This window comes from Cololabis saira, chromosome 19 (assembly GCF_033807715.1).
Source record: "Cololabis saira isolate AMF1-May2022 chromosome 19, fColSai1.1, whole genome shotgun sequence".
Taxonomy (NCBI): Eukaryota; Metazoa; Chordata; class Actinopteri; order Beloniformes; family Belonidae; genus Cololabis; species Cololabis saira.
In genome coordinates, this window is record NC_084605.1 from 15,687,743 (window position 1) to 15,902,588 (window position 214,846).

A 214,846-nucleotide genomic window follows, 5' to 3' on the forward strand; every position below is an offset into this window, starting at 1 on the left:
GAACATTTAGGATACACCAACCTCAAATCATAAATATTAAAAATGCTCAGTAGTTATGTTCAGAAATCCTGCTGAGTGTCTTGAACACCAATGTGTCCTGCGGATCGTTACACGGAACGTCACAGCGCCTAACAAATGTGATGAACTATGTTTGTGACAAATTTCACCCCCAACTCACGCTGTGACTTGTCATTCAAGAAACAACCCATTTCTCTTTTATGTGGGGGTGGTGTGGTCCTATGGAGGACAATATTATAACAGTGCAATATATCCTTCCAGGTGTGCGCTTTTACAAAAACGTACAGGTCCTCAATCTCAAGATGGTCTTCTTTCTCATCATCGCGGTCCGAGAACAAGCAACTAGTCTCCATCTCCAGTCGGTGATTATGCCTTAGAGGTTGACATAAATGATAGTTTTTACTTGGCTCATCCAGCAGGACACATGCAGCAGTGCTGGCCTCAGTCTCACAGTTTTGATTGATTGATTGATTTGATTTATTTTGTACATGTAAAAGACAACAATTAAAAGAGAAGATAAGAAAACAAAACAGAACAAACAAAAAAAAACAAAGAATTTCATCCTTTAACACTTAATATCTCAATTTTCAGGTGCAAAGAGGAGTAGGAAGAAGTGTAAACTTATTTAATCCTACCCCCATTCACTAATCATTTATTAACAAGTATTTATAATAACTAACTATACTATAATTATACTCACACACTGTACTCACACACATACCTATACATACATACACATAGTTGAATATTTCTATATATTTGTACACACATGCCCATATAAATATTTATATAAAAATACTTATTTACACCATACTATCTCTATATTAACATCTACATACACACATATACACATGCATAATCACACACATACACGCATACAGTTGCTGCTCATATGGAGGAGAGAGAAGCTTAGTCAGCGTCAGCCTCTCGGACGGAGGCTCCTCCAAGCTGCTAGCCATCACTACCCCCCTGTTATACTCCTCCAGATGATTACTTTATACGACGGAGTATTAGGGCCAAACAAAAAAACAAAAAAAGGAAATTACGAGAATAAAGTCATAATGTAATGAGAATAAAGTCGTAAAATTATGAGAATAAAGTCATAATATTACGAGAATAAAGTCGTAATATTACGAGAATAAAGTTGTAATATATTATAAATATATAAATATAACTTCACAAGATGCTCAATATTCTTCATTTTAACACAGGGAGAAGACTGCTCTTCCTGTTAGAGTTCTCATAAATTACCACTTTATTTTCATAATATTATGACTTTATTCTCATAAATTACCACTTTATTCATTACGACTTTATTCTCGTAATGTCACAACTTTATTATTGGAATTTTACGACTTTATTCTCGCAACATTACGACTTTATTCTCGTAATGTTACGACTTTATTCTCGTAATTTTACGACTTTATACTCATAATATTACGACTTTATTCTATTACGACTTTATTCTCACAACATTATGACTTTATTCTCGTAATTTTACGAATTTATTCTCATTATATTATGACTTTATTCTCGTAATTTCCAAATTTTTTTTGTCTTAGTTTGGCCCTAAAACTCCGTCGTAACTTTACACAGAACTTGAATGGGACTAATCTCTTTTTATTAAAGATTGCGCATGTTTATTTATTTAATTTTTTTTTTTACATTTTAATAATTGTTAGGACTTCAGTAACTCAGAGGTTTTTTCATGTTACAGGACTTGAACGTCTTGTGCGACCTGCATATGAATGCCAAGTTTCAGAATTCAGAACTAACCTCAGAGTGGAAAAAAGAACCAAACATACAATAATCCAAATAAAAATGACTGTTTCTGTCACATATACTGTCTGCATGTTTATATCAGACAGAAATATCTCATAAGCAGATCGGCATGACCTCGGCCCTAGTGGTTCAACTTTTACAGGTCGTTATTCGTATCGATGGTATTGACACGTGCAATTAGCATATGGGGTCAATGTTAGGTCACTATTGAGGCCACAGCCCCTCCCCTCCCCCAGCGCTGTGGTTGCTCGCCTGACATGTTTATTTGAAGACTCTCGTTTAATGCCACGTCGACATAATGGCTTGAGCATCAACAGCTGTGTTTGTCACCACGGCATCATCATTTCTTTTTGCGTGGTGAAGTTCTAGGTCAGTTTGCGTGTTTTATACGTCTGCTCAGCATATATCCGTCTCTGCTGCATGTCCCTTTGATTATCCGGATGCTGGCATATTCTGGTAACCGGGCGGACGTCAGAAATCTATTCTGGATGCCCGCTGCAACAGCCGGCCAGCAACAGCAGAGGCGACAGGGGGAAGGAATGCCGTCTGTCCGGAGGCCCGCTCAGAGTGATTGCTGATTTTCTCTGAAGAAGCAGAGATGGTGGCTCTCCTGTTTCATCAGTTGTGGAAGAGGGAGAGAGAGAGAGAGAGAGAGAGAGAGAGAGAGAGAGAGAGAGAGAGAGAGAGAGAGAGAGAGAGAGAGAGAGAGAGAGAGAGAGAGAGAGAGAGGGAGAGGGAGGAAAGACGGGATTGGGGTGTGGGGTAGGAGAGGGAGGAATGGTGCTGAAGTTGGGAGGAGGGGAATTGAAGGCATTTTGGTTTGGTGCCAGTCGAGCTTGCTCTCTGGCATGCTGCATTCCCGGAGATCAACACCACGGTGTTTCCTTTCACCCCCCAACCCACAGCTACCCTTCTGCAGCCAAGCGCAATCTTTGCACAATGTTTGTGGTACAGTGTGATTGAACAACAAACTCAGACGTGTAATATTTTATAATTTGCCAACAAGCCCATACAGTACTATAAGGAGGAAAATAATGCTCCAAATATTGTACTTTCAGTCGTCTCATCCAGGATTCAAATTTCTGTTTGTTAGTGGAAAACAACAACTGGCATGCAAGTGAGACAATATAATCATTGAGAAGGAAAATCATTATTATCAGCAATAAATCTTTCGTAACTAAATACAGGTAGTTGTTCAACTCACAGCTGGTCTTGTAAGTCAGTAATGGATCAATTTATTTCCATTTTGTTGTGTAACAGACATCACTTCATTACTAATGCATTCTTTTACCAGTCCCAATGATATAGTGCGATTACCTTTTAAGTGTCAGTTATGGAAACATACATTTCAAATCTCCATCAGTGGCTGTTCAGTTTTACTGATTTCCAAGGTACTTCTTCTAAATCAAACGTATTGCAGCCTGAGTCTTTTAAACACATCTTTAAGTTCACTAGGAACTATACAACACCTTACAAATGTAGGCCAGGCAAAATGCTGCTAGAGATATCTCCTGAATGACAGCGCAGCTTTTAAGTTATGTGTGTTAGAGAAGCTGGCTTGGACCAGCAGTGCTGGCTTCCAGCAGGGTGATGATAGAGAGATGTTTCTTGACTGAGGATGATTTGGTATCAATACATCAACAGATGATATTTTCGCTCATTCGAACCCATGTCATGGAAAGATCATTACGCTGACATAATTCATGTCACTGACATGAGATTTGGAGGGCCTTGGATAGGACCTGGAGAAGCTTCAAGAGATGAATCAACACTTCCTTTGCAGTTTTGCACCTTGGTTGGGCTCATTGCTGACATAAAATAGTTGTTTTGAGCTCAAATAGCAGCAGAGGTTTCTTGTCAAGTCCCCAAATACCTCAAGAGGAATTATTTCTATGTGTACATCTCTGATTTTATATAAAAGACCAACTTTGTAATACATTATGTGTGATCTAATTGGTCAATAGCTCATAACAGTAGAATATTATCATTAAAGTCCAATCAGAATTCTTTTTTGTCCAGTGACCTTAAACATGAAGAAAATTGAAACATTCAGCTATGTAATCATTATTTGATTTGAAGATTTTATTTCGAACATGCATGACAAAAAAGTAAAAAAACAGAATACAAGTGTATATATATATATATATATATATATATATATATATATATATATATATATATATATATATATATATATATATATATATATATATATATATATATATATATATATATATATATATGTATGTACAGGTATGTACAGCACTTGGGCCGACCTTACGGATCCACCAACATGCTCGAAATGGCGTAGGATTGAAGCAAACACTTATCGAATTTAATAACTGTTCTATACAGTGATATAATACTCAATTATATGTATATATAAATATAATCAAAATCAGACAAATCAAGGCAAACAAAAGAAAGCAAAATAACGTCCATCATTTAGTTGTGCTGTATGTATGTACTAATAGAAGTAATTACAACGCATAGTATTACATTATCATTACTTTACTATAATACTACAATATAATAGAGAACAATAGACAGAAATGGTATAACAATATACTTGAATAACTATATACTGTAAGACTAAATATGCTAATAATACACTGGTTCATATATTTACCTCCAATTATATACATAAAAATTACTATATCTACATATCTACATATAACTATAAATTAATAGAGATTAATAGAGATATAGATACACAAATACTGTACGTATAATACAACTCAATATATCCATATACATACCTACATATAACATATCTATATCCATAATATACATCTCTGTATCTACATATTTTAATAAATGTACATATCTACATGTTTATTCGCATCTGTATTTTGAATAGAATGTTTCTTTGTATCTCTTTTTAAATTGTGATATGTTTTGACTTTGTTTTAGCTCCATACTCAGGCTGTCCCACAGCTTCACTCCGTGCTTATTGTGGGGTTAGTGTGGAGGAGATTAAGGATCAAGCAGTTCCTCTAGGAGAGCTGGACGGGGCTGTAGAAGCTCCTTAACCCGTCAGCAGGGCCAGTATCTGCTCCTTGTGAAAGGAGGTACAGGGTGAGCACTGCCAGAGCCCTACAACGTGACTTCCAGCATGCCATTGGTGCGAATGTCTCTTGACCAAAGAATCAGAAACAGTCTTCATGAGGGAGGCCTGAGGGCCCGACATCGTCTAGTGGGCCCCGTGCTCACTACCGTGCTCTGTGGAGCTGGACTGGCATTTGCCATAGAACACCAGACCTGGCAGGTCCACTTCTGGTGCTTTTCACTGATGACAGCAGGTTCATCCAGAGCTTACTGTATGTGACAGACGTGAGAAGGTCCAGAAGATCGGTAGAGAACATTATGCTCCCTGTGACATCATTCAACATTGCGCTGGTTTTGGTGGTGGGTCACGGATGGTTTGGGGAGGTATAGGGATGGAGGGACCTCTACAGGCTAGATAACAGCACCCTGAATGCCAGTAGGCACCCTGGTGTCCTAGGTTCCTCCTGGTCCACGACAAAGTCCCTCATGTGGTGAGAGCATGCAGGCTGTTGAATTAATTGATGCCACTTAGGCCACGTTTACACATAGCCGGGTATTTACAAAAACAGATATTTCCCCCTCTACGTTTTGAAAAATTCCATCGTTTACACAAGATCGTTTTCAAAACCTCTTCGTTTACACGGATCCGCAAAAAAAAAATACGCTGTTAACGTCATGCCAGCCAATCAGAATCCTGGAAAAACATCAACAAATAACACGTGTAACTTCCAGTTAAGGCTGAGACCCCGTCCACACGTAGCCGGGTATTTTTAAAACCGAACTGCATTTTCGACCACATTCATAACCATTCCAAACCTGTAGATCATCAGGTCCAAACGTAGGAAAATATCTTCGGTTTAGCAGATACCCGGCTACGTGTGGACGGGGTCTGATTTATGGTTCCGCGTTACACCAACGCAGAGCCTACGGCGTAGGGTACATGGCGACGCACACCGTATGGCGCGCATCGCCGCGTACCCTACGCCGTAGGCTCTGCGTCGATTTAACGCGGGACCATAATTCAGGCTTTACTTCCAAGACGGAACGAGAGTCTTTCATTGGAGTGACAGAGAAGTGGAGTTACTTTTAAGTGTGACTTTAGAATTTAAAACAGGTAAAATACAAGAAAATATTGACGGTAGCCAAACTAATTGTAAACACAGGTCGCACTCATGACGCTGGTGACGTTTCTGTTGCATAATGTGACGTTCTGAGCCTGAAATCTCCGAGCCTTTTCCTCCGTTTTCCTCCGTTTTCCTCCGTTTACAAGCAAACGTGAAAACAGAGTTTTTGAAAATCTCCACTTTGGCCAGAGTTTTCAGAAATGATCGTTTTTGGGGGCTTTGAGCTCCGTTTTCGTGTAAACGAACGGCCAGAACGCATGAAAACACCTCCGTTTTTGCTCCGTGTAAACGGGGCCTTAGTTGTATGTATTTAGGGATGAACATATGCAAAGTAAATTAAGAATACATTGTAAAATTAGTAAGTTTCTTTTATGACAGTGCTTGAACAAAGTGTGACTGATGAAATATATACATCTCACAAAAAAAAGAAAGATTACAGAGATTGTATGCCAGCATATTGAACAAATACTGTGAAATCGGGCCCCTTTAGGGCAGATTACTTATAACATTCCAGATCCATCACTGGAAACACCCAGTTTTTGCAAATGGCATGTTTGAAAAACAGGAAGCGGGTGTACGCAGGCCCGTCACCGTAGCTATCTGTATGATTGATCAAAACCTAAGAAGGTGCGATTTTTGCAAGCCTCATTAAAAAAAACGCTTAAAACAGCTGAAACGTGAAAACTGTTTGCAGTGGTGGACAGTAACAGAGTAAATTTACTTGAGTACTGTACTTAAGTACATATCCAGAGGATTTGTACTTTACTTGAGTATTAGATTTCTTTGGTACTTATTACTCTTACTTGAATACATTTCCAAGACAAATATTTTTACTTTTACTCGAGTAAATTTCTAGGAAGGCTGAAAAGTACTCGTTACTTTCAGGTCTGCTCTTTTTTCTTCTTCCCTAAAATCCTATTTTTAGACGGATATTGGGAGACAGGCAAGACAGACATGGGGAGACAGTTTGTTATGCTCTATATTGCTATATTGTACTGGTACATGTCCTTCCTGTAAAGTTAAGTGACTTCAACATTGAGTTATTGAAAGCAGAGATGTAGTTTTTTGTGAAGCAGTGGTCTTTGAGGGGGATCCAGACTTAGTTGGATGGTGCAGGTTAATTTGGTTTCAGTTCATGATTGTTAATAAACTCTGCATCATCTGCTGTCCTCTTATGATCCCATTCATTTGATTTGTTTTTGGTGTTTCTGCAGGTTTTATTTAACATTGTGGTTCTAAAAGCAGCACATCAGTGCAGCTGGTTTCAAAGAGTTAATTCTCAGAAAAACGAGTTAAATTAATTTAGAAAAAATATAGTAATTTACTGATGTGGAAAATAAGAAATTTACTCTTACTCTTACTCTTACTTTTACTTAAAGTAAATTTAAAAGCATTTACTTTTGGATACTTAAGTACCTTTAAAAGCAAGTACTTTTCTACTCTTACTCGAGTAATATTTTGACTTAACTACTTTTACTTGTAACGGAGTAAATTTTGACCAGTAGTATTTGTACTCTTACTCAAGTACTGGGGTCGAGTACTCTGTCCACCTCTGACTGTTTGTGAATTGAATGGTGCAAGTCATTTGTTGGAGCAGTGCCATTTTCACAGCAACGTCACCAACTGTGTAAATGAGTGAGTCAAGCGGAAATGGTTCATTAAAATTGCTGCTGCAGTGATTGATATGTCAAGCATCACCAGGCCAGTAGATTTCACGTAGTTAAACTCGAGTGAACTAATTATGAGACATCCATAGTCATCAGTTTATTGAAGGCTTCAAAACAAAAGGACTCATATGCATACACGCTTGTTGTTTTTTTTTTCACAATTTAATTTCACTATTTTAGATCATTTCATGTACTCCTAACATATCCATTTAAAGTGCAATTTTGTAAATCAAGCGAAGCCTTTGGGAGATGAACATGTTCATAAGACACTGTAGACACCTCACAAATCCCTCACATTAACTTTGTGATCTCAAATTCCTGGAGTGCGAGGAAGAGGAAGGGGAGTGCAGTGCCCTCTAGGGCTAATAACTCATTCCAGTCAGCTTGCTGGCCTCATTATCATCCAGAGGGTTGTGGTCTGAAGCACGTTTTGACAAGGCCAGGATTTTCTTTGTGTTAACTAGGTCTGCAAAACCTAATGGGCATCATAATGATCAGTTTCATATTTACTCACCGTGGCTTTGTGTAAAATTTTCCACATCGTTTAATTCCTCTTTCATTCAAAACACAACTAGCCGGGTGGGTGCAGGTGCAGGTGGTGAGTCATAAAGAATAAAATAAATAATTCTGACTAAGCACTACGTTAATGCACATTTTAATTGTTAAACTAGCTGCATTTCCTCATTTCTGAATGTCTTCATCTGACCATCGTTTTAGATGAAGGGGTTATTTTATTTGTACTGTATTCTCCGGTTGAAAATCAAACATCTGTTTGATCATTTGGAAAACATTTTCCATTCAGTTAGATTGACAGACAGCAACTGTCTGATGACATTTAAATCTCCTTTAAAACTTTAAATCATATTTCTGCTATGTGATGTTTTACTGTTTCAGTAAAGCACATTGTTGTTGAATTGTGATATACTAATAAACTTGCCTTGTCCTCATGTACATTTTGCTGCCTGGACTATCATCAGTGAATGATTTAATGAGATGATGATGCTCCAAAACATCTGATGGTACACACTTTAGCTTTTTAATAGTTGGCTGCCAGGTGGCTCAGCTGTCATTGGCTCACTGAATACTTGTCCTTCATCTTGACAAGAGTTCTACATTTGAGACCCTGTTTACAACTGGTTTTAACATCTGTCCTGAGTGATCCAGTCATTCGCGGACCGCAATAAGACACTCTAGAAACTAATGATGGAAGAGAAAGTGAGAGTACCCAAGCAAAAGATGCTCCTTAAAGCAACTATACCTCCACATATAGGGGGACCTTCTGAGCTAAAAATTAAATTAAATTCAAAAAGTTCCATTGTTTCAGTTTAATAAAGTTTTTTAAATAACATTTTCCTCAACTTTTCCTCATACTGGGCCTTTTTGAGATTGTTGAGTGCTGCTGAAGAAGTTTGCCTGGAAATTCACGTCTCTTTCATATTGACAAGCAGTCTTTTTCAATCTGTAAGCGAAGCAGGACAATTTGTGTAAAGTAATGAGTGTGGAATTGAAATATTAATCATGTAAAAATATATTTCATTAATGTTATTGGTGCTGGATTGTGCCTTTTAATGATTTCCCTGAGTGCCTGTGTGTATGTGTGAATATGCTGTATTAAAGAAGACAGGTCTGTGTGGCTGTGGGTATTTTTACAAATTTGTGCACGAGTATTCACATGCGCATTTGTTTGTGTGCATGCTCATCAGCTGGTGCATGTGTCAGGGCATGCACTCCTGTGTGAGCGCAGCTTGTTGGACAGTCTGTCAGCTCAGGTTAACCTGACGCTGAGTGGCCACACCTCGGGGTTGTGCAGGCCTGCGAGGCGGGCTTTCTCTCATCAGCAGCATTAGACCACTGTGCGTGATGGCTGCTGACCCAAGGCAGAGCCTCGGCTGTGTCGGCCGGCCGGTGTCGGCCACCAATGATACCAGGTTCTGGGCTCACTTCCTGCCAGCAGCAGCCCTCACTTTCCTGCTGTCAAAAAGTAAGTGGCGATGGCAAAGATGGCATTTTGGCTCATTTGTGCTGGGCGTCATCAAGGACACCATGTTACAATGCCCCGTGTCTCTGGATTACAGCCAAAATGTATCAACTCACTGAATAAAAACAAAACAATGATTGGACATTGGATTTACTTTTTTTTCATCTATTTTGTCATTCATCATTTTTTTCTCATCATGGAGCGAATTTATTTCATTTCATTTCATTTCATTTCATTTTTATTTATTCTGGTCATGGAAATATGCAAAGAAAAAAAGCAAGCAAGTAAAATGACAACACAATCAAAAACATATTCCAGAACCAGAAAGGAGCAGGAAGAAGAAAATCTTATTATACCTGCCCCTCCCTTAAAAGAAAACTGAACAATAATAACAGATGGTCTGCACAATTACTTAATTAATATCACAAGAAAAGAAAAACAAGAAAATAAATTGTCTGTCTCCATACGCATATATTATATATTTAGACTATTTCATACATACATTGCCATTTTTTTCTCTTTAAATTTATATTTAAACTGAAATATGTTTATACAGCACTTTAAATCATAATTTAATGAATTCCATAACTTAATTCCAACAATTGAAGTGCTCATCTGCTTTAAGGTTGTTCGGGCAAATAAATGTTTAAAATTAAATTTTCTGCGACTATCTTCGTTATTTAAACTGAAAGTAAACATGTATTGTAAGTTTTCTGGTAATAATTTACATTTAGCTGTGTACATGATTGTGAGTGTCTGTAACTTAACCAAATCCTCAAGTTTCAGTAATCTTGATTCAAAAAATAATCTGTTGGTGTGTTCTCTGTAATGTGTATTGAAAATAACTCTAAGTGCTCTTTTCTGTAATAAAAATAAAGGATTCATATTGGTTGGATATGTGAATTTAGAAAAAAATCTGGACAAAAATGTACATATTTAGCTATAATATGGTGGATTTTCTTGGATCAAGTTCAGCTGTATTATTTGTGAAAGGAGATATTTGGCTCACTGCTGTGTGATGGTCAACAATGGCAGCAGGTGCACCACAGGGTGGAACAACAGGGAGGCAGGGCCACCACCAGGAAATGACCCCTGCTGCCCAACCACAATGAAAAATCCAGTGTTCTGGAGCTTTGAAAATATGAAGTGACAAAGGGTGCCCTTTGTGTGGGAATTGACGTGGTACAAGGCTGACACTGTGCACCCTCTAGGGGTTGATCTTCCAGTCAAGATCAAATGCCAAAACTAGGTCAGGGGGAAAAGGGAAAGGGAGACACGAGGTGGTGGGGATTTCTTAATAAGAAGAAATACTGTTTAACACCTTAACCACAACATAGCGTACAGCGCAGCATTATCATCCACTCATCTGACGCTTTAAAGCACTTATGCTTAAGATTTTGACAGTAATCAGGAGCCGGTGGGATTTGACTCGTCAGCATTGGTTTGGTCCGTTCAGCTTCTCACTCTGCTCCCCAAAAAGCAGGAACAGATGCTTCAAATTTCACGCAGTCCATTCCTCCACAAGTACGGCTTTTTTCTTTCTTTATTTCATATGTAAAAGTGGTAAAGTTCGGTGAACAGTAGGGACCAAACCAATGCTGGCGATGAAACTACAAGTCAGCATCCACTGGCTGCTGATTTCTGTCCGATCAAATTCTTTCTCGTAAAAAATTGTTTTTCTTACAAAGGGTATTGATAATGTCTGGGAGAATAAAACGTGTTGGCTCGTCATGATGTGGCCCTGTTTCCTTCATTGCCAACGTCTCTCTCTGACTTCTGTGTGTGGTCCAGCCACTCTCAGCTGCTCTCTTGCTCTTTCCTGCTTCTTGGTTTCATTTTCGAGTCGAGTCCCTTTTTGAGTCACTGCCAGTTTTATTTCGTATCAGTAATTTTGGTTCTTTGGTTCTTTTGCCTCTCTGTCACCATATTTTCTTCCCTCCCTGAGTTTTCTTTTCACCTCCTGCAACTTCAAGGACTGTCCTGGATTTAAATCAACCTACATCCTGCTAATAATACATTACATTAATCTAGTCTAGAAGATACAAAGAAGATATTTTTAAATCTTTGGGGAGGAGACCACCATTTGCTGGAATTTTAGGAGAGGAATGTTGTCCCGTTCTTGTCTGATGCACGATTTTAGCTGCTCAACAGTCTTCGGCCGTCATTGTAGAATTGGTCATTTCAAGGAGAAGCATTCCTGCTAAATATTTTCTATTGGTGAAGGTCGCAGGTAGACCAGTTCAGCACACTGACCCTGTGAAGCCATGCTGATGGATGCAGTATATGGTTGAGAATTGTCTTGCTGAAATATGCAAGGCCTTCCCTGAAAGAGACATTGCCTAGAGGGAGGCATACACTGCTCTAAACCCCTTATGTGCTTGGCAGCGTGTTTGTCTGCTTCTTTGTTAGTTTCCAAAAGGCAATGACGTTTTTCAGTTATTTTTGAGGACTTTAGGAGACTCAAACGTGAAAGCATGTGTCATTCTTCACGACGAGCAGCAGCGGTCCTGGTGAGGCGTCCTCCCTGTCCAAAGGCACTCTCAGGTGATCAGTCTGATCCTGCACTGGCCCAGCACTCCTGAAGAATACTTTTAGATCATTAATTAATTCATTATAGAATATAATATAAAATATAAAATTGGCGCTGCATTGGCCTGCAGTCAGGATAAACAGAGTTGGTAACAGTTGTTGTGGAAAGGGATTCTGGGGCTCGGTGAGGCTTGTCTAGGTGGATGACGTGCTGCCATTCCATCAAGGTGGTTGGTAGCCTCTCTCATTACGTCTGAGCTGCTTTTAGTCTCAGATGTTTTAAATTATTCAAATCTGAAACATCTAGTGGAAGTCCAAGTCCGCCCTGAATTAAAAAAAAAAAGTTTGTTCTTCCTCTTCGTTGATGTTTTTATCAATTTTCTGTTTTCCTGTCCTTCATGTGGATCTGCTGAAGTTCACTACAGGCCACACCCACATATAAAACCACACCCCTCCATTTAAATATAAGAAAATGAGATAAAAAGAGCCCTGAAATAAAAGTGGTAATGTAAAAAAATGTGGCATTACAAAATAAAAGTGCCATGAAATAAATAAATATGCCAATATGAAATAATTTGTCATGGAATAAAAAAGTTAATAATAGTATTAAATAATCTTATATTTATTTCATTCTCCTGTAAATGTATTTCATTGAATATCTATTGTATTTTGTATTATTTAATTGTTTATTTATTTGAATATTTAATAATTTAAGCATTTATTTATCTATAGGTAGTGAGGATCATGGCTATAAGCGGTGGAAATGAGCGTCCTCTGCAGGGTGTCTGGGCTCTCCCTCAGAGACGGGCTGAGGAGCTCAGAGTCGAGCCGCTGCTCCTCGGCATCGAGAGCAGCCTGATGAGGTGGGTTGAACATCTGGTTAGGATGCCTCCTGGACGCCTCCCTGGTGAGCTCCCTCTGGGAGGAGACCCACGCTGGAGGGACTATGTCTCTCTGTGGATCTGGGAACGTCTTGGGATCCTCCCAGATGAGCTGGATGAAGTGGCTGGGGAGAGGGAAGTCTGGGCTTCCCTGCTTGATACTGCCTCTGCAACCCAGCCTCAGATAAGTGGAGGAAAATGGATGGATGGATGAATGGATGGATGGATGGATGGATGGATGGATGGATGGATGGATGGATGGAACTTTTTTTTGTATTGTATTTGGTTACAGTTTCAAAATTCCAACTCAGCAATACCACACACTTTTACCATGAAGTTAAATCAGAACTCCGACGTAAGGCTAAAATTGTGTGAGGGAGGCCGAGTGACTGGGAAAAACCTACCGGGGAATGCCCACGCATGGCGCAATAACGCACCAAAAATGCACAACATGAATGGATGTGTCATAAACCCAGAACACTTTTTGGCTGAAAAGAAACAGACTAATTTAACTAGGGTGTCAAATTTGGGGATATTTGCTGATATATATTCAGACACTTGTGAAGTCATGTGAGGATTTTAAATAATTAACATCAGATATTTGGGGGTTTGGACCTGAGCAAACAGGTGAAATATCAGATTTAGCTGACCAGTTAAATCAACCCATATTTGTCAGAACAAAGCAATATTTGTCATCGTGTGCAAATATTTTTCACAGTTTTTGTTCAGAGCAGCTTGGACAAGATAAGCTGGTTTTTACAATGACAGTGTGCAGAGAAATGCCTTCAATGTGTGTGTGTGTGTGTGTGTGTGTGTGTGTGTGTGTGTGTGTGTGTGTGTGTGTGTGTGTGTGTGTGTGTGTGTGTGTGTGTGTGTGTGTGTGTGTGTGTGTGTGTGTGTGTGTATGTACACAGTATTTATATACAGATAAATAGCAACTGTATACGTGTATGTGTTTATATTCAGTGCAGGAGTATTGACTCAGTTTTTATGCCTTAAAAAACTAAACATTTTTGCCCACCTGCACATAGAAAGGTTAGGCCACATATTCCCAAAACATTCAACTTACAAAATGGCATTTCCATGCTCTTACTGGTAAACAAACAAGAGAATATCTGCCTCAGTCAGCCACTGTCGACCAGCCACAACTTGCCTCCCAAGTTCTCATCTGGGAACGGCGGGCGAAAGCATCGTGATATGAACAACAGCAGCAATAATAAGCAGCGGGCTGATCTCCGCCTCCAGAGGAACAGGGATCTGGCTGGTTCAAGCACACCAACCCTCCCTCTGGCCCGTGTTTGTCATGAGCTGACCCTTCCATTTAATTAATTTAAATTAGCATCTGTCCCCTTGGCATTGACTTGTTACGTCAGATAGAATCAGCTTTTTGTATCTTGGGGCCCTCGGGGCTGCTGGCCCTAACAAGGCCCAAGATCCTAATTAGAGGACGTAAGAAGGGGGGTGACGGGGGTGTTGGGTTAAGAAGGAGCTGGACAAGAAGGATACGAGAGAATGAGGTGGGGCAGAGAGGGTCCTGCTGGGCTGATTTTACCCTGGAGGGAAAGGGGGTATTTATACACCTACACATCATGGAGGGAGGGAAGGAAGATGAGACAAGCAGCCCTGAAACTCTCTCCCTCTCTCCCTCTCTCTTTCTCTTTCTGTGTCTGTTGTATATCCTCTCTGTTTCTCTATTTACCTTCCTCTGTCTTTGTCTGATGTTTCTCGCTACTTGTCTCTTTCCGCCTTGTTCTCACCCTCGTTGCCACAGTCAAACAAGAATTACAGGATCAGACAAGGATGTGCAGGCACAAATTTGAGGGCGTGCCAGTAAAATCAAACCAGGTCTTGGACGGGTGAAGTAGAGCTTTTAAGAAAGAAACATATTTTTGAACACATTCTGTATTGTTAAGGTTTGGGTTTCTGGTTGAATGCAAATAGAATATTTGATTTTAAACAGCTGTGTTTCTGCATAATTCAAAACCCTCTGAGGATTTGCTGCAGCTGTATCACTTAAGCTACGACTTCACCTCGCAGTCGGGAGCTGATGATCATTTGTCAGCCAGTATTTTTAGTTTCACCTTTAACGCACCACTATTTTAGGTGCCTAAGTAGAAGGCACTACGATGAGGACCAGATTTATATATATATATATATATATATATATATATACGTCCTGCTTCTGTAATGAATGCAGTATTGTCTCATTTAACGAGGCCTCTTTAAAGTGTTCTTTTTATACCCAATCATGTCACTGATCTGTTGAAATTACCCAAATTAGTTGCAAAATGTTCCTTCAGGTGTTTCTTTTGAGCAAAACGCACTTTTCATGACTTTTGTTGCGTGCATGCCCATTCTTTTGAGATGTGTAATCACACTTTTCATAAAATGATCAAAAATGTCTCTCTTACAACATCTGATGCTTCCTTTGGGCTATTGTAATGAATTATGGGCTCATGAGACTTGCAGATCTTTTCATTTGGCTTGTATTTATGTTTTAAGCAGGATCCCCACTGTTCTGGAAAATAGGTTGTATTATTAATATGACTCCATGTCTCTACCTTCATGAGACCTGGAGCAATTTCTTTTATTGCTACTTTGGGCCCCCAACAAGAAATTAAACATTTTGACATAGACAACAAAACATGTGATGTCCACATATGTGTATGACTGTTCTTAGGAGGTTCATATTCTTCAGAATATGAGATGCTCAGCATCTCAGCATGGTTGTTTTAGATCCTTGTTAGAACTATAAATGAACTGGATTTTGTTTTAGATCGAACATAATTCTAACATCAGTTTAACGTCATCAAGGTTAAGAATCTTTACTGGGTTCCTTCAAACCTTCTGAGAGTTTGACAGTTTTTGATTTAATTTTGGTTTGTTGCTTTGACTGTTTTTCTCAGAAACCACAGCTGTATGTCTCCTTGGGTTTCAGGCTGGTGTCGTATCTTGATCCTCTCGCTGTCCGGGGTCGGGGGAGACAGATGCTGGTGCTCGGGTGGCCCTGCTGACAAGGGATCAGCCAACGAGAGCAGACAGGATGTGGGCAGCAACTAGTCCCAGAGAGACGTCTGTCAGTAAAACAGCGGGTGACGCTGTAGGATGCCCATGGTGGCTGACGCTAAAGCTTTCTGAAAGTACTAGAAAGAGACTGTGCGTGTGTGTGTGTGTGTGTGCGTGCATGTGCGTGCAAGAAAGAGATTGAATCTGTTTTATTTGAGAACAGGTCTACAAGCGGTGCAACACGTGAACAAACACATGTATGTCACTTATTTCATATTTAAACTAAGGACTCTTATCATAGGTGACCATATGAATTGATTTAATTTAGTATTTTACCGGTCATGGGCTTATTCCAAGCATGGTTTAATTACTTTCAAAGGTCAACCAACAACTACACTTGATATAGATTCAGGATTTTATTTTAGTTTTATGTATGTCACCTCCAGCGGCGGTATTTAGGCGGCTGGGCCTGCTTTGGACACGCTAATGTTTTCTAAATGCTTCAGGACCCCAGGGGACGCTCATCTCGGAGCGTGGAGGGGGCGCCGAGAGGCAGGGGCTGGGACAGATGGTGGCTCACTTCCTGGCGGGCCGTGATCCCAAGATCCCACTACGAGCTATTTAACAGCAGCAACTTTGAGATACGCTGTTGCAGCTGGAATTACCGCTGACTGATATAAGCTCTGACATGTCAGCAGCAACTATGTCCAATTTTCTCTTTAATAATGATAATACATCATGTATCATAAGACAAGCAACTAGAAAGACATAAGAGGCTGTTGGCTGTGTCCTCTTACTATTTTTAGCCATTTGTCCCAGCGAGACCATTATTTCTTAGAAGTTAACACGCTCAGGAATGGTTGTACTCTTTCGTTGTGTTGAATGATGTTTGTTGTCTCCAAAGTTTTACAGAAACAGAACATCTAAATAACATGACTGTGGGGTTTGATCCATAAAGTCTTGATCCATGTCTTTATTCCTTTTTCTTTTGTATCACTGTTGTTGTATGTGCTTTTATTGTCTATATCTTAATGTTACTCCCCCTCTCCCTTCCCCTTAGGAGGTCTTTTACCTCCTACCAGGCCATTGCCTTAAATAAGAATGTATTCTTAGCAATTCTTGCCTGGTAAAAAAAAGGTTTACTACTACTACTACTACTACATAAAGGTGGAGCAACAGTTCAGATAAAATGTTTCCTCACTTACCGTCTAATGTTTTTAATGACTGAGCTCCCTTTTAAACTAAAGACCTCACAGTTCTACATTAACCAATGAGAGTGGTTCACGGTTCCTGGTAGAGGCGTCTTCCTGTTAAACGTGAGCTATTTATACCTTGACATATTTGCTACGATAATTCAAGTTCAACAACTGTAAAGTAGGTGTTATAGCATTATTTTCTCTGTAATTCTATCGTTAAATACATGTTACAGTTTACCTTTTGTTATTGCTTCGGTGTGAGGTTCATTAACTCAGGTTTAATGTGCCTCATGAGAAACTTAACCTTAAAGTCAAAAAATGCAACACACTGAAAATGGCTGAAGAACAGAGCTGCGACTACCATGAAACAAGACGCGTTATAAAGCGTTAATTGGAAAACAGGGCACACATTTTCTGCAAAAATCAACTGGTTGGGTAGGCAAGGCTTCGGTAATATTGACATTAGGCTTGTTACTCATAAAAGGTCATATCAGGTCATTTGTTACTCTTTACAAGAGCAATATTATTACTTTACGCATCAATGCAATTGACTTCAAATTCCAAAATACGGATTTAATCCACAAAGGGAAATTCATTATTGCAGTCGTCATGATTTAGGTCTCTTGAGAGATTCATTGTCTAGGTTTATCGTTGTGGACATGAAGGATCTCCTGAAGCATCTGTGCTGCAGCAGATGTGAAGAAACTAAAGATACAGGATGCTCAGGGTTTTCCACCCGGGGTTATCCTTCACACAATCAGACCCAGAGGCTCCAGAACAGACAGCCTTCTTTATCACTTTATGATTTAACTCTCCATAACAGTCTTATGAGAAGATGTACAGCATCTTGCTGTGAACGCTGAAGGACCAAAGCTTCCTCGAGAAGTAAAGTCTGCTCTTCCTCTTCTTATGAATCCACACCAAACCTAATTTTTTATGTTATTCTTAAAACGCAGTTTAGGATTTTATTCACACTAGATTTTTAACAGTGAAAATAGACTTGTGAAATTCAGTAACTTGATATAATTATAAGACCAGCTTTTTAAAGTTATAGTCAACTTTATGAGAGCAGCTCGTTGTGCCAGTCATATCTGTGGGAAATAGGGCAAAGAAAGTACAATTCATACACAAGGCAATTCAAAATGTTTTACATCGACATCAAATCACAAGATCAATTTAATTAAAAACGAAGAGTAGAGATAAAACCCTTTCAGTTGTCTTATGCACAGCTAAATAGGAGTGTTTTCAGCCCAGAGTTGAACATTGTCAGAGTTGAGGCCTGTCTCACTTCTTCTGATGACGAAACTGAAACGCAGCTTCACCTAGTTTAGTCCCGACTCTGGGCCCCAGCAGGAGACCACTCCAAGGTGCAAGGTTCAAGGTGCAAGGTTCAAGGTTCAAGGTTCACTTTATTGTCATTCCAAAAGTCCAAGTACAAGTGGAACGAAATTTCGTGGCCACTGGCTCAAAGCAAGCAATAAAAACAATTAAAACACTAAAAACTCTAAATACTAAAGGACATAAGGACACTAGGCTAAAAACTAAAACGCTGCTTGCAGTACTGTAGACCAGGGGTGTCAAACTCATTTTGCTTGGCGGGCCGGATTTGACCAATTCTTTTCTCGCGGGCCGCACGCTCAAAATAACAAAAATGGTGCGGCAAATCTTTTCTCTAATTCTTTTTTTTTTAACTATTGTTATCTAATCCAATATCAGTTTAGTTAATTTTAAAGGAAATATGCACTTTGTTTACACTCTAATTATGTAAAATATATTTCTTCAGGATCTTTTCTTGAAATTTCTCATTTTTTTCTCAAATTATGTAAGATACTTTTAATAACATTTTACAAAGATAAACAGAAACAAGTATGTTTTTTTTATATTTCGCTTTTTTATAGGAAATTTAATTAAAAGCAAAATCTTTCTTATTACATCCGAGAGTGTTTCTTTGTGATTTAGAGATTTTTCCAGTACAATTAAGTGTATTTATTTTTAAAAATTGGCGCGGATATTTACGCCAGTGTGCCGAAAAAGTCAGCACTTCTTTTTTAACTGTTTTACTTTGTCACTATCCTCGTATTCAAAACTGAAATTCTCAGAATAAATATCTTCTATCATTTTTTTTAGCAGTGATATTTTTCCTGCGAAAATATATAATAGTAGTGAGTTAATAAAAATAAACGACCGTCTACAAAGAAATAAAATCGGCAAATGCATTCTAGAAAACAAAAAAAATGCCGAAAACTGCTCTAGTTGTGGAATAACGATGGATTTGTAGAAGAAATATATTATCGGATATGCTGCGATTCATGGCAATTATTTATGCCTTCCTTTTTAGTAAATTAACATTTTGTTTTTTTGCGTTGCAAACTTCTCGCGGGCCGCATGGAAACCTCTCTCGGGCCGCATGTGGTCCGCGGGCCGCACATTTGACACCCCTGCTGTAGACAGTCATTGTCGAGGGTAGACAGGAAAGGGGTACTGTTTATTTAAAAGTCTTATGGAGTGGGGGAAAAAACTGTCATGGAGCCTGGCTGTTCTGCACCTGTCGCTCAGAAACCTTCTGCCTGAGGGCAGGAGGGTGATCTTTCCATGGTCAGGATGGGTGGGATCTGCCAGGATTTTGTTTGCCCGTGATAGGCAACGACTGTGTGCGATGTCCTCGATGGATGTGAGGGAAGTGCCGGTGACCTGGGCTGCGGCATCCACCACCTTCCGCAGGGCTTTTCAATCGGCTGCCGTACAGCTTTCATGCCAGATGGAGATGCAGTTGGTCAGTATGCTCTTGATCGTGCCCCTATAGAAGGTGGTGAGGATGGGCGGTGGTAGGTGTGCTCTCCTCAGCCGACGTAGGAAGTGCAGCCTCTGGTTGGCTTTCTTTTTCTTTCTCCCTGAGGTTCTCAGCGTCCGGGTTGGTTCATACGGCTCTAACATGTCAGAGATGGACTTTGGCGCTAAGCCATCAAGAGACTTGTACAGAGCTGTTTTAAAGTTTCTCCTCTGAGTGACAGGAAGCCAGTGCAGAGACCGGAGGACTGGACTGATGTGGTCGTGTTTCCTGGTTCTGGTCAGGACTGGAGCAGCAGCATCTTGGATGTACTGCAGCATCTTCCAGCTGGTTTAGAGCCCAATGAGCAGAGGTAACAGCAGTCTAACCTGCTGGACACAAACGCATGGATTAGTCTTTCTAAACCTGGTTCAGACACTCGTCCTTTGATTCTTGCGATCAGACCCGGACTGGCCAACGGGAGCAGTGGGACAATATCCGGTGGCCTGGGCTCTTGCGTGGCCTAAATGGCCCACAAAAAACACAGCACTGCAATGATGAATCTACTAATCGATGAATAATTCACTATTGAATTAATCGCCAACTATTTCTATAATTGACAAATTGTTTTGAGTCTCGTATTCTATGAATAAAAAGTCAAAATTCTCAGATTGCAGCTTCTTAAATATAAACATTTTCTGGTTTCTCTAGTCTATAACAGTAAATTGAATATTGCGGACTGTTGGTTTGTACAAAATAAGACATTTGAGGATGTCTTTTTGGGATTTGGGGATAAGAGGTCAACTTTTTTCCAAGTTTTTCACCATTTTATAGACCAAAAGCCAAACAGATTGTTTAATTTTCTTTACTTTTTGTATTAGTAGCAGCTTAATATCAATTTACTATAGTAATCATGGCATTATAATAATTTACAAACAAAATAATACAGTTATGTTGTGACTGTAGCATTGAACCTTTTGATGAGTGGGGGAGAGAAAAGCACTGAACTGGTGGCTTATAGTTTTGTTCTAATGGCGTTTAAATTTAAATTGGCAGAATAATGAGCTTTTGGTGATTACTTGTGCATGCATGGATTTGTGGTTGTGTGTCCCAGTCCGGCCCTGCTGGGGATGTTTCTAAGATGGTAAAAAGCTGCTGATATTATTGATTTAATTTGGCTGTTAAAGTTCAGATCTGAGTCCAATATTACCCCTAGATTTATAATCTGATTATTAGGTTCTAGAGAAGAGAGTCACAATGTAACTGATAACACTTTTCCTCTTCTCTGGACCGTAGACAATGATTTTAGTTATGACTGAGTTTAACTGGAGAAAATTGGGCCATGTTCTCCTGCTGTCAGTGGCACGTAGATCTGAGTATCATCTGCATCGTTGTGGTAGGACACATTAAAGCTGACCTAATGGAAGCATGTACAGACTGAACAATAGTGATCCCAGGATTGACCTCTGGGGAACCCCACAGGTCATAGCCATTTGGTCTGAGACACAGTTACAAATTTCAACAAAGTACTTTCTTTCCTCGAGATGGGACCTCAACCAGCCAACACTTCACTTAATTACTGAGATATGCATTCAAACGGGATTAAAATGATCTCAAATCACAGACATGGCACATTTGGAAGGGATAAAGATGACAGAGGTCTTTCTGAGATTATTACAAATTACCGCAGGTCCGCAGATAATATTATTCCTGTGCAAATGGGGAATTAGAAATTAGTTTATGCTGCACATGTAGCCTACAGGCATTTTCAGGTAATCTAACAAACATTACTCCAGAAAAGATCTCCTTCCTAACCGTTAACAGATAAGCAACTCAGCTTTTGTGACGTCAAATCGTTTTTCACCCATGTAAAAGAGCTACACTAGTTCTTAAAAGGTTGACGTATCACATTTGAATAGCAGAAAGTGAGACCAAAACAACTAGATTCAAACTGCAAGTGAAACCAAATTTATAGCACGAGCTCACAAACATCTACAGTATAAATCACATATAATAGCACTGTTACAGTAAAAGCTCCGTTGAATGGCAGCCTGTCCTAGGAAAGGACACTGAATCCCGCATCGCCCTCATTGACCCAACCGTAGGTCACACTCATTGTGCTGGTTCAAAACTCCGACAAATGGAGAGGGTTGTGTCCGGAACGACATCTGACGTAAAACCTATGCCTAATCAATGTGTGGAACATGATGACCTGCGGTGACTTCTACAATGGATTAAGCAAAAAGAAGATGCTTTTATTCACACAATTTAATTTAAGTACATTGTGTTTTATTGGGCGGTTTTGATTGTATAGATATATGAAACTAATCCATGTGGGGTTGTTAATCAGTTTCTCATCACTTCAGTGACATGATGTCAACGATGAACTATAAGAAAAAAACAGGAGTGCAAGAAAGTGTTGATTTCTGGCTGTTGTTCAATGTTACTACTGTGTGTGTGTGTGTGTGTGTGTGTGTGTGTGTGTGTGTGTGCGTGTGTGTGTGTGTGTGTGTGTGTGTGTGTGTGTGTGTGTGTGTGTGTGTGTGTGTGTGTGTGTGTGTGTGTGTGTGTGTGTGTGTGCGCGCGCGCTCTTCCATAGCTCTGAGGAACTCCTTCAGCCAATCTCTGTCTTTGTCATCTGGCAGGCATTCTCAATATAAGCACTCTAATTGCTCAGAAAATTACAGCTAACAGTGATTGCACTTGACAGAAGATGACATTATGGTGACACCACAATGCCTCATGCGCTTCAGCACCCGTCCTCCACCTCCCCATTCATCGTCACCATCCTCCCCTCTCACTCCCTGCCCAACACCCTCCTCATGCCCCCCTTGACCCGAGCCCTGCCCTCGGTGACCGCCGCATGCCCTCTGCTCATTGAAGCCATGCAAAACAGAAATGTCCCAAAGTTCAATCTGCTCCTGAATCGTTGTCTGCCACTCCTCATCTGTCAGCTAAACCCTTTGTGAACCATCATGTATTCCGCTGTGCTTTAGGAGCCTGTTATGCTATCTGGCTGTTAATGACTACACATTTTTATTTCACATTTTAAATATATATATGTCAAATTCATAACAGATGTCTTTCCAAAGGACCTTTTATTTCAAAAAGTAAAAAGGTTTGTAATTAATAAATTCAATGATTCCCCGGCAACCCGCGGCTCTAGAGCCGCATGCGGCTCTTTAGCGCCGCCCTAGTGGCTCCTGGAGCTTTTTCAAAAATGTTTCACCTTTTTTTCCTTTTTTTCTCCTTTTTCTTCTTTTTTGCTTCTTTTTTTCTTCCTTTTTTTCTCTTTCTTTCTCTTTTTTTTTCTCTTTTTTTCCTTTTTTTCTTTCTTTTCTTGTTTTTTTTGCTTTTTTCTTCTTTTTTTCCTTTTTTTCCCTTTTTTCTTCTTTTTTTCTTCCTTTTTTTCTCTTTCTTTGTCTTTATTTTCTCTTTTTTTCTCTTTTTTCTCTTTTTTTCCTTTTTTTTCTTTCTTTTCTTGTTTTTTTTTCTTTTTTCTTCTTTCCTTTTTTCCACTTTTTTTTTCTTCCTTTTTCCTTTCCTTTTTAATCTCGACATTTCGACTTTTTTCTCAACATTTCGACTTTTTTCTCGACATTTCCACTTTTTTCTCAACATTTGAACTTTTTTCTCGAGATTGTACTTCAACATTAATCTCAACATTTGGACTTTTTTCTCTAAATTTCGACTTTTTTCTCCACATTTTGACTTTTTTTCGACATTTCTCCTTTCACCATTTGTCTTCATTCTAAGGCTAATACAAGACCTTTCATTTTTTACGGCTCCAGACATATTCGTTTTTTGTGTTTTTGGTCCAATATGGCTCTTTCATCATTTTGGGTTGCCGACCCCTGCCTTAAACCAACATGCCAGGGATGGAGAGGAGGAGCACAGGTCCTTGAGCAGAACCAGATGTAGCTCCGTAAGCTGTCGGTCTCCGTCCAAGAAGGACTTTCTGAATCAAGTTGATGACAGAGGAACATCGCGATGAAGAATGTTTGGTTGTTTAATGCTGTGTAACATTTCACACGACAGATAAATGTAGTCTATAATAAAAGTAGGATTTTCTGTTGAAGTTTCCAGATTCTGCTGCAGCACACCGACATGTACAGTAATCGCATGTGAACCTGAGTAAATGCCTGTGTGTGAATGTGCATGAACGTGTCCGTATAGCCTGGACCCTGCAGGCCGAGATGTGTCACCTCTTTGTCTTGTCAGTGTTAATGTGAGCATGGGCAGCCAGGCGTGGAGCTGTGACAGATCAGCTGACGAACCCCGGCTACACCCTTCCCCATCCGCATGCCTGCCCTCAGCACCACCATTAAATATCCTTTACCATCCAGGCGTCACTGCTGGCGCGGGGGATTTTTATTTAATTTCAGGTCAGAACCTGTCCGTCTCTGGCTCTCTGGGGCTAAAATGCACACGGAGCCAGAAGATGGCCAGTGGCACCTGCTGGGGTGGCACATAGGATCAGCAGTGACAGCGGGCACCTCAAAGGCGTCGCCCTCCTGGCTGAGAGCCATGGTGTCACGGCAGTGTCAGCCGCATTAACCTGTAGCGTTAACTCTTACAGGAACAAATATATGGCAGGGATAGATGCCGAGCGGGCACCGATGGTTGCGACAAGCGGGCGGGATGCACTAATTCTGTCACACTGTGTAGCAAACCCCTGCATTAAGATGACCTTTTCATTATACCGCTGCATGCAAAGCGTCATGCTTACGGTAGAAATCATGCCTCAGTGGCTGAAACCGTGACGTGTGAAGTGTTTCATCGCCAACGACGATGTGATGCAGACCCCTGATTTTACCTTGGTAACAGGTTTCATAGATAGTCCGCGTAGACAGAAGCATCAGTCTCATATCCTGAATGGGCCTCAGACCATAGCAAATCTGTAACATCTGTTATCTAAAATAAAAAAAGAAAGCAAGTTGTGTTTTATGAATTTGTGTTTCTTCACTAAGGTGCTTTAATCTGCATACACACACACATATCTTTGATGGAGAAATGATATAATGTATAACAAATCTTGTTATAACTACATCAATATACAAAATTAAAAAAAAACGGATGTCTGTTGTCTGTGTTTAGAATCATAAGCAGCTTTCCTCTTGTTGTAAACTATCTACTCAACCACAAAAACACTGTGGGTGTATCCCACACACACATGCGTAGCTGATATGCTTGTTTGTGGTCGGAGATACTCCAACTTCGTCAGTGGAAGCCTTGTGACTCAGTGACCAACTCAGACTGAAAGACTCAGACCCCACGACTCATTATTATCACAGTCACCGTGTCTGTGCTCCTTGAATGTCACGAATACAAGTAGGAAGCGATTGCACGCATCGTTAACACTTTCAGCCTGTCTAGTGGTCTGATGTTTCCAGTTTGTCATTTCTATATGTTTTTGTTCAGACAACCCCACTATCCAATAATCTAACATCCCAGTTTGTTTGGGCGTCCACCTCATTTACTTAATTTGCTTTTATTTTGTGAAAAAACATGAGAAACATATTTGTTTCTCTTCCAATTGAAAAGAAATGTGATCTCATGGCACTTTACAGCGAAAGTGAACAGGTTCTTTGTGATTCAATTTAACATTTTTCATTTCAGTCCAAACGTCGATGCATCTGAGTCTGATTCATAAATGCAACAGTAAGGAGGATTGCATCTGATCTTCAACTTTGATTCAGGCCTCCGAACTGAGCACAAAAGAGACCACGGTGGGAAGAAAAATAACATAAAAGAAAAGTACAATTTTTTTTTTTTTTTTTTTAAATAAAATTAATCATATTTCTGTCTATCTTAGCGGCTAGGTTATAAACTTACCCAAAGGATTCAAACGCACTCCCAGCCCACCTCGAAGCTAACACTCTCCAGCGTATCCTTGGTCCGTCCTCGGTTCCTGAAATCTGTGGAACTGGAAAACATCTCTGGAAAATCCTTCACAACTATTAACTACTTACTGATTTAAACTTTTGGTTCAGATGATCTCCTCAGTAAACTTCAGAGGCTGAGCCCAGTAACTCTGCGTACAAACGTTATTCTCCCTTACCTTTCACCTGTAATTTCCAAGGTTTACCTTTATGTTAGGCTTTTGGGTTTTTGTCTCTTTGTCTCTTTTCTTGTCACTTTTATTTTGAAATGTTCTGTCCAGATCCATTGGGTTAGTGTCTGACAGGATGGCATTACAACATGGAAGTTATGTCTATGTTTTCATGTCTTCCTTCTGTGCCTGTTTACTTTTTACGCAGCTTTTGTGAAATGCAAACAAGGAAAATGTTTGGATCTGTACAGTATTCTTAGTTTTCTGCAGCTGTCGTGTAAAGTTTTTGAAATCATACTATTCTTTGTAGCAACACGTCTCTTGCGTACTCTTTTAATGTCCATTCTGAAAAAAGATTTGTGCCTTTTTGTTAATGAACTCACATTAAGACAACACTTGCAGATTGTGAAGCCTGAACTATTAACTACAGTACTGAGAAAATGAACATAACCTGCTGAATATGTAAGGACAGGGTCTCTGGTCTCAGTCGTCCCTAATCTCTTGTCTAAATATTTTGGAATAATAAAGAAGAAAAAAAAATCTCCAGATTTAAGTTAGTGAGAACCGAATGTTGGAGTTGTAGACAAGGTTAAATTTGAAAGCAGCACTCAAGAGGATGAGCATATGTGATGTCACCTCCAGGCCTTACTCAAAGTTTTATTGAAGCCAAAGTCTTTCCTCTTAATAAAGCTCAACTGTTAATCATAATTAAGATAATAGTCCACTTGAGCTGCCCTCTCTCTTGAAAAGTTTTTTGTTTATAATCAACCCAGAGGACTCCCGGCTCTTCTATGAGGCGTTCCTGTCACTCATCCAACCACAGTGATGGAGGTGTGGTGGAAGAGGAGGTGCTGGCGGTGGTTGCCGGGTACGCGTGATGTGTTGTGACAGCGGGAGCCAGGGCTGGCGGGCGGTCACCATGCGGCACCATATTGCCGGGCTCCCCGGGGATGAGGGATCAGCATGCCAGCCTTGCCAAGAAGTGCTAATAGGCGCAACACGTCTTGCTTTCACACATTAAGGCAAGCGAAGGGTGACAGATCAGAGCTGTGATACTGCCGCCTCTAAGGGAAAAAAAGGGCCACACCACTCGTTTGCCATGCCTAATGATGAAAGCTCCCCAAGTCGAGCAATAGGCCCTCCAATCACTGAGTTGACGTCTCTGCAGTCAGACATATCTCCACCCCACTTGTGTCACAGAGTACAGCAACCAGTGCAGCCTCACTCCTCACACGTGTTGCTAAACTCCATATTGTAACTGACAATAAAGCTACGAGTGTTAAAACGGGATCAACACTTTTCGAAGAAGACATCCACGTTCTCACCCAAAGCGGCCAGGGTCAAGCGGGTTGCTACTGGCTACAACACCTTTGTCACACGTGTTACCCAAAACCCAGAGCTTGAACACAGTCTGCTCAGCTGAAAGTTCCAGTCTGGAGAGGAAATCACAGCGTCTGTGCTCCCGCTCTTGGTGCTTCCACCTGAGGGGCCATATGGCGGATTTGGCAGACTCTTAAGCACCTGCCTCTGTTTGTTTGCCTCAGAGATAGTTTGCTACAGGTTTGTTGGAAAAGAGGAATGAGTAGGGTTGCCACCTTTCAGAAATAGAAATAAGGGACGCCCTGATTTCAGCAGCGCAGGAGCCAAAAAAAAAAGCCCCAAAACTTCTAAACTGCATAAAAATGTGTTTATTTTATATGAAAAAACAAAATGCTTTGATTTAAAGTTTAAAGTGCTTTAATAGCATTGAACTGTCATGACTGTATAGACAGACAACCATACTAGCAACTGAAATAGCCTCCTATGCTACGTATGTCCACATCAGCCCAGATGTATAATATAGCTACAGGTGAAGAATAGGGTGTAAAAGTTAATTTATTTCAATAATTCAACTAGAATATGGTGTAAAAGTTAACTTATTTCAATAATTCAACTAGAATATGGTGTAAAGGTTAACTTATTTCAATAATTCAACTAGAATATGGTGTAAAAGTTAACTTATTTCAATAATTCAACTAGAATATGGTGTAAAAGTTAACTTATTTCAATAATTCAACTAGAATATGGTGTAAAAGTTAACTTATTTCAATAATTCAACTAGAATATGGTGTAAAGGTTAATTTATTTCAATAATTCAACTAGAATATGGTGTAAAAGTTCATTTATTTCAATAATTCAACTAGAATATGGTGTAAAAGTTCATTTATTTCAATAATTCAACTAGAATATGGTGTAAAAGTTGATGAAAATACGGTACAAATCGCGTCCCGTATTAGTTCAATACGGGACGCAACATTTTTTTCTCAAATAAAGGACAATTCCGTATTTTACGGGACGGGTGGCAACCCTAGGAATGAGCTATGTGAGTTCAGGTTCCCGTGCAAGTCAGAGTAACTTTTAAACTGCGTTGAGTTTCTGTGATTTATACTACTTGATGGTTTTGTGACAGTATAATAACAGTGGCAGTTTGGACAGATTAAACAATGAACTCATTCAAAACTGAAGAGCATACTCTCTGAATTAAAGCCCCACAAAGGATTTTTTTTTCATGTTAAGATATCAGTTTTAATATAATATAAGAATATTTGAGTACTTTTAGGAGGTGTGATCTAGGTTTCGCAGCCTTCCATACCTACCATTGGCAAAGACCAGTCAAAATGCACGAAATGCGTCCCCGTTGTCTCTTGCGACGGCTGTGTACTGCTGTATGGTGCTTAGTCACATGTCAATAATGATGTAAATACTGTAGCTCACAGACCTGCCGAGGACGTCATGGCAGAGGCCACTATGAGACTCAAGGACAGAACACTGAAGTCCACATATAGAGGGTATGCATTGACGTCACATTCCCACTGGACCAGCCCCCTTACTCGCACTGAGTGACAAAAATGGCTGCAACTAGTGGAGAAGACGGGATAACAGCCGATTATGGGCTTAAATTAAAGGCAGTTGGACTTGACAGTGACCCATACAGTTACCCGAAGAACCAATGGTCCATGGACATTAATATTTGGCCACGAATCCAGTTTCCTGGTATTTATATGTACTTAATTTCTACGCCGGGGAAATACACGAAGCAAAGCTTGAAGGCATACAAAAGTCTTGACGCTTGGTCCTACTTCAAGGTAGGATTTGTTGTAGAAATTAAAGTAATGAGGACACCGAACTTTATGATTTGACCGTTTAACGTTAGCTACCCAAAAATCCAACATTACCTGATACAAAATGGGAACCGCAAATCCACGTTTTGGTGCCTGGAATCCAGTTGTTTCTGCGAATTGCAGCGATCCATTTTTCTCTCTTAAGCTTATTTTTGGGCAGTCTGTAAAACGATAACTCAGATTTCTTGCTAAATCTATGAGTACAGTCGATCGCATAACAGCTCTTTCCCATTTTAGATGTTTTCGAGTTGCTTAAACTGAAAGTCTACGCTGACACTCAGTCTTTCTGCCACTCAGTGGCCGTAACCCACTGTGAAGTCACATCTGTGATGTCACGCGCATTCCCTCTATACTGGCACAGGTTGGGATGCTCTTACTGTTGCAAGTCCGCAGGAGCATGTAGAACGTGCAAACCCATCATAGACAGACTCCTGATGGTCATTGAACTGTGTCGAATGAGGAACCCTCGCACTGTAATGCAATACTCAACCACTCAGCCACCACAACTCCTAAGTGTTCTTCCCTGTCATTACAAATACACTTGTGAAACTAGATGTAAGAACTTTTTGTTGTAGTTAGATTTTAATCCACAGTGATTAAGACCATGGAAGCAGAACAACAGATTAACAAACTTGCAGGAACTACTGGCCACACAGAGAAGCAATAGATAAAAGGTCAAAGAGCTGCACAGTTGCAGTATTGTTTCCATCATCCTATTGTCAGCCTGGCAGGTTTTTACCCATCTACGGTTTTTAATCTGAAATGGGAGCAAATTCAGCTACAAGAGCAGCCTGGGGTTGATTTACACTTAATATTTAAAGTGATATAGTACTAAGTGTGATGCTGAGTGTCATCTACAGTGTAGGCCTACTAAAAGAAACTAAATAATCAAATAGATAATTTATAAACCATTTACTGTAAACACGTTATCTACTTTATTTTTGGTTTTAAATAAACTGCAACAGCAGTGTGCAACAACAATTTGAAGTGGAACAACAACAATTAAGTGCAACACCAAAGTACTACAAAAACTAGAACTATAATTAAAATCACTCAACTTAGTACCTCGTCAATATGTGTATTTATGCAAGAATAATTGTATTTATTTATTTTTTACTCTTGGGGATCCCCTAGTGGTCGGGCCGACTCTGGATCAGCACTACATAGTACTTATGTGTTGGACTGAGATGAGCACAGGTGTTCTGCCAATCCTTGCTACCTGCCGAGAAATGCTAGTTTGTGGTTCTGCACACGCGCACAGTCGATTTCAAAGTTTGATTACCACGCTCATCATTTCTTGCACGATGTAAAATTGATAATATGGGATGTTGAGTATTTGATCCTTCAAAATACTACCCATGATACGAATTGCATTACACTTTGTGAACATTATACGATAAAGAGAAAAAAACAACCAATTCTATCGCTTCATTTGATATTCATTCAGTCATTCGCCTTTATTTAACCAGGCAGGTTATTAAGAACACGTTCTTATGTACAATGACGGCCTGGCAAGCGACAAGGACCACTTGGGGGAAAAGGAAGTTGTTTAGGGAGTAAAACACAGTAAAATTGAAGCTCTACTAAGGTAGAAAACCATTAGGTAGCATTTTTTGTCAAAGCAGCAGAAATTGGCAGAACACAGGCTTTATCACCCAACATCAGTGCACTAACAAAGCTTTGCCAAGTTCATTAAGGGCTTTATCCTTTGATGATCCCAGCTAAATCCTCGTCTTTCCATTCCCGAACGTCATGTCTTTGCTGTCATTGAATTGTCTGAAACCCGTGACTCCTTATGGTCCAAACTGTCCTCACCCTAAACATCGTTAAAAATGTGGTTAGACCAAGATGGTCCAGGAATCTCACAGTACCATAAGCTTTTTTATTATTATTTATTGCTATTTTTTGAGGAACAACCCAAAGTCCCTCACGAAAGAGCTAACAGACTCAACTGTGTTTAAGTGTGAATGCACTCAGGGCTGTATACGTCTCCGTTCTGATCTGATTGATCAGGGTAACGTATTTTTACTGCCAGTTAGAAGACAAATGTAGTTTGGACGCCAACAGCTGGTTACTTTTTAAGAACAGAGACTGGTTCAGAGTGAAAATGCTCTGGTTTGTGTGTATTTAGTCAGCAGACTTGCTCTGTGCACTGAGCTCTGCAACATTCGTAAAAAATACATGATTTATGTTTGTCCTATCAGTCATATGATTAATAAATCTAAGCCTACTGACTTTTTTGTAAATAATACACAATAAGTTTGACCCAGGAACGTATATGTGACTCATAAATGTGTTGATTTCGAGTAACGTGTCTGCTGTGTGAGTAAATCTTCCAAATCTTTTTACTCGCTATCTTCATCCTAAGAAGTTATGAGGGGGTTTGGACTCTTTACCTGCTTTCTTTCTTTCTTTTCTCTTTTTCTATCAGAATAACGCATGTATAAATTAGCGTGAGAATTTTTTAAGTGTGGTAACTGGTTTCAGATCTAGACCGACTTAGTGTTGGACCATGGCAGAGGTCTGCCTTCTCTGAACTGACATGTTTTAAAACTTAACAAGATGACTATAAATCAAAACAGAAGACAAAACTGTTGCTTTGTTTGCTTCTCTGTCTGTTTCTCTGTCTGTTTCTGCTGTGTTTTCTTCTGATCAAAAATCCTCCTTCGGCTGAATGAGAAATTTCTTTTTTTTTGTGATCAACTTTTTATTTATTTTTCATATATATATATAGAGAAGCGTCCCCACAGTCCAGGGAGAGAAAAAAAAAAACACAACAAAAAACCACCTGCTCAGATGCTTCTTCCCCCTTCCTTCCCACACCCTCCCACTCCCACCAACCCACTCCACCCCCACCCCATACCCCCCCAAATAATGGATCCAAATGCAGAGAGCCAAAAAAAAAAAAAAACAGAACACACAAAACAAAAACAACAGCAGCAACAAAACACAAAGCACGTACACCACTCCCAACCCCCTCCCCTTGCCATCCAGGAATCCCATGACATTCCCATTCACTAAATAAGCCATTCTAAACATAAAACCAAACAGACAAAGATCATGTAAACCATGGACGAGTTGGGCCACAAACATTCATAACCTCTCAGAAATTTTCTCTAATAGATTTGACCAGCAATTGATATTTGGTGATTTGGCATGATGTAGGTGAGCTGTAGAAAGCTCAAGCTGTGCAATATCCCAGAAAGCAAAAAGCCATTCCCTCACCGACAGTGCATGTGGTGGTTTCCAGCGACAGGCTATCATTCTTTTAGCGGCTGTAACACCAGCCAACAATAGACGCTTGTTGTTTATGGTTAGTTTTAGAGATGAGGTGTCGTTAAGTAAAAGCAAAGCTTGTGAGTGAGGAATGGCCTTTCCAGTTAAGTTAGACATAATACACAAGACATTATTCCAAAAACTATTCACCTCCGGTGTCAGGGTTTGACACTTCCCCCCCAGTTTTTGACTTTCAGTTTCTGTCTTGCCCCGCCTTTGTCCCATCTGCCCTGATTGTGTCTGCACCTGTGTCTCGTCATGTCTCGTTATCCCTTCAGTATATCTTGTCTTGTCATTCCTTGGTTCCCTGTCGGTCCGTACTGTTTCCACCTCCATGTCTCCTCGTAGTTTTTTGATCCCTGTTAGTTTTGTGTTTTTTCATCCTGCTCTGCAGCGCCTTGTTTTCCCCTTTTTGTGGAATAAATCCTCTTGTTTTGAGAACTCCTGCCTCCAGCCTCCCTCTGTCTCCTGCACTTGGGTCCTAGAAAAACCGTACCATGACATCCGGACACTGCCAAACCATATGATAGAAAGTAGCAATGGTATTGTCTGGACAAAAATCACAGTATGGAGAAATTTCAAGTTACAAGATCTTAGGTAACATTTTCTCAGACGAGCGGAAGATAAATATGTTTAAAAACAAACAAACAAACAAACAAAGAATCCAAATGTGCACACTAGGGGTGTCTGACTTGAAACCTTTTGCTAACCTTTACAACCTCTTTATGATGCTTGTCAGAATGATCTCAGCAGGTATCAGACTTGCCCTGGCAGCTTCCAGGAAGGTCGTTTCTTCCATGTCACTGGGCCAAAGATGAACTCAGCGGTACTGTGTTTCTGGCATCTGGGATACTCTAGTGAACACCCATGTTATATGTCAGTGGCTGTCTGCTCTTGATCAAATATTAAAGTAGAAAGTGGTACTGACAGTAAGAGCTGGTGCTGTAGAATAACTCCTATCTAATACAGACTCTAGTTACATCCTAACATCTAATATTGATAATGTGTTTTGAATGAGAGCATGCCAATACCAATGTGTGCACTGTATTTAAACACTGCAAGGAGTTAATGTCTGATCAGGGATTCTGTGGGACATCTGAGGATTAACCGTAAAATGTTAATGTAAAATTATGAAAATGACATGAATGATTTATGGAAATGGTGGCTCACCTCTATATCACCCCTTAATACTTGTACGGGGCCAATCTGTGGTTACAGAGGGGGGGGGCGGCAACGTTTCCTCCTGTGAAGCGAGGCATGAACACGTACCTACAGCTACTCAGCAGAAGAGCTCTGCGTACAGTTAACTTGCGAAAGTTAAACTAAAAGAAATGCTTGTATGACAAGCCGATGCTGGCCCAGAATCACGAGGACAGCCTGAACAATGTCTGAACAAGTGTCTAGCATTTAAACGTATTTAGTTAGCAGCCACCTTCATCCAATTCTAGAATAAAGTGTGGGGTTATCAGTAGGTGTTACATCTGCTGAACAAGACCAGCACAGTCAATTAAGTCCAATAGGTTCAGGTTTGCAATATTAGCCTGTTAGTGTTCGATAAGAGGTGATGTCAGAAGAAATGAGCCTTCAAGATATTCCAAGTGTAGATGAGGACTACCCTGATCTGGCAGCATTTGGTGGCTCGTTCTAATTGACTGTGCTCCATAGTAAAGGGTACATTATACATATATTATTATATTATTCATTGTATTAGTACATGGGTCTATAGACGCATTCACAAAATGTTCTCTCTCCTTCTACATGACGTTGTTGCCGTGTGCAAAGCTACTCCCCTAAAGCTGTCTGAACAGACGATTCAGTTTCAATTACTTTCTGTTATATTTCCTGTCAGCAGTTATGTAATATTTCACAGACTATCTGATCATTACATCTCTTATATACGTGATGATGTGGTAGCATGATTTTAGTAGTAAATTCAACTAAAACACGTGAGGTTTTAAACCACAGGGTGGGAGAGGCTTTGCTAAACATAAGGCTCTACAGGGCTACAGGCCCCCTACTACTTAGATCATAATGAATCTAATACCATTTGAAAGCTCCTTTATTTCCCTTTTCAATGGTAACATTTGTCAGGAACGTGTATTTGTGGGATGACCAGCAGAGCTGAATGTGAAGCTGTAGGTTGTGCCCATAAAAGAAAAACAACCAAATCTTCATCTGTCAATGCCAAATAATGTGTTTTGCGGTTGCTGTTGACTCTTGTTTAGATCTCCCGGTTCTCCTAGTTGCTGCCAATCAGCCACTTGGGTACAGTAGGCTGTCTACGGATTTTCAGGACGATATGGCCGGCGTCTGCAAAGACCAGACTGGATGCAGCCAATCTACGGTCTCCTAGTGCTGCCAGGAGGCCTGCCCTGGCCGCCCTTCACCATCAGGCCTTTTTGTGCTGGTGTTGGCGACACGTGCACTGGAACCTGAACATCTGGAGGAGCGTTATGTTCAGCGATGAGTCCAGATTCTGCCTATGGCAGTTGGATTGTAGGGTCAAAGTGTGGAGAAGATGTGATGAACTGATGTGATGGTTGGGGGCAATGTCTCCCTCACTGGAGAAAGGATGCTCGTCATCATTAGAGGCAATCTCAAAGCACAGAGATATCCAGATGGGATTCTGCAACCAAGCCCATATCTCCACAGTCTGGGACCAAACTCTGTCATCCAAGATGGCTGTTGAGCTGAATCTCAGGAATGGATCTCAACTAGTGTCACAGGCGTCCTGTAGCCATTCATTTTCTATGTGCGAGAGGCGTCGGAGGCATCAGGAGCAGCGCGTTGTAGGCTTCCAGAGCGTCAATTGGAAATTGAAAAATCTCAACTTTATGCAAATGAGAAGCGGCGACACCGAGACAGCATCCAATCACAGACGGATTCCCGAAGCAAGAAGCCTCAATGCCGATTGTACTTTCGTGTACATACAAACGTACACTCATTCACATGCACACATGAACATAGCTGTGCACTAAGAAACTTATTTTATCAGGAATTAATATATTTCATCCAGCAAACTGACATTTTTGCTGATTTGACTGCCGTTTTTACCTGAACTGCTCATGTGAAACACGTAACTGATGGTTGAGGAGCTGGATGGTCCGAACGATTTTATTTGCTAAAAACCGTGCTTATTAATCAAACAAACCAAATCCACTCCGACCCGTTGTGTCAGTCTGTCTGCTCACCGCAGACAGACTGCAGCTTCACCAGAAGCGATGGCTCGCTGACGGTTGCTGTTGATCCGCGGACCAACCTTGTTAAAGAGAGCATCAAACTCACTATCTATGCAGAAATAACGCTAAAATATAAAGGCTTCCCAAAGTGTGATCCATGGTGAAATAGGAAACTGAAGATGTGCACGCTATATATAGATATATGTAGGCTATATTCACTTGTTTCCCTCCAGTTCTGCAGCGCAGCTTGAATCCCCGCCCACTGCAGGCATCGACAGTACATGCAGCTTTCAGTGTGAATCCACCAAGCAGCGCGATGCTGGCGTCAGGAGATTTTTGACGCTTTCAGTGTGAATCCAGGGTTAGACCTCTGAGCTCAAAAACAAAAAAAAAAGCCTGTGGCGTGAACCATGAAGAACGGGGCTAACTCGGGCCTTACACATCATATGTGATGTGATATGACACAACAGGCTGCCCGTTTCTTTCTAGAAGTGATATCTCATAGTTTTATGAAAATCTACTTTTTCCTTGTCTGGAATACCCCTTCTTGAAAACTGTTTAAGTTTTGTTGCAGATTTTGAGAATGAATGCTAAAAAGTAAAAAAATAAAATAGTTTGTCAGCATTTTTGTTGACAGATCAGAAAGATCAGAACACGTTTTTAACTTTATTACAATATTTGCCTTTCTCCAATTCCGACAGCACTCATCTTGCCCCTGTTACGCTGCTGTTACTACCTCCCAAGGTGGACCGGGTCCAAAACAGCAGCAGAACAAATATTATGCCGTTCTGGCTTTCTGTAATTCACACAGCACAGCAGAAGGGAGTAAAGGCAAGCCAGAGATGGAAAAACTGTCCGTGTCAATGTGCTAAAGTGCCTCATATGACTTTCAATTCTTTCAAAAACTGACTTCACATCAAGCAGATACACCTTCTAACCGGCACCTTGTCATTTTGTTGTAATAGTTCCACAATCGGCTAAAATGTCCCTCCTAAAATCGCTGAGTAGTTTCCAGCCGCCGTCTCAAAATATACTTCCTCATGCTGAACATTACAAAAGATACTCTGTATAAAATACAGACTTACAGACCAAATGCATGTTTGTAAAAATAAGGCTTTAAGCTACTTCTGAAGCTTCCCATCATTCAAATCAAAAGCTGTTGTCTAAATCTGATTATGAAACAAACATTTTTCAGCATATTTGACACAGATTCTAGAGTACAATAAAAGGAAGGCTGATTTTTGCACACCTGCTGGACTGATAGGTGACTAGAAAATAAACACTCCTGTTCATGGAAACAAGCTAGGTCCAGTGTTTGCACTTTACAACAAAGTATGTTTGTATTCATATTAGGATGTTCATATATGTTATAAGACATAGAATGAACTGGATGCTCCTGCAGTCTATGTGGTTGGGCTGTTGAATCCAAACTCATTTCCAAAGTGATAATGTAATGGAAAAATAACAATGTATTCTACATTTCGGACACATGGTAATACTTATACAATGCACTTTGATTCCAGACTTGTACTTTGAATGAACTCACTGTCTGAGTCTTGGAAATGCAATCATCTTATCTTATGCTCTTTGTTTGTTGTTTAACTTTATCTGAATCCCGGAAGGAACCACTGATCGCCTGACCATTGTAATTTTTTCTTGACCGTTTCCAGACTTGATGACATTTGGCATCACAACACATCCTATAGATTATTATACATTTACTTACAGAATCTTTGTCTATAAAACACACCTACACCTTGGAGCAAACCATCAGTGTGCAATTATACTTTGTTGTGGTTGTATGCTGATCCCTTGCAAGGTTTTCATTAAATGACATAAAGACCATTTGGTTATTTTGGTCTTTACTTTCAGATTTCCACCACCATAAAGAGCAGAACAATTAGATGAAAAATATCGTGTTATCACCTTCACACTGTTCTGTAAACGTATCTGCCAGGCTTCACATGTCCTCTCTTCAGTCTTTCTCTGTGATTTCCACCGTAACACCCAAATAAACTCGACTGACAGTAATTTACACTCGTCCATCCATCCATCCATCCATCCATCCATCCATCCATCCATCCATCCATCCATCCATCCATCCATCCATCCATCCATCCATCCATCCCCTCCCCCCTCCCCCCACTGATGCCTGCAGTCCCTGGGGCCATGCTATGCTTGCTGAAGCGCTGTGTTGTGAACGAGCACGCTGCCTGCCATCAATATGGGTGAGTTACAGAGGTCACTGGTTCAAACGCAGTTCACCGCTCCATGCGACGCTATGATGTGCCTCTGCCCGTGCGGATTGGTGAAGTGTTGGAGCGTGTAAGTGCGTGCTGCATTTGTGTGCAGATGCGCGGGTGTTTGGCTATGTTGATGTGACTTTGTCTCCATGCATGAATACTGCTCTGTGTTTGTTTGTTATCAGATTTCATGCATTTCTTGGCTTGGATGCTCACTGACTAAGGCATGGCAGTGTGGGTTTCGATCTCTGCCCTGGTTTCTGCCAGCCAACATCATGAACGTGTTGTCAGTGGAGCATGTGGGACACCAGCACTGATTCCTGCTTGAACAGCAGGTGGTGAATCTGTTTCTGATCAGCTGTGTAACTGTTTACAGCTTAGTGACTGAGAGGAAAATGTCACAACAATCAATGCAGCTGCACCCACTGGACTGTGTAGCTTTTCTCTCGTTTTGAAACACGTCTGTGCTTTATTCCGTTACAGTTGAAAACAGACCTTTACATTCTAACAAATCACTGTCTCAGTTTTGGTTTTTGAAAAGAGAAAAACCTTTTATTAACTTCTTGTCACCCCACAAATGTGTTGCACAGCTAAGTGAAGATGGTGACATAACTGCAGCTGAGAAGCATTTGTTTGTAAACTGGCTCACAAAAAAATTATATCAACACAGGTTTAAGCTAAAAACTAAAATATGGATTATAGAAAAGTGGGGTTCAAGTATATATATGTGTGTGTGTATAGATGTGTATGAGTGCATGTATGTTTGTACATGTATGGACTGCACCCATCACTGTCTTGTCTTTCTAGCAGTCATGTCTTTCCGTTGCTGAGGGTAACCTGCGGGGTGCCACAGGGATCTATCCTGGGCCCCAAACTCTTCATACTATATTTAAATTATATATGTAATGTGTCAAAGCTTATAAATTGTGTACTGTTTGCAGGTGATACCGCATTGCTGTGCTCTGGAAATGATATGGAGGAGCTTCTGAATACAGTTCAACAGGAACTGAAAACCCTAAAGCGATGGTTTGATACCAATAGATTACCATTAAATTTAAATAAAACAAAATTTATATTATTTGGATATTAGAAAACTAATAATCACATAAAAATGATGATACATGATTTTGAAATAGAAAGAGTTTATGATCATACTTTTTTGGGTGTTGTTATTGACCATAAACTGTGCTGGAAGCCACATGTTTATCATTTAAAGGCAAAGGTGTCTAAATCAATCCGAATATTGCACAGAACCAAGGACATCCTCACTCATGACTCCCTGAACATGTTATACAGTTGCTTCATTGTCCCATTCATCACTTATTGTGTGGAAATCTGGGGAAATACATACAAAACAATCACAGACCCGATTTTTATCTTACAAAAAAGAGCCATTAGAGTTATAAACAAAGCAGATTATTGAGAACCAACAAAGATTATTCATAAATTCAAATGTGCTTAAATTCAGAGATTTAGTGGACCTTAAAACAGCGCAATTTATGTTTAAAATCAACAATAAAACCCTTCCTGACAGTATTCAGAAGCTCTTCCAAAGCAGAGTTAGCCAATATGAACTCAGGGGAACATATATGTTCAGGAAAACAAAGGCAAGAACCAACGTTAAACAACGATGCATCTCAGTGACAGGAGTTAATCTGTGGAACAGCTTAAATACAGAGATGAAAATGTGTAGCACGTTATCACAATTCAAAAGCACCTATAAATACAAAATTATTAATACATATAAAGCAAAGGTATAATACACATAGGCATGTACCCATGGACATGTGTATGTATGTATGTATGTATGTATGTATGTATGTATGTATGTATGTATGTATGTATGTATGTATGTATGTATGTATGTATGTATGTATGTATGTATGTATATGTGTAGGTATGTTTATGTGTATGTATGTGCTTATATATATATATATATATATATATATATATATATATATATATATATATATATACTGTATGGAATGATATTTAGTAATGACATTTGAAATATGCTGTATGTTTGTGTACAGTTTATTTTCATATGGATTTATTTATGTATTTTGTTTCATTCACTAAATCCTAAATGCACTAGTTTATAAAAGCTCAAAATTTCTTGTGAAAAGGGTAGGGTAGGCATCATAAGCTTAGGCTTCAGTCTACACCTTTTGGTCCTTGGTTGTATGTATATATATATATATATATTTTTTTTTTGTATTACACTACAGGACTTTGGGTTATTTGTGTTGTGGAAACACACACACACACACACACACACACACACACACACACACACACACACACACACACATGTAAATATACCCAATTGTAGCCAAAAGGCTAATTGCATTGACAGTCCCCCTGCAAGACTCAGTAAAAAGATACAATCAACATTACACGACACACAATATCAACAACCATTAAAAATCGCACAATTGTTAATACAATAAACAATCAATGATCACAGATTTGAGACGTTTGAAGCCATTCCTTGGGATTTCTCTTAAAGGAAGAGTGAGGGACAATCCCTTATTGTAGATGGAAGGCTGTTCCAGATTTTCCCGCCTGCAACAGATAACACATTCACCCCAAAGGTGGTTCGTCTGTATCTCACAGTCACCTCTATCACACGCCCCAGTGTTCATACCACCCACAGATTTCCTTCTGAAGAACTGTTTCAGCGGCGCTGGTGCAAGACCATGAAGGCTTTTGAACACAGTGTCTGAAGGTTTTAAAATTTTGGAGGCTTAAAAATTTACGTTTTTTTTAATGTTACAAGTATGAAATGAATGTGTTTTTTTTTGTCCAAGATTTTTAGTCCTTTTTTATAAAGGGATTTAATCGGCTTGAATGCTGTGGAACATGCTAATGACCAGCTAGGTAGGCAATAGTCAATGTGTGATAGGATCATTGAATGGAAAAACATTATTGCTGCACTGTCAGTCAATGAGTTCCTCATTTGTCTGAAGTTTGCCAAGCCATATTTAATAGAGTTACACACTTTCTTGATGTGCTTCCTGAAGTGTCGGGTCCAGGATGACTCTCAGATATTTAAATTCAATGACCAACTCGAGCTCCTCTCCTCCCAGAAACACACCAGAGTTTTTGCTGTTTAGCAAACATCATGCAGACAGTATTTTTAACATTCAGGGAAAGTCGTGATGTAATGAGCCCCTCGTGTACCTGAACCATCGTTGCTGATAGTGTTTGTGCGGCTTCTTCTGTACTTTTAGCGGGCACAAAGATAACCGCTCCATCCGCGTACAACTGGGCTTGAAAACCATCACAGATGTCAAAGAGGTCATTAATGTACAAAGAAAACAAAAGAGGTCCAAGTATGGATCCCTGAGGGACCACTACAGTACAGTCCAGGTAAGGGGATAATCTATGCTACCTTTGGAAAATCAGAACTCTTTTATTTGTGGAAACTTTTGTAGCAATATAATGGGTTTTATATATATATTTAAGTATGTAAGGATCTTTTTCTTATCAATTAACACTTGTTTGAACACTCAGGATTTGTTAGAAAGCAACTTTTTCCTTTAAACCCTGTTATTATTATTGCTCAGAAATTAGTTTTTTGAAGTCTTTTCAAAGAAGAAATAACATCTCAAGTATGTTTTTGACTTTTAAAATTATGATAACAATACATTTTTCTTTAAATGTAAAATGACACTCTTAACCCTGAGGAAACCAGCTTAATAGAGATCACTTGCTGTTTTTGATCAATGTGCAAAACGTTCCTAATAAAAAGAATGTGAGCAGAGCTGACGTCTGCCTTGGTCTTAGAAACCATATGAATATGAGACAAACAAGGTTTTCACAATCTGCTATGGTGCAGAAAGAAGTGAGGCAATGGTCTTGTGGTTTGTGTGGTTTATGTGGCCACCTAGTGGGCTGCTGAAACAGTTCCTACATGGAGACAAAACACAAGATGGAAAATGCTTTATTTCACCAGCAAATGGGTAAAACACTCAACTTCAGATGAGACTAGATGAATCATCCCACATGAGATGTTTGAACAGGAAACTAAATGATTTAATTGTTTTTTATCAGACGGAAATTTAAACATTCAGAATCTGAAGTGTTTGAAAGAAGAATTTAAATGTGCAACTGTGTCTTCATCGTTCAACACATATTATGGAGCTGGTTCTCGTTGGGCGTTCTGGGTGTGTATTTACTGTAAAAGCAGTGTTTCCTACTACGACTTTTCATGTGGTTTGAGTTCAATGCTTAGATACTCAGAAAACAAGCTGATGAAGACGGTCAGCATATTTGGCACCTACATGTGTTCTATGACACAACTGCTATAGTAACTGCAGATGAACGCAGCCCTATAACCCTGCAATTGTTGACCTTTCAAGGAATCTTTGATGATGTTAATTAACTGTGTTGCGTTTGCATCGATATCCACGGTATGATCGCCGTGAGTCTACCGCCAGAATGTTTCCTGTTTTCCTGCCAAGCGTCAGAAACAGAAGTTTACTGGTGCACAGAGGTGTCAAGTAACAAAGTACAAATACTTTGTTACCTTACTTAAGTAGAAATTTTGGTTATTCACTGGAGTAATTATTTTTCAGATGACTTTTTACTTTTACTCCTTACATTTTCACGCAATTATCTGTACTTTTTACTCCTTACATTTTAAAAACAGCCTCGTTACTCTATTTCATTTCGGCCTTTAAAAAAAAACTATCCAGTTAAATTGCTCTATCCGGATAGAGTGAATTTGGTTGTGGTTGTTTCAGATGTTCTTGTCCAGTTTTGTTCTTACATCCGTTCCCTCAGATTCCTGCAACTAAACTTGGATGTACATTCCAATAAAGGTTAGGATAAATGATAACATGCCTCTGAAGTTTTACTTTTTGCACCATTACAATACTTATAGGCAACTAGTCATCATATTTTCTGCTCTCTGAAACACATGTCAATGCTCAATAGTACACATATTTATGGTTCTTTAATATATTTGCATTATACTAAGATGCATTCATTTTCAATGGCTTTTGTCCTTAATGGCTTTTTTCCCCCTTACATTACTTTTACTCTTATACTTGAAGTAGTTTTGAAACCATTACTTTTATACTTTTACTTGAGTAAAAAACTTGAGTTGATACTTCAACTTCTACAGGAGTATTTTTAAACTCTAGTATCTATACTTCTACCTGAGTAATGAATGTGAATACTTTTGACACCTCTGCTGGTGCAGAGCTGTTTCCTTCCTCCGGTGTTCAGCACCTCCTGGAGCGATGCGGCCGAAGGTCTGAACCGCTGCATTTAAACCAGGAAAATATCAAAGACATCATTCATCTCAAGTGTACGGTAATTGTAGTAGCTCATTACATCAGTTGTAAAACATCACAAGTGTCGTCAAGTCCTGCATACATTTCAAAAGGTGTTGAATGGAGCAGGAGGTTGCACGTACAAGTGTGTAACCACAAGTGTCAGTCTCACTCCAGCATCATCTAAGTTTTAGTATGAATGAAGAGCAAAGTTTATAGAAAATACTTAGCCATTATTTATTTACTGAGACGTGATGTTCTCCACTGAGGACTCTTCCACATATACAGTATGGACGTTGTAGACATAAGCCATTAAATCAAAATCATATTCATGATGTACAATTTAATACAGGCGTACCCACCGTCTAATAAAGAGCAACTTGTTTGCTAAAAGCAACACGTGAGCAGGATTACTGGAAGTTCAGAAAACAGCAACAAAAAAACAAAAGCCAGCAACTTCTAAGAATTGAGACGTGTGTGCTGGTACGTATTTAGACTATCCCGAGTTTGTGCAGGTTGACAGATGTTGCCTTTGATCAGTGAGGGGAAAGTGTTTCTTTTCTTAACTTATTGACTGAGTCCGTGTGGTTTCTGTTACACTCTTCTGCAGGCTCGTGCTGCCTCTCCTTCTTCTATAAATCGAGCAGCCTTCGTGGTTTTGTGGCCCGGATGGGTGGGTGCACCTTTCTTTTTCCTGAGGTAGTCTAAGTTTTGAGGTTAGCAACACAGAGCTAAAGATGGAGGACGCACACTCCAAAACTAAATAGGATGGAGCCCAACAATCTGAGGTCAACAAAAGAGGCCTTGCATCAAGAAATGCAGCAAGCGGCTGTCCTACAAGTGCTTCTTCCTCAAAAGCACTTCCAGTAAATTCATTCTAAAGATGTCACCTGCTTGTGTGCAGATCACACATAAGAAAGGGCCTTCGAGCGCGACAGGCGTGATCTGCTGAGCATTGACTGTGAAATCATCTGCCACTTTAACAAATGTAAACCTGAAGAGTCATTGCTTTCTGCTTTCTAAAATAACCATTCCTCTTTTACAGACCAACATTCCGTCTTGTCATGTTCAGCAACTTGAAATGCCTTTAAATGGTTAATTGAATTGTTAATTGAAACCAGAGAACCTTTGCTATGAAAAAGTGAAACTGTTTAAGCTCTATAAGGATTTTTTTTCTTTCTTCTTTTTAATTCCTACCTGAATCGCCTCCTCACATTGACCCAGTAGAACATCTCTTACGCCAAGCCGAGCAATCTTCAGCTTTAAATCAGAAGAGAAAATGACTCACTACGAGTCGAGTGCATTGAAAAACTATTTCAAACTGCATCCGTGTCACAATATCACCGTGAATGGAAGGAAGAGGTCAAACAACCCAGACTTTATCTTTCATTTTAAAGCTATGGTCTGTTTTACCACGGCAGAAATCTCTTCATTTGTCACCAGGTGTGATTGTGTGGGTAAACAGATAACCTTTTGGAAGTTAAGCTCTTAAAAAAAATCCATATGACGATGAAGCAACTCCAAAATTAACTTATCAACCTGAATAGCGTGATTTTAATAAAAATCCCTTCATGGCTGCATCTCAGAGACTCGAGTGAGAAATGAAGACTTTTCTCTGCAGCAGAGTAATCAAAGACTGCTGGAGTCTCTGCCACTCTGCTCGTTTGCTGTCTCTGTTGACACTCATCCAATTTCTGCAGAGCACGGCCGCACCTGAGAAGCGTCAAAGAGTGTTGTTTTCACAGCGAGGCTTTCTCTGCAGCAGCTTCAGCCCTGACTGAAACCAGCAAACACGATTACGACTCTCCGGGACTCTGCAGGGTCCCGCTTCCACGGCAGCACACCAACACATGCACATCACTGCCTGTAGACATGTGTGTGCGTGTGTGTGTGTGTGTGTGTGTGTGTGTGTGTGTGTGCACCTTGAGAGCGAGTCCTTCCTTCATGTGTGCAGAGGACACACTGAAGTTGTTATCAAAAACAATTTCAATGTTTGTGTACAAATATGAACTGCAGGCCTTCCTGAATGATGAAGCAGTCGTGTTTGTTAATTGCAGTATCATTAAAAAGTGCATGAGGACTTTTCGGGGTATAAAGGATATGGCATGCATGTTCCTTTTTTTTGTAAATAGAAAAAAGTAGTTTTTTGCAGGAAGTTGCATCAATTCTATTTTTTATTGCTTCTTTTAAAGGATTACATTCACCAAATGCACATCAAAAGATCAAACTTTTTTAAATATATCCTAGTGCAAAAGCAGGTATTTTACTATATTTAAAATAATATAAAAAATACTTTTAGATTTTACAAAAAATCTCAATCCTCCATCTGATTTTCACTCTTTTAATATTTGCACAAAAGAACTGAAATCGTTTCAACCTTTAAATACAGCTTCACCCTCCAAAATGACACTGATGAAAGAAAACAGGATGTGAAATGCAGCCGAGAGGAGATGACATCATAATGAGAGCACAAACAAGCCAGATCAAACATTATTTTGGTGCAAGTTTATTTAATAGAATATTTACAGACAGAGAAAGAAAAAAAGAAAGACTTTTTATGCAAGCCTATGGTCAATCTCTTTTTGTTTATCAGGCTTGCAACGTTTTTGAGAGCCAGCTGTGTTGTTCAACCACACATTAGTTATACACTCAGACACAAGTTCTTCTTGGTGTTGTGGAGAGTCCAGTCGTGCTGAGGTGTCAGTGTGCGGTTGAGGTCACCCAGGAAACAACAACCCGACTCTCAGACTGGTGAACCTACAGGAGAGGGGAGCTGTACAAGAGTGAAAGACTGGCTCTTCTGGTATAATACACTGTTGGACCTAGATGTGGGTCTCCTGAGAATATCAGAGGGAAATTTTGAGTGAAATATCATGAAAAAGAAAGCAAATCTTTAAATCTAACGCTGTTGCAGAAATGATCCGTCTACTGTTTATTTCAGTGAATCTCCTGAGTACGCTGCAGAGTTGCTTTGACGTTAGGCCACAGAAAATTAAAGGAGAAAACTAAACAAGATACATGATGCAAAGTCAGGTTTTCAGGTTCTGTTCCAACACAAAAGCTAAGCTAAATGTTGTGCTCCATCGCCCTCAGCTCATGCCTATGCGGACGTGTTGCAGTATGAGCTCGCGAGCTCTTGCCAGGTGTGATTTTTCTGCGTTCTGCTGGCCAGCAAAGGTGCGGCTGTGAACATGCCGGCGTCATTAACCACAATGCAGCATCTTTGCGCACCAACCAAACCATATCCTCTGTTTTCAAAATACAGGAAACTATTTGATATCTTTGGTTAAGAGACCATGTAGGTCCTGGTACGTGTTGTTCACTTAATCTTAAACTGTAGCGCATCATTTCCCGCCTGGGAAAACGTAACTCAGGCTTTTATATGAATTCAGCTGTTTCACACAATCAAAATGCAGCAATGGTGGTTTAAATTGTCTGATAATAACATAACAGAGTGATGCAACATACAATGTTATCAGTGAGGTGGACACATTTAGACAATTCAGTTGCTGTGTTGGATTTTCAATGAAGTAATTCTCTCTCTCTCTTTCTATATATATATATATATATATATATATATATATATATATATATATATATATATATATATATATATATATATATATAATATCTAAGAAAATAAATAAAGAAATCAGTGTACATGACCCAAACCCTCAGAAAAAATGTCTCAACTTCAGGCTCTGACTGTTGTTGGATATAAATTGACTACATATATCACTACATAGTGAGTAAAAGAGAAACGGTGAAGTGTAGTACTTGTAGTTCGTGTATAACTCGCATATAATTCATATTTAGTACTGTGGTATTACATATAGTGATTTACAGATACTCCAATTTGAAGTTGAGGAATAGAAGAGTACATGTTGCATTAGCCCGACACACTTGCAAAATATCTGTCTGTACACAACTTTAAATATCTGTACACGTAGGGATATAAGAACATATGGTAAAAGTATAGAATAGCTGGGAGTCACAAAAGCCCTCTTCAATTTAATGATCGGGTAGTCAATCAGAATTATAAAACTCAGGATGAGGTTCTTAAAGTACAATTCTGGTTTATTACAGTTTTTGTTTGTAGCATGACAAGTTACCTTCAAGCAACCAGAGTGTAGCTGAGGCTGTAATGACAGTAGTGTGTATATTTGTTAAACTTCTCTGAAGATCACCTTTTTCTTGTGAAATTCTGAATCGCTGTCAGGGTTTCCCCCAGGAAACTCGGGGAAACGGGCTAACGCGTGGTAGGTTCTGTTTTCCTCACCTCCTACTCTCGTTGAAAAAGGTGCAAGAAAAAATAATAATCAAAAGCTGTCAAAGACATGCCGCAAGAACGAACTTGATGTCTTTGTCTAATCGCTGCAGTGCACACAGGTACACACAGTTACACACGGCAGCCCAGCAGGTCTCATGGGTGAGGTATGCATCGACAGGTTTGCAGCCCGAGCCTTCACACACCTCAGAAGGACACATGCGTCGTTTGGTTTTCTGCTTCAGCTGCTGCGTTTCACTTTTAGCTAAAGGTTCTGTTAACTAATTTTATAAATACATATACAGTACTGGACACATCTCTTTATATAGGACATTTTTAGTAGGAAAATGCCTGCTAAAAACCTTTTAATTTACCATAAAGGTTCTTTATTACAAAGTACTTTAAGGTCAGTAACTCACTATTTGGACCACGAATATGTTTTGCTAAAAGAGCAAAATTGCAAAAAAAAAAAATTATTTAAGTGTGTTTGGATTCTCTGTCTCGCTGTAAATTGTATATTTTAAAACTGAAAAAAAAAACCTCTTTTTACAGCACGTATTTTCTGTATTGAAAAAACAAAGCTTTTGAGTCATAGATGTGACCTGGATATTGACACAATGGTCGTATATGAGTAACAGGATGGTAATTACAGTAGTTTTGAAACAACGTGAATACGGTGCCACAGTGGATGCCAGCTAGTCTCAGTCCTGCACCGACTACTTCCCTCAGACCTTAAACTTCTTTTCGGCAGGCTAGTGGCTCACAGGCGAATGTGAAGCCAGTTGTTGCTGTGAATGTGTGTTTACGTCCGAGGGCGGGACCAGGTTTCACGGGTCTCATGTCAGGCAGAAAAAGCAGGATCTTCTCTTCTCGGTGCACATGAACATGAAGGCTTTTCAGTGCTCCTGACCCAGTGAGGCTCCTTGACCGTTATTCCCTGGAAACTTGAATTAGTAATCAAAATGTTGATTAAATGACTTTAGATTGGACATGCTGCGAAAGTAATCACTCTTTTTAATAAACATATTTACCCAAATGAGGTTTCTTCCACTCAACATAACCTGACATAACACAACCCTGCTGCTTCTTTTATGGCCGACCGATTCTGAAAATTTGTCTTTCAGAAAGCGGTTTATGCTTCCAGGGTGCTGTGACATCACAGACCCATCACAGACCCTGGAAGATGATGGCACCACTCCCTGAACCTGGCTCCTGTGAACAGGTCACTTCTGGATTTATCTCTTTGGTATTTTCACCAGATCATTTTGAAGATAATAGAAATCTTTTCTTTAGAAAAAAGCAAACAAACAAAAAAAACTACTTCAAAATAAATGTACGTTTGACCCATAATTTGTTCTGAATGCTTTAAATTTGCAAAAAAAAAAGAAAAAGGTGCAGATTTCATGCAAACTCGTGTTTGCAGGTTTTCAACTGAATCATTAAACTGAGTTATTTTACTGCTCTCACAGGTTATTATTTAAACATTGGAAGCACCTGGTTTTGTTTTTTCATTTCTTACTGGGGATTTGAAATTTTGCCTTGAAAACATTCTGATAAAATGAAATTTGACTGTAATCACTGGCCTCATCATCGTGTCTTCCGTTACAAGGACGAGTCAGCTCTGTGCATCTGGCGGCGTTAGCCTGTAGTGCATCATCTTTTTATTTTTATTTTCAACATGCTCTTCATCTCCATATCAAACAAGGAAATACAACAGCTTGTAAAGCTGAAAAAACTGAAAAAATTCTACTAGTTCATTATTGTACCGTGAATGCAGAGAGTAAAAGTAACGTTACTGTTCAGTTTCTACACTGTTTCTGTGCTGTATCTCAGCTGGCTTCATTTACAGAGCAGTGACCATGGAAACCTCCGCAATGTGTGTGCAGTGTTACAGAAACACCTTCCACGCATAGTAATTTCAATGTGGTAATAAACCAGAATTGTCTGATGTTATATGATATGGACTTCACTGGAAACTCGTGTTTCTAAATAAGGACAGTCAAACATTTACGAGGCCTAAGGTCTCAGAGTTTGTAGTGATTCAGCGACTTGAGTACTTCATCTAAACCTTTATGTCGATCGTCAGACTGCGTGCTCAAATCTACTTTTCCACTTTAGAAGCTTCAAACCATTTTAAATGTAAGGGTGTATTAAAAAACAAGCGCGACTGAACAGCTCAGCGCAGTTGACATCATAGTAACATTTTTTTTCTTCAAAAAGTTCAATTCCTGCAAGCAGAGCTTTGATTTCATTTGGGATTAAAAAAAAGAAAGAAAGAAAGAAAGAAATTGACGTATTAAAAAAAAAAGAGTACTGTTTTTGCTTGAACCCCCTGGAAAGAACTGCTGACTGGGGAAGTTTACTGGTATCAGATATCCAGGATACAAATAAAATACACTCAAAAGTCTGCACTATTTTTTCAAAGCAGTTTTGACTCCTTGATCTCATGCAACCACCTGTTTATGTTTTGTTTTTTTTCTTCCTTTTTTGGGGATTATGGCGTGGGCATGTGTGACATCAAGATTTGAAGAAGGTCAGATCTGGAGGAAGACGGAGGTAATCCCAGCTGATCATTTAAAGTCTTTGTACAGAAAAGTGTCTCCTTCAGTGGGACTCGGGGCCTCAACTCCTCTGTGTTTACAAGTATGCACGCTTGGGAGAAACTTGCCACCAGCATGACAACAGGAGACATGTGGCGCATTAACATTTGCAAAAATATATTTTCATATATCCTTTTTTTGCCTTACAGATAGATGAAAGAAAGAGTAAATTATACACATGGAAAATATACACCAATCAGCCACATTATCAAAGCACATATCTAGTTTTGTGTAGGTGCCCTTGCTGTTGTTGGCCTTTGAAAGGGTTTAGGTGGTCGGAAGCAATATTAAGTAGGTGGTGAATACCAGAAAGACGTCCACGTGAATGGCGGGACCCAAAGTTTCCTCGCTGAGCGCTGCTCAGAGCATCATCATTTTTTCTTCACCTTTCTCCTGTAGAGGATGCGGCCGCCGTCTCCCCCACACCTGGATGATGCACTTGCATCCAGCTGTCCAGATGATGCAAAGGATGAACGTCTCTGTTCATCATCATGGCACCTCTGATCCGTGACCATGCAGCCAAAGCGCCACGTCTTCTAACATTCCTCTGTCATAAACAGCGCTAAACGTTTTCAGCACCTTGAGCTGAGGTCCTTTCATGCTATTGGTCCGCACGGGCCAGCGATAGCTTCGTGTGCTATCACGAGTGAGCAATGGCTGCTCACGCACCCATTTCTGCTTCACCAGATGTCCCCCTTTCGGTAGGTACTAATAACAGTTTACTGTCCACAAGAACTGCTGTTTTGGAGATGCTCTGAGCCGGTCTCTTACCCGTTATTGTGTGTTTCATTTCTATGGACACTGAAAGAGATGATGTCATGATTACTGAAGTCAGCAGAGGCGTCACACTTGCTGTTGGAGGTTATAGCCCTGTCAAAGATAGCTATGATGTTAGCCGTGCTGGCAGCTGAGTGGCTGGTGGTGAGACATGAGAAGACCAGCGTTCACATGACCTGGACGACTGGTGTGTCTAATGTAGCCATCCATCCATTAGATAATAATAATGCTGAAATGAGGCAATAGCGGATCTAATGCATCTAATTATTCAATAATCTGTTGCCTCATTTCAATATTAGCATAATCTAAACATTAAATTTAGGACTAGTGGCTGAGCATTGGCAGGCTTAGGCTGGCAGCTAGCATGCTCACCACACATGTGAGACCCAATACCGCAACCCGTGACATGTTGACATGACGTCGGTGCCACAGCCAGCCTGTACAACCACACAAGGCCCAGCTCATCATCTCTGGGCCACATCTGGCTCAGAGGTTGCTTGCCAGTGCCATGACAGAGCTGCAAGCGTCAAAAGTTGTCCAGATTAAACATTTTACAAAGCCGTATGTTTCAAAGTCAAATCCTGAAACTGCTCATTCAGTCTGCTTCCTACACGTCGACTTCAGGAACACACTTCTGTCTCGCTGCCTGATACATCCCACCCAATCCTGCCACTATGAGTAAAAGGATGTTCTGCATTTTCACCTGTCAGTAGTTCTCATGTTGTGGCTGAATGGTGCAAGTGCAGACTGATAACAGATTTACTGTATAGGCTAAGCTAACTTAAAGTGCAAGGATACTTTTAACAGGCCGCAAGCATAAAGGTACAGTATATTCTGACTACACTGTCCCTTCACCGAAAGAGAGGAAATATCCATCAAAGCTCTGCCCTGCAGGGCATTCTCAAACAATATGTGGGTAAAGTCCCCTGCAGACTCAACCAAATATACTCAGGTACAAATTCACTGGATTGTTAGTCCGAAGGTTAAATGTGACGGTGGAATGTTTTAAACTTTCTTAACCGCTGAGGCATCAAACCATCACTGACAGCCAGGCTATCTTCCTCTTGTTACGTCAGTTAATTAAAAAGTTCCCTACTGACAAACCATCTCACGTGTCCTTGTCTGACCGCTAGATGATAAGACAGCATCGCCCTTCGGCCCGACTGTTCAGGACCCTCCGTAAAAATAAACTGCAGTTCCTGTCCGAGATAGAAAAGTTCAAAGCAGAAGTATTTAAAGCTAAGTGGTTCAAAAACAATGGCTTCAGGTCTCCTTGATCAGTTACTGAGAAAAAGTGAAACTCCCCTTGAGGCATGAAGGCCCCTGAACCTGCCAGTGTACCCCTCATGCCTCACGGTTGGCTTGCTATGCAAAATCAAAGTGTACCTCACTGTGAAGCAAACGAAAGAGAGAAGAACTACATGTCTGAAACTTTCTTGAAACCACACACCAAGACCTTTAGTTTGTGTTAAGGGAAACCAGCACAGGACTCTGCATGTGGACCCACACATCCAAGACGGACCCGTGTTTAAGAATCCTCCCAAATAAAGCAGACCCCTGTGCCATGTCCACCTCCTACCTATAAATTACAACTCGCACCTAGCTGCTCGAGGCTCTAAATCAGACTCCTGCTCGTGTGTGCTCCACTTCCCATTTGGACAGATTACCAATCTCTTACATAATTCATATTAGGGGAGCAGATGTGTGCAGGCTGGTTGCCATGGCAATCAGATCTTGCTGTTCTCCAGGTGGGAGTCAATGTGCTTGATGAGGGCATCGTCGGGGTAACCGACTGGGAAAATCAGCTGGCAGAGAGGGCAGCTCCTCATGTCGCTCTCCTCGGTCTCCATCCAGAGCTGCGGAGCAACAAGACAGATGAACACGGGCCGTTAGACATCGCAGGGACTCTCATCTGGACCTCAGCGCGCTCACTTCAGCGGGCGGGAGTTGCTGTTCCGGGGGAGGAAACACAACGACATCTACACAGGCCTGTGACCAGTTCAGACGTACACAACTTTGTCTTGAAATAGACACACATGCAGAGAAAGGGTTGATACTCGCTGAAATATTGAGAAATTGAGTTCAGCAACATTTTTTTTATCACATCCGTGCATTAACACACACATTTGGCACTTTTCCACTAGTACCTACTCGGCTCTACTCAACTCAGCTCAGCTCGACTCAACTCGGCCCAGTTTCTTTTCCATAACAATCCAGCACCTGGAGCAGAAGTAGGAGAGTTGGAGCGAAGCTGCTGTGACGTATTTGATCGTTTGAACGAAGAAGACAACAACACTAAAGATGTAGAACCTGGAGGAGATGATATATGTGCTGCTGGGTCTGTGGCTTGTGTTCAATATTAAGTTAAAAAATGAGAGTGAGAGAAGCTTCAAGCAGCAACGCTTTTTTTTTTAAGTTTGTCTCGGCGCTGCTGAAAAGTCAGCTGGAGCCGTGAGCAGCTATGAAGAGACAGAGCTCCTGGTAGATCTGCTCGTTCCTTATCACCCGTCTAGATCCCTTTTTAATTCTCTCCTCAGCCACCAGGTTTATGAACATCTGCACCTCAGAGTTGGATCACCAAAATGACTTTTGTGCTGCCATTGCCTGTCGAATAAAATGAACAAGAAGCCGCGAGTCGCTCTTTCGCTGATTTCCCCCTCCTGACTCAGACATCTGACGGCCCCGCCCCCCGACCAATCGGTGGTGGAGGGTGATGACGTCAGATACAGCCCGACTCAGCCGCTTAGAACCTCGGCAGAATAGTTACAGAAAAAGTATCTACTCGGCACGTTAGACCCCTAGTGGGAAAGCGCAAAACCGAGGCGAGTCGAGTCGGGCTGAGTAGGTGCTAGTGGAAAAGCACCAATTGACGTGAACACAGATGTGTGAAGCTCCTTTCAGTTCAGAGTGTCCGGCACGCAGCTCTATTTGTCTATGAAGCCGGATGAAACAGAACCGTTAAACTTCAGGCATGTCTTAGGGACATCAAGGACTGGATGTCCGGAAATTTCTTGCTTCTAAATTCCGATAAAACAGAAGTTATAATTCTTGGTCCAGAGCATCTTAGGAAGGGATTAGATGGTGTTGCGATGGCTTCCAGTGCAACTGTGAGAAACCTTGGTGTTGTTTTCGATCAGGATTTGTCGTTTAAACCATATGTTAGTCAGGTTTGTAAAATAGCATTTTTCCATCTCCGTAATATTGCAAAGATTAGGAAAATCCTCTCGCAGAGTGATGCAGAAAAACTAGTTAATGCGTTTGTATCTTCTAGACTAGATTACTGTAATGTGTTATTAGCAGGATGTACAAGTAATTTGCTGAATAGGCTCCAGCTGATCCAAAATGCAGCAGCACGGGTGCTGACAGGAATCAGCAAGAGAGACCACGTCTCTCCAGTGTTAGCGTCGCTCCATTGGCCACCCGTAAAATTCAGAATCCAATTAAAAATTGTATTACTTGCGTATAAAGCCCAAAACGGCTTAGCTCCGCATTATTTGCAAGACCTGATAGTGCCTTATGTTCCTGGCAGAGCTCTCCGTTCTCGGAGTGCAGGTTTACTCGTAGTTCCTAGAGTATCCAAATGTAGATTTGGAGGACGGGTCTTCTGCTATCAGGCACCATTACTATGGAACCAACTTCCAATCTTGGTTAAGGAGGCTGACACCACCTCCACCTTTAAAACTAAACTTAAAACCTTTCTGTTTAGTAAAGCCTATAGGTAGTGTTTAGTAAACCTCTAGGTGGTGTTGGTAAATCTCTAGGTAGTGTAAACTCTAGTGTGTTAGAGTCAGTAGTCATAGTTGCAGCTATAGAACAAGACTATAATAGTTAGTCTCAAATATAGCTTTGCGGTAGATATGCTGCTATAGGCAGCATACCCCCCCCCCCCACTGGTCATCCTGCTGCTGCTTCCACCTACCTGCGGTCCCCGACCCCCCCAGTCTGGCCTTCGGCAGGAGGGTCCCCCCTTATGAGCCTGGTCCTGGTCCAGGTTTCTTCCCTCCTAAAGAGGAGTTTTTCTTGCCACTGTTTGGCTTAAGGCTTTTCTCCCACTAGGGGAGTTTTTACCTGCCATTGTTTATGTAATAATTGCTCGGGGGTCATGTTCTGGGTCTCTGGAAAGCGTCTAGAGACAACATATGTTGTTTTAGACGCTCTACAAATAAAATTGTCTAAATTGTCTGGTGGTTAGATAATGCACTAATATATATGTTTTGTTGGTCTTTAATCTAGAGGCAGTTCTCTGAAAAGAATTGAACGCGGGCAGAGAGCAGGGTGAGATACATGTGTGTTTGTACTGAAGACATGGTGCATGTTAAAACCTACCTGTGTCAGCTCTAAGCAAATGTTCAGGGTAGTGACTGATGGGAAATGGCAACTAAGATCACGCGTACCTTTAACTGCACGTTAAACCACAAGGTCTAAGAGGTCACATGACATTCTTTCAGCACACATGGGTTTAACACCAGGTTCCAGTGGAAACCCCAGCTGAGCCTGTGACGCTGCAGTTGGCCCTGCCAACGGCTACCACAGTGACGCATCGTCCTCCTGTATGAGAGTTTCCGGTCTTCCTAAACATCAGCAACCAAACCTGAAGGCATTACCTGCAGTTTACTTTGGTTTGAGAGTATTTAGAGTAGTCAAAGTACTGGTGAGTAGTAGACAGTTATCTGGGAGGGAATGTTACAAGGAGCTAGTCGCTAGCTAATGAGGGTAATGGAGTAACAAATATTCAACCACCTTAAAGAAGACATGAATAAATACAAAAATAAACTGAAATCTAATTTTTTGTTGCTTTTTAAAATCCACCTCTGATTTTAACACGTTTTTGTTTTCAATTATTTGGGGATGTGTTTTTGATTTACTTTACTAAATGTGATATGAGCAAAATGTCTTCTTAAGCCTGTTCCGCTTCCCTTTAGCATCAGAATCTTTGAGGGATCTACAGCAAAATCCTTGTGAACCAGTTTTAAAACCTAGAACTGGGCCATTAACTTGTTTATGGTTTATTCAGCCAACAGGTTCATTCTTGCAGCTCTGGTTTCAAGCCCAGATAGCTGTCACAGAGTTTTATCTCTGGACATAACCAAGGTTTTTCCCTCTTTGTTTTCTGTTCTTTCATGATTCAGGCAATGCATCTTGACCCCATCTGTGTGCTTCATGCAGAGTCACCAGATAGATATCTAACTTCTCTTCTCAATGTCCTCAAAAATACTTTAAAGGAAGTAATTAAAGGCATTAATGTGATTGTGAAATTTAGTGTCTTAAAGCGACAATACATAGAGTTCTGGTGTTTTAACTTATTATTGCTATGGCAACTGCAAAATGGGAGAGCTGCAACGTAATGCTTTCAGTAGAAGTCAAACGTGTATGTACTACATCAGTAACTCACATTTCAATGGAAATGCACAAGTTCCTATATATGGCGTGAGTTTGGGTGGAAATGTCTGATAAGATTCTTTATCACACCAAAACAAAAGCATATATAGATGAGAGTAATACTAGATGTTGGAGACAGTGCGGGCTTCAGGGAGCTAACCACTGGCATGTTTTCTGGGAATGCCCAGTGATACAACGCTTTTGGAAAGAGCTTCACAGGACACTGAAACGTATATTTAATGCTGATCTGACTTACGAGTTCTCTATACTTTATTTGGGAAGGACTGATGCTGCTGAAGGCCCCCACAATACAGGAGTGGATAAACTTGGTTCATTATATATATATATATATATATATATATATATATATATATATATATATATATATATGATGGAAAAGATTACATTTTGCCTCCGTCTCCAGAAAGATTTGTTTGTAAAATTGTGGACGCAAATGGGTTGTATATGTGAAGCCTTTGCGCCCAGAATTTGTGGAGGTATTGAATAGATAAAACTTGTTTTGTTTTCTCCTCCGTCCCCCCCACATTCTTGAATGATCTGAAGACAGACACTAATACTATCATATCATTATCCTTATTATTATCTCATTCTCCACCCAACTGAGAATCATGTTATCTTTCTTCTGTCTCTCCCTGATTGTATAGAGTTCTTTGTAGTTTTTGTTTATTCTTTCTTTTTTCCTTTTTTTATCTCTTAATATGTTTACTTAAAATGAAAAAACTGGATGGCGGAGAAGAATATTACTGCTTTTACTTGATGATATGTACTGCCATACCTAAATTATGGAAGAGTATTAGGGCCATGCAGGAGAAAAAATATTTGAGAGGAAGATTTTATTTTATTCTGCACTTTGAGAAAAAAGTCGAAATGTCGAGATTAATGTTGAAATACAATTTCGAGAAAAAAGTCAAAATGTCGAGAATAATGTTGAAATACAATTTCGAGAATGAAGTCGAAATTTCGCCTTTTTTCTCAAGATTTCAACTTTATTCACGAAATTTTGACTTTTTTCTCGACATTTCGACTTTTTTCTCGAAGTGCATAATGAAAAAAAAATCTTCCTCTAAAATATTTTTTTTTTCTCCTGCCTGGCCCTAATACTCTTCCGTACTAAATAAAGAATAATAATTTTAAAAAAAGTAACTCACATTGATGGAAGGCCAGGACTGAGCATGCTCAGACGACGTGTACTGAGGGTGGCAGCTGAGGTTGTTGGGCCTGGGGATGGGGAAGGCCGAGCAGGACGCAGGGCCCCGCATGACGTTGCTGGGCCCTGACGGAGAGAGCACACCCAGCGTTCGTGGGGGGCTGATGGGGTGGGGACACGTCCACTCCTCTTCATCTTCAGATGACTGTGGGGGCTGGGGGGCAGGTGTGGATGGAGGAGGTGGCTCAAAATGAAGGTGCGCCACCTCCGACAGTGGAAATGGCATCTCTCTGGAGTGGCGCATGGAGCCGTCCCCGAGGCTCCCGTCTTTACCCCCCCCACCTTGATGGGGAGACGGGGATGCTCGATGCTGCAGTCCACTGTGGAGGGGGCCCACGTGCTGGGACTGCTGCTTGGCGTAGCTCTCGATGTAGGGCCGCGGCTTGGGCAGGGTGGAGACGGGGTCCAGCGAGAAGCGGGGCGGGCACTGGTATGCCGAGGGGTCAGCGACCTCGGAGTAGCTGCGGCGGCCCTGGAAGCTGGCTCTGAGGTGCTGGCTGGGAGGCCTGTAGGAGTACGAGGCCGGTCCGTCGGTGACGTCCAGCAGGGGGGAGCGGCGGTGCATGTCCGGGGAGAGGCGCTGCAGCACCGGGGAGCGCCGCTGCTGCAGCGGGGAGTGGTGTGGCTGGGGTGGGACTGGGGAATGCCGCTGCGAGATGGGCGAGTGGCGCTGGGACACGGGGGAGTGCCGCTGGTGGTGGATGGGAGAGTGAAGCTGTACTGAAGGGACAGAGAGGAAAAACACATTTAAAACTTAAATCTCATCCTACAGCACTGAGTCCATTTGACCGGAACCGGGCCGCTGCAGCGAGGTCCGTAGGCTTGTGTACTTGGGAACTCATTATTATTATTATGTATTTACGGTCTTTGCATTAATTGGCGTCATTTGGAATGAGTTGAACTGTTATTGAAGCGCCTTGAAATGACATCTGTCGTGATCTGACACTTTATTAATGAAGCTGAATTGAACTGAATCTGATGGCAGGACAGCTGAATATTTGGGGGACAGAGAAGAGCCGGAAAGATGACCAGAAAAACCCTTTAAAACCTCTCGCAAAATAGACCCACCTGCACATAATCCAACACCTATAGTGGTTGAAACTCAATTCCTCTGTGTTCCAGTGCTTATTAAATGTACTTTTTACTCCACTACATTTACTTGATAAATTATAATTTATCCAATTTTGTCATGTGCAAAAGAAAGTCATTCCTAGGTCTTAAAATGATGTAGATACCAACTACGCCAAATTGCAGAGGAAGTAACTACACCATTACTGTGGCCTTAGGTCATCATGTGGATCATCGTGTAGCACGAACCCCTGACCCCAAACCCCTCCAACATCGTTGAAAAGATTCTGATCCTGAGCTGGGCCGTCTCGACCAACATCTGCCGCTTCACTAATGCTTCTGCTGCCTGCTGCTGAAAAAAACTGCAGCAAGTGGGTCAATTATTCTCCTACATGTGCAGACAGAAGAATATCCATGCTTTTGAAAGCAGTGTGACCCGTTCCGCTTGGAAAATACTTTGAGCAATTACACGTACAACCCCCAATCAGAAAGAGTTGAGCAAATATGGAAAATGCCATAAATCAATAAATAAACATGACATGGGAAAGGTTGCGCTGGTTTGTACATTGACCTTTACTTCTTTACAGACAAGTGACGCCGTCAGGTGATCGTAATGATTATTTGGCACCAAAGCAGTTTCCATGAACGACTTTGAGGAACAAAAATAGGCAGACGATCTCTACTTGAACTGTGAGGAAAATCCCAGGAAGTTTCAAAACCAGATGTTTATTAAAGACGGGTTGGTAGAGATATCCATGTGTCCACTTCTCCCGTGTATACAGTACAATTCATTCAAAGTATCTGGAATAACAAGAGCAACATACGATGTGCTACCATCTCCCATAAACCTTCAACAATGGTTTGGAAAGGATCCAGCGTGCCCCCTGTGTACGACCCCAGCAACACTTAAGCACATTATGGTGGGCTGTAAAACCAGCCTCACTCAAGGCAGATATACATGGAGACACAACCAGGTCCTCAGATGTCTGGCTGATAAGCTCGAGTGCAACAGGGTTTCCATCAACGCCCAGCCCATCAACAACCAGGATGTGCGGCAACACCCACCATGGTTTGTTCGGGAGGGGGAAAAGCAGAGGGCAAGGGCTTCACACCCTGACCTGGGCCCACTGAATGCAGCCAGAGACTGGCAAAAGCAGGCTGACCTGGATCGGAGGCTGATTTTCCCCCTGGAGATCGCAACGACCACCCTACGTCCAGACCTTGTCCTATGGTCCAACACCTGCAAGCTCATCTACATCATTGAGCTGACAGTTCCTTGGGAGGATGCCGTTGAAGAAGCGTATGAACGCAAGAAACTTCGCTACTCCAACCTAGCGGTTGAGGCAGAGGGCAGGGGCTGGAAGGCGAGGGTGCGCCCGGTGGAGGTCGGTTGTAGGGGTTTTGTGGCCAGCTCGACAGCGAAACTCCTTAGGGAGGTCGGAATCAGGGGACACACTCACAGACAGGCCATCAAAGAGCTGGCCAACGCTGCCGAGAAAACGAGCCATTGGCTGTGGATGAAGAGGAGCGACACCATCTGGGCTGCTAAGCCAAATACTTAACCCTGGGACACACCCCCGGGTCTGATCAACCTGTGGTGGGCCTGCCTCGGCTGAGGGCGTCTTGTGATAATTGGCCGAAACGCCCCATGATCTGAGGACACAACTGACGATGTGTCCCAGGGGCTAAGTATGGCTGTAAAGCAGCAACTCCTCTTCCACTCAGGTATGCAGTCAGGCGCAAGCTTGGCTCAGGGAAGAGGACGCCCCTGCCATGCATAGTCCCCGGGGATTGTACCATCTAGTCCTTTCATCGAATCAAACTGAGCACCAGGAGAAGCAAGAGTAACGTTATAAAGCGGTTAATTATCCTGTAGCAACATTCCTTTTCTTTAACTGATGAAATGCAGCGGATGAGAGAAAAAAACCCAGACATTTGCACTTTAGATATCCTCCCAACCTTGTAGGTTTTGAGGTTGTATTAGGAGACATGCACGATGAGAATACAAGTTCACAGCGGTTGTTGCGCCGAGTTGTAGCACTCTCACGAATGTTCAGTGCTGCTCCCAATGGTGCATCAGATGCTCTGCTGCTCTGGCGTTGTCTCTGTTACCCAGCGGTTTCACCAGCGGTTTCATCAGCAGTTTCACTGGCGCACACAGGCCAGGTTCTGCAAAATTACCCTCCCGTTGCAACAGGACATGCTGTTAATAGAAATGCATTTCACATTCCTTCATGTCTTCATAAACAGTTTTATCTGCACAAATACAGTTGTAGGGTTTCCTGTAATTACCCGATATGTTGATGAGTGAGTCAGCCCTGTAGTCACCACTTCATCTACGCTTCCCATTACAAAGAGGAAACATCATTGATGGCTGTTTGCTCGAGGTGTTAAAAAGGAGGGGGTGTCTGGGCTCCTGAGCGCTCTCTGGATGAGACGTAAACAGTCAAACAGGACTGTTGGCTTTACGCTCACTCTTCCAGCACAAGACCCAAGGGAGGGCTCATGGCTCCACACCAATTCCCACTTTACTGAGTATTTAAGAAGATCACATGAAATATCTGTGTATTATTGAAAAATAGCCAAAGAAATCAATCATGTCACAGACACAGTCTTAATGCAGTCGATGTGCCATTTAAGTAACATTTTCTGCTGCAACACAAGAAGACGCTGTTTTGGGGTTCCTGTGTTTTCCCGCCTCTTCGCTGCACGTTGCCAGTGGGATGGATATATAAGATATATATAAGATAGGCTGCGTTGCTCTTTGAAGATCAGACTTAAAAAGAAAGATTTTAGATACTGACATTTTCTAAACTTTAACTTAAATGAGGATGATTGATGATGGCAATGTTCGCAGGGAACATGTTTACTGAATTCAACTCAGTTCAATTCAGTTTTATTCATATAGCGTCTATTATAACACAAGTTCTCTCTGGGATATTTTCAGAGACCGCCGAGCAATTATTACGTAAACAACGGCAGGTAAAAACTCCCCTAGTGGGAGAAAAACCTTTATCCAATCAGTGGCAAGGAATTGATTACTTTTAAGTTTATTATTTACATTAGGGCTGTTCGATTTTGCCCAAAAATAAAATCTCGATTTTTTTCTCTCAAAATCCGATTTTCGATTACGATTACGATTATTTTGTGAATTGAGAAAAGGCAAAGAAATGATTTCAAATATGCTGTTTTTTTATTGAACATTTGCCCCATTGGGCTTTAAGTGCAAACTTTGCTCTTATTAAACCAAAAATGAATGAATAAAGTGCAAAACTAAAATAAGTTGAAATTTTTTTTTTAAATATAATAAAATATAAAGTTTTATCTCTGAAAAAAAAAATTAGCAAATCAGCACTTGCAAACATACAGTAAGTTATATTTCCAATTAAATAAAACAAGACATTTTCTAATTAAACTAAACTGGGTCTTTGCATGCTAAATAATAATGCAACCCATGAAGGAGGTAGAGGTGTGTAATGTCAGTCATTACATTTGCTATTCACATTTGCAAGTTTTTTGCAAGGAACACGAGCCGGTCTACGGCATCTGGCTTGAGGGATGCCCGGTGGCATGTTACAACGCCCCCTCCTACACTAAAGAGCCTCTCCGATGGGGCAGTCATCGCAGGTATTGAGAGGTATTTCCATCAATCATTAATATGGTATCAATCATTAATATGTGTGCAGACAAGGTAAAAAAAAAAAAAATAATAAAAAAAAAAAAAGTGAAAAATCGATTTTACGATTTTCACGTTTTAACATCGTTCTAATTACATAATCGCGATTACGATTTAAAATCGATTAATCGAACAGCCCTAATTTACATCTTAATGAATTACTTTTTTTTTTTTAATGAATGCAGAACTTTGTCTCTTTGTTGCTTATTGTGGCCAGATGATGCTGGACGGGTGGTCGCCGACGCTACATGCTAACCTGGACTAGCCTGCTCATGTGTTGCTTTCCTCAGGATCTCCGTCTGCTTGGAGCACATTTCTTGGAGGCGTCCCAGTTCCTCTGTTAACTCTGTGTAGGCCAGGGCCAAATTCACCCTGGAGGAGGAGAGAAGAGGGGAATTATGCCATTAACATAATCATTGCTATTGTAGAATATAACAGTGCTGGGAGGGTGCTAAGGTGTTACATCTGTGTGATTACATGAACTGTAATCTCTGGCAAATCCTTCATTTAAGGCCATCTGTAGCTCTCTGAACTGTGGCTACAACACGTGGCCTCTTCGTCTCCTTTAAGATGGATGAGTTCTGCGGCACTGACACGCTCACGGAGGAGGGTGGCTAATTGAGGGGCTCATGCACATATTTTTAGATTGCGTGTCAGAGTAAAAAAACTGAGGAGCATAAAATCACACCATTTCACGCAAGACGTGTCATGACTCTCTCCGGGGCCGTACTCATGGAGAAACTCTATTTCCAGAGCCGTAAACTAGGATGCTGGGATTATAGGCTTCTGTCTTTAAACCACGGCGACGAGGAGGTTTTGTCTCGGCTCATTAGCCCGATCTGAATGCCACATACTAAATTCATGTGAGGCAGGCGTCAGGCAAGTGAATCTAGGGGCTTATCTGTAAATCTGCAGCATCTGGAGGTTTGCACGCGAGAACAAGTGACTGATTTGGTTCTGACAGAAAGAGCCATCTGGAGAAGTTAGTTACTGTCAAAGCTAATACATGTGATAATAGGTTGTTTATCTTCAAGGCCTCACCAATTTCTATAAAATGCTTGGTCTTGATGTGAAATTGACTCATTCCAGCGCTGACGGTGGGAGATAAGAATGTTTATCACAAGACGGGTAAGACACGAAACCCCGAAATTTGATAAAATCGGTTAAGATAACCAGTTCACCATGACAATTTGAATTATTTGTCATGTATAGAGAAAAACGCAATTTTACAGAAAGTAGTTTCAGCTTTTGAGACACCACAGCAAGAGTTTCGAGCGTGCAACTTCTCCAATAAAACTAAAAACAATGAATAGATAAAGAGGATGTGTATATTGACCCAGCCAACCAGAACAGATGCCTAATGACAAATGGAAAGCCATTGATGAAAAGAGGATGTTGCGAGTACCAGACTGAACGCAGGCTCTGATCTGAAAAAGCACCTTTCTACTCAGTTTAATGTGATGACTCTGCTGAGAATTTCCCTGAGTTCATTCCTCCATAGAGATTATGAGCGATTAAAGAAAAGAATCAAAAGTACAACACTCACACATATGCTGGATAGAGCGAATCGATATGAACTTCCACTGCAACGCTAGCACTAAAAAGAAACAACCAGGACAAGAAAAACATTTCTGTATCCGACCTACACAGCTCATAAAATGGGCTGTCATGTTTCTAATAAACATTATCTCCAGTACAACCACACACGGACCTAACGGAGTCCTCCCTGCTGTGTAACGGCTTGCTCTCATTGTTCTGATTCTGAACATTTCTCTTTGATCTACAACCTATATCCTGTCCCACTTCACATTTTACAGAAATATGTAAAACCCTCAAAACCATGCTTGCCAACCCAAGCGCCATCCTGCTTCCTCACCGTTTCCCACCGAAAATAAATGAATAGATGAATAAAAATAACTTAAGACTAAGTCAAGGTTCACGTTTCAGGGAAGGCCACAATTTAGAAAACAGAAAAGAAAGTAACCACCCCTGAACGTAAGTCAGAACTTCCACTGGCTCTCGTTGGCTCTCGGTGGCCCACCTAGTTTTTCCAGCTCTGACTCACTCAGACTGGTGGTATCGAACCCCCGACCTGTGACGGGCAACATCCCCCCCGCACGTGGAGCGATGCGCTGCCACGACACTGAAATGATTCAGGGTTTTTCTGTACGGCTGATGCAGGCTCTCCCTGTTTGTGGCTTCCACTTAAAAACCTGCTGCAAGTGCAGAAGGAAAGTAATAATCACACGGGTTAATTACGGGCACGGCGGTGGAACATCAAGTATATTCCTGATATCGTGAAGAGAGTCAGTTTAATGTGCGAACGTGCTCATATCGTAAAAGCATTACTATTCCTAGTAATGGGGAAACTGAATGAGCTCGGTTATAATTGTCCCTTTTACCTCACTGCTCAGGTCACTCTCTTCTATTTGCCGATGCAGACGTACAGAGAATTTCTAGATAGTCTGACATGATGCTGCTCTTCCTTTTTATGCTGCTTTTACTATCTTGCTCGTGTCCTAAGACCATCTTCCACTGAGACTCGCTCAGGAAGCTGCACCTCTCAGCCACCTGCATGACAGGGTGAAGTCACACTTCTTTTAGTCTGTCGATGTATAAAATTACTCTGCAACCACATGCATCTGTTCTCTTGCACATATTTTCATTTGTTTCCTCTTTCTTTGCTTGAATATGAGTAGCTGCGTGCACATACTGTACAGTGTACACAACAGTGCGTAGGAGGGGTGCGATCATGCCGATGCAGCATTGATGAAAGGCTTGAGTACAAGTAGATTGATCAGGTGTGTGTGTGTGTGTGTGTGTGTGTGTGTGTGTGTGTGTGTGTGTGTGTGTGTGTGTGTGTGTGTGTGTGGGAGGTGAGAGTGTGTGGGAGGTGAGAGTGGGCTGAAATATGACCTCTGATCTGATGTTTTAAAGAAAGCGCTATCGCTGCATCTGCCTTTGGGATCTGACACTCCCTTTGTTGGCTCACGCTCGACGCCGTGCTTTTCACATGGACTGTACTGGAGCTCAGTCGCTCAGAACACGGCCGTGACTTCAGGGGGGCAGGGGGGTCCGCATGGTGTGCTAGTAAGATCTGTGTGTGCTTCACTGAGATTTACGTGGGAAATAAAGGGTCTTAAAAGAATTAGAGAAGCTGAACTTCAGACCTGGTGCAGCGAGCACGTGTGTACAGGCCATCTGATCGTAGCGCGGCCTTTTCACACTCTGCAAAGCAAACGTGCTTCTCCGTCGTGCATCGGCTTAACACCAGAAAGGTGTCAAACGGTTCTCACGCCACGCCGCAGTGACGTGGTGCAGCTTTATATCTTTATAACCTAAAGGGATTTCACTTTAGGGTCTTAAGGCCTTTTTTCCCTTCAAATACATGTAGGGAAAATTAAACATATTGTCACTTAATTATTGCTCATTCGTTCAAATTTTCATTGAGAAATGGGAATTCCGCGTTGTGATTTATAGGAAATGGCTCTTGCTTTCAGAAAGCCTGCAGATTAGTCAGTCGCTGCGCTGAAGCCTAGGTAAGCATGGCTTTCTTTTTGAGGGGGGGTGAAGTGCCAGGTGGCTGCTCGTGGTTGATGACGGTGGCTCGCTCACATATCAGTGATTATGAGTGTGGCGAAGGAAAGTCCATAAATGCACTCACAAAAAACACATTCAGACTAGCTGCAGATCACGTTAACTTAACTGCGCTGCCGGAAGGCAAATTTTGATCTTTTCTTTATTACTTTGCTGCTTAGAAGAAAATCACATCTGCACGCTTAAGAAGTTAAGTTAAAAATAAGATGCAAATACCTGAAAGCAGCTTTTTTTCCCCTTCATCATAAGCTGATAATGATAAGTGCAAAGGTGTCGTGTTAATGTTCTCCACATGGCATACAAAAAGATCAATTTCAATCAGTGCAATTTACATTAAATGAGCCCAATTACAAGAAAATGCTCCAGGAAGCAAAGTGGAGGCATTTCAGTGGGAGTGAGTGATATTGTTGAGTAAAACCAAAAGGTGACCAAAGACTGGAAAAAAAAGCTGTAGGCTTTCACCACACACTCAGTCAAAACTAGACACTCAGCCTTCCGTCGCTGGTATCTACTTTCTGTTTGCTCCACATCGAAACACCTCTGGGGTTTTCATGTGTGGGAGTACGTTCTGCCCAACCTGCTGTGGTTTTTGTGCTTTTTTCTTTTTCTTTTATAGCCGACATCTTGTAAACATAAGATGGCTGGGCTGGGGCACTCTGATAAGCTGCTGTAACCGACATAAATGCACACAAGTAATACAGTGAATGTTCTATTTCTGTTGGTTTAGCTGAGGTAGAGTAAAAGAGGAGATGCTTCATCAACACCTCTCTGAGATGAGACACAGACACGCAGGAATCTGTGCTCGTACTGCCCCCTGCTGCTCAGTCTCATAAAAGCGTTTTGTTATTTGCACTGAATGAGAGTGAAACAACCCAAAAGGTAAAATAAGAGCTGGTTGGCAGGATTCTCCAAATACTGAGGAGAAAGGCACCACTGAAAGGAAACCAGAGCGTCCCACAATTCCTTGCAGCCGCAACATTCAAAGTGAAACTCTTTTATTTTCATATAGTTATACTAACTGTTTCATGTGAAGAGATATGAGCAAAGGAAAGCAGCGTGATCGTCTCTTTCAACTCCGTGGTTTTTAATTGACTTTCCTTTACCAGCCTGCATGATAGAGTCATATTTGTACGGTATTGTCTTCTCTAATATGTTACAGCCAGACGTTTACAGACAAGTTAGTAAAGGAAGTTTCTTCCTTCATGTCTGACGGAGAAAATTAAAAATAAATGTAAAATATACTTTAAAAAAATGCAAAAATATAGAATAATCTAGTTATCAATGTGCTGAATTCTACATGCGTGTGCTTTAACATGTTTTGTTTCAGTTCTGTTTCAGCAATGTAGGCATTTCATTGCGAGATGGGAATGGTGCAATGATGGTCACCTGGGGAAAGCAGCCAGAAGCAACCACTTCCCACCACACCTGTGGCTGATTTCCCCACCGAGCCGTTGCATGAGCCTGTGTGAGCGAGGCGGCCATCGCAGACCTGCTTCCTGTTGACTTTGTCAGGAATGGTTGCTGGCTGACCTCAGAAATGCCTCGTTACCATGCACATAAAGACGTGCATGTACAAACAAATATAGATAGATTATAAATGTGAAAAAACACTGTTAAATTAAATTAAATACAATAATAAATGCAATAAATGTTCATGTCTGTATTCAACCATGGACACATCGATTGTTTTATTTTATATTTTGTCCTCCATGCTAGATGTCTGTTAGACGAGCGACTCGTGCTCTTTGTGGATCCTCTGATGTGGATCAGCTGCAGACCCACATCAGAGGTTTGTGGAAATTCTCAATGCTGTACAATTCCTGACAAGTCTTTCCATCTTTTCTTGAGGTTGAGAGAAAATACATTAAAAAAAGATTATAGGAAGTAATTTGTTCCCCTGTTTGAACGTCTGCTTTTACATTCTGAGATGATTAAGGCACGTATTTGTGCACAGATTATACATCAGGCCCAGTTGTGGAGTACAAACATCTGAATCTGGTTCACCAATGATGGAGAGTTCATCGGCTTCTAATGAGGCTCCTGGAGTCTGGCATGAGAATATCACAGCAGGAGAGCAAGAATACAGATGAGAAGCAACTTTTAATGACATGTTATTGCTCCCCAACCAGAACTATTCCTTCCTAACACGGCTACTTTCACCGTACTTGTGCTTTACATCCACCTTTAACGGCCCTCTCTTTCCATCCCTCTCCCCATGCCCAGACATCCACTGCAGACACTTACTGCTCGTCTCCCACCTTCTTTATCCACTCCACATCACACTGCTTGCACGGAGAAGTCATTTCCTGCCAAAGTAGAGCATGCAATTAGATTAGCGTGCAGGTGCTGGTAGCATATTGGACAAAATCTGACAGCAAGAGATTATCAAGACAGCATGATCGAGGGAAGGATTTTCAGCAAAAAGGTGTACAAAGGTAAAAACAAGACAATGTTTGTGTTGAATTTGTAACTTTTTGGGCTACTGCATGTACATTTCTAGTCTAAGGCTGCGTCCGAAATTGCATACTTCCACCCTAATGAGTATGCAAAATGAGTATGGGAGATTTTTTAGTGCATCCGAAACATTAGAACGTACTCAATAGTATGCTCTATCCATACTCATTCTGGAGAAATGTATTAGTGTGGATTGATGGACACTAGCTGAGCAGAAACTTCCCACAATGCAATGCAGCGGTGTTTGGTTGCTAAGTGATACGTATATGTCATAAGTATAATATTAAGTATAATAATATTATTATATAATATTAATATTATAATGTTCATATATAATAATATTATATAATGTCATCTTGTTTCGGCCAGGATAAACGGGAAATGGCGGAGCGGTGCTACTGCTGCTACTGCTGCTACTGCTGCTACTGCTGCTACTGCTGCTACTGCTGCTACTGCTGCTACTGCTGCTACTGCTGCTACTGCTGCTACTGCTGCTACTGCTGCTACTGCTGCTACTGCTGCTACTGCTGCTACTGCTGCTACTGCTGCTACTGCTGCTGTGACAAGTCGCTTCCTCCCAACGACAGGAGGTGACGTGTGCGCTCTTAATAGTGCGTCCGAATTAATGCACACTACTGATATTTACTCAAAAGTGTGCCGAACTTAAGTATACTTTTTAGTATATACTGTTTAGTATGGCATTTCGGACGCACCGTAAGACTTATGATGCTTTCGGTTGAGATTAGAGGGGAATCTTGACTGCTGTCCCGCGTCACCATGTTGGCGATTTTTAGCTTGTTTAACTCACTGGACAGCTTCGGACTAAACTGGCATCATCAGATGGGTTTTGTTGCCCACTTGAGACAAATGATGGCTGAATAAGTCTTTTCATCATCTAAAATGTATTTGTCTAACCGTCCACCACAGTGCAAGTGAATGCCTCTTACGTGCTCCAACATTCAGAGGCCCTGAGCTTTATGACGCTTGAAGTCAGTTTTTTAGACTTTGATACATGCAAAATAACACAGTTTGATATGTAATACGTTAATGGAATACATACACAGATATACAGAATGTATGCATGTATTATTTTAACAGTTTTATTATTTGACTGAGTGAATACACGTCACCGAAATGAAGCTGGGAAATCCTCCGTATCCCTGCGATTCATCCCACTTGATCATATAGGAGAAAACATTTGCTTCTATTTACAATACTACATCTCAAAGTGTATCATCATGTATGTGACCAATCATTAAGATCTTTAATCACATAATAGTGATTAGTTGATTGATTTCTCTGGACGTGCATCTTTATTTGCCTCTCATGTTTTCTAAAAAACCTACCACCATTTATCAAAAGGTTGCAGCACCAAGCAATGAGACTCTTAAATGAAGGCTAAGGGCTAATGTTTTGTTGTTGTTTTTTTAATAAGCATTTTTGTGAAGGGAGAATTCAGAAAATTGGGGAACGGGCTTTGAAAAATGAAGAGAGCTTCCTGCAACACACTGTGAAACAGATCATGTACATAGAGATACACAAATGGCATAAGCATTTGTTCAAAAGGGCATTAAAGCGTATCAATCCTTGTTTGTGTAACTGACATGTAGGGCTGGGCGATATATCGAGATTTTAATATATATCGATATATTTTCAAACGCGATATGGTACCAGAAAATATTGTTTATATCGATTTTAAAAAATATATAGATTTTTTTTTTTTTTTTTTTAATGATTTTGATATAGCTTATTTTGTGACAAATTGACTGGAATGTTTTATTTGAGATTTGCACAAATGTTTTGTTATTTGCACAACTGTCAACCTCAGTGGAAAAGTCTGCCTGTTACTGTCTACATTGTGTTAATTACAGTGTATTTTAATTTAATTGTTATGCAGGAAAGGGATATTTGTTTTATTTTATTCAAGAAGCATTTTTATTCTATATATGCAGGCAGTTTATTTTTATTTAATTTGTTTTATACATTTTGATATTGTGCAGACTTCTGTTAATAAAGGTACCTGTGTGACATTTGGCACGAGGCATTGTATTAAAACTGACTGTTTTTTTAAGGGTTTGCCTCAGAAAAAAATGAAGCTAACAGAGATGCTATGCTATAATGCTTTGGGGGAAACCCCAATTATGGCACAGAAAAAATATCGATATATATCGAGTATCGCCATTCAGCTAGAAAATATCGAGATATGACTTTTGGTCCATATCGCCCAGCCCTACTGACATGACATCATGTGACTGCTTGACCAATGAAATAAAGTTGCAGCTGGACAATCAGATAAAACTTCAGATGAAACTCTGTACTTGCATCTGTGATGTCAGTGTGAGGTTCTGCAGAGCAGATATTTCCTTTTCTCATTTTAATTCTCATAGAAATCTTCAAGGCCATTTCAGGGACTGTATCTAGTGTGTCTGTTGTGGTCCTGATGCAGCAGCCTCCCCCCAGCAGACTAAATCAAGCCAGCACTGACCCTTTCCCTTTGGCTGTTCTGCAGCTGTCTGATCTCGTCTTTCAGCCTCTCGCACTCGGCCTTCAGCTCCTCCACCCGCTGACACGCCCCCTGAGCCTCGTGCCGCGCCCCCTCTAGTTCTGCCTCCAGTCGCTGCAGCTTCAGGTCGGACAGGGTGTCCAGGCTGCGTGAGCTCTGGAGCGTCAGAGCCGGACAGTCCAACACTGGAGGGAAGAAAGAATAGAGTTGAAGGCAAATTCTGGACATGCAACACAAAAGACAAAACCCAGTTTTTCTCCTGACTACTGCAGAGTTCCTCTGTCCATGGCTGCTGTTCAATCGATGAGCATGAAAGAGCAAACAAAAGAAAGAATCTTCCAAGGACAGCATCTTTCAGTTTGCACCTGAGTGACTTGATTTGTGTGGGCATGTGAGTGATTCAGCTCCAGAGTGATAGAAGACACTGCAACAGAAACAGCGTGGCAGTATCATCTTTTATCTCTGCTCCTTCTGCCTCCTCATCACGACACTTGTACGTGCAGTTACAGGTGAAAACGTACCATACAGTCAGCACTACAGCACTTTTATACACTTTCCCTTATTCATAGGCAACCATTAACCAAGAACGCCGCCTCTGCGAAAATTATGCCTATGCAGAACAATACCTCCCGCTCAGCAGGTTATAATATCAGCAATGGCATCTGTTGAGGAGATGGTGACACATTTCTTCATTGTTTCAGCTGCCCACATCACCGACACGGACAGAGATCATTGTCACTCTAAATCAGTTAAAGTTATCTGACACAATTAGTGCTGTAATCTAATGCTGTATTCTCAAAAATAGGGATGCCGAAATGTGTAACGTAAACTACAGTGGTCGGATCACTCAGTGGCGCAGGTGGAAGCAACGGGCTGAGTGGTCCGAATGCACATCAGCAATCACCCTACTTCAACGGTTTTTGGATCCAGCATCGCTAATTTCCCACCAGAACCACCTCAGAAATCTCCTTGCGACTGTGACTGGGGAGGAGGAAGCAAATGTCCACACAGATTCAACAGACTGAGAGTTAACCTCAGTAAAATGCTTTTCCGACAGACTGCTGGACGTGGTCCATGATTGCAAAATAAAAGGAGATAAGCAGCCTTATCGTAGTTTATCAATCTTATCACTTTAAAGCTTCAGCTCATTTAATCAGCCTGTGTGACGCTTATTCAGAGATAGCTTTATTTGTCTCACTCTTCAGTCATACTTGTCTACATTTGAGGGTTAGACTTGTGGGGGGGGTTACAGTACACCATACAGTGTACATTTTCATGCAGAGCACATTCATTGTGTCACACTTGAAAATTGACAGAAACATTTGTGTCAACACAAAACTGTGTCTGTCTGCTCAGCCAACTTAAGACGTTAAATGGAGCTGGATATCAGATTTCTGGGTCTGGAAAGCTGCAGAAACAGTCCAGGGACAGACCACTGCCATTCATCATTTACTTAAAGGCGCAGAGTCGACACTTTTTGAAACACAAGCCTTGCTTGGTTATTTCCTTGGGTTGTTAAGCAATAAAAAAATAACTAATTACTGACTTTTCACCCTCTTTCAATAGTAATAATAATAATGCTGTGTTTGGGACCATTGTCCTCTAGCATTTCATGCGTCCTTGGGCCGTTGAACAGGTGGCAGCAGACTATGCACTAATATGCTGAGAGAATAGTTCATGGTTGACTCAACCCATGAATCTCAATGACTGCAAGGTTCCAAGGTGCTGTAGCTGCAACACAAGCTCAAACCCTCCTCCTCCACCGCTGTGTTCGGCAGCTGGTGCGACGTGCTTTTGCAGACATGCTGCTTTTGCTGCTTTTATGTTTCATCCGTCCGACCGTGTTCAAGAAGCAGTGTGGTCTGCTCAGATGCAACATTTGCAACTTTCTATGATACCATTAACCAACGAGCCATTCTCGCTCGTTTAGCACACTAATTGATGTCTGTAGAGTCTGGGATGCTTTTTTTTTTTTTTTTTAATCTGATACTTGCTGGGATGTCCACTCCTGAGAAAACTGGCAGCTGAACGTTTCCTTCTTGTGACTAACGTTTCTCACTGAAGAATGATGGACCCTAATAGTCATAACCCATCCCAGAGGGATGGGCTGCAAAAATTGCTTTTCGATAATCATTGCTGATGTTTTCCCTCCTTGCGGCGAACTGCCAAAACTGATGCTTTTATGCATTTTTGCCTTTTTGGTTTTCAGAAACAAGCTTCTTTTTTATTTCTCTTTTCATTTAAAATCACTTCATGAGAAGAGGTTAAAAAAAAAACAAAAAAAAAACTATTATTCCAACGTTGTGGGCGACACACTCGTTGATGTGCATTTGATTAACAGCACTGGGTTGCTACTTCCTCTTCCCATTCCTGCAGCAGGAATACGAGTCCCACTTACAAGTTACATTACTACTGCATTTTTCCTTATTGTTGTCAAATAAACAATGTGAAACAGTGTTAACATAGCACGTTGCATTGTTCAGCTGAGACTGGATTTACCTGCTTTTAAGACCTGCTGGGGAAAAGATGACATTTTTTACTTATAGGTGATAAAAAAGAAGAACTTAGCAATCAGAGTTGGCGTACCTGTCATCGCTATGATCATAGATATACAGTTTTAATCCTAAAAAAAGAAAGCATTGTTGCTCACTGTGTGTCTCTGGCGCGGCGTGGAGCTGCAGATATTGCATTTCTTTGTTGTGCAGCTGCATGTTGAGTTTCTGCAGGGAGTTGTCCCTCTGCCTCAGAGCTGACTCCAGGCTCAGGATACGCTCCACATGCTTCTCCACCAGGCTGCTCTGTAATCACACACATCCCCAATCCTTAGTTACTGTATAGGAATTCTTTGTCATATGTAAGTGCAAAAAATAGCATCAACCACATTTTCAGGTTACCAACTGGCTGACAGGAAGTAAACAGTGATTATATTTTGCTTGTCCACTTCCAAATATTTCATTCACATGCATTTGTGATGCTTGCAAACAGGGACTGATTGTCATGCCAGAAGAAAAACAGGATCCATATTCACGTAAAAGACAGCTCATCTGGGCATTTAGTAGCCAAAAAACAGTGTTTGTGGTTCATATGAACAGATTATGTCAAAAGAACAAATAATGACATTCAGTGAACAATTCAGGCTCCAGATTTGAACATTTAGACATAATTACATCTCTTGGTGACAAGCCTTTCACCAAAGACTCAAAGTGACTCATTCAAGGAGTGATTTATTTGACTGTTCATTCAAACAGGTTTCTGTTAGAGACAGTCGATGGTGAACGGGGTTAACCATCGACTTCTGAGCTCATTGACTACGATATTGAAACTCAGATGTTTTAGGAAAACACCCCAGATTGACGTTGATGTTTAGTTTCTATTCATTTCAACAAACTGCCCGAAAAATAAGGAAAGAGGGCAGAGTGACAGAGATTTGAGCTGTTTGAGGGGGAGATTTAGACTTCTGTGAATATAGAAGAAAACCCTTTCTCTGTTTTTGCATTTGGCTTTTATTGCTGCATGTCCTTGTGAAATGTTATTTGGTAAAGAGTGGTACAGATCCGCACATGCAGACCTTATCATTAGTACTGTGCAAAAGTTGAAGATATCCTTGCAGCAACCTTAAATGCGCTGCCAGAGTAGGAAAAGACGCACGAACAGTGCTGCAGCAGATGGCAGGAGCACACTGGCCTAATACTGACATCATGGAGTAAATCTGGGATCACATGAACAGACAGAAACAACTGAAGCAGCTTGTATTTCTCTGCTTGGAACAACATACCGTATCTGCAGGGGACTGTAAAATATGTGCACGTTTGAAGAGGAGGATTAGTGCTGTTTTAAAAAGATTTTTATCAAATATTGAACATTTTTAAGCTTCTTCTGTTTACGACATGTTAGCAGCAAAGGCTAAGGATGAGGTGACTTTCTGTTTCTTTTCATCCTGTAAACATTTTCACTGTTCTGTATATCGTGTTGATGAGCAAGAGAGCAAAAGCCTGAAAGGCTGAAAGGTCGGTGTGGCTCAGCAGGCAGTTGGAGTCCTATTACTGGGCACAGCCACGGCTTTAGGTGGCACTGACACCGTGATGGGACTTGGCCGGTGGCAGTTCCAACACTTTTGGGGCACTTCATCTCTTAATTGCTCTGACCGCTTAAAATTGCAGAGGCTGCTCTGTGTGATGGACATCACTCTCTAAGGAGATGTTCTGAGGGCTCAAATGGCTATACTTAGCATATTCTTTAAAAAAAAACCTGCTTAACACAACAAAGCACGGTTCAGGGCAGACTGACAGTAAGCAGTCTTGCAGGTTAACTAAAAAGCAAAAAAGATCTATGACGCCATGGTGTTATCATTTGTGCACTATGTTTGTTTCTCTGGGAACGCATTTTGCTCCATAACCTGTTTGACCTGCTTAAGCATTAAAGAGCTGTTACAGAAAGCAGTGCTCTGATACAGCTGATGCCATTGCTGAAACAGGAAGAACTGCATGAGAGCAAAAAGCTGCATATAGTCCGTGGTGCTGAACTGCGTTCCCTGAGAAGCGTTTTCCACGGTCTGTGTGGGTTCATGGCGTGACTTTATGACACAATCCTCTCTGAAATAAATGCAGAGCTGCCAGAAGGTCCTGGAACATCCAATACTGATTTTCAAGTCCCTTTTGTACAGATATGTACAGTAGATGCATTCTCTGTGACGTTTAAGCTCTCAAATGTATTCATGTGACAGTTTTACATGAAGAAAAATCAGCACAAAGGAAATTCTGCATCTTTAAGTTCAGGGGCTCCCCTTGTAGGTGTGAAGCTTTGGCTTACTCTCACTCTGTCTTCTGAAAGACTGAAATGCTTTTAAAACCCATCGTGTCACTGACATGATGTGTTGCTTTCTTTCTTTTTTTTGTTAGATATTTCACTTTTCAGGTCTTGTCATTCCTCTGTGTTATCGTTTTTGAGATTAAATTCAAGGTTAGTATGCATTGTGTTTAAAGGAAAACCATAAAGCCGTAAATAGATATTTGATTCTTATCGTTTGACTATTTTTAAATATTACAGTATCACAAATCAGTTAATGCATGGGATTTTCAAGGCATCATTCTGAAATGAGTAGTGAAATGAATAGTGCAGAGAAATGCAAACCAAAGAGATGATGATAATCATTTTGATTTCTCTCATTTTACCAATTTAAGGGCAACTGAATAATTCTGCTGCCACATTCATTTCCGTCCTCTTTATCTGCGATCACCAAATAAATAGTTTCTGAATTCATGTACAAGCAAAACGAAAGAAAAAAGAGAGAAACTTTGAAAGGATCCACTACTTTGAAGTATGCAGCAGCAGGAGTCTGTGTTTTACATGGTTTTTAGGCTTGAACGGAGAAACAGAACAACATTCAAAACCAATAAAATACAAACTGAAATATTTTGACATTTAGACTGTCACCTAAGCTTTTGACATTTTGAAATGAGAAAGGTGACAGTTAAGATTTTCCTGTAGTGGAAGTCAACATTAAAGACTATGTCCCGGTCCACGTGCTTCTCTGCATTTCATCAGTCGTTGCTGATATCACGACAGCAGCTTTACAGAGTCATACGTTCCGTACCTGATCATCATTGGCAGAGCCTGACATTTCATGACTTCATTAACGAGTCACATGACTCACATGTAAAGCTGCTGTGAAAAAACAAATGCACTGTGCTGTGAACTGAGTGATGCCTCTGACCATCTTGTCCAGATCCCTCTGGAGGTTGCTCTTCTCCATGTGAATCTTCTCGTAGGCCTTAATCACATCCTCCAGCTGCTCCTCTCTGTCTTTTCTCTTTTGGAGCTGAAAGAAGACACAAAGAAAACTGAAACAAAATAAAGCACTTGACACATTTTCTTCTTCTTTTTTTTTTAATCCGCCTTCCTTGTCAGTTTTGAAACTTCCTCACAAACAAAGAGAAAGGGAAAACTTCTATTGTGAGACTTATCAAATGTGTCCCTTAAGAGGCCGTTGCATAACGAAGCAAAATTAGGGCACTGAAATTCTGAGACCTCAGCATGTGCACCACAGGACGTCCCCCATCTCGATAAGTGTACAGAAAATAAGAATGTCTTGATGTGCTGCTGAGCTCGTCTTCTTACAGCGTGGCGTGATGAGAGGGTGGCTGTCGCTATGGAAGCCAATATCACACATGATATGACCTAAAAGCACCAAACTGAGTGAAGTGAGGAGATTTTCAGAACAAGGAAGGGCACAAAGGCAAGATTGTAGAGAAATATATGAAAAAAGGAAAGAACCTGGCCACTTCAGACCCCAATGATAATGAGAGTGGAAGCAGCAGTCAGGGAGGGACATAAACCAAGCAGTACACCAGTGTTGTGTGCCGGAGCACTGAGGCCTTTTCAGTGTGTCTATGGCAGGGGTCGGCAACCCGCGGCTCTAGAGCCGCATGCGGCTCTTTAGCGCCGCCCTAGTGGCTCCTGGAGCTTTTTCAAAAATGTTTTTTTCCTTTTTTTCTCTTGTTATTTTCTCTTTTTCTCTTTTTTTCTTCTTTTTATTTCTTTCTTCTGTTTTTCTTCTTTTTTTCCTTTTTCTTCTCTTTTTTTATTCCTTTTTCCTTTCCTTTTTAATTTCGACATTTCAACTTTTTTCTCGAAATTTTGACTTTTTTCTCGACATTTCCACTTTTTTCTCGACATTTTAAGTATTTCCTCGACATTTTGACTTTTTTCTCAACATTTCGACTTTTTTCTCGAAATCTTGACTTTTTTCTCGACATTTCGACTTTTTTCTCGACATTTCGACTTTTTTCTCAACATTTCGACTTTTTTCTCGAAATCTTGACTTTTTTCTCGACATTTCGACTTTTTTCTCAACATTTCGACTTTTTTCTCAACATTTCGCCTTTCGCCATTTGTCTTCATTCTAAGGCTTATACAAGACTTTTCATTTTTTGCGGCTCCAGACATATTTGTTTTTTGTGTTTTTGGTCCAATATGGCTCTTTCAACATTTTGGGTTGCCGACCCCTGGTCTATGGTAACATGTCTGTTGAAAAACTGTGGCCAAGGTGTGGATGGCAGTCGTGTGAAGGAGGAAAGCAGGACTGCTCCTGTCTTTCATCTCTATTAAGAGATAAACAAAGAAGTACGATTTTTAAAAAAGCTATATTTTTATTTATTCTAATAATGAACTAATGGAGCTCACTTCACCCAAAAACTTGTGACTGGCTGTGCAATTTTGACAAATTATATGTAATTTTATATACGATGAAAAGAAGGTGTTAATGCTAATATTGCTTATATTCCTTATATTTATACCTTTAAATAGCAGAATATGTTCAAGGAATATTTCAGTTTTTAAACATGGGCCATATTTTTCCACGTCTATGGGGTGAAATGAATCAGATTCAAAAGTCTTCAGACCTTGTAACCTAAACGTTCACACACATCTGCATGTTACATGTACATCTGTACCTCCCCTTTTAGTGCACTCATAATCCACAAACTATCTTGCACGGGAGACAGGGAAGCCCCAAATATGACCTTCTGTACATCAAGTTGACCCCCCTGAGCTTGGCCGACCGTCTCCCTCTGTCTAGTATTTTGTCTGTTTTGTATCTCGTGTCTGTCCTTTGGAGGACATCACCGCTACAGGTGTATGATGCCTGACGCATCTCAACATAAGGGAATCACTAAGAAAACTCTGAATCTGTGGCTCTGGCAAACATTCAAAGAACCGCCACCATTCCTGGCGTCCTTTCCGCCGTATCTATGGGGGATGCCCTGCTGGCTCCCCCGCAGCAGTCGCCGCAAACGACATGGAAAACGAGGTGGCACTGAAACCGTACCCAGCTTCTCTCCTTATGGCGCTTTTCCACTAGTACCTACTCAGCCCGACTCGACTCGCCTCGGTTTTGCGCTTCTCCACTAGGGGTCTAGGCGGGTGGAGGCGTGCTGAGTAGATACTTTTTTTGTATCTATTCTGCCGAGGTTCTAAGCGGCTGAGTCGGCTGTATCTGACGTCATCACACTAGACGCCACCGATCGGTCGGGGGGCGGGGCCGTCAGACATCTGGGTCAGGAGGCGGAAATCAGCAACTCGCAGCTTCTTGTTCATTTTATTCGACAGGCAATGGCAGCAAAAGTCTGTTTGGTGATCCAACTCTGAGGTGCAGATGTTCATAAACCTGGTGGCTGAGGAGAGAATTAAAAAGGGATCTAGACGGGCGATAAGGAATGACCAGATCTACCAGGAGCTCTGTCACTTCATAGCTGCTCGCAGCTCCCAGCTGACTTTTCAGCAACGCCGAGACAAACGAAAAAAAAATGAAAAAGCGTTGCCGTCGTCTCGCACTCTCATCTTCTAACTTGGTATCGCACACAAGCCACAGACCAGCAGCACATACATCATCTCCTCCAGGTTCTACATCTTTAGTGTTGTTGTCTTCTTCGTTTAGATCACACAATCAAATACGTCACAGCAGCTTCGCTCCAACCTCCTACTTCTGATCTGGGTATTGAAAAGAAACGAGGGCGAGTCGAGTCGAGATGAGGCGTGGCGAGTCGAGTCGGGCTGAGTAGGTACTACTGTAAAAGCGCCATTAGTGATCCGATTGACTTGCGGATCCTCCTCGCACTACAGAGGCCACGAGTTCCACGGAGCACCGATACCACTGGCTCCAGCCCGTCCTCCGTGACGGCGGGGCGTTGCTCCCGTGTCGGCTCGGGCGGACCTCCCGGGCCCCTGTGTGCTGGGGAATCTCCGCTCGCTCAGCCGCCTCACTCACAAGATCCACCACTCGGAACTTTCTTCAAGAATTCACTGAACTTCTATCGGACCTTATTCTAAGGTTGATAAACTATTGATTTGTGGTGATTTTAACATTCATGTCTGTTGGGAAACAAATGAACCGGCTAAAAAAAGCCTTTTGGACTCCTTTGGCCTCACTCAATCTGTCACCCCAACAACACATGAGCACACACTTGATCTTGTCATTTCACATGGGCTTTAAAGATCCCTGAGAGAAATTGTTGACACAGGCATCTCGGATCACGTCCCCATTCTCTTCCATTTTTGTAGCTTTTCTAGCTTTTCTAGCTTCCTCCAACTCCATCTCTTGGCCAAAGAAAGCCTTATTTTAATCAGCAAGACCTTGAAAAGGAAATTCAGGCTTGTATTAGTTCTAGACTGGACTATTGTAATGCCCTGTATGTTGGCTTCTGCCAGTCATCTATTGGACGTGTTCAGCTGGTACTAAATGGTGCTGCCCGATTTTTAACCAGCATGTCCAGACATGAGCATATCTCCCACGTCCTTTTTTAATCTGATAATCAAGTCGCTCCACTGGCTTCCAGTCAATTTTAAACGTTTGATGTTTGTTTTTAAGGCCATTGACGGCATGGCGCCCACCTTTCTGTCTGAGATTTTAACCACCTGGGACCAAGGCAGGGCGCTACACTCCTTTTACTGGATGTCCCCAGATCCAAATGTAAACAGTAGGGTGACCGCATCTTATTATGAAATAAACTGCCCCCTGACATTCACACTGCCTCGGACTTCAACCTTCAAGTCAAAACTAAACTGAAATTTGTTTTAGTCCAGCTTTTAACTGCAACTAGAGAAGTTATTTCCTCAGGTCATTTAATATACTTGCTTATATTGGTTTTATGTTTTGTGTTTTATGTTCCATTTTATGTTTTATGTTTATGTAATATGTTATTGACTATTTTTATCCGTTACTGTTAATTATCCCTTTTAAGTAGGATATTGTTTTAGGACCGACATTTAAAGCAATGTGGGTACCTTTTGGCTATTGTAAAGGGCTATTCAAATACATTTGATATGATTTCACTTGCAAGGCTTTCATGGATAATACCATCGCCAATCACATAGCATTTTAAACTTTTTTCAAGAACTCATTAGGATTTTTGTTCTTCACACCTTGTAGAAAATGTATGCCTTTTACTTTCTAATCTATTGACTTTTCGATTTAGGCGGTCACTCAGTCTCCTCGCTGCTTCAAGGAGAGAGACCAAATTCATATCCCCATAAAACCTTAAAGGAGCTTGAGGCTCCTTTTAAGAAATGAGACTAGCGCCACCCTTCGCCACGACGGCCGTCGGGGGTACTGCAGCCAACAGTGAAGCCGGCACGGGAGAACGGGGAGAACGTGCATGCAGCGTCATGTGACGCCACATCCCCAGCCCAGCGCGGGAAATTCGAGCCCCAGCACTGCAGCACATTTTGCAGCACACAGCCTGTTCAAGGCAACGGACAGATACACTAGAGGGCTCATTCTTTTTGGTTTGGAACGCTTCATCTGACATTATTACTAGAAAACTTAAAACATATACGAATTTTTTTCATAAATTCTGCCTCAATCCGGCCTCAAGCTCCTTTAATGGACAAGTAAATGTGGCAGGTAAAGCCAACTGGAGTCTGTTCAGTGTCACGACAGTTAACAAGGACATGAATATGACTGACAGAAGAAAATGACATTCATGTCAATGACTTCACAATATTCCTGTACTTCACTTACCTCATGTTAAATGAATTAAAGTGTTTTCTGTTGAAAAATAGTTGAATCTCTGATACTCAATGATCATTTACTGTAATCAAAGATAGGCTGAATCTAAAATATTCAATAATAAGAGGATAAACATCTGATGTTGTTACCAGAATGTTAATCTTGTGTCATGTGCCAGAGTAACTGCTGACAGACGGTCCCAATGCAACATTCACTTTTTTAACACACATTTGGACATCTGAGGTCTGCTTGATCATGTTAAACTTGACTGCCGTTTCTGGAGCACCCCATTTTCAAAGGCCTGGAAGTTCAAGGTTTGTGGAGAAAATATGTCAGAAAGAGAAAGAAGCGCATCTTTAATATTTACTGACGTAAACTGATGTTTCTGAAACACCATCGACCGGCTGTCAGGGAGTTACCCTTAAACACACTTCTGACAGTTTCAATCACAGCTGCTGATCACGTCTTCCATCTTTTTTTTTTATACAGACTGAGTTTCTTACAGTTGCTGATTTTGCACTTTATTCTGAACTTGTTATTTGCATACAATCAGCTGCTTGATTGAGTAATGTATTTATTTTAATCATTTGTGTATTTGACTTTTTTCATTTTTAGCCACTTGTATCCCTAAATTGTTATTTGGTGACCAGAAATAAGCTGGCCAGCTAATAATTTCTGGTCACCAAGAAGACAGAAATGACTTAATATTTTCCCAAGTAACATAATATTTCTAATTGTTTGGTTAAATATACACTTTGTTCATTTTCTAACAGCTAATTCTCTGTGAAACAGCTAATTGCGACTTAATTAATCTTGGGTATATCAAACATGTTGAATTATTTTGGAAGATTTCAGAGAGATCACACTAAGTGGATAAACTAATGAGCTAAAAAACTAGGAAAACTAAGTGCGTGAGTATAGATTATCAAGCTGATGAATTTATTATTAATTTACCTATAAAGAGTTAAGCGGTATGTTTCACTAAGATGCCACTGAAATGATTGGTGGCTCTTTAAACGTAACCCAAGCCTGACTGTTCCTCATGAGTCTTTTACAACAAATCTTACAAAACCTGGCAGGCTAGCCTCTTAAATTGTTTTTTTCTCCATGCATTATTGCTCCTGAATTTTCCAAAATAAAACTCTGAGAACATGTTCCATAAAACTGCATGAAAAAGAGATTAAACCTTTCTCCCATCACTCCAGTGAAGTTTCTCTTCAACCACAGGGAAATGTGATTATTTCCAATAAACATTAAGATGCAGAATCTGTGTATTACCAAAACAAGACAAATGCTCTTCTCCGTGAACAAGTGGAGATAGTTCAACTTTAACAGGTCCAACTGTTTTCAACAGTTTTTCTCCTCAGTCTGCAGCAGTGGAGCATCATTACCATCGGTGAATGTGTTGTGGTTCGGCACCCTCTTTTGTTTTTCAGCCTCTATCTGTTTTTGATCTGATTTGATTTAGCTTTTTGTCTGGGAACTCCAGCTCAGTAAAGAATTGATCAACCTTTAAATGGTATTAAAATATCATCATTATTGTAGTGAACTACGGCACAATACACAATTAGATTCAGATTCTCCAGGGAGACGTTCTCTGCCTGTAAACAAACTATAATGAGAACATTTTTTCTCAGATGAAGATAATATAGTTTGAAAATTATTCCTAGATACTCCCTGTACTTATTCTGTGTCACAAAACAATCAGTTCCTGTCGGTGCCATGAACAAACATTTTTTGATGTAGTCTTGCATGTCCACATGTCTGTGTCAAGACTAAAGAATAGCTGGGCGGTACCACGCTTTAATTGTAGTAAAAGTGGCAAAAAATGTAGCCTTTTCCTTTAAAAAAAGAAAAAAAATCATTTCATTACAATGCATTGTGTGGAGCCACACTAAGACAACTCTGCAGTGACGATGATCCTGCAAAATTGTGCTGGAAAACTTGCTTTGGTGCAGCAAATGTAGTGAAAACAGGGATGTTGCCAGATATTGTTAACACTTGGGGCCTACATTGTAACACAGCACTGCAAGGGGGGTCTGGGAGCATGCTTTTGGATAATTACCGATCTCTTACTAATGGGAAAAAAGATAAAAACATAACAATTGTGAGCCTAACTCTGTACTAATTTGAGTGTACACTGTAGGAAGAATTTGGGTTGTGGTAACAGGGTTTGCTGGAGCAAATCCATGTGTTTGTGTGTATACTGTATATATTATATTTATATGTGCAGTGATCTATCGATCCCTCAGTGGGGAAATTCACTTTGAGCAGCAGCAGTACACACAACCCACACGCATACACATATGGAAAAAAAAGGATCAAAAAGTAAAAAATATATCATTAAAAAATATGAACAGTATATACAGAAGAAGAAAATAGTGCAGTGTGAGATAAAAATATGGTGCAAAAAACAGGTAGGATATGTATGAAAAAAAATAGAAAGATATTGCACATATTTTTTATTATTGTCCATTTACTGCTGCGATCAGGCCTGGTTGTAGTATATGTATATGTATATGTATATATATATATATATATATATATATATACAGTGCCTTGCGAAAGTATTTGCCCCCCTTGAACTTTGTTGTCAAGGTTGACATTCCCCCCTGCCTTCAGTTTCTGTCTTGCCCCGCCTGTGTCCCATCTGCCCTGATTGTGTCTGCACCTGTGTCTCGTTATCCCCTCAGTATATCTTGTCTTGTCATTCCTTTGTGCCCTGTCGGTCCGTACTGTTCTCTCCTCCATGTCTCCTCGTAGTTTTTGTCCTGATCCTGGTTTTTGTCAATCCTGCTCTGCAGTGCTTTGTTTTTGCCTTTTTTGTATTAAACCCCTTGTTTTTTGAGAACTCCAGCCTCCCTCTGTCTCCTGCACTTGGGTCCTTCACAAACCAAACCATGGCATTTGTGACCTGAGAATAATTTTGCACGGCCACTTTTTCAGTTTTTTATTTGTTAAAAAAGTTTGAAATATCCAATACATTTCATTCCACTTCATGATTGTGTCCCACTTGTTGATTCTTCACAACAAATTGCAGTTTTATATCTTTATGTTTGAAGCCTAAAATGTGGCAAAAGGTCACAAAGTTCAAGGGGGCCAAATACTTTTGCAAGGCACTGTATGTATATATATATATATATATATATATATATATCTATATATATATATATCTATATATATATATATATATATATATATATATATATATATATATATATCTAAGCACATGTATACATGTGATAAACACATACATACTGTAACAAGATCACAAAACGGTATATAACTGAAAACAGTAGTAAGATTTTTAACCAGATCTTTTCTCTAACACCTGTCCTGTCCTGGGGTTCAGTCATTGAGGTTGTCAGTAGCTTCAATGCTAAAATGTTAAACGTTATGGATACTACTACTCCCATGGTGAACGAAGGAAGAACCCCCATGGCAAAACTCCACACTGGTGAAAAACGGGAAAAACAGTCATTCAGAACTCTGCTGCTCCAGTCCTCACTGAGACCAACAAAGTGGACCACATCAGTCCAGCTCTGAGGTCTCTAGACTGGCTGTCTGTCCTTCAGAGGACAGACTTTAAAGTTCTGATGCTGGTCTATAAAGCTCTGAATGGTCCAGGACCAGAATACATCAGGGACCTCCTGACCCAGTATGAACCTTCCAGACGCCTCAGGTCATCTGGATCCGGGTTTTTATCAGTTCTCAGAGTCAGAACCAGACATGGAGAAGCTGCATTCAGCTTCTATGCTCCACAGTTCTGTAACAAACTCCCAGAAAGCCTCAGATCAGCTGAAACACTCAGTTTATTTAAATCCAGGTTGAAGATTCACCTGTTCTCAGCTGCATTTGAGTAAAGATCCAGATTGCACTGTTTTACTTTTAAGAGTTTCAAAACTTGATCATATTTTAACTACTGATTTTATCCGATTTTATCTACTGTTGAAACTTTAAATCATGCTTTTTATTTCTACTATGTGATGTTTTAAAGTTTCTGTAAAGCGCTTTGAATCACCTTTGTTGAGTTGTGATATAGACATAAACTTGCCCTGCATGAGCATACTGTATATATATATATATATATATATATATATATATATATATTATATATATACGGTATATATATAGTGTGCTAATCATAAACTGTGATATAGTATCTAATCAAATGATTGGCACTTCAAACATGCCTCACACAGACATGTTCTGTGATCTGAAAGAGCTTCTTCTAAATTTAGGAGAGTCAGATTTATTAGTTATTGTTGTTGCTGTTTTTTCTCAAAATTCAACCCCATCATACCTTTTTTCCTCCCAAACTGCTCCTAATAGACCATTAAAGTGGTTTAGCTAGACCACGTAAACACACACACACACACACACCAGCAGAAAGGACCTGGTGACACCTCTGAGTGAGCGATTCACAGTCATTGACCTCAAGAGCCGACACAATCAGTTACGCTCAAACCAAATCTTTATCTAGTCGTTTCAGCATGTAGGTTTCTAGCTCAGAGGCTGTTGTTTCCTCCAGCAAACCTTCATGTGAATCATTACAAAGGTTTTTATGTCTATCAATCATTCAGACCCGAAAAGATGGTAAAGTCGGACCCATATGAAGAGAAAATCGACTCAAAACATTTGAGTGTGCATACTACTGGATTTGTGCGTACATAGCTATTGATTTGTGTGTGCGTATTATTAGATTTGTGCGCTCCTAACTTGCTCGAGGTATCGAGGGAAATAACGTTTGACTTAGATGAAAATTCAGATGACCCAGCTTTCCAACAGTACTTAAATGTACGGACGAATCTGTGAGGCTTCTTCTTGGAGGCGTGAAATGAGTCTCAAAACCATTTGTGCGTATCTACAGCTTTGTGCACGTGTATCAGGCATTTCGTGCATGTGTATTTAATGATTTGTGTGTGTAGGAGGCTTTTTGAATTCGTAATTATTGTTTTGTCCGTAACTTAGTTAGTACACACAAATCTAATACGCAGAAATCAAGTACTACACACAAATAAGATAATACATACACACAAATCAAGAGCTACGCACACACCAATGTTTTGAGTCGATTTTCTCTCCATAGGCCCATGTTTAGAAAAATAAATAAAAAATTAAAGCTGCAAGCAGCGACGAACCGGGGCCTCGCATTTGCAATTTTCACCAATAAAGGTCAAGGACTCAAACCCGAGTCCGATGACACCACCCACGAGTCTTTATGTCAAACCATTCAAAAGTTATGGCGGAAAATAGGAATTATCACATATTGACCAATCAGAAGAAGGGGCGGGGCTAATTTGTACCAATTATGGTCAAGTACCCAAAACTGAGTCAGATGACACCACCCACGACTCTCTATGTCAAACCCTTCAAAAGTTATAGCAGAAAATAGGAACTATCACATATCGACCAAATTTGTACCAATCATGGTCAAGGACTCAAAACCGAGTCCGATGACACCACCCACGAGTCTTTATGTCAAACCATTCAAAAGTTATGGCAGAAAGTAGGAACTATCAAATATGGACCAATCAGATGAAGGGGGGGGGGGGGGGGGGGGCGCTTTTTGGCGTCTATCGTCGCCACGGTAACGCTTTTGACTGAGAAAAGTAAGGCCATCGTCGCAGGATCGAGACGCACATTTTGATGTATAACACACCTGGGTGCACGTTACGGTTCGGGCGAAGAAATGGCATAAATTGTGCCAAAATTACACGATTAATTCAAAATGGCTGACTTCCTGTTCGGTTTCGGCCATGGCGCCAAGAGACTTTTCTTTAAGTTGCGACATGATACAGGTGTGTACCGATTTCTGTGCATGTACGTCAAACCGCATTGTGGGGCTTGAGGCACAAAGTTTTCTAGGGGGCGCTGTTGAGCCATTAGGTCACGCCCATTAATGCAAACCATTAAATATCAAGTTTTTCGCCAGGCCTGGCTTGTGTACAAACTTTGGTGACTTTTGGGGCACGTTTAGGGGGGCAAAAAGGCCCTAATTTCGTCGGAAAAAGAAAAACGAGAACGAGAACAATTCCTACAGATACAATAGAGCCTTCGCACTGTAGTGCTCGGGCCCTAATAAAAACTGGAATCTTCAGTGACCAGATTCCTACTTTGTCTTAACAACACCAGTAGCTCATTCATGTCTTCCTTTTGGCTGAGATAAACAAATTGATATATACATGCACATTAAATCAAGTGAGATGTAAAAGGAGCAGCTTCCAGTGATAGAGGTTCAAGTGGAGCCAGGAGACAACGAGTAGTTGCACTCTAAGCTTTATTTGGTTGAAAAGGCACTGGACCTTTTCTTTATTCTCAGATGCCATCATTTCAGCACAAAGAGAGGGGTAATGCTTGTTTGTTTGTGCTATCAAGCTTCTCTAAGCTGTATGGTTTACAGGAGCAGCAGAGATGATTAGCTAATCATCTCTGCTGCTCCTGTAAACCATTTCCTTGCTCTCTTACCGCTGCTGCTGTGAGCTTCACCGCGGCCTTCCTGTGTCAGTCGCCTCTCATTTCCTATGCTCTCGTTCACATAGTTACAGCAGAGCAGAACAAAGGTTCTCAACCCTTATTTGAAATCCTGCTTGTGTACCACACTTGCATGACCTTGTGCTCATCTTTATTAGTGTTTACCACATGTACACCACTCCCAGCTACTGTTGGCCACACTCAGGTCCAGTAGTTCTGCATCTCAGATATATAACTTCATTATGAAACTGTCTTGTTACTCAAATTCTTGGACGGTTTCTTGAAAACCGCCAGTCGCAGTAACGACGAGAGAGCAGCTGAAGTGTTTAATTAGTTCTGGACATTGTTGCGTGTGGCCTCAATTGATGTTTAATCCAGTTAAATCACACAAGGGAAGTGATTTCCACAGAATTAAAGCTTTAAAAGAAACCCTTCGGAGAGATAGAGCTTTTATTTTCTCGTCATGAAAAAAAAAAAGAAAATTAAGATATACAAATTGGATTTTCTTGTTATCTTTTGCTTCCCCGTCTTTCCTTCTCTCATATCTGGCGTCTGCTCTTACCTCATGGGTCAGGACGCTCACTTGCTGCTGCAGGTTGCCATTTTCTGACTGCAGCAGCGCCGTCTCCTTACTCTCGAAGGAGCAGTAGGAGTTGGTGTCCTCACCGAACTCACTGATCATAGGGAACTGCAGAAAACACAGGCAGACAGGACAAGTTAGGATCAAGTAGTGTGGCTGCCACTGGGCAAACATTGGTTTATCTGCTTATCTGCATTTTACAGCCCGTTTAAATCTATTCTCCACAATCACAAATTGATCTCATTGATCACACAAACCGCTCCTTTTCCTGGTTTCCACAAATGCTGCCTCCATCTTTAACATGGTCTCATACCACCATTCCTAATGCAAGACTGTCAAATCATACTCACAATTATAATATTTCTACATCTGAAAGCACTAAAACCGTGATATGCCACCATTTCCCCGTGTTTTACATGATGTGGAGCTGTAACAAGTGTGACACTGCAGACCTCTGACTGGATTTAGAAAATGCTTATTAGAGGTTGGTGGTGTGGACAGTAGAAAAACAGTTTCAGACCAAGGACGTGCGGTCAGGGGAGGCAGGTGAGGCAGAGCCTCACCCGTCATCATGACAAGTAAAAAGAATAATAATGATAACATCAAATAAATATTAATATTTGTCCACTGATCTTTATGTATGATTAATTTCGAACATTTCTATAGTCAAAATCGTTGAATTTGCATATTTCCTGTTCAAATACGGGGCTGAAACGTGAGGTGCGGCAGCAACGAGCCGAGCCTCACCTCTGATTGCGCAATATATCACAAACTGTGTTGATACGTGCAATTGGCGTGTGCTGGTTGCCGTATCTCTGCAAGTCGCCAATATAATGTTTGCAGATAGATTTATATACCCGGATTTTCCACAGTCTTGCTAATCTCTTTAACCATTAAAGTTTAATGCTAGCGTCAGCAAAACTAAATATGTAAGTGACATATTTAGTTTCGCTGACGGGACATAAAACCGCATTGAAAAAGGCACAGGGTGAGGCAGACAGTACTCTGCTGCCCTGAAGGGGGCGCACGTAAGTCAACGGCTGCTCGTGGCTGCTGTTCTTCACGCAGAGTCAAGTGTATAGCTGCGAGACGTTTATTTTGACGCTTTGCTTCGTCGGACTGCCAAAATGGAAGAAGATTATATATTTAAACTTAAAAAATTCTCACAACTGGACTTTCAGTCAGAGTGATTAACAACGGGGGCACGGTGGCGCAGCTGGTAGTGCAGCCGTCTCACTGGTTTATATAGTTGTAAATCTGACCCGTTGGGAGAATAAACCACAGTAGTTCCTGTACCTTTCATGTAATACCACAATGCTTTGGCTGTGGACCACGAACCTATCACATGTTTTCTTGTGAGACTGGAATGTGATTGATCTCCAACTGCAGCTTCTGTTTCATCCCATTATCATTAAAAGATCGTGAACTAGTGTCATACATGAACCAGATTACCTTTTCACAGCCTCTTAATCTTCTCAGGCAAGTTGTTGCAGTCATTTTCTAATTACATCACACTTTGTGAAAATCCTGTTACCTTTGTTTTCCTTCACAGGTGTGCAGAGTTACTTCACAACTGTGCTCTGTTCATTAGTCGCCATGCTCGTACCGCTTCAAGGATTGGGGTCTACTTTGTTCTTAGCCAGATCAACATTGAATTCCTGTGATCTTTGGACCCTCAGTCAACACCGTGTAAAAAAAACAGGTATGACTCTGTTATGAAACTCAAGGAACATTAATGGACGTTTAAGGACATGGTCCCATCGGAACATGCAGCTTAAAGGTATTGTGATCATTTTTAACATGCTTTTAACACTATTAAAAGTCTTGGCCAACATCCCTCAAATGTGTCTAAAAGGGTGTAACAAGAAAAACTTCACTCTAGTACTCCATTCTGTCCTTTTTATGACAGTGTTTTTTTGCGCCGTGAAAAACGGGTCCTTTTCCCCCTTTCCTGTCAATCATTGCGCCGCTCCTCCTCCAAACCTCCTCCAACCAACCGCTACACACTTCTGCCAGCGTCTCCACACACACCAAACCACAAACACCGACACACAGCCCAGACAGGGCGACTACAGCCCGGGGATGAAGTCCAACCGGGACCAGAGGACCGGGACCGCAGCTCCCCGCGAGCAATACACTCACAGCGGCGTCGGAGAGTTAAGCCGGGAGCGACAGGCGAAGCATGCACGGAAAAGCAGCAGGGCGAAGCAGACAGTCCACAGCAAACAATCACAAAAATAAAAGGCATGTAAATAAAGTGTCCCCTTATCTTAAGTCCAGTCTGTGGCCGCGGGTCTTCTTAGCAGTTTTCCTCCGGTGATTAGAACAAAAGAGGCTTTAAACAGCTCCGTGTTAACCCTGATTTATGGTTCCGCGTTAAATCGACGCAGAGCCTACGCCGTAGGGTTCAGCGTACGGTGCGCGTCGCCACGTAACCCTACGCCGTAGGCACTGCGTCGTGTAACGCGGAACCATAAATCGGCCTTTATGGTGCGCTGGAGAAGAGAGGAGGCAGGGAGCTGGGTGGAGGGGGCGGTGATTTAGCGGATCGTTACGTAACGATCCGCCACCAAACCAGGTGCGCCGTTTTTGCACAGTTATGCGGAAAATCCCAGAAAGCACACAATACACTGAATGTTAAAAGTTCGTTGTTTTTTGGGTGTAATTGATGTCAAGACACCCAACAAAACACAAAAAATCAAGAAAAATGTGTTTTTCATGTCACAATACCTTTAAAGCTCCACCGTGCAAAGAAGAAGCTATGTGGTACCATGAGGCAGAAGCGCTGTTATCCGGGCCAAAGTTAATTTGAAATGGACTACGTCAAAGTATAAATGTGTCCCGTGATCAGAAAAACTGAAATGTGAAAATCTTTGTGGAAAGCAGGGACACCCCGTACTTCAGACTGAAGAGGAGCAGGGATTAGCTGGCTCCATTTCAGGGTTTAAGGACATGCATATGAGCTCTAGTGCAAACACGCTCCCTTCCACACGATGCCATTCATCAGGGAAAGCTTTGTGTTTTTCTGCAAGACAATCCTGATCTGCATACCGCATGCAAGGCCATAGCAGTGCATTAGTCCAGTTGCTGAATTCACCTGCCTGCCATCGAGTCGACTTTCCCCCATTGAAAACATCTGGTGCACCATGAGACTAAAAAGATAAGGGCCAATATTTTTCTTTTTTATCCGTCCTTTGGTGTCTCAGTATTGGAGATTTAACCCCTCTCATCTGTTGCAAGCTCAAAATGGATATAAGTGACTTCAATGTTTTGCTTAATTGAGTATTATTTATAACTTTTAAATGCAGACAGTTTAAAAAAAAAAAGAAAAAAGGCAAACACATAGTCAAATTTCAGAGGGCCGTCCTCGAGGCCGGGCAGACCGGCGAGACAGTTCGGGGGGGCCGTCCCCGGGGCCGTCCACGGCCGGCCACGGGACGGGACTGAGCACAGGGGCGTCGGGACTGGGGCCTTGGCTTTGGGGGACAAGGAATCCTAGGGGCCGGCTTCGGGGGACAACGGATCCTCGGCACTGGCTGAGGGGGACACTGGGTCCTCGGCAGGGGCCTGGGTGTCAGCTAAAGTGCGTCCGGGACCACCACTGGAACAGCGACGGGTGCGTCCGGGACCACCTCGGGAACAAGCTGGGGCTGCCGCCGCCGCCGCAGTGTCGTTCCCCTTGGGGTTGAGCGCACCTGGGCCCCCCTCGAGCCAGGCGTGTTCCCCAGAAGGGGGGGAAGAGTCTGGGGTGCGTCCGGGAACACCTCGGGAAGAGGAAGAGGTGCGCGTCCAGGACCCTCACCGGAACAGGCTGGGGCTGGCGACAGGTCCCTGTCCTCTTCATCATACGGTGGAAGAACTCCACTTTGCCAGCGTAGAAGAACTCCCACAGATCCAAACTTTCTCCTGCTGGGTCCATGCTGGCTGGTCCGTTCTGTTGGGAAACGGTTGTTGTCGGACCCAGATGTAGGAGAGCAGGAGTTCTCAAAAAACAATGATTTATTTAACAAAAAGCTGCTGAGCAGGAATACAAAAAGCCAAAACTCAAACAACAACCAAAAACTACAAAACCTTGGAAGATTCGAAAAAACACGGAGATAGGAAACAATACGGACCAGCAGGGAGCAAGGGAAAGACAAGACCAGATATACACAAGGGTTAACGAGACACAGGTGCAGACGATCAGGGCCGATGGGAAACAGGAAGGTCAAACCAGAACTTAAACACAAAGACACGGGCTTCAAAATAAAACAGGAAGGGTCAAACCCTGACAGTACAAGTATTAAAACAGAACAGTTCAGAGAGTTCTCCTTTAAGAAAATCTCTTCTTCTCTGCTCATGGCACCACTGACCCCGTTCAAGTGTTGCAGGCTTTTGTTTCGTTTTGTTTTGTTTCAATAATGATTATACGTATGTGCCCCTCTCTACTTGAGTAATAGTGTCTATAAGACAGTGATAGTCAAATTGGGTTAACTAAATCACTGGAGTCTTCTGATGGCTTGTAAGCGTCTGTCGCTCAGAAAAGAAGATTTAGGAAAAAAAAAAAGTTATCCTTATTTTTGTCTGAAGACTTAATAGTGGACAATGTAATTCTTCAAGTGTACGATAAACTGAGAGGTTCCTCCCACATGCACAAACGGGGATTTATAGCCGTTACTTCTGCATCCCAGATGGAGGTAGAGCAACGTCAGGGTCTGGTCAGATTATTCTCTATTGTATCTCCTCATTACAAAGACTTCAGCTACACCTCTGTCTAAAATATTGTGCTCTGAGTCTCACTGAGGCCCAGAAATGAGCTACGAGAACAGGACAATGCATTTTTTATCGAATTATTCCAATATAAACATTTACAAATTGCATAAATAACTGCATTAAACAGATTATGTAATCTCAGCTGTAGACCATGAGTTAATGGCTGAATCACATTTACAGTTGTTTTGTACAAGTTTGTTAGGTTATGATGCCAAACTCCAGCTGTTAGCAAAGTGCTGCTATAGAAACATGTTGGTTATGTAACTGCGCCATTTCAACCTAAATGAGCACATTTACATTTAAAGTGGCTACCACGAGAAGTGAGTTCTTTTCATTTGCCGTGTGAAGGCATTGCACTTCTGATGCAACGTCTATTTGAAGAGCAAACAAGCCTTTTCCATTTAACAGCACGCCTCTCTCTGCTCAGTTTAACAGTAAATGTGGTAAACATGTGCAGTGCCCCCGGGGGCCCGAGTACTCTCACACTGCCGAGCTTCGAGAACGCAGGGCTGGAGAAAAACCTCACTTCAACCCATGTCCAAAGTAGCAGGAAGCACTTCCATCTCCATCACTGCCGCAGCTGCAGTCGGGAATCTTGTGCACGCCGTAGAGAAAGCTGGCTGCGCCGTTTACTTGTCCTAAAAAAGTCCCAGCAGGTTGGGGACATTAGCTTCTTTGTTTCACGTAAACCAATGGTCCTCATTCTTGGTCCTGGAGAGCCGCTGTCCTGCATGTTTTTGATGTTTCCCTGCATCAACACACCTGATTCTAATTAGTGGTCATCACCAATCTTTCCTCCAGGCAGTGGCGGCTGGTGCTAAAAAATTTTGGGGGGGGGGGCGCACTGGCGAGTGGGGATTACAACACAACTATAAACTCTACTTGAACATACATTTTTTTGTTATTTTTTATTACATATCACTACATATACATATACATATACATATACTACATATACATGTAGCATATTTGACATAAACATATTTTTAATTTATCAAGTAGCAAAATAACATATTTGAACCATTTTTCAGATTTTTTCAGTTATTATATAAAGATATTGACAGATATTGTCTGAAAAATGGTTCAAATATGTTATTTTGTTATTTGAAAATTTGAAAATTTGTTTTGTTGATGAGAAAACATGTTTCTCTATTTTTCTTATTTTTGTGAGGGGGGTATATATTGTTTTTCGGCACTACCTTGTTCTCTAAAGCTGATATAACATGAATTACTCCTATGTGGGATCAATAAAGTTCTTATTTTTGCCTTCTCAGAAAATTAAATATATTATATTTGGTGCCTAACCATTTCCTAACCAGTATATTAGTGCATGTGTGAATGAATAAATGAGACGTAAAACGTACATTTCTTTGTAGAAAGGCGCTTTATGAAAATAAGTCAATTTACTTGTATTAGTTTGTAGCCCAGTCTTGCCACATCCAATATGGCGGCGTCTTGACGTATCGCAGCAGCTCCATGGGGCGGATACGGATGGATGTCTATGGCTGTGACTCCGTTTGTAGCGAGTAACAGATGCAGTCGCGCGTCTACACTGTCAGGGGTGTGACTTTGATTGACAGCTCATGAATCAATCAGATTGGATGAAGAATGACAGAAAACACGCTGATTGGCCACGGGCGCAGAGAGCTGAGCCCGGAGGAGAGTCTTTGAGTAACCAATTAGAGACCAGCATGAAGTCACATGGAAGAAAAGTTTAAGAACATACAATACACACTCATTTGGCCGGCGCCCCTCGCCATTGAAACCTATGTATTTCGGTCTGCACAAAAAACAACTCTGAATAAACCCAGTAGGGGATGGGAAGGCTTGAAAAATTAAGTCAGACACATTTTATGAGTGCACAGATGTGATAATTACTTTTTATTACGTACTTTATGTGTACTGTGTCTATATATTATTTTTTTTCCCTTTAATTTTAATGGGGGCAGCGCCCTAGCGCCCCCTATTGACAAGCCGCCACTGCCTCCAGGTCTGCACAGTTCTGTTGGTGACACAGTCATCTGTATCAGGGTTTACTGTAGCAGGGAAACATCTAAGACATGCAGCACAGCGGCTCTCGAGGACCTGGAATGAAGACCACTGACGTAAACAGCAACGTGAGCTTTTTGTGAGCCGATGGACCCATGGAACGCAGACTTGCACATTATAAGTTCAGTAATAACTGAATATTACTGTTTAACTGTCAGTTCAAGCATCTGAAGCCACATTGTCACGGCTTTCTTTTAAAACGCTGTGACCCATCACATTTTCTTGCACAGCTGGTATATTAATCTGTGAAACTGAGACGCTGCTGATGATTGAATTCTGGGAAAAATCTGCTTTTTTAGTATTTTTTTAAAGAATCACAGGTACACTACAGTTAAGCTATGAATGTTAAGGCACTGCAAGGATTAGATGGTTTGTGGGCCACTCAGTTTAGGAGCGCTGTGGGTCGGGCACACAGCAGGCCTCACTGTGGGTCCTGACTAATGTTCCCTTGCTCCCTCTCTTCATCCACAGTACTTTCTTGTGATCAGAAATAAAGTTGATGAGAACCTACAGATTGTGGGTGTGATATCCAGTATCCAAAGTTCATTTAGGCAGAACTAGTAAAACCACAGAGCATGACAAGCAGGACAAGACTTTTATTAAAGTCAACCACTTTTACCTTTTTCAGAGCGAGATACACTGCCTTTAAAACTAGAGCTGGGTATCATCACTGACCTCCCGATACGATACGATTCCGATACACTAGGTCCCAAGTCGATACGATTTCTGATACGATTCGATACGATTCAATATCGAGTTACAATAGTTACAATACCAATTTTGCTTTGGCAAAAAAAAAAAAGTCGAGGGGCACGGTGGCGCAGCTGGTAGTGCAGTCGTCTCACAGCAAGAAGGTCCTGGGTTCAATTCCTGCCGGGGACGCTGTGGGTGCTGAGTGCATAAAGTTAAAGTTAAAGTTCCCCCATGACTTCAGCACCCACAGCCTGGGTGGGGCTGGAAAGGGCCTTTCTGTGTGGAGTTTGCATGTTCTCCCCGTGTTCCCTTCCCTTCTCACAAAAACATGCAACAGTTCTGGGCTACACATGCCCCCTCTGGCCCAGATGGGGCGGGGAGGATCTGGCCGGAATAACGTGCTCCTTCCACGCACTAAGTCCGGCCAGAGAAGCCCCACCCTGTCTGGTGAAAAGAATCGGCCTGCTCACTCCTCAAGTAAGGAGGAGACTTGAGCTCAGTGTAGGGCCCTCCCAGGTTTGGTAGAGGGAGCAATGCCCAGGACTGACTTAGGCAGGAGTGATGAAATGGGGAAAAAAATCGGGATTAAAAAAAATTTTGAAAAAATTGATACTTGGATTTATGTATCGATAATCGTTCCTACACATCGATATATCGATAAAATATCGATATATCGATATTTTTAACCCACCCCTATTTAAGACCACATTGTTTCCAATGACATCTACATTCCTCTCAACACCAATGCACAATCACATTCTGCACATGTTAGAAAGGGATAGCGGAAGAAGAAGAGGGAACATTCAAATGAAAAATTGCAACAGCGACAACCTCATACAGTTGCAGCCTTTAAAATTTGTGTGTAGGAAGAAAAGGGAACCAAATAACAATAGATTATTTTCCTCACCTGGGGCCTGTACTACGAAGCGGGATTTGGGGTTAGCGAGGTAACTTCAGGTTTAACCCTGGGTTTTCAGGACTACGACGGTGGTTCACTTCTTACCGGGGTACATCGCCATGGTAACTTATGCTGAACAGCTAACCTGCTCCGGAGCAGGTTATGTTCGAGATACAGATCGCCGGGTATAAAAGCACCGCCCACTGACCAATCAGCTCTCTTGGAAAATGGCATGCTCTTTCGAAGAGAATCCAGTGGAGCTCGGTGCGCGGATCGTGAGAGGAAAAAAAAAAGAGTGGGCTGACTTTCAACAAAAATTGAATTAGTCAAGAAACTAAGCAATTCCTTTCATACCCAAGTATCAACACTTTATCATTTCTTTTCTCCTGACAGAGAGGTATGCGAGTACGTTTGTCTTTGCTGTAGATACCCTCACTCCGTCTTTCTAAGAAAACTACTTTTGCAAATAAACCTTTATGTACAATCTGTAAATATACTGTAGAAACAAGGTATGAGTCATTTGAGAGAGGATGAAATGTCAGACCTCGTTTAATTTGAACACGACATGAACTTTTAATTTCAAGTCTAAATATTAAGTTAAATCACAGTGTAATTTATCCTTTGCTCTTGGCTACTGAAATAAGCTGCTCTGACAGCGGACTTCTACATGCTTGCGATTGGTCATGCGCTGAAAACACCGCCCCTTTTATGTGCACGCGCTCATATCCAGATTGGAGAAAGCTGGGTTGATATACCGAGTTGATAACCACCGTCGTGTGACCGCTTAGCGTGATTGCAATTGTCCGGGTTAGTGAATCTGGATAAGGAAAAGATATCCTGGGTATGTTGAACTTGCTTCGTAGTACAGGCCCCTGGTCTCAGTTTTGGAGGTGCATAACCAAAACAAGTTAAGCTGATGAGACAAAAAACATGAACTATCCACAAAGAAATACAATTAAACTACCTTTTTAATTCATATATCTGATTAGAGGTTAGTAGCATTCAGAAGAGCCAAGACCATATTATAAAGTTCTCATCCAGAAAGGATAAAATCTGTTTTTGTTGGGAATAATTAAAACAAGCTCCTAAAGCTTCGTGCAGCTCCGATACTCGAAATCCTCACAACAACATAGTAACTGGTAAAGAGGACTGATGTCAGGTCAAAATCTAAAAACAGCAGCACGCTGAATGCACATACACATGTGCACAGATGTGTCAACCTCTCCTCCAAATGGTCAACATCTGCACCTGCTCTTCCAAAACCCACACCTGTCAGTCTGGGAATAGGCCCTGAACAAACTGCCTCTCGCCAGTAAATCAACACCACTTTGGCTGCCTGAAGCCTTCAAGAACAGCTGCTCACTAAAATGATGCAGGAGTTCTGCCGTTCACCTGGTAACATGCCAGACTGCCTTTCCAGTCATTTTGTATTTCTGAGAAAAAAAACAACAATAAACGAGCAAAATCAACATTCACCTCTGGACTGGGCAGAGATCCAGCTTCGCTGCCAGCAGCGCGTCTACGAGAGCACAATGTTGCAGCAGATTGTGGGCTCTTTCTTCCATTTTCTTTATTTGAAGTATTGTTTCTCTCATCTTTACACTCTTGGAAAAAACAAAATGCTGAGTTGTTGAAATCACTCTCATCTGCACGTATAGGTTCTTTGAAAGTCATCATTTAGTGAAAGTGAAAGTAAAGAGAGAGAAGTGTCCACATCATGCCCCCATGACGGTATCATTCCTAAACACCAAAAGATTGAGGACGTAAAGAACATCCAGGGGTATATTTCTTTCCGCTAATCCTCCTTTGCTCTTAATTTCATCAAATCATCTCTCCCTTGCTCTTTACATCATTATCTCCTTTTACTCCCTCATTTCATGTCCTTTTTTCGTGCCTGCCAGCACTATTCTCCGCCCCTGTAGCTCTTTCTTTCAACGTCTGTTCCCATTTCTCCTCATTTCTGTCTTCCCACGCTATTCCTCTCTGCTCATCTGCCATTTCAGGCAGAATTTAGTGACAGAATGAACATTTGGTTTGAGGCTCTAGGTACGTGTTCACGGGCGAGCCTTTTCTCTGAGAGAGAAACGCGTGTTTCCACAATGTCGGAACCTGCGTCTAAACAAACAAACAGAGGGCTTTTTGTTCAAATACTTCGACAGTTTCAGAAGCATTTCTCTGTAAAGCTAGGGTTAGAGACTGGCTCAAACCTTCCTGGCGCTGATTTCCCACCCGGGCTGTGTCACGGCCGTCGGAGGGACTCTCCAATCCTGGGAATACGTTTTCTACCTATGATTCACTCGTCATTCAGCACATGACAGGTGAACAGCTTGTCAGTGTCTCCGACTGCCCACTGGATTATGTTAAGTTGTTTTACTTCTCATCCCGAAAGAGGACTGGTAAACCAGTTTGTAAAAACATAGATTATGTGTATGTGGGGAGAATGATGCTCTTAAACTGTCTAGAACAGGGGTCGGCAACCTGCGGCTCTAGAGCCGCATGCGGCTCTTTAGCGCCGCCCTAGTGGCTCCCTGGAGCTTTAAAAAAAAAAAAAAAACAACATTTTTTTCCTTTTTTCTTTTTTTTCCTTGTTTTCCCTTTTTCCTCTTTTTTCCTTTTTTTCTTTTTTCTTCTTTTTCTTCTTTTTTTCCTTTTTTTCTCTTTTTTTCTTTTCCCTTTCCTCAAAATTTCGATTTATTTCTCAACATTTTGACTTTTTTCTTGAAATTTTGACTTTTTTCTCGACATTTAGACTTTTTTCTCAAAATTTTGACTTTTTTCTAAAGTTTTTTCTCAAAATCTTGACTTTTTTCTCAACATTTCGACTTTTTTCTCGACTTTTCAACCTTTTTTTTTTCTAAATACTGACTTTTTTTCAACATTTAAACTTTTTTCTCAAAGTGCATAATGAAAAAAAAACTCTTCCCCCAGTTATAACTAATATAGAAACATGCAGCATGTGTTGTCTTCATTCCAATTCTGATACAAGACTTTTCATTTTTTGCGGCTCCAGACATATTAGTTTTTTGTGTTTTTTGTCCAAAATGGCTCTTTCAACATTTTGGGTTGCCGACTCCTGGTCTAGAAGGGGCAGGTTGGGCAGGAAGGTTTTTTTTTTCTTTTTAATGCAGCCTGCTTTTTTAAATTACAGTGAGCACATTAGCCAGAGTTTTAGTTTGCTATTGTTCCGTTGTTTCGAGTTGTGGTTTATAACTTTGCTTTTGCTCCGTCACTAAATCGTGCATTTCTTCATTTTATTTTGGTTTCTCCTCGTGTCCCTGATCGGCCAGATTTTACTCTGCTGCAGATTAAAGTTGCTTTCGTCAATTAAAATTATGACTAAATATCGTCGTCAACAAACCTTTATCACCTGAGGAAAACGAGACGAGACGCAATGAAAATGCTCGTCATGTGACGATAATGATAATTAAATATATAATGCAATATCGTAGACGAATAAAAACGAGACTAAAATGTAGATTACAAAATAAAAACTTTGCTAAAATGTGTCTTCATTTTCGTTGACCAAAATGAGACGAGATGAAATGTTCAAACAAAGATGCTTAATGTCCATGTTTTCAGTAGTTTCCTCTGGTTTAGTTCTGCTGCTGGTGACGTCACGTCCTCAATCCCAGTCGGCCCGCGGGGAATCAGATCCAGCAGATGCAGCTGCAGGTTAGAGGCTGATGCCGTTAACACAGAGCTCTAGCTTCACGTCAATTAAAAACAAAGTTACATACAGAAACGCAGGGATCTGCTCTGGGGCTGGGAGAAGAAGAAGAAGAACCATCTTTGGATACACTTTCCTACATAGACGTGGAAAAGAAAACCCAATGTGTCGTTGGAAAAGAAAAAGATGGGGAGAAATCCAGAATAAATATGTTGTAAACTCAAATGAGAGTCTTCTGTATCTGGAATGAATGTATTCTTTAGTCTATAAGGTAATAATAATGTAATAATAAGATAACCTTGTTTGAATTGTAAAATGGGTTTGATAAATATAATTTTTGCCTAAACTAGACTAAAATGGTCCTGGACAATTTTGACTAAAATAAGACTAAAATGCTCAGACTTTTAGTGGACTGAAACTTGACACGACTAAAAGGAGAATGAACGTGACTAAAACTATTAAAAACTAAAATGACAGCTTGACCCAAAGACTAGACTAAAACTAACATTGAAACAGGCTGCAAATACAACACTACTGCAGATGTGACAATTACAGGCAACAGACACACACACTTGAAAAAAGCAGCTCCATCTCAGTGCTAACGTTTTATATATCAGAGTATAAATAAAATCAATGATCAGATCCTCACCAGGGCTTGAAAGTAGGTGAACAACAACACTTTGCATACTTCAATTTCCCATTGTTTATTTCAGAGACTGCAGGATAGAATGCAGAGACAGTGTGTGACTAAAGGCGCAAAGACTGGAGTTGGACACTCTTGTCCTACAGCAAGATAATGACCCAGAACTGAAGGCCAGATCTACCTTAGGAAAAGAAAACAAGATGGTGAACTCCAGACTTAAACCACATCAAACTGGTTTGGGATGAACTGGACCGAAGAGTGAAAGAGAAGCAAACACATGTCACACATTAATGGAAACTTTTCTGAAGGATATTTGATCTCTGGTGTAGAGAATACCAAAGGAAGTGTGTGTTCATCTCATGTCAAAAGTTTGATATCTTGTTACAACCAAAAACGTAATAACGGCCAATAACGTAATAACTGCCAATAATGTAATAATTTTGGCCATTTCAAATGTAATAAAGCCAATAATGTAATAATGTGCCAATAATGTAAGTTTTAGTACATTATTGGCAGTTATTACGTTATTGGCCGTTATTACGTTTTTGGTTGTAACAAGGAGGAACAGTTTTTATTTATTTTTTTCATGTTTTTGCTGTATGTATATTATATATTGCAGTTCAGATTTTTTGATTGGAAATAAACAATAAAAAAACAAGAAGAAGAAGAGAGAAGAGAGTTAACCAGTCAACAAATAGATCACTACTGAAACCCGCTGAGATCTAAAATTAATGCTCTACAGGGTTCATATGTCTAACTTTGTTTTTCATGTTTGAAAATTAAAAACTACATCAACACATTGAGCTTACAGGCCCCATGTTGGCTAAAGTGACGTTTCAAAGTTGTTGTTGTTGTTTTTTAGTTTTTTTACAGTAATGATAAAGCAGCTGTGTAGATGTTTGTATTGCTCAGTATTTTGTGAATATGAGTGAAAGCTACTTTTCATTTGAGAAGGAACAGTTTTAATTTAATTTTGATTGTTCATGTTCTATCATATGTATTGTACACTGCAGTTCAGTTTTTGGGATTGGAAATAAATAATAATGCAAGTCCAGGAAAATATATGGTGAATTCATTTGACACCTCAACACCCTCAACGAGACACTGATTTTATGGTATATGCATGATGGTACACATGAAAAATTGCCTGTTTAGACAAGAACATCTATGAATATCTATTTGGCTAAAGAGGGGAAAGACCACACAATTATGAGAGAGAGACAGAGAGAGACATATCTTGGATGAATAAATATGGCGACTATATGTCATCCACTAACTGCCCAAAAACTGCAAAAAAAAACAACCTTTATTTCCAAGAGCTGCTGTCATATTTATGTGTTATTACATTATCGGCACCAGTTATTACATTTTGAAAGGTTTTTTTTAATGCCAGGCCAATAACGTAATAACCAGCCAATAATGTAATGCCTTATTACATTATCGGCAAAAAGTTATTACGTTATTGGCTCAAAAGTTTTATTACATTATTGGCACATTATTACACTATTGGCTTTATTACATTTGAAATGCCCAAAAGGATTACGTTATTGGCCGTTATTACATTATTGGCCGTTATTACGTTTTTGGTTGTAACATACCTTTTGATTGATAAATTGATTCTATGATTCTTTTTCTTTTGCTAAACTATGCGTTCATTTCACGGTACAATGAGTCAATCCGCAGATTTCAGTAACAAACTGGAAAAATCTGGGGTGAATCGGTGTTGTGAATGGTGTCGCAAAACGTTTTGAAACCTTTGCTTTTGCGTCGGTCCTACTCTGCAGATGAGATGGACGAGCTGTTTGGGAATGGGTTTGCGTTCGGTTTGCGCCACCTTGTGCCTGCAGTTTCCTTCAATGGAAGGGCAGTAGTTCAGGTTTGGGGGATCTTTGGTGCCTGCCACTGTAGTCAGTGGCATATACTGCTCATTCAGACAGAAGACATTGTTACCTACATAAGCTGATTAATTTCCATCTATGAACTGGACTGGCAGAGTTTAAGGTGCTTGACCAACCATCTTCTGCAAGGCTGCAGTCCACCTCCGCTGCAGCTCCTTCTATTCAGCTGGGCCTCACAAATGACCGTCAGGTCCGCCATCAAGCTGCTCTCTTTTGTACTCTGAGGGCCTTTGCTCCTCCTTCTGCCTCGGGCACGTCACACACTTCCATGCTGAGTCAGAAGGTCCCACCAGAGACATGTTATCAGATACAAGTTGCTGTAAATCCTGCTAAAACGGCACGGGATGTAATCATGTTTTTGAATGAAGTGATCCCGAGTGAAGTAATATTTCTTCTGATAAGTGCCCAAAATCCTTGGCTCAGTTTTCCTCAAATGTCAGAATGTGCTTTGTTATTTATTAGTCCGAAGCTGCAGATGGTTTACCAAACAGAACCGAACGAGAAGTCAGTATTGAGAAAAGAAAAAAAACAACAAGAATTTACACGGAGATCCATGAAGAAAAGAACAGTTTAACTGTTGTTAACTTGATCTTTGTTCAATAATTAATTCATTCAAATAATTAACTTCAGATTCAACTGATGCCATGAAAATCTACCCCTTCATGTAGAAGAGCCACTATTATGTCCTTAAACACTGATGAGTGACTGGCAGGTGTTCTGTCAATGCTGCTGTGAGAGACTCACCGCCGTCGCTCATGTGGGACGTGCATTCAAAAACAACAACTTTTTCCTCCACTACCCAGGTCTCCTTTTGATTTGATTTGATTTGATTTGATTTGATATGTTTATTTGGTCACGTTGTAGAAGTCAGTAGTCAATACAAAGTTTTTTGCATGTAGATCAAGCAAGGACCAAAAGGTGTAGACTGAAGCCAAAGCTTATTTTGTCTAGAAAAAGAAAAAGAAATAAATGTTGCTCAAACTGGCCTATCTCGGCTTAACAGCATCAAAATGTTCATATTTACACACTTCCTTACTTTGTCCTCTACAAATGGGACTGAGTTTTACTTTCCCCAACGTGCATGCGCCCTCTCTGCAAAGCAGAATCAGTTTCCTCTTTCTGATTTATTTGTATTCTCCTTCTCATCCAGACTCAGCGCCACCAAAGTGGTATCTTCTTTCATCTTTCTACAAAATCTAACTGGTTGGATAAAAACAGAAAGCACAAAGGCTGCATGGACAGTTACTTATACCTCTGAGAAGCATCTAATAAATCAACAGAACAAACTAATCTCATCGATGTTGGTACCGGAGCCTTTCTGTCTGACACCAACAAGGTTAAAAAACAAGTGTGTTCAGCCTTCAGACATGCCGGGAAATTATTTGACTTCAAAATTGCTTCACCTTGATCTCGTAGATCTTGAGCTTCCTCTTGATACTGGTGTTCTCTCGTTCCAGGCTGGCCAGCCGGGTCTTGATGTCCTGATAGGCAGTGATAAGGGCCAAGTGCGAGGCTGAGTAGACGTCATCAGGCGGGAGAGGCGAGGACCTCCACGCCATGCTGCCGCAGCCATCCTCCTTCAGGCCTCCTGCGTCACCGCCTCCTCCCAGCAGCCCCAGCTCCCCTCCACCGAACAGAGACTGCATCACTCAGAGGCTCAACCTGAAAGCAGACACAGTTATTTGGTTATCAATTATTAAACCTGCAGATTGTCTCCATTAAATTAAGCGTAACCCTCCAAAAATAACCCAATTCCATTTTGGGAGCAGGAGTCAGCTGTTTCTCCCAGTTTTTGGCTATTTCTCCACAGCGGACCTTAAATCATCACACAGCTACTCACAACAAACAAAAAAGAACAAAACCGTTTTCAAGCAAAAGCAGTTGGACTCCTGGCACGCAGAGTGTAAAATATTCAGAGGTAAAACGGGTACAGAGGGATATAGGAGGAAGAGAGAGGTGCTATGCTCATTAATGTGAGGTTTAAGGGTGAAATTATCCAGTTATGGCGCTTTTACACTACAACCCACTCGGCTCTACTCATCTCAGCTCGGCTCGACTCTACTCGGCATGGTTTCTTTTCCATAACAATTCAGCACCTGGAGCAGAAGTAGGAGGGTTGGAGCGAAGCTGCCGTGACGTATTTGATTGTGTGATCTAAACGAAGAAGACAACAACACTAAAGATGTAGAACCTGGAGGAGATTATACTGTATATGTGCTGCTGGTCTGTGGCTTATGTTCGATATCCAGTTAAAAAATGAGAAAGAGAGAAGCTTCAAGCGGCGACGCTTTTTAATTTTTATTTGTTTGTCTCGCGCTGCTGAAAAGTCCGTTGGTAGCCGTGAGCAGCTATGAAGTGACAGAGCTCCTGGTAGATCTGGTCGTTCCTTATCGCCCGTCTAGATCCCTTTTTAATTCTCTCCTCAGCCACCCGGTTTAGCAACATCTGCACCTCAGAGTTGGATCATGAAACAGACTTTTGCCATGCCATTGCCTGTCGAATAAAATGAACAAGAAGCCGTCAGAGTCGCTCTTTTGCTGATGTCACATCCTGACTCAGACATCTGACTCCCAACCCCCGACCCCCCCGACCATGTAGTGTGATGACGTCAGATTCAGCCGACTCAGCTGCTTAGAACCTCGGCAGAGTAGTTACAGAAAAGGTATCTACTCAGCACGTTAGACCCCTAGTGGGAAAGAACCAAACCGAGTGGAGGCTAGCCGAGCTGAGTAGGTACTAGTGGAAAAGCGCCATTAGACACCTAAACACGCTGAGACTGTTTAGAAGTAAACTGGTCTGGATGGGTTTAGGAGATTTACAGTAAAACGAGAACCATCAATTGAGCTCCCAGTTTCATGTTGGGACGATCTCCTCAGACCAAAAGAAAAGCAAACTTTAAAAACCGGGAGAAGGATGCAATTTAGTGGATGCAGATTTGCACGGACAGCAAAGTAAAAAAACAAACAACAACAGACAACAGATAAAGAAAGAATTAGCTTTTCTCCTGAATTTTTATGACAGAAAAAAGCTGGGCGAGGGGTGAGCACTGATGGCTCGGATCAGCTGGGGTCCCTCTGTGTGCACACTCTCTCACACACTGGATCACTCCCACACTCCAAAAACACGCCTGTTGGATTGATCAGTGATTCACTCACTCCAGCCACCACTGTAGGTGTATGCGCCCGTACGTGTCTCATTAGATCCGGAGGCCATGTGACGGGCTGGTGACCTGTTCGGGGTGTACCCCGACCGTCAGCCCATGACAGCTGTGACAGGCTCCAGACCTGCTGTCATCAGGATGAAGCAAGTACAGAGAGGGGAGAGATGGTACACTGCTCAACCTACTCAAGGCCAAATATGTCTCCCTCCCTTTTGAAAAAAGTTGATAAATAAATAAATTAGACCCCATGGTGCCTGAGTTAACGCAACACACTGGGTACACAGCTAACAGAGAAAACATCTTCATGACTTTGCAACGTTGTCCACTTAACAGGAGAAAACTGTGCAACCGAAAGGCCCTGGATGCACACACTTGTTTTTCAATGCTTTGTGACTTTAGTAATTAAAGAAGACATATTAGACCCAAAGAAAAGAGAGAGTACAATTGGATGTCTGAGGTGACTCCCAAATCAAGAACCTCTGAAGAGATTCGCAGGGTACCGTAACATCCCAGACTCGGATCAGTCCACGCTCCTCATCTTCATCTCCTACTTCACATGAGGCCGCATTGGCTGTACCTCGGAAGTGAGTAGCACGAGGCTGCGCGACAAATCTCAAAAGACGCAAATTCCTCAGATAAGGGAGGAGTGGACTGTCTCCCTCTACGTTAACTGCTATGAATGGAGCTGTGAAGATGTGGTTGGAAATGGAGCTGAGGGAGTTCAACCGAAGCATGACACGATTCATTAGGACCTCCGAAAATTGTGTTAATTCAATTTCAATTCAATTTTATTTGTATAGCGTCTAATACCAGGAGCCAGTCACCGCACTCACGACCAAAATATGCCAAGGTGCCAGAAAACCATGTGTAGACTATATTCATCAGGTTACCCTGATGAAGGTCTTCTGACCGAAAGCTTGGTTAATTAAAGATACTTGCATTGATCCAAGTGTGCAGATCCTCTTTTTTACATTTGTATATAGCGTCTAATACAACAGATGTCTCTAGACGCTTTCCAGAGACCCAGAACATGACCCCCGAGCAATTATTACATAAACAGTGGGAGAAAAGCCTTAAGGCAGGTGGAAGCAGCAGCAGGATGACCAGAGCGGGGGCGGGGGGCGGCGGCAGCATAGGCCTATAGCAGCATATCTACCACAATATATTGTATATATATATATATATATATATATATATATATATATATATATATATATATATATATATATATATATATATATATATATATATATATATATATATATATATATACATATATACCTATATTTGAGACTAACTATTATAGTCTAACTACAGGCTTTACTAAACAGAAAGGTTTTAAGTTTAGTTTTAAAGGTGGAGGTGGTGTCAGCCTCCTTAACCAAGATTGGAAGTTGGTTCCATAGTAATGGTGCCTGATAGCAGAACGCCCGCCCTCCAAATCTACATTTGGATACTCTAGGAACTACGAGTAAACCTGCACTCTGAGAACGGAGAGCTCTGCCAGGAACATAAGGCACTATCAAGTCTGGCAAATAATGCGGAGCTAAGCCGTTTTGGGCTTTATACGTGAATCTGGATTATACTTCTCAATGGCTGCATGTATAAACTGAACAAGATTGGCCCTAGCACTGAACCCTGTGGAACACCATAACAGACCCTTGACTGTGCAGCACTGAGGTCCAGTAGAACCAGTATGGAAACTAATCCCTTATCTGAGGCCATAAGAAGGTAATTCGTGACTCAAACCAGTGCTGTCTCTGCGCTATGATGCATTCTGAACCCTGACTGAAAGACTTCAAACAGATCATTTCTATACAAATAGTCACATAACTGGCTTGAAACTGCCTTTTCCAGAATTTTAGATACAAATGGAAGGTTGGAAATTGGTCTATAATTAGCTAAGGTGTCTGGGTCAAGAGAAGGTTTTTTAAGTAAAGGTTTAATTACTGCAACTTTGAAAACCTGTGGTACATATCCTAAGTTTAGGGATAGGTTGATTTGGTCCAGTATTGTCACACCAATAAGAGAAAAAACATTTTTGAATAGTCGAGTCGGGATGGGGTCTAACATACATGTGGTTGACTTAGCTCTATTGACGAGTGAGGTCAGCTCAGGGAGGTCTATAGGATCAAAACAGTCTAGAGTCAAGTCAGAGCCTAAGGAAGTCGCTAAAGCTGAAGAAACGCCCACAACCGGCTGGTTGATTTCTTCTCTAATTCTCCTGATTTTACTGTTAAAGAAGCTCATAAAGTCTTCACTACTGAGAGCTGCAGGAATGCACGGCTCAACAGAGTTGTGACTCTTTGTCAGCCTTGCTACAGTGCTGAACAGAAAACGTGGGTTACTTTTGTTATCCTCTATCAACGTTGAATAATAAGCTGTTCTGGCTTTGCAAATGGCTTTTTTATATTATTAGAATATCTTTCCATTCACGATAGGAGTCTACAGACTTACAAGAGTACCACTTCCTTTCCATTTTACGCACGTTTTGTTTCAACATGCGGATATCTGAATTATACCAGGGAGTTAAGCTCCTGTGGCTAGAAACCCTCCTTTTCAAAGGAGCAACTTCATCTAAAGCTGAATGCAACAAATCAGCAGTGTTACTAGCAAGGAAACCCAGGTCACTGGCCTCTACTGCTTCACTATTTTCCACTGTCGTAAGATGAGCAATGGCATCCCTAAATTTAGCAATAGCTTCATCAGACAAACATCTGCTAAAGTAATACCTCCTGTTTTGCACTTCAACATAGACAATATTAAATTCAAACGTTATTAAATAATGGTCGGATAAAAGGGAGTACAGGTGACACCACCAGATCATCAGTTTCAACACCGTAGGTGAGAACGAGATCCAGGGTATGATTAAAACAGTGTGTCAAATAACACGCCTCCTTGTCAACGACTCATCAACTGGTCCGTGTGTATTAGGCTGCAGTGATTTATATTGCATCATGGAAAATGCCCTGCTACAGCGGGGAGTGCAAATTGATCCTTCACCCCCTTGTGTCCTTTGAAATTATTTTGTTGCACTCTGCTATTTGCAAAGTGGTTCTACTGTATATTTGTATTTGTCACTTATCAGTTTGATTGTATTTATGTCACATATGTTGCCTAATGAATGGAAAGTTGCATTGTACTGAGCTCCCTCTGTCCCTGCAGAGACCATCATGAGAAATAAGAAGTGTTTTAATAGTTCTCCGTCTCGCTCAGGGTCTGGATGTGGACGTTAATCCCTTGGTAATGGTTTGAAGCATCCACCTGAGAAAAACCCTAAAATGCACTTAGTAGCAGAGCGAGGGGCTCTGGGGAGCAGCAGGTTTATTGATTAATTTCTGTTGAAGGTTTCCGATGATGCTACGTCAACTGCAGACCTGCTTCATTTCTGCGGAAAGTTTGGTTGACCATTGTGAGGTTTTTTGTTGTGCTTTTTTGAACAGCAACAACAATATTGCTGATTAAATATTATACAATGTTTATTTACATTGTAAGTCCCCGTTTTGATTGGTTAGACTGTCAGATATCACGCTCATCTGGCGACGAGTACAAGGAGACCTTCACATATAAATTAGTACCCAGCTGGTGCTTTATTAAGAGCACGTTATGACATGGTCAGCCCTACTAACATATACAGTATATAAACACCCCTGATGAACTGCTGCAGTCACATTAATGCACATGTGAGTTATTCTGATATACAGCAGCGAAATACAACATGGTAAAGCAGCACAATGTAACTTTCAGCTTTTGTTGAGTTTGGCGGCTCCTTTGGACAAAAGCGGTAGTGCTTTACCAGAAAGAACACTACGTTTCCCATTAGCACCAGCGCGTACTGCCGGAAAACTCCTGTGCCCGTCGCGTGCATTTGATAATGCGCTCTGGTTTTGTTCTACAGCACCTTTATCCTGTCACGTTTTTTAGAGGGATTTCGTCATAAATTAGTAGTCCAACATACTTACTGACAAAATAAAAAAAATACTTTATAACCTGTGAATAACTGAATGTTTTGCAGATCAGCCCTGCACAATTTTACAGTTCTCAGGAAAAATAGTAGAAATGTTCTATACATTTTCTTTGCATTGCATTCTTTCCTCTAGTGCTGTAATTCTATTCAATTGTATTATTATTTTATAAAGCTTCCTCATTGCCAATTACACAATTATATGATCACTATTATTATTCTGTCTGTTGTTGATATTGTCAGTAATTTTAGAATTACCAAAACCCAAGACGAATGTGAAAACATTTAAATTTGTATTCTTATTGAACATACAACTCTACATTTACATTTGTATCATAACAATTCTGTCTCTTGTTTTATCCCCATAAATCCCCATCGGTCGGACATCCCTCCTCGTCTTACAGCTCATGCCAGCGAGTGAACGCAGTGATTGCCTGCCAGAATCTGATTTCTCCTCTGAAAATGGGTCTTTTTACCTGCCAAAAATTGATTGAAGGCCAAATAGTTAATGAAAGGTTGTTTCTACCTAAATATTATTTGATCTCATTCTTGAGCTTCATAATATAAACACTAGAGCTCACAGGATTGCTTCGATAAAACTTTTATTTTCTTGCTGCTTTGGCCATGATACCAGCTCCGCGTTTAGCTCAACACCAGCTTCTGCTGAGCTCTGCGCTCCACGCCCGGCCCATTTTCATCTCGACTATGAATCGGGAAGGAGGGGGAAGTGACGTATGCCGTAAAGCAGTCAAAGCCGTAAAAATGTGTAGTTTTTTAGTGTGGCAGGGCTCCTACCATGCACCTCAAAGTTACATAGTGCCAGTGAAGGTGATACAGACCCCTCAGACCATGACAGAGGTGTCATTAAACCTGTTGGAAGTTGATGTACCATCACAATGACTCTGGAAATATTATATTAAGGTGGAAAAGTTACATTGTGCTGCTTTAAGTTATTAAATAAATAACAAACCTCCACCTTGGTGAGGATGAGCATCTTCAGCATGTGAATGAATTCAGCGATTTAAATGTACCGGTATCTGAGCTGCAACTGAAACTGATTGTAAATATTTTCAACTACTTTTGTCCAACAGGGGTTTTGTGAGGAACAGTGCAGATTTCTCGCTGAGACAACGTTTCCTTAGACGTGCCTTGAGAATATTATGTTGCTGTGCAGTTTATCATCCGTCTGAGTGCCCTAACGGTGGAGAGGCTGCACTCAGGTGAAGTAAAAGATTACTTTTTTCTTTTTTGCATGAATAACAAACGTGTTGTTACTGTATTATATTTAAATGCACAATAATACAAGAATGACTATAGTAAACAATACCACATACTATAATGTAGAAGTCTATTTCCATAACATTTGTTCTCAAATAAAGTGACCACATCCCCCTCTTTCCCTGATGTGTGTGCACGCTGAGTGGGTGTCTGATGCAGGTGCAGTCAGCGAGATTGCAAAAATCCAAGTACATGCTGCGGTGCTGTGTGGTTTCAGCTCTGCTATGGGGGGGGGTTCAGGGAGCAGTGCCAGAAGGGATTAATTATCGCAACTGCAGGAGATCACTAATTAGTTCTGTCCTTAGTTCTGTTCTTCAGTAAACTGCTGAGACCCGGAGGAGAACAAGACCTGCAACTGTGTGCTCTTGAAAAAGTGCTGGAAAAAGTCTTTGATTAAACTTGCTGTTGCGCTGAGAACGAAGGAGTCCGCAGACAATGGTACAAGCTCCAGACACAATCATGTTATTTGCATATTGTGCCATGGAGGGGCTTCGGGGACCCTTGCAGACCGGCACACACGGCAAGATTTACACATCACACTGATAATGTGACACACTCACAGACTGTAGATGGAGGGATTCAACGTATCCCAAAACACATTTAGGGCTTCTCAATTTCATGTGTGATAGAGTGCCATTTATTAATACTCTCACACCACAAATAAATACAGAGCAAGAAATGCAGTTTTTAATCATTCAGCATCAGTGTTGTGAGATGATGTTTTAACATTGTGTGTGTGTGTGTGTGTGTGTGTGTGTGTGTGTGTGTGTGTGTGTGTGTGTGTGTGTGTGTGTGTGTGTGTGTGTGTGTGTGTGTGTGTGTGTGTGTGTGTGTGTGTGTGTGTGTGTGTGTGAGGGGGTCTTTTAAAATATTATTTTGGTTTAACTGTTTTCTAACGATTGCTTTGGAGGGTTCTATAAAGAACTTTATTCCAGTGAAGAGGAGGCCAATGAAACCTATTTTAGTATGTTTTTTTCTCTAATTTCCCCGTTTGAATGATGATTCAAGAGATGATATTGAAAAACCGATCGCCACAGCGGATCTCCTTGATGCCGCTGCATCTTTGCATCAAGTCAAATCCAATGCCTTTTTGTCATCGGAAAGATGTACAATGACATTTGAATGCATCTCGTACAGTGGAATGCAACAACAGTAAAAGAAGAAGAAAAAAATAAAGACAGCCAACAAAGACAAGAAACAAGAAGCAGACAGCCCAGTATGTTAAAAACGGGTTCAGCTGTGAGTTTTACAAAGCATTTAAAGATGAAATAGCTCCCCTAATGCAGCGAATGGTAGATGATTCATTTAACAGGAGGCTTCCTTGCTCGCTTTATGAGCAAACATTTGCTTGTCCTTGAAGAAAGATAAAGATCGGTTGGATCCTGCTAGTTATAGACCTGTTTTTCTCTTAAACTGTGACCAGAAGGTAACAAAAGTGCTAGCTAAGAAATGAGGTAAAGATGTGTTGAAAATCATACATCTTGACCAGACTGGATTTATCCAGGAAGGTTCTCCCTCTGCAACGTCTGTCTATTGTTAAATAAATGATATGCTGACCATGGCAAGGATACTCAAGCTGCTGTCATCACTCTGGATGCCCAAAAGGCTTTTGATCAAATTGAATGGTCTTTTATGTCCGAACCATGAACGTGTCTAAAAACAAACGAAGGCAAGGCGAGTGGAGGCGAATCGAGTCACGCTGAGTAGGTACTAGTATAAAAGCGCCAGCGACCGCTCTGCCGCCGAGCTCGGCGGCGCGCAAGAGGGCGCCTGCCGCTTCGTTTGCAGCGCGCCTGCCTGTGCCCTAATTGAACATTTTTTAACTTCACCGTGACGACATCTCGGCACATCCAATAGAAGAGAAGGGAGAAGATAGAGAAGGGAGAAGAGAGAAAGTTGTGTCTAATAGGTGAGAAGGTGGTGGAGGCTGCGCCGACTCTTCTCCTTGCGCCACGGTAACATACACAATTGAATGGAGTTGTGTCGGTTGCTGTGTCGATTATGTTCTCACTCCAAACGAACCGCTCCAGGTCTGGAATGGAAGCGAGCCGAGACCACCTCTCCTAGGTGATCTCGGCTCGCTTGTTTTGTCCTGCATCCGAGCACGGTTGATGTGTTCACATATACCAAACGAACCGATCTTTAGGGGGAAACGCTCCCTGTTTCGGAACAACTGCTCTAAATGGGACAGGTGTGAAAGCACCCTAAGTTTCAATTGGCCCCACATCAATCTACACAGAAGCCCATGTTCTTACAGAGAATGATTGGAATCTATTTAAATAGGAAACTCTTTTGCACCTACAACAGATTCACCCACCTACACCAGCCTCAGAGACCTACACCAGTCTCACCCATCTACACCTGTCTCACCCACCTACACCAGCCTCACCCACCTACACCGGCCTCACCCACCTACACCGGCCTCACCCACCTACACCTGCCTCACCCACCTACACCAGCCTCACCCACCTACACCAGCCTCACCCACCTACACCAGCCTCACCCACCTACACCTGCCTCACCCACCTACACCAGCCTCACCCACCTACACCAGCCTCACCCACCTACACCTGTCTCACCCACCTGCACCAGCCTCACCCACCTACACCTGTCTCACCCACCTACACCAGCCTCAGCCATCTACACCAGCCTCACCCACCTACACCAGCCTCACCACCTACACCCGCCTCACCCACATACACCCGCCTCACCCACCTACACCAGCCTCACCCACCTACACCAGCCTCACCCACCTACACCTGTCTCACCCACCTACACCAGCCTCACCCACCTGCACCAGCCTCACCCACCTGCACCAGCCTCACCCACCTGCACCAGCCTCACCCACCTACACCTGTCTCACCCACCTACACCAGCCTCAGCCACCTACACCAGTCTCACCCACCTGCACCAGCCTCACCCACCTGCACCAGCCTCACCCACCTGCACCAGCCTCACCCACCTACACCGGCCTCACCCACCTACACCAGCCTCACCCACCTACACCTGTCTCACCCACCTACACCAGCCTCAGCCACCTACACCAGTCTCACCCACCTACACCAGCCTCTCCCACCTACACCAGCCTCACCCACCTACACCAGCCTCACCCACCTACACCAGCCTCACCCACCTACACCAGATTCACCCACCTACACCAGCCTCACCCACCTACACCTGTCTCACCCACCTACACCAGCCTCACCCACCTACACCTGTCTCACCCACCTACACCTGTCTCACCCACCTACACCAGCCTCACCCACCTACACCGGCCTCAGCTACCTACACCAGCCTCACCCACCTAAACCAACCTCACCCACCTACAGTACACCAGCCTCACCCACCTACACCAGCCTCACCACCTGCACCAGCCTCACCACCTACACCAGCCTCACCCACCTACACCAGCCTCACCCACCTACACCAGCCTCACCACCTACACCAGCCTCACCCACCTACACCAGCCTCACCCACCTACACCAGCCTCACCCACCTACACCAGCCTCTCCCACCTACACCAGCCTCACCCACCTAAACCAACCTCACCCACCTACAGTACACCAGCCTCACAGACCTACACCAGCCAGAATGGAGGTTGAAACTGTGACCTCCTCACAGCAAGCCCAACAAAGCCCTGCAAAAAGCCCCCAAAAACAGCGCTAAGTCATCAAAAGATCAAAAGGATGGAAATACTTTCAATTTAGTCACAAACGCCTTTTGGAATTGGCATAGCACACCTGCACAACAGTGATGATGGAGCATCTAAAGCAGAGGGACACCCTTGTCTCTCAAGGTCGGGACAATCGTAATTGCAAACTATAATAAGCAAAATAATTGCAAAAACAAATGTCACATGATCAAATTATGGTATACATCAGCTCCTACATTTGATGTTTTCTGGTCATAACTCAGTTTACCAGCATGAAAAATGTTTTTTATCGGTTAGAAGGAGCTAAAGTGACGGAAAATGATTCCTACAGAAAACTGTTTCTTTTGTTCAATTCGCCATAGAAAGGTTCCTATGTTGCGTAATTAGCTTTTGATGAGGCACGTGGTTGGACTTTGTTTATTTAATAAAAATATGTAATTTAGTATGAAATGGTTCCTGTTTTATCCAAATATATTATTTTAAACGTGTTAGTTTTAACTAATTTTGATAGCATTCAGTGCAATGCAAAACACTGCACGGCAGTTTTGCATTGCTCTGCATTTTTTTAAATCTTCTGTAATTTTGTACAGGAGAGATTTATGTTGGACTGTAAGAGTAAACAGGTTGGCCTTGTTATTTTGTATAATTTTAATCTATATTTTAATTTTGCTGTGCAAAACTGTGTTTAATAAACTACATTATTAAGAATTTTTGATATTTATTTGCTGCATTATGGTTATTATTAAACAAACGACAGAAAAATAATCGTCCAATTACCCATTAGATTAGTCGACTAATCGATAAAATAATCGCCCGATTAATCGTTTTAAAAATAATCGCTTACCCCTATTGTATAATTTTCTAAAATGTTTTAGTGTTTGCTAAAATCCAAAGTATATAGAAAGAAAGAAAATCGTTGCTCATTAATATGGCCATTATCAATGAAGTTATTTACTTGTTTGTTGATGTCTTTTTTTTTTCCATCACTAATATTACTGAGTATTACTGAACTTGATGACATCACAGGGCATTGAGGTATATTACTTCTCTACACTAACGGAGCAGGCGGTGGGGCAGAGGGGGCGGCTGCCCCGGGCCCACTGCTGTGTGGAGGCCCACACCGAAGTGGGGAAAAAAAGTGTGCTGAATAAAATGAGGAAAGTTGGACTATATAACAATTGCGTTCATAAGGATAAAGTTGTTCAAAAAATAAAAATGAAAGAAATAGTCCCTTCTCCCCGTGTGTGTCTGCCTGTCATGCACAGGTACGTGCGCGCGCATGTTGTCTGTTTACTTTTAGCCAGTTGTTGCATCAGAAGTGTAGCCTTAAAGCAGGAAACTCATGCTGAGTTTCAGCAGGCTGAAGATGATTAAAAACTGTCTCCGGGCAGCATGGATGAGGCCAGACTATCAAACCTCACCTTGCTCTCAATCGAGAGGGACTTCGCCATTGATAAGAGCAAAGTGATTGAAAGGTTTGCGGCGATGAAGAACCGGCTGATGGTTCGGAAATGGTTCAGATTTGAAAAAGGTTTAAAATGAAAGTTTTTGCATTTTGGATCGTTCAATGTGCTACTTTTTCCCCCTGTAAATGACAGTAAATTGTCTTAACTGCCACCTGGTGGTCAGTTTTCACCAGTGTGGTTTAGCGGGGAATGCAAAGAAAGCAAAAATGCTGGCTGAAATGAAACAGAAGGAAGCTGAAATGCACCTAAGGAGAGAAAATGAGAAGTTGAGGTTAAAACAGCTGGAAGCAGAAAATGAGGTGGCGGTAGCAGCAGCCCGGGTGAGAGCTTATAAAGTCTTTGAAAGCAGTGTGAAGAATCCCAACAAAGAGAATGAACCTGCTGAAATGCACTCTGTTTACCAAAGGATGGAATCCAAAGATTCACTAAAACCAAATGCTGTGCCATTCCAGCCTCAGACACCTCGTGAAATAATAAGCCAAGATGTTGTCAGCCTAGCTCAAGCCATTGCAAGCTCTTTAAGTGTAAGTCGGCTGTCCCCCCCTGAACCAACAACATTTTCTGGCGACCCTTTAAAATGTATTGACTGGAAGACGTCCTTCATGGCCCTCATTGACCCGAAGCCCCTCCCAGCTTGTGAAAAGATGCTCTATCTTAAATCTTCTATCTATCTTACAGAAGAAGCATGCAAGGCTGTTGAGGGATTCTTTTACAGGAACTCTGAAGACGCTTATCAGAGTGCTTGGGCATTGCTACAGGAAAGATATGGAAATCCAAATTCGAGAAAAACTTATGAAATGGCCCAAGATCAGTGGAACTGACCCTTTTTCCCTCAGAGAATATGCAGACTTCTTGAAAGGTTGTACTGAGGCTATGCCCCATGTTAAAGGGTTAGCCATCCTAAATGACTGTGAAGAAAATCATAAATTACTTAAGAAATTGCCCGACTGGATAGGGCGTCAATGGAGCAGGATTGTCACAGATGAGCTGGATGCATCTGGTGACTACCCAAGCTTTTCACGTTTTACGGACTTTGTACAAAAGGAAGCCAGGATAGCATGTAATGTAATGCCTCGCCATTTCTGTTAAGCCCAAAGTCATGGATGACAGACTCCCCAAAAGAGCCAATACTCTGAATATAAGTGCCCAGTTTAACAACTCCTCTGCAGGGATGCATAGAGCAACCTTTTTCAAGCCAAAAGTACCTTACCTGGTCTGCAAGGATGAAACTCATGGCATAGCCAGGTTTGCAGAAACCCTCATCGAAGATAAAAGGGCATTTATTCGAGAAAACCAACTTTGCTTTGGCTGTTTGTGGAAAGGGCACGTCTCAAAGGACTGCAAAAGGTGACATACATGCAACACATGTGGCCGGCGCCATCCAACTTGCTTGCATGAAAAGAGGGAGAATGCATCTGTGGCAGCATTGGAGCAAAACCCCACTCTTACAGAAGATGGCGCAAGTCAGGAAGTCCACAATGTACTGTCCCACGCTGTGACTCAAGGTTCTTTCTCTACTTCTAATATTGTACCAGTGTTTTTGTCATCAGCGGAAGAGCCACATAGAGAGGTACTCACTTATGCTTTACTTGACACACAGAGTGACTCAACCTTTATTTTGGAAGATCTACTCAAAGAGCTTAATGTGAAAGCACCATCTGTGCGACTAAAGCTAAGCACAATGACGGCAGTTGACACTATCATAACAAGCAAGATTGTACACGGTTTGCAAATCAGAGGAATTCACTCTGAATCCCATGTCCAGCTACAGAAGGCCTACTCTAGGGACTTCATCCCAGTAGACAGATCTCATATCCCAACTAATCAGACGGCACTGCAGTGGCCCCACTTAAGACACGTGGCTGACAAACTATCTCCGTTGCTCGACTGCGAAGTGGGACTGTTGATCGGATATGATTGTCCGTTTGCATTAGCACCTGTGGACATTGTTAGAGGTGATAAGAATGAATCTTTTGCACAAAGAACCGAGCTTGGGTGGAGCATAACGGGATCATCTAATGCCCATCTTGACAGACTGGGAAGCCGGGGCTTCGTCCACAGAGTTGCAGTAAAGGAAATGTCCGAATTATGGACAACCAGTTATGCAAAGATCTGCGTGCCATCCTTCGATGAGTTAAGAAACTTGACAATGGGGTCAGAAGAAGTGAAGCACTGTGCATTTGAACTCACCTCCAGGCTAAAAGAAAACAACAAGTTGGTAGAAAGTCTTCATTTTAAGGTGGCAGAGCTCCCTGAGCCATCATCTGAGTGAAGCGCTCATGTACAGGAGTTCTCTGCTACAGAAAAAGCACAAGAACTGTTAGGATTTGATGAAATTGTTAAAAGTATGGGGTTTTTTTTCTATAAGATTGTACACTGATGGTTGCTCTCAGCACAGAACCACCTCCTGTTTTGTGACCAGACTGACTAGCTGAGTTCTTCTTTAGGTGAGGACGGTGAAGAGGAACGGATGTTTAAGGGTGCTTTCAGACCTGTGGCCCATTTGTTTTGTTCCGATTCAGGGGCTAAATCGATACAGTTGTTTCGTTTTTCGTTTGTGGCGTTTGTGTTCACAAGGCAACCATCTGTAGCGGTTCAAAGCTGTTAACAAATGCCATGCGCGAACCAACTGTTCTATCATTGGTCAGAAATGAACGCGGAAGGAGTTTCTTCTTCCGTACCCCGGGAAAAACAACAATGGTTATAAAGCCCCTTTCACAGAGAGGTCAGTTGCTGTGTTGATTATGTTCTCACTCCAAACGAACCGCTCCAGGTCTCGAATGGAAGCGAGCCGAGACCACCTCTCCTAGGCGATCTCGGCTCGCTTGTTTTGTGCCGCATCCGAGCACGATTGCTGTGTTCACATATACCAAACGAACCGATCTTTAGGGGGAAACGCTCCCTGTTTCGGAACAACAGCTCTAAATGGGACAGGTGTGAAAGCACCCTAAGTTTCAATTGGCTCCACATCAATCTACACAGAAGCCCATGTTCTTACAGAGAATGATTGAAATCTATTTAAATAGGAAACTCTTTTGCACCTACACCAGCCTCATATACCAAACGAACCGATCTTTAGGGGGAAACGCTCCCTGTTTCGGAACAACTGCTCCAAACGGGAAAGGTGTGAAAGCACCCTAAGATCGATGGGTCCCCTCCTGTTTTTCTCTGGGTTTTGGTTGTCATAGATCTTTGCTGGGTTGGTATGTCGGATTAGAGATAGACAACAGAAAATATATGGCTGAAAGTGTGACATGTTTAAGTTTCTTTCCCTGCAGTTGGCGTCCCAGATAAGGTTCAACATCGGCTTCTATAACGTACAAAACACCTCAATTTTTTAGTATAAATACGACTGGATTGATGACCACAGTGCATTTCTGTCCTACCTATGTGGTTTGAGAAAAGTGGACCACCGGCTGGAAAACATTGTGCATGATATAATAAAAGCTTGTATTAACATTTGATTCTGTTCACTGGTTTTCTTATGGTGCACCAGACAAACAAACACGAGGATTTTTCAGAACTGATGATTGTTTCAACCATCAACCCCTCTTTGACAGTGTATTCGCCACGACTGGCATGGTGCATGAGCCGGGTAGTTAGCCGATCGTGCTACGTCACAGCGCATACCTGCCTTTGCCCCAAAGACTTCAGAAGAGATTATGTCGCCGTCCCCTTTTAATTCAGCCGCAGAGGACACGTGTGCACAGAAGTCATGCTAGATGTGGTGAAGTGGACTGAAGGCAGTTTGATTTACAGGTACTGAGGCAGTTACACAACAGCCAGCTGATTTGATATATGCTGGCAATGCTGACTCCCAGCATCGCCTTGTGAGTCAGCGATTGCCTACTGAGCTATTTCCATCGGCTCCCTTCCTCCACTGTGCTATTTTTCTTGCATTTCAAGAGTGAGGGGAATAAAGCCTCGGCCAATCCACAGCTCTTTTCCACACTGGTCTAAGAAGATGATCCAACATAACTCCCACGAGCACTGGGGCACATAAAAACACACATTTGTCTACATGGAACCAGAAAAAAAAAGGAACAATGCAAAAAAAGAAAATATATATGTGAACACGAATGGTCGTTTTCATTAACCAGACTGCACCCAGGTGTATACGGCAGTGCTTTGTCAACTACCGAAAACCATAATAAAATAAGACAAAAGAAAGACAGTGTTAGGCTGTTGGAAGACTTATAATGAACCCAAGTGAACAAAATGGCAACCCGTGGATCCGTGTGAATATTTAGAAAGCATGGTAAAGTCTAAACAGGAACGTTATTGCGACTTTAAATTTGCATAAATGAACTGTTTTAGTCCTTTCCTTTTTGAAGCACCCTATTCTGGGTAATTGTTGTCTTTCCTGAGCTGGTCTGCTGATGTGTTTTCTTTCTATCAACAGTAATGAAGAAACTGCTCATAGCGAAAGAGAAACTTGACAGTCGAAATTGCAAAATGTGTCTTCATTTGACAGTGACATCAGACTCAGCAGGAAGAAACAATTATTAGTTGCTAGTTTCTGGAGATCTTGTGTTTCCTTTTCCCTCCCATCACAAGTTTAAGTGAGGCCTCTGTTTTGTTCACATATGATATAACAAGAAGCCATCAAGGCTCAGTAGATTTATATGAATGGTGATAATAGGAAGCAAGTGCTGAGGAAAACTCAAAGTTGGCTAATATTTTTGCCTTTTTTCTTTTGTTTTTTCCTTTTTTGTATGGTCTCTAAACTGCTCTTACCCATGAGAGATAATCCCAAAGCTGCCGTACAACCTAGAGACCTGGATATTTTCCTCAAGAGTTGTAATTATTAATACAGGGCTATAATGGCAGTAAAATCATCTTACATCCACAAAGTAGACACAAATTTAACTTTACAAATGTTCATAGATTTAAACATGGAATTAGATATTTTTTACAAATTACGATGCTGCACTCAAAAAAAGCCACCTTAAGGCTAATATACGCTATACCATTTCTAAAGTCTTAAAAGATAATTAGGCAAGGCAAGTTTATTTCTATATAACAATTCAACAACAGGGATATTTAAAGTGCTTTACAGAGACATTAAAACATAACATAACAGAAAATAAAAGTGTGATTTAAAATTTAAACAAATAGCAAAAACAGGAACAGATAAAAACAGCAATCAAAATATGATCAAGTGTTGCAACTAAAGCTTCAAAGTAAAAGAGTGCAGATTTATTCAAATGCAGCTGAGAACAGGTGAGTCTTCAACCTGGACTGGAGTGTTTCAGCTGATCTGAGGCTTTCTGGGAGTTTGTTACAGAACTGTGGAGCATAGAAGCTGAATGCAGCTTCGCCATGTCTGGTTCTGACTCTGGGAACTGATAAAAACCCGGATCCAGATGACCTGAGGGGTCTGGAAGGTTCATACTGGGTCAGGGGGTCCCTGATGTATTCTGGTCCTGGACCATTCAGAGCTTTATAGACAGCATCAGAACTTTAAAGTCTATCCTCTGATGGACAGACAGCCAGTCTAGAGACCTCAGAGCTGGACTGATGTGGTCCACTTTGTTGGTCTCAGTGAGGACTGGTGCAGCAGAGTTCTGAATGAGCTGCAGTTGTCTAACTGACTTTTAAGGCGGACTGTAAAGATACTGTTACAATCAAGCTACTAAAGATGAATGCTGGACTAGTTTTTCCAGGTCCTGCCAAGATATCAGATATTTTAACCTTTGAAGCTCTGTGGTGACCTGTAATCATTTCTCTTTAGCTCCAAAGATAATTACCTCAGTTTTGTTTTTGTTTCGCTGGAGAAAGTTGTGGCAAATCTGGTCAATAATCTCCTCAATGCATTTACCAAGTTACATTGTGATATATATCTGCGTGTCATCTGCACAGCTATGGTAGTTTATGTTGTCCTTTATAATCTGTACCAGTGGAAGCATATAGATGTTAGACAGAAGACGTCCCAGGATGGAACCTTGGGGAACTCCACATGATTCGTGTCTGCTCAGATGTAAAGTTACCTATTGACACAAAGTACTTTCTGTTCTCTAAGTATGTTTTGAACTACTTTAGTACCGGTCCAGAAAGACCAGTTTGATTACAGCTGTTTTTAGTGGCTCTGGAAACACACCTGCCATTAAGGACAATTCACAATTAGTAACAGGTCTCACTCCAAAATCTTTGAGACCTTTTTGAAGGAAGTTGTCTAAACAGCAAGAGGAGGAGTTCAGCTGACGTAAGATGTCCTCCAGGTCTTTGCTGTTATCGGGATGAAACTGTATCATGCTGTTAGAACGACTTTTCGGTGGATACAGTGCATATCCTGAACCCTTAGAGATCAGTATGTCAAGAATTTGCCCCCTATTTTTAGATTTAATTATTTCCAAGGGTCTTAATATCTCAGAGGTTGTGGTGAACGACGTTGCTCTGTCTGATCACTACTGTGTTTTGTTTAAAGTGTTTTGTTGCCAATCCTATGAAAGGTGAAGCAGAGGTAATCAGAAAGCGTTATATAAATGATAACACCTGTGCATTATTCACCCAGGGTTTTACACCATCACCAACCCTTCCCTCAGTTCTAGTTGATGACCTCGTTAACAGTTTCAGTTCCAATGTTATGGCTGTTATTGATTCTATCGCCCCAATTAAGACCAAAGTTCTGTCCGGGAGGAAAAAGTCACCCTGGAGAAACGCCACACTCTACATACCCTTCTCTGTGCTTTAGCACAGAGAAGGGTATGTAGACAAGCAGAACGCAAGTGGCGCAAAAACAAACTTCAGGTATATTACAACATTTATAAAGAGAGTCTTCGCAACTATAACCAGAAACTGAAGAATGCAAGGCAATCGTATTTTTCAGAGATTATCAATAGAAACAGTAATAATACTTGCGCATTGTTTTCTGTGGTAGAAAGACTGACAAACCCTGCAGCCTCAATCCCACTTGAACTGATGTCAAAAAAGACCTGTAATGACTTTGCTGACTTTTTCACAAACAAAATATTACAGATAAGACAAGCAATGTGCTCCACCTCAGGAATGATAACACTCTGGCCTTCCCATCCTCTAGTAAAGCTTGGACAGTTCAGCATATTAGATAATACAACCCTAATGGAAACAGTTTCAAAATTAAAGCCCACAACATGCTGTCTTGATATTCTGCCTTCAAACTTTTTTAAAACAGTTTTTAACTGCATAGCTCCGGATGTATTGCAGATAATAAATACTTCTCTTCAAACAGGCCAGTTTCCCCAGGCCTTGAAAACTGCAGTAATAAAACCTCTTCTAAAAAAATCTAATCTGGATGCTACAACACTTAGTAACTATAGGCCAATATCAAATCTGCCATTTTTAGGGAAAATCATTGAAAAGGTGGTCTTCCAGCAAATCCATGCTTTTATGATGCAAAACAACCTCTTTAATGTATTTCAGACTGGATTTCGGCCACACCACAGCACTGAGACTGTACGCATCAAAGTCTTAAATGATATTCATCTGAATAATGATGCAGGCAAATCCTCTGTTCTGGTATTATTGGATCTGAGTGCTGCATTCAACACAGTTGATCATAACATTCTTCTCAGCAGACTGGAAAAGTGGGTGGGACTTACCGGCACTGTGCTTCAATGGTTTAAATCTTACTTGCATGATAGGGCCTTTTTTGTGTCAATAGGAAACCATGAGTCTAAGAGAACCAAGATCACATGTGGGGTTCCTCAAGGGTCTACTCTCGGACCACTTCTATTCAACATCTATATGCTACCCCTAGCTCAGATTATGGAACACCACAACATTTCCTACCATACTTATGCGGATGACACACAACTCTATATTTCAGTGTCACCACATGACTACAGTCCCCTGATCTCATTGAGTAACTGTATTCACCAAATCAATGAGTGGATGTGCCAGAATTTTCTCCAGCTAAATGCAGAAAAGACAGAGGTGATAATTTTTGGCCCTAAAAATGAAAGGGAAAAGATCAGCACTCACCTTGGCTCCATGTCATTGACAGCTACGAATCAAGCCAGAAATCTGGGTGTAATTATTGACTGAGACCTGAACTTCAACAGCCATCTAAAGTTTATCACTAAATCTGCCTATTACCACCTAAAAAACATTGCTAGAATTAAGGGTATTCTGTCTAAACAAGACATGGAAAAACGTATTCATGCATTCATTTTCAGTAGGTTGGATTATTGCAATGGCATCTTTACAGGCCTGACCAAGAAATCAATCAGGCAGCTGCAGCTGATCCAGAACGCTGCCGCCAGAGTACTTACAAATACCAGGAAACTGGACCACATTACACCGGTCATGAAATCACTACACTGGCTTCCTAGGGGTTTCTCTCTAAACAAGACATGGAAAAACTTATTCATGCATTCATTTTCAGTAAGTTGGATTATTGCAATGGCATCTTTACATGCCTTAACAAGAAATCTAGCAGGCAGCTGCAGCTGATCCAGAACGCTGCCGCCAGAGTCCTTACAAACACCAGGAAACTGGACCATATTACACCGGTCATGAAATCACTACACTGGCTTCCAGTTAGTCAAAGGATAGAGTTTAAAATCTTCCTGCTGGTCTACAAAGCACTGAATGGTCTTGGACCAAAATACATGGTTGATCTGTTAGTTCCTATGAATCTCCCAGACCCCTGAGGTTCATCTGGATTTGGTTTGTTGTGTGTCCCAAGAACCAGAACCAAGCAAGGTGAGGCAGCGTTCAGTTATTCTGCTCCTCACCGGTGGAACAAACTTCCTGTAGACCTGAGGTCTGCTCCCACTGTCAGCTCCTTTAAATCAGGGTTAAAAACATTACTGTTTACTGAAGTGTACTCTTAAATTGAATACTTACTGTACCTGCTGTACTCTACTGCCCTTATTTTTAACAGCTTGTGCTTTTTATTATTTTACTTCTTTTCTTATTCTTACCTATTTGTTATTATGTCTTGCCGCTTTTAATGTCAATGTAAAGCACTTTGAATTACCTTGTGTTGAATTGTGCTATATAAATAAATTTGCCTTGCCTTGCCTTGCCTTGCCTTGCCTTGCCCTATTGTGCGTGGCCTCTGTTGCATGCTGAGGCAGCCCAAAGTTGTCCAGAGTGTTACTCAGGTCTTTAGTCCCTTTGTGCACTTTGATGTTAAAATCATCAACAATAATTACTAGGGGTGTAACAATATATTGTGCCACGAAATTTTGCGATACAAAAACGTCACGATACGTGTCGTGGAGGTGACAAACTGTAGCGCGATATTGGGTTATTAATATTAATATATTGTGTTTACTAGTAACGCGCATCCTATTGGTGCAGCGGGATCACGTGACGACCGCGCCTCGACCCGCGGACGAAAACCTTACTACGCTCAGAAGAAACTAGTACCATTTTGCAGTCCCGATCCCGGTGAGCATGAATCAATGTTTTTTATGATGTAAAGATTGTGTCGTCCCCAAAGGTGGGAGCGGGATGAAACGATAACAGGGTTCACCTTACGGCCTAAGGCTGGGAGCATGTGGCTGAAGCTCTTAGCTCTGTCATAAGCTAAATAACAGTCATGTTGCATTTTGAGTTTGGGACTTTTCATAGTTTATTTATTTACTTTTATTTATTTATTTAATTTTTGTTGTTAAATTTCTGGAAAAGAAAAAAGTCAAGTCATACATGAGAGAAACTATTCAGTTTGTGGCTAAATATTTTTACCTGACTTTACGTATGAAGCTGAAGGCATAAGGCATACCTGACATTTACTTTTAGTTCAGTTTGTGGAAAATGGTTGGCCTGGCTTGTTCTTTAAAACTTTAAAACAGCATTGTTTTGTATTTTGTGTCTTTCAAATAAAAGACAATTTTTTTCCAATCATATGTTCCTCATTCAAGGTTGTTGAAAAAATATTGCTAAAATATCGTATCGTATCGTTATCGTGACCTCAATATCGTGTATCGTACCGTATCGGGAGATTAGTGTACTGTATCATTACACCCCTAATAATTACACAGATCATAGACAGCAGTTCAATGAGATTACCAAAAAAGTCTGAACAGTATTTGGGAGTCTTCAAACATACAGAAACAGCAATCTGGATGAGGTCTTCAGCTGTACAGCCACGTATTCAAAAGACTGAAAACTTCCAAGAGACAACTGCTTACGTTGAAAGGATTCATTAGATAAGACTGCGACTATGGAGCTAGAACAGTCTCATAATTCACAAATGCACAGGACAAGTTTTACAAATGCACAGAACGATTTGCAAATACACACACCGTTTCACACGTGCACAGGACAAGTTTTACAAATGCACAGACCGATTTGCAAATACACACACCGTTTCACACGTGCACAGAACAATTCACACGTGCACAGGACAAGATTCACAAATGTATTTTTGATGCACACACAAATATAACCTGATTTACAAAAGTTTTTTTGTCTGTGAGCTGCGCTGGATTTGTGTGTGAGTTTTGAGACTCCCCTGACGTGACTAGATCAACAAATGGGTTTTTTTTAACACGGAAGGATCTGCAACCAATCAGATGTCTTAATTTGTTCCAGCCAATCATAAGAGCAGACCTACGTGGGGGACGATTTACTCTAAACCAATCAGATTAAAGGGGCGGATACACCTGCTGTTTGAGCTGCGTTAGCGCTGTTCACATAGAAAAGTGATTAATATTTGGAGTTGGTGCAGTAAAAGATAAATAAACATCAACAGGAGATAAAAGATAAATAAACAGGATGGAGAGGAGATCACTGTTCTGGTTTTCTTGTGATCCCGGTAAATAAAACAGCGCGATCTGAGATGGTTTGTCGGGCTGTTCAACCAGAGCCGTCAGGAGAGCTCTTCCTGCCGATGCAGCAACTGATGATGAAAAACAGCGGAGATATTTATGTATTTGAACTACAGGTGTCTTTCAGGAGAACGAGCCTGTTGACGGGGTGAATATTGCTGCAGTCGTGTTCTGGCTCTGGCCACTAGTGGCGCTGGTCCCGGTCAGACACCAGCTGACCAGTGACCAGACACGGAGGTCAGAAACAAGCAGCTTGTATCCTCACATTTATGATGTGACATTGTCACCACACAGAGACAAACATGTGTCAAAACAGCGGCGGCAGATCAACACATTCCCGGTGCACATTCATGCTCATGGGAAGATGCAGCCGTGATGATGCTGGTCGGGGTTTAGTCCACCGATCATCAAACATCTGAGCTGGATACAGAGGTTCTTCGGTTATCAGTCGACTGATACCGACTTTACTCCAGATATTTCAGTAAATTAATCTCCTGACATGCGCTGCTGCTCCACCTGGCGCTGCAGCTCATCCCCGTCAGGCAGCGCAGCCTCTGCTGCGGTCTGTCTGGTTCTGAGCTGAATCAGCGGGACAGTAATACTTCGTGAAACCAAACAGAGCAAATATATAAAAATCTCCGCTGTTTCTCATCATCAGCTGCTGCATCGGCAGGACTAAGAGCTCTCCCGATGGCTCTGGTTGAACAGTCCCACAAACCATCTCCAATCGCGCTGTTTTATTTACCGGGATCACAAGAAAAGCAGCAGTGATCTCCTCTCCATCCTGTTTATTTATATTTTATCTCCTGTAACTGTTTTTTATTTTTACTCCACTAACTTGAAATATTAATCACTTTTCTCAGTGAACAGCGCTAACGCAGTTCAAACAGCAGGTGTATCCGCCCCTTTAATCTGATTGGTTGCAGATCCTTCCGTGTTAAAAAAAAAACATTTGTGGATCTAGTCACGTCAGGGGAGTCTCAAAACTCACACACAAATCCAGCGCAGCTCACAGACAAAAAAACTTTTGTAAATTAGGTTATATTTGTGTGTGCATCAAAAATACATTTGTGAATCTTGTCCTGTGCACGTGTGAATTGTTCTGTGCACGTGTGAAACGGTGTGTGTATTTGCAAATCGGTTTGTGCATTTGTAAAACTTGTCCTGTGCATTTGTGAATTATGAGACTGTTCTAGCTCCATATGCGACCCCTCCTCCTCTCCGGCTCACTCCGGCCTGACTGATAAAACTGTAGTTTGACTCGAGGACTTGATTACACATCAAGAATTAAATGTGTTGGCTCAAATGTATGTGTCAATCCAAGGCTACAACAGATACAAAATGCTCCTCAGCATGAACCGACGGTAAACTATGAGCAAAATGACAAAATTATCCACATGTGCGGAAAATACCTTCAAAAAGAAGCGATAAAGTAGACGAATGAGAGTCCTACAAAGCTTGACTTGTTTTATGCTTTACATCTATGTTTTCATTTCTTTGAACCGGTGCCAGGTTCCATTAATGAGTGCACCATTTCATGTTACAGTTTAATTGTCTGCTCAGGAAATTAAGTCATAGGATTTCTGACATCGTCAGAAAATGATCACAGGCGATCTTTAATCACAAGACTTTTGAGACAGTTGTCCCAGAATAGCTCACACAGTACAACACAGAGATAGCTGATTAAGAGCTACGACCAAAGACATCTCCACGCTTCTTTAACAACGAACATCTTTCGTCTGCAGCATTCAAAACTCCTGCAAAATATACCGGGAATTAAGCAAAATCTAAAAAATCTGTTAATCACTTCTGCACCTGTGGTTTATGTGGTTTTATGTCAAACCACAGTTAAACCATATGAGTTGTGATTTTCCCTCATATAATCCATCACAAAAGAGGGTTCAGACAGGAAAAATCACAAATCAATCAATAAATTAATCAATCAATCAAGTAATCATTTTGAAATATCTGCATAAATAAATGAGTATGGCCAGTGCATTATTTGTCTTCTTTGTTGTGCTTTGTGTCCTTACATCTGTCTCCTTTTACAGATTTATTATTAACGTATGTAAAAAGATAAAGGAAACTACAGCAAGGGCACAAATTACTCTGCGGACTAAACATTTCCAGCAGTTCGAGTGTGTCACCACTGCACTTGGAGACGAGGATACAAAAAACAACTTTAGCTCAGAGGCTATAAACAATGCTGCTCAGTTGGAAATCAACTCCTCCCACCCTTAATTCATAAGTCCTCTCATACTGCAAACAAAGCGTGCAAAACACTTACCACAGGTTTCCCAAACTGCAACGCCTTGCAGCAGGAAATCATTTTGCCAAGTCGATTTTTTTTTGAAAGACTAGATCATTCCCATATCATATCATATCATATCATATGTGTTATGAAAAAGAAAACATGTTTTTTTTTTTTAAATCGTGCATTAAATCAGTTGTATAAACAAGTCCTGTCACATACGTGCTGATGTTTGTAGATGTTAGGACATTGATGAGGTCCAGATTCTCAGGTAGGATGCTGACTTTATCCAGTTTAAGTTTGTACAACTGGTGTGGGAAACCCTATACCAGAGAATTTTTACACTTACAAACATGTAAAATGAACAGTTTTTTTTTTTACTTTTCCAACATTGATCTTCTGGAAACAGACAGACATCATAAAAGCACACCGAATCAACTCCGAATGTGCGGGATGCAACCAATGTTTTACTTTTAAACATGCATGGTTTCTAACCTAGTGGTCCTGGATGTGTTTCTATGGCCATTCAGAAAATTCTGGCAGAGTTTCCGTGAATAAAATATATTCTATAGCGTATTTAAACACCATTTTAACACCTAACCGTGATGCTTTCCAACCAAAGTACTTTAAATACTGAGGATCCAGAAAAGAAAATAAAGCATCCACGTATTTTTATAAAGTGGGTGTGGCTGGTATATTTGTGCCTAAAGGTGATGTGTCAGGTCTATTGGTAACTGTCATGAAGGCATTCCCATGTGATAATTTAGAAATGTATATCAGTATGTTTTCCTCCTTTAGTAGTAGATTTAAATCTGTCCTCAACTACCCAGTATTACACAGTCTTACATTTTCCTTTCCACAATGCAGATGGAGACAATGTATTTCTTCAGCCTGGAAGTCTCTAAGGTCTATTTTTAGTGGCAAAGGGCAAAAATGCATTTTCTTTATTCTCTGGGTGCATAAGTATAACTCTTTAAACATTGTGTACTACACAACAATTATGTGTTTGCATGAGATATTGTACTAAAACTAAACCCTGAACTACCAGATCAAAAATATACATTGTGTCTATAATTTCTCTCTGTCAGAGCTAAAAAAAAAATAAAAACAACAATAATCTGTTGTCCAAAAATGTGATAACCTGGACATTTTGGACTGAAAAATGTATTATAATACACAATGTTGAGAACCAAATGCAAAACTCAACCCGTAATGTTTTTAGCAGTACGTATAAGATATAAATTGCACAGAAAATAAAATATGAACCCATCTGTTGCCGACTGTTCAACCTTTCTGATAAAGACAAAGCGGTGCCGGCTGATCTGTGCGGCTTCGTTTAATTAACAAAGGACAGAGACTCGAATATTCATGTCGTCTGTGCTTTTCTAATTGGCAGCTCAGAAAGTGATTTATCACACACAGTCCTATATATGCAGTCACACAGCTTTGCTCTCTTTCCCACTTTACCCAAAATATCCCTCCTCCAGCTTGATCCAGCCCCCCCCCCCCCCACCAGCCTCCCATATCCACTCTATCACCTGAACCTCAGGGCTGAAGCTCTCGGGGTCCCACAGGACTTAAAGCATGAAGGTGGATACTTTTTCCAAAGCCAGCATCCTGCTTCATTGTAGAGATTATCTCTAGGACTCAGACATTACCTGGACCCCATGGGGTACGCACTGTTCCTCTGAGACTTTCCCTCTGCAAGTTCCATCCTTTCCTCCTTTGATTTTCTTTCTATTCAAAGACTGGAGGGCCTCTCCCTCTGTGCCTCTGTCTATCACACTGGAAGAGCTACAGACTGCTCCTGTGTGACAAAGTCATTGACATTTTCTACCAGCAATGCTCAGGTGTGCATCACATGCCGTCACGGCTGCAACATAAGCACAGTCAGACACAGTTCTGAAGGCCTCTCTGAGGGTTATCGGGACCAGGAAGCTCCCTCTGCGGCAATTTACCTGCATGGGCCTTTCACTCTAGTTGAGTGCTCTGACATGTACGTGGAAGGGAGGTCAAGGCCAGCCTGTGGGCGGCAGACCGGTGAAAACTGCATCATAATTCCTCCGTCCCATATAAAGTGATCACACCGTGGGCCTTGGCAGTCACAATGTCTGTATTTCCCACTTTTTATTGTTGGTGGGTTTTGGAGTTCGACCTTCACATTTAGTTAAAGGGGACCTATTATTAAAAACATGTTTTCTCTTTCTTTTATGGAGGATTTTTTGTGCCAAAATTAAATAAATAAATACATCATTAATTAATTAAAATGGAAATGAAATATATCATTAATTAATTAAATGTGTCATTAATTAATTAAAATTAGAATGAAATATGTCAATAATTAATTAAAATACAATTCATTTTAAGTAAAAATATATATTTATTATTTCAGCATTTAATTAATTAATGACACATTTAATGAATGATTTTGTGTTACGTGTGAATCATGAAATGTAAAACAGCATTTAATTAATTAATGACACATTTAATTAATGATTTCGTGTTGCTGAATCATGAAATGTAAATGTAAAACTGTCAGTTTCACTCGTCAAACTCAGTGGGCGGAGCTAACGCGAATCCAGTGGAATCCACTGCTTTGGACTTTCTAAACATGACAGCTGAGTTTGGAATGATTTTCGTGAACTTTGTAGAGAGTTGGTGAGCGATATTTTCGACCTTGCAGAGTATGTGGAAGCAGGATCTGCTGACCCCGAGCATGTAGCGTGTAAAGCAGAGGAACTGCTCGAAGTCGTTGGAGTTATTTCTGCACTTTCCCATCTTGACTTGATGTGCAGGGGAACCAATGAGGTGTTTGGAATCCGCCCACTGAGTTTGACGAGTGAAACTGACAGTTTTACATTTACATTTCATGATTCAGCAACACAAAATCATTAATTAGATGTGTCATTAATTCATTAAATGCAGTTTTACATTTCATGATTCACACGCAACACGAAATAATTGATTAAATGTGTCATTAATTAATTAAATGCTGAAATAATAAATATATATTTTTACTTAAAATGAATTGTATTTTAATTAATTAATGACATATTTCATTCTAATTTTAATTAATTAATGACACATTTAATTAATTAATGATATATTTCATTCCCATTTTAATTAATTAATGATGTATTTATTTATTTAATTTTGGCACAAAAAATCCTCCATATTCTTTAACATATATAAAGTGGTCTCCCCTCAGCCTGCCAACTCAGAGAAGGAGGAAAGCAACCAAATTCTGCAGTGTCTGTATAGCCGCCGTATGTATAGATACAGTTCAGGTGGAGCATTGATAGGACTAGTACACACACACACACACACACACACACACACACACACACACACACACACACACACACACACACACACACACACACACACAAACATAGCCACACAGACATACACACACACACACACACACACACACACACACACACACACATAGCCACACAGACATACACACACACACACACACACACACACACACACACACATAGCCACACAGACATACACACACACACACACACACACACACACACATAGCCACACAGACATACACACACACACACACACACACACATAGCCACACAGACATACACATACACACACACACACACACACACAAACACATAGCCACACAGACATACACACACACACACACACACACACACGCACATAGCCACACAAACATATACAGACACACACACACACACACACACACACACACACACACACACACAAACATAGCCACACAGACATACACACACACACACACACACACACACACACACACACACACACACACACATAGCCACACACACACACACACACACACACACACAAACATAGCCACACAGACACACACACACACACACACACACACACACACACACACACACACACACATAGCCACACAGACATACACACACACACACACACACACACACACACACACACACATAGCCACACAGACATACATACACACACACACACACACACACACACACACACATAGCCACACAGACATACACACACACACACACACACACACACATAGCCACACAGACATACACATACACACACACACACACACACACATAGCCACACAGACATACACACACACACACACACATAGCCACACAAACATATACAGACACACACACACATACACAGACATATACACACACACACACACATAGCCACACACACACACACACACACACACACACATAGCCACACAGACATACACACACACACACACACACACACACACACACACATAGCCACACAGACATACACATACATACACACACACACACACACACACACACACACACACACACACACACACACACACACACACACACACACACACACACACACACACACACACATAGCCACACAAACATATACATTGGCCCATTCACCTGCATGCTCGCTCTGTAGTTTGTGGGGTTAGTTAGTCGCGGTAGCTTAGCTTAGTTGTGATTGAGTTTCGGCACCTGGGACGGTTGCTGCTCGTGTTTCTGCCGGTTCCGTGTCTGTTTCATGTCTGTTTTGTTTTTTGGTTTGTTTTTTGGTTTGTTTTTTTGTTTGCTTTTTTTCTTTCTTCCCAGTGCTCGATGTGCGCCTCCATGTGTGTTCTTGCGTCCTGGACCAGCAGCGGATGACATCCAATCATCATGCAGAAGCGCAGCGTCCAGGCCAGCCGAGGCACGCCCACTGCCCCATAGACCCCCAGAGAAGCTGAGCTTCCAATGGGCGGGACAAAACCGAGCATTTATCCAATGACGGTCTGTTTGGCTGCAGTGGAACAACCCACTCCATGCTTCCCAGAGATGCTGAGCTTCTGCACTGTTACTGTGAAGCTGCAGGAATGAATGAGAAGAAAGTGTGACCTGTGATAAGAGGCTGATTCTGAACTAAAGGTGATCGCATTGTAGCACATATATAGTCAATGAAATGTAAACACAACAGTACATATTTGACCACTTATTTTTAGAGGAAGCTGAGCTTCCCTTGCAGTCTTAGAGGAATCGCCACTGCTCGGTTACCCCTTGGGATCTAATCACAGATGAAATGAGTGCTGTGGGAAATGGTGACCTGGAATGTTGTAAAAAAAAAAAAAAAGGACATGATGACATATGATGGCTGTGAACTGTACACGAGAGCATGGATCACTCAGCAGACCAAGGGGATGGCGTGAGACGACCCGTTGTCAGAGCACCAAACAGCTTCAAGAATGGCTACAAAAGGGACCAAGCCTGAGAGACAGAAAAGCTAAGACGGATGCAGAAAGTTCCTCAAGGTACTGATGCACCGGTTTCAGACTTTGCCTCGACTTAGGGAAATAGCCTCCCTGCAAAGATACTTCAGCACTGAATAAAACAGGTCAGTCCGAGTCAGTAAGACAAGGCTGGAGTGCAAAGACCAGGACGTTGACTGCATGAGGGAGTATTGTGTTTATGACCGCACATACAGGGGAGGAGATACTCGGCCTTCTTGCAATCGTTGTGGTTGCACAGCTGGAGAGAGGAGAGGATCCCCACTACGGTCTCTGCATGAACACAGTCATAGTTTATGGGTTTTGTGATGTATTTTGTTTCCTTGTTATGAGGCTGACCTATGAATGTTTTTGTTTGTTTTTAATGTTGTTCTCTAATCTTTCCATATTCAGCACACTCCTGTTTTACCTTGGACTCGGTTTTCCTAGCGAACCCAGTTAATCAATATTAGCTTTGCTTTCTGCATTTTTCATTTCTCATTACATGCTTCTGGTCTGTTTAAATCTGCCTCACCGTCCCCGCTCTGGTCCTCCGCCACGACAAATCCCAGCACAGCACGTGTATTTCTGTGTAACCAGCCTGAAACAAACAGGCGATATATGATGTGCTGAGACTGTCAGTACCACCAGCTTTAAGTTGAGCCCTACAACATGCTAAAACAGAAATCAATAAAAGGTGATAACTACATGGACTTGGCATCATTTTGCGAGCACAGTAACACAGTGACAACGTTAGTGTGATGACACACAAGTGCAGGGCCACGCTAATGTCCGTACACGTTTGGTCTCATTAGCTACTCTCATCTCGCATTAAGCAGGTGGCACCGGCCGGCTCTCTGTATTAAAAGTGAGGATATTAATGAGAAAACCTATAAGGCAAATGTACAAAGCAAGGAGGAGCATCCTTCATGCTCTCATGCTGGTCACTAATGAAGCCGTAGAGATAAGCAGTTCAGTAACAAGCTGATGGAGCTGGGAAACATCTGAAAACATTTACCTTTCTCCATAAAGGTGGTGCCTTTGACTACGTTCACACTGCAGGTCTTAATGCTCAATTCCGATTTTTTTCCCATATCCCATTTTTTTGTGTGGCTTTTCACATTATCTTTTAAAATGTGTCCTATATCAGACTCGAGTGTGAAAGCCTCGTGGCCCTGAACTGACCCGCATGCGCAGAGGAACAATAACAAAGACGTCACACGCAGCACGCCGTCATACGGCCGTAAACATGGAGGTAACAGAAGTGAGCGTACATGGGTATATTTTGAAGTTGTTGTGTGGTGGAAGCCGACGAAACTGTGAGCAAGTGTTAATGAAGAGGAGGAGGAGAAAGAAAGCCGCATTTTTAATAATGGCTTTTTGTGGAGCGATGGCTGCCTCGTCTGTAGAGAGGTGTGTGTGGATGCGGACTCGGAGTCAGGAGTGGTGGGATCATGATGTGATGAACATCTTTTCCGATCGCTTCCGAGTGACTCCCGCCCCCGCCAGCGCAGTATTATGACAATGGTCGCTCTCAAGTGACATCAAAGTCGCATTAATTCCAACCTGGCTGTTCACACTGAGGTCGCATTGCAAAACATCAGACCTGTATCCGATTTAGAACCACATATGGAAGCGACCTGAATCTGATTTGAAAAGATCAGATTCCATGTGACTTGTGCTGTTCACACTGTCACAACAAATCAGATCTGAGTCACATATGAGCAAAAAATCGGATTCGGGTCACTTGGGAACTGCAGTGTGAACGTAGTCTATGTCATCTTAATACCAAGCGGTGACCTTTAATCTGAAATTGTAATATTAGTAATGAAAAATCGTGCAGCTCTCTGGAAGAACTGAAAATTAAATTACTGGATGTATAAATTCAAAAAGAAAATTGCAATATCGCAAACACATGATGGATCCTCTGTTTAATGTGCTGAACAGTAACAGGGTAATTGCACAGCTTCAGCAGGGAATCGTACCCCAAGTTACAAATATTCATAACGCCATGACAAGCCACCGCTCGTGTTTTGATGCATAAATACTGCAAATCCTATTTCTAGCCTCTTCAGAGAGGGGATTGAGTAGCTGATTGTTCTCTTGAAATTGCTGTGTGTCAACCAACGCGCCAGTCGTGGATCTCAGTGAGTATGAGGGAGATCTCTCCATCTAATGTCATTATTGATAAAGTCTCTAAATGTGTGATAGTAATGTTAGCCCAAAGTGCCACGTGAATTGGTTGCTTAATACAATTATGAGACGTCACTGTTCCTGGGTTTTGAGGAAAGAGGTGTGTCACCCTCACGAAATCTTCATCACTTGTCTAGCTCAACCCAGGATCTAACGTTTCGAGTAAGGACAAAAACTCATTTTAAAAAGACATGAACGAATCTGTACAAAACCTTTATTTTTCCCTTTTAATATAATGATTCATTTCTTTTTCATAATTACGCAGTGGGTCTAAGTATTAGGCAAACATAATCTCAGATCAATGAGAAAATATTACTTTTTCCTCTGAGCCACAATTTATTTAAGAAAAATAAAGCCAAAAAGGACAAATTTTGTGGGCAATAATAAAAACTCCCATGATTCAATGCTTTGCAAACCCTTCTTTACTACAATAATTCGTCATATTCTCTAGGACTTTATCAGTTTCTCATATTGCTCTGGAGGAATTTCAGCCTCTTTTTCTTTGCAGCATTGTTTCAGTTCATGAAGAAATTTAAGTTCAGGTGGGCTCAGGGTGGACTTTACCCTAAAACTCTTCCTTTAATCATCAGCCATGCTAATGTTGATTTGCTGGTGAGCTTGTTGTTCTGTTGCCTGAAATGATTTCCACCGAGCTGCAGCCGTCACACGGATTAGCACTCGTGCCTGCAGAAAACTCGGTTTTACAGACTTCCTGCTTGACCTACTGACTGGAAAGTGCCCAGGTCAAAACATCAAAACATCCCCAAATCATCAGACAATGTTTCAGAAGTTTGTATCATTTTTTATTTTTGTTCAATAAATGACGGCACGTCGTTGCATGTCTGAGTTTATCGTGGCCTTTACTAGGCTGGGTGTGTATCTTTAACGAGGCAGAGCAGACATTCCCTGGTGGGGACACTTGTTTTTATCCCTTTATTTTGCTTTATTAGATACATTTGCTTATTTTATTGTTGATTTGGGGATTTTTAATTTTCTGGACAGCACTTTGGTCTCCTTTGGTCATGTTGGCCAGCTGAAGTTGTTTTAAACGAGCGGTAGAAATAAACCTGACTTGCCTTGACTTCTAAAACTCTGAAACTCTTATTTTGGTGATGTCACCACTCTGCCTCCAGGTCCTCTTGTGGTGTTCCTGACTTGTTAATTTACTGATACGGAAGCACACCAGCTGAAAAGAAGACAGTCCAAAAAGCTTGAATCTCACAGCTTTTGACCAACGATGCAGCGTTGCCCCTTTATTATAGGGGGCTGTCTGTGTATTTCTGATTCTGGTTGTTTAGCTTAAAAGGGTTTTAAAAAATAAATAAATCCCCACTATATATTCAGAGGCTAATTTTTTTCTCCAGCCTCTTCATGAATACATACAAGGCTGTCTGTGTTTTGTTGTCTTTGCCGTATCCGAGGGCATAAATATATGAGCACCGAGAAAATGACGGCAGCTCGGTCAAGGCCGGGTTTCGCAGCGATAGCAGCACCAGCATCAAAGAGGAAAGTGGGGGTGTGAGTGCCCACAGAGAGTGATTTTTAATGCTTTAGGTTTTTTTTTGTTTTTTTTTTTAGGGAAAAGCAACCATCTTTTTTCATTTCCATTTCCTCCTCTTCTTCTCCCTGAGCTGGTAGCGTATTTCACTCACTCTCAGTCTACTTCACTCGGCATCTCTGAAGCTCAATTATGCCTTTTTCTGTCCTTTCATCTCATCCCCGCTCTTCCCCTTCCTCTCTGTCTGGCAATGTCCAGCCCCAGAAGCAACCCGTGATCCCCATAGGCTGGATGTTTGGCACCTCTGATTCAAGCGGCATGTCTGCAAACGCTCCAATCATGTCTCGCTTCGGTCCAGCACGGCTGAACTGAGAAATAAACGGCTGAGCTAGCAAAGCTGGACGGCACAGCGCACACCGAGAAACAACAGGCAGGATTTGATTGTGTGGTTTTTTTTGTGTGTTTATGCATCTACTGTACATAAAATTAGTGTTTTAATTGACGTGGGGCAAATGTTTCCTGTGTGTTTGTACAAGGATGAAACTTCAGTGTGCAGTGCTGCGTGTGTGTTGCAGTGTGGTGGAAGAGGTCAACGGGTAGCAATGTGTCAATACTGGATCTGTACATTACGCTATGACCTCATTAAATCGTCCTCTAAGCTCACAAGCCTGAATGTGGGCCAAGTGATACAGTTCTACTGGAAATGGCATGAGTTCTTTCAGGATTTGACCCTTCCTGTTTTATTTTGAAGCCCGTGTGTTTGTGTTTGAGTTCTTGTTTGACTTTCTTGTTTCCCATCTGCCCTGATCGTCTGCACCTGTGTCTCGTTATCCCTTGTGTATATCTGGTCTTGTCTTTCCCTTGCTCCCTGCTGGTCTGTACTGTTTTGTCCCTCCGTGTTTTCCCTCGTGTTTAGTAGTTTTGGATTCTTGTTTCAGGTTTTTGCCATCCTGCAAAGCAGCGCTTTTTGTTTGCTTAAATAAATCTTTGCTTTTTTGGAATTCCTGCCTCCTGCTCTCTCCTACATCTGGGTCCAAACAACAACAAAAGTTCGTAGTGAAACAAGGCTGTGAAATTATATTTGTCAAAAAACAAAGCTAAAGGTTGTTATACAGTATTGATTTAAATCAAAGACACGTGTCAATCAGAATCAGGCTGACTAAAAAGGCAGCTATATCGACCAGACTGATGGATCTGACGGCACAAAAACAACTCAGTTTCTCTGTTTCACCAGGATATATACAGTACATACACACACACATATATATATATATATATATATATATATATATATATATATGAATTTAATATAGTAGTATATGAACAGATGATAAACAGACATAAAGCAGTACATGGTAAAATCCTCTGCAATTTGCAAAAATTTGCATCAACTCCACTCAACAATTTGTGATATTGCAACCCAGTTTAATACCCTCCATGTATGCATCACAACCATGTGGGACGTCAGAAAAAGCCACACGGATGTTATCTGACACATTTGTGATGTGTCGTATAAATGGTCGTGCTGAAAGCTTGGATTCTGATTGTCCAAAAATAACGGGACTGTAATCTGAACTCAGCCAAAGAGATAGCAGCTAAAACCAAATGCTTTATAAATTATGAGAACATTTCTTTTAACATTTAAGCATGTAAACATATTTTAAGAAAACGATATAGTAATACTACTTTTCTGTCATCTGTAGAAGCACATGCATGCTTATTACATTTCTTTGCATGTCTATACACTGTATAAATCCTGCAAATAAGACACTATTACATCAAGAAATATGTCAGCCTTTTTCAGAATATATATTTGTTACAAAACCTAAAATTAAACAAGGTATGAGCCAGCAGAAGCCACGCCCCCTGTTTTAATAATGCTGATCTTTTTATTAGTTTCCCTGAACAATCCTCTCACTGTTGTCCACATTAGTCCACGTGAGAGAAGATCTAAGTTGATGCAAATGTTTACATTCTCCTCTCAGTTGCTGTCATTTGTTCACCTGAAGAAATAAGCTGAACAGGCTGCAGCAAGTGCTGTATCGAGTCCCTTCTGGATAAGTAAGAGCCAACGCTGGTGATAGCTGTCAAGCCTCAGACAAATGGTAAACACAGGAACTGTCTCGGCCTTTTTCAGGCACCAGAGGGAGGTATACGAGATGAGGGTCATAAAACATAGAAAGCGCAGGGAAAAAAGAAACAAAGACATCACTCTACTTTTGACAGTGTGTCAGGGGGCTCGTGTCTTTCATCTCAATTTATAATAAGTTTCCACACAGTTAAATATGAGTAAAAATATAAATGACCTTAGATCATATTTTAAAAAAATGCATTTACTGCAACCTGATGTGATAAAGTCCAACCATCTGGTCCTCCAAATCAGTTTCATCTAGTGTCATGAAAATGAGGAAATCCCATCTGAGTCGGATACCTGAGTAATTGTCATTCTGGGCCGCCTGCATGTGTGGAACCACTTTCAGAGGCCCGTCAAATCAGATATAACTCAGGTTTGATCATTTGCATCCAGGCGAAAATCAATAAGTAGTTTGGGGAAAATGCTGAGATCCACTCACTTTAATCCAAAACAAGTAATTCACGCAAAGTCCAGGTCAGAATCATCATCAACACTGAATTATTAGTTCAGAAAAACATGAATATGACATCAGATGAGAGCCCTTAGAGAATTCCTTAGTTTATTACTTCTACTTTATTACCTTTAGTAGGGATCAAAATGGCCTGAATCAGAGTAGATATGAGTCAGAATGTGCAGCATCATAGCAAATAATGTCAGACCACAGGACGACGGACTCTGTTTAGACTCCACATAACTACTATGGATGGGGTAGGGCCCCTACATGTGCTCACTGAGGTTGTTTTAACTTTGTGAATGTAAAGATAGATAAGATAAGATACTTTATTAATCCTTTGCAGGAAATTAAGGTGTTACATCAGCAGCAGCAGCATCAGTGCGTTTTTCATGCATAAGAAAGAAAGTGTGTGTAAATGATGGCTTTATATTATAAAAGTGGGTTCATCATAAAGTTTTCATGAGAGGGAAACTTGGAGCAGCAAATGTACTAATTTATGAAAAATAAATAAAAGTAACAATTCCTGACAACAAGATGTCCTCACAAAAGCTTTCACATTTAAGTGTAAATCTGGCAAGGATGTCGATCAGTTAGGATCTTGTGCTGGGGAGGAACTCCATCTGTGAACCTGTAAAAACCCACAGCCCACAGACACCTGCATGCTTCAGGCTGTCCAGAAGCAACCTGGAGGATTTATCTAAGCAAATATTTAGAGCTGAGCACCCAAAACAAGAATCTGAGTGAAAAGACCCAAAAGGACACTGAAATAAAAAGGCTGCACAAGACAGGTGTTTATCAAACTGTCACAAGTAAGCTGCAGTCGTGGTGGGATGATGCTCCACAGTGGGAGGAAATGAAACCACAGCTCAGAGTGTCAGAGTTTTTACAGGCAGCGGTATAAATGTATCAGAGAAATGATGAAATCAGGAGATTATCTTGACATTTTAGCGTAATTCAAACCCTTGTCTTTTTCACAAACACACACCCACACACGGCAGAGAAGGGAAGTCACTGCCACTTACAGTACATGACCAGCAACAAATTTGGGGCCCAAAAGTCCAGCGGGACGAAGGGATTCAGAAATCTTTAAGAGTTTGGAGACATGTTGAGAGAAAAATGTCAGAAACCCCCACAAGTCGGGCGTAACAAGAACACCTCGGTTGTTAGTGCTGCCTAGAACTCAACAACGAATAACAATACTAATACACCAATACACTAACAAAAGATGTCTTTAGTTGTTGCTGTACGTGCAAATGCATTTTTGTATGTAGCTATGCACTTTTGGAGTCCTGAAAAAGTGTCTCTTAAACACTGATAACTATGAAGTTGGGATAAATCTTTTTTTTTTTACTTCTTCTCATTAAATTATTTTTGTCTTTTTTTTTTGTGCAACTTTATGGGCAGCAGCTTATTCATGTACCGAATGACCCTGAACACGAGTGACTTACTCATTTTATTTTCAAAGATTAAGAAATAAATGCGGTTTTAAAGCTTATATTTTCAGAAAATGAATTACTGATAAAAAGTAATTTGTTTAACTTTTATTTATTTTTTAAAATAAACTGAATTTAATGAGTTCTTCTTTGATCATCATCCTCTACTCAAACATCTATGAAATCTTGTTGAATTACAGTTAAATAAACAGTGTCAGGCGCAAACAGCAGCTTCGGTTTGAAAATCTGGATAAAGAGAAAGTAAAGGCTGCAACACATAATGTTCAGTTTCAAAATAATGATAAACAAAACAGGAGCGTTTTGAAGCATTTTGCTCAGCGGGACTGAAGACGACTGTTTCATCAGCTGAAGACTCTCATCGCGGCCTGTAATGACGCCGCTTCTGTTTGCGCGTCTCCATGGGTCTGTGTACTCCTGAACCACATCTGTAGGGTGCACATCAGCACGCACAACTCAGCCTGCACCCCTGCCCATATGATTGCGCCCCCGTCCACCCCCCTGCCCCCCACTCACGCACACAAACATAATGCAAAGAGCTTGTAGCGCCTGTCGACGCAGGAGAACAACACCTCGAACAAATGCCACGCCGTGCCGTGATTCATCACCGGGGAATCAGCGTGTACACAGGCTATACCGAGCTCCGTGTGTGTGTGTGTGTGTGTGTGTGTGTGTGTGTGTGTGTGTGTGTGTGTGTGTGTGTGTGTGTGTGTGTGTGTGTGTGTGTGTGTGTGTGTGTGTGTTAGGCAGCTGCCATTTGGGAGATTAATGGCAGGGGCAAGATGGAGACAATGAGTTGTGGTGCTGGATTTTATTTTTCCTTCCCTCTGTTCACTGTTTCCCGTGGGCTCTATTTCTCGTTCCTCTCCTTCGGTGTAGCTCCCCTCATCTTTCTTTCCACCACGGCTGAAGCTAATCGCCTTCATCCCCTTCAACTAACATCACCCAGTCTTCCACTCCCATCTCTTCTTCTGACATTCATCCATCACCGTCTCCAGCAGCAAAGTTCATCACAGCCCCCCTGTAACAGGGGAGGAGGAAAAAAAAACTCCATCTTGATTCCAAATGTGAACTGTCCCACAAAGGACATTAATCTCCTCATTATTGTTCTAACCAATCCAATACTTGGATCCCCCTCGCTATGAAAAATGAGTCAAACTAAGATAAGCTGCAGCCCAGAAGCAATGAAAAGAGGAACGGAGCAAAAAAGAGTGAGAAAATAACTTTTTTTTTCTTTTTTTCTTATGCCTGTCTAAAATTAAAAGTCCACCCACCTTTATATGAACTTAACTTTGCCTCTCAAATTAACTGTGACCACACACAGTCACGAAAACATGCGGTATGTTGCACACGCACACTTGCTGACAGGGTGAGTGAGTTGGGTGACTCACGGGTACATGTGTGTTTCCCAGTGAAACAAAGTCTGTAATTTGGTCTCAGCTGGTAAAAAAAAGCTTTAATAGAGTGCAATGCTTTCTCTCCAGCGCACATTTGGCGAGCCAGCAGGCGGGGAGTGAAAGATGGCTGCTGTGTGGAGCTGAGATGCACAATATGATGAAGAGAAACTGCGACAGCGTGCCGTAGAGCCAGTGAGCCTAGAAGTCAGATGGAGATAATTAAGCTACACTGTTAGATGTTCTTTACTGTTTTATCAATTTTATCACATGATTAAGTGAGATATAAAATGTACACTTCGCAGTAATGACCCACTGAGGATTTTCAAATAACTCTGTAGCTCTTTTAACTTCTTAATCAGACTTTTGTTGTGTTTGCTTTTATTTTGTCGCCCTAAGCTCTCCTGTCAACCACGTAGCCTCCACCTGGAAACAGCCCCAAATAGCGCAAAAACAAAATTAGAAGCAAGCAAAACAAAACATGCATTTAACAGCCATGTTGTCTTTAAACAGGAAAAAACCTTTACAAATGTTTATCCTGTCAAGGAGTTCAGAGAGTTTATGCAGCCCTGAACCGACTATAGAAATATTTAAATCAATTATATAAATATATGTAGCGTAGAAATACTGGTGGCATCTGACAGAGGAGCAGATAAATAACCACTTTGCTTTTTGGTACAACGATGACCAACTCACAATTTATGATAAAAAGGCCATAATAATGAAAAAGAGACTGCATATTTAATTACGTATAAGGATGCATTGTGCATTTAATTGAAGTTTCATAAAATAGAGGAGGCAGGATGCATATACTAAATGTCCCCATTGGGAAAACAATGAAATAACTATCTTTTTAGGGGCTATTTCCTTTAAAGGATTTTAGATGCTGTGTGCTGTAAAGAAAAAACACAATGCAATGTAAAATGACTTCCTTTTCTGTAGTGTAGGTGTAGTGTATATAGATACGAATTATAGCGTAATCAGCATAGAGGCATTTTTTTTTCTTTTTGCTTTAGTGTCCTTAAGCAAATCATTAATTAATATAGAAAAATTAAGGGGTCTGAAATGCAAAGGTGAGGAACACATTGAGTTTTATGCAAAAAGTCCAACTTGTAGCCCTTCACATTTATACTGTGCAGATATCTTCTGAACCATTGGAGTCAGCCCACACTGCAGAGAGTTCAACTGAAGAGCAGACTGTAAAAACATTCAAAAGTTGCCTATAATCAACTGATGTTGTCAGTTTTACCATCACTACAGTGGACAGCTGCAATGAATTTACATTACATCAATACTGAGGGTGGGGTTTTGTCTTGGAGCTTGATGATACGTTGATACTGACCAGACTCAAAATAAAACCCACAAAAAACAAATCTGTTTAAATCTTTCAGTTCATTTCGCCAGAAAGCAAGGGGTCTATTCTGTAAAAAATTGTCTTGGCAGTTTTTGGATTGACATTGTGTATTTTTTTGAACTGCTTTGAATTTTCTTCTCTATTTAAGTCTCTTTAGTTCAAACTCTATTTCCTGTTGCCCACGTTTAGGTTGTTGAACCACAGCCTGGTGGACCGCCAACCTGCTGGACTCTTCAGCCTTCCACCCTGAACAGGATGAAGCTGACAGAAAAATGGATGAATGTATGCCTTCATTTAGAAAACTGACCTTGCTGCTTCTCTCATTGGGTATGAAAGTTTCTTGATACCACATTTAGCCGGCTATGCCATGTCCCCTCTTCTGTGGAATGGGATAAATCTTACGACTTGTTTAATAACAGGTTGAAATCATTATATATAGCCTGATGTGCTTGTAGTTTTGTGTTGCATTTGTCAGCCTGTTTCATAACCTGCTGCAAGGCAGGATGAGGTGGCAAGGAAATTTGTACAGCAGTTCACTATAACTCGACAACTTTGAAGTGGAGAGCCGAACAGTCAGACTCCATCACATTCACAAGTATACAGCATACATTAATGACAGCCTGAGACCTTGACAGCTGGATGATTGCACATCATTCCAGTGCCAGTGGCCCTCACTCAGACTTGCTTCACACTTCTATCTTGTTTCCCAGCATCTAAAAGCTAACGCATCTTAGAAAACATTACAGCCGCCTCCAGAGTCTCAGCTCTGCTGTTATGACCTGACTAAAAGACACACTGGTGGGACTGGCACAGATATATTGGATGAAAATTCATAAAATCAAAAATAATGGAAGCAGAGCACAGTGATACACAACCGTTAATAACACGCATGAAAATCCACGAAGAGTTAAACATATTTATTGATGTACTGTAGTCCACCTTTCAAACAAAGAAGAGGACGTTATGCTGGCTGAGAACATGTACTCACATCTCAGCTGACAATTTAATGCCCTATTTGCCAGTTACCAAGGGTGCAGACTGGTTTGTATCCAGTCACTTGATCAGTACTTGATCATTATGTTTGAAAACTCAAAGATCCATCAAAGACACTTGCAAATGCGTCAATAAAACCTCTCCGACTGCTAACAGATATCTAGCATGACAAACATCTGAGCTACAACAATAAGTGATAAAGAAAGGGTGGAACTGTGAACGCTGAATGAAGAACAATACACGTTGCCACAATTAGTAGGTAGCTATCGTTTATTACGAATCATTTTGTAATCACCCCCTACTCACTGTAGCATAGACAAACCTTGCAGCCTGTGGGTGCTAATCTGTTCCTTTACCAATTTTCAGTATTTTTGAACTGCAGTTTCTTCCCTTTGTCGATTTTCAGGTAATCTTTTGTGTAGTGTGTGACCCCTAGTTGTTGATCAGTCATGTAGTGTGAGCACTGCAACCACTTCAAAACAGCGAGTTGCATACTAGGGCTGCACTCGTAGGATTTCAACCCGCACCTCATTCTCACTCTTCGCACTCTCATTTCCAATTGACAATGATTCTTCTGCATTTTATTTCAGGACCTTTAGGATCACAAAGAAACACAAAAGAATCCGAAGTTTCTCAAACGCTCCTCAATTAACCCAATGGGCTGCATTATCGTTGCCTTCCCCTTAAACCTATGACAAGGTGCGTTTATGTCATGGGACTCATTGACAACACAAGCCCGCCAGTACTGCAGCAGGGTTGCCAACTATATTTAGGCCTCTCCAGCAGTAAATGTAGCTCCTTTTCAGGTCGTATTGAAGGCTAATGTGACATAGTGTATCGTTGTCACTCATTTCTCAGCGACGAGCCTGTGCTGCCAAGGGCCGCTCCTATGTACCTAAAGGCTCTCAAGGCGACCTTTTGCCCACACAGCCTTTTGCCCACACAGCTCCAGTCGGAGCCAGAGAGCCCCCCCCGTTCTGCTAATGAACTGGTCATGCATGAAGCCACCGCTGGCTGAACCTGTACTGGCCTTGTTTTCACACTACGGTACTGGTTGAGCGCTATTGAATAATAATGAATAATTTATTTATTTATACTAAAAAGTTAGTGTCATTGATACACAGGCTTTCATTTTCAAGCGACACCTGTTTTACACAATAAAAACATCACAATCAACAAATAATAAAAAAAGAATACAATAAAAACGCAATTAAGTTCCTTAATGTCAAGAGTTACAAGACATCATCACTATGATAGTACATACAATCAGATGTTCATTTAGAATAGGAAATTATTAAATACCATTCTAATTAATGTAATAATATAATAATTATTCAATGGCACTGCCTTGGCCTATAGTCAGTATAAAGGATTATCCAAAGGTTATACAAAAAAAGCATGTCTGTAGTCAAATAAAAGGAAAGATTGAGGGTCAACATTGGTGTTGGGTTCTGCTAATGGAGATAACTTTTTGCGAATAAAGGCATGAAATATGATGAAAAAATTGCAACATTACTAAACTGTTGTTGCTAATATTTAATGTAGCTTTTGATGCCCGTTGCTGTGCAACAGCATCACTGCACTATGCTGTTGGGAAGCCAAGTGGAGCAGCGTAACATAATATTCATCAAAGTTCAAATCTGATGAAACACAAGTTCCATGGAAAATACATAAAAGCATATAAAACAGAGATATCTGCACATAATGCAACATGTTTTTTTTATAGACGTAGACTTACTGAAGGAGAGTCACAGCACCTTCATTATGTGTCATTTTAATCATATACCACCCCAAAATATCCAAACTACAGCACCAGCTTGCAAAAATCGAACCTGATTCCAACTTTTATCTCTGTCATTTTACAACTAAGACCTCTGCAAACCTGTTAAAGCAAGTGTTTAGTTGGCTCTGAGTGGGGAAATGACAGCCTGTGGCAAGTGATTAATTAATGGAGCATGGCGCTTCTGGCTCATGTTGGACGAGTCCAGAGACAAGATGATGTGTGAGGAAAAAGAGAGCACAGTTTTGGATCAGAAGGACCACATGATAAATGTGAGCAGCGTGACGGGGGAGCAGACTGTACGGACATACTGTGTGACATCATTCGGCAGCAGTGAACAGACCTCTGCTCATTCAGGTGACATAAACGACAGCACCGAGAGTGCGTGCGCATGAGCATTGTCTCAACGTGCGCGTAAGCTCATGCAGCACATGTGCCCTTTGTCAAGGCATTAGTGCATTATTTTAATGGGAGTCACAGTCCTTGGCAAAGGACACAGCCGCTCAGCTGTTGAAGTCACAGTCACACAAAAACATGCACATATGGCCGTCTCCGCGAAGACATTTACTGACATAATGGATTCCTCCAGCCATGTCGCACCAACCTGAAAGATCACAATTAAATGCTGAATGCCAATCTTCCTCTAAGGTCAAACCTGAATGTCTTTACGTCTTTAACCCCTAAACTAAACTTTAAAAGACTACGAAAAATCACGTACTCAAAAGGTCTACACCCCCAAACCAGTCATACAAGAACAAACAAACACACCTACACTAAAGTCTCCCATTATACGCTGCATTCTGATGCTCATCCTCTCAGAAGAGCTGGTGTGTTATAAGTTGGAGACGGTTTTTATTTTGGGCGAGGGGTTCATGTTTATAATAAGCAAGTTCGTATGCGCCTCGGGGTAATCAAGAGGCAGTGAGGGAGATGTGGGAAGGAGTATGGCAAATATACTCCAACCACTCAGTCTTAGTGGAGATTTAGTCAGTGTGGCTTGAGTCAGCTTACCAGTGGAAACAGTCTTGAAAGGCTAGATTTACTTCATACTACTTGACTCAAAACAATATAATTAATCTCAATTTCATCAGATATTTTCACACCTTTTATCTAATTAATTCACAATAAATAAAATGATCAAAAGTTTAAGAGATTTTTTGAAAAATCTCTGTGAACAAGGAGCAAAAATGACAACAGAATACACTGCTTCCTGCAGTGCTTTTGTCTGGAAGCAATGATGCCTGACAAACCCAGGAGGTGTGTGGTGCACTGGATCAACGCTCAAGTAGGGAGTATGGACAGTTTTTACTTTGCACAATAATGAAGAGGTTATTATCTGTCCATATACATAAATATATATACCGTATTTTCTGGACTATAAGCCGCTACTTTTTTCATAGGTTTTCAACCATGCGGCTTATACAAAGGTGCGGCTATTCTGTGGATTTTTCTTCCACCGCTAGGGGGAGTGCTAACTGGAATTAGAATAAAAACTAAGACAAAATAAATGCAAAGAAGAATACGCTACTTCTTCTTTAGCAGATAGAAGTAGGTAGAAGCAGATTTCAAACAGATAAATAGATAAATAAATACCAGTTATTTTCTCTTGGTTCTGTCCAGTTTTAATCAGCAAAGTTGCTGCCGTGTTAAAAGACACTGTTAGGAAAGGATCTATTTAGGTACAAACATGTACATTATTTACAGTTCAAAATCCTTCTGCACATGTAGTAAATATCTAATCTAACAACATAAATATCTGCGGCTTGCATATCTTTTTTTTTTAAATAGAGCAGATGCGGCTTATATACAGGTGCGGCTTATAGTCCAGAAAATACGGTATATCAGTGCATGCTTTCAACAGATACCAACAGCTGTGATCAAGCCCACCCTGTACTTCACCTCCTGAGAATGTGTCCGTGAGGAGTTCTGAAATTACATGAACGCAGTCTGAAGCTATTGCTTTTGCAAAAGAGAGAACTTACCCAAGCTCTTTACATTTAGGCACCACATTGATCTAAAAAAATAATTACTGAACCATTTCACAGCCTTAAGAGCGAAGCAAGCACGCCTGAGTTTGCTCAGCGGCAGTTCACAGTCCACTTAAAGGGGAAGGTTTGATTGCCTATGTTTGGGCACTTAAAGTGATGAATGCCAACTGCAAAACTCTTGTTCAGTTTATACATGCAGTGTCACAGTTTGGTTATTCAGTTCATGTTTTATTTTGAAACCCGTGTCTTTGTGTTTCAGTTCAGTGTTTCAGTTGCCTTTCCTGTTTCCCCTCTGCCTCGATCGTCTGCACCTGTATCTCCTTAAAACTTCTGTATATCTGGTTATGTCTTTCCCTTGCTCCCTGTTGGTCCGTACTGTTTCTTCCCTGGATGTTCCCTGTAAGGCTTTTTGGTTTTTGGCTCGTGTGTTTCTTTTTGTCAACCCTGCTAAGCAGCGCTTTTCTTTGATTTAAGTTAATAATCACCTCCCTTGGAACTCCTGCCTTCCGGCTCTCCTGCATTTGGGTCTTATCTACAACTAAGCGTTACATGCAGCCCTTGGGAAGTATAATCCAGAATCACGACATACATTTTCATTGCTATATTGATGATACGCAGCTCTATTTGTCTATGAAGCCAGATGAAACAGAACCATTAGCTAAACTTCAGGCATGTCAGGCAGGGACATCAAGGACTGGATGTCTGGAAATGTCTTGCTTCTAAATTCAGATAAAACAGAGGGTATTGTTTTTGGTCCCAAGCCTTTTAGGAAGGGATTAGATGGTGTTGATGGCTTCCAGTGCAACTGTACGAAACCTTGAAGTTATTCTCAATCAGGATTTGTTGTTTAAACAGCATATTAATCAGGTTTGTAAAACAATGTTTTTCTATCTCCGTAATATCGCAAAGATTAGGAACATCCTCTCCCAGAGCCAGAGGGATGATAAAAAACAAATTCCCGCGTTTGTATCTCCCAGACTAGATTACTGTAAGGTATTATTAGCAGGATGTCCGAGTAATTCTCTGAATATCCTCCAGCAGATCCAAAATGCAGCAGCGCGAGTGCTGACAGGAATCAGCAAGAGAGGCGGGCACAAAGAGGGTCCTTTCTGTGTGGAGTTTGCATGTTCTCCCCATGTTCCCTTGGGTAGCTAATGTGAGCTACCCTCACAAAAACATGCAGCAATCCTGGGCTATACATGCCCCCTCTGGCCAGCCGGGGCACCTGAGGGGGGAATAACGCGATCCTTCCACACTAATTCCGGCCAGGGAAGCCCAGCCCTGTTTTTGTCGGGCCTCACAGTGCCTCACTCCTCCAGCAAGAAAGAAGCTTGAGCTCGGTGCAGGGCCCTCCTGGGGTTGGCAGAGGGAGAGAAATACCCAGGATTGATACTTAGGTAGGAGCACTGGGTGATAAAATGGGAAAAAATCAGGGGATAAAAATATTGAAGAAAAAAGAGACCACGTCTCTCCTGAGTTAGCCTCCTTCTCTGTAAAATTTACAATCCAATTCAAAATTCTGATGCTTGAGTATAAAGCCCTAAACAGCCTAGTTTTGCAATATTTGCGAGATAGTGCCTCATGTTGCTGATGGAGCCCTCCATTCTCAGAGTGCAGCCCCAGTTAATCATTTCAGCTGTTGAGCACTGGTTTGTTTCTTCATGCCCAAGAAACCAATGAAGCTGGCATGTCCAGTGGAGGTTAGAAGAGCCAACACCAGTTCAGTCCTGAGGACGTAAATCCAGCCGTGTGTGATACGCTAGAGTTTCTGCGAATGTGACGCTGACACATTACTCATACTCTGAGAGCTACTGAGACACGCATAAACATACTGTACATCACGCCTGACTGACAGAGCAAACATCCAACAAAAGCAACATCAAACAATGTGGCTATTGTTTCATATGTTTAACACTGCATGTAGCATGATTTCACCGCAGATTGCAGAATTGTTCTGAAATTCAAAGTGCACAAAAATGTCTATTTCAATTAAAGGACGCATTTAAATACTGGCAGGAACTATTTCATCATATAATTTGTGAATAAGATAATGACTTTTTTTAATGGAAAAATAAAAACTTGAATCTGTGTTTCAGATCATGTATTTTGTTTCAAATTCTTCCCAAATCAAAAAGTTTGACATACATTTGTTGTCATTCAGTGTGGCGGGACAGTGCCACACATCAGAGTAGCAAGCTTTATCTCCACCCGATCATGCTGTGTTTGCTTTACTTTAGAAAAGGATAGATTAAAGCTGTAACACTGATTTCTATAAGATGCTAGGCCCACTGAGGAGATAGATTGAGTCAAGTCAATATCCTGGCTCCATTCCCAAAAAGCTTCTGTTAAGAACAGAGTCTTAAAAACATGGCTGAAAAGGGAGCTTCAGTATTTTATCTCTGAAAAAAAGCTAAAATATGTCTACTTTAAATTCCAACTTATAATACCTCATAGATTGGGATTCTTTGAGCTATGAAGGATCACAATATTTTTGATACTTTGCATTGTGTTAGACACACTGTATCTGATGATGCCACAGTATTAATAAGGTGCAAAACACAACCTATAAACATACAATGACATGCACCCTCATAAATTGAGATGTCCCTCTTACCCTTTATGTATATGAAGCAAATGCAACTCTGCAACCATGAAAAACAGACGCAGTCAACTGACCAGAGACTCATGACACCAGAAAGGTTAAAAGGTCATGTATAGCTTGATCTTTATTGAAACGGAAATTGAAATTAGGCGGTAAGAAATCTGTAAAAAAGAAACTTTTAGTTTGTCTTTTATTGTGTGGTTTTGGTATAAAACATTTGCTTTTTAGGAAGATAAGGGTGATTTAGAAAAGGCTTTTTTGCTTTATGTACATTAAAGAAAAAAGTATTTTAAATTTGGACCACTGGTGATATCAGAGCCTGTATTTTAATAGACAATACATCTTCGAATTATATAATTCAGTCTCAGTCTCAACCAAAGCGGATTTGAGGAAATCCAACTCTTAATCCACATTTTCTTCCCAAATCCAGATCATATACCAGTAAGCAGAGGTAACCACAGTTTCTTCCATGAAGGCAAAAAAAACCCTTTCATTTCACAAGTACTTCATCCATGTAAGCTCTCTACGTGGAGTCACCAGCCAGTTAAAGCGTCTGGCTGGTTGGCTTCTCTACACAGTAAATCTCCTGGGAATGTCACTTGTATCACACGTCAATATGTACAGTATGTTATTTTTATATTATTAAATAGTGTAACAAAATAATCATTCAAAAAACTTAAAAATGGCCATATTAAAATGCAGGCAGTGTGTACCTGAATAAATAATATCAAAATTAGCAGGAAATGTGTTACACATTGTTCAGAAGAAACACAGTGCAGTTCTTTGCTTGCTTGTTTGTCTTTGGCCATGAACTGGACCAAAATCACAACAATGACTCCCTGGCCTTTACAGTGTTGCATGAAGGTGGAGTGTGATCATATGGGCCTTGATAAGTAAAAAAAATTAAAAATATGTGGAAGATATCGTACGTGACATAACTGAATACAAGACAAGACAGCTCCCAGTCAGTGTTTCAGCCAAAAAAAATAAAAAAAAAATGGATTGGGGCAGAAGACTTTGGAGCTATTTCTCAGAAAAACACAAGCCTTCATCAATCAACCATTGAAAAAATGTCTCTGACGAATGTTCCTAGAAAGATGTGTGAAATTCAGAAACATAATCTTCTCTAAGTTGTATTCTGTCCTACTGTGGGAAAATGATGAGAAAGCTAAGAAGAGTCTTCCGTATGACCAACAGCTCAGCATTTATTTACACTGGGAACTCAAATGTCCTTTGTGCGCTGTTCTTGTGCTTGGCTGTTTCAGTAGCATAGACAGCAGCCCACACATGCAGCAACACTGTCAAGGCCTTACCATGCTCTTCCTCCTTCGATGGACACAAAGCTTCCAATGAGGATATAAGAACTGAAGTTACTTTATCTTGCACTGGTAAGCTGTAAAATGTTGTCCCTATTTTTAGGGCCCGAGCACTTACAGTGCGAAGGCCCTATTGTATCTGTAGGAATTCTTATTTTTACTTGTGTTGGCTTTTCAAAAACTAAAACATAAAACTCGCCACGGTTGCAAAAGGAGACTGATTGTCTGCAGGAATTAACCTCTGAAATTGCAAGAGGCAGTAGAGAAAATGTACAAATCCCAAGCACTATTCCTCAGTTTTGCTTAGAGGTGTGTGTGCCACTCTGTCTGAAGGCTGCTGTTTTTCAACTGCATATTTATTGGAAATCTATGCCCTGGGCCCTGCTGCAAACACATAGATTATCTCAGATGCGGTTATTCTTTGCATCGTCTGAGTCAGATTGGTGACAGGTAGTTAGTAAGCTCTGACTCCAGACAGGAGAAGGCATCTTGGCTCTGACAGATGTCATTATTCCAAACTCTGCCCTTGACTGCATATTTACAGTCTTTGGACTGTGTTCATTTATTGGCCCCAGAGGGAAAAAAATTAAATCATTGCTAGTCTGTACTGGTAATACGGCTGGATTAACAAGAAAGTTCTCTTCAGTGTATATTTAATTAAATAAGAACAGGGGATACAGCATATTACGAAACATAGGTGGGGCCCTCTCGGAGTGTGAGTAGATATTTACAGTACTGTCTCAGAAAATTAGAATATTGTGATAAAGTTCTTTATTTTCTGTAATGCAATTAAAAAAACAATTAAAGCTGCAAGCAGCAATGGACTCATGGCCACCGCCCCCCATCAGCATATCAGAAATGACACCACCCACGACTTTCTATGTCAAACCATTCAAAGGTTATGGCAGTAAATAGGAACTATGAAATATCGACCAATCAGAAGAAGGGGCGGGGCTAATTTGCACCGATTATGGTCAAGGACTCAAAACCATGTCCGATGACACCACCCACAAGTCTTTATGTCAAACCATTCAAAATTTAATGCAGAAAATTGGAAGTATCACATATCGACCAATCAGAAGAAGGGGCCGGGCTAATTCAGGCCAATGAAGGTCAAGTACTCAATACCGAGTCCGATGACACCACCCACATGGGTTTATCACAAGCCGTTCAAAAGTTATGGCAGAGAAAAGTTTTCCAGGGGGTGCTGTTGAGCCATCTTGCCACGCCCATTAATGCAAACCATGAAAGATCAAATTTATCGCCAGGCCTGGCTTGCCTGCAAAATTTGGTGACTTTTGGGGAACTATCAAATATGGACCAATCAGATGAAGGGGGGGGCGCGCTTTTTGGCATCTAGCGTCGCCACGGTAACGCTTTTGAAAGAGAAAAGTAATGCGCATCGTCGCAGGATGGAGACGCACATTTTGATGTATAACACACCTGGGTGCACGTTACGGTTCGGGCTCTGAAGCAGCTGAAGAAATGGCATAAATTTCGCCAAAATGACGACGATTAATTCAAAATGTTTAAAATGGCCGACTTCCTGTTCGGTTTCGGCCATGGCGCCAAGAGACTTTTCTTTAAGTAGCTGTACATGATACAGTTGTGTACCGATTTTCGTGCATGTACGGCTTGAGGCACAAAGTTTTCTAGGGGGCGCTGTTAAGCCATTTTGCCACGCCCATTAATAGAAACCATGAAATATCAAATTTTTCGCCAGGCCTGGCTTGCGTGCAAAATTTGGTGACGAAAGAAAGAAAGAAAGAAAGAAAGAAAGAAAGAAAGAAAGAAAGAAAGAAAGAAAGAAAGAAAGAAAGAAAGAAAGAAAGAAAGAAAGAAAGAAAGAAAGAAAGAGAAAATTCCTACAGATACAATAGGGCCTTCGCACTGTAAGTGCTCGGGCCCTAAAAATGTCATACATTCTGGATTCATTACAAATCAACTGAAATATTGCAAGCCTTTTATTATTTCAATATTGCTGATTATGGCTTACAGCTTAAGAAAACTCAAATATCCTATCTCAAAATATTAGAATATCATGAAAAAATATGCTAGTAGGGTATTCAACTAATCACTTGAATCGTCTAATTAACTCGAAACACCTGCAAGGGTTTCCTGAGCCTTGAAAAACACTCAGCTTGGTTGAGTAAACTAAATCACAAGTATGGGGAAGACTGCTGATCTGACTGCTGTCCAGAGGACCATCATTGAAACCCTCCATCAGGAGGGGAAGACACAAAAATAAATTTCTCAAAGAGCAAGCTGTTCACAGAGTGCAGTTTCAAAGCACATCCACAAAAAGTCTGTTGGAAGGGGGAAATGTGGCAGGAAACGCTGCACAACCAAAAGAGATGACTGCAGCCTTAACAGCATTGTGAAGAAGAATTACAGAATTTGGGGGAGCTTCAAAGACAGTGGACTGAAGCTGGAGTCCAGGTATCAAAAGCCACTGTTCACAGACGTGTCCGGGAAATGGGCTACAATAGCCGTATTCCCATGGTCAAGCCACTTCTGAACTCAAGACAACGGAAGAAGCGTCTGACTTGGGCTATGGAAAAGAAGCACTGGACAGTTGCAGAGTGATCCAAGGTCCTCTTTTCAGACGAAAGCAAGTTTTGTATTTCATTTGGAAGTCAAGGCGCCAGAGTCTGGAGAAAGACTGGAGAGGAGCAAAATCATAGTTGCTTGAAATCCAGTGTGAAGTTCCCACAGTCAGCGATGGTTTGGTGCCAAAACCACCAGTAAATGGTGTACTGACCATGGCATTACTGTCCTCGATTGGCCTGCCAATTCCCCTGACCTGAACCCCATAGAGAATGTGTGGGGTATTGTGAAGAAGAAGCTGAAAGACACCAGACCCAACAATGCAAATGAGCTAAAGGCTAAACTATTGAAGCATCCTGCACATCCATAACACCTCAGCAATGCCACAGGCCGATTGCCTCCATGCCACGCCGCATTGATGCAGTAAACCATACAAAAGGATTCCCAACCAAGTACTGAGTGCATTAATGGACATTTTCAAATGTTTGATTTTGTTTTGCTGTTATAAATCTTTTTTTTTTTACTTGGTCTGAGGAAATATTCTAATATTTCGAGATAGGATATTTGAGTTTTCTTAAGCTATAAGCCATAATCAGCAATATTAAAATAATAAAAGGCTTGCAATATTTCAGTTGATTTATAATGAATCCAGAATGTATGACATTTTGTTTTTTTAATTGCATTATAGAAAATAAAGAACTTTATCACAATATTGTAATTTTCTGAGACAGTCCTGTATACATATACCTGGGGGACTTTAAGCAGTCCAGTCACAAGCAATAAGCAAATGGGTAACCTGGTTTTCCTAAGACACAAAAAGAATCATGGGAATCCCCAGCGAGCATGAAGATTCCAGACTTACTACCTCTTTCTGCAACCACGATTTTCTGCCCACCTCGCACAAAAGATCCGTATAGTGTCTGTTTTTCTCTGCTCCCACTGTGAATCTCTAGTTACACCTTACACCCTCATCATCACTTGTACATATTGGACATAATATGCATTTTCCACAGCGTTCTGCCTCTAGGGTCTGTGCAGCGCCTTGAGTGGGCAGAGAAAGTGAGTGGTCAAATTACGCTGCCGTTACATCACATTCTTTCAGTTTCCTAAGCAACCAGGTGTCCTCTAACAACAGGAGAAACACAACCACAGCCCAGTTACGTCATTTCTGTTGTCACAGAATGTTCAAGGTTTCATAACAGGAAAAAAAAGTGGTTGCAGCCTTAACAGTCACTACACCAAAGTTAGGTTAAAAAAAGAAGAAGAAAAAAAGAAAAGAGAGGGATGACCATAGTTTTGTCAAAAAGAAGGAGCACTGGGCAAATTTTGAGAAAGATTGAGCAAGAAACACTGATTCATTGACTGACGAATTGACTTAAGAAATTATATAAACACACCTTCAGAATATAAGCAAAAAGATTACATCCTAATTGTTTCAGCTGCTTTTCTCTCTTTCTTCCATGATATCAAAATAAGTACAGACAAGTCAGATTACTTTCTACGGTCAATAAATGGACAGCCCTGAGAAACAGGTGCAGATGAAATGAAATGCTTCACTGATCTGGAAGTTTTTCACTGTGAGTGCTGAATACTCAAAGATGTGTAGGGAATGGAATAACCCCATATTCAGGTTCTTCTGCTGCTTCCTTCACACGCCTGTCCGGGTCGGGTTGTATAACATTATTAAAGGAACAGTTATCAAAACTCTTGAAACAACCAACTTAATCCAACACTTACGTTACCATCACACCTGAACTTGCCAAATGCTATGAAATTCACCAAGGCTCTGAAGCTCTAAAAAACCCAGCAGTGGATTATAGTTCTTAGACAGGATACTGGAATTAGTCAAAATCAATAACAACAGGTCACACTTTTTTAGAAAACTGGAAATTCGTTCTTATCAAAGAGTGTCAATACTGCTGTTTTTCTCAGGACGGTCTTAGAGACGTGCGAGGTTTACGTGCGAGCAGACACCGGACTTCATGGCCTATATCCAACAGCTTGAAGAAGAAGTAGTCCAGGGCTCGGGCCACATCAGATTTAGTACATTTTGAGTTTTTTTTACCTTCTGACACCTATGTCCAGGACCAAACACAGCCTTCCCTGCCGCTGCCCTCTGGAATTCCCGGCCACTACGGGTCAGAGACTGACGGTGGGTCCGAAATGCCATACTAAAAAGTATATACTAAAAAGTATAATTAAGTTCGGCACACTTTTGAGTAAATATCAGTAGTATGCATTAATTCGGACGTACTATTAAGAGCGCACACGTCACTTCCTGCCTTTGGGAGGAAGTGACGTGTCACAGCAGCTGTAGCAGCGCTACGCTCTTTCCCGTTTATTCTGGCCAAAACAAGATGACATTATATAATATTATTATATACGAATATTATAATATTAATATTATATAATAATATTATTATACTTAATATTATACTTATGACATATACGTATCACTTAGCAACCAAACGCCGCTGCATTGCATTGTGGGAAGTTTCTGCTCAGTGTCCATCAATCCGCACTAATACATTTCTCCGGAATTTTGCATACTCATTAGGGTGGAAGTATGCAATTTCGGACGCAGCCTGAGACTCGCTACGGGCCATCACAACACCAATTTGAGGGGAACACGATCATCTAAGACATGCAATACACCCTGTAGCCTGTAGGAGGATTCATTCACACGGTATGAACACGTGATAAATGTGAGGTCATGTTGAAGCGTGTCATCTCCTCAAGACAAAAAGGTGGATCCTTCATCAGCTTTGTTTACTTCAATTCTTATATATACTGTGAATCCTCTTCAAGTGTAACTGCTCAGACGATGCCTTGCACGCCACCATTAACCTGATTAGTAAATGAGCTTCATGCTCAGGGAGCTCAGGGACCGGATGTTGCTGCTCTTTGGTTTAATTTAGATTAAAAAGAATAAATCACTTTTCATCAGGCATTTTTGAAAGTGGGCAGGTGAGTCTGAGGAAGATGATCATTCACACTCTGGCATTCGCTGCATTGGAAATTATGACCATATATGCCTCAGGGTTTTACCAACATGGTATTAACCATTAATATATATCCAGACCAAAAATAAATATGACCATTGTTGCCAGTTTTGGAAATCGTCATTATGTCATCATTATCTCATCATTATGTCATCATTATCATATTGCAGCTTGTTTGCGTCACATATCAATCTGCAACTTATCAAACAAAATACTTTAGTCTGGTATTGCAGTGCTTTGACTTATTGGAGACTATGGACCCAAATGGGAACGTGGCATGTATACCTCACTCAAGCACAAGACCATCAAAAATGAGTGATTCTCTCTCTCTTTTTCCCACTTAGTCTCCGTCTCCTCTTTGTTTTACCCTTTGTGACCCTCAGAAGCCATGCATGAATATTCCATAAGGGAGGAGCTTCTGCCCTCTATCTTCATTTAGTCATTCAATCTGGGAAAAACTTACATAAACGTGCACATTTACGCGCACGAACACACTGGCAGTGCATATATTCACGGCACCAGGTGTCTGAAACAGAGGAAATGAACAAGGAACGCTGGCGAAGACACCGGGGGAGAATGAATTAGGTTTTGCATAAATTATCTATCTGTGAATTATGTCAGCACCGTCTTCAGGCAGGAAACTTGCTCACCGTGTGTGTGTGTGTGTGTGTGTGTGTGTGTGTGTGTGTGTGTGTGTGTGTGTGTGTGTGTGTGTGTGTGTGTGTGTGTGTGTGTGTGTGTGTGTGTGTAACATGTGCTGCCCACTGATAATGATACTGTGCAGTAAGATGAACGACGTCTTATTTTAATGGTCGAGCCGACTCTGAGGTGCTTAGTGGAAACTACAGCATCATCAAACAGATTGTGGTTTTAGAGCAACTTCAAGTTGCATCATTTATGGTAAACTTCACTCTAAAGCCCACCACACTGGTGCTAAAATCATAGTTCTGTCATTGGGGGACAATATAAATTCATAGCAATATCATTTCCTTAAGCACAAGCCTGAGCAGCATGTTACTCAACAGAAATGATCTGGATGATAGACATCTCATGTTCATATCCTTCAGTCGTAAAACTTAATTTAATCACATCTATTTCTTTTTAAATCAAATATTTTCATGAGCCCTATTGATCACTGATGTTAGCTTTGATTTAAACTGCAAGAACTCATCATAAGAGTGTTTTTTCTTATTACAATATCACTGCTGTGGATAGTACTGTTACAATCATGAAATCACTCGGAATAACTGATATTTTATTTCAAATTGTTAATATCAATAATTTGGTACCATTGGCTATTCTCTATTCACTCTTTGAACCTCTGTTGGAGGGGAAACAGAAGCGTTAGAGAGATGAATTTTATGCACTGCATCAAGTAAAATTAAACAAAATCATAAGTGCATGCCTTACTGGCAGTATTTTTGTTTTTAGTGGTTGTTGATGTTGTTTGTTTGTTTTTTGAAAGACAGCTTGGATGTCAAATCCCCATTCTGAATATGATAAAAACTCTTCTTCTTTATTGGGCTTTTCCCACCACAGTGGATCATCTGTTTCCATCCTACCTTTGTCCGGCACCTCCTTCCTCTGTCCCGCCAACCAACTCCATGACCTCCACCATATCGTCTTTAACCACAAATGAAATGAAGAACGTCTCCACAAAATCTACCAGATAGATGTAATGTGGAGTTTCATCAGGGGGATCAAGTCCCGGCACAAATTCAGGCAACCAATGCGTAACTGGCTATCTATAAATGCTGACATCCATTCAGCAAGACCACTTTCACAAAACTAAAAACTAAAAATCATTCAATTCCACATAGAAAAACCCGACAGCTCGGAAGCTGCTTGTATAACTGCTGCCGTAATTTTCTCCTCCATAGATTAATAATATTTTCCATTTCACATTTACAGTTTAACACTTCACTCAGTCCTTATTCATCGCAGGTTCGTTCATGTAATGACTCGGATGATAAATGTCCTTCACACCATGGATGAAGCTGTGGGAACACCTGATCTCCATCCCCATCGAGGAAACAAAGCGTTTGTGCTGCTCTGACGCGACACACGCACAACACAGATTCTGCTGGGAGAGCAGATCCGGACACAGTCTGATGATAAGCACAGGACACAAACAGCTCATTACTCACACAGCTGAACGTCTGGAAGGGCCACGGTTTCACGTCACACAGCTGATTTCTGTTGGCACAATCCTTTTCACCTTTTTTAAAAGAACATCCCACTCGGAGATATTGCTATTATGTCCCCCCCCCCCCTGCTTCATGAGTCAGTCGGAGGATTTTTAGCTCTCACTTAAGCGTCAGAGCTGCATCTAAAAGGCGAAAGAAGAAGCTATAGATGGTTATTTTTTTGAGTAAATCAAACACAGTGCTCGTTTCGCAGCTGCTAAATGTCATCTTTCTGATGAGGCTGACGGATTTCCAGCTCCAGCCAAAGCCGTGTTCAGGAAACGAAAACAACACTAAAAGAAGGGATGAAACTTTAAAAAGGAAGAACAATATCAAAGCTGAGTTAATGATTTGTTAAAATGCCCAAACACTTGTGTTTGAATGTAAAAACAGAGCTCCAGAGCAAAGGATTGAATTCAGCACAAAGAACAATCTCACTTCAATTCACTTCACTTCAATAATACTTCATTCATCCCTGAGGGGGGGCGGGTATATGACATTGTATAAGAGTTGCTCTGATTTGTTTAAAAAAAAAACATAACATTTCTGCAATTTGTACTTTCAAGTTGCTTCTCTCCTCCATCCACCCACCAGGCAAATCCATCCTCTCCCAGCCCCCTGCAGCTGGAGGAGAGGAGCTCTCCGAGGGGTTGGATCCTTCATAACACCTCAGCAGAGGTGATGTGTATAGTAGCTGGGACTATTACTCATTACAAACCAAACAGGTCTTAATAATTAACAAATACAACCTCGAGTTAACAACAAGATGTCGCGTATTTCTCCATTATGTAATTAATGAGAAGTATCGCAAAAACAGAAGCAGTGTGTGACCAAATAACTGCACCCTGATTACGTCCATAACAATAGAGGGAATACGCATGACGTCACAGATGCGACTTCACAGCAGGTTACGCCCACTGAGTGTCAGAAAGACTGAGTGCTAGCGTAAACTTTCAGTTTGAGGACACTCGACAACATCTAAAATGGGAAAGAGCTGTTGTGGGATCGACTGTACTCATAGGTTTTGCCAGAATTCTGAGTTATCGTTTTACAGACTGCCGAAAAATAGCGCCCTAGAGACAAATGGATCACTGCAATTCGCAGAAACAACTGGATTCCAGGCACCGAAACGTGGATTTGTGGTTCCCATTTTGTATCAGGTAATGTTGGATTTTTGGGTAGCTAACGTTAAACGGTCAAATCATAAAGTTCGGTGTCCTCATCACTTTAATTTCTACAACAAATCCTGCCTTGAAGTAGGACCAAGCGTCAAGACTTTTGTTTTCAAGCTTTCCTTCGTGTATTTCCCCGGCGTAGAAATTAAGTACATATAAATATCAGGAAACTCGATTCGTGGCCAAATATTAATGTCCATGGACCACTGGTTCTTCGGGTAACTGTACGGGTCACTGTCAAGTCCAACTGCCTTTAATTTAAGCCGATAATCGGCTGTTATCCCGTCTTCTCCACAGTTTCCCCTACTAGTTGCAGCCGTTTTTGCCACTCAGTAAGGGTAAGGGGGCGTGGTCCAGTGGGAAAGTGACGTCAATGCATACCCTCTATAAGGAGGTAAGTAGCAGCCAGGGGGGGTAATTAAAGCATCACTGATCCAGGCTGCTGAGAACCTCGATAAAAGCAGATGTTTTATCAGTTTCCTTGATTATTCATAAGTGGAAAACATTTCAAAATACTACCCAGTCTCCCCCCCACCAAGGTCAGAAATAAACCCGGAGACTGGATAAGTCCAGCCTGTCTGGACTGGCTGTCAGGAGAAAACCTCTCCTCACTCACAAGAAAGAGGCAGCATGGCTCAGGCTGGCAGAGTCACATGTGAGCAAACACAATCTTCCTTTGGTCAAAAGTGACGAGGCAAAGGAGAGATGTTTGTCCTTCACACCCACCACCACAGTTAGCACCAACCAAACAGCTCAATCATGCTAACTGTCAAGGACAGTGGGGGAGGAATTATAATTTGGGCCTGTTTTGAAGCCACGGGAGCTGGACATCTTGTACTGACTGAGCTAACCATGAACTCCAGAGTCCCGCGTATACTTCAGTATTATAGAGTCAAAGGTGAGGCTAGCTAAAACTGAATCATGCGATCCCAAACACACCAACTCATCTGCAACTGATGAAAGCATCAAGGTGTTGTAATCCTGCAGTCAGTGTAATGGAGCGACCATTACAGATGTGTGCAGCAACAAAGTTAATAAAATAAAGCTCTAAAAAAGAGTTGACAACCTCCGCAATGATCTGAGAGACTGGTGATGTCAGACAGGAAACAATAACTTTAAATTACTTTTTCTGGATAACATACAGTAGCTGAATTTAGATTACGATTACAACAGGAAATTGTTGACCTTGTCAGAAACACATTTAATGCTCATCTGACAGATTTGATCAAATACAGTGGTACACTGCAACAAAACGATGAAAAGATGATTCACTTTTGCCACATTTTGCTGTGTAAGTCATGTCTGTCTAAAGTGACAGCTACAGTACAAAGGACGGATGCTTTACTTTGTTAAAAGCCCGTGTGAGACAAACATCTTGTCTCGTCTTGCCCTCCTGCACTTGCATAGATTGGGAACACAAAAGGAAGGAAAGTAGTCAAGGATGAGTCCAAAGAGAGGCAGGACTTCACCACGTTTTGATTTTTTTGCCCTCATCCTTTATGGAACCGTGATTCCCCAAAGTCTCCTCTCATGTCCTGGAGTTATGTCTCACATGTGAAAAAAAGATATTGCAAAAAGGCTTTTATAGCTCCATGATTAGGCCTAAATAAAGGAAGGCTTACCAGACCTACGCAACCTGATCTCACCTGAAGGCCACCAGCGTGAGGTGACATGCTGCCGATAAACATAACACGTCACGGATAACAAGTCAACACCAACACTAGGGGCTGAGCTGCACTCTGTATCATACATCTGTTTTCATTAGCTTATTGGTGAAAAGGGACCATTTCAGATTGCATAACTTCATAAACATCATCTTATTTGAAGCACTAAGTCTGATATTAATAACAGAAAGATACATTTATATTTGGACACTTGTCAGATTTCATATGCAGTTTGCAAAAGATCTATTTTAGCGAGTTACAGAGTACAACATCTGCCACTAAAAGGCATGGAAAAGCACTGAATAATACAGTATGTTGCTCTTTGTGACTTCTCAGTGCTGGAGACAGCAGTGTTTTGATTTTGATTTTTTTGAATTTGATTTCAAGTGGCCCCCTATAATGTTTGACTTTTACAAATCTATAGTGCAGTTTGTTCTCAGGGAAAGATCTGAACACAAGGAAGTGATTCTTCAGATAGTAATCGTCAAAAAAAGAGTACAGTTGTCATAACAGCATCTGCTTCTCATTTGCTTCTTCAAGTTAATCCGTTCAGCGTTGAAAAACACTTCCTCTGTTCATCTGAAGGTGCCAATGTTCTGTTTGATTGCATCAGTGACCACTGCTCCAGAGCACAAGTGCACACACACACACACACACACACACACACACACACACACACACTGCTCAGACAGAGCACAGGACTACAGCAGCTCGCGTCTGGGTCGCCTGGTACACATTCCAGCCCCCAAACACTCTCAAATCATCCTCGCAAGTGAACACTTGCAGGGCTGTGTTTGTGTCTGTGAATCACCAGTAATGACAGAGCTAGCCCCTGACCAGCGTCTCAGCACCATCAAATACAAACAACAAGCATGCCTTTGTTGGAAATGAAATGATTTTCAAAACCAAAGCCGAGTCTGAGAGGCCATTTCCTCCTGAGAGTGAAGCCCCTGGCATTTCCACTTCATGTTCCCAAAACCCAGCATCAACAGCACTAATCAGCACATCACCAAGTACATTACACAACAGCTCAGAGCGCGGCGGCGCTTGCTGAGAGCCAATATAAAAAATGTAACGGGTTAAAAAACAACAACAACAACAAAAAAAACATGATTAAGGAGGCAGCAAGCAGCAGAACAAGCCCCCGGACCCACCAGAGACGGTGCAGCAGTGGAGTGTTTGGTGATTAGCAGGTGAGGTTATGATTAACATCCCCAGATCAGCTCCTGCTGATGGGAACCCCTGGGAACTGGCATGAAAGCAGGCCTAAACAGTTTAAATGAAGTGGTGGAAGCAAGGCCGCGCAGATGGATGGGAGGCCTACAATTAGAGGTTCTAAATTTGAACTATTGACTTCCTCTGCAGGCCGCTGCCGAAACACTGACAATGACTGACAGACTTTGGAATGGAGCTAATTATCTGACCAGTCTGAACACGTGAACCACACTCGGATCATGGACCTTAGCGCCGATAGCTTCGGAAAGTACTCTCTCTTAATCTTCTGCCACGGTTTCATTTTTCTTGTGTGGCTTAAAGAGGATCTATAATAAACAATAATTGTTTGCTTGTGTGCTTGAAGCAGATAGTTGGGTTGTGACATCAATACCCTGCAAGACCCACGTCAGAGAAGAATTATCCCGCCTCACATCTTAAGCCTTCACATCTTCATTTGTCGTATCTCTGAACTGGGTGATGGGGGAGGGAGGAGAGTGAACTTAAGATGCTAACTCTTTCCCCTTAAACCAGCTACTAAGAACAGATCGGAAAAGACGGGGTTTAAATGATGCTTTTGTGTTGCATATCTGTGCTATTTTGACCAAAACATGTCATAGAGATCTAAATAAGAGCCAGGAAACTGTGCCGACTTCTGGACAGCACAACCTTGCAATGCTTTCTTGACTAAGCCTGTTAAAGAGCCTATATGATGCACTTTTATGAGTTCGTATTGGAATTTGCTTTGAAAACCGCGCAAAGTTATGGATAACCCCTGAATGCAAGCATTGTGACATAGAATTGTTAAATTGGTTTGATTCACTGCACGAATCGGCACAGATTACTTTTGTAATACTGTGTTTGACCCGGTCTTTGTACGTTTTGACCGTATAGAAACGTAATTCTTGCCATTGTAAGAATGAGATGTACCTGCTGTACTCTACTGCCCTTACTTTTAACAACTTGTGCTTTTTATTATCATATATCATATCATTTGATTTCATTTTATTTATTATTTACTGTTTAATTTTGTCTTGCCGCTTTTAATGTTGATGTAAAGCACTTTGAATTACCTTGTGTTGAATTGTGCTATACAAAAACTTGCCTTGCCTTCATAATCTTATTTAACAGACTAATTTATATGTTTGCATGTGTTGATGTTTAAACTACGCCCCCGTGTCTCTTGTTGGTGGGTCTGGTGCTCAGACAAAGAAGGAGCTACAGTGGAGCCATTCAGAGAGAAAGAAACTGTGTAGACTATAAGTACAATTTTGATGACCGTAGTTTAAACATCAACACATGCAAACATATACATTAGTCTGTTAAATAAGATTATGAGACACACGTGCAAACGTGTGACGTGGTGATGTCATCACAAGTCGAAAGCCATCCATCCATCCATCCATTATCTATACCCGCTTTATCCTTTGCAGGGTCACGGGGGTCTGCTGGAGCCTATCCCAGCTCATTTCAGGTGAGAGGCAGGAGTTACACCCTGGACAGGTCACCAGTCCATCGCAGGGCCATGTCAAAAGCCTCAACTACAAATGATTTATCTTCAAGAACGTTACCTAATCAGTGACGGGCTTTGTAACGGTCCAGATATATCCTGTGTGTGACAGGCTATGAAACAATGACGGACAAAAGCCTAAAATGACCTCTTTGAAGACTTGTTTCTGACAGAAACACTGTGTTTATTATCAATGGAAGTTCACAGACTAAATTTACTACAACATTGTCTGTTTGTAGTTGATTTGCCTATCCTACTGTCATTCAAGGAAAGGAAGTAGAAGCTGGTCGACCACTACTAAACATCAGATTCAAATCTTCATAAATGGACCTGCGTTTATGGACCTCAGGGGAGGAAGCAGCTTGATTTGGGGATGTGCAGCTCAAAGTTACATTACAATACATCGCATTTACATAACTAGTATAAGATTGTAATATTTGGAACATGACCTGAAAATAAATTGTAATCATGAATACTGGATAATGACCCCTTACTTATCCGGTTCTAAAACATCATTGTAGAGACCCTAAGCATTATGGGTAGATTCCAGTGTCATTCATGATCAGCACAGAATTTAAATGTAGCTTGAGCTGTGAAATGCAGGGTTTTTTTATAGCCTATTGTTGTTTTCGAGGTATCCAGCCCGGTACAAGCTTGCCTGCTGTTGTAGAAAAGGCCAGGTTATGTTTCCTGCGTTTCCTCCACCTCCGTCTTTTGATTGCAGCCTATTCAGCCTTTTCAGTCCATTGTACTGGGTTTTGTGTTTATATGAATAACTGTAACAATACTTTTTTTTTAAAGCTCCAATTAACATTCCTACAAAAACACGCATCCCCTTCTTCCATGCTGTTTCCAAAAACATCCACTTAGATTCAATGAAAGAAGCAGGGCCCAAAAGTTGATATCTATATTTATATATCATCAGACGATGCAATCTTAATTTTACGAGACTGTGACTGATGCACTTCAACTGGTTTTCCAATGGAGTAATAGTCTGACTATTACGATGGAGTATTAGGGCCAAACTAAGACAAAAAAAAAAATAGGAAATTACGAGAATAAAGTCATAATGTTGCGAGAATAAAGTCGTAATAGAATAAAGTCGTAATATTACGAGGATAAAGTCGTAACATTACGAGAATAAAGACGTAATTTATGAGAATAAAGTCGTAATTTATGAGAATAAAGTCGTAATATTACGAGAATAAACTCGTAACATTACAAGAATAAAGTAATATGAGAATAAAGTCGTCATATTATGAGAATAAAGTCGTAATATTATGAGAATAAAGTCGTAATTTTACGAGAATAAAGTCGTCATATTATGAGAATAAAGTCGTAATATTAGGAGAATAAAGTCGTAATATTATGAGAATAAAGTCGTAATATTACGAGAAAAAAGTCGTAATATTATGAGAATAACGTCGTAATATTACGAGAATAAAGTCGTAATATTATGAGAATAAAGTCGTAATATTACGAGAAAAAAGTCGTAATATTATGAGAATAAATTCGTAATATTATGAGAATAAAGTCGTAATATTACGAGAATAAAGTCGTCATATTACGAGAATAAAGTCGTAACATTACGAGAATAAAGTGGCAATTTATGAGAATAAAGTCGTAATATTACAAGAATAAAGTGTTTATGAGTAAATTTATGAGAACTCTAACAGGAAGAGTGTGTTAAAATGTTGAATATTGAGCATCTTGTGAAGTTATATTTAAATATTTATAATATATTTAATATTACGATTTTATTCTCGTAATATTACGACTTTATTCTCATATTATTATGACTTTATTTTCGTAATTTCCTTCTTTTTTTTCCTTAGTTTGGCCCTAATACTCCGTCGTAGACTATAGGCTGTGCTGACACTGTCCAGCTTTCCTTCCTGCATTTTTCACTCGGCCCCAGTGTTCTCTGATCAAACCAGGCTCGTGGAGACCCGGCTGGCAGAGGTGGACTCTTGCTGAGCGCTTCTTCCGTCAGCACCGAGCTGAAGTTGCAGGTAGCCTCCGGCCAGGGCATCTCCGTGGTGCTGATGTTGCAGACCCGCGACCACCAGGGTCTCCTCTAAGAGGATGCAGCGAGTCCAGCCGCGATGATGACTGCTGCAAATGCGTGGCGTGTGTGCCATAAACAAACAAAGGCGATGTTTTTGTTTTTGTTTGGTTTTTTCTTTTTCTTTTTTTTTTTTTTTATCTCCCATCCCCGCGTGTGGCCCATTTCTAAACGAGGCTGCGCTCCGCTGGAGCCTAAAACATGGCTGTGGTGCGCGGCGCTGCTCCACATCCACTTTGCTCTGCTCCCCTCCACAAAACACCGCGTCCGACGCATGTAACGCATCTCACGGGCTCGTGGGAAAGAGGATATAACTCACGCTTCTCCTGCTGACCGATGCGTGGATGCCATCGCCTGGGAGGGTGGGATGTGGAGATGTAGGACCCCCCACCTCCCCGGAAAACACCGAAAGCGCTCTCTTTGGCGTGTCCGGCCAGGTGGATCTCGCCGCTCCGCTCCGGTCCTGCTCCGGTCCTGCTCCTGCGCTCCTGCGCTCCTGCGCTCCTGCGCTCCTGTGGCGGGGATGACGAGCACGCCTGCCGTAGATGCTACTGAGCAGGACTGAGCATCACCGTGGAGCTCCACTCGTGGGGGATGATGATGATGTCGCGGGAATAGGAGCGTTAGTCTCCTTTAAGCGAGAACATCTCTGTCTGCCGCCTGAGTCAAGGCTGCGCTTCTCTGGCGGAGCCACGACGACCAGTCTCTCAGCTGACTAAAGAGGACATGCATTGTGACATTTAGACCCATTTCGTTTATTGTCCATGTACGGGAAAGGGGGGAAACGTAAAAGCAGCACACAATCAGACCGAAGTCTATATATAGCACATGCTTTTAACAAGCAATTGAACAGCGTACATTTAAAGCCACATGCCTCCTCCAATGGCTGCATCCTCTATAAGCATTTTCACACCTTCTGTTTTCAGACTGGGATAAAAAAAAAAATATATGGCTTGGGTTGGCACCATGTTAAGTGTCAGGATCTGGAAATAATTCCAATCCGAAACCCGTAGCCCACATTTGGTCCTCTTGTGTTTTTGCAGCCGTGGCCCTTATAGATATAATGTGGGTCGATGTCCCACTTATGGGATGCACATATGGTGTAATACGCCAAGAATGAGAAACTGTTGTCATGTTGCATGCCGTGGGAGCCTCAGTATTAAATATTTAAATAAATGTTTTGATAAAATCTCAAAAATAAAGAAGAATCTGTGTTTGCAGGATTTGCAATTCATCTGATTTTCCATATAAATATCTGTATTTGGTCTGCTGTCACGGGTGGTCTCTGTGGTCGTTTCCTGCAATACTGTTTCAAAATCTTGCTATCGTTGATCTTCTCTTGTGATGCTGTAGTTGAATTTTTAGAGTTGCACTTTTTCTAGATATTTGTGTACTCAGTAGCAGAACATAAATCAGAGCCGGGCCCCGGGGGGCCGGGCCCTTTGCAGCCTGGAGCCAGTTAAATAGCACTAACACCGTCTCCCGTTGGTCCGGACACAGGGACACAGAATCCGAGAGGCCGATTGGGGGGGGACACCGGGTCCTTGGCAGGGGCCTGGGTGTCGGCTGAAGTGTGTCCAGGACCACCTCAGGAACAGGCAGGGACTGCCGCCGCCGTCGTTTCCCCAGGGGCTGTGAACACCTGGGCCCCCCTCGAGCCAGGCGTGTTTCCCAGAAGGGGGATTCCTTCTCAAAATGGTGCATATTCTTTTCTGCCTCACGGCGGAAGAACTCAAAAAGAGTTATATATACTCTCCTGCTGGGTCCATAGTGGCTGGTCCGTTCTGTCACGATTACGTGGGAGTAGGACCCAGATGCAGGAGAGATGCAGGAGGCGGGAGTTCCAAAAAGGTGATTTATTTTATGAAATAAACAAAAAGCGCTGCTGAGCAGGATACAAAAAACCAGTGCTCAAACAAGAACTAAAAACCTGCACGTGGAAACACAGAGGGAGGAAAACAGTACGGACCAGCAGGGAGCAAGGGAAAGACAAGACCAGATATACACAAGGGATAACGAGACACAGGTGCAGACGATCAGGGCAGATGGGAAACAGGAAAGTCAAACTAGAACTTAAACCCAAAGACACGGGCTTCAAAACAAAACAGGAAGTGTCAAACCCTGACAAGTACAGTAATAGTTGAACAAAAGTAAAGTAAAAATGACAAGTCTTTCCATTAACTGAAAACTTTCTGCCGTTCCTTTGGTTGTGGTCGCCATGGAAAATGTGACCGACCAGGTTTGCTTTTTGCTGTCTGTGCAACACGATGAAGAGGCAGGAAAAGACGCATTTTTTTATTAAAGCTGTTCATTATACGCTAATTAAAATGACTAATGACGAGCACAATCTTTTGGCTATTCTACACTAATAAGGACAGTTATTAACATCATTCAACATTTCTGATACAACGAACATCTCACACACTTTTGGACACTGGATTTTTCTTCGATCGGTTTTTGTCTTGAGTCTCCCGGTCGCTTCGGTCATGATGTCCGCTGTAGTTCTGGGAACTAGTTCCACTAGCTTCACCGAGGCCGGGGTGTACGGAAGAGTATTAGGGCCAGGCAGGAGAAAAATCAAAATAATATTTTAGAGGAGGAAGATTTTTTTTTCATTATGCACTTCGAGAAAGAAGTCGAAATGTTGAGAAAAAAGTTGAACAACAAGGTTCAGAATACAAGAATTGGCTTTACGATATTGATTTGAAACACACATCACACATATGCGGTTGCATAACTTCAGAAACGTACCCTTAACACTTCAAGGATGTAAATTAGTTAGTTAGGTACGGCTGCTCCCTGCATAGCTGTCAGTCGCTCTCCTAACTGGATTTGATGGGCCAGAGGAGACATTTCCACTTTATTCACGAAATTGTATTTCAACTTTATTCACGAAATTTTGACTTTATTCTTGAAATTGTATTTCAACATTAACCTCGACTTTTTTCTCGAAATTGTATTTCAACATTAATCTCGACATTTCGACTTTTTTCTCGACATTTCCACTTTTTTCTCGAAGTGCACAATACAAAAAAATCTTCCTCTCTCAAATATTTTTTCTCCTGCATGGCCCTAATACTCTTCCTGTTTGGCTTAAGGCTTTTCTCCCACTATGGGAGTTTTTACCTGCCATTGTTTATATAATAATTGCTCGGGGGTTTATGTTTATGTTTATGTTCATGTTCTGGATCTCTGGAAAGCGTCTAGAGACAACATCTGTTGTATTAGACGCTATATAAATAAAATTGAATTGAATTGAATTCCGTAGGGGTGTGACACAGTGCTGTGAAGCAGCATGAAGTAGTTGGGACAGGAGTTCACGGTTATATTTAATCTTATTTACTTACATTTGTGGGATAATTCACATGCACTTCCTGTTTGTTGCTGATAATAAGGACCTCAAACTCACAGATGTTACTCTTCCAGGTCCAGATATCAGCTCTGAATAATAACAGTCACTGTTTTCTTTTGGGGTTTCTTCTGTTTTTCAGTGTCTGTGACAAAATCAACTGAAGCTGTTATTGCTATTCCATTCTTTTTTTCCCTGTAACCGAATCAATCAAAACTGTTATTGATCAAAGGTATCCAGACCCCAGCAGAGAGCTCAAACCTCAGCTTGCTCTCAGTCTCGCTGAGTCTGTTATTGATCTTCTCTCAGTAGATCCACAGAGCTGTTGATGCAGATGTTTGGAGGAAAATACTCAGAGCTAACGTCACAGACGTCACGTGTTTAACCACTTTTGGCTTATTATTGATTAGACATCAGCTCTATATGACATCGTCATGACAAATTCATCCATGCCACAGTTTGAAATGAAACTATGTCGGCATCATTATTAAATGTGATATTTATTAGTCCTGGGAATCCTGACAACAGTGGAGCGATGCATCATGGACCTCTGTTGTGTGAATCGTACTTTCACATCTGAAAGATTGTGCACTTTCAAAGCTCGTCAGAGCGGTCGTGTTGTGATGTCACGTCTCTAAACATGACTGGGAAAGAGGTCATCAGTGGAACAAGACTTGAATACTCCCCAGCTTGACCGCTGCCAGTAGAAAAACATCTCCCACAGCATCGTTATGAAGAAACGTTTGAGTTTGTGGCACTTTCACACTGGTAAGTTATAATTAGGACCCACTGAATTGGGCCCTGGGATGCACCTTTCCAGGATGGGACCCAGGCTCTCATCTGGGCCCAGGAGTTCTTCATGTTTTTGCTTTCAGTCAAGAACAGTGGACTCTTTTCCGGACGGCTCCCCTTGGAGGACTTGTTTAGCTATTATTCTGAATCAGAGTCACCCTGCTGTTTGCTGTCATGAGAGCATGTGGAGCATCAGCAGACAAATCGAGAGCATAGTCTTTGTGTTCATGAAACCCAAACCTTCCAGTTAGCGGCGTTTCCCCCACACGCTCCCCCTTTCCCTCCCTTATCAACCTTTCTCTTCATTGTGCTGTTGACTTCCTTTCTTTCTGAATTCAGAGGTTGAGAAAATCATCAGATGTATTACAGGGTTACGTTCAAAATATATGAGAGTACTTGTTCTTGGTTTCTGTAAGTTATGCATGTTCACCATGATCTTCAAACGCCGTACGAATACTCGGCCAGCCTCGCCGTACTCGTCTGCGTCACATGTTTCATTGGTCTGATCGGATGTAAGTCTCTCCAATAACATCCAGAGACAGTTTCTTCTGCTTCCTGGGATCCAAAGTCAATCCAGAGAAACCAGACAAACTCTTTGTACTGAATAGGGAAATAATTAGGGAGGCTGTTCGAGCTTAAGCTTGGCAGGACGTTTCTTCACTCACAACACAGTATCAGCTCTCATCATGGATTCAGTCAGATATTGGAGACGTTGCTTCATTTTGACACACGGTGACTGCCTTTCAGAGTTTGAGAAAACACTTGCTTTGTCTCTTGAGGCATTATCGAGCTGGAAAAGTGTTGAAATGTGGTCACAGGGGGATGCACATGGTCAGAACTGATGCTCAAACTGGCTTTGGCATTCAAACGGGATTGATTAGTATTAAGTGTGCCAAGAAAACATTCCCCACTCCATTACACCAGCAGCGTACTGAGTACTGGCTGTTGATACGAGTCAGGTTGGCTCCAAGGATCCAGGCTGTTGGTTCAGACTCCCATCTGCAGCCTCAGCACCGGCGGAGCTTCATCAGACCAGGCTACGCGAGAGTGTGTACCCTGTATATACAGTATATTAAAGGGAACCCTGCGTATTAAGACATGTAGGTCTTAAAAGATAAATGTTGGTATCAATTATAACAATGTGATATAAAAAACCTTTTTGATGTCTTCGTTTTTATAAAATTTGAAAATATAATTTAACTCGTAGGTCGCCATTGTTGTTTACACCGCAATGCATTCTGGGTAGTGACGTCACACGGTTGCACCTGCTGGCCCCCGTACACTGTTTTGACTGTTCAACGAGATAATCCAGAGGATAAACATGTCATCTGTTCAGCCATTTCAATTTGAACCCGAGCACAAGGTCAATGAGGAAGACAACACTGAAAACATATCTCAAAACGAGCCAAATGAAGACCAAAAAAGACGGGATGAGGCGAGAGTGGGACAAAATCCCAGCAACTGCGTCTCAATGCAAACAGAGGAGGAGAGCGTTTGCTGTCAAGAGCTCGTGTTTTTGTCAGCAGCTGTTCACTTTAAGCTATTATGTGATAAAACGTATTCCAATATCAATAATTTTGGAGATTATTAGCATCCACCGCTGTCCTATGCTTTATAAATCATTAGGACAGGTGGCGCCGCCAGGATTCAATTTCGTAATAGGCACAGAAACAGTCCGTCCACTGCTCTATTTCAGAGTCTCACTCGGCCTGAATATTACACTATCCATTAGGGAGAGGATAGGTTGGTTGGCTATTCAGTGTTCAATAAGTATTTCAAAGATCTTTTTTCCTCAAACAAAACTTTGCAGTGACAAATTGGATAAAGTGCGCACGGCGCACTACACATGGTGACATTATTATGCGCACCTCCACACAGATGCAAACATGGTGTCAGCGCATCAGAAACACAGATGAAAACACAACTAAACATTAAAGGTGATGGCGCACCCAGAAACGAATGAAAACACGTCTAAACAGGTGGCGGCGCAACAGAAACCCATATGAAAATGCAGCTAAAAACATTAAGGTGACGGCGCACCTACAAGATTCGATTATCTCGTTGAACAGTCAAAACAGTGTACGGGGGCCAGCAGGTGCAACCGTGTGACGTCACTACCCAGAATGCATTGCGGTGTAAACAACAATGGCGACCTACGAGTTAAATTATATTTTCAAATTTTATAAAAACGAAGACATCAAAAAGGTTTTTTATATCACATTGTTATAATTGATACCAACATTTATCTTTTAAGACCTACATGTCTTAATACGCAGGGTTCCCTTTAAAACTAAAAAGAAAAACATTTCCTATATTTGTTTTCAAAACTAGAGGGCAGTGTTGCACACTTTACCGCTGCTCACCACCTCAGCCCACTTGTTTTTGTTTTTTTTTGCTTTGTATTTCAGAACTGGCCTAAATTCGAAAGATATATACATTTTAAGGGATGCCATCAAAATCAGTTTTATGTGAGAGAATAATACAATACAGTGTTAGTATTATCAAAATATCTTTCATTTAGCTTTAAATGTTCAGTTTGAGCACATCAGAGGCACCACTTTTATCCAGAAACAGTATTTCCAGATGGGCTCAGACATCCTGACACAGATGCTCGTCCAGCGCAGCTACATTTACTGTCCAGAGGGCTGATTGGTGAATAAAATGACTGAAACTGTGATCGTGGAGATGAACCTTTAAAGAGATCTTTCCATGCAGGCCTCCGCTCAAGTTCTCTGACTTTTATTTTATTTCCTGTGTTTGTCATTCTTTGTCCCCACCAGCTCTTCTTCATCAGGAAGAACATGTAAGACCTCCGTAAGAAGACATCGTCTCTGCTCCGTGTTCTCCTGGAAGTCCTCTCTTTTCTGCTACATGAACAAGGACTAATGCCTGAATGTTGCAGTGATGGCACTTTAGAGGGACTGTAAAAAGGCAGTGAGCTTGATTAATCATTGAATGTTTTTAAATAAATGACCAATTCTAACTCTAATAATTATTTCTGGCATTATCATGATATATTGTTTCATATTATTATATTAAGTTATGAAATCTCTTGGGATGTTAAACTATAGTATTATATTGTAATATATAATAGTATGGTGATATAATTTGGTTATATGTTATAATACTTTATACAAATTATGTTATATTAGGATATTACTATATTTATTATGCTATATTTATATGATATCATGCTACACCACTCTATATGATAATTATTTATTTTGTTCACTCTCGAATCAATATTCTTAATTTATGTACCTATTTTATCACCTTATTTACACTCAAACACGGCAACGCACACACACACACACACACACACACACACACACACACACACACACACACATACTGATGATGCTGTCTTTTGTCATCGTTTGCACTGTATGTTAATAAATAAAAAAAAAATAAAAAAAATAAATAAAAAAATAAATCATTGAATGTTTTTCCTCTTAAAGCGCGAATAGTCAACTTAAATCTTTTCCTAAGTGGAAGGCGATGGTTTGCATTTGAATCGAGTCTCCAACTGTAGCCACCCCTCGCGTAATGGACCATGAAAGCTCCCTTTGCCCTGCAGCGAGGGAATTTTCCACTGGAGTTGTTGTTGTCCTGTTGCTCACCCCTCAGTCAGCGTGGCAGTGACAGAATGCCCCAACATTTAGGCCTGACATGCCCGGCAGTTTGTTGACAGTAGGGAATAGGAGCTGACTACCGGCAGGAATGTAGTCTAACGGAGAGCGGAAAAGTACTGGGGGGCAGCCCCGGCCCCCCCTTCCAGTGTCTCTGGGACCACTTTCAAACAGGGACAGCTGGCACTTACAGGCTGAAATAGAATGTCATATATGTTTTCACACAGTTAAAAAAATACACCAAAAAAACTGTAGACTGTTGTTGCTGTGGTGATTCAACATTTCCAATACCTGCAGACGAAGGTATTGATCCTGTAAGGGTGGGTTCCTTGTCCCAGACACCATTAAAGTTCACCAAAATGATTTACACACGAGGACTGTGGCGAAACACTGACTCAACAAACAGCATTATATCCATATAGTGATATAGTTAAACGTCACCTTCGACTCGTAACTCATTTGTTCTGAGTTGATTGATTAAGCTACCCTCTTGAGCTGTAACCTAGGATTGACTGGAATGTGCAAACAAACAAACCAGGACTAAGTCAAACGCATATCCATCCTTGGAGAAGAGGTGGAGGTGGTGGAGTACGACAAATGCGTGGCTGTTCACCTGGACAACGGACTTGATGGGAGATGCAACACTGAGGCTGAGCCACCTTACGAGTACAAGAAGGAGCTAGGGACCTCACCGCTTCATCGCGGGAGCGTCAGCTCCGGAGTCGGAGCCTCAAAGACACTCAGCCAACTGGCTGACTGCTGGGAACTGCCCTGGAGCTCCTGGAACTGGTCGAGCAAAGATGAATGTTGCATAAAATACAACCATGGCATTAAGAACAACACTGCACACACAGCACATGAGTTTTGCTTTCCACAGTCACCCGGTGCTTGCTGAGGACGGGGGATCATATCGAAGAAAGGTTTTGATGCAATCTTTCGGTTTCCTGAGTGGAGATAGTTATTGTTATTCTACTGGCTTTGTATCAATTGCACTCATTAAGAATGAATTGAACTATATTATTGATTTGTTTATTTGATTTGATTTGTTTATTTGCACAACATAAAAAAACGGTACAAAAGTTTAAATGAACATAAAAGCATGAAAATATGTGCAGGTGAGAAAGGAAGCCCTAAATGGGCTTATTCAAAGTTCTCACCAAGAAGATACATTGTATTGAAAATACATTGTATTGAAATAATAGCAAGAACAAAAAACAAAAAACAGAAAAAAAACAGCGTTCCAAAAAGATGGATATAAACAGACAATTTCTCGGTGTGCACGTGCAGAAGTGAGTCCACATTAAGTGGAAGCACTTCTAGACGCTTGATCAATAAGGCTGCTGGTCTTCAATCTCTGTTTAAAACTAAAATTTAAATATTGTGCCTTGAGATGAGATCTGTCATGATTTGGTGTTATACTATATACAGGACTGTCTTAGAAAATTAGAATATTTCAAATTTTCTGAGACAGTCCTGTAAATCTGTCATTGTGACTGCTCTGTAAAAGTTTTTATTTACTGGCAGCAAGCACCAAAATATTATTCACGTGAATTTACGGAAGCAGCTTCCCCCAACCGAACATTGCACAGTAATAAGATGTGTGGCGTCTACTCACGTTACCATCACAACGTTGGGGAGGATCTGTATGCATAATTCAGCAATGCAACATCTATCAGGATCAATGAAGAATCAAAAGTGGATTTTCCTCTGAAAAGGTTGTAAATAGAGTAAAATGAGCCGTGCTCAGTATTGAACAAGGCTTGTGTAAATTTTGAACCATTATCTTTATATTCTCTCAGATAGTAAAGAGAGACAGTTCATAATTTCATCTGAATAAGCTTTTAATAGAAAAAAGGGCACTTTTAGTACAAAAATTTGCAGGACACTTTTTACAATTTGTCCTTGAATTTCACCATAAGCAAAAGGAGAAAAAACTGGAGACATGTGTCAGCATTGATTTATTCATTTTTCTTTTGTTTAAACTGAAGGAAGAAGCCACAGTAGAAACAGGAAAAATCCTTGCTGTGAGCACCAAACTTTATTTCTTTGCTGGAGATATTTGCAAAGCTTGGACGCCTGGTTGAACCTACAAAATCGGATTAGGACCAAGAATTAGCCAACGACTTGTTTTCGATAATTACCTCACAGTTTTTCTCCGTGGCTTTGGTGCATTTTTCACAACAGTGTTAAAGTTTTCACCACTGTTAAGGCGCTTCTCAAAACAATCAGTGCAAACTGCAAAACATGGTAGATAACCTGCAAAAGTGAGTCACTTTCTCAAAATGGGTAGTTGATGCTTCAAAAGCAAGTCCCTTAATCAAAATGGATCATTTGTTCTTCAAAAGCAAGTATTTATGTCAATGAAAGTGTCAGTGTCGTCAAAATGACAAGTTATGACACCATTCACTGAACAATCAAGTCAAAAGGTTTGAACATGTTTTCGTTGTGACAGATTACTCTGGAAGTGCTTTCCGACGTCACGTAAAGTCAAGACAGCATTATATACCATGCATGGCATTTGGAGTTAAATAGAGTTAAATAAAAATAATCCACTCTCGGCGGGGCTCTGCTGTGATGTCATCAGGAACTGCATCCATGACTGCTAGCTGGGTCGTTTGTGTATCTGGACGCCGGTCATATACCTTCCACCTCCAGGAAGAGACAAACTCCTCACTTGGATTTAGGAATGGACAGTAAGCAGGGAGATACTCCACAAACATCCTGTCATGTGCTGCAAACCACTGCCTGACCACAGCAGAGTGGTGGACGCTTACATCATCCCAAGCTACTACATACTTAGAGAGATTGTCAACAATGTTGTGTGCAATGACGCAAGCAAATAAACAAAGATTATTAGTTATTCAGGCTGTAGAAGTATAGTTAACATTGAAAGACGTGATAAAATTAAGTTATAAGTGATAAAAAGCAAGTAAAACATGAAACTGCCACTAGGTTGCACCTAAATGAGTAAATGTTGTGGAGGCTGTTGTGCAAAGATTAATTATGTTGTGAGAGATGCACCAAAGCGACTGAGAAAAACTGTGATTTGATTAAATGGAACATTGGTACAGATGTTCTCTCTATGAAATGTTGGCCAACACATTGCAGTGGCACTGGGTGTGAGTAGGGAATGGTAAATAGTCTCTGTAGGGTTTGATTGGTAAAAATATTGCTCAGTATCAATTTCCTCCTCAAAATGCCAGAAACTAATGATGATCAGGGCAGAGCGGGACGTTCAGGCCTGGATTCCAGTTGTCTCCTTTGACTTCAGCTATACATAATGTCAACTTCTTGCTGAATTTGCTGGTACAATCAGATGCACTGTTTTTTTGGACATGTTTATCTGTGTTTTGTCTGTCCATGGTATGTCAACATGTGTATATTAGAAGAAAAATGATTGCATTACTCCGACTGAATTTGTGGTTTTACTGTAACATGGATGTAAAGATCTTATTCCAACCGAAATCCAACTAAATCAAGTTTCACAAGTTGTACTAACAGACTCATGCAGTTGGAGGTTGGGTTAAAGACTGTATTTGCTCAACTGAACTGATGCTTGCGCATGCTCCACACTTCCCGCCCTGGGGTGTGACCTGGAAGTACGAGAAGAAAACCAATACGGAGGAGAAGAAAAACATGACAAAATGTAAAAAGAAGGTATATTTATACAAAATGTAAAAAGAAGGTATTGATCCTGTAAGGGTGGGTTCCTTGTCCCAGACACCTATAAAGTTCACTGTGGCGAAACACTGACTCAACAAACAGCATTATATCCATATAGTGATATAGTTAAACATCACCTTCGACTCGTAACTCATTTGTTCTGAGTTGATTGATTAAGCTACCCTCTTGAGCTGTAACCTAGGATTGACTGGAATGTGCAAACAAACAAACCAGGACTAAGTCAAACGCTGATCCATCCTTGGAGAAGAGGTGGAGGTGGTGGAGTACGACAAATGCGTGGCTGTTCACCTGGACAACGGACTTGATGGGAGATGCAACACTGAGGCTGAGCCACCTTACGAGTACAAGAAGGAGCTAGGGACCTCACCGCTTCATCGCGGGAGCATCAGCTCCGGAGTCGGAGCCTCAAAGACACTCAGCCAACTGACTGACTGCTGGGAACTGCCCTGGAGCTCCTGGAACTGGCCGAGCAAAGATGAATGTTGCATAAAATACAACCATGGCATTAAGAACAACACTGCACATCCTCAACACAACACAATGACTAAACAACAGAGTTTTGCTTTCCACAGTCGCCCGGTGCTTGCTGAGGACGGGGGATCATATCGAAGAAAGGTTTTGATTCAATCTTTCGGTACTGGGTGTAAATAGTAAATGGAAATGGAAAATAGGAAATAAAAAGATGCCAGTCTGCCTAGTTCATTGTTCACCCTTATTCCAAGTGCTGCTGCCAGTTACAACAAAGATGTATCTACTGGTTTGGAGTGTGGCCTAAAAGATGAACTAAACGTCCGAGTCCTGACAACCTGAAAGCAGTTAAGACCATCAATGAACTTTGATTATATCACATGCATTACTTCTATGAGATAGATAGATACAAGTTGAATCACAAAGATCCTAATGAGACCGTTTACAGCTAAGTTAAGCCTCTCCGACCTCCGTGGTCACAAAAGCTGGTGGTGTCTTTTCTGCAGCATCTTTAGATCGCTCGTCACTTCAACATTGTCTCTTTCATAGCCACGGTTTGCTCTTTGGCACGAGGCTCAGAGAGCAGGCTTTCTGTACCGTCACTGTGACATATTGACAGATTACATCCTCCGTGTAAAGTTTCTTTTTTTTTGTTTTTGCACCGCCGTGTCTTGCAGCTCCTGCGTCACCTCTGTTACGCCGCTGTTACCTGCCAAGGTGGGACAGGGCCAAACACCATTCTGCCTCCGTGTGTTACTTTCAAATAATCTGACACAGTTGTTTTGATCGTCCTGAGCGGAGCAGCTTACTCTGAAGTGTAAGCTGGTAAAATATAAATAAGACAAATGCACCGCTTTTTCTTTTCATTTTTTTGTTAATGATTTATTCCAAAGCAGCAACATATGTGAAGTAATGTTTGATTAGTAGCAGGGCTTTATAAGGGCCGTCCCGTTTGTACTGACACAGCCGTTGCTTATGTAATGGGAGATTTCGCCGGGACACTGTGTTCCCTGACAACGGCATTTCTATTCAAAACCATATGTGGCCCATTTCCAGAGAATCACTCACAGAGGCTGAAGCACTGTCTATCCGAAGAAGAGGAAATAAACAAGGAGCAGAATGCCAGGTTGTGTTATCATGAAGATTAGAAAGTAGGTGGAAGTGAATCCTTCTGCTTTTATGATCAACTTTGAACCGAAGTACACGTACACACTGTAGTGTTATTAACTTCAGCAGAGCTCTGTTGGATTTCCTGAACGTTAGTATTAGTAGATTTGGCTTCTAGCTGTCTCAGTAATAACATACAATTAAATATGATAGCACTTAGCATTCTTTATACCAGCTAAATTTAACAAATGTGGATGCACATAAACGATGTTCATAACAAATACTGAACACCAGCCTGTCTTCTTCTTTTGTGTGCTTTTATACAGGAGCTGTTTTATCAAGGTGTAAACGCATACTTTAGGAAAACACAAATGCTACTATAGCATGTAAATACAAATCTTTGAGCTGAGGACAATGCAGGTCACCCTTATCGCCTCTTTATGATGTCACACTGATATACTGTATAGTTACAGAATAACAGGAGGGACGAACTGAATGTTTGAAAACAGGAACACATTTGTGTTCAGCTGAGCTACTACAGCCTTGGATGCAATTTGCAGTTTGTGCCAGTAGGTGGCCCCATACCCTCCATACTAACCCACAACATCATAGTGAATTTGAGTCATTTGAGGTGTTGCACAAAAGCAGAATGAATAACCCCGGGATGTCTCAGAAAGCATGACCAGAGACATCCCTCTGAGACCATCCAGCTGGTTCTGTTGCACGAAGGAGAAGACAGGATGAGGAAACCCAGCTGTGTCAAGCCAGGTGTAACTAATCCTGATATGTGCACGTTCATGGCTTTCTTAAGCAGAACATGAGGTCAGTCACAGATTCACTGATGCAGAAATGGACAGGAAAAGTGTCCCTTAGGCTTAGGCTATATGTTTCCTAGTGAGCAACAGTTTAGTATGGAGATCTATAGAAGGTCAAACACTGTATACTTAAAACATGCAATAAATTAAAGCAGTTATTAATAATGATCAATATTGCCAGGCAGACAAAAGCAGAGAGATTGAATGTGCCGTTTTAAGGTATGCATACCTTGTTAAGTGGTGCATGCATACCCACTGGGTGGCCACTGGGTGAAAATATAAATAAGTACTTTATAAGAGCTCACTTACAAAATACATTCTCACCGAGGGCCACATCATTCAAACCAGAAATGGGTTCCTTTGACAACAGTTAAAGAAGAAGAAAAACACAACAAAGACCCTTAACAGTGTCTTTTCTGGAATTGTTTTCAAACAAAACTCTTTTGGACCAACATGATTTACAATATGTTTTGTTTACAATAGACAAATGTCACCTCATAAATATCAAAATGCTATATTTTGTTAATTTATTTAACATTTATCAGACATTATACATGTTTTGCGGCATGATGTGGGAACAATCATGTTATCTTGAATCTGTACAAGACAAAGGAGATGATTGTGGATTTTTTCCATCATGTGGGAGGAAGTGGAGGTGGCAGAGGTCCTTCAGCGTTTAAAGCGAGATGTTGAATATCTTCTATCAGTCTGTTGCGGGGATTTCAGTCACATCTGCAGTCATCTGGGGAGCAGCAAACTGAAAAAACTGATAAAGAAGGTTAGTTCTGTTCTGGAGCCTCGGGAGATACTTGTGTGAAGGATACTTCATGAAATGAGGCAGATCGTGGACAACCCTGAGCTTCCTCTTCACAGCACGATGATTCAGCAACAGAGTCTTCAGTCAGAGGTAGATTTGGTTTTGTCCATCAACGGTGACAGGGTTTACGAACGGGAGGGAGGTCGGTCTACAACAGACCAGCGTACCATTGTTCAACTTTCTCTTTCCAACATTTTTGGACATTTCTGACCAGTGCGGACGTGAGGCATAGCCTTAACTACATTTTAATGTTTAAAAAATACTTCTGACTAAGTGGGTGGGAGAAGAACCTGCCTCAACACATTTGTGGAAGTCGTTGATAGCGGACTATATTTCTTTGGAAAGACTGAGATTTGGAATTAAGGGTCAGAGGTGCCTTTTTACAGCAAAATTTGGCAAAGTGTTGGAGTACCTGGGAACTGCCCGAAATGTTGGATTCACTGAGGACCTTGGGAATCATTGCTGTGTATGTATTCTGGATCTGCTACATATTTCAAATTATTTGTATATATACTTCACTGGACATGTATAATTTTGAAAATGTATAATAAAAAGAATGTTAAAAAAAAAAAAAGTTCAGTAGGTGAATGGGAGCTGCTCCCCCCCCTTATGATGGGAAATCTGAAACCTGGAGCAACAGGTGTCCATATTAATAGTAAAATAATCCCTGCATTATAATTTTTCCTATTTTGAGGCCAGTGAGGCGCCATCTTACATAATAGTGGATGGACTTTACTCATTGCTGATGTGTTACCGAGTTATTTATACATTACCTGATAAGACTGTCTCTTGTATTAGACAGTGATCAATTTGCTGTTTTGGTCCGCCAGGCTCATCAATGACTCAGGTTCCCTCCCCCCTCCCGCTCCTTAATGACAAAAAATAATCAAAAACTGGACTACAATTTATTGTATATGCCTGCACTTCATTTTTGTTTATTCCTTCACTGTGGTGTTGTGTCTGTGATTTATTTATTTATACGTGAAAATAAAATGCGCACACTGTCACCAACGTGACAATTTCCTATGTGTTTTACACAAATGGCAAATAAAAGCAATCTGAATCTGAATCTGAACAGTGGCGTCAATTCAGTGGAAGCTAAGGTATGGCAAGGTTACGAGTCACAGAACTTAACTAGAGTATCAATCAACACATCCAGCAAATACTCATCACAGAAGTCTGCTATGTAGCTGATCTGTGTGGTCAAGAAAATTGGAACTTTTTCAAATGCAGTCTCACTCACTGCAAAAACTCAAAATCTTACCAGGAATATTTGTCTTATTTCTAGTTAAAATGTCTCATTTTTAGTCAAAAAATCTCATTACACTTAAAACAAGAGTCATTACCAGAAAAATAACTTGTTATTTGACCATTTTCACCTGTTTCAAGTAAATTTTCACTTGAAATAAGTAGAAAAATCTGCCAGTGGGACAAGATTTATCTTCTCATTACAAGCAAAACAATCTTGTTCCATTGGCAGATTTGTCTACTTATTTTAAGTGAAAATCTACTTGAAACAGGTGAAAATGGTTGTTTTTGAGTCTTGTCTTAAATGTAATGAGATTTAAAAAAAAAATGAGACTAAAAAATATTCTTGTTAAGATTTTGAGTTTTGCAGTGTATAATAACTAGTGAAATCGATCATGTTGTTCTTATTTGCATTTGTAGTTATTCCATAAATGTATTTAAAAAAACAAACATTTACATTTAACCCTTGAAGCAAAGATGTGGCGGCTGCCATACCTTGCCATACCCAATTGACGCCCCTGAATCTGAATCTGGTTCATATTTTTAAGATTCTTTTCTTTGTTTACCCCAAGTAAAGCATATGTACAGTAGCAGGTGTTTACGTCTCCTGTGGTAAACATGTACATTTATCTGAGGTGAGCTCCTTGGGTCACGTAGTCTGTGTGGGGGCCAGAGAAAGCTCCAGTTAAGGGCAGGTACATCAGGATGGGGGGGGGCTGATACCAGTAAACATGCTCCTGCAGTCTCTTCTTGTGAGTTGGAGCTTCAACTTAGATGGAGGCGTTTCTAGACTGGGCGGGGCCAGAAGGACTGGCCACGCCCCCTCTACAATCCCATTGGTTGTCCGGAACGTAAATAAAGCTCTTCTCTCTTCCTATTGGCTGCCGCCCTCCCCTCTCCCCCCCGCAGCTGCAGCTTGCCGCTCTGAAAAACGGGGTCGTTGGGCTCGAGGTGGGCTAATATCAGATGTTGTTGACACAGAAAGAGGACCTGAGAACTCCTTTCAAACAGAAACAATGAAGTTCGTGCGGTTCATAATGAAAAACGCTGCTCTGGCCAGCGCGCCGAAGCACATCGACCATTTCTCCAAATTCTCTCCATCCCCGCTGTCCATGAAGCAGTTCATCGATTTCGGTGGGTATTGATCTCCTCCGAAATAAATGGGACCTGCTAGAACGGCTCTGCGAGCTTGAATCAGAAGAGAAATGCATGTCGGTTTTCAGTCGTTGTGAGTAAAGATGCAGTAAAGGCTGCAGCTGCTGTGGTGTTTCCATCGTGGCCAATGTTGCGTCATATCAGCTGCAAGCTGGGCTGCACCGTTTGGGCCCACAGAGGGAGCAGACTGCATCAGTCCTAATCCTAATGATTAGGAATACTGGAATAATGGACTATATATGTTGTTGTAAAGTCCATCCAGTGTGGCATTGGGGATAAATTTGCTTTTGTCATCACAGAAATACAGTGGTGGACAGTAACTGAGTAAATTTACTTGAGTACTGTACTTAAGTACATATCCAGAGGATTTGTACTTTACTTGAGTATTAGATTTCTTTGGTACTTATTACTCTTACTTGAATACATTTCCAAGACAAATATTTTTACTTTTACTCGAGTAAATTTCTAGGAAGGCTGAAAAGTACTCGTTACTTTCAGGTCTGCTCTTTTTTCTTCTTCCCTAAAATCCTATTTTTAGACAGACATTGGGAGACAGGCACAGAGAAAGACATTGGGAGACAGTTTGTTATGCTATATATTGCTATATTGTACTGGTACATGTCCTTCCTGTAAAGTTAAGTGACTTCAACATTGAGTTATTGAAAGCAGAGATGTAGTTTTTTGTAAAGCAGTGGTCTTTGAGGGGGATCCAGACTTAGTTGGATGGTGCAGGTTCATTTGGTTTCAGTTCATGATTGTTAATAAACTCTGCATCATCTGCTGTCCTCTTATGATCCCATTCATTTGATTTGTTTTTGGTGTTTCTGCAGGTTTTATATATCATTGTCGTTCTAAAAGCAGCACATCAGTGCAGCTGGTTTCAAAGAGTTAATTCTCAGAAACAAGAGTTAAAAGATCCTTAAATTAATTTAGAAAAAATATAGTAATTTACTGATGTGGAAAATAAGAAATTTACTCTTACTCTTACTTTTACTTAAAGTAAATTTAAAAGCATTTACTTTTGGATACTTAAGTACCTTTTAAAAGCAAGTACTTTTCTACTCTTACTCGAGTAATATTTTGACTGAGCTACTTTTACTTGTAACGGAGTAAATTTTGACCAGTAGTATTTGTACTCTTACTCAAGTACTGGGGTCGAGTACTCTGTCCACCTCTGCAGAAATATGAAACTACCATATTCCAGCTTCAGCCATTCAGAATCCAGCCCCACACTCACAAAGATTTTTGCTTGTCATTACATGTCTATGTCATGTTTGACTTTACTGGTGAAGTTTGTTTCACAAATGAGATTTTAATCAACTAAGTACATGTACAACTTACGTGGTCTTTTGTGTTCTGCTGCAAACTTTGCTGTTCTCTATTGTTTAAATTGTGTTTTTGTATTTTGATTGTTGTACGGTGACCTTGAGTGCCATGAAAGGCGTCTAACAAATGACATTTATTATTATTATTAATACAGGTGCATATATGTATTATGTATGAAATGATTAGATGTCTGGAAGATTATCAATTTGACCAGAAATGTCTGGTGATTCAACCCAGCATTTGTTGCCAGTGAGTCTTTCTGACATCTCCATATTCCTAGTTTTCCTCATCTCAAAGATAAAATCAACGTGAACATTTTGAGAACTGTGAGCAATATTTATATTTAAGAGAGAGCCTGAAAGTGAGCGAGAGTTCACATTAGCTCTTGTAAAAGGTTTATTAAGCCCAGATTGTTGTGTTTGTGCTGATGCAGGTTCCATCAATGCCTGCGAGAAGACATCCTTCGTGTTTTTGAGGCAGGAGCTCCCCGTGAGGCTCTCAAACATCATGAAGGAAATTAACCTGTTGCCTGACAAGCTGCTCACGACCCCGTCAGTGCAAATGGTGCAAAGATGGTAAGTCCCACTGGGAAATGAATGACCTCTTTATTCTTAGTGTGCATGTTATCAGGCACAATTTGGATATTTGTCATTTTTGTTTGAAATATGTGCCTCTCAGCCTCTTGTGCCACTGTGTTCAACCTTATCTGATGGCAGTTGCAGCTGTTGTTCACCGCTATGAACTCGAATAGTTTACCCCCCACCCCCACCCCCACACACACACACACACACACACACCCACCGTGTTACATCATGCTCAGAATTACAACAACAACCTTTGACCAAGTTGCGCTCTCTCCCACTTCTCCGATGGCTCGGCTGGGGGCGGGGGCGGGGGCGTCAGCGCTGAACTTTAGCACAGTTTCTCGTCACAGACCGTGTGGGTGCTGAAGGGGTTTTTTGTGTCTTTTTGTGAGCAGTGTACTATGTTCCAAACATGCTCACAAGGGTCAAAAGTGACCCGCTTCCTTTTCCTGCAGTTAGACTGAGCTCAGCTGTTTCTGCCTCATTTCCCAACATGTGTGAGCGCGGGTTTCCTCGTGTCCTTTCAGGTATATCCAGAGTCTGATGGAGATCCTTGACTTCCTAGACATGAATCCAGATGATCACAAAGTCCTTGCAGAGTAAGTGTTGGATGTCATCAATGGTCTTGCTTGTCTTTTAAACAAGTGCAGACTTGACCGGCTGTTTTCCAGCCGGTTCTCAGCGGTGCAGCAGAAGCCCTGACCCCGGATGTTTGTTTCCCCCCCTGCAGGTTTGTTGACGCCTTGGTTACCATCAGAAACAGACACAATGAAGTGGTGCCGACCATGGCACAGGGTGTCCTGGAATACAAAGAGGCCTTCTCCCAAGACGTGGTGACCAATCAGAACATCCAGTACTTCCTGGATCGCTTCTACATGAGCCGCATCTCCATTCGAATGCTCATCAACCAGCACAGTGAGTCACGTCCAGGGTTTCAGTCTGCAGCTGTCTCCCGTCAAACCACCGAGTGTGACGAGCCATTCCCGCAGTTAGAAAAAGCAAATAAATAAAAGAACAAAAATCCAGGCGTGATCAATCAGGTGAAGCCACAAGGGACCGATATTCTTCTAGTCACTTATTTGACGCAGAAACAATCCTCCAATCCTCTTATTTGCTCCACAGGAACCTGTTTTTGTGCAGGATTCAGTATGTACATTTTGGCTTTGGTAAAATAATCAACAAAATACATGTTAAAGGTTGCTAGCTATTTGCTGATGATTACAAAGACGGGGTCCGGCTCCGTCTCCCAGCAGAAGCCGGGCAGCAGACCCCCAGGCGTTCAGTTTGGACATGTAACATGGGTCCAGGCCAGACATCACGCATCACAAATGATGTTTGCACTCTGAGAACGGGTTAAAGTTATTAAAGCGTCTCTGATGATCAGACAACTCGTCAAAAGTGTTATCTGCTCTAAACTCCTCAACAGAACAGGAAAGAGGTGCTTGTTCTTCAGCTTTTCTTAATAGCCAGCAGCAGAACTAATTGTTTGAGGCCAAAGAAAAGTTCAAACTTTTTGAACTTGAAGACTTTGTATATTATCCTTAAAGATAAAACGTTGCGCTGGTGGGACGCGGTGGCATTCAGGACTGTCCTACAGTGAGACTGGACTGTGCACCGTCAGGCGTGTGGGACACAGAGTGCTGATGCACGTCCCTCATCCAAAGTGTAGTGTTTCAAAAGGGACATTGCATGAAGGGGAACTGGAGTTGTTTATACAACTTTAATCTTAACAGCCTCTCTTACACATGAGCAGGCTTTATTCCAGCTTCTTCTTGTGCAACTTAATAATTTCTTGTGTTTATTATCAGGGAAGACTATAAGGGACTCATAAGGGACCTGACCAATGACAGCTCTTATTAACATATATACAATTTAAAAAAAGTGAAAGGTTCAGCAGTGTGAGGTAGGGCTGGGCGATATGGACCAAAAGTCATATCTCGATATTTTCTAGCTGAATGGCGATACTCGATATATATCAATATTTTTTCTGTGCCATAATTGGGGTTTCCCCCAAAGCATTATAGCATAGCATCTCTGCATCTCTGTTAGCTTCATTGTTCATTGCATAAACTGCCTGCATATATAGAATAAAAATGCTTCTTGAATAAAATAAAACAAATATCCCTTTCCTGCATAACAATTAAATTAAAATACACTGTGCAATTAATACAATGTAGACAGTAACAGGCAGACTTTTCCACTGAGGTTGACAGTTGTGCAAATAACAAAACATTTGTGCAAATCTCAAATAAAACATTCAAGTCAATTTGTCACAAAATAAGCTATATAAAAATCATTAAAAAAAAAAAAATTTTATTTTTTTTTAAATGGATATAAACGATATTGTCTCGTACCATATCGCGTTTGAAAATATATCGATATATATTAAAATCTCGATATATCGCCCAGTCCTAGTATGAGGCAGACATGGTTATTGAAAGGTGCATTTTTACAGCATATGATTGTGGTTATTATTATTACAATAATTAAAATACAATAATTGTTGCTCTGTTAATGGAGGATTTTCAATTCATTTTTGTTTTGTTTTTTGTCCCCTGCAGCTCTTGTTTTTGATGGCACCACCAACCCGGTCCACCCAAACACCATTGGAAGCATTGACAGTCGCTGCGAAGTGGCAGACGTGGTTCAGGGTAAGGGAGCTTATAAGAGTTTGTAACTAAAAGTGCTAGTCTTAATGTGTGACGTGTATTTGAGATTTGATAAAATCGCTGACTGACCCTTTTCTTGAGACAATAAGACCAATACCGTACTTGCTTTAATACAAATATAACCCATTTTATGTTTGTTTTGTCGTCCTAACCTCTTATTTCACTGTTTTGCAGATGCTTTCCACAGTGCCAAGATGCTGTGTGACCAGTACTACCTCTGCTCTCCTGATCTAGTGCTACAAGAGATGAACCGTGAGTTTTCTTTGTATCCTCGCAGATTGAAACGTAACATCATAACATCCTTTAATCTATGTTTAAACCAGATTTGATCAGTTATACTGCACCTTGGATACCTTTTTTTTTAAGTCTAGATATTTCAACATGCTGAAAGATGGTGTGGAGAAACCCGTTTTTTAATTTAGTGTTTGTTTCTGCAGACAACAACAAGAATCATCCCATAAACATCGTGTACGTGCCCTCTCATCTTTATCACATGCTCTTTGAGCTCTTCAAGGTAGGCGGCGAGCCGGCACCGATGGCACCACTGAGGCCAGTGTTTCAGAACAACTTGGCAATAAAGTTTTGCCACTTTGTATTTGTCCTAGAACGCCATGCGAGCTACGATTGAAACCCATGAGAGCAGCAACAACCTGCCGCCCATCAAAGTCATGGTGTCGCTGGGCAGCGAGGACATGTCCATCAAGGTGAGACCCCACCGCCAGCTTCAGCCCAGTCCGGGGGTTAGTTTGGTAAACGTGGACCAGCCGCTTAATTAAGAGAACAGCATTTACATGGTTAAAAATAACTTGTCTCTAAGGTCTTACACCGCCCGTGCAAACCTGTGGATTAGTTTCTTTCTTTTTGTTTCCTGTAGTTTCATAATCTTCTAATACAGTATATATATAGCAAGTAGATTAGAGCCATGTGGGTTTTTAAGTAGGTTCAGTTACCGTTGGGATTTATTATGCCTTGTTGGACAAAATCAGTAGCATACCCTAAACGTCAGAGCAAAAGTCTGCCAATTTGTTTTCTTTTTCCACCTTGTTGTGAGTGTTTCTTCACGCTTGTTACGCAGCAGCTCTGCCCTCGTTTCAGGTCAGGGCTTCGTGGCGACCTGCCAAACGCTGATAAGAACATCGATAAAGGCCGTGTTTTATGTAATCGGATGGCCTATAAACCTCATGTCAATGTTCCACCAGGTGAGCGACATGGGAGGCGGCGTGCCGTTCCGCAGGATCGACAACCTCTTCAGCTACCTGTACTCCACAGCCCCCGCCCCCCAGATGGGAGAGCACTCGCGGCCGCCGCTGGTAAGCAGAGACTGCGTTTCACTCAGTGATCTCTTTGCTCGTCTTTCCTTAAAGGTGTTTGACCCATAACACACCTTTATGGCGCTTTTACACTAGTACCTACTCAGCCCAACTCAACTCGCCTCGCCTTGCCCTCGTTTCTTTTCAATACCCAGATCAGAAGTAGGAGGGTTGGAGCGCAGCTGCTGTGACGTAAACGAAGAAGAAAACAACACTAAAGATGTAGAACCTGGAGGAGATGATATATGTGCTGCTGGGTCTGTGGCTTGTGTTCGAAACCAAGTTAAAAAATGAGAGTGAGAGAAGCTTCAAGCAGCAACGTTTTTTTTTTTTTTTTTTGTTGTCTCGTGCTGCTGAAAAGTCAGCTGGAGCCGCGAGCAGCTATGAAGTGACAGAGCTCCTGGTGGATCTGGTCGTTCCTTATCGCCCGTATAGATCCCTTTTTAATTCTCTCCTCAGCCACCAGGTTTATGAACATCTGCACCTCAGAGTTGGATCATGAAACCAGCCATTTCTGGATGAATAAAATGAACAAGAAGCCGTCAGAGTCTCTCTTTCGATGATGTCACATCCTGACTCAGACGTCTGAATCCCAACCCCCCGACCAATCAGCGGCCTGTAGTGTGATGACGTCAGATACAGCCGACTCAGCCGCTTAGAACCTCAGCAGAATAGATACAGAAAAGTATCTACTCAGCACGTTAGACCCCTAGTGGGAAAGCGCAAAGGCGAGTCGAGTCGGGCTGAGTAGGTGCTAGTGGAAAAGCACCATTAGTGTTTGCAGCAGTCGTCCTCGTGTCGTGTACAGGATTCTAGGAATCACCTGTGCATGTGATGGAGGAATCAACAGCATCAGAATCACATTTCATTTGCATTACATTTGATTGTTTCAACAACTGAAAGGTCTGATGCTGCGAGGCTAACTTGCTATAATACCAAATTCCAGTTTACTACCATGAACTCCCGTGGAAGGTTTCCAGCTCTGAGAATTTCCCAAAACCTTGCCACAAACACGAAGCAAACTTGACAAAACTGTTCTTTTAGTTGCAAAGAGTCTGAGATCTGAGCTTTCTAAACCCTTGACCCCCCCCTCCCCCTTCTGTCCCCGTGCAGGCTGGCTTCGGCTATGGTCTTCCCATCTCTCGTCTTTATGCAAAGTACTTCCAAGGGGACCTGCAGCTTTACTCCATGGAGGGCTACGGCACAGACGCCGTCATCTACTTGAAGGTGAGCCAGGCGTTAAAGAAACCAAAAGACTGAGCCACATATAATAACTGGGTGTCAGCTGCCATGTCACCTGCATAGCTCACCAGATTAGGCCTGTGTTGAAAAAATCGATTTTTCCGATTCTAAATCGATTCTCATATTAATTCCTAAAAATCGATTCTTATGTCTAAAGATCGATTTTTATTTATTTTTTCATCATTACATGACAACTTTTGGTATTTTTGTGTTTATGCGCAAAAAAGGATGTTTTGTTGGACACAGTGTTTTTGCCTTTAAATATGTTTAAAGGTATGAAAACATTAAAGTTTTCAGTTATAATTGCATAAATTGTCAATTTTTCATTACTTTATATACTGTCTTGGGGTTACATTTGCATCAAATTCTAAAAACCAAATTCTCAAAAATTAAAAACCTGAAAATGGAAAAAATAAAAAATGAATGTGGGAAAGAATAAAACCGATTTCATACGTCTGTTTGCTGCCCTGGATCTGTTTGATAATTCTGACCCACACGATGTTTCTTAAAGCAGTTATATCAGCATTCTGGGAGGTGATTGGTCCTTACAGCATCATTAGTTGCCAATACTTGCTGTTGAATCTCAATATAACACTAGTATTAATATGTTGCATAACTACACAGTCATATAATTCATGCAACAGCTAAAAAAACAGTTTTAATAACACTAACCCAAATCAATATCGGAATCGAATCGGATTGAACCAAATCTTGATAATCGATTCTGAATCTTAAAGCAGCACAATGTAACTTTTCCACCTTAATATAATATTCGTTGTGATGGTACATCCACTTACAACAGCTTTAATGACACCTCTGTCATGGTCTGAGGGGGTCTGTATCGCCTTCACTGGCACTATGTAACTTTGAGGTGGATGGTAGGAACCCTCCACACTACTGGTAAAGCACTACCGCTTTTGTCCAAAGGAGCCGCCAAACTCAACAAAAGCTAAAAGTTACATTGTGCTGCTTTAAGAATCAGAATCAAATCGATTGTTGACATTTGAATGGATCCTCCGCCCTGCACCAGGCATGTGCTGCTTTTGCAGGTAGTAACATCCGTGTTTTTGTCCCGTCCCCCCAGGCACTGTCCACAGATTCCATCGAGAGGCTTCCAGTGTACAACAAAACAGCTCTGAAGAACTATAAGATGAGCCAGGAGGCCGATGACTGGTGTGTCCCCAGCAGAGAGCCGCTGGACCTGAGGAAGTACAAGGTGGCGTAATGGAGAGAGCCTTCAGGACCACACAGCATCACGCCTCCAAAAATATGTCCTTTATATTCCGCTGACATCATCCGCCTGGGCAGATGAGCACTGGACCTCATTAAAGGCAGAGGATCCTCCCGAGACCAGCGCAGATTTCAGGCTTTGTGTAGAAGTAGCATCTTGTGTTCAGCTTCTCCCTTTCAGCTATACCTTTTGGGTTTTTTGTTTTGTTTTGTTTTGTTGAAAAAGAAATCGACAAATGCCAAACGGTTATCAACAGGATGCCTGATGAAATCCCCTGGGTGAAGAGTGTCGCTGAGACAGACCCGGCTCACGCGGGGAGAGTTCAGAGTCGGGCCAGTGGGGAGAGACGGAGGCAGCTCCCAGCATGCTCTGGGTATCTAAAACAAGGATAGTGAGGAGGTATTCACCTAACAGGGAAAACCTGTTTTTCAGCCTTATAGTAGCAAAAGTTGACCTAGAAACGCATTTTATTGAAATACTTGAAGTATTAAAATGTATAATTTGCACCTTGTTGAATCTGACGGTGTTGTGCCGCTGTTGTGTCGGTAGATATGATGAACAAATGGAGGATCTTCAGTGGTTCTGGATGGACGTTTGTTTCATGGTTCAGCTTTTAAACATGTTTGTGTTGACTGTCGTCTTAACATCAGCTCCCTGAACCAGGCTGAATGTAATCCTTCATCTATGCAGCCATTTGTAATATCTCCAAGTGCTTTATCGCAGAATCCACAGCTCCGTGGGGTCCGAGTTCTCTGTGGAGTCACAGCCAGCCGTGCGAGTGTTTGCCCACCTGGGTGTAGGGCTGAATAAGGCTTCGGCCCTGTCGTTACAGACACGTGTTGCTCAGCCCCACAGGGCGGCGTGCTTGAGATCGCTACCCATCTACGGCTCAGTCAGGCCAGTTTCAGAACTTTTCGTATTTTGTGCCAAATTGGGAAAAAAAAAGATAAAAAGAATTCCCAGGGTCCATATTTGTTCTGAACGAACAGTTTTCCTTTGTATTTATCTGAATGACACAGTATGTATAAGGTTATTTTTTTATACAGTAGCTGCACTTTTTGTGACTGAAATGATTGTAAATGATGTAAATAAAAAGAGAAGTACCTGAATACACGATGTTCTAGTGTTATTTCCCGATGGGAACATCGGGTCCACTGATGGATTATCCATCTGGAGCTGTCTAAAGACGGAGAAACAAAGCACAGGGTTCTCCGTATTCAGTGTCACTGGATCTGCTCTAAAGTGGGTGATGAGATCAAGCTGAGCAACTCTACCCTGCAGCAATCCCATCAGCAGGTCCTGGGGCACACAGCCTCGCACTGCCCTTCCCATGTCTATTTGAGTTTCCGCTTCGTGGTTACTACCCTGCCTGGGAGGACAGAATGTTTAAACCACTATGATTACTGCAAACGGAGCGGTGAATCACTGTTTTCCCCCCTGCTCCTGGCCGTGCGCCCAGTGAGGCAGAGGTTACAGCCAGGGAACAGGCGGGGAGCAGTCTTGTCGTCTGAGATCCAAGTCATGTGAGGCTCGCGCAGCTGGAGGCCTGGACGGTTTCATAATAACTTACTCCTGCTGGACTGTCCTGTACAGAAGAATATTAGGGCCAGGCAGGAGAAAAATAAAAATAATATTTTAGACGAGGAAGGTTTTTTTTTCATTATGCACTTCAAGAAAAAAGTCGAAATGTTGAGGCAAAAAAGTCCAAATTTCGTGAATAAAGTTGAAATGTTGAGGAAAAAAGGCGAAATTTCGACTTTATTCTTGAAATTGTATTTCAACATTATTCTTGACATTTTGACTTTTTTCTGCACAATAAAAAAAAAACCTTCCCCTCTCAAATATATTTTCTCCTGCATGGCCCTAATACTCTTCCGTAGTCCTGACTGCATTCATAACAAAACATTTAACATGTTGGCAGGATAAATAACTTTTCTGTGTTGAATTCACACAATTCAACACATATTTTGGCACTCGCACATGTTTTATTTTAGCATTTAATTTGGTGTTATATTGTGTATACAGGCGTTCAGTGTAAACTCTCAGCTGCAACTTGAGGACATTCGTACAAAGATCTTTTTTAAGATGCAGAAACCTTTCATTTGTTCAATAAATCAAAACTTTATTTATAAAGCGCTTTAAGATGCCATAAGGTATATACGATATAAGGTATAATAAAGTTGGAATTGAATGCCAGTGTCAAACGACAAGTTTTTGAAGGAGGTTTAAAATCCCTGAGAGTTCTGGAGGATGTCGCAGGCAGAGGGACACCGTTCCTGCGCCGAGGAGCTGCAGCTGGATCTGCTCAGTTTCACCGAGTCCCAGTTATCCATAAGATCCTTTGTAGACAGTTGTGGGTTCAGCGCATTCAGACGTGATTAAGTGTTGTGTGATGCACCTCGTCCACTTGGAACCTCCTGGGTTGCCATTAGGCAACTTTCAGGTCATTATCTGATTTTCATTTATTGTTTTGCTGAAACTATCAATTTGACTAAATAATTTCCCATTTTTTTCAACTACTCTCGCTGTTTTTGTAAAGAGTAGAAGTCCCTTGGGCTCCCTACCTCTGAGGTATCTCAATTTCACACAGCAGCAGTGGGTTGTTTTGTGAGGCAACGATCTCGTGACTGGACCCAGTTCCTTCGGAGAAGTAAAAATGTGACATTTTGGAAACAAATTCCTTTTTCAAACTGCTGAGAGAAACATTTTTGCTATGGTGGCTTGTTACATTATGGGATGTGGGTGTGGGAAAGACTGCACACCAGACACCGCCCCGGTACTTCTTGCATTCTCCAGATTGTGTAATGGCTCAGATCTTGTTATTGATATTAATACTGGGGTTTTTCTCCTGTGCTGGGGATGTTCCTGATGTAGTGGCGAGAGTCAGCGTGTCTCTGAACCAGAAGATCAACAGATCAACTTCAGCCTGGTCACATGACAACAGTTTCCGGGCACGACACTGGACCCGTGTTGCTCTGTTTGCGTCAGCCATAGCACCAGGTCCAAGCCCAGATAGATGGCAATGGCCCTAACCCAAATCAGAGCCATGCACAGACGCTGTTAACCTTGGAGATGGATGACTCCTGCATAGAGGGGGAAATATGTGTTAGTTTTGGGGGCTGGAACAAGAACTCTTAGTACTTGGAGACTGTTACCCTGTTTTTCAGCAACTGGCTGCTCCAAGAGGTTTATTTCAAGTTATTCTAGGCTCATTTTCATTTCATCACTCAGAATAGAGTATGTACTCGCTGCTACTTAACAGCTATAATTACTTGTAGTGCAACATTTCACAGGTTAGATATTAAACGAGGTGGTACATTTCTTTTGTTGATTGTAGAAGCAAAGTTGTCCGAGTGAATTTAGCATATTTGGTATCAAATCTTTCTGCTCCAAGCAAGCTTGTTACTATTTCAGCTGGCAGATATCACTAATATGATCATCAATGCCTCAAGAAAGTAATATTTCTGTTACAAAAATCAGACCCTTTCTATAGTGTTTTTTGTGAAATACTTTAAGATTGTACCTCACAATCATTTATTATCTATCATGTGTTTTAATCACAATTGCCAAAGTGGGTGGTCTTTTTGTCTTTTTGTCTTTTTGTCTGTGCGTCGATGTGGTTGTGAAGAAGATTACAACAGAGTTTGATTCCAGGTACCGCAGCATTTGACCAAGTTCAATGCTTGATTTTAACGCATGCTGCTTTTACTGCTTAGAAATGCTGCAAAGGCATGAAATCTTGATTTGACCTCAAGATCTTTTGCCTTGGTGATGCCCTTCTGTCACAACACCTGATGCTTGACCTAAGACATGCACGGGTCTGGGTATTCTTCCTCTTCTACAGCACTTTTGGATTGGTCTTGCTCCTCGGTGTGCACAGCTGCGTTGGCCCGTGTTGACTGTACACAGCTACTGTAGCAGTCACAAGCACACTTAGGTCATGCACAGTGGGCATTGACAGGACTGGGACTGTAAAACGAGAATCACGGACACGTGACGCCTGCAGGAACATTACTTCATCAACCGGAACAGATGGGCAGCTGGAGAAGAGAACGTGGACGATCAAAGATAGCGCTTGGTTCCCTCATAACTACCTAATTAAAGATTATTTCATGCGTCAGGACCTCCTTTGCAACTTGAGATGAGAAATTTAAATAAAGACATCAAGTGCTGTTGGAGTTTATGTGGTAAAGTTCAGACCACTCTGACGCTGTGTTTTGGCATCAACTCCTTTAAAGGAGACATAAGTGAACTTCATGAGGCCTTAATGAGACATCTGTATCATGTTTTGGTCAAAATACCACAATGATAATGTACAAAAGCTCACTTCTCAATCATATCTGTACAACTAGTTTCTTTTTCTTCAGGGCAAGCATCTCTTCTCTGAGGACCTCCAGAGGACAACTACAAAAATAGCCTGGAAAGGGTGCTTAAGTCAGCACGGAAGAAAATCGGCTGCCCCCTGACCCAATGGGCAGCTACCGCTGCCTCACCAGAGCAGCAGAAATCACCACCATCCAGATCACCACCTGTTCAACCTACTGCCCTCAGGGAGGAGATATACAAGTCCATTTCTTGTATACCGTATTTTCTGGACTATAAGCCGCTACTTTTTTCCTAGGTTTTGAACCATGCGGCTTATACAAAGGTGCGGATATTCTGTGGATTTTTCTTCCACCGCTAGGGGGAGTGCTAACCGGAATTGGAATAAAAACTAAGACAAAATAAATGCAAAGAAGAATACGCTACTTCTTCTTTAGCTGATAGAAGTTGGTAGAAGCAAATTTCAAACAGAAAAATAGATAAATAAATACTGGTTATTTTCTCTTGGTTCTGTCCCGTTTTAATCAGCAAAGTTGCTGCCGTGTTAAAAGACACTGTTAGGAAAGGATCTATCTAGGTACAAACATGTACATCATTTACAGTTCAAAATCCTTCTGTACATCTAGTAAATATCTAATCTAACATAAATATCTGCGGCTTGCATATCTTTTTTTTTTTTAAATAGAGCGGATGCGGCTTGTATGCAGGTGCGGCTTGTATATCTTTTTTTTATTGTTTTTTAAAAAATAGAGTGGATGCGGCTTATATACAGGCGCGGTTATAGTCCAGAAAATACGGTACTTAATTGTGCAATGACAATAAACGGCTTTGAACTTTGAACTCTGTTGATATCAGTGCTACCGCTTCGCAGGTGCACAAAATACAGCACAACAATTACAACTGCAACACTAAAGATGCTTCTTCAGTGTTAGTTAATTAGTTAGTTTCAAATTATTGTCCTTTCGGAAATTCTTTTTGCATCTGTGGCAGTCAGAATACATGGTCAAAAACAAAAAAACAGAACAATATACAAGACAATTCGACATAGAACGATTAAGTGCAGTATAGTACAACACTATACAATAACATAACTTAACACAATTAATAGAATCTTTGATCCTAAAGTGCTTCACACCAAACCTAGTGGATTATGAAATTAATAATGCATCTTTAATTTATTTAGCAGAGCTATACTAGAGGGTATAAAAGATCTTTGGGCCCGGGAGGTCCACAGAGGCGGTACCCTATACCTCCGTCCTGATGGTAACAGCAGATATTCTGCATTGAGGGGATGAGATACATCACTGCAGGTTCCCCTCCCTTTCCCAGTCACACGGGATTCACAGAGCCGTGACCAACTGACTTGTTGTTGGCCTACAATCTTGCTAGACATGTTGACAAACTTACTGAGTTTGTTCTTATTACCTATTGACAGTGAAAAGAACCAAGCAATAAAACAAAAAGTGAGAATACTCTCTGAATGAACGGTAAAAAAGAATCCTAATGCGTCGTTCCACTCTGAACTGTCGGAGCTTCCGCAGGAAGTATAGTCGTTGCAAACCTTTTTTATAGATGAAATCTGTATTAGAGTCCAATGACAGTTTCCTGTTAATCAATATTTCAATATTTCATATTATGAAATATTAACCCATCCGTCCATTCTCTACACCGGTTTGATCCTGTGCAGGGTCCCGGGGATCTGGCCGGGCCCGAGAGGCCGGGGTGCACCCTGGACACGTCACCCGTCCACCACAGGGCTGGTTTTTTATTAATTTTATTAATCATTCAGGGTACAGAGTACATAGTACATAGTACTTTGTCTCCTGGCTTGAATTTCTTTGATTTATATAAGCAGAACAGGATTTCATTGAGCAATCAGAACACGTCCTGTTTGATTGTTTGATCCAGGTTGTGTACTTTAACCGAACGGATATTATATAATAGTACACATGGAACGTAACATTGATGTCTGAAGTTATCTTATCGCTACTGTTTGTGAACCCTTTGAGATAAATCTCTTAAACTCACACCTTTCTTTTTCTGTAACAAAACACAATTTGCCATGTCTTTTTCTGCCTCGGTTTCATGCGGGCGGCAGATGTCTTGCAGCTTACTTTACACTCACTCCGGGGTTAGTGGGGATCCGCCCCAGCTGATCTAAATATGAGCATGAGGCCTGCGTGTTTACCCACGCACAGGCCCACGCAGCTACGTGCATCCAGCAGCGGAAAGAATCCTGCAGACTCCTCCTTATCACATGCAAACAAAAGGCTCAGATAAGCTGGCTGCAGCAACAGACAGCCAAAGTACATCATGTCCATATCTCATGTGTATATTGATGAGTACTGGAATCCTGGAAGCCGCCTCATGATGTTTTTCTCAGACAGGCTGCAGGCAGCAACTGAGTTGAATCACTCAGGTATGCAACATTATGTAACAGTGGCTCCAAACCAGGGAGGAGCTGCATGGAAAACATTATATGATTGTTTAAATATCAAACAATTACATTTGTGTATATGCAAAATAAACTGATGGATTTAGATGAAAGACAAAGACGGAGCAGCAACTGGTGGAAACATCAGAAGGTAAAAGTTAGGTGGTTGAAATAGTCGTCCAAAAGTAAAACAAAATCCCAAATAATCTCTTGAATTTAACTGTCTAGTTACAATAACAATATCATCTTTGACAAATGAATGGAATGAAATGAAATGAAAAGTTAAGTAACATCCATAAATTAAGGCATTCGGCTGGTAAACAACGCAGCTCTGCACCGTCCGGCTCGTCACTGACCTTTGATTTATACCTGCCACGCTTATCGCCATGACAACCTTTCAACTGTCAGCATCCAGGCCTGCGTGTGCTGTTTCCCCTCAGCTGTCAGCGCAGGCTTAAGTACCTCGTAAACGGCTGTTTGTGACCCCAGCGAAACAGTCATCGTTACGCATGCATGACTCTGAAAGGACATTCCCTTCTACCTGCATTTCAGCAGCTTTTCCTGTCATGAAGTCCACACTGAAATATTAAAAGTATTTCCATTTTCATTTCAAGTTAAAAGGGACATATTATGAAGGATACATTGTGCATGAAAATATATATTGAGATGTCCTGGGTGGCTGGTAAAAAACCGGACTCTACTCAGATTTAGGGTCCTCTGATACTACAGATCCAGATTAGAGTAGATGTTTCCAGCTCCCCTACCTTTACAGTAGCTCCATCCAGTTTCACATCATGCTGAATTTCCTGTTCTTAAGAAGAGAATAGGTCAGAAGTGTGACTCTGGTGACTACGGAAGAGTATTAGGGCCAGGCAGGAGAAAAATAAAAATAATATTTTAGAGATTTCTTTTCATTATTCACTTCAAGAAAAAAGTCGAAATGCCGAGAAAAAAGTCGAAATGTCGAGATTAATGTTGAAGTACAATTTCGAGAAAAAAGTCAAAATTTCGTGAATAAAGTTGAAATGTTCAAGAAAAAAGGCGAAATTTTGACTTTATTCCCGAAATGTCGACTTTATTCTTGAAATTGTATTTCAACACTAATCTCGACATTTGCACAATAAAGTGCACAATAAAAAAAATCTTCCCCTCTCAAATATCTTTTCTCCTGCATGGCCCTAATACTCTTCCGTAGGTGATGGCTTTGAGCAGACCTTTAAAATCTCTCTGAGTGACAATACCACATCTGACCACATGGGGGCACAGGAAAGTTTATGCATCATGAAACGCAACAAAGTGCATCTCTAGAGGCGCACACTGGTATTACAAGATGCCCGAGCCCGCCCCCACTCGTTAGCACAATATTGTCGATGCCCCCCATGTGGTCTGAAGTGATAATGCTGCATACCGTGGCTTTAAAGGTATTGTTGAAACAGAAGCTTTTGCATTGTGTCTTTGTGGTATTTTAATCAAAACATGTACAGTAACTTACATGAAGTGGATACACATGCGTTACTGTACAGGAATAGCTTCCACCCACAACATATGTTTAGGGGTATTGTTAAGTCTCAGATACTTAGATTTTATAGAATCTGTACTCGTAGGGAGGACATTCCCCGAAGCAGTAGGAATTCTTTTTAAAGCCTTGCGTGGACGGGGCTACGCAAGGTCCTTTCTTAGGAACTGCTTCAAGACTTTTAAGTTGAGGAGGAACAAGACAAAGGAAGGACTGATTCCTCTGATCACTTCCTATTCGTCGATTCATATTCACTTGAACAGGATGTTCAAATCCAATTTTGACAGAATAATAGGCGATGCCGAAGTTCTTCCGGATGCTCAAGTTGTTCTAGCTTATAGACTGAATAAAAATCTCAAAGACCTTTTAGTGAGGGCCAAATTGCCGAGCCTTCAGATAAAGAGTCTCAATTGTTGGACACTCAATTTTGCAGACTTAAGTTTGTCAGACGGAGGTCAGATGGGATGATTTTTCATATTCCACAAGTGTTTACGGGCAGGTCTGCAAATTGTGTGTATCTTTGGTTTTGTGCTAAATGTGGTACAAAATACGTGAGTGAAACAAAAAACACACTTTCTACCCGTATGTACCAACATAGATATGTCTTTAGATATAAAAAAGACGTGGATAAACCTTTAGTTCAACATTTTTTGAACCACGGTTTCGAATCAGTGAGAATGGCAGGACTGCAGATGAATACCGCTTGGACTGACCTTGAACATAAAAAAATGGAGAGGTACTGGATATATGTATTGGGTACTAGGGAACCTTTTGGGCTAAATATAAAGTTAGATACCAACTAGGCCTAAAAACCCCATAAAAGGAGACACAATGTGCAATGTTTCAGATCAGTTGGTTATGTTGATGGTGTTACCGTCTGATGGCCTGCTTGACGGAAACATCCTATTTTTCTACGTGGTACGTACACACACATAACGTGCAGAGCTCACTGTACGCACCATGTGATGTTGATCTATGTGTGGGAAGATAGAGGACAACGATAGCCCCTCATCATTTCTGTCCACATTATTGATCCAAGAGTTCCCTGAGAAACTGTTCTGAACCCATAATGTAGCCTCACTTTTAAAAAACCATGGTCTACTTTTAATGTTACAGTACAGTCCTGATGTAGAAAAAGGCAAGGCAAGTTTATTTGTATAGCACAATTCAACACAAGGTAATTCAAAGTGCTTTACATCAACATTAAAAGCGGCAAGACACAATTAAACAGTAAATAACAAATAAAATGAAATAAAATGATAAGAAAAGAGGTAAAATAATAAAAAGCACAAGTTGTTAAAAAATAAGGGCAGTAGAGTACAGCAGGTACGTATTTAATTTAAGAGTACACTTCAGTAAACAGTAGTGTTTATAGGCCTGATTTAAAGGAGCTGACAGTTGGAGCAGACCTCAGGTCTACAGGAAGTTTGTTCCACCGGTGAGGAGCAGAATAACTGAACGCTGCCTCACCTTGCTTGGTTCTGGTTCTTGGGAACCACAACAAACCAGATCCAGATGAACCTCAGGGGTCTGGGAGCTTCATAGGAACTAACAGATCAACCATGTATTTTGGTCCAAGACCATTCAGGTCTTTGTAGACCAGCAGTAAGATTTTAAACTCTATCCTTTGACTCACTGGAAGCCAGTGTAGTGATTTCATGACCGGTGTAATGTGGTCCAGTTTCCTGGTGTTTGTAAGGACTCTGGCGGCAGGTTCTGGATCAGCTGCAGCTGCCTGATTGATTTCTTGTTAAGGCCTGTAAAGATGCTATTGCAATAATCCAACCTACTGAAAATGAATGAGTGATAAACTTTAGATGGCTGTTGAAGTCCAGGTCTGAGTCAATAATTACACCAAGATTTCTGGCTTGATTTGTAGCTGTCAATGACATGGAGCCAAGGTGAACGCTGATCTTTACCCTTTCATTTTTAGGGCCAAAAATGATCACTTCTGTCTTTTTTGCATTTAGCTGATGAAAATTCTGGTACATCCACTCAGATCAAACTCAGCCTCCGCACTCAGTCAGTGAGCTGATGCATGTCATTTTTACATAGCCGTCCTTTCATAAGTGTTCCCATTATCCTTCCATGCACTTCAGTCCCAGGGTTAATAATAGCAGCAGAAAAAAACAGCCACTCTTACAGTTTTACCACTCACAGCTGAACAAATAAGAAAACTGCTAACACTATCTTTATTTATGTCCTTGTTTGCAGCCCCAGAAAATAACACCTCGCATGAGTGGGAAAGATGCTGTAAACTGAATTCTGTCATCTCTCTTTAGTTTGAGCTTTTCTGGGTCACCTGCTGATGAGTATAAAGGGTTTTCACCATTTACAGTTAAGCAGGAGTTTTTGTTTGTCGTGTAGAGATAAAAGTGAATACACTTCAGATTTGAAAACCCCTGGATTTAAAATTGCTGATGTAAAAGATTGAAGGTATTTTGTCATCTTAATGATTTATTGTTGTAGCTCCACAGCCTGCTCGGCTGAGCTGTTTCTCCACACTAGTCAGAATTAGGAATCCCGGGAGCAATGTCTGCCTCAAAGCTCAGATTTGTACTTTTTTTCTGCTGTGGAATGAAGCAACGTTGATAAATGCTAATGTCAGCTAGAATTTCTACCTGGTTGGTCGAGGTGTGTGTGTGTGTGTGGGACACATCACGTTGAGACATAGTTTTAATAGGACCAGGCCAGCCAGCCGTTGCTGCTCTGACCAAACTGGCTGCAAACCTGCTGCCTTTTTAACTTGCTTATCATCTGGATTTCTTCTTTTTGCACTCATGCTGTTGAATAGTTCTGACTAACTGTTTTAACAATGGGGCATTTCTGATTGTCTCCCTGATATGCAGATGGATTTCATCCTCTGTGTGGAGTTTGCAGCTTTAGGATCTCTTTATTGCATATCACTCATTTTACCTCTGTTCTGCTCCTATTACGACCTCCCAAGGTGGAACAAAGGTGCAATTTGCACATTTCACTGAGTGTGAATGTGGCTAATGTTACAGCTTTGTGCCACCTGCCTGGAACAGCAATTACACTAAAAAGTGAAAGTGGGCCGAGATAAAAGTCGCATTGCCATCACCCCAAAATTTGCATGAAACCCAAATATCCAAGAAGATGTGACTTCTGAAAGAAGTCTAATTAAAGGAAACTGCAATCATTTGTAGAGGAAGATCCGTTTCCATTACACGTTTTTGCAAAAAGAAAATTGAAACCGAAATTCGCGAAAAGGTGGCGCTGCAGGTGGTCGGTGTTTCTATTGAATGGTGTTTTTCAAATAAGAGTAACTGTCTGTATTTTGTCCTGCGAGACTCTGTTTCTTTGTTTCAAAACAAAAATCTCACCATTGAAGAAGATGGACAAAAACATCTTTAGTCTTTCACAAATTATTGCGATTACCACCTCTGCTGTTGAGAAAACAGTCAGATTATTTAATGTATAATGAATAAGTATTGTTGTAACAAAAATGCATGATATTAATGAGGCCAGAAACAGCTGGAAACTGGATTTTAATTACTTTAGATTGACTGCCGTCACATCCATTGCTGCCAGAGAATGGGAAATGTGCAAAAACCATTTAATTTATAAGATATAACCTGGAAAAAAAACACCTTGTGGAAGCTAAAGCATTTTTTGCCATATTCGGGAGTTTTTTCGAATTAGAACTGTTTCCATTACAGGTTTTCTTTTTGGATATTTGGGTTTTTGGAAAATCTAGTGGTGAAGGAAAAATGACAGGTGAAGATGTATGATTGTTGTATGATCTGGGTCTGTGATGTCACAGAACTCAACACAAAACATGATATCACATTTAGCAGACGCAACAAAAGAATACAATCGAGCCACTGTAACATAGTAAATCTCAAATTAAGTGCAGTTAAGTCAGCATTCAAGTCGAGTTGGGGAAGTTTGTGTAGTTTAGGCAGTACATTCTGTAACTCTAGGGGGTCCAAAACTAAATGAGAGGGTTGTTACGTCACAGTTTTTAAGCCTGCTGTCACTTTAATACAGGACATAACTCACACCAAACAATACATTAATTATATGCTCCCTTTGAAAATAGTGCAGTCAGCAGTAAATTATGTAATGCCAATGCATAAAATATTGAATTGAAGGTTGGGAGTATGAAATTATATTGATGCAAAATGATATTCAGCCAGAGTCATCATGCTTTAGCTCCTGTTGTAGATGAGCAGTGTGTTTCCTGCAGGACTGCAGGGCTCAGATGCAGCTCCCAGAGGCCCTCTGCTGGATAATGTTGCTATAACGAAGCTTTCTTTCTTTTTTCTTTCGTTCTTTGTTTGTTTATTTGATTCTTTCTTTTTTCTTTTGTTCTTTGTTTGTTTGTTTGTTCCTTTCTTTATTCCTGCGTTAAATTGAACTCACTAAGGCTTTAAATGATTCCTTGTTTATGATAGTCATCTAGTCACTAAGAATGATAATTCAGCATCAATTTATCAGTTACCTTGCGACTTTCTCTCTAGAACCTAATAATCAGATTATAAATCTAGGGGTAATATTGGACTCAGATCTGAACTTTAACAGCCAAATTAAATCAATAACATCAGCAGCTTTTTACCATCTTAGAAACATCCCCAGCAGGGCCGGACTGGGACACACAACCACAAATCCATGCATGCAAGTAATCACCAAAAGCTCATTATTCTGCTAATCTAAATTTAAACGCCATTGGAACCAAACTATAAGCCACCAGTTCAGTGCTTTTCTCTCCCCCACTCATCAAAAGGTTCAATGCTACAACAGCACTCAACAACATAACAGTATTTTTTTGTTTGTAAATGATTTCAATGCCATTATTAATATAGTACATTGTAGCTGATTTTAAACTGCTACTGATACAAAAAGTAAAGAAAATTAAACAATCTGTTTGGCTTTTGGTCTATAAAATGGTGAAAGCCCAAACAGACATCCTCAAATGTGTTATTTTGTACAAACCAACAGTCCACAATCCCAAGATATTCAATTTACTGTTATAGACTAGAGAAACCAAAAAATGTTTATATTTAAGAAGCTGCAATCTGAGAATTTTGACTTTTTATTCTTAAAATAAAAGACTCAAAAAAATTTGTCAATTATAGAAATAGTTGGCGATTAATTCAATAGTGAATTATTCATTGATAAGTAGATTAATCATTGCAGTGCTGTGTTTTTTTGTGGGCCATTTAGGCCACGCAAGAGCCCAGGCCACCGGATATTGTCCCGCTGCTCCCGTTGGCCAGTCCGTCTGATCGCAAGAATCAAAGGACGAGTGTCTAAACGAGGTTTAGAAAGACTAATCCATGCGTTTGTGTCCAGCAGGTTAGACTGCTGTAACCTCTGCTCATTGGGCTCTAAACCAGCTGGAAGATGCTGCAGTACATCCAAGATGCTGCTGCTCCAGTCCTGACCAGAACCAGGAAACACGACCACATCAGTCCAGTCCTCCGGTCTCTGCACTGGCTTCCTGTCACTCAGAGGAGAAACTTTAAAACAGCTCTGTACAAGTCTCTTGATGGCTTAGCGCCAAAGTCCATCTCTGACATGTTAGAGCTGTATGAACCAACCTGGACTCTGAGAACCTCAGGGAGTGGTCTCCTGCTGGGGCCCAGAGTCGGGACTAAACTAAACTAAAATACTGTTTGAAAACCGCCCAAAGTTATGGATAAGCTCTGAATGCAGGGATTGTGACGTAGAATTGTCAAATTGGTTTGATTCACTGCACGAATCGGCACAGAATACTTTTGTAATACTATATTTGACCCGGTCTTTGTACGTTTTGACCGTATAGAAACGTAATTCTCGTCAGTTGTGTGAAATAAGACCTGGAAACAGGCATTGTGGCATACAATTGTTAAATTGGTTTAATTCACCGTACAAATTGTTACAGATTACTTTTAATACTGTATTTGACCCGGTCTTTGTACGTTTTGACCGTATAGAAACGTAATTCTTGCCATTTTAAGGAATGAGATGTGTACTTTACTGCCCTTACTTTTTAACAACTTGTGCTTTTTATTATTTTACCTCTTTTCTTATCTTTTTACTTCATTTTATTTGTTATTTATGTTTTAACTGTGTCTTGCCGCTTTTAATGTTGATGTAAAGCACTTTGAATGACCTTGTGTTGAATTGTGCTAATTGTTGTGTTGAATTGTATAAACTTGCTTGCCTAAACTAGGTGAAGCTGCGTTTCCGTTTCGTCATCAGAAGATGTGAGACAGGCCTCAGCTCTGACAATGTTCAACTCTGGGCTGAAAACACTTCTGTTTAGCTGTGCATTTCAATTTAGTTTAATTTAGTTTATACAACACAAGTTGTCTCTAGGATCTTTCCACAGACCCAGAACATAAACTCTGAGCAATTATTTCATAAACAACGGCAGGTAAAACCCCCCTTTATGGGGGAACAAGCCTTGGTCAGGACCTGGATCACATGGGGGGGGCCCTGCTGCCATATGACAACTGAAAGGAGTTTATCTGCACTCTTTGTTTTTAATTAAACTAATTAATTAATGATTATTTTTATGTTTTATAGAATGATTGTATTGCCTTCTTCTGATTTGACAGAGCTGTAAAACACTTTGAATTGCCTTGCATATGAATCATGCTCCACAAATAAACTTGCCTTAATTTCATATGTTGCATTTGTTGAAACAAAGTTCATCACACGAACAATAAGACAATTTTAAGATAATGAACATGGGAGTTTTTTATCTGCAGTTGTCTGCAGATGGCTGTGCTCACTGCAGCCACTTGTGTATCACTGTCATCTCGTGCTTTTTTGACGCCCAGAAAATGGAAACTCGGAGGACCGGAGCTTTTGTTCACCATCCTTTATGCAACAAGAGCTTTTCATTTTCACAGAAGCTGTTTTGCACCGACAGAACTGTGGTGAGCTTTTTCAAACTGAACTCGTAAAGAGAATAGATTATTATGTTGCATTAAAATCTCTTACTGTCAAAATTCTGTCCCGAGTTTTTTTTTTACATAAAGTTTTTTCTCTTTTCTCTTTTTGTCACGCTGAACTTAGACGTTGGAGAATGAAAAATGAACCCTAGTAGTGTGACATACAGCACCATGCCCTATTCACACTGGATTCAAACTATCTGGGGACCTGAGTTGCCTTGACAACAGAGGACGTCTGTTAATGCAAACCTGAGTTTTGTAAAGTAAAAATTCCTCCACAAATCATTAACCCCACGTCAGCGAACTGGAGGTCATGAGATCATTTTAATCCTCCGGGGAGGAACATCTCAGTGACTTGAGATCCAGTAAAATGGACATGAACTGTGTGGACACAGTGCATGTCCTAAACCTGCTGCTGATGTTGTATTTTGCAGATCAGGATGTCAGCAGGCATCTAGGGGGGGGCATGCAGCTCCTGCTTTTTTAATATAAACATATGTGAGGGGCAGTCGGGGGGGGCATCCGCTGCTAGTCTGAAATGAGAGAAACACAGGGAAACGCACAACGGGCACACAAGCCTTTGAAATCTGTAAGAGAAAAAACAAACAGACACGAGAACAGGCAGAGACACAAACAGCAACCATTCTAAGTCTCTGAAACTGAATAAAGACTAGGCTACTGCGACTACCTGTCCCCCAAAACTGCGGAGTGAGTATGTAGGTGAGTGAGCAGGTGTGTATGTCTGTGTAACTGTGTGTGTGCAAAGTGAGCAAACAAGGCTCTACTTGAACTGCAACTACAACTGCAACTACTCAATTCAATTCAATTCAATTCAATTTTATTTATATATCATCTATTACAACAGAAGTTGTCTCTAGGATCTTTCCAGAGACCAGAACATGACTCCCGAGCAATTATTACATAAACAATGGCAGGTAAAAACTCCCCTAGTGGGAGAAAAACCTTAAGCCAAACAACAAGAAAAAACTCCCCTTTAGGAGGGAAGAAACCTGGACCAGGACCTGGATCGTAAGGAGGGACCCTCCTGCTGAACACCAGCTAGGCAGAGCAGGAAAAGAGGGAACAGACAGAGAGAATGAATAACAGAGAAAGGAGAGACACAGACACAATGGCTGAGGAAGGAGGGCACAACCCCGCCACCTGAAAGACCAGAAGGCGACAAGGAAGAAACCCGAACCCAGGCCACCAGTTGCCCCACGGAGAACCAGAAGAGGGCGGGAGGAAACCCCCCGCCAGCAAGGCCCGGCCCCTCCCAGCAGCGACGGCGGGGCCCCCATGACCACGGGAGGAGGCAGCCAGGAAACCCCCGGTGATGGACCGGGACTCACCCGAGCACCAGCCACCCGGCATGGGCCGATCATGCAGCCATGAGGTCCGCACCCTCCAGGCCCATAACCCCCACCCGGCGAGAGGCCAGCCGGCCCGGAGAGATGGGGCCACCCCGACCGTCGACGCCGGCGGGCCGGCACCCGCCCCTTCGAAAGCGGGCCCCCCAGAGCCAAAGGCGCGCCCAGCTGCAAGGGCAGCAAGGGGGAGCAGAGACGGGCCCGGAGACGGGCCCGGAGCGCGGGAACCCCCCAACAGGGCGACACCCGGATAGGCCCGGCAGCAGAGGGCCCCACACCCAGCTTCAGACAAGGGACATCCATCCATCCATTTTCTACACCCGTTTCTTCCTTTAGAGGGTCACAGGGGTTAGAACCTATCCCAAATAATAATAATAATAATTAATAATAATTTTTTGTTTTACTTTGTGCGGATGGAGGCCCAAAGTTTGGTGCATCTTCCATCGCAGGACCCTTACACACATACACTCACTGAGAAAGACATGGACAATCATTCTCTCACCACCTCTGGAGGCCCAGCAGCGCCGGGCAGCCCTCCCCCCAGGCAGCACGGCGGGCCCACGCCTGGGCCCGGCCGCCGCGGCCCCCCCGCCACAGGCCGACGCGGGAACGCGGGTGGAGTAAAGGCTGAATTATGGTTCTGCGTTAAATCAACGCAGAGCCTACGCCGTAGGGTACGCAGCTACGTGGGAGGCTCTCCGTAGCCTACGGCGTAGCCTGACGTGTACTTCCCAAAAAATGTAACTACGCGTCGAGGCGACGCAGACCCAACACAGACCGAGAGGGCTGTGATTGGTTCGCTTGGTAGCAACGCATTTCCGGTTCCGGTTCGTGAAGCAGTAGTGAACTTTCAGCGCTCTTTTCTTAGTGTGTGTGTGATTTTTTTTTTTGGGGTTGTTTTGGTTTTTTGCACAATAGTTGTCCTTATGTTCTGGGTATGGGTCTCTGGAAAGCGTCTAGAGACAACTTTTGTTGTATTAGACGCTATATAAATAAAATTGAATTGAATTGAATTGAATTGATTCACTGTGACCGGAAAAGCCGGAAGCTAAACAAAGTATCAACTAGCGCTCTGGGGGGGTATTGCACCGCGGGGAAATGGAGTGACGGAGAAGTCTGAAGGGTTCCCGATGGCGTCACGGCAACGGCGTAGGCCCCTGGTGATGAGTGTGTTTGGGTGTGGCTAATGCGGTAAAAACAGGGAGGGGGAGGTCAGTGTTTCTCAATCCTGGTCCTCGTGGGCCCCTGTCCTGCATGTTTTAGATGTTACCCTGCTTCAACACACCGTGATACAAGTACCTGTGTCATCAACAGAGTTGTGCAGACCTTGGTGACAAGCTAATGAGGACCATTAATTAGAATCAGGTGTGTTGGTGCAGGGAAACATCTAAAACATGCAGGACAGGGCCCACGAGGACCAGGGTTGGGAAACACTGGGTCAGGGTATCATGTTTGAGAGTGCCCCCCCCTCCAAACCCTAAGTGTCCTTGTTGAATGTATATCTGTTGAGTGTAGGGTGTCTAAAATGTTTTTAAAACCGAGGACCAGGCAGTCCCAGGGCATGTGGAACAGTGTCCGAAAAAAATCGTGGATAAAAATATATTTTAAAAAAATGTAACCGTAGAGTTTCTGATCAGACCCTTTTAAATCAATATTCAATGTTTATTTTTAATAAAAGGCAATTGTTTGATAAAACACAAGGCCTATACATCACTTCCATGTATCAGTGTCTGTATATTATAGTAAAGCACAGACTTTGCTTTTCCAGAATGCGTTGAAGGAAACACGGATGTAGGGGTGTAATTTTTTAATTGACACGGGTCCAGAGGTGATTGTGAATAGTACATGAGACTGTTACTCAAACAAGTGCAGCAACAGCAGACTCTCAGGCAGACAGTCCGATTATAATTACTATTATTACTTTTACTTTTTAAAGTTCACTAAATGGGCTCCCATTTTCCTTCGTCACAGATTTACATAATAATCGTTTACTTCAGATGAAAACCTTTTTTCCTTCTCCTTTTGTGTGTTCAGGACCTAATGAGGACCACAGATCTCCACCTAGATGTCATTTCTCTGAAGACTTCAGAGGTGGTTGTTTATGATCGCCTCAAAATCACAAAAAAGCTTGACGAGCAACCTTTACCCACGAGCCTCGGATCTCTGCGCACATGCCAGGAATATTGGTTTTGTACCGTTTGGTAAAGAGAGTCCTTTTCTCATCTGAACTGCTTCTTGGTTGGTGGTGCTCAGTAGGAAAGATGGTCACTGGCAATCACATTTTCACCATTTAGCTGATTTACAATCTAAATCAAAGTAAATTGCCAGGTTTTCTCTCTTTATGTCACATACAGATGTTAACACATATCAGTGATTAGTTGTGAAGCGCGCATGCGTCCATCAAAAGCAAAGTGGGGGTACTTAGTATTGAGTATAGATGCATTATTTCATATCCACTAGGTTTAGTGTGAAGCACTTTAGGATCATTGTGTTCTTACGTTATTGTATAGTGTTGTACTATACTGCACTTAATCGTTCTATGTCGAATTGTCTTGTATATTGTTCAGATTTTTTGTTTTTGACCATGTATTCTGACTGCGAAAGATGAAAGAAGAATTTACGAAAGGACAATAAATTGAAACTAACTTGTTATGTTATGTTATGTTATGAATCTTTATTTCGGCTTGTACAGAACAAGATGAAAAGGAAAGAAAAAAAACAACATTTCTTTTGCTGAAAAGGTGTAGGCTGAAGCCTTAGCTTATAGTGCCTACCCTTTTTTCTTATGATCAGCAAAAATATGAGACATTAGCTTTTACTCAGTGGAAACAAACAATACATAAAGAAGAAAAAAACAAGTAAGACAAAATATAAAATTGACGTTTCACATCCTTTTTGATAGTATACTTTATAATTATAGTGTTTTATATTTATTTACAGTATTTTCTTTAAACAATTTCTTAAACTTGACAATAGAGCGACACATTTTTAGGTTGTTATTACAACTATTCCAAATTTCTCTAGCCTTAACTGATGTACATCTCTTTTTAATATTAGTTCTTGCTGTCGTCATCTCAAACATGAGTTTCCCCCTCAGGTCATAGCGTGTTTCTTTTATCTGGAACAGGTCCTGAATGCCGTTTGGAAGCAGTTTCTGCTGGGCTTTAAAGGCAAATAAAACAGTTTTCTGCTCTACTATATCATATATATCATTACTTTTGCATATAACTGTGAACCGTTATCTTCGGTATCAGTTTTTTAAAAAGCATTTGCATATTTTATACACTAGATGGCGCACTGACACCAAATGTCAGACTGCTGGGTCGCTGGTGGAGCTCTTCTTTCTAGAGCAACTTCCAGACAGGAAACACCATTCAGATAAAAGAGATATCAGCGAGTTATGTGCTTTGAGACGGGACAAGTGGTAACAAACAGCTCCGTGTTTGAGAGAGAGGTGGATCTGGCTTCGGACACGCAGTGTACAGTAACTGTACTTCAGTACAGTAGCTTGTGTCATTGAAAAAATTCTGATGAGTCTTTGTTTTTCCTTATATGGTAACAGAGGGCATCTTAAAAAGCCCAAACATTTTTTTTCTCCCAACTCGAATGGTTTAGGACTTATGGTGGCCGCGTCATCGCTGAAATATGTATCGAAAACTAG

The 214,846-nt window shown here is 41.3% G+C and overlaps 2 protein-coding genes across 2 annotated transcripts; one reads left to right on the plus strand and one right to left on the minus strand.

The window, feature by feature from the left end:
* Positions 1-51,155: 51,155 nt before the first annotated feature.
* On the minus strand, positions 51,156-169,707 carry tbkbp1 (TBK1 binding protein 1). The gene is made up of 10 exons (XM_061708676.1): positions 169,534-169,707; positions 104,300-104,558; positions 88,279-88,404; positions 76,452-76,556; positions 73,389-73,536; positions 70,721-70,923; positions 68,026-68,087; positions 62,441-62,556; positions 57,382-58,160; positions 51,156-52,689 (listed from the first exon to the last, which is right to left on the minus strand). The coding sequence occupies exons 2-10, from the start codon at positions 104,540-104,542 to the stop codon at positions 52,561-52,563; spliced, it is 1,911 nt and encodes a 636-aa protein (XP_061564660.1). The 5' UTR covers positions 104,543-104,558; positions 169,534-169,707; the 3' UTR covers positions 51,156-52,560.
* Positions 169,708-186,060: 16,353 nt separating this feature from the next.
* pdk2a (pyruvate dehydrogenase kinase 2a) lies at positions 186,061-195,749 on the plus strand. The gene is made up of 11 exons (XM_061707735.1): positions 186,061-186,257; positions 188,038-188,179; positions 188,716-188,787; positions 188,919-189,103; positions 190,750-190,839; positions 191,032-191,109; positions 191,295-191,371; positions 191,463-191,561; positions 192,057-192,167; positions 193,281-193,394; positions 194,494-195,749. Exons 1-11 carry the CDS (start codon positions 186,140-186,142, stop codon positions 194,632-194,634), a joined length of 1,227 nt encoding a protein of 408 aa, XP_061563719.1. The 5' UTR covers positions 186,061-186,139; the 3' UTR covers positions 194,635-195,749.
* Positions 195,750-214,846: the final 19,097 nt, after the last annotated feature.

What these genes read in the sequence shown, in the direction of transcription:
- tbkbp1 (XM_061708676.1), bottom strand. Translation starts at nt 104,542, where the DNA reads ATGCAGTCTCTGTTCGGTGGAGGGGAGCTGGGGCTGCTGGGAGGAGGC. An exon ending in TGAGCGTCCTGACCCATGAG is followed by an intron (nt 76,557 to 88,278) that starts GTAAGAGCAGAC and finishes GTCTTCTTTCAG; the next exon opens with CTCCAAAAGAGAAAAGACAG. An exon ending in ACATGAGCAGGCTAGTCCAG is followed by an intron (nt 58,161 to 62,440) that starts GTTAGCATGTAG and finishes CTGTCCCTTCAG; the next exon opens with TACAGCTTCACTCTCCCATC.
- pdk2a (XM_061707735.1), top strand. Translation starts at nt 186,140, where the DNA reads ATGAAGTTCGTGCGGTTCATAATGAAAAACGCTGCTCTGGCCAGCGCG. An exon ending in GTGCAAATGGTGCAAAGATG is followed by an intron (nt 188,180 to 188,715) that starts GTAAGTCCCACT and finishes GTGTCCTTTCAG; the next exon opens with GTATATCCAGAGTCTGATGG. An exon ending in TGCTCTTTGAGCTCTTCAAG is followed by an intron (nt 191,372 to 191,462) that starts GTAGGCGGCGAG and finishes TATTTGTCCTAG; the next exon opens with AACGCCATGCGAGCTACGAT.